General features: G+C 33.4%; 12 protein-coding genes across 14 annotated transcripts; 6 read left to right on the forward strand and 6 right to left on the reverse strand.

Annotated features, from left to right (window-relative positions):
* The first annotated feature begins 1,390 nt into the window (after positions 1 to 1,390).
* LOC129799657 (sodium-independent sulfate anion transporter-like) lies at positions 1,391 to 28,038 on the forward strand. 2 transcript variants are annotated; one of them, XM_055843758.1, is made up of 7 exons: positions 1,391 to 1,695; positions 22,951 to 23,100; positions 23,426 to 23,552; positions 25,554 to 26,094; positions 26,158 to 26,794; positions 27,125 to 27,270; positions 27,509 to 28,038. In XM_055843758.1, exons 2-7 carry the CDS (start codon positions 22,965 to 22,967, stop codon positions 27,860 to 27,862), a joined length of 1,941 nt encoding a protein of 646 aa, XP_055699733.1. In that variant the 5' UTR covers positions 1,391 to 1,695; positions 22,951 to 22,964; the 3' UTR covers positions 27,863 to 28,038. The 2 variants fall into 2 exon arrangements, with proteins under 2 accessions (XP_055699733.1, XP_055699732.1); XM_055843757.1 differs by lacking the exon at positions 1,391 to 1,695 and adding an exon at positions 17,216 to 18,553.
* A 1,167-nt stretch (positions 28,039 to 29,205) lies between these two features.
* Positions 29,206 to 33,310, reverse strand: LOC129799661 (uncharacterized). The gene is made up of 3 exons (XM_055843765.1): positions 33,071 to 33,310; positions 31,934 to 32,151; positions 29,206 to 30,414 (listed from the first exon to the last, which is right to left on the reverse strand). The coding sequence occupies exon 3, from the start codon at positions 30,210 to 30,212 to the stop codon at positions 29,286 to 29,288; it is 927 nt and encodes a 308-aa protein (XP_055699740.1). The 5' UTR covers positions 30,213 to 30,414; positions 31,934 to 32,151; positions 33,071 to 33,310; the 3' UTR covers positions 29,206 to 29,285.
* A 5,043-nt stretch (positions 33,311 to 38,353) lies between these two features.
* LOC129799662 (histone RNA hairpin-binding protein) lies at positions 38,354 to 39,229 on the forward strand. Its single transcript, XM_055843766.1, has one exon. It carries the CDS (start codon positions 38,354 to 38,356, stop codon positions 39,152 to 39,154), a length of 801 nt encoding a protein of 266 aa, XP_055699741.1. The 3' UTR covers positions 39,155 to 39,229.
* On the reverse strand, positions 39,159 to 40,165 carry LOC129799663 (uncharacterized). Its single transcript, XM_055843768.1, has 3 exons — positions 40,017 to 40,165; positions 39,666 to 39,948; positions 39,159 to 39,608 (listed from the first exon to the last, which is right to left on the reverse strand). The coding sequence occupies exons 1-3, from the start codon at positions 40,103 to 40,105 to the stop codon at positions 39,192 to 39,194; spliced, it is 789 nt and encodes a 262-aa protein (XP_055699743.1). The 5' UTR covers positions 40,106 to 40,165; the 3' UTR covers positions 39,159 to 39,191.
* Positions 40,166 to 43,772: 3,607 nt separating this feature from the next.
* On the forward strand, positions 43,773 to 44,872 carry LOC129799664 (phosphoglycerate mutase 2). Its single transcript, XM_055843769.1, has 2 exons — positions 43,773 to 44,527; positions 44,590 to 44,872. Exons 1-2 carry the CDS (start codon positions 43,927 to 43,929, stop codon positions 44,754 to 44,756), a joined length of 768 nt encoding a protein of 255 aa, XP_055699744.1. The 5' UTR covers positions 43,773 to 43,926; the 3' UTR covers positions 44,757 to 44,872.
* Positions 44,873 to 45,890: 1,018 nt separating this feature from the next.
* LOC129799665 (gamma-interferon-inducible lysosomal thiol reductase-like) lies at positions 45,891 to 47,135 on the forward strand. Its single transcript, XM_055843770.1, has 4 exons — positions 45,891 to 46,127; positions 46,192 to 46,356; positions 46,415 to 46,591; positions 46,670 to 47,135. Exons 1-4 carry the CDS (start codon positions 46,017 to 46,019, stop codon positions 46,931 to 46,933), a joined length of 717 nt encoding a protein of 238 aa, XP_055699745.1. The 5' UTR covers positions 45,891 to 46,016; the 3' UTR covers positions 46,934 to 47,135.
* Positions 47,136 to 47,288: 153 nt separating this feature from the next.
* LOC129799666 (leishmanolysin-like peptidase) lies at positions 47,289 to 146,352 on the forward strand. Of its 2 annotated transcripts, XM_055843772.1 has the most exons (9): positions 47,289 to 47,589; positions 112,041 to 112,172; positions 112,315 to 112,397; positions 122,438 to 123,161; positions 126,285 to 126,472; positions 126,722 to 126,757; positions 129,749 to 129,881; positions 132,921 to 133,080; positions 145,190 to 146,352. In XM_055843772.1, the coding sequence occupies exons 1-9, from the start codon at positions 47,458 to 47,460 to the stop codon at positions 145,636 to 145,638; spliced, it is 2,037 nt and encodes a 678-aa protein (XP_055699747.1). In that variant the 5' UTR covers positions 47,289 to 47,457; the 3' UTR covers positions 145,639 to 146,352. The 2 variants fall into 2 exon arrangements, with proteins under 2 accessions (XP_055699747.1, XP_055699748.1); XM_055843773.1 differs by lacking the exon at positions 126,722 to 126,757.
* On the forward strand, positions 49,855 to 52,033 carry LOC129799667 (uncharacterized). The gene is made up of 2 exons (XM_055843774.1): positions 49,855 to 50,213; positions 50,364 to 52,033. The coding sequence occupies exon 2, from the start codon at positions 50,765 to 50,767 to the stop codon at positions 51,656 to 51,658; it is 894 nt and encodes a 297-aa protein (XP_055699749.1). The 5' UTR covers positions 49,855 to 50,213; positions 50,364 to 50,764; the 3' UTR covers positions 51,659 to 52,033.
* On the reverse strand, positions 135,239 to 136,835 carry LOC129799668 (uncharacterized). Its single transcript, XM_055843775.1, has 3 exons — positions 135,816 to 136,835; positions 135,605 to 135,748; positions 135,239 to 135,547 (listed from the first exon to the last, which is right to left on the reverse strand). The coding sequence occupies exons 1-3, from the start codon at positions 135,855 to 135,857 to the stop codon at positions 135,308 to 135,310; spliced, it is 426 nt and encodes a 141-aa protein (XP_055699750.1). The 5' UTR covers positions 135,858 to 136,835; the 3' UTR covers positions 135,239 to 135,307.
* On the reverse strand, positions 136,898 to 137,595 carry LOC129799670 (uncharacterized). Its single transcript, XM_055843778.1, has 3 exons — positions 137,511 to 137,595; positions 137,275 to 137,418; positions 136,898 to 137,204 (listed from the first exon to the last, which is right to left on the reverse strand). The coding sequence occupies exons 1-3, from the start codon at positions 137,550 to 137,552 to the stop codon at positions 136,968 to 136,970; spliced, it is 423 nt and encodes a 140-aa protein (XP_055699753.1). The 5' UTR covers positions 137,553 to 137,595; the 3' UTR covers positions 136,898 to 136,967.
* LOC129799669 (uncharacterized) lies at positions 139,887 to 140,886 on the reverse strand. The gene is made up of 3 exons (XM_055843777.1): positions 140,822 to 140,886; positions 140,608 to 140,751; positions 139,887 to 140,545 (listed from the first exon to the last, which is right to left on the reverse strand). The coding sequence occupies exons 1-3, from the start codon at positions 140,861 to 140,863 to the stop codon at positions 140,306 to 140,308; spliced, it is 426 nt and encodes a 141-aa protein (XP_055699752.1). The 5' UTR covers positions 140,864 to 140,886; the 3' UTR covers positions 139,887 to 140,305.
* Positions 146,353 to 202,041: 55,689 nt separating the features above from the next.
* On the reverse strand, positions 202,042 to 258,232 carry LOC129799671 (protein hedgehog). The gene is made up of 3 exons (XM_055843779.1): positions 256,814 to 258,232; positions 219,596 to 219,857; positions 202,042 to 203,337 (listed from the first exon to the last, which is right to left on the reverse strand). Exons 1-3 carry the CDS (start codon positions 257,126 to 257,128, stop codon positions 202,694 to 202,696), a joined length of 1,221 nt encoding a protein of 406 aa, XP_055699754.1. The 5' UTR covers positions 257,129 to 258,232; the 3' UTR covers positions 202,042 to 202,693.
* Between the last annotated feature and the right edge of the window lie 30,126 nt (positions 258,233 to 288,358).

Genomic DNA, 288,358 nt, shown 5'->3' on the forward strand with positions numbered 1-288,358 from the left:
GTTCTTAAATTTTGTTATTTAAAACTTAATAGTTTTCGGTAGGCAGCATGACAGGCAAGCTTTTACACAAGCTAAATTTCAAGACTTATACCAAGATTGGTTTACCGGATTACCGGTCTACATTTAAATAATGTTTTGAGAAATTGCTTAAATGCAGAAAATGTTAGGGGAGACCGGGGCAGATTAGCCAGTAAATTAAATTTTGCTTTGCTTAATTTATGAAAAAGTTATTTAATTTAGACTGATAAATATTTTAATGGATAGGAAGAACATTAATAATTCTGTATAAATATAGTATTTTCCTAAATACTTTTTATTAAGGAAAACTATAACACCCCAATGTCTAGTTCTATTTCTGGTTAAATTTGCCCCGGCCTCCCGCATCAGATGCAATTCGCATTGTTCAAAAAGAAAAAAACTATCTCTTGATGTAAAAGGAATTCGAACCTAATTCACTTGCATTTATAATTTGTTTAGCAAAGGGATAAAACCATATTAAGATTTTGGTTTTGATTTAACCCTTTAACGACGAGACACTTTTTACGGACTGAAAATCAACAATAAAAATTAAACTGAGAAACATAATCAATGATAAGTCTTACATCTTACCTTATCTTACCTTGATAAATCTTACCTTGGAAAGTCCAACAGAATCTGATTCAGTGTATTTTGTGCCTCTATGAACTATAGGGACAAAAATAGCCCAAAAATTTAAGTAATTTTTCAGACAATACCAATGAATAATAATTTTCGCTTTAATGAAAAATATCACGTATGAGTATTGTAGTTTTCATTGCCAAAGGGGATTTGCTTAAAAAAAATTAGAAGTGTAAAAAATAAATAAAATCAATTATAAATTTGAGAATTTAAAAATTCACCATTTTTGAGCTTAAATATTTACTATATAGCAAATAGCTGGAGATTTGCAAAAAATATCCTAGATTCATTCGACCTTCTACTTTGCAATTACGTACGAACATAAGAAAAAAAATATCTTTAGGTAGTCAGGAAAAATTATTTTCTTTATGGGACACCGGTGTTCCAATTGTCCTTAAAGGATTAACGTTATCAATTTCTACTTTTTCGTTTCTTGCTGACTAAAATGGATTCTTAACTGACCGTTTTGAACTATTTGTTGGCCAAAAATGTTTTTCTCATTAGAAAATAGCAAGATTAAATAATCATATGCCTATTTTGTATTGAAATTTATGAAATGTTGCATCCTAACATCGAGATTTGATGAGTTTCTTAGGAACATAATAACAGAAAATTTACCTATGAGACAACTCAATGTTATGATTTAGGAAAAATTCCGGGCAAACGGGGTGGGAGATATCGTCGGTGGGGAAATACCAGCCACAAGGGACGTCCAGGGGTCTCTCTCACTCTCGTCAGTTCGTGCCCAGCAGCAATTGCGCCCACTCTTCAGACTCACCGTCGAGACTTCCACAGCGAGTGGCTCAAGTCTGAAGCTCACGAGTCTCGTGCTTCAGTTGCTGATAAAAGCTCGAGAAAGCCAGACGAATGATCAGAAAGGCTCTCCGGTTAAACCGTGAAAACCTCTTTTTATTTTGTGAATTTAGTGTTTAGTGCACCAAAAATTTCACAATTCGTGACTTTTAGTTAAAACCGTTTTTTTTTTCTGTGCAGCTCTGCAAAATATTTTTTTGTTAGTGCGATTTTTCATATAAGCAGGTGTGTTAAAATTTATTTTATACATTTTTTTAAGAACCATGCACTTGTTGACATTCTTCTCTGCCTCCTACTGAGTTGTAAAAAAGCACAAGAATACGTGATAATTAATCATATTTTCATGACCAATCTGAGTGAAAAGTTTGCAATTTCTCAATAAGGTGACTCATGCAAAGGTCAAGCAAATTGGGTCAGAGTCTCCTCCTCAAAGGGGGATATTTTTCCTATCCGTCGATCATGAAGAATTTGTTCGAATTCTTGGGGAAAACACACGATTTGTATTTGCCAATTGGAATGTAAAGTATTTCTGGTGCAAATACTAATAATGTGAAAGACAAATAACTTGTGTACATCCTGCAATTTTCACCTTTTTTCCAACTGTAAATCTTTTCATCTACCATTTTATATAAATATTTACCAATTCTCTATCAGTTTATCAATAAGTGACTGTAAAAAAGGAGGAAATACGGTCACTGAAATATGTGCGAAAAAGCTATTGAAATAATTCTTTTTATTGCTGCGAGTAAGAACAATAGTGTCTCGAGAATATAAAAAATTTTCCACACTTCAATGCATTATTCTAATAAGTGTTGTGCATCGTTTGGAAATTATCCTAAATAGCTACTTGAACATATCTGATGGGAATTCGTATCCGCCGGATATCGTGACAAAATAAAAGAAAAAAAAAGAGTTGAGAAAATTTCTCAAGAGCACCAATTTGATTGCTACTTCCGAGTTTTTCGTACTATCTCCGCAAAGTTAAAAGCAACGCTGAAAGATATCGCGAAAAAAAGCCTTCGCAACTTGACAAAAAGTTGCAGCAATTTCTCATTAAATCCATGTTGGATTGAATTGCAATATTGGTGAATTTGCTACTGATCGTGTTAATGAAAGTTGCTCTCAGTTTGCAAAGAAATTTAACAATTTCACCTTGAAAGGCTAAACATTAGCAAAAATGGTATTAAGGACACGGTTGACAACTTCAATCCAGGAATCTTGAAAAGCTAGACAAATTCCACAACACTTCCGCTGATCAGAGTTTTTTATTGGTCATTCTTTTGCGGTGAATTAATGGATAATCGGATAAATAGTAAAAAAAAAGAACTCTATGTAACAAAGTGTATAAAAGAAAAAAACAAAAAAAAATATAATAGAAAAATGTGAAGAAAAAGTTGATGACTTTTCATTGCCAAGGTGAAGTTAAGAAAAGTCATAAGAAATTATAGATTAAAGATTAAGATTAAAGGAAGTATCAATTTTTAGATTGAAAATTATTTTTTTAAGAGGTCGTAAACACAAAATTTAAGCACACAATGGGTTTAGTGGTAGAGCACTTGTTCTATGGAGGAAGTGTCCTAGGTTCTAGTTCTTTCTGGTCACCAGAATTTTTGATATTTAAATTTTTCGCACCATTAAACCTTGATCCTCAATGCAATATTAAATCCGCAACATTATTATTATTACCAATTTATTTTTCAGTAAATATTTATATATTGAAAAAAATGAAATGTACGTAAATTTTAAGACGAAATGTTGATAGAGATGTTTAGAAGATTGTCATTAAATTAAATATAAAATTAAATGTAACTGAAAATCTAAATAAAAGAAATGATTTTACAGAAATATGCTAACAAAACCGGTAAAAACATCATTTTAAAAAAAATTATAAAAATTAATCTAAAACAATAAAATGTGTCATATACAAAATATAATAAAATGTGTTAAATAACTGAATTTAAAAGTACAATTTAGTTTGCCTTAAACTGAAATATCAAGAAAACTAATATATCGATGATTTACTTTTTTAAATTTATCTACAACGTAAACTTAAAATAAAAGAAATCGGCAAGACGGATTTCGAAACAATTTCTAAAACCGTGTCTTTCTGACACTTTTTCCTAAAATATCAAAAAAGCGAAAATTACCGAAAAATTGGTTGCTCATGTTCGGTATCAGGGATAGTTCAAAAATACATATATCCTGTAATCGGTTCCGGTCAAAATCCCGAACGCTGAAATCCGAAAAAAGTCAAAATCACCAAAAAGGCAAGGTCCCTAATGGGTCGATATCTTGGAAGCCAATATACAGAATGGGGTAAAATTCCAAACAAACAATATCCCAAAAAGCCAAAATTCCAAATGAAGCAAAATCTTGAAAAGTCAAAATCCCGAAAGCCAAAATCTAGAATGCCAAATTCAAAAAAGTGAAAATCCCGAAAAGCCAAAATCCCTAACACCAAGATCCTAAAAAAAGATAAAATCCCGAGAACTAAAATCTCAAAAAGCCTTAATCCCGCAAAGCCAAAATCCTGAATAGGTCGATATTTTATGTCCTGGACACACTTACGACTAAAGTCCAGAGACGATTAAGCTCGTTCATAGCCAAGTCAGTTCCTGACACACTACAAACTAGGCTTAACATTTTCTGGTACTTACAAAACATGACTTTCGTCGGTTTTTATGGACATATTTCTACTGAAATGCACTAGTAGTCTTTTGAAAATGAAACTACTTTTAAATGTACTTAACAATTCACGTATAACAACAAGAATTATTCACTAGAATCGCCAAAATTGGCTTAAGTCGCGAGTTAGCTTCCACCTCACAAATAATTGTAATTAACAATAATTATTTGACGTGTACTGAGAAATGATATTACAAATAGTTTCATTTTCAGAGGAGTATTAGTGCATTTCAGTAGAAATATCTGCATAAAAACCCAGGAAAGTTATGCTTTGTTGATACCAGTGAATACTACGCCTCATTTATAGTGTGTCAGAAACTGACTTGGGTATGAACTAGCTTAGTCGTCTCTGGACTTTAGTCGTAAGTGTGTCTAGGGCATTACTGAGCGATCTTTAAAAAAAAATAAGAAAGGCTCAAGCAATTAAAAGTATATGACCATTCTTAAAGATCAGCAAATTATCATTTTGAAATTTTTAGGAATGCAAAAAAAATTTAACCATTTTTAAGTTTTCAAAATCAAATAAGAGTACATAAAAAAGTTTAATTTAAATTTTTATTTGTGACTTGCCTAGTTGAACTTTTATTCTAGTTTTTCTAGTCTTTTAGTTTTTTGATTTTATTCAATACATTCCATTAAAAATAGCTTAGGTTATTCTATTTCTGCGACAGTAAATCTTCTATCTTGTATCTATAACCTTTACAACTCTTTTGAGAATAATCTCTGGGTACATAACACTCGCCTGAATAATGATAATGAACAGAATGTTTTTGCTTATTTGCTTTTTTCAAACAAACGAGAAAAAATATTGATATCTTATGATACACCTAATTACGATTTATATCAAAGTTTAAAGACTGCTGAATTTGCAAATTAAGCACTAATGGCGTGAACATCAGAAGTGCTAAAATTTGCAGAACAGGTCTTTGTTTAACCAACAAGAAAGTATATATGAAACTGTAGAGGTGAATTTACAAATAATAATATTTACTTCAATTTGGCCAAGTGTAAAAAAAACATTGAAAATTATATACAGACAATAATTGACATCAGCAAGAATGAAAGAATTTGGTAACCCAAGCTCAATTACATTTCACGGAACCGAATCAAATTCTGTTTTTGCGAAAGACTTAATTGAATTTTTAACAATTTTGTACCAATGTTTCAGTCGATTGGGGTGGAAGTATTTAGATGGATTTTGTATGAAGTATTTCGAAAATTGAATTTACGCTCAAATTGAAGTGTCACTTTTTAGTTAATTCCGACTTAATAGACATGGACAAATTTTATTCTTTTTCCAATAGTTCTTCTTCAAATTTTCAAATTACGTTAATATACTTTTAACAACATAATGAGTCAATTTTCAATTTCAAAATTCCAAATTAACTGGGAAGTGATATAAGATTTTTTTTTTTAATCTGCTTTAATGTTTTAGAGAGAGATTTAAATAAAAATTGTCCACTTTCATGGAAAATAAGTCAATAATATATTTTATTGCCACTGGGTTACCTTTTAAAATTGTGCTGGAAACATGTGACGAGACTTTTAGTATACGATTGTATGTGATCCAATGCACAACATTGAACTTGACACCAAGTCTCACGATTTTACATGCTCCAAAGAAATACGTTAGACTCAATTTCAATATGTACATTTTCTAGTCAGCAATTAATTGTCTATCCTTGAACGTTTCACTCATTCACAATATTACTTGTATTTGCTCTGGATATAATTGAATTAAAATTATTCAGCACGCACAGACACCATGAGTTCAAAAAACCACCTCATGGACCTCCAGTTTTTTTTATGTTTCTTCTATTTGACATGAGATAAGGAAATGATTGCAATAAATTTCTGTCATTTCTGCACATTCTTTTCGGAAGGTGAATTTCTTTTATTGCCATCTCATGTGGGCCAATTTAAATAGGTCACCGTTGATAAATATTTCCGCATAAACAGCTCTTCTTTTTTTTAGAGGTATCACGTGCTTATGACCTCCTCGAGAAAACTTTGACAGGATTAAAAGAAAAGCCTTCACACAATATTTAAATTCAAATAATATGGAAACGTTTGTTTGAAAAATCTGCCCCAATTTCCATCATGGGAAGGAAGAATTCTTCGTCATTAACATACACTCAGATAAAAACTTGGTTTAAATACTGGGAGGTCTTTGACATGAACTCAAGACATTGAGTATAAACCTCAAGATATATCGTTGGCTGAATCAGCGACTGATGCTTATTATCTGCATTGCCTTTGTATCCGAATTTTTTGCAAACGACGCACTGCTGCGTAGTCATTTCAAATTTAAACAAATGAATATACAAAAGAAATGCTGATAGCACTATTTCTGATCCAACCGACGATATTGATTTACAGTATAATATTACATATTTATTATTATTTCCAGCAAAATTGAAAAATATACAATAATTTTAACACAATCGGTAGGGTTTTGTGCAAATGAGCAGTGAAAAGTTAAATTTGGTTATTAGGTCAATATAGCCTCAGTAAAATTTCATGAAATCAAAATTCGCGTCCCTTACTTTCTCAAAAGATTTACATAAGTGTGTTCCATTCTTTTAGACACAAAATTGGGTCGAACTAAACTTAATTTCGTGTAAGGTAAAGTACCCTGTAGTCGGCCGGTTCCTCAACTCGGCCAGTTGAATTATTTAACCAATTTTTTAACGTATTATAGTCAATTTCTATGAAATTTTTACTGATTTACGTTTATAATACACCTTATAATGGTAAATCGGTAAGACCATATTATAACAAATCTAAGTAAATTGAATAAATAGTCGCACTGGCCGAGTTGAGAAACCGGCCGACTACAGGGTACTTTACCTTAATGCTTAAAAGAAGAAGAAGAGTGCAAATGAATAGGAATAGACATACGCAGAATTTTTGAGAAAATAGAGATATGAATTTTTAGTTTATGAAATTTTCCCGGTCTAAAAGGTGTGTCCGAGTCGTCTGACCTATGATGATTATGATGAAAATTTGAGCAAATGGTCAATAAAGTGTTATTAATTTTATATGTAGCCACATTAGATCTTAATGGCTTCGGCACACCTTATAGATCAGTAAAATTTCTTGAAATTAAAATTCACATCCCTTTCTTTCTCAAACGTTTTGTATAATGTAATATATCTTTAATTTGTTATAATGCTTTAAAGAAGAAGAGTGCAAAATAGTGAGATTGACATATGCAATAGATTTGAGAAAAACACGGATGCGAATTTAGACTTCATGAAATTTTACTGTTCTCAAAGGTGAGCCGGAGCCATAATTATATAAATTAATATAAATTATATGTTCTTCTGATCATTTTTAACTTTTTATTGCTCATTTGTTTTTTTTTTGTCATTTTTCAAATCAATTTAAAAATTGATTTGGAGTTTGATCTTAGCTGATTACTTCTGAAACGGTCATCAATATGGTTGAGCTATGTAACTTAAATGTTTTAGTTCCTTAGGCGAACTTTTTAGTAAAATTTACTATTTAAAATTGTATATTAAGTTCATTTTGGCTAAGAAATTATGAAAAAAATAACAAGAATTAACAATTCTTTATAAATTTAAAAAACTTCGGGAACAGGGCTGAATCTTTAGTCTGAAAGCCACTGTCCCACATTCTCTTATTCTTAGAAGTTTTTCTCTTTAAATTATATTTAAAGCGTTATTCAGCAGATTACAAATTGGGTTATTATTATTAATCGTATCGGGATATATTAGAATGTAATCCTCAACGGTCACTCTACCATTACTCTATTTTTTTATCATTTGGCAAATATTATTCAATAAGTTAAATAGTTAACCTTAAGCACATGCTCTTTAATGCAAATATTCCAAATTCGGTTCCCCATTAGTTCACCAGGAATTTTGTGGTGATATTCTCGTTCGCATATCCTAATGTTATATAAGAATAATCTATAATATGTTTAGAATAAGGGCCTTGACATACTTAAAGATTAGCCGAGAGACGACTTAGCGTAATTTTATTAGAAATAATGGTTAAACTACATTTCCATCATTTTCCACTAAGTCGTCTTTCGGCTTAAGTCGTTAGTATGTCTGGGGCATAAGGCAACACAACCTTACTTCAATAGGCTTATCTCATGCTTAAAAATTAAAAATAATTCATGTTAGTTAAACCTCCGAAATTCTGTGGCTGGTTTGTCGTTAGAAAATGGCAAAACTTTTCTCATTTACTAAGATTGTAAGAAGTCTAATTTAGTGCATAATTGACTATGACTATAAAAGCGATTTTTATATAGCTGACCCATTTGATTCCCTGCAATTTTTAACGGTTAGCAAACTAGAAAAAATGTTACAAAAATAACAGTCTTATATTATGCACAGGCACTAAAAAGATTTTTACAACTTGGATTATGCACGCGTACACAAGGAATTTTCCATTTCAGATTTTTTGTTCTAAATAGATTAGAATAAGAATTGTATTCTATAGTCAATTGAGAACAACAAATATGAAATAAAAATTTTTAAGGCATATTAAAATGATTTTATGATACTGATAAGAATAATATGAAGTTTTTCTTCAAATTTAAATAACCTTTACATAACAAATGATTTGTAAATTTAGAACTTTATTTTGTTATAATGTCTAAAAGTTATCTGTGAATTCACTAATGAGCGTTAACAATTTCTTTCATTTCTTTCTACATGTATTACGTTAAAAAACCCATTTGAAGTGAAGAAATTTATTTCTTGTCTGGTTATTTCTTCGAATAAATTCCGAATGGCTGATCTAATAATATCCGAAAGTTTGATGATCACCAAACAAAACTAGATTTAAGAGGGAAATCTCAATAACAAGAATGGTAATAGTTCCATCTCAGCCTCATTATAATTTAACAGTTCCTCATTGTAGAATTTCTTGAATTTCCACAACCTTGAGCGAAAATCGCGATAATCGTGAAAATTTAGTGTTAATTTTATAAGTAAATTTAAAATTTTCGAACATCAACAGTGTTTTTTTTGCATTTACGTAGGGGAATGTACTCTCCCTTCGAACGTTCATGCCTTCGAATAATGTGAATTTTCTTTTATTTTTACAAAAACACTTACACATTTCTATTAACTATTAGTCAGCTTGTCATCAATTATTGATAATTATGTGACAATCATGTGGAAATCTCTTAGGAAACAGAAATTCACATTATTCGAAGGCATGAACGTTTGAAGGGAGAGTACTTTCCGCTAATAGGCGAAACAGTTTTCACCAATAAAATATCTGATGTGAATAGTAAGGATGTAGTTTATCTCTTTAGAGTGTCTCGGATTTAGAAGATATGGTGTGTTGTCTAAGATATTTGATATTGCAAAATTTTAAAGTTTTGGCTTATAACCAGAAAATTGTTATGGAGCCTCAGTGGATCAGTTGGTAGAGTAGTGTTTCTATGACTGTGGGGTCTCGGGTTCGAAACTCGGCACCTGCAGATTTTTCAGCAGCCGTATCGAATTAGTCCAGTGAATGGATGGAAAAGTAACGCCTAATGCATTGACAATGAACCGCCTAAACAAGAGACAGTGGTACAGAAACGAGTTCGGCATAAAGAAATCTGTCGATATAGGGTAAGTGTGCAAAATTCCGGCCAGCTTACAATTTCGGCCATCTTTTTTGTTCCTCGAATTTCCATGAACTTTTAGATTTTACGTACTCTAGAGATTATATAATGCAAAAGAATAACAAAAAATGTAGCTTCGACAAACGAGATGACGTGAAAAAGATATTGGAAGAATTTCGGAAGGGCAAGAAACTATCAGAATGAAGGTAGCCGAAATAGGGCACCAAAGTTATGTCTACATTTTTATTTATTTTAAAATGTATTAAGAATGATTTTAGAGTAAATAAAGGCGGTAAGGTAACCTCTTTACAAGGTTCCAAGCAACACTCTTTCAGAAGAAAGAATAAAAAAAATCAATTTGTATTTAAAATATTACATTTCAAACTTGAGACTTTGACGCTTGCATACAACTATGCCAAAATTTGGCACACTTACCCTAAATACACATTCACTGCAACTGATCCAACTAAGGCTGGTCTGCCGCAATATAGAAACGGTACTGTGTGTGTAGATCAGGCATACAGAAACCGAGATATGGAGCTGGAGGTTCGCCTTCGAGGTTAAGATAGAATGGAGTAATAGGAAGTGCATAATAGGCCCAAATAAGTGGCTTGGATGCAGCGGAACCGATAAAAGGTTTAAGCCGACCCATAGACGAACCCTAATTTTAATCTTAATCAGAAAATTGCCGAATCAAATAGATAGATGATAAACAGTAAATCAGTCTTGCAGGTGTGATCTCAAATATAGGGTTTGGTTTCAGAAATGAATTTAATCATAAAAGAAATCATTTGGAAGTATTAAATTTGGTTGAGCATCAAAAATGTGAGACTTGAACGTTTATTTAAATAAGTTCATATGTAAAACCTGTTACAAGTATCATGCAACTTGTAGATCAAAACACGTGTTTTATTCTGAGTGTAAAAAAAATTATAAAACTCATTTAAGTGTGAATTGCGCAATTGCTCATATTAGCAGAAGTAATTATAGAAAAAGAGTTTCTTTTCTTAAATCAATATATTCAATCTTTTTCACGGTTGACTTCAATCTTGGATTGTGTGTCCTCCCTCAAATCCAAAGAGTTGATAAATTTTTCTCCGCATTGTGCAGGAAGTAATTTAATTTTCTCATTGGTTTATACTCGCCCAAAATCAATTGCTTTGACATGAACGAGGAGTTTATAAATAAATTCCAATATGATTTGTGTGAACCTTCAAGGAGATCGATGATCGATCTTTTTGCACAATCAATGCAATGCAGGTGTTGTGGAGACAAATAATATACATATTTCAAAAAAAAAAACAACAGTTTTGTCTGGAGGAAATTCAATGAAAACTGCTACCGAAAAAAATGTCGCATATGGAAGTGTCTCGACAACAGAAATTTCACGAAACGAGTTTTTCAGTAGAAAATGCAATTAAAATTTCAAAATGACGATGATGTGCGTCAGCATTTGTGATCACCAAAGCGTTTAATTCATGGTGATTTCTTTAAATTGAAGGTGTCCGATTACAGCAATAAAATACTCACAAATTTCAAATTCTATATTTGGAGAATTTTTGCTATTAAAATAACACCAAGAGAGATTTTAAATTTGCAATACAGGATTTTCTATTGATGCATGACAGCATGACTCCTTAAAGCACTAAACGATGATGCACTGAGGGACATTTTCACCATATACAGCATTTTATTGTCTCCTTTCACATAAAATTTCTCACAAAATGTCAAGATAATTTTGCATACTCAATTTAAAATTCACAATCTGTGAAATATTAATTTTGCATATGAGACACTTAATGAGCTATGTAAATATTTGGAATACAAATTGTGCATGTAAATACTGAGAAACACGTGATAATTTGTGTTAATTGATACACGTAGGAATGATAAAGAAAAATTATAAATGTTTCCCATATCTCCCACAAGCACATTCTGGACAATTCATTCACGTTTTCTCTTATCTTTTAACTCTTATAAGCATTCTGGCCAGAATTCAGCGTAATTCACTTGGTTGTTCACATTTAATTTATGCGAAACATAATCTGCCAAATGCTTAATATTCATTAATTTATGATTTTTTGTGATACTCTGAAATGTTCTTGTAAAACTCAACTCTCTCTGCAGCAAGAGGAAAATCAAGGTCAGTGGAAAGAACACACTAAGAAGAAATAATAAATCTTTAATTGCAATTATAATTGGAAATTCAGTGGAATTCTACAGATTTTAAATATTAATACCATCACTTTAATTATTATCTTAGAGCAAATTATCTACAAATATACTGAAGAAAATTAGGTAAATAAATTTTTATGCAAAAAAATTACAGTAGTCTCTCAAATCTGAATCTCTCAAATTCGAACGCCGGTTGGATTTAAAATGTCAATTGTAGGGTTATGTTAAAAAATTCGTGTTGTGGATAATTAAAAATCATATTTCTGTGCTGTTTCCTGAATATTGATACACATTATGTGTGAATAAAATGAAAAGGAAGTATGTTACCACTAAGACTTGTGAGAAATTACGGGAATTTGATTCAAAGTGAAATTTAATCTCACATAAATTCAGTTAGTTTTAAAAATATCGTTCGAATTTGGGAGGAGAGAAATGTCAAAAATACCCCACAATCGTTCGAATTTGAGAGACTCTACTGTAGATAGAAAGTTCAAGCTTCAGTTAAATAATTTTTTTATCATTTATTTAAAGTAAAGTTGTATCCTGCGTAGCCTTTCTAGGGCAAATCTAATTGACCTAATTCTTTCAAAGAATTTCGAATTCATATATCTACCATAGAGATATCTAGGGTAAATTAAGCTAATTCAAAACCTGCTCCAAATGGAAATTTTTCGCTACTCCAAATGGAAACATCATTGTTTTCACGATAAATACAGTACTAAATTATTATATTAATATATTTTCTATACCACACTTTCATTATTTAGTTAATTTTGCTCCAAATATAGCAAAAATCCATTCATATTCACAAATTTTAACTTGTTAATTTCTCAGAAAAATTAAAAGTGTACCTTTTCACCATCGAAGTTTTCATCGATCGACCATGTTTTCCAATGAAAAACACAATAAAGTGACTGTTGTTTATTCGATCTGTTTAACATTTATGTCATATTTCTGGCTAATTTTAATTAAATTAAGTGCCAATCTTTATTGTTAACGGTAAATAATAACCTTAATAATAAATTAAATGAAATAATAACCTATTTCGTGAACAAAAAGGGTTTTTCTGAAGTGTCTGCAAAAGCTTCAATAGAAAACCCTGAAAATATGATTTTTGTTGGAGAGATTTTCTTATTGTTTTAGATGGGAAAGGAGAAAATACCAGGAATAAGAACAAATCCTCCACTCAGGAGCAACTCAACAAAGTTTTCGAAGCCTTTCGTCGCGGTTTTAGTTACACTGTTTGTCTCCAATTAGAAACTTTCCCTTGTCTCCATTTGGATTAATTTCTTTCCAATAGAAGCATTTTATGTTCGCGTATTTTTCTTGTATTTAAAAAGTTTTCAAATTACATCTAAAGAAATTTCACTAAACAGTAACATTCTAGAAGAGTCGAGGAGCAAATTTATGTAATTCTCTTCAGAAAAAATATGAACTTTATGTGTTGAATCTTCTGTCAAAGTTAAAGCGCCTGGAAATGGTTTTGAATTAGGACATTTACCCTATGTATATCAGTTTGAAGAAGTTCATACGGCCTTTACACATTAGAAGCAATTTTCGTCAAAAATTTGTTTTTTTTTTTGACAGAATTTTGACATTTCCACCTACAGCACTGCAGATGATTTCTATCGAAAAATAATAATAATAATAATAATAATAATAATGCATATATTTAAATCACAAAAATAGGGTCACCCCTCTTACAATTGTGATTAAAGAACATATAGAAAGTAATGCAAAATATAAAATATATAATAAATATAAAATAAAATAAATATAAAATAAAATATAAAATAAATCAAACTTTGACGAAAATTAATCCCAATGCAATGTGTAGATCTAAACAAATTATTGACAAAGAGAATGCTTTAATAAATCTTTAAATAAATCAAATCCTTTAATTATGTGCTAAAAAACCTTTAAAGACATTTTTTTTCGTTTCGACCTCAAGTTTATTGCAATCCGTAATATGAGATACATTCAGCAATTCATTTCACAATAAAGAGAGGAGTCTAAAGAGAGTGAACATGCCCTTTGGCAAGACCTCCATCAAATAGCATTTGTATAATGTACTTTAATAGTTTGGGACGGTTAAATAAGTATATTTTTTAAAGACATGACAGTAAATTTTTACCTTCATTTATAACTTACACACTAGCATCACGTGCTAAAAGGAGAATTTAACAGAAGGTTATCGAAAATTAAGGGCATGAAATGAAAGATTTAACAGATTTTGGAATAGGGGAAAGCGCCCATGCTTTATACGGTCTCAATCCCAAGCTTTATAATGACTAATTTTACTGCTCAAACTCAAAGAGAGAGCAGTTATACAATCGTCTTTTTTTTCAATTTGTCACTGTTCTGGAGCTTAAACGGTAAGAGCTATCGACTTCCAGTCCTCGATGATCCCCAATAAAAAAATAAAATCTCTCGACGTTCCCCCCCCCCCCTCTATCCCCTCCGAAACCATATATTTCCAGTTTTGCTCAAAATTGGCGCAAGCTTTTTCAATTATTTTCGGACATGTTTTAGAGGTAGTCCAGGCGAACATTTCGCCCAAACATAGCTAATAACCGAAAAATTCGTCATTTTGAATTATTAAAGGTTAAGGGTCAACCACTTTGGAGGGCCCATTTTCAACCAATTTGGTTAAATTTGGATTTTTTGGAAAGGTATTGAAATTTCGAACCCGGCTGCATCGGTCTTCATTGGTAATGAATCGGTTAAGTACTGATTTTTTGATTTTCAAATGCTTTTGTGATTTATGAATCAATTTGATCTTGGATCAGTAATACCAAAAGATTATGCAAAAAAACTAATTCAAAGTAAGCTCTATCTCGTGAGTTCAAGCATTCCGCAAAGCTGGGACGCTTTGCCATCTCTATTTTCCTATGTTTTTGAATAAATATGACTCCGCAATATATTTTAAAAACAGGACACTTTCTCCTAGTTTTTAAAATATGGGTTCGATGAATCATATTTATTGAGAAAACATAGGAAAAAAATTGTCATTATAAAGCTTGAGAACGTTGAAAGCATGGGTACTTTCCCCTACTTGTGGGCAAAATAACATTCCGAATTACAAGCTGTTGGGACTAAATGCAGAGCCTTGAGTTATATACTTATGCAAACAAGAATGTTACATTAGACTTCACTGATTTCACTAATATTCAATTTTTATTGATTTAAAACTAAACTAAAAGAATAATGAGAACTTTGTGAATGCATTTCACATATTTACAAACGTTTTGTTTTTTATATTGCTCGTATTATTTTCACTTCCTCGACAAGATAATTAATTTGATAAAGAGTTATAGGGATAAATGCCCATGTTTTACACGGTCCCAAGCTTCATAATGACTAAATTTTTTTTATATGTTTCTGAATAAATGTGACTCCGCAATATATTTTAAAAACAAGACACTTTCCCCTGGTTTTTAAAATATGGGTGCAATGTGTTACATTTATTGAAGAAACATAGGAAAAATTTAGGCATTATGAAGCTTGGAACTGTGCAAAGCATGGGCACTTTCCCCTAATGATAAATTGTCTAAATTTATTTGGTAGAGTAAGTTCATTTCACATAAATTCCTTTATGTTTTTCAAAATATGTATTGTTCAAGAAAGGATTGAGGAATGTCATCTAAACATCCCAAGTATTCCTATTTGAAGAACTTAACTGTTAAACTGTTAAAGGAACGCCTCATTGAATAAAACAAAACCATTTTAATCATACATTTTTCTCACATGTTAAGAATGCAATCTAATCCATTTAAGGAATTCTTTGGTATTTTTTTAATTATTCAGAAGTATCTCAGAAATATTTCCTTAATTTTCCAAGAATATCTTTTTAAGATTAGATTTTTTCTTTTTCAATGAATATTTTTTTTTAAATTCCAACTTTATAATAAAAGAGTTCCATAAATTATTTTCAACATTAAAAAAAACTTCTTTTAGGCCAATTAATTTTTGATCTGGTAAATTCAATACTCCTGCTTATTTTAGCAATTGGAAATCCCTATGTACGATATACAAGCTCCGGCCAAAAGTCCAACTAACCCTATTTCACACTTGCTTATTAAAATTTTAATGCAATTCATATTAATAATCGCTAATATGCGTTTATATGAGTGTTGTATCTTTGAATTACCTAATATACTTAGAATTCCATCTATTTCTAGAAAAAAGTGGATTTGGAATTTAGTCTGCAAGAAATTGGATTATGAATAAATATATTTTCACATTAAAAACAAATTTATAACAATTCTATTAATTTTTCGCATTATTGCTGTTTAATCGTGCTATTCCAATGAAGAGTAGGGTAAAATGAGGCAATTTGGAACCATTCACAATTTGGGACATTTGAGATTTTCTCATTGTTTCAGATGAGCAAAGAGAAAACAAAGATCGCGAAATAGAAGAAAAACAGGATTAAGAAGAAATGAAACAGTTTTTCTTCCTTTTGAATCTCTAAAACAATGAAAAAATCTCAAATGTCCCAAATTGTAAATGATTCCAAATTACCTTATTTTACCTTAATTGTAAATAATTTCAGCTAAATGAACATGTTTTTTAGCACTTTACTGTTCTCAATTGCATCTGTATTATCGACTTTTCTTTTTGTGTTGGTTTCTGTCTTAACTGTTTTCTCCAGTCCTTGCCGTATTTGAGAACCATCAAAGAAGTCGCGACAGGAACCTGAAGTGTTCAATAACGCTAATGGGTTAATTATACCAATCGCATTTTTGTTCTTGTATATGTATATATACAAGATATATATATAAACATATTTTTATATGTCAATGTATGAGTTATCATAAATTTTGTGGCTCAATAAACCATTGGTTAGTCCTCTGCAATCTCCTCGTCTTTAAACATATAAAATCAAAGCTAAAGATAAGTCGATTATGTAAAAGCACTTGAGAACAGTAAAGTACTAAAACAAAAAAGTTCATTTTTCATTGGTATAGCATCTTAAATAATTTTTTGCTGGCCAAGTCTACCTTTTTATTAAGTAAAATAAGTAAATTAAGCTCTATTTATTGATTCAAGATACAAAAATCGTACATTTAAACGCTCATTACTGGTATAATTAATCTGATAATCGCATTAAAATTTTAATGAGTAAACATGATAGCACCGTAAGATTCTCCCGTTCTTAATGAGTTAATGAACTAACAAATATTGCCACGAAAAACTTCTAATGTCTATATTACGCACTAAAAAAACTTTTACAACTTGAATTATACTTCATGCACACAACACTATTGCTGCATTGGTCTATTAAGAACAACAAATAAGCAATGGAAAATTAGTAAGGCATCTTAACCTGATTTTATGATACTGATAACGATATTATGGAATTTTTCAAGTTTAAATGACGTAAAAGCTTTCAAAGACGAATTTTTTATCAGTGAAATGCAACAAATATCATAAAAGACAATGACAAAAAATGCACGAAGTTCTATCAAAATAATTCTCGATATTGTAGAACTATAAATGTGTATCTGAAAGGGTGTTGTTACAAAGCAAAACTGATTACTACTGCAAAGATATGGTTTTTTATTGCATTTTCCCATGCTGAGCAATTAATAAAACATTAACTCGTGTTATAACTATATTTATTTTAATTATTTTGCCTTCTGTAAAATTACCCAGCAATTTCCCACTCAATTGTGACGCGTGCTTTCGTTGATTTTCAGCTCATTTTAAATGTTAAATGCTCAACTCCATTTAATCTAATTGCTTGTGATAATTAAATAGAGACAAGTGTTACAAATTGTGTTTGTTTTCACTTCAATTGGAAACGATGGAGAAGATTGCTATTTGTTTTTCATGTTATCACCCCGAAAATCTCCATTCTCTAGATGCCATATGGGGCAGTTAAAAAGATGATTTAAGTGCTAATTTGTCAATATTAAAAGAGTCCGGGAGGTTTTTCTTCATCCGTTATGGCGCGTGGCATTATAGTTTTGGCTTTGAATTTATATTCGCATTCTCGCGAAGAATGCGAAGAATTGATAATAGTGATAGCGATGTTGTCTACCAACCCCTCTGCGTCACTTTTACTACCCACCTAATCATCTCTGTACCACAAGCAGAATGATAGAGTCAATTTATTTGCTGTGGTAACAAATCAACAAGAGAGCAACAAATTGAATCATCGTAGAGTCATAAAATATTAAAAGGAGAGTCATATGACATGAATTAAGGCAATATTAAGCGCAATGTCTTCCCCAGCAAAGGAATGAATGAGATATAAAATGTTATTGAGAGTGAGAAACTCATATACACAAGGATTTTCATTAATTAAACTTACACACAAGAACGAGAAAACAAGCACGTGATGAAAGATGATGCCGGTCATATGATCAAAATCCCTCGTAAAGAAATTCACAGCAGTGTGGAATTTCGTTAGGAAACTCTGGATGAAAAAGAGTTATGTTCGTCTGACTCAAGAACAAGTTGGTGCAGAGGGCAAAAAGGCCACCAAAAAACAGTAAATGCCACAAAAAAGAATTAAAGATTCAAAATTCGCCAAGTCACAGAAATTGTATGCCAGCCACCAGAAAGCAGAAAAAACGTATCAATGGGTCATCGACCATTCCTTCAAATTGATATTTAAGTATTGTAAGTATTACTCTCCAGTCAACTTTAATGCCTCTCACTTTGAACAACTCTTTAGATTCAGTGAAATTGCAATAATGCTCACATCCGCCAAAAAAAAAACCACCATCGTCACGTGAATGAAATGACCATTGGGACTGGTTATCACAACAGTTTCAGGCCATGAAAGATCATTTCTCTATGGGAGATTTTTAGGCAAATTTTTGAAAAATCACTTACTAAAAAAATTTACATTATACCAAAAATGGGAGTTTCTTCTCGTTTTTTTTTTTTCGAAAGTCAAATGACCTATTGTTTGTACGAATATTGCTAAAGCTGATGGGTGGAAAACCCAACAAAAGTTGTAATTTTGCAAAAGTCAAGCACACTTAAAATTTTACTATTTCCATATATATAGTATGAGTAACATATAAACTAGTATTTCAACATCTTAAAAACTCCCCAAATGTGTCATAATCCAGAGATTTAAGCACTGCTTGTAAAACTTCTTATATATGTTTTAATGTGATCACAACAAAAAATTAAATCACGAGTTCGAGCATTTAGCGAATTTTCCTTCTCTATTGTTTTTCGGATGTACACCGGTTTCACCAGTTACAACTGATGGTTCATTAGTCAACCAAAAACCATCCCAAAAATCGTATAGAACAGCTCACCCATGTAACATACGGTAGACGTGAGAATCTAATTAGGACATCATTATTACTAATTTTCTGATCACTTAGCTTGATCAAAAAAAATATGCAATGTTTTCCAGCTTTCCATATCAGGATTTGAAATGGGGCAGCTTTGAAATTGGGCATTTTTCTCCAATTTTTTAATGAAACTGGGCCTTATAAAGATATAATTTAACTACACAAACCAGGGGCATGACATTTCCTATGCTTCCCATATGTTTCTAGCGAGCCGAAAAAACTTTTGAGTTTATTAAATGGTTTCTGTCATTGTAGAATAAATTAGGAAAAAATAATAATACAAAACAAAAGCCAATGTAATAACGAAGAGGCAACCAAAAACCCTAAATTGGCAGCCTACGTGGTTTTGGATCTCGTGAAATGTGTACGAAAACAGGGAAAAAATTACACTAAAACCGGTCGCATTTTGCAGAGCTAATGTCAGCCCCCTGACATAAACAATTTGTGAAGCTACATTACATTATGATAATACTCAATTACACTTAAAAAATAGGAGAAAAAGCCCAATTTCAAAGTTGCCCTAGTCCAAAGGTTCCCCACTTCCCCCTACATAAGGTTGTTACCCTCAGTATTAGTTACTTAAGCATAACATGATTTCGACCTCATTATTACGACTGTTTCATGTCCTTCACATTACAGTTTTAAAATCGTGATCTCGGAAGAATCAGTGAGATGAGTACCTATACCACGGGCTTGGAATTAGCCCTGAAAAATGTAACTATTTATAGTAAAATATATTTTTAAATTAATATTAATAAGCAAATTAGGATACTTGGTAAAGTACTGAATAACGATAGGAAACAGAAAAGAGGAAGTGTCATTATCTGGAGCAATGGTGTTATTCCAATGAAAAGATGAGCATTTTTTTAGCACATTACTGTTCTCAATTACTAAAAAGACCATGACTGTTCCCACATGTTATTTTAATTAATGTCAGATGACATTTAGATCGGAGGTGAAAGCTTGCTCGGCGGGAATATTCGAATTCGGATTTTGGTTGGGAAATCGACAAGATTAATTTAATGTTTCTCTTTTATGGTATTTTCTACATTATTTTTATCATGATTGACAAGATGGAAGGTTCTTTTCTCTACACAAAAACTTCATATTTTCCCCAGTCCTCGTCGTGTTTCAAAATCACGAAATAGTCATGACAGGAACCGACACAAAAGAAAAGTTCAACCGAAATCCGAATTCGAATATTCCCTTCGAACAAGCTTTCACCCGAACACAATGCCATCTGACATTCAACCAGTGTGGAGTAACCTGTCATGTCAGCTTGGTGGCGTGATGCAGTTGGATGGCCGGGAATTGGCAACTTTAGCCTCAACCGCGGATTTTCGCAGATTTTCCATAAGTTTTTCCGTGAATTCTCAGTGGTGAAAAGTCGGCGAACAGCATTAATATTCTCTACTCATTATTTTCCTTGAAATGACGTATGGGAATAGACGTGGTCTTTTTTAGTACTTGAGAACAGTAATGTGCTAGAAAGAACATGGTAACTTTTTCATTGGAATAGCACCATAATACAGAAAAACTTTGTGGAACTATGCGAAAAGTTGAACCCTTCCTTTCAGTTTGCCCATTATAAATTTCTGTGTTTTCTTTTCAGCCTGATTAGAATAACGTCATAATTTGGTAATTCTATCCTGAGCACCATACCTCAGTTTTCCATAATCGCTATCTTAAACTGACTGATTTTTGACTTTTTTGTTACAAGTGGTTTAGAGTCTAAATTTTAAATTAGGATTCTCAAATAGTACGCGAAGATATCAGAAAGATATTGTTAAAAATCTCATTTAATATAAGTACATAGCCAGGGGCTTCTCGACATTCCATTTTTCCATACGTTTTTCCATAGAGGCACTGAAGACTATTGGCAAGATTTTCCTAGAGAGAATTGACTTATCAGTCTAATATATTTCGAAATCGTGCAATAAAAGGTATTTAAAAATATATATTTCATAATGTTCGCCGAAATAATACAAGAACTACGAGCAAATTTGTTTATGACGCGGTGCAATATCTGCAAAAATTTTACAAGGAAAAGTGAAAAATAGCGTCACTTTTAATTAGGTTTGATGGGCCCCTGTACATAGTAATAAAAACAAAAAAACGGAGATTTTTTACTCAAGGTTTGGTTTAACAAAATTTACGTTCGACTTATCTACGAAACACATTCAAAAGTGAGAGTAATATGTTGATTTTTTTTCGAAATATACCAAAAAGATAATTTGGAGAGACACCTAAAACAAATCGACTTGAGGTGGAGTTATACGAGCTTCAGACCTCAAGTTTTGTCATATGGCTTATCTTCGCGCATTTTTTTTTCGTCGAAATTTTTAGGAAGTATTTGACTTAAGATTAAATATGAAGGAAAATTGATCGATTCCGTTTCGAAAAACCAATAAAATTTGTTGTAATTTAGGACTTTAAGAGCTTCGGAAATTGGGCAAAACCTCCAGTTACCTAAAATCGCAAGTTGATATCTCTTACAGTTTGGCTTCTAAGCAAAGGTGTAATATTTTACTGTTTAAAATTAATAAATCGTGACAAATAGGGGGCTGGAGCAGTTTATCCAGTAAATAAAATTATTCTTTGTTTAATTTGTGAAAACCATGCTTGAATGAATCTGATGAATATTACAATGAATACGGAGCGCGTCAATTACTCTGAATAAATAGTATAGTTCGATTAATATTATTTCAATAGAAAACTATAACAATTCACTGTCTTAATTCTGTCTCTGACTAATTATTCCCCGGTCTCCCTTATAATTTCAAGTGGTTTTTAATTATTTATTCATTATTTACTGATTGAATTGAGACAATTAAATTAATCATTTAGAATTTCGAACTGAAAAATATAATATTTTTAATGACCCGACCATCAATACATATACTAAAGAATATTTATTTGGAAATAAATCAATTTTAGTGCCTTATATGTTTATTACCAGTTGTGATCAATATAGTCATATTGTAAATTTAAAACCTTCAAAAGAAATCCAATTTTGACTAAATTTGATTTTTAAAAATATTGGCCAAGATTATAAAATAAATAAATTAAATAAATAATTTGTTTTTTAAAAGTTAAGCAAAATATGGTGCACGTGCAAATAAATATTAAAAGAAATAAGAAATATTATATTTTGGTTACGTATCGTGTGATTGGCTAAGGCTTTGTATTATACTCAAGCCAATCTGAGAGTATGTTGAGACTGAAATATTTTATCGCTTTAAAAATTAATATACACGTGCATAATCAAGCATCATAACAGTGTCTAGGTTGGATTTTTAAGATCTTCACCTTATACTTAATTCCTGGTTGGCTGAAACTTAATGTCATTTAAAACTCTAGGCAATCAGAGATCTTAGAGGGAATGAAATATTTTATAGGATGAAATATTCAATTACATGTGAATAAAACGTAACTAATAAAATTATGAGGAAACTCTGACCTGAAATTGAACAAAGAAATAAACGCTACAATTTATTTAAGACAAATTAATAAGAATACTTTGTGAATGTTCTATAATTTAAAGCATTAAATTGATTTAATGCCCATTGAATTTTTATGATTAAGTGTATAAATTGTATATAGTAAAGCAAATAATGGCAATTAAAATTTCTAATTGATTTCCTCTTGAATTAAAAGGTAGATTTTTCCACTAAACTTATGATATTTTGATCTTTTCTTTTATAGTAAATCACCTCAAGATGAAGACACATAATCAATTTGGGGGTGAGAATGGTTCGTATGTTAATGAGGCTCTGGACAGCAGCACCCTGGATGTTAGAATTCCAAATGAAGGGGAACCCCATGGAGGTCTCAAAGGTTCCAATGAATTCATATGTAAGTATCCAATTTCAGGGCTTGGGGATTGTTGCAAAACTTTTGCGTCATGCCGCAATAAATCACGCAAAAATGTCGCAAATTCACTTGCTCACCAGATTCCAAACACATTTGATTTCCACACTAATCCAGTGAGACAAATTGAATGTTAACAATCGGGTACTTTGTCATGTACAATTCATATCCGTGACAGTGAATTTTGCTCACCTTGATTGAACCGCACCAGCCACAGAGGAAGCTCTTCCCTGCACAATTCCCGGGCTGGGTCGGTGGAAAAATTTCCATAAGCGCTATTAATCACAAGTTCACCCATTCTTTTTGCCAGTAACGGACAGCAAAGAGCAAAAATGTCGCCTGGAGGATGTGAAAATGTGGTGCAGGAGGCGAGCCTCGAGTGCACTATCCAAGAAAGTTCTCTACAAGAGACTTCCCATTCTTGCTTGGCTGCCAAAGTGAGTATCTTTATGCACAATTCTTTTATTGTTTCAAGTGTTGCAAAATTATATTGCTATATTTTACATGATACAATGTATCTTTGCGAGGAATTGGGGTTGTACTGGCCTTGGTTAGGAATCTTTGTTCATTATTCAATATAGGATCTTATTGAGAAGTAAATTGTGAACCCATTAATATTCCCGTAATTCATTATCAGGATAATTCCCTGATTCCCAGATAATTCATTATCAGGATCTAGAAACCATTCTGCTTAAGAAACTTCAGAACCCAAAGAGAACGTACTAGTACTCGAACCATAATTATAATAACTCGGAAATCCATTAGTATTACTTAGGATTCCATGGAAAACGTTTGGTAACCCAAGAAACTTTTGTAAGCTCACAGAGAACTCTTGGAAAACCAGGAACTCTTCGCATCTACAGTAAACTTGCAGGAACCTATTTAAGCACCTTTAGATCTCCCATAAGGAACCCATGATGTGGAAAGTTTAGGAATCCTTGCTTAGAGAATACCAGAGAGTCCGGGAAATCTATAAAAACCAATATAAGACATAGATAACCTTTGGGAAACTTGATGACCGAGGGTCATTGAGGATGAAACTTGAAAACCGGAAAAAGTCTTGAAACTCCCAGGGGAATACTTGACAACCTACAGAAAGTATTTGTGAACCCATGATGGAAAGACTTGAAAATCCGCAAGGAATTTTTGAGGAATCAGGAAATTCTCAAGAATTATTGGGAACAAACGGGAAACCTTTAATATTCAACGAGGAATATTTGGGAAGCCTGGGAACATATGAGAAATCTTTGGAAATTCAGATGTAGCGTTCGGGAGGGAATCTAATGAAATTTTGAAAAGAGGAATTATTGGTAACCCATTAACCCTTTAAGGACGATTGGGTCACCCGTGACCCAAAAATGAAATTTTTCCTATGGCCTTCTGAAGGTGTATTTTGCTCAAAAACTTTAGAAAAAATGATTTTTTCTGACCTTCGATTTTTGACCTTTTCGTCCGTAAAAAGAAATGAAATTGCAACGGAAAATTTCTGGGAACCCATGAGAAATGACTAAAGAAACCATTAGAAATGAGAAACACGCGAGGATCCGAGAAACTCTTGGGAACCCAAAGGAAGCACTTGGGAATACACGAGAAACGCTCGAGATCTTGACGAACTTTTGGGAACCCAAAGCAAAATTCCGGGGAACCAGAAACTCTAGGCAATTTAATATAATATGAGCGATCCTTCTTAAATTTGTTCATAACAATTATTGTGCGTTGCACGTTATGTTTCAAACATTTATTTGTTTCTTTTCTATTTATAGGGGAAAGTGTAACACCTTTGAATTGTGATACCTTTTGAAAATTGACTTTTTCTCCTATTTTTAAAAGGATTTAGGGTTTATCATTCCGTAAGTCAGCTTTAAAATAGGTTTCTGGAGCTAAATTATATTACAGTAATGTCCAGCTCCATTTAACAACAGAAAAAACAGTTTTAAAGCTTCCCAAATTTAAATGTGCCCCACTTCACCCTATGGAACTTATAATTTTCAAATAGCTCTGTGTATAATACAAAAAGTAGTACTGTTACGTACTAGCATTATCAAATGCGAATGTAGTGCTCTACAGAAATTTCAGTTTACCCGTATACTTCATGTGAGCAACATGTACCCAATATGAAAGCTAAGTCTGCTCTCATGATTTATGTGCTAGATAGACTTACGGTTTAAGCCGAAAAACGGCTTCGTGGGAAATTGATAGGAATGTAGTCTAATCATTATTTTGCTTACAATTATGTTAAGCCATTGCTTGGCTTGAGCCATAGGTGTAAGCAGCATAGTTTAAGCTTCAATGTAAATCATCCACTTTCGAGTGAGAGAAAAGGCATACAACAGCTATCCTGCTTGTCTTGTTTTGTTTTGTTCAAGAGAATCATTGTGATGTAGTACAGTAATCTGTTTCAAAATGCAAGAAGCTAAGATCTATACCTAATGTTTCAGGTACTCGTCTAACGATGCAATGGGAGATATTGTGGCGGGTATAACTGTGGGTCTCACTGTTATCCCACAGGCCTTGGCCTATGCCGGTATAGCTGGTCTTCCTGCTGCCTATGGCTTATACGGTTCGTTCCTTGGTTGCTTCTTTTACATCTTCCTGGGCAGCTGCAAGGATGTCCCCATGGGACCATCTGCCATCTCCTCCTTGTTGACGTTCCAGGCAGCTGGTGGTGTCTGGCAAAAGGCTGTTCTTCTCACTTTGCTCACGGGCATCATTGAGCTCCTCATGGGAATCTTTGGGTTGGGTTTCCTTGTGGATTTCGTCTCAGGACCCGTATCATCAGGTTTTACGTCTGCTGTGGCCCTCATTATTGCCACGTCTCAGGTGAAAGATGTTCTGGGAATTAATGCCAAGGGCGGTACTTTTATCTCTACTTGGAGAAGTATCTTCGAGGAAGTTCATAACACACGACCCTGGGACACGGTATTGGGCATCACATGTATTGCTGTACTGCTTATCATGAAGATCCTTGCCACAATTAAGGTGAGCTTATAATTGAATAAGCTAGTCTAGGCTATATTAAACATAAAAATTTTATTGTGGTAGATCGGACCAAATGATGAGGAACTGAAGTCTTCAAAGCATAAAATTATCAACAAGACTCTGTGGCTTGTGGGAACAGCTCGTAATGCTATTCTTGTAGTTATCTGCGGTGCCATTGGGTACTCCTTTCAATCGTCTGTAGTACCTTTCCGACTTATTGGGAATGTTCCAGCGGGGTTGCCTGCCGTCCAAGTTCCTCCCTTTTCCATTCCGGGCAATGAAACTATGGAAATTCCGGAACAGTCATTTGTGGAAATGGTGTCAGAAATGGGGTCGGGTCTTATTGTTATACCACTGATTGCCCTCATGGAGACCATTGCGATCTGCAAGGCTTTTGCTAATGGCAAACCGGTAGACGCAACGCAGGAACTCATTGCGATTGGAGTTGGAAACATTGCAAATTCCTTCGTTCAGGGCTTCCCAGGAACAGGAAGTCTGTCAAGATCGGCTGTGTTCAACGCTAGCGGTGTTAGGACCCCAATGGCTAACATCTATACCTCACTCTTGGTCATCTTTGCTCTGCAATTCTTCACGCCGTACTTTTACTTTATCCCTAAGGCCACCCTTGCTGCCATCATTATTGCAGCTGTTATCTTCATGGTGGAAGTGAAGGTGGTCAAGCCCATGTGGAGAACCAAGAGTAAGTTACAATTCCTGATTTTAAAACAATTTTCTCGTACAACTGTAACCGTATAAATCAAATTTTCCATTCAACGAGAAGTAGAGTATTTTTTATAAATTTTCTGTGAAGATGTGGATTTTTACAAATTGTAAATTTTCAATCAATTTCACATTAATTATTTTTATTTTGAATGATGAATCTCAATTTCATGGATCAATAAACATAACGCATAAGGAAAAGTTGATTTATTGGATTTTTTTTACTACGTTTCAGATTGGACTTGAACCTTTTATTGTAGAATTGCTGACCCAAAATCAATAATGAATATTTCTTTTCTTCTATTTGCAGAAAGTGATCTTATTCCTGGCCTTGGAACTTTTATTGCGTGCCTTGCCTTGCCTCTTGAAATAGGGATCTTACTTGGAGTGGGCCTAAACATGGTCTTCATTCTCTATCACGCAGCCAGACCTAAGATCTCGGCTGAAACACTTGTGGTAAGTTCATCGTAAAACCTTAATCTCCTAAACAAAATGTACAATAAGTTCTCCGAATTTCGGTTTTGCTTTCCGAATAAAGATTGATCAATTTCAATATGGCTGACGGGACCGACGCGTCTTTGCAATATGGCTCATGTCAGCCATATTGAAAATTTTATAATATTCTTCAAGCCTTAAGACTTTTTATCGGAATTTAATGTGCAAGATATGCAATATGACTTTGATCTCCCAACAGAGCCCTGCTGGAACACAATACCTCATTATAACACCAGATAGATGCCTTATCTTCCCTTCTGTGGACTATGTTCGCAACCTTGTGACCAAACACTCACGAAAGCAAAATCTCCCGATCGTGATTGACTGTTCACATGTTTATGGAGCTGACTACACTGCAGCTACAGTAATCTCATTGCTGACTCAGGACTTTGCCAAGAAGAAGCAGCCCCTGTACTTCTACAATCTCAAACCAAGCGTCTGCAGTGTCTTTGAGGGGCTCTCACCCGTAGACTTTGTAGTATACTATCGAGAGGAGAAGATTGATGATCTATTGCGAGAATATAAGCTCAAATCCGTGATTGAAAGTGCTTAAGCAGAAAGTTGCATCTTAAGATATACTTAAAACTAGCCTTATCTCTTTTATAATCCTAGCGTAAAGCTAGACAGTAGCATTAGACATTGAAGCAGTATTTTACAATCAAGTATTTTCCCATCATATTTGTAGTTGTATTGAATTTTTAATCTAATTATATGAATTTATTAAACTAATTCTGACTTTGTTTTGATGGTTTTGATCATTGCCTCTAAAGGGATTATAGACCCGGAAATTGTTGCATTGCAGTGAAAAACAGAAATGAGAGAAATGATAAGCCAATTGTTTACTTCATTTTGTGTGTACATCCCAGCACTGATATTTTGCACACGTTAATTTAATTTTTGGTGTGAATTTTGGTAAACAACAAGCTATATCCGAAAAGTTAAGCAGACAGAAAACAGAAAAAAAATCTTTTTCGGACATTCTTCGGTTTTAGAATTCAAGTCATAAAATATTATGGATGCGATTCGATTACTTAAATTCAGTTTTTATGCATCTTATATCTTTTTAGTCGGGTCAGATAAATTTCACGAAATCAAAATTCACAAGTTAAAAACGATTCTGAAAACACAATAAAACATTTCCTAGTCCACTGAGGAAGATCTGTACCAAGGGTCGAAAACTTTAGAGCAAAATTTTGAGTTTTTAATTTGAACCCAGTTGAATCCAATATAATCCGTCAAATACCTTACCTACATATAGAAAATTCAAATCCTTTTTTTCTGGGTGAGACGTTTAGTATACCATTTTCCTTCGAAAGTACAAGGGCCAACAAGATGCTTACATGCGTTGCTTCACAGAATACATTTTCTCCGTTTTTTTTTAAGTTCTTTTCCATGCTCAAGTATCTAAAACAATTCGTTCCTGAAGAAACCTCCTATCATTTGGCTGCTCCACAGTCCACAATTCACTGAATAATGTTAAATTTTCAGCACATCCTGACCAACTCATCGGTAGCTGGTCTGAGGTGTCATCTTAGGAGAGCTTAATACAAACAATTCTTGTTCCTAGTCCTCTTTAGGTGTCTATTTGGCCCCTTTGATTGTTCCAGACGTTCCAGACGCTCCAGAGGTCAAGTCTTCTGGTTCCGGCAGCATATCTCAAAACATGTCTAGGTTCTAGTTCTAGGTTTTTCTATCAGTGCGCCCCGAGGAGTTTGGAAATCCATCACAGGATGCAATTTAGGAACTTTTCTCTTCCTAATCACGCAGTAGGATGGGACATGCCCAAGAAATTGACTCCCTTTCTTATCAAAGGAAAACAGGACAAATTCACAATAATTGTGACTTATTTCACTACTGTCCACGTATTTTGTCACAAACATCACACACCCCTATAAGAAAAATCCGGCGCGATCCAATGGAAATTCCATTGGTAACAGAATGGAATGTTCCATGCGTCCACTTGGTGAAATCCACCCTTAATCCCCCTGGATTCCCCTGTAGAAGTACATTGTAATTTTGCATTGGCGCGTCACGCAATTTCCATGGGAATCTACCAGCCTCGGTGGTGGTGTTATCCAGTGGAAATCCATGGGCATTCCCGTTGAAATTCTAAAGCTGCCGCATGGTAATTTCCACTGGTACTCTATGGGAAATCCATGAGTACTCTCGGAAAATTGGCCGGTATTTTCCCATGGGACACCAAGGGAATTCCTGTGGTAAGTTCCGTACCTGGGAGGGGTAATTTCCACTGGTACTCCACTGGCACTCCATGGGTGATCTCGGAAAACCGGCCGGTGTTTTCCCATGGGATACCAATGGCAACCCAGTGGTAACTGCTTTACCTGGGCGGGGTAATTTCCACTGGTACACCATGAGCACTCCATGGGTGATCTAGGAAAGCTAAGCGGTGTTTTCCCGTGGGATACCAATGGAATTCCTGTGGTAAGTGCCATACCTGGGCCGGGTAATTTCCACTGGTACTCCACTGGCACTCCATGGGTGATCTCGGAAAACCAGCCAGTATTTTCGCATGGGATACCAATGGAATCCACATGGTAAGAGCTGTACCATGGCATTCCACTGGCAGACCATTGCGTTGGCAATTCATGGATGTTAAGAAATGTTTCCTCTTGATGACTTGGTGCTGGAAGAGAGCGATGGCGATGCAACAGAAGATCCTCTTTTAGCACTATACTCTTCGAATGCGGCGAAAGTATTGTCATATCGATGATACTAAGAATCTCTTGGAGTTGACATGTCAATTCTATGCGACCTTCTTTTTTTTTATGCCTAATGAAATATCTCCATTCTATTAAAGAATATACTTTTCTGTAAGCGTTCAGGCAATTTTTGTACTTCAGATTATCGTTCAAGCTTGAGACTAAAGTAATAACACTGGTCATATATAGCAGAGAACATTTTATTTCATGTATTAACTTCACTTTTTTAATTAAATTAAAAAAAAATAATACATTTAATTTTAAAAAAATCTAATTAAACTTCAAATTAATTTAATGTTCAGATACATATATAAAAAATATTGACGTGATTGAAAAATTATTTACATTATAATGAATTACAAAAGAAGCAGGAATCGTTGATCACCTAGAAAGAAAAGTTGAAAAAAAGTAACCGTTACTAGCCACTCATCCAAATTTTCATGAGCATGACTTGATTTTTAGAGATAGGTATGCCTAATTTACGTAAATAAATGTGCACGCTGAAATTCCCCATTGGCTAATAATAAATAATGCTGGCGCGACATTCCATGAAGGAACTGGGCCTTCCCGCAAGGAGATTTCTAGACATGCTATATTATTTTTTCTTGTACGGGATGAGGTTGCCAGTTCCATGCCCCGTGGAGTCAAGTGCAGTGAAGCTCACTGGATGCAATCCGAACACCTTTAACGCCAGAAAACTTCCTGGTGACCTAAAGGGGATTCGAAACCGGGACACTTGCATCATAGAGCGAGTGCTCTACCACTTGACCCATTGAGTGCCAAATATTCCATTGAATAATGGCTCTGAAAAATTACCCACAGCATATAAAAAATACAAATATTTACGGAAATATAATTTTATTGGGATTTCTCTGAAATTTTGGTTCTTTTTTAGACCAATGGCTTCTCGCCGCATTTTTTTAATATTCCCTTCATTAAGGAGTTGACGACAAAGCCATTTCCACGATAATGGATCGTTTTCTTCCACTTCCTCGCAAAATCTGCCGAATTTTCGGCTGTCTGGCCTGCTTCCTGAGATTTGTCTTCAAAATTACCCAGTATTTCTCAATCTTCCGGACTGCAGGACAGGTTAAACATCTTTTCCACAGCCTTAGACTTGGAATCCTTTGAAAAGATGATCGTTGTGTTTCCGGGACCTTGTTTTAGTACGTTGATGATGTTTGCCGGTTCGATGGGGAGCAGCCTAAGTTTTATAGGTTATGAAACCATTCCTCTTTTTGTTTTTATAGACCAAGCTCCATAAAAAAAGAATAATGCTAGGACCCACCTCTTTCCATCTGCAAAGCTTCTCAAAACACATTCATATGTTGTCTAATGATGAATATGAAAATAAATATGGCCTATACAACGAGTGATTCGGGATTTTCTGCCGTCTTGCCCGATGAGGTCGGTGGCAGCCGCAGATGTTTTAAGAGCAAATAAATCTATCTATCTATCTATAAAAAAGGTATATATTAAAGAGTAAAAGAGTATTTAGTAAAGAGTAAAATAGGAAAAAGGATACTTACTAAAAAAAAATCAAAATGTTCACTTAATTTCACTTCGAAAGTACAAATCGACAGGTCCGGAGGCGTCGATAAGCTAGTGGCGAGAATTATCGACACTAGCGACAAAAATGCAAGTTATTATCTCGATTGTCCATAAATGGACATTCGACAATAGCGATGGATCGCAATGAGACAGTTATCATTTCACCTGATTAATAAATTATCTTGAAATGACATCGACGAAAAAAAAAAACGAAATCCGAATCCTTCTGAATCTGACTGCATATCATACGAATCGAAAATTCATCGTGCACACGCTACTTTAATTTACTACAATATTGCTATTGTATGTTTTTTTTATAATTTGGTAGACTACAAATTATTAAAGACACTCACCTTACACAGCTTACGATTTAGACGATAGATAGATGTATGAGTAGATTCAGACGATTTCAAATCTCGCTGAGTATATGGCCCAGGTACTGCTGAAGTGTTCTTTGGTAATGGAATTGCTGGCGTTGCCTTCTTACGCTTTCTGCATGGCCTATTGCTGTCTTTGATTTGACCGACTATTTTGGCACAGGACTTCATCGCCTTATCGTGTATAATATGGTCTATAAAATATGAAAAGCTTATTTATTTTATTTGTTTATACAAATAATACAAATCCATTTCTACACAAGAAGCCCACATTGCTCAGGGCTTCTCTCCTATTTCTTCCAGAAAATCGTAGATATTGTATAGGATTTCCTTGATCATTTTATTGAATGTACCCAAAATACTAACGCTGATCAGATTATTCTTCATACTTTCACAAGGAAATCCCCTAAATTCTTAGGATTGTGTTGTAAATTTTCAGAAATACCCAAGATAAAAGTGTTTGTTGTAAGATTTACCAGAGAAGGGAAGCAGTATGAGCCTCCTTATCAACATGGGTGTCTATAATATATTTAACAAAATATACAAGAAAATCCCAAAAATCTCACGTTTTCTGCGGAAGCGCAGTAAAAATCTTCTGAACAATAAAATAAAATTTAAAAAAAATGAGAATATTTTACAAAATATATAAGAAAAATCTAAGAAAATCTTTGCATTTTTTGGAGGAAGTAGGAAAAATCTCTTGTTCATTATAGCTTTCTTGGGTATTTCCAACAAAATATACAAGAAAAAATTTTGCATGACTTTCCGGAAAGCGAATAAACAGCAATAAAATGGATTTTATGTGCTGTTGAATTGTGAATATATAAGAAAAATCGGCGCGATCCAATGGAAATTCGACTGGTAACAGAGTGGAATTATCCACGCGTCCACTTGGTGAATTCCACCCTTAATCCCCTTGGATTCCACTGGTGAAGTATATTGTAATTTTGTATTGACGCGTCACGCACGCAGTTTCCATGGGTATCTACCAGCCTCAGTGGCGGTATTACCCACTGGATATTCAAATATCTCAACTAATTTGGAAAATATTCAAGAAAAACTTGTGACTCAAAGTTGATTTGACGGTATTTTCTTTTCTAAATGGCGTCTTACCTTGTCAACACAAAGAATGAGACGGAGAAGATGATTTTTTTGTGTTTCGCGCACTAAATTTCTTTATTTCGTATAGAAAACCGTGTCACTTTATTTAACTAGTTCTATTGTTCATCCCGCACACTTTTGTCACTGGTTTTTCAAAGTTTTAATGGTATTTTTTTCACAAATAACTGCACAAGAACCAATTCACCACGACTTCCAGAAAAATCCGTGAGCAATGCGCGTGCGCTAAAATGGCGTTATTTACTCATCGAACGCATCATCGACTCGTCGATTACATTAGAAATACAGAGACCGTTGTGATAAATTATTTCGATTAATATAAAAATAGACATATCGCAGAGTGAAATCTTTTTTTTTTTAATAAAATAGAACACTGGAACTTTCCATGGTGCTCCACACAAATTCTTCTGGAATTTTCCACCTGGAAGTAGGAATTCACAACTTTGAAGTTTCTATGGGAAACCCTTCGGAGTGCGGATGGTGATTTCCGTCCATCACCAGGGAAAATTTCACTGTTGTTTCACTCATATAACCGTGGTGAGAAACCACAGGATTACCAGTGGATATTACCATGTGTATGAGTGTATATAACCGTGGGAGAACCAAGGGTCTTCCACTGGATGTTTACACTGGAATATTCCACTGGTACTCCACATGAATTCCTTTGGGATTTTCCATCTGAAAGATGGAATTTTCCACCTGGAACTTTCTACGGGAAAACCCTTGGACTACCCATGGTGATATCCACTCATCACCCTGGAAATTTCCACTGTCATTCCACTCATATAACCATGGTGGAAAACCAGAGGATTACCAGTGGAAATTTCCGGGGGTATCACTGAAAAATTCCTTGGGAAACCCCATGGACTACCACTGGATATTGCTGCTGGAAATTTCCACTGGTATTCCGCACGGATTCCATGGGAGTCTACCCGTGGTATTTCTCAAAGGGAAAACCACTGGATTAACCCTGGTGTTTTCCACCCATATAAAGGGAAATTTCCGTCCTTATTCCATGCGGAACACCAGGGGTAAGAATCCAGGTGGAAAGCTAAGGGATCTCCAGTGGTTATTTCCATGGGCACTCATGGAAATATCCGGTCTGTCATCCGTGGCTGGATCCATTTCTTATAGGAACGGTTAACTATTAAATAATTTGTGGCTAAATTTATACAAATTTTTCACAGATTTTTCCGCATTTTCATTCAAAGAAAACAAAAACAATATTTATTCGATTAATTGGCATGCCAACTGAAATTCAATTTTAAAAAGTCTTTTAAAACAATCACAGCGCCACCACGCTCACTATTTGACTTGTGGCGCCATCTAACCAGCAGTCCATTTTAGAGCGCGAAAATCGAGGCTGCGCATCTATTAAAAATTAAATATATAATCAATGGTATTACACTGAGAAAAAAAGAGGCTGCGATTAACTTTTTTTTCTACGAACTTTCACACTTTTTAGGTGTAAAAATATATCAACATTTTTTAATGTTAATTTTACACTTTATTAAGTATAAAATTAACATGAAAAAGGGTAACTTTAACCCATAATATACCTAAAAAGCTTAAAATTTACACCAATTTCGAATCAATAATGCAGGGTAAAATTAACATTTCCGGAATGTTATTTTAACTTTTTAGGATTTCTCTCAGTGTACGATCATTGCGATAGTTCATCGTGATTCTTTGGTTCTTCGAAATCACTTTGTGACAGAGATAAGTACAGACAGGCCATAAGTAATGTCGCAACTCTAAATGCATAAAAACACAGTTTTTAAAAAATCTTAAAATAAGGGAAAATAGAGAGCTATGAACTATCCTGAAATTTTGGTTTGTGTTTAAAAAGGGGTGGCAAAGAGTTCGAGGCTTTGCGAGCTGCTCGAACTCACGAGAAAGAGCTCTGTCTTATATACCTTTTCGCAAGTTTTTCTGATGTATATAAAATTATGGTAGAATTTACTTTGTCTATAAATCAACACAGAACCATCTTGAAGTTGAAAATGTTTCAAAAAGAGGGTTTCAAAGAAATCATTAATCTTTTAAATAATTTATTTACCAAATCGGATGAAAATTAGGCTTTCGTTTTTGAATAATTCAAGATGACGATTTTTCCGGCGATAGGTGTCTAAGGACGAAATGTTCAGCTGGACTACCTCCAAAACATATCCAAAAATGAACGAAATCGCCAGGGCCAATTTTTTCCAAAGTTAGAAAAACCTCATTTTTGACCTATTTTTGAGGATTAGGGAACGCACGAAAGGGGAGAGGGAAAAAATAAAGAGGTTGAGTTCGATATAATGTCATTTGAGGAGGGGTCATCCAATACCGAAAGTTTATATCTCACCGTTTGAATTTCATATGGGTCAAAAGACTGAAAAAGTGCGAAAAACAGTATTTTCAAAATAAAGCTATAACCGTTACTTTCCCGATCTATGACCGATTATGACCGATACAGTCGCGTTCATAATTACAAGAGCTTTCAAAAAAGTCCAAATTTAACTAAATTCGTTGAAAATTAGGCCCTCCAGGGTAGTTGACTTCTGACCTTGAATAATTCAAGATTGCGAATTTTCCGGTGATAGGTGTCTAAGGACGAAATGTTCAGCTGGACTACCTCCAAAACATATCCAAAAATGAAAGAAATCGCCAGGGCCAATTTTTTGTAAAGTCAAAAAAACATGTTTTTGGAGGGGTTAAAAGGGGTGGGGGTAATTTGGGTAAGTTAGTTAGATAGAAAATGTTGACTTGTGGGGGGGGGGGTCACTGAAGACCGGAAGTCAATATCTCTTACCGTTTGGCAGCCAGGATGGAGAGAATTTGAAAAAAAAACACGATTGTTAAAATTGATCTCTCTTGGAGTTCGAGCAGTTCAAAATTATCACGTTCAGTTGTTTACCAAAATAGGATTTTTTATACTTTTCATTTTAAAAACAGATGCCAAGTTGCAAAGAATTTACGAATCGCTAGAATACTTTTGAGGACAAATCAGTTCAACATTGATTCCAAAATAGTCCACTAATTTCCACTAATCATCGGAAAACTATCTCGAAATTGAAAATTGATCAAAAAGGGGGAAATTTTACATTATTTTTCACGTATGATCTTTCATATTTCAAGATGGCGATTTTTCCCATTTTTCCGCTAATACGTGTAGTAATGGACGAAATGCTCAGCTTGGTTATCTCCAAAAACTGGTCATAAAATGAATGAAATAGCCTAATTCAATTTTTAGATCAGCAAAAAAAATGTTTTGGGGGATTAAAAAAGGGGTGGGCGATAGTTATGTATGTCAATTTGCTGGAAAACGTTGACTTTGGGGGGAAGGGGGTCACAGAAAATCTTAAGTTGATATTTCTTACCGCTTAGAGTCCAATATGGCGAAAAGTTGGAAAGACGTGGATTGTACTGCTCTCTTTGAGTTAAAAAAAAATACAATTACTGATTTATTAATTTTCTTACTAGAACCGTTAATTTCTTTCGATATTTTCAATTTCCTCTTTTTCTGTTTTCCCTATTTTACAAAAAATGGCCCTGACGATTTCGTTTATTTTTGGATATGTTTTGGAGGTTGTCCAGCTGAACATTTCATACTTTGACACCTATCACCGGAAAGTTCGCCATCTTGAATTATTCAAGGTCAAAGGTCAACCACCCTGGAGGGCGTAATTTTCAACGGATTTGGACAAATTTTACATTTTTGAAATATCTTTTAATTCTAAACGCGACTGCATCGGTCAGAATCTGTGATGGATCGGGAAAGCAACGGTAATATATTTATTTTGAAAATACTGTTTTTCGCACTTTTCAGTCCTTTGAACAGTAAGAGATATCAACTTGCGGTCTTCGATGACCCCTCCTCAAATGACGTTTCCTTGAAAGTAATCTCTTTGGTTTTTCCCCCTTCCCCTTCATGCGTCCTCTGTACCCCTAAAATACGTCAAAAATAAGGTTTTTCTAACATTGCAAAAAATTGGCTCTCGCGATTTCAATGATTTTCGGATATGTTTTGTAGTTAGTCGAGCTAAACATTTTGTCCTTAGACACTTTTCACCGGTTAATTCGCCATCTTGAATTATTCAAGGTCAGAAGCCTTATTTTCGCCCGTTTTGTTCAATTCATTAATTAAAAGATTAATGATTTTTTGAAACCCTCTTCTTGAACAATTTTCAACTTCAAGATGGTTTTGTGGTGATTTATAGACAAATTTAATTCGACAGTAATTTTATATGCACCAGAAAAGTTTGCGAAAGGCATATAACTCTTTCCGGACCGCAGCATCCCAGCAAAACTTCGATCTGCAATTCTGCACTTTTGAAATTTTAACGTTTCTTGTCATTCAATCGGATACTTCGTGTGGCTTCGGGATAGTCGTGCGACTTCGTGAGCATCGCGAATCTTTCGTGTTTTCTAACCATTTCCTTCCCCTTCGTATTTTCTATTATGGCTGATTTAATAATATTGTATTATAACATTATAATAATATTGTAAAAAAAGAGAGTATTCACGTAAAATTGTTGAATAAAAATTGAATTTTAAATAAATTGAAATGTATTGTATATAAAAAATATGTAGTTAAAATAATGTTTAGAAACATTAGAAAGGGTAGAAGAAATGTAGAAATCATCTAAATACTCTAAAGAAATTCTGCCGATAATTTTAAAATTTTCTATAGAAATTCTGCAGAAAATTCTGCAGAATTTGCCGGGTGGGATATTCTGCAAGACAAATGCGCCATTTTTTAATCAAAAATATCTAAGCTCAGGAATTAATTGAGGTCCTACAAAAAATATCTTATATTTGGATATTCTTATAGTTTGTAATCATCCAAAAGAATCGGATTTTTATCAATTCTGAATAATTTAAAAAACACTGTTTTTTCATAGAATATTCATATGCTTTTTGGGTACTCAGAGTCCCAAAAGAGACGAAAGAGATAAGGCACAGCTCTTTCTCGGGAGTTCGAGCAGCTTGCAAAGCCTCTTTTATTTTCGCTTCCTTTTGAACCCCAAACTAACGATTTCTATTTCAAATTCAAAATTTCATAGAATTTCGCCGCACGCATGACTACATTGCTTGACAGCCAATTTGGCGCCATTCCTTGTTTACTCGTTGTGCCTTTTGTGTGGTCAGCAAATTGGTCAGGAATTTGTATGCCTTATCTGAATTTATACAAGAAAAAGTTCAAGTATTTTGTCTTATAGTTTTGTAAGAGAATCTAATTAAGGTTCTTGATTTGCAATATTTCACTGTTAAGTGGAGAATATTCAGGTGAAAATGCAGGTGGAGGAAGTGTCCATGGAATCACTGCCCAGAGACTCCCTCTCTCCAGAAGCCAAGGAGAGATACAAGACATTGGTGGAGAAATCCTGGGTTGACATAATGGATGAGGAGGAACAAGAAGGAAATAATGAGGAGATTATGGATAACGATAAAGATAAATCGAAGGAGGCTGAGCAGGAAAAAGTGGATTATGATCCATTCAATGTGTCAAGTTCGTCTGACGAGGAGGACGTCTTGGAAATTGACGATAATTCGAGAGATTTGTCAGGAGAGCAGAGAAGTATTGAAATTGACTTTCTGGACAGGAAGAACGAAGAGAAATTTGAGAAGTTGGTGAAGGAAGAAAAAATTAAGACACCATTCAAGAGACGCCTTTCCGGAGAATCACAGCAAGGGGAGGACGAATCCACCGAAGCGACTGGATCGAAGAGGATGAAGGAAGGTACCAAAGCACGAGTCCGATCAACCAGTAATAGTTCCGGTAGTACCAATAATTCCGGAAATGGGAAATTTAAGATGGAAATTGAGAGTGATCCGGAAGTGCTAATTAGACGTCAGAAGCAGATTGATTTTGGGAAGAATACCATTGGCTACGACAACTACATCAACCAGGTGCCAAGGGACGCCAGGAAGCTCACTGATCCCAATACCCCTAAGAAAAATATTAAGTACAGCAGAAGGGCTTGGGATGGCCTGATCAAGCAATGGAGGATACAGCTTCATGACTGGGATCCGGACAAAAAAGATGCAGAAAATGGGGAGAATGCTGATCCCAAGGAATCCAAGGAAGTTTAAAGGGTCAATAGAATAATTTATAAATGTATTTTCTTATTCATTTGTTCATCTGAAGACATTGAATTTCTTTAAGAATTTCTGAAAGTTTTTCATTTTGTCGCTTTTCCATTTCCTCAAACTTCTCTTCGATTTTCCGGGTAAGATTTTCCTCCAGGCTCTTCAGTCGTTGATCCAGGAATGCTTGAACATCGTTTATTGGTGAAGCTGAGGGTAGATTCTGGGCAGCTGATGTACACCTTGGAACATTTTTAGCGACATTCGCTCTTGCCATGGCCATTTGAAGGAAGTTCTTGCATTTCTGGGCATTTTCTGAAATCTCAACTCCTGAACTCTTAAGCAGTTCTTCCACATTGGAAAAATCCACTCCCAGAGGGAAGGAACTTGGTTCCCGCAGACGCTCAACAGCATTGATGAAAACCCCAAAGATGACAATTGTACTATCCTGAGGAATCAACTGCAACCAGACATTATTCTACCCTCTCCAGCAAATTCTTCCCTCCCAAAAATTTACCTTTATTGTAATGAGAGACTCTCCTTTGTCGAACTTCATGTCATACCTGTAGACATCCAATTCATTAATCTCACTGTAGACAGCCCCATTGATTGTCTCCCGGTAGACAGAAGAGATTCCAGTGAAGATTTCTGCCCTTTTGCAATAGGAAACGGCAAAGCTCACTGACATTATGAGATTATTCATTGACCGGATATTGAGACTACATTGATCCTCATCTCCAGCACGCTCCAGGACAATCGTACGGGCTTCATCGACAATGTCCGTTGGGAAGTCCGGGAACCTCAAAAATTAGGAGGGAACATATCATAACCCTACTTTTTGTTTGCGAAAACGGTTTTTGCTAATTACTCTGGGGATTTGCCATCAAGGTAAACTATATTAATCACATCCTGAAGATTTCCGTCCAGGAGTTGCCAATGAGTGGTAATTTCTAGCATTTTATCCGGACGAAATAAAAACTACAAACTCACAATTTATAAAATAACAGACAAGTAGCAATGACTTCGCGGAATGCTGTAGCTGCTTAACTCTTTCGTCTCCTTTGGGACTCTGGGTACCCATGGAAAAAATAATTTTTTTAGACTATTTAGAATCGATAAAATTCCGATTCTTGTGGATGATTATAAACTATAATGATGTCCAAATCTAGGATATTTTTTGCAGGATCCCAATTAACTCCTGAGCTAAGATATTTTTGGTCAAAAATTGTGAATTTTCGATTTTCTGCTTCCTTGCAGATATTGTGACTTTTTTGATATTTCTAGACCAGAATAAGAACAAATATTTTGGGGCCAATAAGTATGATAACTAACAATTACAGATTACATAAATTCGAAAAATATTTTTTTCTTAAATTTTCAAAAAACTTGTTCAAACTTTATTTTATGGGTACTCTCGTCCTCAAAAATCTGGAGGTCGAATGTAAGGTTATCTCGCCAATGCCCGCCATTTGCTTTTTGACACCAACCTTGTAAGAAAATTCCAAGCGGGAGTGAAATTTTTGCCAATATGGCCGATAATTTTGACATTTGGCAGCGCGCGAGATTGCTTTCAGGGAAGTTTTTCCTATTCTTCCTGATTTTGGTGAATTCTGTTTGTCCAGGAAGTGTTTTTTTTTGGCTCTTGAGAAAGTTTAATGTGTCTACAATAACATCGTGTTGAATGAAATGTGTTTTAAAGTGTTTTTGTGTGAAATATTTTGAGGAATCTGTTGGCAAACAGGAATTTGGTGTCTTCTTGACCACTTCCTGGACATATCACAAGATACTGGTCAATAATTCTTGTTTTAGTGATCAACCTTGTAAAGGAGTCATTTGACACGCAAAAATAATTCACAAAATTCCAAAATTCATATTATTAACTTTTAGAAAATTGAAGTTTGTCTCCTTTTCGTTCGTTTGGGGAAGAAAGTACCCATGAGTTTTTCAACTTCCTAGAGGAGGAAAAAATTCTTTCTCTGTAAAAGTATCATATTTAACCACTAAGAGTTACAATAAAGTGAGTTTTACTGAAATTCGTTCGCTGGATATGTTGTGGTCCGGAAAGAGTTAAGGTAGTTCCTCATTTTATAAAATAATTTTTTTAAATGCCCCTTAATGTATGCAAATATTTTTCATTAAAGCTGGTTATACACTAAACAAAATTTATTGCAATATTTCTTTTCAATATCCAATATTGACTAGGATCACCTCCATATTGCAAAGATTTATTGACATAAAAGCTTCAATATTGAAGAAAATTGTCCTGTATGTAGGCAATTATTGCAATATTTGTCTCAATATGGAGCATTTTTTTCCAATATTTTATTTCATTATTTTGAATGGCTTCACACTAGGATAAATAATGTCAATTAACATTTTCAAAGTCACAATGAAATAAAATTTCAAGGAAATTCTAAATATCAAATTGATTTGATATTTCTTTCAATATTTTTTAATGGTCAGGAATCTTTTTTATTAAGAACATTACAGAACTGCTGGGATTTCCTTGTTCATGAATGAAAACACATCCAAGATCAAAATCCAAGTCAGGACATATCTCTTCCTGGTTCCTCCAGAAAATCCAAGATTTTCGGAATTTCGATGTACATTTTGTCAAATCTTCCCAAAAACCCAGTTTTTGGTTAGCACTTCTCACCTGCTTTCTCCAGGAAATCACAGTTCCTCTGGAATTTTGTTGTGCACTTGGTCGAATACACCCATAATACTTAAATTGGTCAGAAGATTTCTGTTGATTCCTCTAGGAAATCATATAGATCTCCTGGGATTTTGTTGTGCATTTTATCAAATACACCCAGAATACTCAAGTTGGTCAAAAGATTTCTCCAGTTTCTTCCAAAGAATCACAGATCTTTTGGGATTTTATTCTGTATTTTGTCAAGAACACTCAAAATACCCAAGTTGTCAGAAGATTTCTCCTGGTGGCTCCAGAAATTACAGAACTTCTGGAATTTTCTTCTGTATTTTGTAAAGTACACCCAGAATACTCAAGTTGATCAGAAGATTTCTCCTGGTTCCTCCAGGAAATCACAGATCTTCTGGGATTTTCCTATATCTTTTGTCAATTACGTCCAGAATCAGAATACTCAAGTTGGTCAGAAGATTTCTCTTGGTTCTGTAGATCCCAGGAGATCTATAATTTCCTGGAGAAACCCTGAGAAATCTCCTGACCAACATGAGTATTCCGGGCAAAAGACATGGAGCGTGTCGAAAGCTCTGGTAGAAGAGTGAGTTTTCTGATCTTAGGGTTGAACACTCCACAGATTGTGTTGCCGCGTCCGGACGGAGCTTCCCTCCGAGAATTTCCACTGAGGCTGAACGGCAATTTCCCCCACGACATGCGGATAATGGTACTCATTCTCTCTGGTTTATTCACGATTAAAATAAACTCGTTGATAATTTTCGAAGATTCCAGAATGACATGGAATCCACCGATAAAGGGGAACTTTGTTACTTAAATTTAATATTGCTGATAAATACCAATTTACTATCGGAGTCACTCTTCATTAATGGAAAATGGAATTATAACACAGTTTGAATTTTTTTTTCCTTTAACACTGAATATTGAACATTGATCAGACAACTTTACAGAAAGTGCACTACAGAATCATCAATCCCTGGCAAGAGACATTTTGACAAAGTTTAAGCCCAATCCAAGGACATGATGTGAGTAGAATGATGAGTTAGAGTTTGATTAACTTACTCATAACTTAGTCGTAATTTGGTATTTCTATATCTAAATTTATTATTTGTTAGTTTAACTTAGGGCCTCGAGTGGGTCAGTGGATAGAGTAGTAGCTCTATGACTGCGAGGTCTGGGGTTCAAAGCTGAGCGGCAGCAGAAAAAGATTTCTCATGCCATATCGGCTTTGAATTCGTCCAGTGAATGAATGAATAGTAATGTCAATGGTGCATATTGACAAAAAAGTGAACCGCCTAAACAATAGAGGCTGGTACGAGAACGAGTTTCGATGTGAAAGTGGTACTTCAATCGTTACAAATATTCGCTGTCACTGATCCCAAACACACACCGTGAAGGGATGCTGTGATATAGTAACGGCACTGATTGTCCACACAGAGCTGCGATATAGAGCGGCTACCCGTATCGGGGGATAAGATAGTATAGGAGTGGGGAAGCATAAGGGGCCCAATTGGTGGCCTGGATGCATCGGAATATCCGAAATGGAGAACTGACCCCTGGCAAAATCTTATCTTATCTTAGTTTAACTTATTAAACTTTTGTTCCGGTGCATTATTTGTTCTCTCTGCATTTCTCAACAAGTTTGAATACTTGAACCACTGGATTATAGACACTGCTCTCCCTTAAGCTGTCTACACATATGAGCATTTTTTAAAAAAATTCTTTAAAAAAATTTTTAAAAAATAAGAATGGGTCGGTTTTTTTTACAAAATTGCTTACATACTAGGCAAATTTCTGTAAAAAATCCATTTTTTTACAAAAATTTTCACTAGTGTAGAGCCGATTCTTTTTAAAAACCTTTTTAGGGTTATTTTTTAAAGAATTTTTTTAAAAAATGCTCATAGTGTGTAGACAGCCTTAGACTCCGAGCAATATTTAGCATAATTTTCAGCACAAATGCAGTCAGCCGGTGGGAAAGTTCCAAAAGTATCTGGCAGGAGTCGCTAGGTGGCGACCTTGCATGACGTCATAGGTCATTTCTGACGGAAAAATCGGCAAGTCCGGGAATAGCAAAATTATTTCCTGTTGAACCATTTGGGCGTTAAGAAGTGTCTCCAGAATGGCCGGCAAGTACAAGATTGTGATGGTGCGCCATGGTGAGTCGGAGTGGAATCAGAAGAATCTCTTCTGTGGCTGGTTCGATGCTGATCTGAGTGACAAGGGGCGCGAAGAGGCCAAATCAGCTGGTCAGGCCATCAAGGATGCCGGTCTTAAATTTGATGTAGCTCATACATCCCTCTTGACCCGTGCTCAGAATACCCTGGCATCGATCCTGCAGGAGAGTGGTCAGACGGGTATTCCTATTGAGAAGACCTGGCGTCTCAATGAGCGTCACTACGGTGGTCTTACTGGACTCAATAAGGCCGAAACTGCAGCCAAATATGGAGAACAGCAGGTACAGATCTGGAGACGCAGCTTCGATGTGCCTCCGCCACCAATGGAGCCCGATCATCCATACTACGATAAGATTGTCAAAGATCCTCGCTATGCTGGAGATCCCAAGCCTGGAGAGTTCCCAATGTTTGAATCCCTTAAGCTCACTATTGAACGCACTCTACCCTACTGGAACAGCGTTATTGTGCCCCAGATGCAGGCTGGAAAGAAGATCATCATTGCTGCCCATGGAAACAGCCTCCGGGGCATCGTTAAGCACCTTGACAGTAAGATTATCATTTGGAGAGTTTCTGGGTTGGGGCTTGTCTGATCTTTTGTTTCTCGGTAGATATGAGTGATGCTGCCATCATGGAGTTGAATCTTCCAACAGGTATCCCCTTTGTCTACGAATTGGACGAAAACCTCAAGCCTGTGGTGTCCATGAAATTCCTGGGTGATGAAGAGACTGTCCGGAAGGCCATGGAGAGTGTGGCCGCCCAAGGCAAAGCCAAATAGAGAATCACTATCAGCACCCGCCGTATTTATCATATTTATTCGAACGAGGAGAATCGTTGTAAAATAATCCGGTGAACTAAATGTGAATTAAATTGCAATTGTTGCGCCTAAATTTATGGAAATGTCTTTGATTAGAAGTTCAGGGTTTCCTCCAAAACGACTTTGAATTTACTCTTACCTGATTTATCATCTTACCTTTGGACTGATTTCCCTAGAATCTTACCTGAATTTGGGTCATCCAAATTGGGGGGATCAGCAAGCAACAGCAGCAGAATTTTGTTTGAGATTCTTAACAATTTCACCTACTTAATACAATTTGCAAAAGCAAATCAGTAGAACTCCCTCGAGTGTTGTTTATGTCAAAAATACATCGATTAAACTCCTGCTGGGCAAGAAAGTATCTTTTGGTATCTTCCGGAAGCATCAGTGATGAGCCTCTAGTGTTTCCAAGTGTCCCAGACTTCTACTTGATGCATCTTCCTCAAGGTCTCAAGGTTCCGGCTACGCAGTCAGCTTTCCTGAAATAAACGTCTAAAAATTGTTAGAACAAATTATTTTTCTGCAGATTTCCCATAAAACAAGGGATGCAATCCGAGTTGCATCTGTGAAATTCCCTATCAAGCGGCTTTATGGCTCAACTACCGGCTATGTCCAAGTGCTCTCGACAAGGTTTCACTAGAGACTGACTCAACCCACCCCTAACGAACTCGAGGCAACCACAGGTGCACACCCATAACCCCCCCCCCTTATGATCCGGTAGCTGGTTCCTAATCCGCTCTTCAGCTGCAGGAGGATTGGGATGATGCAAAACACAAATTTGCAGAAACACGTCATGCTTCTGCAAAACTCGCCAGCAACTGAAAAAGAGAAAACAAATCCCTCTGGAATAATAGATTGCCTGCTATGTTTCTGTTTGAAAATTAACGGTTGGAAAATTAACTGTCATAAATTTCCAAAATCGAACATTTAAACAGAATTAGGATTTCAGGATACTTCTATGTTCTATCCCTGAGGTAATTAAATGAAAATCCAAAGAATGCAACATATTTACATGAATATAAACTTATAAAGGTGTTTTCAATAGGTATCCGGTTTTATTGAAATTGCCCCTACAAACGGCGAATTTATCAGTCGTATCGTTAGTACCATAACCTAGCATTTTAGTGGGTGGTTGTATTGTCAGAGGAACAGAAATGCATAAACAAATATCTTAATTATTAATTTAACGCGTCCTATATTAGTATTGGTCCGTGCATCAAAATGCATCTTTCGGGCGCCACGAGAATCCGGGTGCTGGTCATTTTTGCCTGTATCGTGATATTTTGGTTGCTGATCAAGCAATTTATGGAGAACAGGAGAACCATTGATGTGGTAAGTAGAGCGGCAAAAAATATTTCCGGATATGCTCATTTAAAAAAAAAATTGTGCATCATAGGAAGAGATTGTGATAAAACCTTCCGGAGTCCCTGTTGTCGTAGGGGTCTACTATGAAGCCCTATGTCCGGACTCTAAACATTTCGTGGTAAAGCAGCTAAAGACAACCCATGATCTAGCACCTCAGCTTATTGATATAGTATTCATCCCCTACGGAAAGGCCACGGTAATTGGGGTAAAGGAAAGGGTTTCAGGGGCAACGGTAACATGTATTCTACTTTCAGACCCATGTCCTGCCGGATGGTTCGCTTAAGTTCAATTGCCAACATGGGCAGGTTGAATGCGAAGCCAACATCATTCATGCCTGCGTGGTGGATGTAATAGGAGATCCAGATTTGCGTCTCAAAATGGTTACGTGTATGATAAGGGATAATATCGTTCCCAAGGACGCCTTCCACAGAGTGAGTGAAGTGGTATCAATTAACTGATTAGATTGCAAATATTTGACCAATTGGTTTCTGATTTGATACCGATTGTAGTGCGCAAAGGAGAATAGCGTAGAGTCAGCGGATAAGATTCAGAAATGCTACAGTGGACCACATGGAGCAGAATTGCTAAAAATGCACGGAGAGAGAACAAGTGCCCTGAGGCCGAGAATGGAATTTGTACCCACTGTCACCCTGGACGGAGGGCAGTACAAACAGGCACTGATCCTGAAAAATCTCTTCAAGGAAGTCTGCAAAATCTTATCTGGACGAGGTCCTGCACCCGATGTCTGTGCAGGAGAAAGTCTCACCGCTTAGCCCATTGCTCTATGCATTTTTTTTCGGGGGAATTAAGTGAAAATTTTAAAATCTTTCGATGTAGTTATGCAAAATGTGGGTATTTATATTGGCACTCTTCGGTTTTCTACTTCACCTCATCATCCCATACAACGGGTAGAGATAGCATGTCATTCCACCAGCGAAAAGTGAATAAAGTAATGTGCAGAATGTGAATAATAAAGAGTTTATGATTTTTACCTGAATCAGCTGCTTTAGTAGTCCGGTGTTGACAGGAAAATGCGCGCACTTTTGTTTTTTGACACTAGTGACAGCTGTCAAAATTGCAATGTCATGCCAGTAATTTCTACACTGTTTGCTTTCGCTTCAACTCTTTCAGACCAACAGTTCAGTGTGAAAGAGCGATGGAGAAGGTTGTACAGCTCCCGAGTGATTTCAAAAGGAATTAAAACTTGTAAATTTTCACTATTAGTGTCCAGTCAATTGTTGTAAAATTTATGGGAAAGTGCAAAAGACTTTATAAGTGAACGCAATAATTGAAAAAGATGGGCCTAAATGTGGGGACAATGTCGGGAAAATTGATTTTCAGTGTTTGTTTACCTTTTGCCCTGTTTCTCTCAACAAATGGATACCAAGCTCACCATCAGTGCAATCATCATCATCCAAAAGCCCATGAAGTGAGTTAAATTAATTTTCAAACTTACCGTTCATTTGCTTGACCCCCTTTAGTTCAAAACCCAAAACAAAAACAAAAATTTACCTTGAAGGTTTGGTTATGTCCTTTTTATCATAGAAAGAACTTAAATTATAAAAATCGACCGAAAGATTAATTGCAATGTTCCCTTCATAAATCCCTGAATGTATTCCACAGAAAAAAAATAGTTTAAATTCCATTGTTGTTGAGGTAAAAGTCATATGATTCATCAATGATTGAAAAGTCAAACGGCAAAATCCTTTAAGGATGATTCACACTCAATATTTCGCGAAATGTTCCTGCGCATTGAAATTTTGATAATTTGGTTTGTTCATAAATTTCCTCACAATAAATTCAATGTTACAGAGAAATTTTGAGACACAAAAGTGCAATAACTTCATTTAATTTTTAATGTTAATTTATGCTTATAGCAATTGACGAAGTAGAGCATAAAAGTGGCATTGAAACACGCTTAAGGTCACTATATTACTAGGATTTTTACAACTTTCATTGCAAAATCCATATAGTTGTGCAAGAAATGGTTTTCGGAGAATACAAAACTAATATTTTACTTTTACTCAGTGAAAAATGATTATTGTGCTTATGACCAGAGCTGAAAGACCAGCGAGTTTAAAAAAGCGTGATAAAGAGTTTGGTTCCGCTTTTGTTAACACCTACGAGAATATTTTTCAATTAAGTTTTGGGTCATATTATTATACTCGAAAAGATTGTTGATTTTTGAAATTGGGAAAAGACTTTTTAATTATTAAAGTTATAGAAGTCTTTTTAAAATTAATAAACTCATTACTATGAAAAAATAGTTCCATTTTTAGAACACTCTTCTAAACAATATTCATAACAAAAAGATAGGTGGGAAAGATAACTTTTTGATAATATCGAATCGATGGTATAGTTAAATCCAATAAATCAAATAAAGTGATGTTGATTATTGATTAAGCTATACTGTCTATAATAATCTATATTAGTATTAAAAAGTGAAGCTACCATATTCTTGAGAATTAGCTCTTGATAGTATCGTTAAGAAATCATCATATCACTCCTTTATAACTCTAGGATATCTAAACTACCTCCTCTGTTCTATTTGTAATCAAGAAAACTTTAGGATTTAGCTTTAATATTAGGTGTCAAAATAAAAGATTCTATAACTTAAAATATTAGTGACGCTTCATAATTTTCCGTGGCATTGTATAAATGAGCAGTAAAAAGTTAAAATTGAGCAGTAACAAAAAAAACTTTAAAGAGTGATATTATCGTTCAAATTTTGGCAAAGAGAAAATAAAGAGATTTTCATTCTATCTGCAACAATTTTAATTTTAAATATAAATTAGACCCATTTTTGTAAAGATTTAAGTTTCTTACTGACCATAATTAGATATTTTACTGCTCATTTTGAATTTTTTGCTGCTGGTTTGTTTTTTGCCATTTTCCGTATTTTATGTTTAAAAGGAATGGTAAAGCATCCCATGTCTTGCGAAATTCTCGAACTCGTAACATAGATACCATATCTCAAAATCTCTTTCCATCGTTAAGTATTTACCGGTTCACGACCGATATGAACCGATTCATAAATCAATCAAAAGATCGCCCAAAATAGTTTAGGATTAACAAAATGGATTTTCGGCTAAAGATTAGGTGTTTCATTACTAATTGAGAACCGATTGTACCCAATTCAGTCTTGTCAGAAATTTCAAAACTTTTCTCATGAGTTCAAACATGATACCATGCGGTTGATAAGTGCGCTTGCTAGAGCCTTTTAAACATTTGACCTTTAAACGTTATTGGGAATGATTAAATGCTATTTTTGTATAAAAACGCAATATGCACCTGGGTAATCTCTAAAACAGGGGGTGCAAGAACCGTTTGAAACCGAATAAACGTCAAAATAAGTTTGTTCAGGTAGCGTTTTGACCATTGACGTACAAGTTTCATTTGACGTTTTTTCGGTTTCAAACGATTCTTGCACACCTCTGCTCTAAAAGATACTCAAAAATGAAAAAAAAATCGCTCGACGCGTTTTCAATCAATCCCAAAAAAAACATGGTTTAGGAGGGGCATGTTAATGGTCCCAGGAATTACTTATGGGGAGTCCCCCGAAGGTCCCAAGTTTCTATCTCTAAACGTTTGCCGTCTAAGCGTAGTAACGGCGTGAGTAAAAAAAACCCGAAACTTCAGATTTCCTAAATTATACCTCAATTGAATATATAACTCAAAATCGAGCGATTATAGTAAGGCCATGTAACTCCGACGATTGCAAAACTCGGATGCCGCGACCGATTTAACTCGGATACATCCACTTAAAATATAATTTATATTTTTATTTCTGTAATTAATTACTGAAGTATCATAATATAACTATTCTACTTTAAGAAAAACCAAAAATTATATTTTTATCGGTTTAATAAGTGGGTAAAAGAAATATTTTTTAAGCTCGGGTCAGCTGGGTTGTGTACTAAAAATTTAATTTCTGAGAAAATTTTGCTGTTGACAGCTCGTCGCTGGAAAAAGTTTAGTGTTTTTTCTATATAATAAAACATTATTTGCAATCAAAATTATTAATAAAAGTTAGTGTAGTTATTGATCTACAAGGTGAGTAAGAGTTTATTGATAATATATTAATAATTCATACAGAAATAAGTGATTTTTGTGAATGTTTACATTTCGATGCAAGTCGGATGCGGTGAAAGTCAATGTTTTGGTTAGGAATTTGCATTGTTCAGGACTCTTTTTCTGTTTCAGATGCCAAAGGGAACAAAAGAAAAGACCTATAAGGACAAGCCCTACTCTAAGGAAGGTCTTAGGAATGCCTTGCAGTGTGTACGAGATGGTTCTATCATAGCATATGCATCCAAAACATTTAATGTCCCAAGAACAACACTGCATAACAAATTGACCGGCAAATACCCAGAGGAGTGCCCAAATGCAATGGCAGGCCAACAATTCTTTCAAAAGAACAGGAAAAAGAACTTGTCAAATGGATCCTGGGATGTGCGGATGGCTAGCATCCCATCGGGAAGGAACAAGTTCTGGACAGCGTTAAACTCATCTGTGAGGTCTACAAAATTCCAAACCATTTTACAGCTGGAAGACCCGGAGACGTTTGGTTCAGGAATTTTCTTAAGCGTCATCCAGAGCTCAGCATGCGCAAGCCAAAATCCTTCTCATTGGAAAGAGCTACTGTTACTGCTGAAGACCTCACGGAATGGTTTCAGAATTGTCTTGGATATTTCACAGAACACAACCTTCTGAGCATTTCACCAGACCGTGTTTTTAATTGCGACGAAAGTGCCTTCTTTTTGACACCGGAAGATGGAAATGTCCTGTCCAGGAGAGGTTCACGTGTAGTTCCATCTCTTAAAAATTCAGGACCGAAGCAATGTATCACAGTACTCTTCATGGTGTCAGCTACTGGCGAACTTGCTCCTCCAATGGCTGTTCATAAAACTGACATTACTCCAAAAATTGCCATTCACAACGCAGAAGGATGGAAAATGGGAACGTCACCACAGAGTGGCTGGATGGATGGGCCACTTTTCTATGCTGGTCTTTATTTCCCGAAAATTGTTTTCCAACATTCAGAGGAGTCCATTATCAATAACCAGCACGATCAGGCCACCGACAATAATCCTTCAAATGATCCAGTCATCCCTGGAAACCAACTCTCTGCAACTTCTGAGACTCAACCGATCTTCGACACACTAAAACAATGCTATTTCTGGCCAGGAGAAATTCCAAAACGTCGTCAGAAGAAGAGGGTCAAAGCCAGCAATGTCAAACACCAGTATATTGTATCTTCCGAGGAAATTATCGCGGAACAGGAGGAAAAATTGAGGCAGGATTTACAAAAAAAGAAAGAAATTGCTGAACGGAAGTTGACCAGAGAGAGGAACAAAAAAATAAGGGCAGAAGAAAAGGAGATAAAACTAAAGGAGAAAAACATGGTAAAGGAAAAGGCTCAAATGCCAATTGAAGCTGAAAAGAAAAAACGTGGAAGGAAGTCAGCCAAGAAAACCGAGGAAAAATCAAAGAATTGAGTGCAATCTTAAAATAAATAAAAATATATATAATTAAATAATAAATTATTGAAATGAATTGATGGAATAAAACTCTAAAAAAATGTTTTTGAAATAATATCTTCTCATTTTTATGCATTAAACTTTTCCTTAAAATGAGCATCCGAGTTTGATCGAATTCAACGGAGTTACATAAAAGCGTCGCAGTAACATTCTTGCGCATATATTAATATTATCGTAATTTTATTAATTTTCATCAATATTATTGCTAAAATTCTATTTCTATTATGATTCTAAATTAAACAAAGAATAATTCTATTGATTTGGAATGGGGAAAAAAATATTTCATCAGTCCAAAAACAAGCATTAAAGTCGCACTCTATGAAAAGTATCCGAATTACCTCTCTTTACTATATATACTGTTTCTCTGTGAAGTTCGGGTAGTAAAAGTCATAGTTCTCAGCCTTAAGATTAAGTAGGATTTAAAGACTGACATTTCCATTTTGACTAAGTTTTTGTGAAGTTTCCCCTTAATTATTTCAAAATTTAAGATTTTGCAGTAAGTGTCCTGTTAATCGTCTTTGATATAAGAAGTGATTTTTTCTAAATAATAAATTTTAACGTAAATTTCTCGAGTGGTATTCTTCTTCTTCTTATTATTATTTAAATTCACAATAATAGGGTCATCCCTTTTACAATTGTGAAAGAAAAAAAATCAAAAAATTTCAGTATTACAAAAAGAGATAAGAAATAAAAAAGAAGGAATCAAAAAACAAGAAAAAAAGAAGAGTTGAGCTTTAGTCTCTCAATGGTTCAGCCTGAAAATGACGCCGAATAGCATCCGCACAGTTACGGCTGCTAACCGGAATAGCATTATAAATAACTCGAAATCGATAAAAGTTTTGCTTAAAGCTATTGAGCTTTGAAATGCAAAAGGTTTCATAATAACAATTAAGTCAAAATAGAAACCAGAAGATTCTTAAATGTAATTTTAATATTATGTATGCTTGCTATAACCTAAATATAAATCTTGAAATATTATAAATTTCGAAATGTGAATTTGTTAAATAATTTTTATTATCAACAACAAAATGAGCTATTTCGAGACGATACATTTAAATTTCATGTGTTCAGTATTAATCGAATTATTTTTCAGCGTTAAAAATACATTATTAATACCAAGTATAATAAGCTATAACTATTCGAATTATATATTTTATTTAAAAAAGATATATTTAAAAAAATGTTTAAATTATAATTTCATTAAGTTAGTTTGGCCTATTCTTCTTGGATGAGTTTGTTTTGTTACATACAGTCCTTTCAATTTAAAGAAAAAATGTCAAAATTAAAGCATTCTATGTTGTAGTCCAATGCCGTTGTATAGGGGCACCTTCGAAATTGGGATTTTTCTCCTGTTTAAGTGGAATTGAGCCATATCATAATGCAATTTAGCTTCCCAATCTTTTTCTTCATCTAAATTATATAATGATAAGGCTCGATGTTATTTAAAAATAAGTAAAAAATTCAAATTTCAAAGGTGCTCTGCTTCTCTCTATACCTCTTACGGGGTTCTTTTAAAAATAGCTTTAGGACCAGTCTATAATTGCCGATTTAAGATTTAGAGCTTATAAGATTTATCTCAAAATTAAGGGGTGTGAGCCTTGTTAAGCACTCCCAACATCTGTAAACTAAACAAACCTCTACTGAAATTCAAGTGTGTAAATTCTATCTAAAGGTCAAAACCAGCGATATTGTAAAAACTTGGTTACGAAATTCATAAATTTTACGACTAACCGTTTAGCTTAGACAGTAACTTTACAAAATTAAAAAGAAAAATTAAATGACTTCGGTGTGATAGTATATGTATATATTAAGAAGTCAAAACAGGACACACTAAAAAATATTCCTTGTTTTCCTATGTTTTATTCTTATTTCAAGGATTGATGTCATTGATGTCATCAGAGTCGAAATGGGCGGAAAAATCACGTATGGATTGAGATTTGTGATCCAATCCGAGTGCAATGTAACCATTTCCTATTTGTACGTGATTTTTCTGTCTAATTCGATACCTTATTAAGAGAACAACAACCCCTGCAACTATTTTTTACTACATTTCTAGAATTTAATAAAAAGTATATAAAAATCCTTGTAGAAATCTTTTCCTCCTTTATGAGATAAGTTCAGAATACAATTGGAAAAACGTACATAGAAAGAGTTCCTTTTATATAAATATTAATACTTATAATAATGCTTAGGGGGAAGTGGGGTACCTTTGTATTGGGGTATATTTGAAATAGGGCCATTCTCTCCTATTTTTAAATGGGATCGAATTTCACTTTGATATAATTCAGTTGTATAAATAAAATTGAGAAGCTAAATTACATTATGATAAGCCTTAATTCCTCTAATTTAAAAATGGGAGAAAAAGGCCCTATTTTAAAGGTAAACCCAATTCAAAAGTGCTCCACTTCCCCCTATCTGAGTTTTTATGAATTTCCAAAAACATTGGATGGAAAAAATTCTTGATAGCAGATAATAGATTTTTTTTTCGATTTTTACATGGAAACTATTCACAGAGTGACAAAGCTTCCGTCATTCAAAGTTTCAAAGCTTTCCCCTACAGAGAGATTACCATATTAAACTCGCGTTCTGTGAATGTTAATTCAATTTTTGATAAATTGTAATTCTTAAATAAGGGATTATTTTATGATTGAAGATTTTCCAGTGATCGCCAGTGGGAATGAAGTCACCTCAAGATTAAAAATACTTTTTTAATCTTCCCCAGAGCTTTCGGTCCGGATATTGACCTTCTTCTGCGGTCGACTAAACTATGTTTCTTGATGTCTTGAGGATCGTTTGTTTTATTCACAATAATATAAATCAGCACTATCAGGAACTATCAATTGGGATGATTTTTTTAATATTTCCTCTAAACTGTGTGATCTAATTTCTAATTTTTGATACAGAGACTCTTTTTCCATGCAATTTGGCGCTTCTGTTGCATGGAAGAAGAGTTTCTGTATCAAAAATTAGAAATTAGATCACACAGTTTAGAGAAAATATTAAAAAATCGTCCCAATTGATAGTTCCTGATAGTGATGATTTATATTATTGTGAATAAGACAAACAATCCTCAAGATATCAAGAAACATAATTTAGTTTGATCATTGAAGAAGGTCCATATCCGGACCGAAAGCTCTGGGGAAGATTAAAAAATGTTTTTTTAATCTTGAGGTGACTTCATTCTCACTGGCGATCACTGGAAAATCTTCGATCATACATTAACCACGCCAGCTCAAATATCTAATGGAATATGGAATTATTTTACTATACAAAGTTAGAATTGAAATATATAAGAAGCAGCGTCTTTAAAAATATGGCACTCACTTCTAGTCTATCATTTTACTGAACTAATACTTCCACTACTAGAATAATTCGAAGTGAATGAATTTCAATAGTTATCGAGAATACTGATCTTAATCTCCATGTCACATTCAATTTCATTTCGGATATACATTTTAGCTTTTAAGTAATGAAGTTGAAATTGCTTAGAGTTGAACGTATAACATTTCTTAGTATTCTATTTATAACACAGGTATACAGTGAAAAAAATTCTTAGGAAGTATTAGTTGATTATTATGCTATTGGGTATGCTGATTTAAAAAATGACTTTAATTTTTTTCAATCACATCGCAATTCTGAGAATTTAATTTTTTTGCAATTTAGCTGTTTTGTTTTACTTTATTATTACTTTATTTATATCTCCGGTTCTAGTGAACGGAATTTAAATTTTAGATATCCGTTGGAAAGCTGAAGAGTTGCCCTACAACTTTATATTAATACATGAAATCTGTAAAAGTACCCTTTGAGGGTGAAATAATGAGGTTTTCTTTAAAAATCTCCAAAAAATGCTTTGGAATGAGAATTTAAAAAATCATATATAACAAACTAAACCCGATATTTCGGTGCTCTCTATGGGAGAACATAGAGGGTCCTTGGGGGTATATATTTGACCATAGAGACGTCTCCTGTGAATTCTCTTAATGTCTCATTTATTGATCTTAGTAATTTTTGAAAATACAAAAATTCTATCTTACAGCAAATTGTTCTAGGGATTTTTGAGATTCGATTCTTTACCCACCGAAAAGAAGCCTCAAAGTTGTCTTTCTTTATCTCGGAATAATCCCAATACCCAATCTCGACTCACAAAAAACTTCGCGCCTAAATTTGTCGTTCATTCAGAAACTCTATTAAAAAATTGACAGCTGTCACTTTAATCTCTAAAATCATCTTACCAAGATTTACATTGAAACTGTGTATGTAATCTCATATAATTATGGTGAATTGTGTGAAATTCGTAATTAAGTAAATTAACGTAAGTCACTAAAACTTTTAGCGCAAGCCGCGAAAAATTGCCTAGAGGTATATTTGTCGAATATGCCGAATGCACTCAATCAAAAATCGTTTTTCGGCTTGTTAAGTTATACAACAAGCAGACTATAGCATTAAACCCTTTCACTCGCCAAATTGCGGTCAGTTTGCCAAAAAGTTTTACTGCAAAATAAAACTAGTTATTGATTAAATTAAAATTGTTGTGGGTTCAAAGAAAGTCATTGTTATAGCTGGTTAGTGTAGTGCTAAAAGAGAGGGAATTTGTTTGAATATAATTGACACTAATACGGCTCAATTTAGTTCACATAATGATATAATGATCTTCTTGGAAAACCGGCTTGGAGCGATTTGGACTTAATGAAATGAACATTGAGAGTTTAAATGCCGGTAAAGATTTGTGTTGCAGAAATGCTCCAGATTGATGATCTATTTAATCAAATTGTGTGGCTCTGAGTAATGTTCCGTGGGTGTACTTTAAGATTTTCTAAATTGCATCTTTTAGCACAAATTAATGCACGGAAAGAGATCATACTGTGCAATGCTAAATAGCTCAATGGAAAATACAAAAAAAAAGAAAAATAAACTTGAAGGAAGAGGGAAAATCGTGATATTAATTCAAATTTGCATTGATTGCACCAACAAAGTGGATGTTGTGCTAAGAAGCTCTGAGAGACCTCAGAATATTGTGACCTTTTCCTTCACTTTTCACCACTTTGAGCTCCAATTTCCCGTATAAATTATCATGATTTTTTTGCATGTCTGCGATTTTCTCAACATGCTTCGTAGAGCGAATTAAAATGGAGAAAAAAAGGTGACAAATTAAATTCCTATTAACATTCAATCACATTTTATTGATTTACTCAATGGAAATGAAGGTTTCGGATTGTTTTTTTCATAGTGCCTTTTTGCACTGTAACGGCGTACAATCATTTTCATCTTCCCTCACAAAGTAAATAAAGTTAATTTCTTTGATGCCCAAGGCAAGATGAATCTCTTCATGTATGTAATTTCAGTAAATCAATTCCAATGGAAATATTCTTAATGGGCTCACTAAATTGCACATGCATCCAATTAATTAAATCTCATCATGTGAATTGAGTTAAATGTCTCGGAGATTAATTATGATCGTCATTCTGACAAAAAGGGCGCAAAGGACAGCATAGTTCAGGGAATTATATCCACAATAATTTCCTCTTATAAAATAACAATTCAGAGAGCTCAGTCTGTCGGAAATCATTGCCGAATGTGTAAGATAATTTCGTCACTATATTAAATAAGACATTTCAACTATATTAACCCATGAACGTCACACAGTCATTTCATGCTTGGTGAAAGTTTTTCACCATATTATTTTTAATTTTAGAAATACACTGTCATTGTCGCTATAAAATCCATGTAATATGTTTTAGTAAGTTCAACTCGAACTTGAGCATGAAACTAATAACTTGTAATTAAATTTTCTCTCGATATAAAAGGCAGCAATTATTGGTAATTTGTTGATTGTTCAATGATGGATCATGAAGACTGCTAATTTTATTTGGACGTGAATGCAAATAAATTGAGTGATCTTTAGTAAATATCAGTAATTTTTGAAAATTCTACGTTCCAGTCACGGATTACAAAATACTTATTAACATTAACTGAAAACTAATGATCCTTAAATATTTTAGTTTATGTTATTAATCTATTAGATCGTATTGGGCTTAACTTAATCTAATTCCTGATAAAATAACAGATGAAACTCAGAATTAGTATATAAATTTATAATAATAATAAACCAAGAAAATAATATGTAGACCTCCATGTAAAGTTAAAGAAATATTCGATATTTTAAAAACATGTCTTGAAATTATTGATTTTAAATTTTTAGTTTGGTTTTTAAAAATTGATTCGTTTAATTAAGGCTCTAATATTGAAGTGTTAAATATCTTTGTAGTGTTTCTACAAGATAAAACCGTGGTAAATAATATTAAAAAAATTGTATGGAATTCTCGAAGTTCATTTGGATTCGATTGCTAGTAACTAATATCTCTTAACCCTTAAAGAATGAACGGGACACCGGTGTCCTAAACACCAAATTATTTTTTTCAGGCTATTTAGAAGATAAAAGAAAAATTTCTATAGTCAAAAAAAAAAATGTTTTAATGTTTGGAACAGCGGTGTCCCATTCATTCTTAAAGTGTTAGACCTCAGAAAACAAATGACCATTAAAAAAAATTAAGAACAAAATAGAAATATGCGTTAAGATAAGAAATTTCGGTTAGTAAAATACCTTAATTTTTTTTTTAAAAAAAAAGGTCAAATTAATTTAAATATATAAGTCATATCGAGCATGGTTTTTCAGGTAAAATGAAAAATATTTTCCCGTTTTGTAAAAACTTGTATGATATATTTTGCCACTTTTATAGCTCAAAAGTAACTAATACTCAAATATAATTTTTTTTGACCAAATTGAACAATTGTGCTCCTCTTTTGTAATATTTTATTGCTCATTTTTTATATTATACTGCTTATTTTTAATATTTTACTGATTTTTTTTTAAATTTTTTACTACTGATTTTTAAGTTTTTGTTGGTCACTTTTTATTTTTCACTGACCAAATTGAATTTTTTTATTGCTTAATTTACTTCTCGAACTCGAACTACACAGAGGGGGTATATGTAAATCGTATTTTTCGGGAGACGATTTCTTAGAAATGATGTCACGCTGTTTATCCATCTGTCCGTCCGCCTTTACCAAACTAGCGGCTCATAGGTTACAGATAGAGACTTGGGATCTTCGGGGGACCCTCCATAACTCGATCCTGGGACCATTACCATATCCCTTATTTTTCCCTTTTCCCTTCTCTTCTTCTCCAAAACCATTTTTTGGTATTACTTGGAATGTAATAATTTGGATATGATTTAGAAATTATCTAGGCGGACATTTCAATATACGAAAATACTGTTGAATCTGTCTTAATAACGGTGTTCAAAGTCAAAGGTTGAGAAGAGTGTATTTTTACACTGAATAGGCTCATATGTAGGCTCGTTGTAAAGGTTTTGGAATCTCTGACAACTTCGAATCGGTTCCTATCGGTTATGAAGCAGTTTTAAACCGTTAAGTAATTATTGTCCGATAATCAATTTTATTACTCCAAAGCCATTTTGAGTGATGTTTTGAGTGACTTATAAATCAGTTCAAATCGGTTGTGAACCAGTTAACTGTAAATAATGTGAAACTACTTTTAAGATATGGCATCAAAGTCACGGGTTCGAGAATTTCACAAAGAATGGGATGCTTTGCCAGCTCTTTTAGTATTCTACTGCTAATTTTTAGTTTTTTACTGAAGAATTTTTATTTTTTACTGACCACATTTTATTTTTATATTGCTTACTTCAATTTTTACTGATCAAAATGAATATTTTTACTAAGCATTTAGAACCGAAGTGTACTCTCTAATCAAATTTGATTCTTTTTTGCTGACTAATTTTAATCTTTAAGGCTCATTTATTTTTTAACAAAATTAAATTTAATTTTCATCCTAAAGCAATAGTCATACGTAATCGATTTAGTGAATTTAAATTTATTGAAATTAGTTTGTCATTAGATTAATGTCAATTTCAAGATGTCAAAATTTGTCACTGATAGTCTAAAAAGTCTTTCAAATTTATTTTTTCTACAAGAAAATAGTCAGTGAAATATTCAAGATGAAGAATTTGCATAAAAGTCTTCTCATGTCTTCATTATAATGCATTTTCTGAGTTCGTTTTGTTTTATATGTCATAGCACTATTCATCGATTAAGGTGACAGAAGATACTTTCAGAATTTTACAGATTTCAATTTCTCACCAGAGAATTCAATTTAAATTTCAATTCGATGAAAGTTGACAAAGAAATCTAAAAATGAGAGATACAATTTTCAATCAATTGTATTTCACTAAACCGAAAGGATGTGCAAGTAGTATAAGAACTTATAGATTTGCGATATTTACATTGAATTTTGTATAATTGTCTGTGTATACACGATAATGTATTTAGGGTGGATTATCCTCTTTTCGCTGATTTAGAATATTTGTATATTTGCCTTGACTACCAAAATATTTAATACATTGTATGTACAGTAGAGCCTCTCTATAGGTATAGGCCATATTTGGTTCCAGATTTGACACTTGTCCATGTCATTTTTTTTAAAATTATCAACGACTTTTAGTATTGAAATTGCTCGACGGCTTCCACTTTCTTTGAGATTGTGGTACTTGTCCTCGCTCTCTTCATAATGGATACCAATTATCAAAACTACTCAATAAAGTTTTCCAAAAATATTAAAATAATTATGAGAACATTGCATTTCGCGTACTAAAAAACATAACCTAACTAAAAATCAGTGTTTTGAAATCAACGGTCGATAAGTTGTGGACTATAGAGCGATGGCCTATAGTGGGGTTCTACTGTACTGAGAAATTCTTAATCTCTTTTATATTAACTTTAATTTTGTATTGATTTAGCACTATAATATATCCAATTTTAAAATGATTGCCTTAATGAAAGTGGCGGAAAGGGATAAATTTACCCTCTATTTAATTGACAAATGAACACATCTTCTATTCTCAATAAATTTTGATTACTGAACCCTCGTCATATGTCCATCAATTCGATAAAACTTATTGCAAAGTCAATTTATCCCAAGCATTTGTGCAAAACTTTGATCAAACTTTAATTTCCTGTTATAATAAATAAACTGTATAGGTCCGGATATTTTCTTTAGGAGCAATGAGAGGTTTAAGGCAACCATCAAACACTCTTCCTTTTCACTTGATCGGTCTTTTAAAATATGGCATGCAAAAATACAAATAAATGGTTTAATTTTTCATTTGCTTTAAATTAAAATTTCTTTGTTATGAAAGAAAATTAACAATTACGCATGGAATTCTTTTGTGCGTTCACGGTTCCACAATTTATTCAGGTATGGTCTCAATTTGGTGACTTTTGAATGTGATTTTCCTGGAGGGAAGGAGGGAAGCAAGTGTGTAAGCAATTTAAGTGTGGCAGGAAATCAATGAACAGATGCCAAAATTGGTATGAGAAAGAGAGCAAGTTGTTGGCCACTGTTTTTGGAGTTCAATGAAAGTGAATCGCATAAAACTCTCGCTTTCATGTTTGGGTTGTGCATCACTTTTTTTCTTTCTTAAGGTAATATGAGGAACATAAAAGAAGAGAGAAAATAAATGGTTGAGAGGAAAAAAAGCCCAGGTAAAATGTCACATTAAAGTGAATAAAAGCAAATGAGAAGTGTTATTAATCATGAGTATAAGTTGCTGGCTCTTATAAAATATTCACCTCTTACTTAACGAATATCCTAGTTAAATGTAGGGGTCTGTTGTGGCAGGAAGTCATTATCATCCAAATACCGTGAGAATTTATTTTTGTCTATACTCTTAATCGTCAATATTGAGAGGGATTTTTTATAGCACAATTTTGTAGATCAAGTTCGTATAGATCTGTGCAAAAATCAATAGTTTTTTTCCTCTTTGAATTCCGCTCCGAGAAGGTCAAGTGAATTTCTTGAGAATTATTTTTTTTAATAGTTTTCTTGAAAGCCACTTACAATAAATTACATATATAGTTAGTTAATTTATAGAGTTGTTTGACTTTTTTATATTAAAAGGAAATAACCAATTACTTATTGCTCAAATCCTGGGATAAAAAAAAACATTTTAGATAACTATAAGACATTTATGTTTACACCTTTGTGAGCGTGTATATAGTTTTGTCAAGGAAAAAATATATTTCATGGCATTACAAATTCCTGTACTTTATGTATCTGCCATTGTCCAACTGGGATTTCTAAAATATTGGCAGCAAGCTTAAGAAAAGATTCTCTTTTATAAAAGAATGTGTCTATAAGAACCTTTACCATTAAAGGCTCTTGAACTTCTGTTCACATCTTCTTAATGCGACATTGAGTTTGAACAGCAATAAATATGTCCTCTTAAATAAATTACATAGAAAAATCTATACTATATAATATACTTTATATATAAAATATGTTTTGATATTTCTTTGCGGTTATTTAAAGCCAAGTCACTAAATATGGTTCTGTTTATTGGAGTTTGATTGTCTCAAAAATTTATAGTCTATATAAAGGAAAATGACACTCTGGAAAAATTATCGGTGTTGTTCGAGAATTCAAACTAAATTTGGAGTATTCCTAGCAAGCACTTAGCTAAAAAAAAAAGCAGCGTTTTCAGAAAGTTTTTACTAAGTCAATTAGCAAAAATATGCTGACCGGTCAGCAGTTATCGAGCAAAAAGTGCAAACCAAATATATGAAAACGACACTGCTTCGCGAGTGTCGTTTTAAGGTTAGTAGAATTCAACTAAAATACATAAGATTTCAGCTGAATTGAAATCGGTTAGAATTTGATGCTCGCTGGGTTATGCTACTTTCAACTATTTAGTGAATTTTAATTTCAAATCAGCGAAAATTCGTCTAAAGCAGACAAATGTCAATTTCAATCTCTCAATTCATTATTCTTCAATTAATTTTGTCATCCAAAAATTCATTTAAAATCATAATGTACTTTAAGTTTTCCGACAAATATGGATGAATTAATTATAAAAAGCAGGACTTGGTATAAATCTCCTTTTTCTCAACTCTTTTACATTGTTTTTTTTTCAGTTCGTTTTTGTTTCACAGCCGTCAGAGTACGACTCATCGATTAGGGTTTCCATATGAGCCCTGCAAGATTTTACTGATTTTAATTCCTTATAACAAAATTCGGTCTTTTTTTCAAATTTGATGGAAAGAGGCAAGCAAAGCAAATCTGACATTTCTCTATGTTTAAAATGTCTGGGGAACGGCAATATACCACCTCCCTCATATTTGGAAAATTTCATAAAACCAAAATCCTCAAATCTTCCTTTTTCAAAAGTTTTGAGTACATTATTTCTCTCTTTTACGCTCAAAAGTGAATTTAATTAAATTGAATTTATTGGGATATACAAAAAAAGAAGAGTGGGAAAAAGTGAGATAGACATACCTAAACCGTTTGAGAAAGAAAGGAATACGAATTTTGATTTAATAAAATTTCCTGGATCTAAAAATTGTGTCAGTGCTAATTAAATAGATTTCTGATCAATTTTGCCTTATACGACGAATTTATTATTTAACATAACTGATGGCAATACTAATCGATGAATAGTATGATCGGTTATGATCACATATAAAGGAAAAAACGAACTCAAAAATGCATTGGGCTTTTGTTTTTAGAAAATTCTTTATCCTTCTGAATCTCTCGGACTATTTTTATGTAGAAAAAGTAATGTTAAAAGATATTTTAAACAAAAAGCTGAGTGACAAAATTTGACAGACTGAAATTAACATTTCTTTAGTGATAAACGAATTTCACTTAATTTAATTAATTCACTATATTGATTTATTTATTAACCAATATTTAGTCGAAACTAAAAATTTTATGTAACATATCAAATATTTACTGATAAATATGATTGTTTATTGAGCAAGAACGTTTGTAACGAAATTGAAACCAAGAAAATTAACTGATATAGGGTGGAATAACCGGCTATCGCCATGTTTAGGAAAAAATTAAATTCATTTAATCATAACTTTTGAATCCTTGTTACAAGATAAGTCAAATTTGACACAAAGTTACTTAGATGTATTGGCTCTAGATACGTGAAAACAATAATCCTAGAACATAACGCTGGACTACTTAAAAAACTGATTTTTATTAATAATGCAAAAATAACCATTTCGTCGCCACTTTTTACCACTTTTCGCCAGTTTTGTAAAATTTGTAACCACTTCTCGCCACCCACTTGAAAAGAACCACACTCGGTTATTTTAGGCAATGCTATGAAAAGAATACATTCACCATTTCTCTTTCCTTGTGATCACTTTATTATTACTCTCTTTAAATGATTTTTCTTCACTTTTATTTGAGAAATCAAATTATGGGGCTTTTGCAGAAAGTAAACAATGCAGATTTGACAACTGAGAATGTACGAAGTGAAGTTAGCGTCGCTTATTGAAAAGATATGGCGACAGGTGGTAAAATCAATTCCAGAATATTACCACTTCTCGCCATGCCTCATTTTTAACAAAATAATATAAAATGAAATATTAATTGACTAAATACAAATTTTATGTATTCCACAAGTGCAATTAAATATTCAATAGACAAATTATATACCCAAATAGGTATTTTTGGCCTGATGAAAATTTGACGACACTTAGTACATTTGGTAAGAGATGTTGGATTCGATGCACTTGCTTAAAATATTGCTCTAAAAAGTGATCAAAATCGTGAATCCAAAACGAATAATTATTATTTTTCGATTCTATGCGTAGAAGCAGAAACAATACAAAAAATTGCGACTCATTTATTTCATATATTGCGAAAAATAGCGATTTCAATGTAAGTGGCGAGAAGTGGGGCACTGGCGAGAACTGGTGATTCCACCCTACTGGATATACCTTAAGATTGTGAAGGATATCTTGTATCTTGTCATCTTTGTAAATAATATTGTACAAATACCGACCACGAAAGTGCAAGTCAGCTTTCTATTTTTGGATTAATAGATGTAGTATAAAAAGATTAGTACAGTCCTCTATTAAGTTTTTCTCTGTGTTCATACTAATTAAAGGTTTCATAGGGACTTTAAATGAGAATTATCGCTTGATTCATTTGAAATTTTTCCTAATGATTTCGGCTTCAATATGCCTTTCGCTGATGATGAATGTATCTTCAAACTATTAAAATGCGATTGATGTTTCAAAATTAATGGATAATCAATAAAAATTCGGAGATTGCACTCCGATGAAAAATTATCTCTAATTTGGCACAGAGAATGATAAATCATCATAAAAGTTTATTATTGAGACAGAGAAAGAGAGGAAAGCCCTCAATTTTATCTGAAATTTGCCATCTTAGACAGATTTTGCTTCTGAACTTTGCTGAAGTTGTTATTTCTCTCTTTCCTATTGCGGAGCCGTGTTTTGTGATTTATTGATCTAATGGAAAAAATGGAACATTAGAGCAAACTTGCCTAATTGTCGAGTTGCATAAAAATCAACCTTCCTGGATGTTGGTGCCAATCAAAAGAATGGTTGTAGTGGTTTGAATAAAAATCAGCGGGATACTCAAAGCCTCTGGCCCTCAACTCTATTGAGGCCACTCAACTCCAGCTCTAGGGGGTCCCCCATTGACATACAATCCGCAAACACCTACGTCCAGTGAAGTTTGAAATGGGGCCACGCATCTCGCATAGATATGACATAAATCATATAAAATGTATTCATTCATATGCAACTCAAATTGGTTCAATTGTTTCGTATTTGGTTTAAGGGGCAATTACCGCGGGATAATGTGCGGTACTATTATTGTTAAAAGGGTCAAAAGTGCATAGATAAGTGGGATAAGTGTTAATAGAGAGGTGGTTTAATTGAAAAAGCGCACCGCCTTTTTTACTATCAATTGCATTTCCTAATATAGTCATGGGTTCATTGAGAAAGATGCTGAAAATGATGATTGAAGACCTATATAGTTAATAAAATTATTGATTTATGCTGAGAGTGAAAGAGAGAATCTTCATTTTATATAGTATCATAAATATTACCAATTACGCCAATATTGCTGACTTTTATTGCTCGAACTTTGCAGAGAGGGGGAGAGTATTATACTTTCTTGTTTGATTTTTCGGTACCTCACATATTTTCAGACTTTCATTACCCTAGGTCATGATACTTTGTCCTAATTTTGTTTTCGTATGTCTCTTTGTTATAAGATCCAGAAAGTAAACGGTAAGAGACAGTGACTTGCGGTCTTCGGGGGAAACTTATCAAACAACTCTATAACAGTAAAAAATGTGCCTATTATTTGCTTCACCACAATCTAATTAATATCTTTCAAAAACATGTTTTTTCGTCTTGCAAAGTTCTTTTGTTAATTTCGATGTAAACATTTTATTAATAATACATATTGAAGAATGTCAAATATGACTTTAAAAATCGAACATACTCCAGAGGGTTCTTAGCCGGTATTGGAATTTATAATTCGACAGTACCGTTCTCAACTGGAGAATAAATTAGTAACTTACTGATTTTGTTCGCGAATTGCTTTATTGTTTTTCCGTATGATCTAGTCGCATACGTTCTAGGGACCACAGATAGGGGGAGGTGGGGTTACTTTGAGTTGTGGGGCTAGATTGTTATACGACTTTTTCGGCTATTTCCAAATGAAGCTGGTCTTTGCAATTATTTTATTTAGATACACAATTATTTTGTCTATCCAAATCACATCATGTTAAAACTCAGTTTCCTTTAGAAATATGCGAAAAAATCGTATAACAATGTAACCCCACTGCTCAAAGTAGCCCCACTTCCCCCTATCAATTTATTTTTCTTTATTTTACAACACCATTAAAAGAGAATTAACCCTACCATACATAAGTGTATTTTGAGAATTTCGAAGATTAATTCGAAAAGCCAAAAGACATTTGTCCTTCTTAATAATTCCGCAAGGTGTCTGAAATACTGTCTGTTCGAATTTCGAATTCGAAGTGCTTGAGTGTCAAAATGTGCAGTTTTCACTTTGTTGTTAAAAAAAAGCAACGACGCTTTGCTCTCATGCCTGCCTCATTATTAAATATCTTAAAAAGCTGAAAAATAACTGAGTAACTTTTTTGCCTGTTTTGTAGTTTAATATTTCATTCATTATTCTCACTGAAAATTTTCTGAAATTTTTGTATGAAAATTTTACTCTAAAAATTCGAAATTGCGGTGTTAAACCTTCGAACGTCAACGATACAAAAAGGCAAAATGTGTTTTCTTTGACTTTTAAAATCTATCTTCGAATTTTCCAAATCCGAATTCGAACACGTTTGATTTCATTGGAAATGTCGTTTACTCGACAATCTTCGAAAATTTAATGATGTCTAACGAGCAAAATTGATTTCATCGGGAGTGGCTTATAAATTGCGTTTTTTACGGTTTATGAAACTGTTAAAATTGGTTATGTACACGTAATGAACATTTGGTATAATGCATTAACGATTCTTTATAAATTGCTCGAATTTACGAGGAGGATGCTTTCTATTAGTATTAATTCATCCATGCAATTTACGTCAAATTAATTTTCATCGAATTCTTGAATTCGAGCATCCCACGAAGTCTTTTTCACCTTGCTACTCATTTTCGCTTTTTACGATGGCGCTGTTAAAATATATTTCGTGATAGTGAACTTAAAGCGGGACACGATTAATTTGATAGTCAGACTGAAATTTTCGCGGTCAATTGAATAGACAAATAAGACGTTTTTTTTCGGGTGAAAGAAACCGATGAAAGTGGTATTTCGTGAGGTTATAAATAATTTATGGAAGGAAGCATCGATGCAAATATCTAGCCATGAAATCATCTGTTGTTTATATATTCACGTTTGATGACAGCCAAAAAAAGTGAAATTATCTTACTATTCAACTTGTTGAAATCGTCTTTTCCGGTCAATTTTCTGAGAGCAATAAAAACATGAAAGATATGGCATAAATTTTGTTTACTTATTAAAGAAAACATTTGAAATCCATGCTTTTTGCTGTAGATTCATTAGCCGGCTTTTATTACTAAAATTAGTTGGATATTTGATTTTGAAACCTTTCATTTCTAAGTAGCTTTTATAAGTCAAACTTTTTGTAGTGTCACACAGAGAGTATTTGCATTAAAGATAGAATAAAATAATCTACGGCCAGATGAGGCATTTGATAAAATCTGTATATTACAGAAAAGTCGTGAATAAACCGGAGAGGAATTCACGAATTTGAAGTAAATGTTGCTGCGTGATGAAAGATTTGAGATGAACAGGAGATACTGTATTAAAATTATTATTTAAAAGTCACAAGAGCAATGGTCAGCAGCACAAAAAATTCGTGTGAAAAAAAAACTTTACAATATTGGCTAAATTTCAAGGTTATCTATTTATTTATAGCATGTATTAATTTTATAAATTGTTTGCAATTAATACAAGTTATACAAAATCAATAAATTAACAAAAGAGATAATAAAGTGTAAATATAGTAAAACTAACTTTAGTGGGTTTGTACATCTAGTCTGTTATCGGTTTAAAGATCAAGCATTGAGAGATATCGACTTCCGGTCTTCGATGGCACCTTCATAAGGAAACTTTTTCTTGGTAACATTCGGACAAAAGTGAATTTAAGTCATTCAACATTTATTGTAGAACACTCCTACGATAACGATTCTGATACATCCAACAAGTTTAATACAATTTACTATTGGAAAGCGTGAAATATTTATTATTTCCTGTCAGATGTTTGAAAATTTGCAACCGAAAAGGAAACCTTTGACCCAAGTAGAAAATGAAACTAACCTTAAAGTCACAATATAAATTTATTAAATTAATAATTTGATGTGCTGAAGAGATGAAAATGGTCCTCAGAAGAACAATGATAGAGAGATCCAATAGAAACACTCCTTAAGTGCTATGTGGCGTGTGAAAAGCTCAAGAGAGATGAAAATATGTTATAGGCAAGAAATAATAAAAGATTCTTTTGCCTTCTGGTTCTCGCATGAAGTAACATTTAAAAGAGCATGTATAAAATGCAGATTGTACCACACCTGACTCCGTAACCTTGACGTACCACATTTTAATGTCTATTGCTTCCATTTATTTATAAATTATAAGAATTTATTCCAACAAGGGAGCAAAATGAAAGACATCAGACTGACTGCCTGAGTGTATCTTTCTTATAATATCTTTTTAAGCGAAATAATTGCTAAAAATTCAGCTATATTCTAATATCCGGGTTGTTATTTTTCTTACAATAACAGATTACCTGTGTTTCTTTTGATAGAATAGCACCAGAAAGGTCTTCCTCCTCAAAGAGATAATTATAGATTTGTTGCTTACATTGCTTTTTCCACCTGGGAAAGCAAAAAATGTGTTGTTTTACATGGGTATTGTTGAAGTGCGGATTTTCCCCTTAATAAAAATATCTCTAATCATCCATCACAAGTGCCACTAAGGTACTAATTGGGTTCTATAGTCCCTCAAATTGATATCCTTAATCATACGCAAATAGCCTAATTGAGTAGAAGGACTTTTCAAATAACGACAGCGAAAGGAAAAATATTCACATTTAGAATAAGCTTTAGAAAATACAAATTCTATCATCTCCAATTTATATTTTATCGGAAAATAACAAAATAAATACAAAAACATCTTAACAATTTGTTTTAAATATGTTTTGAGCGCTCACGCTGACAAATTTCCTAGCATTAACTGGTCCATAAATTCTCTTACAAACTATTTCAAATATAATTTTAAAAAAGCCATCAATTTTCAGATAAGCGGAATAAATTTCTATTTTTATCAACTTATTATCATTTTTTCAAACCATTCGTAACAATACTTCAGAAAAGTATGATTTATTAGTGTTTCATTTGTAAAATGAACTACAAAATGTAATAAAATTTTGCTATCATATCTAAATAAATTAAGAAATTTGCACATTGATTAATATTTAAAATACACAGTAAAAAAAATGAGTAAAATTCTATTACTATTATAGTAGAAAATCGACCATTTTAGTAGGTTAATTTAAAAATGTTTAAAAAATGCACAACATTTTGGTAATTTATTGTCACGTGATTGAAAATTACTACTATTATAGTTGAACAATTTTCAACAATATTGTTTAATTTCAAAATGTGTAAAATTTTAACACTATAGTGTGAAATCGGATAAATTAATTATTTAATTGCGATCTGTGTAAAATTTCTCACTGTTATAAACATAAAAATTTTTCAACATTGTTTCGTGATTTAAAACTGTTTGACAAGTTCTAAAAATTACCACTACTATAGTATGATTACAGTTTTTCACATTATCATAGTGTGAAAAAATACACAACTTTATGTTATTTTTTCTCACATGACCAAAAATTAACACTATTATAGTTTGATCATAATTTTTAACACTATTATAGTGTGAAGCCTTGTGCATTTCAACCAAAATTGTTGAATTTTTAAACAAAAGTTATGTAAAAAAATGTTGAATTTCCAATTAAGACTTATACTTCAGTCGAGATGCTTTTCATTGGGCAAAAGTCATGTAGAACATTAAATATTTATATACATAATAAGTATATCGTGAAGATCCGAGCATCAAATGTAATCATTTCGTATTAGGGAGGATCCCGAGTACAGGAAAAACCAATAAAAATGTCTAAAAAGGCAAAAAAATCAAAATCTTCGAAATAAAAGAAAATTCAACAATAAACAGAATTCAACAATTTTTGAGTTTACACATAAAAATTCAACAATTTTTAAATTCAACAATTTCAAATTCAACATCTTGAAATTCAACAACTTTAAATTAAACAATTTTAAATTAAACACTTTTTCCAAATTTAACACTATAATAGTGGTGTGAAAGATTACACACTATTAATAGTGTTAATTTTTTTTACTGTGTAGGTATCCTATTTTTAGGTTTAGGTGAGTTGAAGAAAAAAGTACGACTCTGTGTTAAATTTTTACAAAGTATATTTTTTTAAATGTTCTTTAAATTTGTTTATTAATAATTTATTCACATTCAAAGTCATCGTCCATTAAAGGAAATAATGATTTCTCAGGTGTATACTAACCTGAAAAACACTTAGCTTAAAATGGCTGATTAGGGGTAATTAACTGATACTTCAAATTATTTAAAAAAAATCAAATTAATTATTAACAAATATCATATTTATTGATGAACAAAGTTTATGTTATGCCTAATGCCCAACGCATAATGACTTTTGTTTAGGAAACATGTTTTTGACATGCACAATCAGTTTCTTATGTTTTCGAATTATTTATTTAATTTTATACTCTTTTCAAAATATTCTCGTAAAAATGGAAAAAAATGGTATTGATTGACCAATAACTCAATACTGTCCCGCCAAAATCATAACAGTCAATTTATAACAGGCGTGAGCCAATTCTGGTGGTATTCCTATGAAATATAAAACTGCTCTCTCTTAGAGTTCGAACAATAGAATGAAAATTGGAAATTTTTCACCTAAACTTTTTTTTTTGCACATGACTGTTCTCAAATGCTTCTGCAATATCGACTTTTCTTTGTGTTAGTTCCTGTCTCGACTGTTCTCTCCAGGCCTCGTCGTGCTCTAAAGCCAAAAAACAGTCGGGATACGAACCAAAATAAAGATAAGGCAATAATCCAGAAGAACTTGATAACAGTCATGTTCTAAAAAAAATGTTCAGGAGAAAGGTTTTCCTTTTGCATTCTCCATATTGGAATACCACTTTTATTCCATTTCTACCTCATCCTGTAATTTTTTAGAATAAGCTAGTTGCATTGACTATTGCTAGTAGGAGCATCTTGTATACAATTGTAAGCCCTGATGGGGCTCACTGAAGTAATATAAACTTATTAAGGGAAAATGGGGAACTGAAGGTGCCACCCATCTTTCAACTTCCTCGGAGTGAACCGTCCACGGCGACTGATGCTCACTCACTGAAGTGCAGGGACAGCTGACATGAACAAAAGCCCCAGCAACCTTCAGCACCCGCCTAGGGATGTTTGGTGGGGTGTGTCATAGGAATGAAGGATTGGGATTGGTGGGTTTGGCCGTCAACTGGGTTAACAATTGTCGAATGGGCCATACGCTCTACAATTCGGCCAATCCTGACAGAGTTGCCGTCCCTTGGCAACGTGGTGAAATAGTAGGAGCCCCGGGTCAGGACCATCGTCTACCAACCTGCTCCTTAAGCCCATATCACCACAATGTCTCGGAAGCTGGTATACTCATCGAAGAAGGCGAATTACCTTTAAATTTCCGTGATGTAGAGAGCGTTCGAATCCTTGTGACATCAGTGTGAATGAGCCACGGATCGAATGTGAGGTGGCACTGCCCCTCGAGGTGTTTCACAATAGGTATTGTAAAACCACTAGAGGATCTGCAGTGGACCTCCTGGCGATCGCTCAGACCAGCCAATGTTGTGGCGATCGCTCAGATCGGCCAATGTTGTGGGGGTCGCTCAGACCAGCCAATGATGTGGCGATCGCTCAGATCGGCCAATGTTGTGGGGGTCGCTCAGACCAGCCAATGATGTGGCGATCGCTCAGATCGGCCAATGTTGTGGGGGTCGCTCAGACCAGCCAATGATGTGGCGATCGCTCAGATCGGCCAATATTGGGGTGATCGCTCAGATCAGCCAATGTTGTGGTGATCGCTCAGATCAGCCGATGTTGGGGTGATCGCTCAGATCAGCCGATGTTGGGGTGATCGCTCAGATCAGCCGATGTTGGGGTGATCGCTCAGATCATCCAATGTCGTGGCGATCGCTCAGATCAGCCAGTGTTGGGGTGATCGCTCAGATCATCCAATGTTGTGGCGATCGCTCAGATCAGCCAATGTTGTCCTCAAGCGTCCAGGTTCTCACTGCTAATGCGTCTTTTTCCTCTTGGGAATTAATCATAAAGGCTATATCAACTTGGTTGCTCAACATAGAATCATAGCCCATCTATATTGTGATCCAATCACTGTCGAGCATCGTTTTTTTCTAAGGTTTCTGAAGTGATCCAGCAACAGCATTCCTCTTACATTGGTCTTCTGCGCCTGATAAGAATCCAATTAAGTTCTTGTTGGTTAAAGTTGTGTTGTCTTGCATTTTGATTAGAAGTCATCTGTGTAATAGAATTTCACGGTTGTGTGGAACGTGCATTGTTGTAGAGTTGTCTTGTAGGATCCCGATGTGAAGTCTTCTCCTCTTGCTGCAGGAATTAACTTGGTTTGCTCGGTGCTTTCGTTCCCTGTTTCCTAACTTTGGGGTGTAGTGATTGTATGCATCAAACTCCTGGCCAGATTCTGTCCGCTTTGTTGTAATTGGATCATACCTCTGGCCCTAGGAATTTGATCATACCACTATCCCATGATTTACCGTTTTAGTCATGTAATTCAGTTACCGACCGTGTACTCTAGAGTTTATAACCTATCGCTCCTATTTTTTGAATGTTTTTTTTTGAGTAGCCCCCCGAAAATCCTTCCTTACTTATGTAACAGAAATTAGCCTGCAATCAATAATTTTAAATTTTACACCCTCTTTACCGTTTCCCGAAGTAAAACATCTATTATTCTAATTCGATATTATTGACCATTTCGTTGATATGAGTTGTTCTTATCCTGAGTTCTAATTCCTGTATTTTGCTTTTCGTCTTGATGTGTCAATTTGAAGTTTGTGATATAATATCCCTCTCGCTAACTATCCTTTTCTTTCATTCAATTCTCCTTCCTCGAATAGAAATCATTCACTTCTATTCTCATTCCTGTCTTTCCTTTTCCCCTATCTGATGTCTTATGAATTCTACATGAAACTTCATACGACAGTCTAATTATACCAGAGTCACCATACTAATCTTTGCACAGATAGCGTTACAGATTTCATTGTTTTCTTAATACCGATCCCTGTAGGCTTTGGACTTCTGCTTATGAGTTGTGTAGTTGTTTCAAATCTAAGTAGGTCTTATTCTCGTAGGTACTAAATCCGTCATCATAGTACGATGTGGTGAGGGTATTTTTTACTCTTTCCGTTAAAGTTGTAGTTTATCCGTTGTTGAAGTGCCGAGCCGACTGCTACTAGTTTTGTTCACCGTCTTCCTCCAGGTCGCGCCGTAGGTACAAAACTTTTCATCATCCTATTTCTTGTTAATCCTATTTGACCCCATGGGAATTACCGGTTCCGTATACAGCGCCCACTATTTGCAATTATGTGTAGTACAGCTTTCAACTGAATATTTTAATAGTGCCAACCGTCGATATGATAAAAGTGGTGATCTTTTCATGCCTATGTATCCCAAGCGCTGAAGGAAGTTTTATTTCCTCATTAACCCGATCCTTTTTTTTAATGTGTATCCTTTGATTTGTGTTCGTTTTTTTTCGAGTAATAATAATATTGAGCTCACGGTTTGCGGTACGAAGTTTTGACGGTCGTCCTTACTCTGGTGTAACAATTTACTTTAATATAGCAAATATTGATGAACATTCATTAATGTATGTAGAGGCCATTAGTGTTCCAAATGACAGCGTGTTCCTATTCCTCCCCATTAAATAATTCCTTCTCTCGCAATATAATTATCTACCTGTCTCTAAGGAGCCACTTCCGATATACGAACAGTCGATCTGTAGTATTTTGTATAATCTGTTGATGTACATGGTTCGACAAAGCCTTATCCAATTAATGAATTACTATATTTTCTGCTCGAGTGTTGTACAACTGAAGTTAATTTGTATGCCACAAATGTTGACTAAAATAAGCGTCGGCTCGATATGGTTACGTTTCATGATATTCCCTATCGTATTCAACCTAGATCTACACGCGATTTAGTGTCTTTATGTTACGTAGCCCTGTATTCCCGTATGTATTAAGAATTCTAAAGAGACTATACTAATATTAAGACTTTTTCAAAATACTATCTAATTGTTACTGAATTCGACTTATATAACCGTGAATTACCCGTCTTATTTATCTATCATAAATCTGCCATCTGAAATCCGCTTCCTTAAAGTTTGAGTTACCCCTTTTATTCCAAAATATTCCTTTTTGATTGAGATCAGATCCAAGACCATGTAGTTGGAAAAGTTTTCAAATTTCTCTCGGCATGGCGACACGACATAATGTTCTTTCGAAGATCCTCCGTTTTGTCCAACATCCGATGTATATTGAACAATTGGTGAAAAGTATGGTATGCAGCTGTGTACATTCTAAAAGCATTACGCATATCTATTTATGAGGGTTTTATTGCAAGGGATAAGTTTTCAACCCGAGTGTCCGACCATCTCGGAAATCCCAAGACCCGCCTAATGAGTGGTGCATATTGTAAAACTGAAAAAAAACCTTTCTGTAGAATAATTGCAATGCTGCCGATATGTCTATTTGAAAAAATCCCAAATTCTCTTGAGAGGTTTTGAACTAATGAGTCCCTGCAATATGTTCGGGTTTCCCTAATTTGCTTATCGATCCTTTTGCATTTATTTTATGATCCCTAAATGAGGTGTTGTTTTTTGCCCCTTAACCCAAACGCATTTCTTTTGGGTCTAAGCAATTGGAAAACTCATTTAGACCTTTTCTTCTAACGCATCCTTTCAATATAACATTAAGTTTGCCGACGTGTCGGGTTCCTTTGTCTGCAAAAATATTCCAATATTTTATAGCCCCTATCGTATACCTAAGTTTGTACCCTTCTCTACCAGCATTTATTTTGGGTTATTCCCATACATTTGAAAATGGATTACTCATCTTTATCATTTTCTCTCCTTTCTTCTTATATTTCTACAATATTATATGAATTTCATTTTTTTAATATTTTAATTTGTCCTTCAATTCTGTAACCGCGTTAATGTTCGTTAAGTATATGTGGTATTGATCCTTGATCGCGTAAACTTTCTGAAGATAAGTATTTAATATCAAACGTCTTATCACTTATAGATATCAATATAAATCTCTGACATTTATAATTGTGGCGCGTCTTCAATTTCAAATGTGTCCTACTCGTTAACTTATGTAGCCTATTCAACTGAAATTATGGTTTCTCCTAAGATCAAATCTATACGAATTCCTTCAAATTCCCAATTTTGATTCAATTTACATCTGCAATGGAAAACCTCATTCACACACACTTTCGAGGGCCCTCTATCACACATCAATCTCACAGACCATTCATAAATACAGCCTCTAAATTCCATTTACAATTCTGCTATTTCTCATCCAAAATATTATAATCTTATTGCTAGATGATACTTTGCTTTTCATATGACCGTTTAAATCTTCCGATATTTATTCGTCATCGACAGGGTGTTAAGTGATCGCCGCGAAAAGATTATTTGCTAATGTTCCAAGAGTACTTTCACTCAATTAATATTTTAATTTAACCTACGTAATCCCATGAAATCACTTGCTTGCATACGACCCTACAGACTTCTAAATTATTTTGCTAACATCCTCTGATCTCGATCATAAATTTACTGAGTTGCGCACTTAACGTTGTTCTTGGTAAATCATGAAAGACTCGCGTTTGATCTATTAAAATAGTTGTCTCAAATATAGATTTATATCTTTTCTACTAAATTTAATTCACTATGTGTTTCCGTAAAGATGTGGTCATGGGTCCTGAAAATAATTAGCTATCAAAATGGGACTAATAGTGATTTTGAAGACTATAACACAGATGCAACTAAATAATGAAGTTATGAAGGACTTGTATCCGAAATTATCACTGACGAACTTTTCAGTTGTGGCTGTGATTTAGATCTTTAATAAAATTAAAACACGTTCAAACGTTATTTAATTATTGTTTAAACACTTTACATAGAAGATCATCCCCCCTCACATTTCCTTTGATAATAAAAAATGAAACATTTAATAGTATTGCAATTCTTCAAAACCAATTCTCGATGTAAACTATATGTTTCTGTGAAATGAGCACGAATTTATCGATGGCTATCTCTGTTACTGTGTCTGCGATTGCTCAATATAAATAACTTTTTCTAGAAATTTTAATTAAAATGGACTTATCTGAAAATCTTTCTCCGATGATCTCTCTGTACTAAGACCTCCATCCTCACAATTACTTCCTTGAAGAATTCCTCGCACTTATCTTATAAGGCTCCACAATCTCCTGGCTCCACAATACGATGTCTCCTCCGCGTTGGTTTAGTGATCCCGCATGGACTCCCCAGTCATCTGCAGACTTTCCTCGACAGGAATGCTCCATTTTATCTTCTGTGTTCTCGTTGTATCACTAGACTTTACACATCACACGACCACAATGCAAGATTAATTAAAGTCTCAACACAACAACTGTAACAATTACTTCAACTGTTCTTTTCGCGATCCACTTTTGGGGATTGGGGATCCCACTTCTGAATTTGTAAGCCCTGATGGGGCTCACTGAAGTAATATAAACTTATTAAGGGAAAATGGGGAACTGAAGGTGCCACCCATCTTTCAACTTCCTCGGAGTGAACCGTCCACGGCGACTGATGCTCACTCACTGAAGTGCAGGGACAGCTGACATGAACAAAAGCCCCAGCAACCTTCAGCACCCGCCTAGGGATGTTTGGTGGGGTGTGTCATAGGAATGAAGGATTGGGATTGGTGGGTTTGGCCGTCAACTGGGTTAACAATTGTCGAATGGGCCATACGCTCTACACAATGTAGGAATATTACAAAGAATGTTAATTTGGCATAATACACCACACTGATTGTTGGAAACGCCACTGTTACACTTACAATTTCTGGGAATTTGACTAAAATTTTTCATAAATGCAGCACACTACTGCATATATTAATTCAAGAACATTTATTTTATTGAAAGAAATTGATATTTGTGATAAATTATCAGTTTTTTATCATTACCTGAGTGATATACAGCGTTATAGAGTGTACACTTTACCAAAATGTCATCCATTTACTAATCTTTTTTTTTGTAAATTTTGAGAAAACACTTAAACAGCAAATATATATGTTTTGAAATTTGAAAAATACTGAAGGAAAGAGCTCAACTTCATAAGTCTTTGTGTGCTTATAGTTCGACTTTCGGTGTGTCCGACTTTCAGCGCTATCCGACTTTCTGCTGTCCGATTTTTAGGAAATTGCCCTATCAACTATGATACAACAATGATACTAAAAAAAAAGATCACAATAAATTTAAAAATCGGCTACTAATGATTCGTGAATCACAAGTGGCCACAAGTGGTAAATTTGGCATGGTCAGATCAAGTGAAGCCTTTAGAGAGGGCTTGAGAACATGTCCAGAAAATCTGTTTCAACCTATGGAAAGGTATTCTTCTGTAGGAGTTTATATAATAAGGTGGGGTAACTGGATCGTTTTCCAAAGAGTGCTACTTAAACGCTTGTTTTTGGACTGATGAAATTCTTTTTTACTTCTTCTAAATCCATAGAATTATTCACTGTTTCATTCAGAAATATAATATAAAAAAATACCAAAAATATTAAAGAAAATTTATAAAATAATGATAATACTGAAATAAGTCAGCCTGCACTAACTGGGTCGCCTTTTCGCTAATTCACTTTTAATTAAACCTTTGAATTTAAAATACTTTCCTCACAAGGAAAAACAATAAATGTTTTCAATCAACCAGCTGCCATTAGCGAAAATATCACTGCTAGAAAATTTTTAGTAAAGAATCCAGCTGGTACAAGATTGAAATGAGTCGATTACACTCACTTATTTAATGGATAAAAATATTATTTTTGCTTTTTCTCAAACTTGAATAGTTATATTATGTTACTGTAGTGACTATATTACGGAAATAAAAATAAAAAAAATATTATTTTAAGTGGATTAGTCATAAAAAATCCAGATAGCGAAGCGCCCGGATTAGCACACTTGACTGTACTGAATTTAATTTCAGTTGAGCAAAAAGAAATGTTAAAGTTGTGGGCAAGTATATAGTTACAGTTGCCACAAGTTATGCCTCTACCCTATTATATCGCCTGAGACTTGTTATGGGGGTTAGGGGGTCAAATTGTTCTATAATCTCTAGTGAATATTTTATATACGATCCTTTGTAGAATTTTTTGCACAATATTATATTATTACTTTGGGGGTGAATGGTCTGAACAAAAAACAAATCCATGATATCCAATATAATTTGCCCCTATCAAATTGTCTGCAAAGTTTTTTTTTCCCTTCTGGTACAATGGGTACAAAAAAGCCTGTTTCTTTCTTTTTTACAACACTTCAATACCACATACTATGCAATCACTTTAAAAGCTTTATTAATCATTGAAGACTTTGATCCCTTTTCCAAGTCCTTAATACCATTTCTGTAGGACCTTCCTTATATTATCTGTGTATAACCACATCATCAGAAGGGTGGAGGACAGTTGGTTTGTAACAAGACTCTGGTCATAATCTTGTAATCAAATTATCGATCCAGTGGATCCACAAGTGTGTTAAATTGCTAAAAGGTCATTTAGAATGTTACAGAATGCTCCTTTTGCAGACTTGCTCAATACTCTTTCCACATTTCCCTCGTTGATTTTCTTCAATTGAGAATAGACGATGTGCGTGGGCTAGATTCTCACGTTATTTAAAAGTTTACACTTCTTTTATGCTCCCCCTGCTTTTGGAGCATAGTCATCTCCTTCTCATAAGCATGTCGGTGAACCTTTTGGCTCGAATATTTGATGATAGCATCATTGGTTTGGTGTTGAGAGCAGAACAATTCATGATTACGGTGTCGCAAGAAAATTTCACAGTCTTGTGAGTTCATGAGAGTCAAACGTTTAAATTCTTTTTCTTCTGAATAGACTTTCCAAGCATACAGAATAAAAGATTCATATTTTTGGTTTGTCATTTTGAGGGGAAATATTTATGGAAAGTCAAAGAATTTGATATGTGAAAAGAATAACTATGACAAGACTTTCTCATCTTTTTGGACTTACCTCAGCTTTCACTTCTAAACCATAAATAAAGCTTTAAATTTTTTAGACATTTTTTTTCACGCAGAAAAAATTTTGCACAACTGAAAATGTCATGGAATAAATTTTTGTATAACAAAAGGAAATATTTTTACGATTTTTTATGCTTTTCACTAATAAAGTTCATCGTGGTTATTGTTTTATAAAAGTAAATTTTATTTTTTTGTGCAATCATTCAGTTTTCCCCTTCATTTGAGCCTCTCTTTTGTCCAAATTGCACAATATTGAATATTTGGTGTGCAAAAAAGCGCTTTATAACGACACACGTGAATAGTTCTCTTTTTAATTATTCAATTGGTGTTGGTCGCACGTTTAATTGAAAATTTCAGTTTATTTATTTATTATGAAAGATCAATTGTTTTGTATGACTAAACTCAAAATCAAAGAGAAGCAAATTATAAATGCTTTTATGGCTTTTGTGCAATATGAGCAAAATTTGGGCTTAATAGGATTATTTGGACATTACACAGAAAGATGGGTATCACAATAAAACTGACCAAATACACTTTTTTGTGGGTAAAAAAAAAATGAAAGCTTTTCTTCTAAAATTAACATTCACCCGATAAATTTTTACACAAATATTGTAATACAATGCTGTAAGAGAATTTTGAATGGCTGTAGAGCAAAAGCCGAAACAAAGACTGAATGTGCATAATAAATCGCGATTATTGTATAATAGTATATGTTTCACAGCGAAATTGACCCAAACTCACACCCACTTTGCGATTGAGCTTTCAATAAATGCAGTTAGAGACGAATTTCTTGTTGCAACATATTGCTATAAAAGTAAATTAAATGTCAATTTGATCATTTAAAAGTATTACAATGGACTTGTGGGATAAAGGAAAAAAGCATTTTGTACTATCTTTAAGTGAAGAAGAGCTTCTGATTTCTCAATTAAATTATTTGAAATTTCGCCTTTTTATCAGGAAAATTTATTTTAAAATGTGTGTGAAAAAATTAAATCTGTATATAAAAACGAGAAGTTAAGATATTTTTTTTTTGCAAATTAGTTGAACTTTTCAAGTCAAAACTTAAAAATTGAAAATTGAGAACCGTTGGCGTTGCCAGCGACATTTGCGGGAGAAAACAGCGCCCTCATGCGGAGGAAAATCTTTACAGTGTTACTAAAGTCTCACTAATTTAATTACTTCCACTTAGCATTATTTACTTTAGTTATAATAACCATAAATGGAGAAAGTACATACAAATTTTCGCTTGTAGAACGCTTGATAGTTACTTTGAATTTGATATCCTGTAGAGCGGTATCTATATGCTCTTTGGGATAGAAGTCGTTACAATATTCTTACCAATTAATGGTATTTCCTCACTTAGTTAAAAAAAACCAGCTGTTTTACAAGCTTTCGGAAATGCAATTGTCGGTACAGTAATAATATATATAATAATAATGATATTTTAAGGAAAATGTATATAAATATCTGCGAAAAATTTTGGTCTATGTATGAAAGTTACGTTTCATTATATAACTCAATTTATCAGAAAATTATCGTATATTATAATATTCGGAAATATGTTCAATCCTATTCCGAGATTCCTAATTAATTTTCTTGTGGTTTATTTTATAATGAGTTATCAAATTACTCTTGGAATTTCAGAATTTAGTTCAATAGTCTTATTGTGTTATCATCTAATCACATTAAAATTTTAATGTGATTCATTTTAATTATGGCAAATGAGCATCCTAAGGAGTAACATTGACCTTAAATCACTGAATATCTAGAACTTTATTTTATAAAAAGTAGATTTGGCAACAATAAAATGATTGAAAATAATTTAATAGCATAATGCATAGAATTAATGCGATATACATTTATTTTTTAATGTGATAACATATATTAAACTTTTGATTCAATTTAAAAGAATCGGACTACCGTGTTAATTCTTTATTAATATTATATGAAATTCTAAATTAATTTATAATTCTAAAATACAAAATTAGAACGTTCATTAGCGAGAGATAAAAAGTGAAAAGTGAGTAAAAAATAAATTTAAAAGAACTTAAAGAAATTAAGATCTAGAATGACTGGCATGTAATGGACTAATTGTCCATCTAATTAGAGCCTATGACATTTCTAATAATGATAACTATTGCTTAAGAAATTAAAAAAAAAATTAAAATGTACTTATGTCCACAAAGTTCTTGTATACATTTACAGAATAAAGAGTTTTATTAAATAAACAAAGAAGTTTGTCAAAAGGATGTTTTTCCACACAGACTATGGAGAGATTTTTGTCAAATCGACGGCCAACGAAAAGTTTAGCAAGAGGATGTTTTCCATACAAAAAAAATCACAGTCGTTTAACCCTTGAAGGACAAGAGAGTTAAAAATTAGGGGTCAGAAAATCATTTTTTTTTTGACTTATTAGAGTAAAACATAACTTTGCAAGGCCGTAGAAAGATTTTTTAGGGACACCGGTGTCCTTATCGTTCTTAAAGAATCAAATTTCCGCAAAATAGACGAATTCAAGTTGATTTCTCAAAAATATAAAGGAAATGTGTTCTAGGCGGAGGCACCCAAAATTCCGAATGTTCAAAATCCTGAAAGGGATGAAGGATAATGTGTGGAATAATTTCCCAAGACACAGAAAATTTCCCTTTGCGTCCAGCAAGCGTGGGTGCAATCTTGGGAGTATATGACACTTTTAAGAATTGGGGATTTTGGTTTTCGGGATTTTGGCTTTAGGGATTTTGACCGGACCCATTCTGGGTTAGCATTCAGAAGCACTTATAGAGAGATGAGAGCAAAGTGCATTCAAAGGACATAATATAATCCTAAGGAGTATTAATTTTCTGCTAAAGATATTATCTTAATATCTTGTTTAGTTTGATTTGTATGATTAAAAAAAACATTCTATGTAGTTTTTTTTCAAATTTTTTAGTTCAATCTGATTTTTTCTCTTGAGTGGTTTTTTTTTACAAACTTTGTGTATTTTACAAAGCTCGAGCATAACTTCTCATCTTTCATTAAGTGCTATATAGGGGAAAGCGCGCTACTTTCGGACGACTCAAGCTTCGCACAACTCAATTTTTTCTCTGTTCCTTATGGATTTCACCCATAGCTTTTTCTGAAAATTTGAGGCATTGGACTAGCTATTAAAATAAATATTATAATGGGCCAAATTAATTTATACCACATTGAAAAAAATAATTTGTTTGAAACATAAATCGTCCGAAGGTAGCACGCTTTCCCCTACCATAAAACCTAATAGCAAAAACAACAAAAAATAATTAAAGCTGTGACGTGCATAAGCGAAACCAAGACTAGGTTCTTACACCGGAGATTAGGTGAAGCGCGCTACCTTCGGATGATTTATGCTTCGCACAAATCACTTTTTTCAATGTGTTATAAATTAATTTGGCCCAATATAATATTATATTCGATTAGCTAGTCCAATGCTTGAAATGTTCAGAAAATGTTTTCATTAGAATTATTATACCGAAAGCCACAAGTGCACATCTATCTACTACCTCATCTTTATGTTCTTCAACAACTTAATTTGGTCAATAACTTTTAAGCTGACTTACTATTTGTGCCTTCCTTTCGGTATTATAAGTAAAGAGTACCATCCTCCCTTGAGAAGTGAAAGTAGCAAATGGTTCTAATTCCTTTTCAAACCTGTACGATTTGGACTCCTTTCAACAAACTCCAAATTCAATTTCATGTGAGTTATCAATTAAGTACGTGGTCTTGTAAATACGAAAATTCCTATTCATAACTTTGAGATGATTGAAGTAATATTAATATGGCAAAATGCCAAAGAGGTGCAGTTTGATTGGGTTATTTGAGATTTATATCACAGTGAATGAGGGCAAGATGTTGCGTCTGTGTCATTCCTTTCTGACGCATGCAAAAAATTCCCGAGAAATAATTCAGATTGTGAACAAGCTTCCGGAGAAAGGAAGATAATGGCAAAACTAGAAGAATTTATGATACAATCACCAATTCCTCTGAGGAATTTGACTATATGAAAGTTTGTCTTTCATCTTGCGCCCAGGACTTATGGAAATTTTTGTGGAAATCTTGCAAGGGAATTTTCTTATGGTTATTGAACGAAGGGGGGACTGATGTGGAAATTAGTCACGAAAATTTCTTATATATTTTCACGCCCCAGAGCGACGAAAGTAATCTGAAAATGGTTCAAGGAGAAATTTGATATCCAGGGGCAAAAGAATATTACCATGGGACCGGGATTGTTACATTCCGCTTTAGGATTTATTTAGTCCCTATGAAATGATTTTTCGTATTATGTACATTTATCATATATCATTCTAGAAAAGAACAGAAATATTAAGGAGCTTAGAAGCTCAATTTGGATTGAGCTAAAATCAGAAAAGTCAGTCTAATTGCCTGGGTGTGTTTTGTGGGAGGTTTTACCAGCATTCCACAAGTGAGATGATTAAACACGAGTAATCTACAATATTTGCATAATGAGGTATGGATTTCATGACACTCTGCCTCGATTAGAATGCATGATCCGCAAATTTACAGATTGCATTGTTCTCTGTCCCAATATCTAGTAATTGCACGCAATTTGCCATCGATTGTGAATTTCTAGCAATATCAGAAAGTTTACAAAATGAGTCAATTGAATTGCGATGTTACAGTTGAAGAAATTTTTAAGAAAATACTCTATAAATCCTGGAATGTCTGCCTGTGGATTAAAAGCTTTCTCAACCCGTTCAAGCTACCGTATACATATATTTTGAGTAGTTGGGGAAGCTTTTAGTTGTGTGAGAAAATTGAAAATATCTCATCTTGAAAGAAGGGGTATTGAAAAATATTTTCACATATGGAACTGATTTTCAACTGTAGGAAAACTATACGCAAGACTGTGAAAGAATGTGGAGGAATTTGGATTTTTCTTCAGTTGGTATTTGTCTCAGGAATGATGATTTGAACCATGTTGGATGATTCTCTTATATCATCGAACAGCATCAAACAACTCATGCGACTCATAAAGAAATTTTCACTTTTTTTTTTCTCTCTCTTGAAGTCTTCAGACATTTCTCCAACATTCTGCTCACAATTAGTAATGTCGGATCTTTACCTCTAATTTTCAGCTAATTTTTTTCTCCCAATTACAATTTCTCCAGACAAAACGTTTCTTATTTATGGGCGTCGGATAGAGCTTTTTCGAAAAAAATCGTGTGTTCTCTAACGTCAATATTACATTGGCGTGAACAATGTGCGAATTTTGTGCAGCAAAAAGTAGGCATATTTTTCAAAATTTCTGTAAATAAATAAATTTTAATTTATAAATTTTATTAATATTCAAATACTTTTAGTACAGGTCTGTACTAAACAGACAGAGCAAGAGTGGCCTATTTAATAGGGAAATGTATATACGATAGGCCTCTTTTGCTCTAAGGGTTTTACAAGTTTAGAGCAAAATTAAGATTTTTCAAATCACAATATAATATTATGCATTTATGAAAACCAATAAATTTTTTTAGTGCAAATCGAGCGAGATAGATAAATTAATTAAACTAATCATATTAGCGTCTATGAAGAAAATGTTATGCCTGATATTATTTATTTTTATTGCATGATTTTATTTCCATAATTTTTTATGGTGAAGTATTTCTTGTCACCATTTATTGATCAGACAGTATGGGTACATTATTGCTTGTTTTATTGCGTAACAGATTTTATTAGTCAATTGAATGAAGAGCAAACCCGTTGAGGATTAGCATTTAGCTTACGGGTTCACAAATATTTTGCAGACTTAATAGATCACCAATCATTACCTGTGATTTTCCCTAATCACAGCTACTGTCAATCTGCGGTTATGTCCTTCTTCAATTCGGTCGATCGTACAGAATTTAATACACAATTTCAGTTTGGGTAAATAAATATCGGGATTTTTACTGCTTGAACTCGAAGAGAGAGCAGTATATAACCATTTTTTTAACTTGACTGAGAAAAAAGGGGGGTGCGATTAACTTTTTTTCCTCATAACTTTAACACTTTTTAGGTGTAAAAATATATCAACATTTTTTAATGTTAATTTTACACCTTTTTAAGGGTAAAATCAACATGAAAAAGGGTAACTTTAACCCATAGCACACCTTAAAAGCATAATATTTACACCGATTTCGGATCAATACTGTAGGCTAAAATTAACATTTCCGGAATGTTATTTTAACTTTTTAGGATTTCTTAAGTGTTGTCACCATCCTGTAGTTTAAACGATAATAGATATCTACTTCCATTCTTCGGTGCCCCCTCTAAAAATAACATTATCTAAAGACATTTTGACTCCTTTTCAGTTCTAGCCTCTCCTTCCCTTCAAAATCATGTTTGTTTGGGTTTTTTTTTCTCGAAAACTTCTCCAGTGATTTCTTTGATTTTTTAATATGCTTTGAAGATAGTCCATGTGAACATTTCGTCCACAGACACCGAAAAGAAATCTATATCAAATTTTTAAATGTCACAGTTTAACCGCCTTGGTGTGCCTATTTAGTTTAGATGATTACATTAACCCTTTAAAGGCGAGACACTTTTTTCTGATCTAAAATCAACAATAGAAATTAAACCGATAAACAAAATTTGTGAAACGTCTTACATCTAATCTTGGAAAGTCCAACAGAGTCTGATTCGATGTATCTTTTGCCTCTATGAAAGATAGGCACAAATATAGCCCAAAAATTTAAGTAATTTTTCTGATAATACTAATTTTTATTCCCAAGTGTTTTTCTTAAAAAAAATTGGAAGTATAAAAAATAAATAAAATCAGCAATGAATGTGTTAAATATTTACTACATAGAAAGTAGCTAGAGACTTCCAAAAAATATTCTAGATTCCTTCTACTTTCTACTTTACGATTATATACAAACATTTAGAAAGAAATAATTTTTGGTTGGGGAATGTAGGCATGGTTCGCACAGAGTGAACCTTCAAACGATGCGAATTTTCTCTTTGTTTGCAAAGATCTAACTTACCATTGCATTGCTCATCTCCCCGGCTAACACATTAATTACTTATTATGTACTTAATAAGTTCTTAACTCAATGACTTAATTTTAAGGAGTTGTAGAACATTCAACTACTTAAAAAATATATGAAAATGAGACAAACGTCAGCGCTTTGTGGTGAGTAGTGAAACTAATATGGCATGCATGACTCAGCCTTAAGACTAAGTACTTAATTAAGGTCTTTGTTAAAGACCATAATTAAGTAGTTTGTATTAAGGACACGTAAAGTATTTTCACTAAGTACTTAATTAAGTACTTTCAACTAAACGTTTTTCAAATAGTTACCCTAATGCATATATAAACATGTAGTTTTAATTCTTCATATTGTTTATTTCTGAAATAAAAAGTTAAAATTACACTTTTGCCTAATTGGCAAGATGAACATGTTGCTACCGCAGATCTGTTGTGTTGTCCGGCACAACACTTTTTTCACTAGTTGCAACTGTTGCTGGATGGAACTCTTGTCCTCAAATTTCCCCTAGGAAATGTCTCAGATGCATCTGGAACAAAAAGTCAAAAGAACGATCAAAAAAAAATTAATAATATTCAAAAAAATTTAAAAAGTAAACTCCCGAAACGTGAATTTATGGGATTTAATTTTATGGAATTTACACTCCCGGATCACGCACTGAAGGGAGGATTTAACAAAAAATGGGTCAGTTATTAGAAATTTAAGCTTACGTATCGCAAGTTGAGAGCACAAAAGGAAAAATTTAATAGATCTTTGGATACTTGTGAATTTAATAACATTCCAGGATTACAAAGTTATACTTACCACATAAACATGCAAAGAAGAATGTTAAATTACACTTAACTTAATTTCACTGAACTGCACTGTTTATAAATTTACGACTAAAAGAAAGAAAACTTTAAAGACACTTCACGAGCTTACTAACATTTTGTGGTTATGTTTTCTGAAATGTCATTTTTTCATCTCTTTCTAACCAATGGTTAACATGTGTCTATCGCATTCACTATTTTTGTTTCCACTTTTTGTCACCAGATGTCACTACTTTCGCTCAAATAATTCCTTAATTAAGTACTTAATAAGTGCTTATTAAGAACTTAATTTATGAACTTGGGCTAAGTTATTATTTAAGAGCATCTACAATGCCTTTAATTATAGCATTGCGCTAGTAACAGCTTACCTTGTGTTACCCGGGTCGTCTCATGAGCAATTAGGGTAAGTGTGCCAAATTTCGGCATAGTTGCATGCAAGAGCCAAAATCTCAAGTTTGAAATATAATATTTTTAATAAAAATTGAATATTTTTGTTACTCTTTTATAAGGAGTGTTGCTTAGAACCTTGCAGACAGTTTATCATTTTTATTTTCTCTAAAATCAATCTTAATACATTTTAAAATGAATAAAAATATAGACATAACTCTGGTGCTCTATTTCGGCCACCTTCATTCTCATAGTTCCCTTCGGGAATTCTTTCAATGCCTTTTTCAGATCATCTTGTTCGTCGAAGCAACATTTTTTGTTATTTTTTTTGCATTGTATAATCTTAAGAGTATGCAAAAACTAAAAATTCATGGAAATTCGAGGAACAAAAAATATCGCCGAAATTGCAAGCTGGCCGGAATTTGGCACACACCCTATCTATTTTATGGCTAAGAAATGACGAATTAGCTCTTTGCAAACAAAGAGAAAATTTACGTTGTTTGAAGGTTCACTCTGTGCGAACCATGCCAACATTCCTCTAGTTAGGAAAAACAATTTTCTTATTAGACGTCCTTAAAGGAATAAAAGGGTTAAATTTGGAAAATAAACGAAAAGTTTAAGGAAACTTTTATGGACAAAAAAGCCGTATTAAAAGATAATTCACGGAAAACTCGTATCTCGTGAGTTTGAGCACTTTGTCAAGTTGAGACCTTTTATCATCTTTTTTTAATTAAAAATCTTATTAGTAATGTTTTTTACTAGTAAAACAAAGACCATATTCTTAATCAGGGGATTCGACACTATCAAACGTACCATGTGAGACCTATGAGACAGAAAAAATTATTAATTTGTTGCATAGTGTATTTATTATTATTTATGTAATATTATATGCAATTTTTGTCATGTAAAATTGAAAAAATAAAACAATTTCAAACCGTTCGATAAATTTTAGTTTGTTAACTGCTATGACTGATTGGCTTCTATTCAAAGTTTGTTTTAGACCTATTTGGAATCTGTTTTATCTGTTTTGTAGTAAAGTCAATTCAAATTTAGTTAGTTTCTGATATTAAGTTCACTTTTCTTTTACCTACTATAATAGCTTAATGAAGCGTCACTTAATTAATAATTGAAAAAATAAATTATTTAGACACATTTAAGTAAAATCTTTAAGCTTATTTTGTCTCAGAATTGTGAAATAATTTTGTTATCTCAACTTCTTATTTAAACTACTCAGAGAATTCCAAATTTTAAATTTTATTAATTTTTTTACCAAAATTAAGCAATAAGTGTTTTACAACAATATAGATCAGATGAATGTTGTACTAAAATTCAACATGTTTAAAAAATGTAAAGTCTGTTTTTAGTACCAAAAAGATAAAACACCAGATACATAATTTACAACGAGCAAAAGAAATTAAATAACAGACAATAAAACATTCTTGTTCTGCCGTTAAAAATTTTTTTAACCCAATAGCGCCATTTACGTCTTACCAATGTTTCGTCCAGTATTTCATCTTAACTTGCTTGCTGTGGCAAAATAAAACATTCTCTTTTTTTTTGGTTTAATATCTTTAATATTATAATCATATTACTCAGCCTAATTTATTAAACCAATTGACGACCTTTAAATCAAATTCCGACAAACAATTACAAATGTATTGAAATATTTACTACTTTCTCTTAAAATTTGAGTGTATATCGATTAGTCCGACCAACAAGAAATTAGTCTGGAAAATATCTGTATAATTTACCTCATACTGTTTCTTTGCGTGACTTAATTACCTGTTTTATTGCTCAACGATGTATTAATGCATCTTCAGCATCTTGTCTTCAAAATCTCATTTACGATGATGTCTTACAGTGAACAAAAAGGTCCATCAAAATTTCGAAAATTAACCGATTTGTGTCAATAATTGCAAAATTGAGTGTTGTGAAGACTACAAAAACAGATTATTTCACGAAATTCTCGCTATAAAGTAAATGAACTCTGATATAATCGGTTTTTTTCTTATAGAAGTCCGAAATGTCTTGTTGTAAAAGTTGTACTTGCAGAGATGACGAGCTGTACTGAAAACTAATCACAAATCAAGATATACCGCAAATACTTTTGTGCAATATATAATTTTTTTTGCTATATGACATGATACTCTTAACGGTTTCGGACAGATTATTCAAATTGATCTTGCAGAAATTTCTGAGGAAAATTGATGTGATGCCAGAAGAGAAAGAAACTGATGAGTTTTGTGCTATATCGAAAAAAAATTCAAGAGCTTACTCATGAGAATGCAAAAGAGCATATCTAAACCACAAAGAGTTATGTATTAACTACGAATTGTGCTTAATTTTTTGTAAGAATGAATTTCATTAACTTGATTAACATTGTGCACGAGTTTGATTATGATATAATAATGTGATGCGTCTTGGGGATAGTAACAATAAAGTTGCTGCGGGAATTGTTAGAAAATAGAAATTTGTGTTTTGAAATCTATTGAGGGTGCTCATCTTTAATAAACACAAAAAAAAGAGATGCTAAAGATATTACAAAAAAGCCCAGAGACGTGTTTTCCAACAAGAAAGTCAATAATCTTTTGAAGATGGTGATGTGAAATGAAATAATAGTTGGATAGTTGAATAAAAGTGAAAAGCATTCTTCATTTACTTGACAAATTGAAGACATTTACTTTTGGCAAATAGCACGTCATAAAAAATGTTTAGTATACCTATTCGGAGGCTGGTATCGCACGCATTATACCCGTCAAAAAGTGAAAAGGCGCTGCGGAGGTGAGGAAAAAAAGTAAAAGTTATTTACCATACGATTGATAACTCGCAGCTATTTCGAATTAAATGCCCATTTTTCCAACATTTCCCTAGTATTTTGCCCACTTATTTTTTTTTCCTTCCAACATTAAATAATGGCGAGATAGAGATAAATTATGTGAACACTTTTGTTCTTCTTATGCAATTTCATTGACTCTTCTTTAATGCATTTTTTCCTCTGTGTTTTACTCCAGTGAAAAATTTTACATTGTTATCGCCATGGGTGAGAAAAAATCTATCTCAGACGAGTTTTTCATCACTTTGCAATGCATTTACGCCATTATGATATCAGATATCCAACTTACTTGCTGTAAAGAGATATTTAACACAGAACATAATAGAAAATGAATGTTCTATGATAATTGAGACAGTAGAAATTTGAATTCCTGATCAATCTTATAGATAATTTTAAAAAACGTAATATTAAATTATACTTTCTTAAAGAAAAATCTTAAATTGTCAATAAAGGCTTCTTTAGACTTGGGTATTTTAATCCGAAATCTCCCTTTTGAAATAAGAAAAACCACTGAAAGTTACGCCAAAATTTTTGTCTATTTTTCATGGTGTAAAACCTGTGCAAAACATGTATTTGTTAGAGTTTTAAAATTTTGGCAAGGTAAATCATTTCGGCTATATCATATTGTCGAAAAATTTGAAATTCAATTTTCCCGCACAAAGTGAGAAAAATAATCAATGCTGATTTATAAAAAAAAACAACAATCTTTAGTGGACTACGCTATTTGCAAGTACAGGGGAAATCTTTTAGGCTTCGCATACGCTGGCTTCGAACACTTCATATTTTTCCTATATTCCTTCAATAAATCTGACATATTTTTGCTAGGAAATGTGTCACTATTAAAATGATTAAAATATATATTACTATAAGATCAGGGGGTCAATTCTGAATATCTTTTTGCTAAGATAAAGATAGATCTTTATACACGTACGCTGAAGTTCTTTGACTGTGTATGTGAAAATTCAAATTTAAAACTGCGCGAATACTACTATAGAGCCACACGCGGTTAACGATACACAGTCAAAGAACTTCAGTGCACATGTATAAAGATCTATCTTTATCTTAGCAAAAAGATATTCAGAATTGACCCCCAGATTCATTGATTAAAGGAATATGGAAAATATGAAATGTTTGAAGCCAGAGTCTGTGCGAAACCTGAAAGCCTCCCCCTACAAAAAAAAACCATATAGTTATCATAAAGCACAATCATGCACACTGTATTTTGCAAATATAAATTTTTATTAACACTAAACCTACCGACCGTTTATAGGGGAAAGTGCCCATGCTTGATACTGTAAAATGATTTCTAAGGTTTGTGATTATTTTTTTGATTTCCACACAAACCGAAGCGATTCTTCCACTATGACAAAAAAATGTCTCACTTATTAGGTTCATAATCCCACCTCAAATAGTTCCTGAAAAACCTTCGATTTTCCTCAAGAAGAAAATGGAAATTCAGTGGCGATTTTTATACAAGTTGGGTCCAGGGCCTTCCTGTATAATAATTGACTCAACAATTCGGAGGCCCATTTTCACTGCAAAAATTTCACCGGATACAAAAAATGCACATCAATATTTAGACGGAACTCTGCTTAAATCGTGTGTACGACTGGTTATTAGTTTCAAAATCACATTTATGTAATTCTCTAAGCCATGTTTTTATGACATTAGGGCGCTAGCGAAAACCATTTTTTCACTTTGAGTCCATGAAAATGTCATTCTGCAACCTTAAAATTCAGGCAACAGGGTTGAAGATTATGTCAATTGTGGATAAAATTGGCGGATTGCAATATGTGTAATTATGAAATAATCACATCTAATGATATAGTTGCCACATTAAAATTATCATTCATGGACCCTTCTTAAAATATAGTATGAACATAGGTAGAATTTATGAATTTGTCACCACCCACAAAAAACAGTGTCCACCAAGTACAAATATTTTTACATAAATATTAATACTGATGAACCCTCTATGTGCCTATGATAGCAGTTTTCCTGAAGAGTGACATTAATTAAGAAATACTTATGAAATATCATGTATCGAAATTACAATTTTGGACCCATTTTTGATTTTTGCTTCCTGAGAAAAAAGAACTGGGATCCTAATTTTTTTAGGAAATGTGAGGCTTAGGCCCAGCTATTAAAATATATTGCTATGAGTCACAATTATTGATTAACATAGGAAAAAATAGTTATTATCAAGCTTGGATCGTATCAAGCATGGGCACTTTCCCCTAGTGGTTTTCCTACTGCGCTCGGTTTAATTACAGACCACGCTAGGAAAGGCTACTCAATAAATTTTTCTTGGCAAACGGAAAAAAATTGAAATTTAAACACTGAGAAATATTTTATAGCTGCATATTTTAAGAAATTCAAAAAGTTTGATAGCAACATTGTACCGTTTAAATATGTGGTAATTTTAAAAAGTTTATAAACCGGTCAATTTGACCGGTTCTGGTATCTTTAGTGTTAAGAGAAACAGCCCCACCTTAGATTTCCACAGATTTTCGAAATTATACAAAAAAAAATTCTCAGATTTTCTATTTTACTCGAGACACAATCGGGAGAATCATAAAGATGTCAGGGATTTCACGATTTTCCTTAGATTCATCCATGTACAGCGCATTCAAAATTCAAAGTGCATTTTGTATTTGTTAGAGTAGGCTCTAAGAAGTCTTCTTCTAAACATCGGTATTATGTATGAAGTGCGCCCACTGTACTATGTATATGTGAGTCCCGATAAATATCCCTTTGTGCCCTTAGTGGTACGTTCTTGAGCTAAAATTTTCTTCTCCGTAGTAGATATCACGCGTCGAAAATTAGGCATTGTGCATCACGAAAAAATTAGGGAACTTTTATTTTTGAGTTAAAATTATGAATCAAAATCTCTCTTTTCGAATTTAGATGCTCTCTAGTTTAGGTGAAGGATATACATATTTTCCGATAATTTGTGTGAAAATTGTTAGTTTCATTACACTTGTGAATATATACGTGAGTGAAAGGTATTTTCGTGAATTTTCATTTAATTTGGTGATACTTTGTGACTAAATCGGTCCAAGTCCCGAATGCTAAAATCCCTAAAAGATAGTTCTGAATTCTAAAAACTGTCATAGCTTCTCCCATTATTGCAACCAAGCTTGCAGGAGAAAAAAAGGAAACTTTTTATGTTTTGCTAAATTATTTCACAAATTAATTCTCCGTATAATTTCGCCCCATTCAAGATTTTCGCCTTTTCGGGACTTTGGTTTTTCAAAATTTTGGCCCATTCGGGATTTGTGCTTTTTGGAATTTTGACCCATTCGGGATTTCTATTTATTCAGGATTTTGACTTACATAATTTTTGCGTTCGGAATTTTGGCTTTGGAGATTTTAGGTTTCTGTATTTTAGCTGCCAGCGGCCTATATCTTGCGTATTAAAAATTAAGAACAGTTGAACAGGAATTTTATTTTATTGAACACACTTAATATTCCAATTACAAAATTCCTTTCACAATTTAAAACAAAAACAACTGATCGGAATATTTCGATCAGAAGGCTCATTGGGGTTTTTGTTGTACTATATACAAAATAATATGCCCCTCTTCCAGTTTAAATGGAACTTTTAGTTTTGTTCAAAAGGAAAGATTTTCAATTGCTCTTGGAAAATCTTTCTTTTACTATTTTTTACTTGTTTACTTGTTGTAATGCCCAAGTATGTCTCGTATACATCGTAATCTTATAAACCTTAGAGGGGGACTTTTATTTGGTATCAAAATACCCTCGTTTAAAGGGATCCTTTTTGTACATATATTTATACATTCAATCTAAATCACTAAATCCGTAGAGTATCTAAAATAGATTTGTCAGGTTATCACAGTTTCTTGGGATATTTTCTTTATATAAATATTTAATGTAGTGCGTCAGACCAAAATAGTATTACACTGTGAGATATTTTTGCCATTTAAAATGATCTATTTTTTGTTGTACTAAGATATGAGTTGGATACAAAAAATAATAATCTGATGGAACGGTCGAAACCTGTGCAAATATTTCCGAAATTATTTATGAACAACTATAATTCCGATAATTCTCAAACTCAAATTAAAAGCCATATATACGATGTCCATTCCGGTGGCAAACAATATGTTCAAATCGTGATATTTACCTTTTAATTATTGTTATATCATTAAACCAATACATTGGGCAATTTTTCCATTAAACCTATACGTAAAATTATTCCCTAGAGGTCGTGAGTTTCTTAATAAAAAATCACTTGCAAGATTACACATTTTCTAGTGAAAAGTCATTTATGAAAATCTCATTAAATATTTAATTAATTTAGGTGTGTAAACATTATTTACAAAATCTACTTGGAAAAAAAGGTATTTGTGGTTGTTTTTTCTCTCACTTTCTTGGAGTCTCCCTTTTTTCTTTTCACCGTGAATGAAATGTATTACAACGTGACTATGGATCACGAAAATTAGGTATTAGATATACAATGCAAACTTTGTGTACTCTCTAAAATTATTCATATTGTGAGAAGGAGGAATAAGAGCGATACCGAGAATCGATTTGAATTGTAACAATATTTTGATGAATTATTATATAAGGTTGGATTGAAGTCAATTATTAATTATGTAAGTCGATACTAAATAATGATTTGAAACATGATAAACCAAAATTAAAATAATTATCAATGAATGGTCAAACGATGGGTTGGGTTATTTGGATTTATTGCAACACTCTTCCAACTCTACAATAGCAGAATTTCAAATTACTTTCTCAGTTCGAGCAGTTTTTGAGAAAGGGAGAAAGAGTTTTGCACTCGCAACAAAACTTATCTGTAAAATGTTTTCAAGATATTGTGAATCATCATCACTTTATGCAAGTTAATAAAGTGTATGGAGGAATCTTCAAGAGATAAACTTGTGCTGGATGTCTTGTGGGTAATCATTTTTTGTGGATGGTAGAGATTGAGAGGAAAGTGTTTCTGAAGGAACTTGGTACATACAAAAAAAAATCGGTATTTTCTATAAAAGAATGAAAAAAAAAATATACTGAAGAAGGGGAAGTTGAGAATTGACGTGAAAATGTGCAAACAAAGGTTTTTATCTAACATTTTTATGTTCTATCTCTCTGGTTTTCACTCCTTCCCATTCATGACACGTGGACGAGGAAAAACTTTTTCCTCTAGTACTAAATCTACCTTAAACACGACACTTTTGATGAATTTAGGCACAATCCTAAGTCAATGTATCACCTTCGGAAATGATTTTTTTATGGATCTCTTCTTGAGATAGAAGTTTTCACATCCTTTTTTATCTCCTCTTAACCCTTTAGGAATGACAAGGATTTTGATGAGTCAATATCTGAAAGAGTGACAAAACGCCCTAACTTTGCGTTACCTTTGATCTGCAAGCTCAGATACCATCTAGGGTAAATATTGGTAAGTCGGACAGTGGGGAATGTCTGACAAACCACTTTCAAAGTTCGGATTTTGATAATCAAGAAATAATTTGAAAATTATGTACTTTTATATGAAATTTTAAGAGTACTTCAATGATTTTACTGCTCGAACTCGACAGAGAGAGTAATGCCCAACGCGCAATAACTTTTATTTTGTAAACAATTTTTTAGATATTTCAATGAAAGTGAATGAAACAGAGATCTAGTTATCTCGTTTTCTCTCATAGGAAATTTTGAAAACATATTTACAAACAAAAGTTATTGTGCGTTGGGCATGAATCATAATACCTCGATTTTGAGTTATATATAATTTGATTCCTTACCCCCTAAGAGGTCGTATTTCGGTAGAATTTTGAGAAATCTGAAGTTTCGAGTTTTTTGACGTCACACTAGAGGGCAAACGGTAAGAAATATCGACTTAGGACCACCGGGACACCCGCATAAGTTAACCCAGAGATCATGCCCCTCTCCACTTCCTCTTCCTTCTAAAAAAATATTTTTTGGGATTACTCGAAAACTGCTGTGCGTTTTTTTTTATTTTTCGATATGTTATAGAGATTACGCAGACGTTTCGTTCTTATACGAAAATATCGTTAAATTATTCCTAATAATAGTTTTTCAAGGTTTAGGCTCGTTTGGAAGGTATTAGAATTTCTGATAAAACTGAACTGGTTCCAATCATTTCTGAACCGTAATGAACCGGTTCATATCCGATATCTGATTTTTATCCAAAATACAATTATATTTCTCCTAAATTATTTTGGCCAATAATGTTTTGAGTGATTTACGAATCGATTGAAATCCGCTGAGAACCGGTAAACGGTAAATGATGAGAAAGAATTTTTGAGATTTAGTATCTAAGTCACTAGTTCGAGCATTTAGCAAAGCCTGTGATGCTTTGCCACACCTTTTTGGTATACTTTAAGGGAATTGTAGAATTTAAAAATTGGTTTTCCCGACATTTCTCGGAGTCCGACTTTTAAACATTTACTTTATTACTACAAATTCAATTGTGAATTACTTATTTCAATTGGTAAAGTTATTTTTAATACTCCAACGACTGTGGCTCATGGAAAAAGCATCGTACTTAAAAGATCGAACTTCTTTAGGTTTTTTTTATTTTGTCATTTTTCTGTTTACCGGTTTTCAATTTTCTTAAACGACCTATTACATCAAAATTCTCAATTTCGAAGTTGTTTCTGATTACGCATTGACATTAAAAACTGTTAGGGCAGAATCACATTGACAGTAAAATGCTCACCGTATTTCGTTAATTTACACATTTTCATTGCAATTCTTATGCAAATTCTAGATTACCGTATTACCTTATCTCATGCTTGGTGGCACTAGGTGAAAATAATATAAAAAAATTGAAGAAATAAAACAAAAATGCGATAAACGGTGAGCAAAAAAAACTGTACGATTAATTTCTCGTACAGTTTTTTTGCTCACCGTTTATTGTATTGTCGTTTTATTTCTTCAATTTACTTACATTATTTTCACCTAGTGCCACTGAATATGAGATAAGGTAATACGGTAATGGAAAATTTGCGTAAGAATTGCAATGAAAATGCGTAAATTAACGAAATACGGTGAGGCTACGGCGAGCATTTTATTGTCAATATGATTCTGTCCTTAAACTGAAAATGTTTTAGAGTATTTATATAAAAATAAACCAAACGTGGAGCTAGTAAAAGTGCAAATGTAGTTCTAATGATCCTTGCTTCCGGAGACCTTAAATATGTATCTCTAATCGTTGGCTCACAAACTTTGAAAATTGAAATTTTCAAAACTCTTCTAAGTCTTCTTGTACTCTGATAAAGTGGTAGACTTTGGACGTTTAAGTAGAAAGGGTTATGTTGCACCTTTCATTTTTAAAGACTAAGTAATGCGACAAAACTTTACATCCATCCTAAGAGGGTTAAATATTTCTCTCTGGTTTATAGATTTTTGATACTTTGTAAATTCAGCACAAGAAGCAATTTTCTTATCGAATATCCTATAACTAATTTCCTCACAGTTGAACAAATTTTCCGCTATATTAAGCCCCAAATTCCGTGGTAAACTTTTGATTTTGTATGTTCGCGATGCCAAAAGAGGAAGAATCTGAAAACAACTCGCTCCTCCCATTTGCAAATATCTTATATGGAATTTGAGATTATACGAGACTTTTGCTGATGAATGTGAGGAACTATTTATAAATTTTAAACAATAGGATTTTGCATTTTGCAAGATACACCAACCGACACTTCATGATGGTACCTTTATTGTCTTTAGTGCAAAAGAACACAATTTCAACAGATGGTACAGAATAAGAGAGATAGGACCATCATGGAAAAAAATCATAAAAGACCCTAAAATGCTTCATATATGAAGTGCCCATTTAAGAATACACCTCTACCCAAAAGACAAAAGAAAAAAATATAAAGTGTACAAAAGTTCACATAAATCCTCTTATGCTCTTATACTGCTTCCGAAAGTTCGTACGTGATATTGTCCCTGGTTCCATTTATGTTAATTCAGTTGTGCAGCATCTCTTGGGAGGAGTTGATGTGACGTTTTATAAATATCATAAATGTCAGCAGACAGCTATAATTCAATAAAATGTTGTAGATAATGTCTGTTAGAGCAAATGTCACACGTAATTATTATGAGAAATGACCACTTAATTAATTGATTAAGCACAAACATGCCATTAGGCTTATAATTGCAATCAACATAGTTTTAACTGCGATTTCTTATGCGTATCCTGTTTCTTTCGAAAAACATAATGTTAATAAAATTTATTGCATTATAGCTAAAACTATTGCAGTGAACATGTATGAACTATAAACATTTTCATTCAGTAAAAATAATATACTGTTTGAAGTAAATTAAAAATGATTCAAACAATCAAGTTTGATATTGATTGAGTGCTTCAAAGTTTTTGTTACACTTTCGCAGAACTTTTGGATTAATAAAATTGTATTTGAAGAGATTTTACCAATTATTGCGAAAAGTGAAACACAGAATTTTGTCTGAACATGAACACTTCCTTACCAAAGTTTAGGTTTTATAATTAAAAAGTCATGAACCATTTTAATTTTTACTGATCAAAATGGATGTGTTTTTGCTTATTTAACATTGATTTTATTACTTACCATTGTGATATATTTACTGGGAAGTGGGATGTACGAGGGGGGGCAGAAAACAAAGCACAGGGATTATGGACCCTGGAGGATTTTGTTTGGGGGAATAAAGAAAATCAAATATCCCAGTTTAACAGACTTTGATGAAGATAACCCCAAGAAGAAATAAAATTTAAAATCACTTTAAATCCAAGTTAAAATAAATAGAAAAATCCCAAAAATAAGTTAAAGTGTAGTAGAGTAAGTGTGCCAAATTCCGGCCAGCTTGCAATTTCGGCCACCTTTTTTGTTCCTCAAATTTCCATGAACTTTTAGATTTTACGTACTCTATAGAGATTATACAATGCAAAAGAATAATAATAACTGTAGCTTCGACTAACGAGATGACGTGAAAAAGATATTGGAAGAATTCCCGAAGGGCAAAGAACTATGAGAATGAAGGTGGCCGAAATAGGGCACCAAAGCTATGTCTATTATTCATTTTAAAATGTATAAAGAATGATTTTAGAGTAAATAAGGACGATAAACTCTTTACAAGGTTCTAAGCAACACTCCTAAAGTAGATGGAATGAAAAAAAATCAATTTCTATTAAACATATTACATTTCAAACTTGAGATTTTGACGTTTGCATGCAACTATGTCGAAATTTGGCTCATTTACCCTATAAGCAAACGAAAGACGACTTTTAAAATTGTAAAAAAACGGCTGTAATTGAGTAGTAAGAGAGCATAGAAAAATTGTCCAAAAAGTTTCTGAAATAAATCAAATTCTCAGCCCAGTGATGAAGACCCACACAAAGGGTTAAAAGCTTTGGCAAAAATTCGAAGTCTTTTGATTTGCAAAGAACGAATTCACTGGCGAACACCGGAAGAGCTGCGACTGCATAGAACTCCGTCAGATATATAATCCAAAGTAACAAGGTATCGTTCATTACCAAGGATACATGTAGTAAGTTCCTTTCTTAAGGTGACTGCTCTATTGTTTTTCTTTTGCCCTTTTAACATTTTATGACCAAGCCTCTTGCAATGTCTCTTCCCACACAGAATTTCAACGGATTCCCACGCTTCTGACCCGATCGAAACCTCTATAAGAACACCTTTAGAATACTGTAGAACACGTTGTATGGTTTTGCCCTGTTCCTCTGAAGATAAGATAATACACTCTTGTGAATATTTTCGTATTTTGTTTGTACAAAGTAAATAGAGTAGAATAATTTGGTAAAATTTCTTAATTGAATTTCAACGGGAGTTGAAGATAAATTTTATCTAAATTCTTGCATTGTAGAACACCAAATTTGGCCAGAGGCAAAATGTTTTTGTGAAAGAGTTTCTAGACAGAAGAAAATTCAATTTCATATTTGCATTCAGTAGTGATTTCTTTGTATATAATTCATTTCTATTCAACAATAAAATTAGCATAAGAACAAAATATAATAGAATGATCAAGAAGAAAAACGTGAAAAGCTCACTCTCCTTGCTTTTCACCCATATGAATAATTATATAGATGTGATATTGCTATTGAAAGGTGCTTCATCAAATGTTGCCTTCTAATTATTCTTCGTATATACATTTAGAATATTATACGGTTAATTTCAACATTGTATGAATGGTAGCAATACTAATGCTTTCAATTGGCTTCCATGGCAATCAATGGATGTGATTCCAATGTTTTCCCATCCCAATTTGACATGATTTATGTTCATTTTAGTGTTTCAATTGACTGGTGAGGTGTCTTTGAGATTCACTTCAAATGCTTCTTCGTGTGAATATCTACATATAGGCATTAGCATTTGGAAAGGGCGGGCCATTGCTCCATTTGAATATGAATAAAGTCAAGGATTTTTTGGTGTAGATTCTCCTACTATGGATTTGTCTTCATCTGAAGAATTTCATTCACTGAATTCGTAATGCGTTTTGCATTTGCAAATGATCTACACCCTAAAGAGTTGCTGAAATTATTCACCAAATATAATATTCAATAGGAATATTTTGCAACTGATACAAAAAAAAACAATAGCGAATGGAAAAATCGTCAAGTGCTCGAATTCAAAAAGATTTCGAACATCTAGTGGGTTTTTCTTCCCCAATGTGTTTCGGTATTTTAATGAGTTTGAAATCAATTTAAAGCTGTTCATAAAACAACCCAAAATATGTCTAAATAAAATGTCGAATATTACAAAACATTATACTAATTAGCAATTATTTTTTGATTTTACCTAAAACAGAAGATTGGAAATTTGAGTTTAAATTTGTCATTTTGGAGCAAATCACCGACGAATGAATCAAATACCATTTTCTTAAAATTGATACATTTTAACGTGGATTATTTTAATTAGACAAACTGTGCCATTGACCTTAACCTTAAGAAACTCATTTAAAAGAATTATGAAAGGTCACTGACGTATGTGTAGTTTTCCAATTTATTTTTATAGATATTCGACAAGATTATGAATCTTTTGACAGTAATTTAGCTTAAGGGCAGAATCACATTGACAGTAAAATGCTCACCGTCACCGTCAAAGCCCTCACCGTATTTCGTTGATTTACGCATTTTCATTGCAATTCTGACTCAAATTTTCCATTACGATATTACCTTGTCTCATACTCGGTGGCACTAGGTGAAAATAGTATAAGAAAAATGAATAAATAAAGCGAAAATGCGATAAACGGTGAGCAAAAAAAAATGTAGGATTTTTTTGCTACAGTTTTTCGTACAGTTTTTTTGCTCACCGTTTATCGCATTTTCGTTTTATTTCTTCAATTTTCTTATATTATTTTCACCTAGTGCCACCGAGTATGAGATAATGCAACACGTTAATTGAGAATTTGAGTAAAAATTCCAATGAAAATGCGTAAATCAACGAAATACGGTGAGGGCTTTGACGGTGAGCATTTTACTGTCAATGTGATTCTGCTCTAAAGTGAGCGATTTTCGTCAATTTTTTTAAAGAAATTTCCTGCACTTCTATGAGAAAACGTCAAAATTCTGTGAAAAATTCAATTTTTGACAAAAATCATCACTCTCAATGTGTAGAGCCTTATGGCTCCTACACAATAGAGAAAATTATGTCCATATTCCTCTCGTTCACTGAGAAAAATCCGAAAAAGTTAAAATAACATTCCGGGAATGTTAATTTTACCCTGCAGTATTAATCCGAAAACTGTGTAAATATTACCCTTTTTAGGTGTATTATGGATTAAAGTTACACTTCTTTCATGTTGATTTTACCCTTAAAAGGTTTAAACTTAACATTAAAAAATGTTGATATATTTTTACACCCAAAGTGTTAAAGTTATGACGAGAAAAAGTTAATCGCAGCCTGTATTTTTTCTCAGTGTTCAGTAATAGACTTCCTGAGTTGAAAACTCTCTCCGGTTGACGTTTCTCCTTTACCGATTCGAAGGTATACCAGAGAGAACTTAGGGCAAACTGGGGCACCATCAAACGTGGGGTAGCACCAAACAGTGTGATTTTTTAATCAGATAGTCGACTACAGAGAACAAAACTTATAGAAATTTATAGGCATTATGGGAATATTTCTCCACTGAAGAAATAAGTCGAGATAGTCCAAGTAGATTAGAAATAAAAATGAGTGTTTGGTGCTACCCCGTGTTTGGTGATGCTCCAGTTTCTCCTACCTAAAAACCCGTTGAAAGTTCGAACGTTTAAACCGACGAGTTACACAAAAGTGAGCAAGATCATGAAAAGGACATTTAATTTAATAAAATTGTAATTCAAACATTCCGCTATCCTAACTACACAAAAATTTGCTTTATGCAGCAAACGTTTGCAGACTGTTTTTGACATTGTTGACGATTGAAGTATCAAGAATATCGAAATTCGGAATGGCAGAACAATCAGCGCTAAAGCGAAGAGAAAATAAACTTGCACTTTAGGCTTCTGGTAGATTTCCGAATGGGTTTGGCTTGGCTTTGGAGTGGCTTTGTCTCTTCGAAAGGTTATTACTGAACGGAGTCATTGAATAGTTTTTTTTCTGCACAAGCGTAGAGAATTTACTTCAATATGGGTATAAATTTCTCTAGAGTAGCGGAAAGGACATTGAAATTTACAAACCAACCAGAAACTGTTTCGATTTTAAGTCAGTTCTTATTCTTGATTATAGTTCTTATTTCTTGGTGCGATTAATTTTTTTTCTTCGTAACTTTAACAATTTTTAGGTGTAAAAATATATCAGCATTTTTTAATGTTAATTTTACATTTTTATAAGGGTAAAATCAACATGAAAGAAGGGTAACTTTAACCCCAAATACACCTAAAAGGCATAATATTTACACCGATTTCGGATCAATATTGCAGTGTAAAATTAACACTTCCGGAATGTTATTTTAACTTTTTCGGATTTCTCTCAGTGTAGTTACTGAATGTAGCTCAATTCTAAGTTGACCTAAATCAGGTTTACAACCATTAAATACAAAAATAATAATACAGGATAATATAATAGTAAAATTATATGAAAAATCAATTAAATATATAAATTGGAAGAAGGTACGAAAAATGTTAATAAAATTAATCTAACAAAAAGTCGAAAGATCAAAAAAGGCTCATAGTATAAAATTATATATATTTACGAATAGAAAGATAATGAAGTTTAGCGTCATTTTAAAAAAGTTAACAAATAGAACTACGAGGAATAACTAATCTCGGCTAGGACTATGATAACGGGGATTCTTTTAAAGTAACTTGAGAATTTGGCAACTTAGAAAAGAAAAATACATGACAAAGCATATCAGCTTTGCACAATGCTCACACTTGTGATATGTTAGATGCTATACCCTAATCCTATTCTTATCATAGAAAAAAAACATCCTTTCCACGAGTTCTCGCATTTCGCGATGTATTTTGTCATTGACTAATTTTCAAAAATCATATGAAATAACATAATTTTCGAACAATTATCGTTCATAGCCAGTTTCAAATTTACTTAGACTTATCCGGAATTCTAAGACCTTTCAAATGAATCGTAATTTGCCCCAATCGATTGACAAATCTTCTCTGTGGAGTCAATTAATCTTTAACCACGAAAAATGTTTGTAATGAATAATTTAAGGTTATTTTTGAATATAGATGAAAATTCGGTTTAAAAAAAGTTAAAACATATCTAAAAATGTATTTCAAGTCGAATTTGGGTCACGTTAATAATGCGAAGGTCAATTTAGGCTGAGAAGCAGAGGAGGGGGTTCACAATGAATTCGAAATCGTTATCTCTAACCGTTTTGTTTGCAATTCTGTTAACAAGCATCACATGGAAAAATTTATACTCTTCCGCCATTTGTGGCTGGACATGTGCCGAGAGCATTAAATCAAAACTTAATGATAATATACATTATTTCTCTCTCATTGATTTCGAGCAATAGAATGTAGGAAATGAAGAATTGAATTTTGCAATGAGACGTTTTTTTTCGTTTGGCAAAAATCACAAGTGGGAGAAAATTTCATTCATAAAAGATTTTTTCTTTTTGTAATGTCTTTTGTGTATGAATTCGCTCATTTAAAATATTTCTGTCGTTTGACGAAATTATGAGGAATTTCCTAATTGTATGTAGCAACTGGTTAATGCTCAATTTCACACTTTGTGTTCCGAAAAGAAGATAAAACATTTGTATAAAAGCATTTTTGTGATTTCATTTTTTTTAACGAACTCCCCCAACAATTCCTGAAGGTCGCCACTAAGAAGGGTAACACACCATTAATATTAGCTCTGAATGACAGTGAAAAAGTTGTTGCATAAAAACTAAATAATGTATTATTTCAATTATTCAGTGAGTTTGTGTGGCAACACAGACTGGAATTAAAAATCACTCAATAGCTGTATAATAAGACTTCAAGCAAAAGGAAAGAGAATTTTATATGAGAAATAAACGTAGAATTGGAGTAGACATTATAATTTCTCACGTTCACTTTCAATTGTAGCAATTTTTTGCTTCATTGGAATTCTTTCTGGCATTGCGAAGCCAGAATTTCGCGTAAAGAAATCCAATATTGAAAGCTGTAGGACGAGACTATTTTCCTCGAAATTGATTTTGATTTAAATTTAATTAGTAGCTGTGCGTTGATCTTGGTTAAATAGATAATTCCATGGAATTTCTGTCTAAATTTTGTATTTAGTCACAAAATTGAGCCCTGTTAACAAATCGTTGATTTTTCTTTTTTGAAGAAATATTGCGAAAAATTGTCTGAATTAAGCATTGTCAACATTTTCAAAATTGTTAGAGTTTTATGGCTCTGAAAATTGATAGTTTGTTTACTTGTAAATTGTCAGCAGACTGTGAAATAAGTAAAGAAATATAAAATTGTATTGTTTAGCATCGGAATTAGGGCGAAGCAAGATTTAATCATAATAATATTTGTTGATTATTTTATTGTTAGTCACTTTAGCCAAATTAGGAGGCAAACGAAAAATAAAGACAGTAGAGGAGTGTGTGATCATTTCCTGTAGAAACTTAGGAAACTTTTAATTTTTATACCTCTGGAACATCTTATCGAAATCATAATTTACATCCCTTTCATTCTTCAATAATTTCCATATGACTATCTCACTTTTTCGTACTCTTCTTCTTCTTTCGAACATCAGAACATATTTAATTTACTTAAATCCAATTTCGAGTGCAAAAGAGTGAGATAGGCATATTCTAAACTTTTCAGAAACAAAGCGATATGAATTTTGATTTGGAAGTTTTAAGAGACAATTTTCCGCATTAGAAATTCTTTAGAACTTGTTATAATGAAGAAAATTTATTTGAAATTTCGCAAAAATTGTCAAAAATATGTAGAATGAGGGTTTAGGAAAATTTTCAATTAAAAGAAAAATAATACAAACCTTGCAATCGGATTTTTTATTAAATTGACAATTGAGAACAGTTTCCAACGCCTCATGCGAATGCAATGACTCTTAAATAGATTTGTTGTATTCAAAACTAATTGCAGATGAATGATTTTGACACAAGATTCAATACATTTTTTTTCTCGGGAATATCCATTAACTTGTTTTTTTTATTTTTCTAGAATTATACTATTTAGTGCAAATTCTTTAAATATTAGTTTAATAAGTCTTCAAATTTCATTAAAAAAAAAACTGTACAAGTGCGAATGAACTAGGTCAACCTAGAACTAGGAAATAGTCCAATTTTGATTTCACTTATTGATAAAATAAAAGGATTTACTTTTTTTTTAATTAAGGATGTTATTAAATTTATTTCGAAACGGACAATCGAATGAATAACTCGATATGTGGGCCACGATCAAAATCCCAAAAACCAAAGTCCGGTACTCCAAAATCTCGAATAGGTTGAAATCCCGAAAGCCAAAATCCCGATAATCCAAAATCCTAAACGAAACAAAAGAGTCAAAATCCCGAACACCAAAATTCCGAAAAGGCCAAAGTCTTGAATTACCATACTCCCACGATTGCACACGCGTTTGCTGGTGGCAAAGAGAAATTTTCTGTGTTTTGCTAAAAAAAAAATCCACGCATTACCCTGCGTAAAATTTCATCCTTTTCAGGATTTTGCCCATTCGGGATTTTAGTCCTTTCGAAATTTTTTGCTTTTGGGATTCTGGCTTTCAGGATTTTAGTTTTTCAGGATTTTAGCTTTTAGGGATTTTGATTTTTCAGGGTTTTGGCCCATGCGAGATTTTGGCTATTTGAGATTTTGATCACTCCGGGATTCTGGCTTTTCGAAATTTTGGTTTTTCTGGAGGTTTACTCATTCAATATTTCGATATTTGAACCCATTCGGGATTTTGAGTTTCGGGAACTGGTCTCATTCGGGATTTTGGCGCTCGGGATTTTATTCGGCACCGTAATAAATAAACCGGTTCACATCAGATTTTACCCGATTTCGAAATCACTCAAAACTTTATAATTTTCTTAACGACTTAGCCCTATATTTTTTCGCATCGAAAAAAGTTTACATCATTTTTTAAAAATTCGGTTTAGGATTTAAAATTAAACATTTACGAAATAATAACTTTTATTTAACCAGATGCCTTTAGAACCAATTTTGTAACATCAGCCATCTGTAATAAATTACTCAATCCCATCTTCATGACAAGGTTTTCTAGTTTCCTGGATTATCTGAATAATGTTTCGTGGATTTCTTAAAATATTTTTATGTTCTTTTCGGATTTTCGCGAATAAAATTTTTGGTTACTCGGGTTTTGCGAAACAATTTTTGCGTTTTCGTTTTTCGTCAAAGAATTATTTCGGTTTTTCAGATTCGGTTGCACATTTTTCGGATTCATCGTGCTTCATAAAAAATATTTTGGGTTTCTCGGGTTCGCAAAAGTCTACTCGAGCAATTAACAAGAGTTTCTCCACATGAATCACCCCTTGACCATGTATCTTTAAGGAATAAAACAATAAAGCCACCTATATGTACTTCTTTCTCTCTTATTTGAATTCTCTTAATATTGCAGCTGAAGTTTAAATTTCAGACCATTTTCGATGCTTGTACTTACCATTCAAGATCATTCTCTATAACAATAAACAAGTTACACTCCCGTAACGCGAATTATTGTAGACGAGGTAGACAACATCACTAAACTCTTCTTATAGTAAACCGTGGGAGTACAATGTTTTTACACCAAAAATTTCTCCACCATTTGGCCAAGTATATGAATTAGCATGAATAATTAAATTTTCTGCACAATTCCACATGGTGTAATATCATAGTGCGATTTGAATTGTAAATTTGAGGTTGAAAGGTGAAATTTCACATGGAACATTTCCAATAGAGTGCAATTAGTTAATTTGGGAGGTGTTTCGGATCACTTCTTTCCGGGAAGTTGCCACCGTGGAAGCTGCAATTTCCAGTGAAGAAGCTTGTTCATGGCTAAATTGAGAAAGAAAGTAGGTGACGCTAAGAAGTGTTTAAAGAGGCGGAATTCAGTGATTCTCCATGAAGGTAGCATTTCGTACTAGCGCATGCAAACTCGTTGCACTAAATTTAAGTAGTTTAAACCATTCAATACCTTGACTTCGGCACTGAAGCAATTTTACAGCGGTATGTGTGAGAAATTGTATATAATTTCTTCAACAACTTCCTATCATTGAGAGATTTGAGTAGCAATTGCTTAACGAAAATGAATGAGGAGGTGAATTCTTTCTTATATATTCATTTTTTTCGCTTTTTCGAGTGAAATGCAAATACAGTGGAGCAAAAATTGCATCATTTGGTGTTTTAGCAATCAATTTTCTACATCATTTCAGTTGAGAAATGTTCATTGAAGAGAAAAAGAACACATGCTAAATTGCTCTGTCTCTCACACTCTATTGCCAATTTCTTGCTGTTTTGCCCGCGCTTACAAAAGTTCATGAATAAATAGATGAGGTCATTTTAAGAAGAAAATGCACCAATTAGTAACATTTTAATTCCTTCTCTGACTTTTATAGACATTTAAGACTTAGTTGAACTTGACAATTGAGTATGGCAAGAAGATTCTACAAAATCAATTGACTCTAGCTTAATTTTATCAATTAGCATTGTTTGTCTGCCCACTTAATGATTATTCAATTTTAATTGCTCAGACAAATATAGGTTACTCACGTGATTAATTCAAAGTTACAGTCAATATTCAATTTAAATTAAATTGCAATTGATTCAATTAAAAAACAATTGTAAATATTCCTTTTATAATCGCAAAAATATCATCTGTCCTTTTTTGTAATTTCTATTAGATTTATAATAATAGGTATTTTATACTGGAAATTGATCGTTCAGCTATTAAGACCTCTACACACTATAAGCAATTTTTTTTTTTAAATGTTTTTTTTTTAAGAAAATTGTTGACGAAAATTGCTTCTAGTGTGTATAAACGCTATTGAGCGGTAAGAATCCTAGGTTGACTGCCCAAGTTCTGACTTCGAGTCCCCGCCCTGTTCAAAAGATTGAATAATAAAATAATAGTAATACAATTATTAAAACGTCTCTAGGGATATTTTGCATAGGAAATTTCAAACGGAATAAAACTTGTATATAAATAGAATAATGCGTAAAATAACCAACATAGTGCGGCTTATCAAAATTCAATTAATAATATTCTCAAATTATAATATAATGAAAAAACGATGGGTTGCTTCAATCTTGTAAGGTCGTAACTATCTTTATCTTTATAAAAACTCTCTACTTTTTTTCAAATTATTCTTGGCAAAGAAATTTAAAAATCATTTGTTCTACAAATGCTGAAATGATTCATTGATTTTTTTAATATTTAAAAAAAACGTTCAAATTATTTAATAATATTTTTTATTAAAATTTGTATCATTCATTTATTAAGCGGATAGAAAATCCATTTTATTATGTCGGTAATGATTTGGAAGACGAAAGAATTAATCAAATTTTATCCCGAATTTTCCAAGTTTTATATATATTTCATTTTTAGAAACAACACAAAAGAAAACAAAAAAGTCCTATCTGATAATGCTTTACATTTTAAATTTAATCGAAATATCTGCAAACAAATATAAATTAATCTATTTTGCAATGATTACCTATCCGCCTCGAAGGACCTGATTTATTTTAAATGAATTACTTTGCAATAGAGCTTATTGGATAAAATTACAATTTGATCTTCTTTATTTCAATCTTGTTAAAAACTGAACTTGTTTTTTTTTTCAATTTTCGTTATACAATAAATTTTTGTGATCATTTATTTATTTATTTAAATACTACAGCAAAGCGAAGGTTTTGTTTTAGTTAAGTAATTATATTATTCATTACTCATGATGTTTTTTTTATTCTTTGAACATAGTAATTTAGGGAGAAAGAATATTATTGTTTTTTTTTAAATTATTTTTTATACTCGCAAGCTAGACAAAATGACTTTTCATATGTTTTATTTACTCATATTACTATAGGTCCGATTTACATGGTTAAAAAAATCTCTAGAACTGGTTAATTTTATAAAATCTATTCGAGAGGCCGCCAATACTGATACCGTAATGTTAGCCATGAATTAGTCTTTTTAGCAACCTTAACTGGACTTTCTTAAGAACATGAAAATGTTTCAAATACCTATTAAATACTTCATCGTATTTTATAGAGAATTTTATTGGCTATTCATTCAAGCTTCGAAAAAAACTACGTTGTGATGTTTAATCGTTTTTTAATCTTATTTTCACCGATTTAGACCACAGACGGTAAGACATTTCGATTTTCGGGCAGTTTTCGGCTTTGTAGAATTTTTAAAATCTGAAGTTTTCAGTATTTTAACGTCATGTTGTTTGTCGGACTGTTGGTTTGACACGTCTGTCCGTTTGTCTGTCAACAGCTCTAGAAGTCAAACGATTAGCAATAGAGCAGAGGTGTGCAAAAACCGTTAAAACCGAATAAACGTCAAATGAAACATGTACGTCAATGGTCAAAACGCTACTATAATAACCTTATTTTGACGTTAATTCGGTTTTAACGGTTTTTGCACACCTCTGCAATAGAGACTTGAGATATTCGGAGACCCATAAGTCGACCCAGGGACTATTACCATTCTTCTAATTTTTTCTCACCCTTCCCATTCCCCACCAAGATCATGTTTTTTCCGGATTGCTCAAAAAGCGTTGCGCGTTTCTTCTTCATTTTTTGGATATTTTTCAGAGATTACGCAAGCGGGCATTCAACCATAGACGAAAATGCCATTAAATCATTATAATCTTAAACGTTCTTAATGACGGTTTTTCAAAGTCAAATGTTAAAAAAGCTCTTGAGAGAGGATTTATGGGATTTATCGACATAATGGTATTATGTTTGTACTCGTTGAAATAGTCTGGGAATTTTTGACATGCTTGAGCCAATATGAACCGATTCATAACCGATAACTGATTTTTATCCGAAATTCAATTATAATACTCAATATTACTTTTACAATATTTTGGGCGATATTTTGAATGATGTATAAAGCAGTTCTAATCGGTTATGAACCGATAATGAAGCGATTATGAGCCGATAAATAATGTTTGTCCGAGAATCATTTTTTTTACTCTTAAAATTATTTTGAGCAATCTTTTGAATGATTTATGGATGGGTTCAAATATTGAGGTATAGCCTCTAAGTAAGTGACGATCTCGAGCAATTAGCAAAGCCTGGAATTCTTTGCCATGTCTTTTTCAATGAATATTTACGTAAATTTATGTGAACGTTTAGCAACATATTATTGTGTTAGCCATATTGGTTGCCTCAGTGGCCAAGCGGTTGTAGATATTGACTTGGGCGATTCGGGAACCTTTCGTCAATTAAGTATCAATCCTTAGTAAATCGGTTCGTTTTTAAAAATTTATAAGCCTATATCAAATTTAAGAACTTCATTATTCATTCTTTGTTCAAGCCACTTAACTTGATGAATTAATGGCAATTACACTATGCCAAAAAACTGTAATTTATAACTCTGCGAACCTGGCAGTGATATCAATTAAGTCTGACTAAAATTAACATGGTAAATATGCATATTTCTATATAATACAGTGTGATGCCACTTCATACCAGTAGTGTTTCTCTCCAAAACCTATATTTTCATTAGCTAAGAACTTGAGCATATGTTTGGAACACATGGTTCCTAATATCTTGTAAATTAAGACATCATATCGGGATGGCCTTCGTGTTAGAGGAGAAGTGATTGAAATATGGATCATATTGTCAATTACTGAGCGAATTTCAAATGCTAATTAATCAGTAGAATAAACATTTCCGTCATAAATCTGCCAGATGTGAAAATTGTACAATAATAGTGGAGCGTGTGTGTAATTTAACGTGAAACTCGTGCGGTATCGTTTTAAATTCCCAGATAACCACAAAAGCAGAAAGCCAAAGATATAAACTTCCATAATAACGAACGAAGAAGAAAAAAGTATAATTCCAGAAAGATGCAATTGAAACTCAACATTTCTTTCGCAATCTTCCATTTTTCAGGTTATTCACGGCGCCCACATTGAGCCAGCACACATAATCCGGAAGCGGAGTCTCGATCAACCTCTCCGGATGACCATCACATACGATGAGTCGGTTTATAGACTGGACGAAGATAAATTTGAATTAGTTAATGTGAGTGTGATGTTGACTTGATATAATCCACATTAATCTCCCACTATGCATTTCTTGTCAGAAGATTTATTATTAGCTGACTTTTTCTTATATTGCCTGCATTCTTATCTTCAATGTCTCAATCTCGATTTTCCCTCCACAGACAATTATTCTGCCAGAAGCTGTTCATTTTTGGGAGAAAGCACTAATGGTGAGGGAAACGAAACAAGTCATTAGATTAAATAGGTGGGTGTTTATAATTTTATTTTAAATCACACTCTAATGGGCTTATTCCAATAATCTCACTTTTGCTCCAAAGCCGTTATATACTAAATTCTGACGAGGCATTTTCTTATCTCTTTACACATTTTATTCACTATGAAAATTGAATTTTGAGAAAGTTTCCAGGAGGTTTATGTTGGATTATTCCTTATACTTCTCTACAAAGATTTTTCCACAGGAAAAGTTTTTTTTAAGGAAAATCCGATTGTGGCAAACTGAATGGGTTCAACAAAGTTTTTAGTCACATTTGCGGTGAAAAGCTCAATTTTTTTTTGAGCTTTAACTAAAATTTTCTCAGTCTGCAAAAGTCAAAATAGTTCCTTCAGGAATATCCGAAAGGATATCCTTTCTAAATATAAATTATTCAGCAAAATGTCTTACTTTTGTAAGACAAATTATAGTAAAGAGAGGTAATCCGGATACTTTTCATAGAGTGCGACTTTAATGCTTGTTTTTGGACTGATGAAATATTTTTTCCCCATTCCAAATCAATAGAATTATTCTTTGTTTAATTTAGAATCATAATAGAAATAGAATTTTAGCAATAATATTGATGAAAATTAATAAAATTACGATAATATTAATATATGCGCAAGAATGTTACTGCGACGCTTTTATGTAACTCCGTTGAATTCGATCAAACTCGGATGCTCATTTTAAGGAAAAGTTTAATGCATAAAAATGAGAAGATATTATTTCAAAAACATTTTTTTAGAGTTTTATTCCATCAATTCATTTCATTAATTTATTATTTAATTATATATATTTTTATTTATTTTAAGATTGCACTCAATTCTTTGATTTTTCTCGGTTTTCTTGACTGACTTCCTTCCACGTTTTTTCTTTTCAGCTTCAATTGGCATTTGAGCCTTTTCCTTTACCATGTGTTTCTCCTTTAGTTTTATCTCCTTTTCTTCTGCCCTTATTTTTTTGTTCCTCTCTCTGGTCAACTTCCGTTCAGCAATTTCTTTCTTTTTTTGTAAATCCTGCCTCAATTTTTCCTCCTGTTCCGCGATAATTTCCTCAGAAGATACAATATACTGGTGTTTGACATTGCTGGCTTTGACCCTCTTCTTCTGACGACGTTTTGGAATTTCTCCTGGCCAGAAATAGCATTGTTTTAGTGTGTCGAAGATCGGTTGAGTCTCAGAAGTTGCAGAGAGTTGGTTTCCAGGGATGACTGGATCATTTGAAGGATTATTGTCGGTGGCCTGATCGTGCTGGTTATTGATAATGGACTCCTCTGAATGTTGGAAAACAATTTTCGGGAAATAAAGACCAGCATAGAAAAGTGGCCCATCCATCCAGCCACTCTGTGGTAGAGATGTGCGCCGAGAAATTTCGGCGGCGGCGGCTAACATTTAAAAATTGTCGGCGGCTGGCTGCGCGCCGGCGCGCCAGCTAAAGCAATCGGCTGCGGCTCAGCTAGGCGCGCCAGACTTTTTTCCTTAATATTTTTCGATTACAATCCACATAAATTATCGATTTTCCTCAAATTTTTTTCTTGCTAGAATTACTAATCATGGAAATCTATTTAAAAAAAAAATAGTAACAACAAAACAGATAGAAAACAATCTGTCAACTTTAGGCACAACTTTTGATGATTTTACAAAAAGACAGATTCAAATAAAAATATTAACAAAAATTTTTGAAATCCGTAGACACGTAAAAATGAAAATAATTTTATCTGGAATTATAAACTTAAATTCAATATCCAATAGAAAAATTGTTTATCTACAAACAAAAATATTTCTCGATGAAAATTTGATAACAGTTGAAATATTTGGTAAGAAATGTTGAATTCGATGCACTTGATTAAAACATTATTTTAAAAAAAAATGTTTAAAATCTTAACCCTTTAACGACGGGACACTTTTCACGAACCGAAAATCATCAATAAAAATTAAACTGGTGAACGTAATCAATGATAAATAATATTACTAATAATATTACTATTACTATTAAAATTATTTGGTCAGCAAAAAATTAAATTTGATAAGTAAAAAATACAAATATTTCCAAAAATGGATTTAATTTTTCTATCCATAAAGATCGAAACTTTCATGAAAATTCTACTGCTTTTAAAAGTTGTAAATTTAGTCACTTCTCAAACTTGATGTTTTACTGCTCGTTTGTACAGTATCAATACAAGAAAGAGCTCATACTAAAGTTATTTTTTTTAATGTTTATACGTAATCGTAAAGTAAAAAGTTGTAGGAATCCATAATATTTTTGCAGATGTTCAGCCATTTGCTATCTAGTAAATATTGCAGCACAAAAGTGAATAATTTTCAAACTACCGCATTGATGAATGATTTTTATTATTATTATTTTTTATAATAAGGTAAAGTATCCTATGTCGACCACTTAAGGATAGATTTTGTGAAAAAATTATGAAAAAACAGTTATAATTTGTGTTTTTTGATAGGGTTTTTGCCTAAAACTATAGAATAGATTCTTATCTAATTGTTAACTTCATTTAGTCATAATATAATTTTACATTAGGAAAAGTTAAAATGTTTTAAAAGTGCGAAGTGTTCCTCTACTCGACCACTTCAATATCAGTATTCCTCCTCGACCGCCTGGGGTTCCTCTACTCGACCACCAATTTTTCTTAAAATTAAACAAATCACAAAACTAAAAAGTCACTGATTTAACTTTGGCTTGTTTAATACATCATGAATAGCACTTAAAATTTAGTTAATCAATAAAATAAATAGGGAAACTCACTTTTATGAATTCATTCGGAAGTATAGAACAACGTTCAAGTGAAAAAAGCTTCACTTGCTATGATTCGTCGACCGGTCGAATTGAGGAACAATTTATTTGAAATGCACTTTCAATTTTAATATATAAAATTAATCTTCAACTTAGTCATGGAAGTAAAATTTTTGCACAAGTAACAATTTGAATTCTCCAGTAATCTGTAAGGGTAATAATTGAAATAATTCCTTAAGAAAAAAGTCAAGAATATCAAAAAGTATGCCATAATTTGATGAAAAATTGCGATTTTTTTTTTAAGAAATACTTTAACGCTCCGTATTTTTATGATTTTTTTCAGGGTTTTATGGTCAATTTCTATGATATTTTCACTGATTTGAATTAATTATGAAATAATTGGCCCTATGATGTTAAATCATTCGCTAAATATTATTGTAAATGCAAATAAATTAAATAAATATTTCCACCGGTCGACTTGAGGACCCCAGGGTGGTCTACTCGAGAGGCGATCGACTCCAGGATACTTTACCTTATATCCAAATTTTTTTAAGCAAAAGCTTCTTGACAATAGATAGTATAATTACTAACTATCCTAACTATACATTTTTTTTCATAAGAATGAAAATTGTTTATTATGGTTATTGTCAGAAAAATTACTTAATTGAATTGAAATATAAACAAAATTCGCCGCGGCGCGCATTAAAAATTTTTGGCGGCGGCGGCTAAGCAAAAATCGCGGCGGCTCGCGCCGAGCGGCTAAAATCGGCTTGGCGCACATCTCTACTCTGTGGTGACGTTCCCATTTTCCATCCTTCTGCGTTGTGAATGGCAATTTTTGGAGTAATGTCAGTTTTATGAACAGCCATTGGAGGAGTAAGTTCGCCAGTAGCTGACACCCTGAGGAGTACTGTGATACATTGCTTCGGTCCTGAATTTTTAAGAGATGGAACTACACGTGAACCTCTCCTGGACAGGACATTTCCATCTTCCGGTGTCAAAAAGAAGGCACTTTCGTCGCAATTAAAAACACGGTCTGGTAAAATGCTCAGAAGGTTGTGTTCTGTGAAATATCCAAGACAATTCTGAAACCATTCCGTGAGGTCTTCAGCAGTAACAGTAGCTCTTTCCAATGAGAAGGATTTTGGCTTGCGCATGCTGAGCTCTGGATGACGCTTAAGAAAATTCCTGAACTAAACGTCTCCGGGTCTTCCAGCTGTAAAATGGTTTGGAATTTTGTAGACCTCACAGATGAGTTTAACGCTGTCCAGAACTTGTTCCTTCCCGATGGGATGCCAGCCATCCGCACATCCCAGGATCCATTTGACAAGTTCTTTTTCCTGTTCTTTTGAAAGAATTGTTGGCCTGCCATTGGGGCACTCCTCTGGGTATTTGCCGGTCAATTTGTTGTGCAGTGTTGTTCTTGGGACATTAAATGTTTTGGATGCATATGCTATGGTAGAACCATCTCGTACACACTGCAAGGCATTCCTAAGACCTTCCTTAGAGTCGGGCTTGTCCTTATAGGTCTTTTCTTTTGTTCTCTTTGGCATCTGAAACAGAAAAAGAGTCCTGAACAATGCAAATTCTGAACCAAAACATTGACTTTCACCGCATCCGACATACATCGAAATGTAAACATTCACAAAAATCACTTATTTCTGTATGAATTATTTATATTATCAATAAACTCTTACTCACCTTGTAGATCAATAACTACACTAACTTTTATTAATAATTTTGATTGCAAATAATGTTTTATTATATAGAAAAAACACTAAACTTTTTCCAGCGACGAGCTGTCAACAGCAAAATTTTCTCAGAAATTAAATTTTTAGTACACAACCCAGCTGACCCGAGCTTAAAAAATATTTCTCTTACCCACTTATTAAACCGATAAAAATATTTTTTTTGGTTTTTCTTAAAGTAGAATAGTTATAATATGATACTTCAGTAATTAATTACAGAAATAAAAATATAAATTATATTTTAAGTGGATGTATCGGAGTTAAATCGGTCGCGGCGTCCGAGTTTTGCAATCGTCGGAGTTACATGGCCTTACTATATAGTATTTAAAATTTTATGGTGTAATCTTGCTAATACACATGAAATTTAAGTTGTAATTTATGTAATTGTGGAGCTTTTTAAAGATATTTCGACTTTAATATTTAAGGGAAGCCCATTACCAAAAGCAAGTGTACAGTGTACAGTACATTGCATTACATTATAAAATGTATAGTCTACAGAAAAATAATAGATGGAAAAAATTGTATGGAAATCTCTTTGTAATATGCAAATTTCCGCACAAGTTGATGAAAAGGAAGGAAAAACAATAGGGGAGATTGGGGCAAAAAGTCACAAGTCAAAAATATCAAAATTCATTATCTGCCGAGATAAATAAAATAGCAACTTAAATTTTTTTACCATAGATAACTTCCATAGAACTTCTTTGATGAGTTAAACTCGTACTTGAACTTCAGGACTTATTGGGTTTTTGGGAAAATTTAATACAAAAATATGATTTTCGGCGTATTTTGCACACACAGAAAAATGGAAAATTCTTAAACAGAAACACCCAGGAATTTAATTTCAAATCCCATCCAATGAATGCCAATGTCCTAATTCTAAATCCTTTGATCATTTAGTTTTAGTTGCAAATCTGTAGACATTTTTCATTTTCCAGCTAATGCTGAACTTAAGTTCCCTGAAAATTTTTAAATTAAAATTCAGAAAATATAGTTTAAGTCTTGTTCTTTTTATTCCTAAGAACTTGAATTAATTTTTTTATTATGCTGGAAAAGAAATTTGGAAAAAATATTCTGTTTTTTAGTCTTCTTGACAATCGTAACTCTTTAAATAAATTTTCATTAAATAAAAATATCAAAGATAGAAATTCTCAGAAGCATATCAAAATTCTCTAAAGACTGATTTGATTAGTCCCTTTTTGTCTTGAAGGGTGCATCCTTGCTGTAGTTATTTGGTAAAAAGTAGCGAATAATTTCTAAAAATTAATTTTATTTGTGGCCAATAATATGGGAGACAATACACTCGTCCGAAGAACACTGATGATCGTTTCTTAAGAATACCTACAATTTGAGCATAGAATAATCTCTGGTGAAAAGTAGGACCATCTTATTTTTATAGATATATACTTTTTATTCCATTTTGTTTTACGTTTTTTTTTTCAAAATAAAAATTATGTACCCCCCCCCCCCCCCGCCAACAAAATTTGAGACTTAGCCCCCCCCTAACTGAAATCCTGGGTACGCCCTTGCTTACTTATTACTCAAAATTTATGCACTGATGATTATTTCCTAAATGATTTGGATTATTTGAATACGAAGCCGTTATCTATTTTAGAATTTTACAAAGATTCTTCTCTCAAGAAATCTTTTTATTAAGAACGACCACTTGGGGTAAAAAGTAACAAAAGGTATGGGGCAAAAAAGTAAGAAAAACCAATACAATTTATGATGTCTCACGGCAAAAAAACGTCAATGCCATGTGTCGCTGTTTGTTGTTTGCATTGGTCAAACGATTTGCAGTCTTTTGTGTGTTTTATTCTAAAGTAGCTTGAAAAGCGTTTTATCGTTCACATAGAGACAACGGTGTTTTAAAAATGCGTAGGGGGAGGCTTTGAACTTTCGCACACATAAATGATGTTCAAGTTCAGTGATTTTTTCTGACTACCATGCAAACCGTATCGATTCTCTAACTACGCCAAAAAAGTCTCTTACTTATAGGGTTCATAATCCCACCTCAGATAATCTTAGGAAATCCTCATATTTTCCTCTAAAGGAAAATGAAAATTTAATGGCGATTTGTGCGAAAGTTCAATCAAGTTTCCATCTTCGCACACGATTTACGTCATCATTGAACACCCTATTTTTACCTTAAATTTTGCACCGTGCACTAAAAGTTGCACATCATTGTTTCAAGGGAACTTTAATCTACTTGATTAAACCGTTTGTACAAGGAATAAAACGTTTTAATATCACTTTTTTGGAACTTTTCTAAGACATATTTTCGTGACATTAAAAACCACTTTTTTGCTTGATTCCATGATAATTTCACTCTAAAAACGGTAAATCTGGTGAATGCTTTCTTGAAAAGTCCAAATATCACCAAATTTACACCAATCAATACGTTTTTTAAGCTAAAAATTGACTAAAACTCTGCAAGCGAGAAGACCGCAAAGATTCTACCATTCCTCTACGGAGCCGGATAGCTCAAAAATGTTTAAATGCGCATCATTGAAAATTTCTCTGTTCCTGCAGCTGCAGGAATCGGAATTTAGCACAGAGATTGAGCTTCAGAGGGTGAACAGGCCAAAATTTTCACAAAAAAATTCTCTTACGGACAAATTTTCATTCTTTGACGTGAAAAACAACACAAAATAAGAGAGGTTATGTCAAAGATTCTCAAAAACCAGTTGTAAACTGTGTGAACTTATTGTAGATGTGATTCTTTCATTGTACATTCAGTTTGTGCAAGCTTGAAAAATATTTTTACATCAAACAAATACAAAATTTCTTAAAAATTACTCAACTGCGGCCTATTTTAGTCAAATTACATCTTGTTTATCAACTTTAAGATTTTTAAGTTTTACTTTTTAGTGGTGGATCAATTCGGTAGATTGCAATAGATGTGAATATGAGGGATCGCATCTAAAATGAAGTTTCCTGGAAAATGTGCGAAGAAGCAATGACTTTTATGTGCGATCGATCAATGTGAGTCAAGTTTGTGAAATTTCTTCCACCCATAAAAGCGGCCTTCTTCAGCCTAAAAGATTTTTACATAAATCTGAACCCTAATAACTCCTCTACCTCCTGTGATAGTCGTTTTTCAGAAAAGTGCTATTAATTGTGCACAATCGTCTGAAGTATTGCACAGCAAAATTACAGTTTTGGACCTGTTTTTATTTTTTGCTTCCTGAAACTAGGGAAAAATGATTAGACTCCCAAGTTTTTCAGGAAAGGTGGGACTTAAGACTAGCTATTGAAATATATAGCCATAGGTAAGATTCATAAATGAATACGGAAGAAATACGAAGTGTTTGAAGGTAGCGTATGTGCGAACGATCAAAGTTTTCCCCTAGATGAATAAATTTCCTATAAAAATATGTTATCTAGATATATTTTTTAAATTTATCCGGTAACAAAGCGAATTAATAGGAAATTTGTCTCATTTTATTACCAGAAGGGGTATTCTGTAACAGTATGACAATGTCATATGACAAATTTTTGTGGTAAAATTCGGAAGCAGGTCAATATTAAAGCCTAGTGAGCATGGAATACCCATTGCAAGGAGCTTTATGAAGCTTTTAGTACCTGATATCAGTCTGATTTATGATCAATTCCTTCGGATATAACATATACAAAATTTTAAATTTGTCATATGACATTGTTATGCTGTTACAGAATTCCTCTACAAGAGGGAAGACCCCTTTACTTCCTCATAGTGCACCCTTGGGTTCCTCACGGCCCCGTATGTCCATTAAGAGTAAGAAATGAGTGTATTTCCTTGAGAACATTTTCTACATTTAAACGTATACGTCGGGAGGGTAATACATATGGCTGTGAAAGGCAAAGCAAGAGCCGAACTTCTAATTTTTATTTTAGAAGCTCCTTATGGGCTCATAAAAACAGCTTTATAAACCTGGAAGTACACCCAAGTTTTGTCAAATTTTACCCGGGTTCCCTACACAATAAAAGTACTACAATTATCGTGTCTAATAAAAGAACAACGATTTATTAAGTAAATTCTGAACAATTATCGGAGCTAATAAAATTAAAAGGCACCGCTATTTGAATTGAATTTTCCTCCAAAAGTTTCACTGCCATTGCATAAAATATAAGAAAACGAAGGATGAATTCATCTAATAATAGTTGAAAATCGAACTTTTTGCTACGATATTCAGTTTAAAATATTACTTTTTTGATCGTATTAATTCTATTACATACGATAATTGTAGTAATTCAACCAGAACTTTCAACCACAGTTTTGCTTGATTTTTTGACTAAAGAGGAAATAGGGCACCTTTGAAATAGGGTACCTTTGAAATCTGCCTTTTTTATGCAATTTTTAAATGGAACTGGACTTTAGCATGCACAGAAAAAAATATTTTGTAAAATTGTTCGTAAATGTTTGTGAAATCCTATGGAGGACTTACGAAATGCTCGTGAATTATATAACCCACAAACAAGTTCGTAAAATTTTGTACTTTTTTGGCAAACATTGTTCGTAAAATGATCATTTGACGAACATTTTTTGTACTTTTACAAACATTTGTTCGTAAATGTTCGTAAACACACGAAAAAATTGTCGTAAAATTTTGTCATTTGTTCGTATTTGTTCGTACATTTTTGCCAGACTAACAAAATTTTACGAACAAATGACAAAATTTTACGAACATTTTTTGTGTGTTTACGAACATTTATGAACAAATGTTTGTAAAAGTACAAAAAATGTTCGTCAGATGAACATTTTACGAATAAAGTTTGTGAAAAAAGTACAAAATTTTACGAACTTGTTTGTGGGTTATATGATTCACGAGCATTTCGTAAGTCCTCCATAGGATTTCACAAACATTTACGAACAATATTACAAAATATTTTTTTCTAGATATGATTCAGCTCTATTAACAAATTGGGAAGCTAAATTAGATTATAATAAGCCTTAATTCCTTTTAAAAATGAGAGAAAAAAGCCCTATTTCAAAGGTGCCTAATTTCCCCCCATTATAACAATTTGCAAATTTAATATAATTTTACAAATTCAACCCACGATTGTTAATTTTCGTCACGATAACAATAATTTACCTATATATAACTCATTTAAATATATTATATTACTCTAAAATTTTATAAGTTATTTTATATCTGATTAAGAACATCAAAATTAGTAAACCATATTTTAAATTCTTTATTTTTGTTTGTTGATGAGATTTGTTATACAAAATACCGATACTTCGTTGCTTAAAGGAATTCTGTCTAGACTTTTCAACTCTATTGAGTCGAAAAAGGATTGTTTGATGAAGGTATTTTATCATTTCATGAGAGTCGTACTTTCATCTTCAAGAATTTCTCTCCCTTAGATACCATTTCTTATTACTCACATTATTCTGATTCATTGGTAACTTAAGGTACCATCTTGAGGAGATTTGTCCAACTCGGGCAAAGCTTGAGATTTCCTCAGAAATTACAGCTCGTGCTTGGAGCAAAAGTATGAGAAAGCCCTAACAATTGCTCCTCAAATGTAAAATTCAAATCCCTGGACATTTTGCAGGAAATGCGAGAGTAGTCAGGTATTTGTAAAGAATTCCCTGACATATTGCATTGACTCTTGCAAGGCGGTAACAATGTGCGGTGAAGTGGTTGTGCCGGAGAAGCATTTAGATGTCTGTCGGACGTGCAATGCGACAGGTCAGGATTGCCGTGAGGCTACTGGTTCAGAAGCTGGCCCAGGCATTGCAAACACGGATTTTATCTTTTACGTGTCTGCACGGCAAACTGAACGATGTCACAAGGGACTTACTGTGGCTTATGCGGCTCATTGTCAGCAAGAAGCTGCACTCGACAGACCAATTGCCGGTCATGCAAATCTCTGCCCGCTGAGCATCAGTACAAAGCCCCATGAGCTTCAAACACTCCTGTCCACGGTCAAGCATGAAATTCTCCATGCACTGGGCTTCTCTGTCAGCCTCTATGCCTTCTTCAGGGACGAAAAGGGCAATCCCAGGACACCGAGGAAGCCAGACACGGGGAAGCCCTATCTTAATGAAAATCTACAGATTCATCAGTGGAGCAATGCAACCATCAAGCGCATCGTCAGGGATCACTGGGTTATCCGAGGAGGGCATATTCGTCGTGCCATTGACATGATGGTGACGCCGAGGGTTGTGGAGGAAGCCAGGAAGCATTTCAACTGCAGTGTTCTGGAGGGGGCTGAGTTGGAGGATCAGGGAGGTGAAGGAACTGCCCTAACTCACTGGGAGAAAAGGATATTCGAGGTAGGTGCTTTATGCCTAATTAACTTGTCAATGACCAGAGTTGAAATGACCTTCAATTACACTTTCTAGATAATGACAAAAACGTGAATTGTTTAAATATTCAGGTTTTTATCTGACAAAAAATATTAGATATATTTTATTATTTTTTTACTGATACTTTTTGCCAATGCAATTAAAATAAATGTATGTATGTATGTTCAATTTGTAGCATACCTATAGCCTGAACGAAAAGAAATATCGATTTTCTTTTTGCAATTATTCCTTTATGAATTTTTAATTTTTATAAATAGTTTAAATGGTATAGCCAAGTCACCTACATATGCCAAAGATTACTCTAGTTAAACCTCTCTCTGGGAAAATTACTATGCGAAGGACTTCTCAAAGTTTTATCTGACGAAGTTGTACAAAAAGCTGCCATAATGGGAGAATTATTCTTCTGGTTTTGTCAGAAATTTTGAAATTTCCACAATTTTCAGAAGAATCTTTTCTATGAGCTAGGTGTAACGTTATCAGGATGAAAGTTTTTACGTTCACTTGAAAGATTTTAATTAAGTAAATAAGAGATAATGTAAAATTATCTAAAGAAAAAACACTAAAAATATCGAAAAAAACAATATTTTGAACCTACTAATGATGGCCTATACTGAGGGTCGAAGGCTTTGAAAAATATTTAATGTCTTTTGAACTAGAAATAAAAGAAAACTCTCTTATAATGTAAGTCACATAAATATGACTACAATTTTCCTCAAATAATTTTGATGCTTATGCACCTCTCTACAATGCCAAGTATTGTCCTGAGTGGTATCTACTTCAAAATTATAACAGTTAGAACAAAAGTTTTATATTCAATCTTAAATTCCAATTGAGTTATTGATTCAATAGTTCATGTTGAATCGATCAACATACCTCGATGATCGCCTGATGACAGAGTGTGAAGAAGAAGCTGTGGGGTGGGTCACACAGTTCGATCTTTCCAAAATCTTGGCCCCAGGAGTATTTTTTCTCTTATAAGACTCTTCAACTCTCATAATAATCGCATTTAGTATTTTTATTTTTAGGAATAATAAAACAATTAGCCTGTGCACGTTGAAATTTCTTTGTAGACTTCAGGAAGGAGGAAATAAGCCTCCGAAACGTCGTAGGGAAAGTAAAGGAGAGAAAAGCTCAAAGGTCAATCCGTGTTTTAATTTTCCCTGAAATTTCTCCCTTGAATCCAAAATACGGCTCTCAAACATTAACCACAGCATATATATATATATAAAAAAACAAAAATATTTTCGGAAAGATAATTTTTTTTAGGATTTTTCTGGGATTTTGATTTCCTTAGTCCAATGGCATCTCGCCGGATTTTCGCACCTTCTTCTTAATTCCCTTTATTAAGTAGTAGACAAACCGATTTCCACGGTGTCGGATAGTTTTCTTTCACTTCCTCTCGAAATGCGGCAAGTTTTCGGCTGTTTGACTGATCTTCCTGAGATTTTTCGTCAAAGTTCTCCAATATTTCTCCATCTTCCGGAGTACAAGATGGGTTAAACATCTTTCCCATAGCTTTGAAATCCTTTCAAAAGATGAGCGTTGAGTTTCCGCGATCTTGTTTTAGCATTTTGACGGTGTCTGTCGGTCCGATGGAGAGCAACCTGAGCTTTATAGGTTATCAAACCATTCCTCTTCTTGATTTTATGGACCAAGCTTCAACGTATTCCCATCTTTTGCCAACATCACGCATGGAAAGATTGCCTTGTTTCTCGAAAAACTCAAGCAGTTTCTTTTCCATCCCTTTGTCCTGAATTCCAGGCTTTTGGTCACTTCCTCATTGCTTCTTAACAACAGTCTTGAATTCCTTGAACGGAATTATAATCTTCTGGACAGTGTAGTGGAATACTTCCGGGTCAATTTCTCTATTTAAGCATAACTCACATTTGAATTTTTGAGATTATTGTCAACTTTTAGACTTTGCATGGTTTTCATTTTTTATAATTACTCAGTCAAAAATCAATAGGTTTTAATAAGAATTTCACAAAAAGAAAGCTAATTAAATTCTCTTGAAACGATGCCGACAAAAAAAACCCAAAGTCTATTACGACTAACTTTATGTCAAGCGTTAGAGAAATTGTTTCATGCACACGCTTTACTAGAAATCACAACGCTTCAAGGGTTTAACTGAGCATCAGTCAATTCTATTCCATTCCCTATTTCCACCATCACGTAGTGAACCTTGGACTCAATTCAAAAATTTTCGTATAGAGTCTGACGGAAAAAGGGGTATCGTCTTGGCGATCTGAACTATATTTCTTAAATTTAGGCAGATGAGGATATGTGACGATGGTTATAGGTCGTCACAAGTGTGCGGAAAAGCGAGCACTTTGCTTGTCAATGGGAAACCCCAATGCTATTCAGATGTGGTAACTAGCTTACCGTCAGGTGGAAACCGGCCGTAAAATTCAAAGCTGAAATTTTTATCCTTGTACATTACTAGGACGACCTAGGATCACACTGGTTGTCGATGGTGTGCAACTACGACTTTTTTCGAAAAAAGAGAAGTATTATTTTTCCTCTTTTTGAAAGATAATCCGGTGTTCGTCGGGTGGGAGCGGACTAACCCAGAATAAAAGCCTTTTCTTCTTCTTTTTTTTTTTTTTTTGAGAAGAAAAAGCTTGTTTTATTCTAGGCTAGTGCGCTCCCACCCGACGAACACCGGACCGGATTATCGTTCAAAAATTGAACATACGTCGGTTCTCCTTATTATTATTTTTCCCACTGAACGCTTGATAAAATTATTTTACAAAAGTTTTATTGAAAGTTGACGTTAGATTGATATTATATTTTTTTTATATTTAAAAAATACAAATTATTGCTAAATCCCTTGACGTAAAATTATAAAAAAAATATCTATCACCAAGAAGGTCACTAAATCGCATTTTCACCTCTGAAAAATTTCAAAATATTAAATAACAAAATTTATTGAGAAATGCAACCTTCTAACTAAATCATCAGCCATTAATTTTGCATCTATGAACTCTCAACTCTGTCACTTGATGAAAATGCTAAGATAGACCGAAGACAAATGAGGCATTTTCCTCTTTGTATGCTTAATGTGTCCGAAAACCTCTGGTAATTTTGCAGAATGAGGCAATGACGGGCACTCACACCCAATCTCCGGTCTTCTCGAGAATCACTTTGGCCCTCATGGAGGATTCCGGATGGTACAAAGCCAATTACAGCATGGCATCTCCATTGACGTGGGGTAAGAACTTGGGGTGCAATTTTGCCATGCGAAGCTGCAAAGATTGGATTGCGATGAATCACGCAAAGTAAGTAACCTTCGTGTTAAATTTATACTCAATTTAAACCTACTAGAAATATACATAATTTAATGGGAAAATTTTCTGCATCAAGGTGAAGGGTGTGTCACCTAACTCTTTCGCTCTCTCACTCGAGATAGTTAGTTTCAAAAAATATGTTATGGTTTTTTTTTGCTCTCGTTGGTGATTAAAAGAAAACACAATTTTTGAACTAACATGAAATATGAAATCTCTTTTTCCTCTGGCCATTTTTCGCAGTGAATCACTTTCGTCGGGAGCCAGTGAAGCATTTCGGTATGTTGTCAGAGCAATTTGCATGAAATCAACCTTTAATCGTGCACTTTACATTGTATTCGAGTGTTTTTTTTTTAAGTCTCACTGTAGAAATTTTTGAATGTTTGAATCGAAATGTTTTGTGAGAAAGAGCTTCATGTGCTTCTTGGCTTTAATTTCTTTTACCGTAGAAATTACTTTTGAATGAAACAGTCGAGAGTTTTTCATAGTTTTTATCACTTACACTCTACCGGACAGACGAATAATAGCACCTCGATTTCGAATATTATAGGGGAAGTGCTTATAATTTTGGACAGTCTGCTTATAAGCATCGAAGTTCTAAGTTTGAAGTGCGATATTTTCTATACTAATTGACATTTCTTGTTACTCTCTTTTCAGAAGGGTTGTTTAGAAACTTAGCAAGCTATTTATCGTCTTATTTTTATTAAAATTAGTTTTAATACGTTTAAAAATGAATTGATATGCAGAGGTGAATTTGACTCTTATTTTGGACAACTTGGTCATTAATTTGGCCAACTTGGCTGTAAATTTGGACAGCTAATCCGCCTCAACAGGCTGCCCATTGTTCTTCATTTAATGAACCAATCTTACCAAGTCCTCTTCCTGTTCATGTAAGGGAAACGTAGAATGTCACAGAAGCCCGGAAACTTTCCATATCATTCATTAAAGTGAGTTGACTTCGGTACTCCAAGTACGTGCAGATTCGCTCATTCCCTGACCTTTCCGGGAGCCTTTCAAGGCATTTCTCGCTACATCTCTTTCGTAGAGATGATGCTCCTTTGTTTCTCCAGGCATTTGTCCAACCTAGTCATCACAAAAGCTAAAACTTCACGAAATTTCGTGAGAAAAACACCTGTCCAAAATAAGAATCATCACCTCACTGGTGAATGTCTTAAAAAATTTCCCATTTTTCACACGAAAAATATAATTCACAAGGCAAATCTCACTTCAGGTCAAATGTACAAATCATCAGTAACGTGAATCAACACAATTTTCAATGAATATTCAATAATATCACTCAAAAAAGCGAAGAAACATTGTTAGTACTTCACCACAGCTAAATAAGACTAATGTAAACAAGGTAGTTCTGTCATATTTCTCGTAAGCAATTGCTCACATTGAATTTTCAACAAAGCAATTTCAACTCAAATCATATTCAAAATTTAACGTATTTAGTGTCAAAATCTTCCAAAAAGAACAAATATTTAGATAGAATTCATTTTTCATCAAATATTGGAATAAAAATCCATCATTTTAATCAATTTATTTTTAGTGTCCAATTTTACCCTCAAAGTGTCCAAATTTAGAAACTGTCCAAAATTATGAGCACTTACCCTATATTTTTTCTATAATGTTCTCCAATTAGCGTAGTCGTCAAATGCTTTCATTTTGCTTTTAAACTTTAGCCAATCAAAGAACGCGATGAAACTGAAATACTTACTGGAATTAAATATTTAATAACATGTCGATAAGTGACTAAAAATGTAATAATTGTAGAAAAATTACAGGAAGAAGCGGGCATTAAAAATGAAAAGTATAATAAATTTATGGTAATAATTGCAAATTAGGTTTATTATGGTACTTTTTATGGCTGTCTGGTATGTGTCTATTCTCATCTTTTTCTGTTATCGATTATTTTAAAAGACATGAAATATTTTGAGTCGTATCTTTATAAGAATCTTCCTGATGTTTCCTCTTTTTTTTTAATTAAATTTCGTAATTTTTATTCACGCAAAGAAAAATTCATATGGTTGATATGGTCCATAACTCGCACATTCCGGAACACTTTTCGATTGTATTCGGAATAGTTTTGTTAATACGAAACGGTATTAAAAATAAGAAACCAAAATCCAGCATCGAAATGGATAAGGTTTAGCTTCTGGTTACTAAGTACTGTAATAATTTTATAACGTCTTGGACAAATTTTGATTTCGAACAAGTGCGCAATTCATCCTTCAAGCGTTATTCCTTTTGTCTTAAACCCCTGTATCGAGGAACTTTGGCACTTCTTCTATTTGCCAATGCTTTTAGGGGTATTTTCTTAAAAGAATTCACTTGTTACAACTTTTTCCCAATTTCATTTGTCAACTTTTACAACGCGTGAACAAGTGCGGAAATTCCAATCGTATCGTGACTTCAATATTCATTCTACGTTCATGTCTTTGAGGATTGAAATTCTCACGAAGATCTCAATCAGTGACACAATCTATTTGGAAAATTGGATAAAGTGTCGATGCTCAATTTGATGTCAATGAGCCAAGTTGTTGCAAAATATCCCTTAAAATTGTCGCTTTTATTGCCAAGAGAAGTCTTTTATTGCACAACTTTAGTCAGGGCTTTCAGAATTGATTTATATACCCCTTGTCAGATGATGTATACTTCTCATTCGTGCTCCAAGTGATGTAAATGAACATTGCTTTACTTTCTAAACATTGGGTATTTTGTCAGAATACAACTTCAGAACCTCTCAAGCATTCATATTGTAGTGAGAAACGCTCTTAATTAGATGCAACATAAAAATTACTTTAAATGAAGAGATTTTCTATGTAGACTCTCAAGACTATTTATCACCATTATAAATTTCAATGTTAATTTCACATTAAAACCCAATATAAATCATTCTAGAGCAACATTACGAGTGTTTTAATTTCACTTTACATTTTTATTGTACAATTTATTAATAAATTTTGACTACCATTTTTTGCAAGCATAAAAATTTTACCTTTTTTTTTAATAATTTCCTACATGAAACCTTATGGTAACTGGCGATGAGTAGATAAGTTAATTTTCAAATGCATTATTGTGGTTAAGTTTGATTTACTTTTTCAACTTTGACGTAGGCTTTCCTTATTGTTTTTTTTTTCATGGTATTTATAACCACAAAAATTTTATTATATGCAAAATGCTATGTGTCACCTTGAAAGCTGAAAAGCATATTGTTCATAATGTCTTACGCGGAGTAATAACGAAAAATTGATGGATTCCTTTCAGAGGTCGCACGATTCATCCATTCTGTTCAAAAGTCAAAAGAGATCCACTTCAGACGGAATGTACCGACGATAGAAATTCAGTGGCCTTGTGTAATTTAATTCGACACGACTATCCATTGCCCATAGAATATCAGGTGAGTAATTGTCCATTTAAATGAGATATTGATAGAAGGTGCAGTTTTATTTAGACAAAATAGAAGACTAATAAAGGGGGAATATCTAATAAATTGCAAAGGAATAGAAGTCTCTGGAAAAATTAAATTCCTTGAAATATCAATTTTATTTCATATCAAAATATCAAGAGTTTTTTCAAGAGCTATAATAATAGCCTGTAATTGACAACTGAATTCCAATCTAGAATTTAGAGAATCATACATTATATTTTGTATGTTCGATTTGAATATCTCATTCAGTAAGTTTAGTACTTATTTACAGTAGACTCTCTCTCAATCGGGAATATGGGGCAAAATGTCATCCGGTTAATCGATAGATTTGGGCGTCAAAGCCTTTGTAAATTCCACAAAAACCGCTCAATTATAAAGAATTACGATAAAATAGGATGAACTACAGTAAATATGAGCAAATTAGCTTCATAATTAAACGTGAAAATTGTCCACAAAATTTTTCGCTCGATTGAAAAAGAGCCGATTGAGCGAGAGTCTACTGTACAGTAGAGTCTTGTTATAGTCCATATTTGGTTTCAGATTTGACACTTGGGTCGCACTATAGTCCATGTAATTTTTTAAAATTATCAACGACTTTAAGTATTGAAATTGCTAGACGGCTTCCACTTTCTTTGCGATTGTGGTACTTGTGTTCGCTCTCTTCATTATGGATCACAATTATCACAACTATTCAATAAAGTTTGCCAAAAATATTAAAATAATTATGCTTCTTGCGTACAAAAAACATAACCTAACATAAAATCAGTGTTTTGAAATCAACGGTCGATAAATTGTGGACTATAGCGAGATTCTACTGTAGTAAGTTCTGAATTTGAGGTTATGTTTCACCTAACCTAAAAGAAATTCATGCAGGAAACTTTCAAACAGAATTCAACGTACAGCTTCCTCCATAGGCTTTATTTTGCTATTTAGTTAAAAACATAAAAAACTTCAAATCGACAAATTTCAAAATTCTTCGAATAAATTTAATTACCGAAGACCGGTTTCAAATACAGTGTTACTGCATTAATATAAAGTTTTGAAGAATTAAATTCTTGACTCATAAAAATGTCAAATTGTAGAATAAATGCCTCACTTTTAAACTAATTCTAATAAAAATATATGTAGACTTAGAAAACTTCAACAACATAAACACTAAGTTCGCGTTTAAGTCTTCTATTAATTAGGACTAATTAAGAAAGGGATAATCCCAAAAGTTAGCATCCCGAAAAATAAAAATCCTGAAAGACAAAATTCGAAAAAAAAATGAAAAAGGTGAATTGGTCCAAATTCCGAAAACCCAAAATCTCGAATGGTTCGGAATTGCAAGAAACCAAAATCCCAAATAACCAAAATCCCAAATAACCAAAATCCTGAAAAGCCAAAATCCTGAAATCCAAAATCCCTAATGGTCTAGTCCCGAATGGATGAAATTATAAAGAGGATAATGCGTTTAATAATTTCCCAAAACAAAAAAAATCCGAATGCAATCGTTGAAGTAGCCAATATTTTAGCGTTCGGGATTTTGGCCTTTCGGGATTTTGCTTATTCGGGTTTTTGGTTATTCGGAATTTGGATTTTCGGAATTTTGGCGTTCAGTATTTTAACCAAGAACTACTTTTAAAGACTTACTTAACCGGCGCTACAACCTAGTGCTGGTCTTGACCTGACTCAGGACCCGTCGCCACTCGATAATGTCAAGCGCCACTATTCTGTAATTCCGCACCCTTAATGAGCTGGCGTCCTGGTCCGCGCCATCAGTCCTGCTTTCCTCGAAGATGTAGAATCCGCCCCTAAAGACTTTCCAGGCTGGGTTGTCCTAATCTTTCCAAACCAGATGAGCCTATTGAGCTGTATTTGCTTAACGAGAGAGTTACTTCTCAGTAGTATTCATACACCTCGTGTGTGGCAAGTTTGGGCCCTATCGGAGAACATGACATTTTGTTAGGATTAGTTAAGATACTATTAAGAATCTCAGCTATAAAGGCTCCGGAAAGCATATTTCTCAACCCAATGGGCTCATGTTTGGGCTGTTTGGAAAGCTGTTTGGTTCTTCTTTTGAGAAGTATAAACCGGTTCCAATAGGTTTGAACCGATAACTAATTGTTATATGAAATTCAATTGAATTAGGGTGGAGTCTACACTTATGGACAACTTGCAAAAATTTTAAATTATTACATTAAACGGATTGTAAAATCTGAATCGTTTACTTTCTGCAATAGTCTAATAATTTGATTTCTCAAATAAAATCGAAGAAAAATAATTTAAAGTGAGTAATAATAAGGTAATTATGAGGAAAAAGAAATAATTAATGTGTTCTTTGCATAAATATTACCCAAAATAATCGAGTTAGAACCTTTTCAAGTGAGTGGCGAGAAGTAGTTACAAACTTGGCGAAAAGTGGTAAAAAGTGGCAACGAAGTGGTTATCACTGATTTTTTTTAAAGTTGTTCAGAGTTTAATTAGAGGACTATTGGTTTGATAAATCTAGAGACAATGCATTTAAGTAACTTTGTGTTAAATTTGAATTACTTTATAAATAAGGGTTCAAAGGCTATAAAAAATTAATTTCACATTTTCCTAAAAGTGGCGATATGTGGTTACTCCATCCTAGCTCTTTAACATCTTATTGACGTGGAATTTTATAAAATTTCTTAACTTTGTAAGAGAATTTAGTCAGAAAATCCGAGTGAAAATCTTAAGTTTCGATCCTTTATTAACGATATTTTTGTGTGAATTGAGTGTTATATAAGTGTACTTTCAGTTGAGATATACTTCTGAAAAAATCAAATTCCGCGAACTTACCTAATTAATATACCAATTTGTATTTAGAATTTTTTAATCTTTATATATTATAGAATTTAAAATGCCTTTGTAATTGCAAATGCTCCCAATTATTTCTAATATCAAAAATAATTTAAAATTAATAACAAATGAATATTAGATATTTTCCCCTTTGATGACAATCAAATATGAATGGTACAAAATTTAATTGTGAATTGTCTGCAGAATTTTGACAGTATCGCTCATGTTGCTACTGGCGAGGAGAAATTCTATGGGGGTTCCGTGTCACTAGCAGATCATTGTCCCTACATCCAGGAGTTCACATGGAGAAGCAAAAACGTCACCGTCAGAGGTTCACAATGTCAATTTGAAGACAATAATCCAAGTAAGAAACTCCTTTTTACCTTTAAAACTTTTTGTACATTTCTAAAGAATTCAGAGTGTCAAAGGACTTCGCAAGAACTTTTTGCAACTGAATTTATATCACATGAGTTCTCAAAAGTTGATACCATTACAATTTAATGATTTTTTTTAGCAACAAAGGTCTCACTGGAAAATTATTTATGCCTATTTTTGTGATATCTGTTGTAAAAGGGGTTTAAAATGAACTCAAAACATTCCTAATTAATTATAAACAGGGGGATTTTTTCTCGAAGATTTTCCACCAAGAAAGTCTGAATTTCAATGTTGAGCCTAGGTTCAAGCATTGAAGATAATAATGATGAGCAATGAGGTAATTAGTGAAAAAAGCTGGGCCAGGTGCAATTTTTTGGTCCTCATTTTACCTCTTTGTGCCGAAATCTTTCATAAAATGAGAAATTCCTCCAAAAATAATGTAAAGAGGGTGACCTTATTAGGTTTTTAGAATATTATGTAAAATGCTATTTAGGGATATCATCTTTTTAATTTTTTTCTCATAATATGTACTGATTCATCATTGCCTATATAATTTGATTATTATGCTGAATTTGGCTTTATACACCAGTATGGTTTAAAAAGAATATTTAATGTTTATGAATTTCTGTCTTTTGGAAAATATTCAATATGTATTAATAAATCTATTTAGCACTAGAATAATCAAGTCGGTGAAAGTCCCAATTAAATATTTTCCGAAGGAGTAGGGGAGACTGGGGCAAAAGTCACAAAACAGATATTTTTTTACAAGCTACTCGTGCGCCCCAAAAATTTCTATTTAGCGCAGTTTTATAGGAAATTTACCGCTCTACAACTTTGTGAAAGTCATTTTCCTCTAGTTTGTAAGGAAATGCGTTTATCGTGCCGGTTTCGAAAAGGTAATTTTGTGACCATTCTCAAAAATGCTGGGGCAATACCATGCATGGGGTATTATCATGTTGATTCGCTTTGTTACGGGCTTTCGTAAATATGAAAAATTATTTATCTACACCTTTGTAAAACACAGTTTTCTTTATCTGAACGAAAAAAGCGCTTTTCAAGCTATTTTTTTTAAAAAAACGCACGAAAGACTGCAAATCGTTTGACCAATGAAAACAACAAGCGGCGAGATATGGCAATGATATTTCTTTTCGCCGTGAGACATCAGAAATTCCTTTGGTTTTGTTACTTTTTGTTCCATATCTTTTGTTACTTTTTACCCCAAGTGGTCATTTTTAATAAAAGGATTTCTGGAGAAAAGAATCTTTGTAAAATTCTAAAATAGATAGCGAATTCGTATTCAAAGAATCCAAATCATTTAGGAAATATTCATTAGTACATAAATTTTGGAAAACAAGTAGGTAAAGATTGATATCTTCTCCAAGCACAAAATTTGAAAAATACTGCTAAAAATTTCGATATTTTTTATTTTCCAAATTTCTTGTTCGAATTCCAAGAAACTACGACATTGAAGAAGGTCTATGGAGGCTATCTATAGAATAAAAATTGAGCCGCTATCTTTTTTAGCTTGGAAGATATTGAATTTTGAATTTTTCGATCTCCCCTACCTAATGGAATATGATAAATCATGAAATTAGATATAAAACCAAGAGATTTTTAATATAATTCAATATAATAAGATGTTTAGAGAAATTTTTAATAATCATAATTTAAACTATAAATCATAATAAATCCATTATTATTGTTTCTAGAAGTAATAATTACTCTAAAAGACAGTTCAGTCTACTAGAAACACTAGAAAACTCAAGATGCGTTCGAGAAACGACGTGAGGAGGGATGGTTACTGAAAGATCTAAAGTCATAAAATGATTTAAATCCGTCAAAACTTGCAGATCAGTAGAAGATTTTTTAGTTTGTGTTCACACTTATTTCATTCAGTGTTTAACTTTTTGCATAAAGGTTATAAAGTAAACCCGCATTGATAGAGACTTAAAATAGTTTTTTAAGAACCCGATGGTGAACTTACGAGAAATCTGAGGGACCTAACGATGAATTGAATACCTGTCGGTTGCAGTTTATAACTTACGGGGAATCCTAATTCTCCAGAATATTTGACCATCCAAAAAGTACACTGCGAATCAATAACAAACCTAGGGAATACACTCAGAATTCTTTCAAATTCAAGTAAGTTAAGCTTTAAGCTTTATTTTATTGAAGCATTTTCAAATGAATTAAAATTTTCTTTTTTACACATAAATTTATATATCGAATGTCTTATCGAGAGCAGTAATAGCCAGTATAAAGTTGCTATGGTCAATAATTTCGCGATCTTTATTAATACATATGTAATAGTAAAAAGTTATGTAGCAACTAGGATCTTCATCTTCATATTTCTCTAGTGCTTCTTTAACACATTTTTTCAAAAGATTATCCAATTTGTTCCTATTATCACTATCCACGGCATTCCCATTTATTAAAAATTCAGCCAATTTGTTCCTCTGGAATTAAAAAAGAAATCAAAATCATCATTTTCAGTAAAATTTCGGTAATCTCACGTGTTTCCTTTTGATTTCGTATTTATCGTTGACAAATCCGTAAGCCTTGTATTGGCAATGAAGAGTGCATGATTCTTTCAAACCCTTAGTTTTGCTTTCCTCCCTGCATTTAAGAGCAGGAGTAGCACCTTGTGAGATTCCAATCTGCAGAAAAATTGAAAAATATTTACTTATAATTTTAAAACTGATAAATAAAAACGTCAGTACTTACAAAGAACACCACAGAAATCAGAGCAACAACAAAATACTTCATGGTTAGTGTTAAACTGAATTATTTTCTGCTGTTTTAAATTTTATAAGAGAAAATCTAATGAATTATTGTGTAATATTATTTCATCTGTTTTCTATCTAACTATTTAAATACTGTTGGATCAGGAAAAAACTGAAATCGAGTTTACCCAACAACACAATGTCAATAAATTCACGTGTTAGCTGGTAGAGAGTTACGTAATTTAGGATAGCCTTCGCCCCACTTTATAGTATATAGAAAGTAAGAGATAGTATTTATCACTGAATCACTTGTATTATAGGGGTGACAAAGCGCCCTAGATTTACGAACTTGAACATCTTATTTAGACCTCAAAATTGTAGGTTAGCATCATTTATCTATCTCTATGTTTTATAAATATCTTTTTAATAGTACAATTCATGGAGACAAGCACAATATTCAAGAGGCAATGTTTTGTACACAGAGCTATTTGTTTTTAAGTTTACCGGTTCCCAACCGATTTCAACCGATTTATTATTAGAGTGTCCCAAAAATCCCGCAAAATTTAAATTTAGCGGCATTTCTGAAAAAAGGTCCGCAACAAATAATAAAAATACTATGTGACAGTTTATGGATTATGGTTTTTCAAAAAAATCCATCACTAAATGCCAGATCAACGCGAAGTGAAGTCGCTATCTTCAACCATTTGACCTGTAACCCTGGGAACGACTTAACCGATAATACGGGCAAAGCGTGACGTTCCTTGAAATCATCTGAAACGCAAAGATATGTTCAGAAAAGTGATCCTCGGAAGATGGAAAGTGGAAATTTTGGAAGGTGAAAAAATCGACAGATTATACATAATATTTAATAAATCGCTTTCTTGATGAAGTTTAAGCATTTAAAAAACTAAAACTAACTTAACCTCTAGCATATTATATTAATCACAAACTACACAGACGATTTTGAACATTTTTTTTATGAGAGCCATTAATATCAAATTTGCTGTCGGGAATGAACTTTTAGTTAATTCATTCTTTCAATAACTTAGGATCAAATTTCCAGATAGAGATAAAAATTTCAAGTTTTAAGTTTTTCTATTCATTTTATTGATAGATTTTCAGAAGCAATTAGATTTTTTGTACATTTAGTATATTAATTTAAATTGATTTTTTTATCATGGGCAATAATAGCACCTACAAATTTGCTGTAGTTGATCAATTTTTGATCAGCAACAATGCATCTGTAATAGTCAATACTTGTATGGCATCCAAGTTTGGGATTCTTGTCTCTTGCTTTGTTTGCGCATCCTCTTAAAAGATTCTCCAATTTTTGCCTCTTATCACTGGCCACGGCTTTTCCATTAATTAGAACATCAACGAATTGGTCGATCTGGAATTAACAGAGAAATCAGTATTACCATATTACATATGTATTTACTGTAAAATTTTGTTGGTTTTACTTGTTTCCTCTTGATGTCGTATTTATCATTGGCAAATCCGTAAGCTTTGTACTCACAGTGAAGGATGCATGATTCAGATATGACCTTATCTTTGTAGTCTAACCTACATTTCCTAGAAGGATTGAGAGCTTGGCAGATTCCAATCTAGAGCCAATTCGAGAAATAGTAATAAATAAATAGATAAGTAATAAATAAATTTTAAAAATAAAAATTAAAAAAAAAACATCAATACTTACAAAGAATACTGCAGAAATCAAAGCAACAACGAAGTATTTCATGATTAGATTTAAAGTGAATTATTTTCCGCTGTTTCAGCTTTTATAAGAACAAATCTGAAGAAAAATTGCGAACGTGATACTGATTCATTTTGTAATATTATTTCAGCTGTTTTCTAGCTATTTAAATATTGTAAAATTCAGAAAAACTGAAACAGAGTTAGCGCAATAACATAATGTCAACAAGCCCAGTAATAAGCTTAGATGAGCTTATATAGGTGCGATTATAATAATAATAATAGTAATAATGCTGGCACAACATTCCATGAAGGAACTAGGCCTTCCCGCAAGGGGATTTCTAGACATGCATTATTATTTTTTTTTCTTATACGGGATTAGGTTGTCAGTCCCATGCCCGTGGAAGCAAGTGCAGTGAAGCTCACTGGATGAAATCCGAACACCTTTAACGCCAGAAAAATTCCTGGTGACCTAAAGGGGACCTAAAGGTGCAATTCCTCCATTGTAAATTTTGTTTAATAAATACTTAAACTCTATGTAACATCGTTATCGTTATTAATGCGGGAAATTAGAAGAGATATGCATAAAAGTATCTGAAAAACTTTAAAGACAATTTTCACGGAAACTATGAGAATAGATGCCTCAAACATTACTAGAGCCTCCCTTAGGTTCGAGATGTGCGAAATATCACTTGAAAATGTGGAAAATTCAATGAAAAATGCATAAAAGTGTCTGAGCAGAGAGAAAGACAGAAAGAGAGTAAACGCAAAACCATGTCCCACGCCGCTTTTCCCGTTTTTTTAAACCTGCCGCGATGAACACAATTTCTTAAAATCGCATTCTAACTTTAAATATCCCGAGAAGTTATGGAGCAATCTACAAGTTTATTTTAATTGGTTTATTCAAGTAGCACCACAACATGAACATAAAATGGTTCAAATTGTATAAGCAGATCTCGAGGAAAACCATAAAAACCGGTTTATAATCGGATTTTCAAGAAACTAATAGCTTATAAATTGTCAAACGTGCTAATAGATACGTAAAAAAAATATATGAATATACCTCTACTCAAACTGGGGATATTGTATACTACGTACGGACGGTCGGCAGGACCCGAAAATGCAGGATTATCGTTTTCAAAATCAGGGATCTTCAAAACACTTTCCTAATGAAAGACAGACCAATTTGAGGACTGAGAAAATCGGAGTATTACAATCTATGCCCATCATTTCCCCCCACATATTCAAAACCATGTTTTTTTGGAATCGAAAAATACATCTTTCGATTTTAGGTGTGATTTCTTACGCCTTCTATTTTTTTTTAAATTTGTTTTTAATATATTTTTTAAAGGTTCCATATACGGACATTTCGGCCATATACGGAAATACCAATTCCAATAACGCGATTTTTAAAAGGTTCTAGAGAGGTCTTGGAGTTTCTGAGAAGTCTGAACAGGTTCAATTCTATTACTCCTATCACCCCTATCACTCTATTTTAATTCAATAATATTCAAAAATAATCAATTCTATAACTGTTCAGCTACTTTGGTCGATCTTTTGAATGATTCCTAAATAAGTTCAAATCGGTTATGAACCGATAAACGGTAAATAATTCAAATTTTCTTTTGAGTTACAGCATCAAAGTCATGAGTTTGAGCACTTCGCCGTGCCTGGAACGCTTTTCCATCTCATATTGTTTGATAGGAAGATACATATAATACACAGCTACATCATACAAAAATTTGAACCCGATCGATGCCATAGGAGCGTATCCATTGATAAAAGAAAAACGGAGAGTTTTCAAAATGGCGGAAGGAAATGTGGGGGGGGGCGTTGGAGGTGTATCACGTTGCAATTTTCACCTAATAGTTAGCATAACTGCAAATCGATATTTCTAAGACTTTCGGCCGGGAAAGACTAGTCATTCATATGCTTATTCGTAATGTAATTAATTAGATACTGGCTAGACTAGGGTAAAGTAATATAAGTTGGACATAGTAAGTTGGACAATTCGCCGGTACAAGTTGGACATGGTTTTTTTCTTGATAAATACAGTACAAAATTTGTTTTTAAGCGCAAGGTACCCAATTATAAAACTAAATCATTAAAAATATACAAATAAAAACGAAGTACTAAATTTATCAAGAAAAAAAGCCCTGTCCAAATTGTACCATTTATTGTCCAACTTGTACCACATTACCCTATACACATTTTAGCAAATTTCGAACGCGATAAGAGGGTAAGAGTTTTTTTTTTGATTTTTCATTTATAAAATTTGTCAAAGCTCGTAAAATTAAGATCTATTGAGTCACTTCTGATCGTTTATGTAGGATTTTTGAGTGGAATTTTAAGGGATAAGAGCTCTTGTGATAAAGTAAACTATAAATTTCTTGATTTAGACTTTATTTATTCTTCAGATATAGTTAGGTGTTCCCAACAATTTTGTACATCATTTTTATATCAAACGTTTTATCATGAGCAATAATAGCATTTGCATATTTTGTCAAATGCAATAAGTGTTGTATCTCTAACAATGCTTCTATAATATCTGGTGATTGTCCTACAATTATTACGAATTTTCTCATCTTTTATTTTATTTACTTTCTTTGCTCAAGTCTCTAAGTGTTCCTTCAATTTTATCTCTTTATCGGGCGGTGATTTGCACTTCCTCTCGAAATCCGGCAAGCCTTCAGCTGGCTGAGACTTTTCCCTGAATTACCAACTAAAATAACAAGTTTCAAGTTTTTTCATGCACTTTAATATACGTTTCTGTAGTTTTAAGTAAACATCATTCACAATTTATGCTTTGACAGTCTTATCATACGCGTCAATGGCATTTTGGAATTTTCCATCAATTATCAAATCGTCATCCGTTGCATACGTAATGCATGTATAGTAGTAGTTAATTGTTTCACAATTTCGGGTAGAATATTTTGCTAAAGCTAAATCTGCGCATTTTTTGAAAACCTTCTCAAATTCCTTTCTATTTTCTCCGTTCACGACTTTATATTTCGTTAGAACTGCCAGGAATTTATCGATCTGAAATTTAAAAATAGATTTTTAAAATATTTTTAATTTCAGCAAAATTTTACTAATCTTACGTGTTTCGGCTTGATGTTATATTTCAAATTTGTAAATCCGTAAGCTTCGTACTCACAGTAAAGGATACATTCTTCAGGTAGTTTTTTAGCCTCGAAATCCTGCCTGCATTTTACAGAAGGAATAGCAGCTTGGCAGATTCCAATCTGAAGCAAATGAGAATATTCATAATAAAAATTGCAATTGAACAAAATTTTTTTGATATATAATACTTACAAGGCAAAATAAAGAAATCACATAAACAACTAAGTTCTTCATAGTTGGCAGTAAACTGAGTTCTAATTTACTTGGTGCAGTTTTTATAAGAAAAAAAAATCAGAAAATGGTGTATAATAATATCTTACAGATTTATTGCATAATTTAATATGTTAGCTGGGATTCTTTACAATCTTTTTCTATAACTATTCAAATATTGCTGAATCAATATAAAACTGAAGCAAAATGAAATGAAATAATTAGATTACTTCATAAGATTCCCCAGAAAAGCTATGCAAGCCATTGTGAGGGGACCTCGACCTCGAGGCAGGCCTAGGACAAGGTGGCTGAATCAAATTCAGGATCTTCCTTGGGATCGAACTCGAACATCTTCCTGAAGTGGCGGAGGACCGACAGGCGTGGGCTGTTAACCTTGGTGTCATGGGCCCGCGACTTCAATAGGGATAAGCGGTTGAAAATGAATGAATGAATGAATGAATAGATTACTTCATTACTTTGGATCGGCGAGATTATTAGCTGAGATTCTTTACAATCTCATCATTTGTGGTCCGAGGTGAAATCCGACCTATGTAAAATCGAGCCCAAATTTTGAATTTAAACGTTTTGATAATCATAGATCACGAATATCATATGCGCTAAAAATTGATTTTCGTGGACGTCCTGTCCTGTACCCTTCCCGACCGGAGTATATATGCTTCTGGAGAGAGAACGGAAAGAGATATCGACAAGAGGTTTTCAGCAAAGGTTAAATATCGAAAGGTTGCTAGAAGCTGGTGATGTAAGATCCAACCCTCCATCTGACCTCCTTCCACAATTTTGGAACAATCTTTAATTTTATTTTCTCAATAACACAGCGCCTATATCATCGATCGATCTCAAATTTTAGTATGTTATAGCTGGACCAAAGAGCTTTTAATTAAAAAAATAAGTACCCCGAACTCCCTGACCTGAGCTAGAAGGGGTCAAAAATTAAATTTTCAAATAGCCATATCTTTGGTTCTAATTATCAAAATTAAAAAAAAATATGGTTTTTTGGGATGCTCTCGTGGAGTACTACAATCCTTTTGACGCTCCAAATACATCCGATTTAATCGAAAAAAATATATGAAGTGTTTAAACCAAAGTGTGTGCGAAGCCTTTAAGACTTCTATTTTCTAGGCAGAGTACAATGATGACTGACGTGCCAAGTAATTATAAGATACAACATCTACGTCACGATGTCGTTGAGAAGAGAGTTAATGGTACGCTTTTCCATTCATTTTTGGTGTTTTATGGCCTCTTCACAGTAGAGAAATTTATGCCTATGTTGAAGCAAATGCCCTACGCTTGTGTAGGAAAAAGTCTTCAATATGGACATAAATTTCTCTAGTGTGCAGAGACCATTAGTCTATGGTTAGATTTTACAAGAAAATTATATTGACTTATGCGACTTGGGTATGGCTTCAATAAAAAAAAACGAATTTTCAATAAAATAAAATTTACGAAATTCGAAACGTTATATTTATCTTATATCTCCTAATTTGATCCAATTTGGTAAAATAAGACATGAAAACTTTTTTTTCAGTCTTTCAAGCTTTGAATTTCAAACGCTTGAGCTCTCTCAAGCGCAAAACCCAATTCATATAAAACTTGTCTTCAAATATCTTGATTCCTGGTTGACATCTTGATTGTGATTAAGATTGACATTAAGAAAATAACAAAAAAAAAAGGTTTATCTAAGGTTATTAGTTGTTTTCCAATACAATTTATTTATGTTTTCCAAACTCCTTCATATACATTTTTTTTAATCTCGATAGTTTTATCATAGGCAATAATCGTTTCAGTAATTTTTATTAATGACGTTCTTTTATTCTTCGTAATGAATCTATAATATCTAGTGCTAATAAACTCATAAACTTTGTACTCGCAATGAAGGATACATGATTCTTTTAATTCTTCAGCCCTGTAAAAGAATCTGAATTTCTTGGAAGGATTAGCAGTTTGGAAGATTCCAATCTGAGAGAAAATAGCAAATAGCAAATTTGAGAAAAAAAAGTATTTTGAATTAAAAAAAAAAGTGAATTTGTGTATTAATTTACAAGGGATACTGCAAAAATAAAAAGAAAACTAAGTACTGCATACCAATAGTTATGCCATAGACACACTAACGACTTAATCCGAGAGACGATTTAGTGGAAAATGATGAAAATGTAGTTTAACCATTATTTCTAATAAAATTTCGCTAAGCCGTCTCTCGGCTAATCCTCAGGTCTGTCAAGGCCTTTGGATGACATAGTTAGAACTGGACTGAGTTCTAGATTAGCTGTGAAGTTTATAAAAGACTAAATCTCCGAACAGTATTCGAGTATTCTAATATCAGAATAATAATATCATAAACATTTTTTTGCATAACATCCATCTGTTTTTTGTAGCTATTCAAATACTACTGGATCGATTATGAAACTGAAGCATGAAGTTTACAATTTATTAGATGCTTATCTTTCCACTTATTCACTAATTGTGAATGCAGAAAGATTGTGTTTGATATTATTAAGATTTTTATTATATTTGTGAATAGAATTTAATCCATTCAGATAAATAATGTATTAGAAATAGTACAGATTCAATGTTTAAAAATATTTAGGAATTAATTCCTTACAGATTAATAGATTGTTATTGTGAAAAGAAAAACATCTTATAATAAAATCAGAAAATAGGGGAGACTGGGGCAAAAAGTCACAAATCAAAAAATTCTAAATTCAATATCTTCCAAGGCAAAAAAGATAACGGCTCAAATTTTTTTTCTATAGATAGCCTCCATAGACCTTCTTCAATGTCGTAAGTGTCTTAGAATTCGAACAAGGAATTTAGAAAATAAAAAATATCGAAATTTTTAGCACTATTTTTGAAATATTTTGCTTGCAGAAGATATCAATTATTACCACTTATTTTCCAAAATTTATGTACTAATGAATATTTCCTAAATGATTTGGATTTCTTGAATACGAATCCGCTATCTATTTTAGAATTTCACAAAAGTGCTTTTCTCCAGAAATCCTTTTATTAAAAATGGCCGCTTGGGGTAAAAAGTAACAAAAGGTATAGAGCAAAAAGTAACATAACGCGAAGCAATTTCTGATGTCTCACGGCGAAAAGAAACGTCATTATCATGTCTCGCCGCTTGTTGTTTGCATTGGTCAAACGATTTGCAGTCTTTTGTGTGTTTTTTCTAAAATAGCTTGAAAAGTGCATTTTTCGTTTTCTCACTTTTCTCGCAGAGAAAATGGTGTTTGACAAAGGTGTAGATGAATAAATTTTCTATGAAAATATGTCCTCTAGGTATTTTTTTTCAAATTTACGGAAACCCGTAATGAAGCGAATCAAAATATGATAATGCCCAATGTCTGGTACTATTTGCCCCAGCACTTTTTAGAATAGTCACAAAATTACCTTTTAGAAATTGGCTCGATAAACGTATTTCCTTACAAAATAGAGGAAAATTACTTTCACAAAGTTGTAGAGCGGTAAATTTCCTAAAAAAAAAACTGCGCTAATTAGAAATTTTTGAAGCGCTCGAGTAGCTTGTAAAAAAATAAAATATCCGTTTTGTGATTTTTTCCCCAGTCTCCCCTACCTATTAAAAATAAGCTAAGCCTTGTTCAGGTTAAAAAGTGTGAGAAAAAATGAGTCGACATGAGTGTGAGTGGATATTTGGCAATCATAGATTGACCCCTATCAAAAAAATGACAGTTTTGTTTTGAACTATTTCTACATGAAGCCTATGTAGGCTGTAGAGGTCTACATCGGAAGCAACCCTTTGCGGATCTCCAAGAAGAAACTTGAATGCAATTTAAAACAGTAATTCTTTGAAAGTTTCCCCAGTTCAATCATTTCAAAGAGATTAACACTTAAGTGTATAATTCGGGAGAGAGAGCCATAGAGAATCAAATAAATAAAATGATTTTTTTTACTCTAATGCTAAGGGAATTCTGATCAATATTGTATAACTCCAACAGGCGTCAGTAGAATCTAAGAATAATCAAAGTGATGAAATTTGTTGGAAAAGTGATCTCATTAAAAGTATATTTAATCCACTTGAAAGTATGTTCAGTGAATAAGCACTCCGCCTAATTATTAGCTGTATATCAAAATTATTATACAGAAAAAATGTTTATAAAATGAATCCTGGGGAAAGGTAAAAATATTTGGTTCACGAACAGGTTTATGAAAGGTTTCAAAATAAACCATTTATTTTGTTCGTCTGCTTAATTACTGGTCCGTTGTCTCATGGCTCTTGCAAAGTTGTTTCCTGCACTCTGAATAATGTCTCGATATTTAATTTTTCACTAAAATAATTAATTATTTTAATACTTTTTTTTGTAAATGCAGAGCCTGAGAAGAATTTTGCCCTGGAGTCCTACGGAGAGAACTCCAAATGCTTCGACCACACGGACGCCATGTGGGAGGAGAGATCCTGTCGGCAGACACGGGAGTGGCAGCACTGGGGCTCCGGCTGCTACAACTATCGCTGTGAAGACGGTCGGCTGCATATCCATGTGTCCAACTACTCCTTCGAGTGCTACCATGCTGGCCAGGAGATCAGCATACGAGTCTTCGCAGGCGGCTGGCTGCATCGGGGCGCCCTGCGTTGCCCTCCTTGCCGTGATGTCTGTGCCGAGGAATTTGCCAGCCGCGGGGAGCACTGCAGAGTTGGCGAGGAAGCTCCACCGCCCAATTGGTATCCTCGGGATGAACTCACGTGTGCTGCAATGCGCTGGAGGCTTCCTCATGTTCTCCTGGCCATTCTCTGCCTACTTCTTCCGGCAGGACTAACATAGTCCTCGCAATTCCTCCTGATCACTTGAATGTGATTAATTATCTACTATAGCATGTGATAAACCACGAAAGAACTACCTTAAGACGCTTGAGCGCGAGTGAAACGCGAACAGTGGAACTGCAAGAAAAAAAAATGTGTGAGTGTGACTTAACGGCGAAAAATTTAAATCCGTGTTCATTCTAAATGTTATTAAAAACCAAGAATTTCTCGAACAAATTCAATTTTCATCACAGTTTAAAAACTATTTTCCAAAAAAAAACATCACCCCTTTAGGTAGCGAAGGATTTTAGTGACGAGAGATTGAAAGTCTCAAAACAGGATGAAAGTTTTAGCATGATAGAAGAATCCAATTAGTGAATTTAATTAATTTATTGCTATTAGAAGATGTGTGAGAATCACAAAGTATAAAAAAAATACTCATTGAAGTTTTTCAAGGCTCTATTATAGATTATATTTGTTCTTTTGTGACGACATAGACAAAACAAAAAAGAAAGAAAGTAAGAAAACGAAAGTGGACTGATTTAGAAGCATTCCCAATTTGTGCATTATCTCCCTCACTTTGAAGAGGACAAGAAGCCACAGCATTCCAGTGAAAAATATTCAACAGTGACTCTCGAGGAAGAAAGAAAACCATCAATTTTGAGATAAATTGCCAAAGTAACATGTAATTTGTTCAAAAATCTGTGAGATATAAAAGTTTATTGAAATTATTGTAGTTGAGACACTTTTATTCCGTCTTTGTGGATGATATTGCAGGTGCACTTTTATTTTCTATTGGTTGTAGCGTGGACACTTAGCGAAGACAGCATTTCTTCTTCCAACTTTTTAGCATGTTTTCTGAAGATATTGATGTTCAGCATGCTTTAGGGAAGGTTTCGACACATCAAAAATGGTTTTTTTTAAGGATCACACAGTCACTTCAGTGTGTTTTTTATTGGAAAACATGGTCAATCGATGAAAAAGGGACAGATAATCCTAACCGGCTTATGTGGGTGAGATTCTTAACATTAGCTAACTTGGAATGCATGCAAATTCGATTTAGAGCTGAAGTCGTGGGACGCCATTCAGTTATCTTGAATCAAATTCGTGAAATTTTATACAAATTTTGTATTTAAACCAAAATATCAAAGATTTGGATGGACTGACAGAAAAGTGATATATGGGTAAAACATAGACCAGAAAGTTCTCTATAATTTTGCCATAGAACATGATCTCATCGATTAATCAGAAACCGAGATAATCGAGGTTGTTTGTTTCTCAATTCGTTTTTTCGACCAGAACGCCCCAAGTGTTCTTTTGATGAACTTCAACTATATCAAAGAATTGTTGTATTTTGTGAGACTTTCAATTTAAAACTCTATTTTAATTGTCTTGGTAAAGAAGAAGTAGTCAAATTGGCATCTGAGTGGTTTCAAAGCGTTATTATGGGAAAAATCAATTTTTTCACACTTAAACGGCAAGATCGGAGTGATATCGTAGTCTGAGCGGAAAATGATGTATGGACGAAATGTAGAGACAAATGTTCTCTACAATTATGTCGAAGTAATCATCAAAATCGGTTCAGCGACAGTCGAGATAATTGAGGTTATGTCATATTAAAATTGGTTTTTCGACTGTGGCGCCCCTGGTATTGGTCCCATGAAGTTCAAATATTCCAGAAAGTTGTAGAATTTTGTGAGATCTTTCGTTTAAGTTCTCATTCATCAAAATCGGTCAAATAGAACCGGAGATATGATTTTTTGAATTTCGTGAAATTTGAGCCCTCATATCTCCGGTTCTATTGAAACCACAGCGCACTTACGCCACATTTTGGAAACGTCCTTGACTGGACTATAACACTCTAAAATTTCATTAACTTGCACAAAGGAATTTTTGAGAAAAATGATTTTGAATTTCGATGAATTTTGACGCTATCGCAGCGCCACCTGTGGTGAATTTTTGAACTTCCATCTGAAAGTGCTCATCGAGACGAAACCAAAAAGGTAAAATTTAGGTCATTATGTTAATTAGAACCGGAGATAGAGGCCGGTCAATATTCGAACTTTGACTCCTTATAGCTCGGGTCAGGGTTTATGGATCGACTTAAGGTTTTTTTTTGTTTGATAGGTATAATCACGGGCTACAACATACTAAAATTTCAGCCTGATTGCATAAAGGAATTTTAAGCTATGTAACTTATAAAATTGAAAAATCTTCGTTTTAAAAATAGCGCCCTAGCGGTGGTTTTATGAACTTGCGATGTTAGAAGGGGAAGTGGCATTTCACGAGGGCTTTCCAAAACGCCCTCACTTTTTAAATTCTGACAATTAGAACCGGAGTTATGGCCATTTTAAGAAATTTTTTTTGGACCCTTATAGCTCGGGTCAGGGGGGTTGGGAGACCTTAAGTTTGATATTGATGGAAAGCCCTAAGGCCCAGATATAACATACTAAAATTTGAGCCCGATCGATGCCATAGGGGCTGAGCTATTGAGAAAACAAAAAAGTGGGGTATTCAAAATGGCGGAATGAGGGGTGGGGGGTGGGGGGTCAATGCACCAAGTTGCAATTTTCATGCGATATATAACCTTTGCCAAAACCTGCAAGTCGATATCTCTTTTAGTTTAGGAGCTATTAAGCTCCAAAGAGCGGCCGGACGGACGGACGGGAACGGTTTTTAGCCATCCGTATATTCGTGATCAGGAAGTGTCAAAACACATTCTGGCAAAGTTTGGGGCCGATCGGAGGGCATGAGATTTTGTTACGCCGACGCTTTGACTTCAAAGTCATTCAGTGCTCAACAAGGATTACAAATAGCAGCAGGATGGCGGACGGAATTTTGAGCGATTTTCAGGAGATTGAGGATAATTATCGGGAGATAACTCGAGAGAAGAGAAAGTACGAGAGATCATACCACGAAACCAAAAAGGCTGTCAACGAGTTCCTTAAATACGTTAAGGACAACAATACTAAAGACTGTAAGTAAAAAAAAAATACCATTTAAATATTAATTTTCTTTTGTTTTCAGATTACAGCCGCGTTGACAAGAAGTACAACGGACAGATGTCTGAGCTGAAAAAATTAAAATAAATAAAAACAGCCCTTTTTAGGGTTAAAAAACAATATTTAAAGAGTTGGATAAATTAAAAAAAAATAGAATTACATGGGTATCAGACTGGTCAAAAAGCCCTGTCGCTATCGCCCTAGAACAGTGGCTATCCATGAGATCCGTCCTTACCAGAAGAGCATTAAATTGCTCATCCACAAGCTGCCTTTCCGGCGTTTTGTGCATGAGATTGTTAAAAGATTTCAAGACCCACTTAAGATTCTAGAGCTCTGTCGTAATGACTTTCCAGCAGGCCAGTGAGGTTTCCCTCCAGTTATTTTTCCATCCATTCGTCTAAATTGAAGTCTTTCTTAATTTTTTGCTGGAATTAAAGCATTCGAATGTCTATGACCCGAAATGTTCCGGGTTTTGCAGTTTGGAAAACGAGTTTATGAGAAAAGTATTTACAATTCTTTCAGTATTTCTCCACAAAATTATTTAGTTTTTGGGGAAATTGGTTAAATTACTAAGGTATAAAAATATTTTTCCATCCGATTCTTCAAAGTTCATGTTGTTTTTTTTTAATTCTTTTTTTTTTTGCTGGAATTGAAATTGTTTGAGGACGCCAAACTGTTTCCCGCCATGCGCAAGAAGTTAGTAATTGCAACTAACTTCTAATTGCAACTAATTGCAACAACTTGTTAGAAGTTTAGTAATTGCGTTTAATTATTGTAAATTTCTTAGGATTATCGAATAACTCTTTATGGAATAATTGTTATGGCCCTAAAATGGGCCGTTTTTTGGTAAGAAATTTCGACTATTTGCGCATGGCGGGAAACAGTTTGGCGTCCTCAAACAATTTCAATTCCAGCAAAAAAAAGAATTAAAAAAAACAACATCAACTTTGAAGAATCGGATGGAAAAATATTATTATACCTTAGTAATTTAACCAATTTCCCCAAAAACTAAATAATTTTGTGGAGAAATACTGAAAGAATTGTAAATACTTTTCTCATAAACTCGTTTTCCAAACTGCAAAACCCGGAACATTTCGGGTCATAGACATTCGAATGCTTTAATTCCAGCAAAAAATTAAGAAAGACCTCAATTTAGACGAATGGATGGAAAAAAAACTGGAGGGAAACCTCACTGGCCTGCTGGAAAGTCATTACGACAGAGCTCTAGAATCTTAAGTGGGTCTTGAAATCTTTTAACAATCTCATGCACAAAACGCCGGAAAGGCAGCATGTGGATGAGCAATTTAATGCTCTTCTGGTAAGGACGGATCTCATGGATAGCCACTGTTCTAGGGCGATAGCGACAGGGCTTTTTGACCAGTCTGATACCCATGTAATTCTATTTTTTTTTTTAATTTATCCAACTCTTTAAATATTGTTTTTTAGCCCTAAAAAGGGCTGTTTTTATTTATTTTAATTTTTTCAGCTCAGACATCTGTCCGTTGTACTTTTTGTCAACGCGGCTGTAATCTGAAAACAAAAGAAAATTAATATTTAAATTGTATTTTTTTTTACTTACAGTCTTTAGTATTGTTGTCCTTAACGTATTTAAGGTACTCGTTGACAGCCTTTTTGGTTTCGTGGTATGATCTCTCGTACTTTCTCTTCTCTCGAGTTATCTCCCGATAATTATCCTCAATCTCCTGAAAATCGCTCAAAATTCCGTACGCCATCCTGCTGCTATTTGTAATCCTTGTTGAGCACTGAATGACTTTGAAGTCAAAGCGTCGGCGTATTAGGTGAGATTCTTAACAATCTCACCTACTATAATCCTAACAAAATCTCATGTCCTCCGATCGGCCCCAAACTTTGCCAGAATGTGTTTCGCCACTTCCTGATCACGAATATACGGATGGCTAAAAACCGTTCCCGTCCGTCCGTCCGTCCGTCCGGCCGCTCTTTGGAGCTTAATAGCTCTTAAACTAAAAGAGATATCGACTTGCAGTTTTTGGCAAAGGTTATATATCGCATGAAAATTGCAACTTGGTGCATTGACCCCCCACCCCCCACCCCTCATTCCGCCATTTTGAATACCCCACTTTTTTGTTTTCTCAATAGCTCAGCCCCTATGGCATCGATCGGGCTCAAATTTTAGTATGTTATAGCTGGGCCTTAGGGCTTTCCATCAATATCAAACTTAAGGTCTCCCAACCCCCCTGACCCGAGCTATAAGGGTCCAAAAAAATTTTCTTAAAATGCCCATAACTCCAGTTCTAATGGTCAGAATTTAAAAAGTGAGGGCTTTTTGGAAAGCTCTCGTGAAATGCCACTTCCCCTTCTAACATCGCAAGTTCATAAAACCACCGCTAGGGGCGCCATTTTTAAAAAGAAGATTTTTCAATTTTATAAGTTAAATAACTCAAAAATTCCATTGTGCATCGGACTGAAAATTTAGTATGTTGTAGCCGTTGATTATACCTAGCAAACAAAAAATACTTAAGTCGTTCTATAACCCTGACCCGAGCTATAAGGGGTCAAAGTTCGAATATTGACCGGCCTCTATCTCCGGTTCTAATTAACATAGCGATCTAAATTTTACTTTTTGGTTTCGTCTCGATGAGCACTTTCAGATGGAAGTTCAAAAATTCACCACAGGTGGCGCTGTGATAGCGTCAAAATTCATTGAAATTCAAAATAATTTTTCTCAAAAATTCCTTTGTGCAAGTTAATGAAATTTTAGAGTGTTATAGTCCAGTCTAGGACGTTTTCAAAATGTGGCGTAAGCGCGCTGTGGTTTCAATAGAACCGGAGATATGAGGGGTCAAATTTCACGAAATTCAAAAAATCATATCTCCGGTTCTATGTGACCGATTTTGATGAATGAGGGCTTAAATGAAAGATCTCACCAAATGCTACAACTTTCTAAAATATTTTAACTTCGTGGGACCAACACCAGGGGCGCCACAGTCGAAAAACCAATTTCAATATCACATAACCTCAATTATATCGACTGTCGCTGAACCGATTTTGATAATTACTTCGACATAATTGTAGAGGATATTTGTCTCTACATTCCGTTCATACACCATTTTCCACTCAGACTACGCTATCACTCCGATTTTGCCGTTTAAGTGTGAAAAAATGGATTTTTCCCATAATAGCGCTATATGTGGCTATTTTACGTTACCGGCCGGCCGGCCGGCCGGCCGCTCTTTGGAGCTTAATAGCTCCTAAGAGCTAAGCTCCTAAGAGCTTCAACCCATACCAAGGGTTGAAAGCTTTGGAAAAAACCAGATTCTTTTAGTTTGAAAGAAGAATATCTTTCTGATGGTCACCGGAAGAATTGAGAGCATAAAGTTTCCCGTCAGACTCCCAGAAGAAAAAAAAATAACCAGTTGCGCCTGGTTGCGTCCAAGAATTTGATCTCTGGTCTGATGGCCAGCCAGGGCAGAATGTCTCTGTCTCTATCTGCCAACCACCTTTTAGTAGCACGAGAGCGATGGATCGACACATTGCCATGCATGAATTGTAGCCCTTATCGATCAAATCCAATCAAATCAGTCATGAATGGGAAAAGCACACCCTCCAGCAGATCCTGATATGTTTCAGAGCTAATCCCGATGATCACGAAGTAAATTGGTGTGTTTGCGTTCCACGTAAAACCCGCTCTATCTCCAAAAATACGACTGAAACGATCTGATGGCTTAATCCTCATGTAATTCCAATAATAATGAAATCCATCAGGTCCACCTAAATTAAATTTTTTCTCGTAAAAAAATTACTTTTGTTATCCGTTGTTGCGCAAAATCTATGCTAGAAATTTTGTGTATCATCATCATTTTCAACCGCGTATCCCTATTGAAGTCGCGGGCTTAGGATATCTACGTTAGCATCCTACGTCTGCCGATCCTGAAGTAGCGCAGGATTGGAGGGCGTGGGCTGCTAACATAGATGCCCTAAGACCGCGATCCCAATTGAGATAAGCGGAAGAAAATGATGATTAGTTTGCTCTTCTCGAAAAATGCCTCGAAAATCGTTTCCAGGGAATGTACAAAATCTGCAAAATGGTGTTCTACTAAAACTTTATACAAATCCGTTAATCTGATACATTCCCAAATTGTCACTGCAAATTGTAAAAATTGTACCCTTTACAACTGCATTCCTTATAATGAAATTAGATGTCTTAAGAACTTACATCTTTCAAGTCTCCACTTAGAATTTTGAATTTAATCTGTTTGCTAAACTGAAATTCATATCGTATCGAGATATTGAATTACAAAGTAATTTTTTTTTACAATGTCGATATCCCATGGTGGAAGAATCTCCATTGTAGACCGCCCAGGAGCGCCTTCCCCGTTATGTGGATGCTTTTTCCATGATCCCGGAGTTGTTGGGCGTAGGCGGTGCATTATATTACGTTATTATAACATATGAAAAATTGTCTAAATTAGACATTCAGATTTTTGTACCGGGCGGGACTCGAACTCAAAACAGTAAGTCGAGTCGGGGTATCGATCCGCCCAAGAGCCAACGGTCTTGCCTATTGCGGCACTAATTCCCCTAAATTCATAATACACTTGGATGAACTAATCGTGATCATTTCCATTTTAGGGCAGAATCACATTGACAGTAAAATGCTCACAGTCAAAGCCCTCACCGTATTTCGTTGATTTACGCACTTTCATTGCAATTCTTACGCAAATTTTCCATTACGATATTACCTTGTCTCATACTCGGTGGCACTAGGTGAAAATAGTATAAGAAAATTGAATAAATAAAGCGAAAATGCGGTAAACGGTAAGAAAAAAAAACTTAGGATTGTTTTGCTACAGTTTTTTGGACAGTTTTTTTGCTCACCGTTTATCGCATTTTCGTTTTATTTCTTCAATTTTCTTATATTATTTTCACCTAGTGCCACCGAGTATGAGATAATGTAACACGGTAATTGAGAATTTGCGTAAAAATTACAATGAAAATGCGTAAATCAACGAAATATGGTGAGGGCTTTGACGGTGACGGTGAGCATTTTACTGGCAATGTGATTCTGCCCTTAATGTGCATTACTTTTTTTTTTAATTAGTATCATCATGATAATTTGCCAATATATTTATGATCAAAAATATCTTGACCTGACTGTATTTTCGGTGTTTATGAAGCGATTCGATGAAATTTTAGTATATGTATATTGTAATTGAGGTCGAGGCGGGACTTTTCTAACAATACGTCCCATCCATCTCAACTTCATCCCATTGTACTCCGATCCTTACTATATTCAAATTTACCGGACCTCTAATGTTTATTGACTGATTTTAATGGACTTTCTTCCTTTTGTTAATCTTCTGTAGTCAAACTATTTAGAATAGAAAATGACTAGTAATAAACCCAGATAAGCTTATGGTAGCTGAAATTCTTCACACAGAACCTTAAAATGCCTGCAACTTGGGGCTCTTGCAATTCGAAATGTGTGAAAATACGATTTTGAGTTTTATTTTAGTCATTTTAGTACTAAAGAAGAAAACTGTTCTTGCCAAGTGAAGCGAATAAAATTGGCTCGACGCGAATCTTTACTTGTAAAATTCGACTCAAAATCGAATTTTCACGCATTCCGAATTCTAAGCACTTCGAAGTCTTCTATAAGAATCTCAGCTACCATAAGTGTATCTGGGCTTATCACTAGTTTTACAAAGTTTGAGGAATTGGGATATATGCAAATTTACATTGTTTGGGTTGAAGACTATTTGCATCTATCTGTAACCCTATGGAAATGGGAAATACATAAAATTCCATTTTTGATAGCATTTGGCGCCACGTGTACGCAGTGCTGGCTATTGACTCTTTCATTCAAATAAAGATGATCCGTGAATTTGTCTACCTCGACACTCTGCTTTATTCTGGGAGCTTTGACTTTCGCCATAATATGTTTAACAATGTCGAATGTACTTTTGTTAATGAAACATTGTAATCAACTTACTCGGATTTTAAAGAAATTAGTCTCATTAAATTTCCTGTCTTAAGGATCCGCCAAAATTTATCCACAACCCTTCTCTCAAGTTTCCACCAAATAAGAACAACTTTGGACTTTATTACTTTTAATCACCGCTTCATTGTCCCTAAGTGTATCCCGTCGAATCCGAATAAAATTTTTATCAAATGATTCTATAAAGTTTTAATTAATCAATTTTATCTGTTAAACCATTTATCAGTATTTATCTATTAAATTTATGAGAATCTACACTTTTGGATATAAACTAATCTTTTAATATAAATTTGTATCAAAAATGTTTATCAAATTACTGGTAAAAATAAAACGATCAAATTGATCCAAATTTGATCCTTTTGCAAATTTCGAAATATGAATGCATATTTCTCATAATAGGACATGTGAATTTGATCCATCCTTTGCAAAAAGATCAATTTGATCCTTTTATTTTTACCAATGTAGAAATTTAAGTGATACTCACGGTTTTCCTATGTAATTATGGAGGATCTCAGGGCCTCTCTCTTCCTTCTAAGTTCATTCGTGAGTGGCGACTATGTTGAGAAGTGTTGAGTTGGTTGAGAAAGATGCAAAAATTCCCAGGATAATAGTGGATTGTACTAAAGGACATCCGCCAGTTTAGGTTTACTCAGAAGATGGGGAAACTCCGGAACCGAAGAACAGTCTCCACTCTTCACTAGCCGAGATTCTTAGGGAAATTCGGGGCACTTCGACGACTATTAGGCAAGAATCTTGAGCGTTTCCTATCCCGATGGCTTCAGGAAAGCTTTGTCTTCCTTCCTTCCTCAATCTAATAGGGCTCACACGTGCCGTCGACAGAGCCGTAGCAAGAGCTGAATTCAAGGTAGGGTATTTGTATTTTAAGGTAGGGCACACTAGGTAAAGTAGATGGAGGTGGGGCGGTTTTGAACTGTGGGGCACATTATTGATATTCGATGTTTTCGCATATTTCTAAAGGAAACTCAGTTTTAACGTAATGCAATTTAGAGAGGTAAATCAATTGTAGATCTATAAATTAAATTATGACAAGGCACAGTTTCCTTTAGAAATATGCAAAAAATCGTAAATCAATGTAGCCCCTCAGCTCAAAAATAGCCCCACCTCCTCTTAACCGGAAAGTCCGGCCACTCTTCTGTGGCCAGAGAATATAATGTCTTACCGGAATGCATTCCATGCGTTCTATAAAAAAGGACGCCTTCCGATGCAAGCTGAAAAAACGGGAAGTGCTTGTCCCTTGATAAAGATAGAATGATTTTAGCATGATAGAAGAATTCATTAGAAGATTAGTGAATTTAATTAATTTATTGCTATTAGAAGATGTGTGAGAATCACAAAGTATAAAAAAATACTCATTGAAGTTTTTCAAGGCTCTATTGTAGATTATATTTGTTCTTTTGTGACTACATAGACAAAACAGAAAAGAAAGAAAACGAAAGTGGACTGATTTAGAAGCATTCCCAATTTGTGCATTATCTCCCTCACTTTGAAGAGGACAAGAAGCCACAGCATTCCAGTGAAAAATATTCAACAGTGACTCTCGAGGAAGAAAGAAAACCATCAATTTTGAGATAAATTGCCAAAGTAACATGTAATTTGTTCAAAAATCTGTGAGATATAAAAGTTTATTGAAATTATTGTAGTTGAGACACTTTTATTCCGTCTTTGTGGATGATATTGCAGGAGCACTTTCACTTTCTATTGGACGTAGCATGGACATTTAGTGAAGACAGTATTTCTGCTTCCCCTTTGTACAATTTCTTCACTGGAAGTATATTTTTCTTGGAAAAAGCGGAAAAGTCTATTACATTAAAGGAAACTGAGTACTCCAAAGAATTTTTTCCCATAATTATATATTACTTTCTCTAACTTTTAAAGATAATGTTCAACAACTTATGATAACAACAAGAGTAATAAATATTTAAAATAAATTATTTAAAATTAAAACTAAAATACTATCCTTATCCTGTTTTTCTATCTCTCAATTTTCAAAAGAGTCTTTAAAAATGTTTCGTTTTATTATTTTGTAAAAATGTTTTCTAATGTGTCATTGATCTGAATAACTACCGAAAACATAAATAAGTCACTTTTATGAGCATTAAACACACAGAAAAATTTGACTCTAAATTTAAAAATATATTAGTAGAGCACATATATTCTGTCAGTAGAAGACGTCGAAAGTTTGGAGTGACATATCTCAACTCCTGATGAACATAATTGAATGAGTGAACTATTGTTGGAAAGCTTGGCTTAGGTCTTAGGAATGCCTTGCAGTGTGTACGAGATGGTTCTACCATATCGTATGCATCCAAAATATTTAATGTCCCAAGAACAAAAGTGCACAACAAATTGACTGGCAAATACCCGGAGGAGTGCCCCAATGGCAGGCCAACAACAACAGGATATAGAACTTGTCAAATAGATCCTGGGATGTGCGGATGGCTGGCATCCCATTGGGAACGAGCAAGTTCTGGACAGCGTCAAACTGCATTATTAAAATTTTCATTAAAATGAGTATCCAAGTTTGATCAAATTCAACGGAGTTAGAAAAAAGCATCGCAGTAAGGTTCTTGCACATATATTAAATTAATATTATCGTAATTTTATTAATTTTCTTCAATATTATTGCTAAAATTCTTTTTCTATCATGATTCTAAATGAAACAAAGAATAATTCTATTGATTTGGGATGGGGAAAAATATTTCATCAGTCCAGAAATAAGGGTTAAAGTCGCACTCTATGAAAAGCATCGGGAGACTTCTCTTTACTATAGGTATATCGAAATTCAAATAGGTACGTGGGTGATCGGTGGGTCGGATTGGTATTAGTATTATTAGTATATCAGTATATTTCAAAACAATAATTCTAAAAGACGATTGGTCATACTCTGCCAATTTTTCAAGAGTTTTTGGATCAATTCTCTCCTAAGCATTCTTGATGGCGCTTTTCAGCTCTTCTGTAGAATTGTACTGCTCCTGCTGGCCATATACATCCCTGACAATGATCCCCAGAGATTCTCAATGGGATTCAAATCTGGAGAGAGGGCGGGCCAGTCCAAAACCTACACTGACTGTGGTAAAAATAAAAGGATCAAATTGATCCAAATTTTATCCTTTTGCAAAGGATAGATCAAATTAACATGTTCTATTATGATAAAGGTGAATTCAACGTTTGAAATTTGATCCATCCTTTGCAAAAGGATCAAATTTGGATCAATTTGATCCTTTAATTTTTACCAGTAGTGTAGAGATCTATCTCTTCAATCCAATCTTTAATCAAATGAGCCTTGTGTATTGCAGCCTTTTCTTGTTGGAAAATGACGTCTTCATTTGGTTAGTTTTCTGGATGTTCATCCTTGTACTAATCCAGCAAATTGGAGTTTTTCCGTTAAAGGAAAATGCAGCCCAAATCATGACCGTGCCTCTCTCGAAATTCCTGCTCATTACAACTCTCTTGTCGCTGCGCAAGTCATGCCAATATGACTTAACCCCATCTGGCCCATCCAGATTGAACATTTTCTCATCTGAGAAAATCACTTTTCGCCAATTTTCACCCATCGTAACACATTTTTTAGCGTTATAAGTACCAGTCGATGCAAGGCGACGAATTCGTACCACATCCTTTTTCACTGTTAGTGTTACCTTTAGAAGTGCCGTGATTTTTTCCATAGCAGTCCATCTTCTTGAGGAACTGACAAACAACGTTTTCTGAACCATCCAGCCTCTTTGCTATGACTTTTATTGTCCAGACAGCCTCTCTGAAGGCCTTGATTTGACCTTGTTCAACACTTGAAAGCTTATTACTTCTTCCCATCACAAATTGCACTTCTATCACAAAATTTTTCTAATAATGGCGACTCTTATTCAATCAATATTACCAACTTCATGAAAAATTACAGTACTACCAACCCTGTAAAATAAATATATCTATTTGAATTTCGCACTTATTTACTCCACAAAATCGAACTAACGGCCAGTATGCACGTACGGACGACAGTGAGTGCGGGTCACTACAATAAAAATGGACGTTAGGTAGACCGCTACTTGACATAATAATACTAAGTTGGTCCGACCCACCGATATACCGGATATACCTATTTGAATTTCACATAGTGTACACTGAGAAAAGTTCTCACTGAGTTGTAAGGGAAAACGCCCATGCCTTGTATGGTTCCAAGCTTCGTAATAACTAAATTATTCCTATATTTTTCAATAATATCGTCGGTTGGACCAGCAACTGTGCTAACTGGATTTGTTTGTGTCAGCATTCATTCTAAGTGACGCATCGCTGCACCGCGTTTACAACGAATGTAGGCACAATGCAAATGCAGTTAGCCGAGTTGCTGATCCAATCGACGATATGTTTCCCCTAGATATTAAAATATGTGTGCCTTAAATCACATTTATTAAAAAACATGAAAAATTTAGTCATTATGAAGCTTGCGACCTTGCAAAGTATGAACATTTTCATGATTAAACCCTAAAATCGAATGTGAGAACCTCATTTGGATTTTGAATGTTAAAGTTTTGGCTTTATTAATATTGGAACTCGTGCAGTCCGCAATTCTTTTAAAGACTTGATGATTCGCTTCGAATCTCATTGTCCATAAATTCTTCAAAGGGCCCAACATTTAATTAAAGATGAATAATGGACTAAATAATGTTGTTTTGGTTTCAATGGCCCAAAAAGTTTCTGGTAAAATTGTTGGTGCGAAGAATTAAAATCAATTAAATCAGATTCACTATTATTCTTAATCGTGTCGAGGCCTAAAATCAAGTTTGTCTTGCCCAAAAACGGGTCATGTCAATGGCAAGCGGACTTGCCGACATCCAAGTCCATGCTCCGCATGTGGCAGGGGACAACGGAAAAGCACACAAGTGAGGGGTGGTTTAAATCATCCCACAATCACTTAGGATGCTACATTTGGAGAATCCCCATCACCATTCACTGCATGATGGTTAGAATGCAAAGTCTATTATATTAAAAGATTCCAACTAATTATTTTGTTCCGAAATGTCTTGTCATATAAATATGGGCAGAATACATGATGTAATTTTAAAATGTTCTTTTTTAACCTTTTAAGGATGAAAGGGACACCGGTGTCCCAAACTCCCACCCAAATAAACTCAAATAAAAACTAAGTTTTCGGACTATGCAGAAGACAAAATAACTCTATATAGTCAAAATTGATTTTTGTTTTTAGGACACCGGTGTTCCACTCGTCCTTAAAGAGTTAAGGTCGTCTGTGGTGATTTCCACAGACCGGCCTTTCATATCATAATATCCGTATTCGAAATTTTGTATTCGTGATTAAGCAATTTTAGATCAATATGACCTGTCTGTATGAGGGTTGTCCAAATTGTGGTCACTTCAAAGTGACAGATTCCCTCTAAAAAGTCGTGCATGATATCAAAAACTATGCTGTCAGTTGCATGAAAGGATATGGTCCTTTAGAATGCACATTCCTCTAACTAATCCACTGTTTTAACATGTCTTTAGTAAGTGTCAAATGCTGATTATAATCCGCCGAGTTCTTTAAATTTTTGGCCGCTTTATTTACGTTTACTTTAGTCAATTGTGAAAGAGTTTTGTAAACCTTACGAAAAAGCCTAGATAAGCTTATGATATCTGAGATTTTTTACAGGTGACCTCGAAATGCGTGCAACATAGGGTGCTTGTAACCGGAATGCTTGGAAATTCGATTGTGATTGAATTTTGGGGGTAAAGAATCGCGTCGATTAAACTGTTCTTGGCGGCCGAAATGATTCGACGTGATTCTCTACCCCCAAAATTCAACTTACAATCGAATTTTCACGCATTCCGGGTCACAAGCTCTCCGTGGTCTCTGTAAAGAATCTCAGCTACCATAAGCTTGTCTGGGCTTATCACTGGACATTTTCTATTTTAAATAGTTTGTATCCTGAAGACCAACTAAAGAAAACCAAGGGATTGACCACAAAAAGAAGGTTTTTAGATTTTAAGCCAAGTCTTATAGGGGAACCTGGTACACCACCAAACACGGGGCACCACCAAACACTGCGATTTTTTAATCGGATATTTGACTTCAGAGGATTCGACCGATAGGAATTTATAGGCACTATAGGGATGCTTGTCCACTGAAGGAATGGTCGAGATAGTCCAAGTAGTTTAGAAATAAAAATAATTAGTGTTTGGTGGTACCCCGTGTTTGGTGGTGCCCCAGTTTCCCCTAATAATTATTGTAAAAAGTCACAGCTAAAAAAAACAAATAACAATAAAAAGAGTACGAAAAAACACCAAGCAGAGAACGGAAAATAATAAAAAAAAAACTTTGTCACGTTAATTAGAATTGTAGCACTTTTTATTTCACTGCAGAACTTATTGAAAATTTAGGAAATTATAAACACGGCGTCTTACGTCACGGTGTTCTCTCTCTTTAACTGAAAAATAAAATGATTTATTTTTATGCAAAATTTCACAAAATTTAGATAAATTAATAATATAATAAATATTGGCTAAAATAATCTAAACTCACTATATTCATTAAAGCCGCTAGTTCTCAAAGTCATTGAAGCTTCAGAGGCGTTTTCTAGATCTTTCCGAGCAGTCCTGAGCATTGGGCACTGCATTTCTTCCAACTTGTCCAGTATATCCTGCATGACTTCCTCCTGTTCCTCTTCCATTGATTTGGAACAATACAAATCTCCTTCCTCATTTAATAGAGATGAATTGGCAGGTGAGTTTCACACCACTTTCTGCACTTTTTTGAAAGTACTAACATAACTAGAAATACTTAAACTTTTAGCCAATTTTTCAATGCTTTGTTAATAATATTGAACTACTCTTATACCTTATTTTTTTCATTATTATAGAATAATAATAATATAAATTTGTATTTTCTTACATCTTCACAACTATATGAAATATCTGCAGTCGAGTTTAGTTATAAGGTAAGGGGCTGTATGTCGGCCACTTAAGGATGGGTTTTATGAAAAACTTATGTAAAAGGACATTTAATTTGCCTGTTTTGATCAAATTTTCACTCTGATTGCACACTTTATTTGGAGATAAAATAATTTTAGATTCAAGTTCGAAGGCAGGACACAGATGTCCCTTCCGGAAGCGTCAGTGGAGATGGATTCAATCCAGAGTAAAAATACTCAGTTTCCCAAAGCTTTCGGCGTACTGCACGCCTTCCTCAGTGGCTACAGAGAGGATTTTTTTATTACATAAAATACATTGTACAAAAAGGGAAAAAAAAAACAAGGTGAGCAAATCTTTATACACTTACTGACTGAAACAATTTGTTCTCCGGATTTCGTTAAAATTATAAATGTTACACCAATTGGTCGGGGGGAGAAGAAAGCTGACAACTACAAATTGATTTAAAAGAAAATGGAGCGATTAATAATCAAAGATCTAACTAGAAAACCAGAAAAATTAAAAATTAAAAATACCATGGATCTTCATCACAAGAGAGACAAAGAACTACTGGGGACAAAACAATTAACGGAATTTACAATTTAACGACTTTTCAATTTGAAAACCCTGGAAAGCCTATTGGGAGATGAGTTGGTCTAAGAGTCGGGTAACCCCGCATAGATTGCATTTAGACCAGCAATGTCATCTCTTTTGTTACATACATTGTTTATGTTTTTCTTAATATGTAACGCTTCTAACATCATTCTTTTAGAATATATGTTGTGCTTGTCCAGAATTCGTGTTGAGTCAAAATCGAAAATATGTCCAGTATCCGCTGTGTGTGTGCATAGTGTAGTTGCAAGTGGATTGATAATTGGTTGTTTGCAATCTCGTTTATGTTGTTGTATCCTGTTTTTGAGTAATTGTCCCACTCCACTGACGCTTCCGGAAGGGACATCTGTGTCCTGCCTTCGAACTTGAATCACTACGTCAGTTTTCATATTTCATTAATTTTAGATTATTAAAAAATTAAAATGTTTTAAAAATGTAGAGTGTTCCTCAATTCGGCCACTTCAATATAAGCGTTTCTCTACTCGGCCACCTGGGGTTCCTCTAGTCGGCCACCCATTTTTCGAATTTTAAAAGCCCATAACGTTTTTACGGACTAGAAAAGGATATTGAGAAAGAAAGAAAGAAAACCTTTAAAGAATAGTAATTTTAAGAAAACAAAAAATTGTAAGAGAAAAATTCTTTTTATTCTTTTATTTAGCCGGCCGAATTGAGGAACATGGCTTTAAAATTTCACACCTTCACATTTAAGACAGAAAATTAATATTTTTATCAATAATGAAAATAAATTTATTGCACAGTGAGTTAGTTAAAGTTCTCAACTTGCGGTTTGACTCAAAATTTGACTGCTAAAGTAATCTGTACAGGTAATAAATCGAATAACTCTTTGTGAAAAAATGTCGTGAATATTATAAAGAACATCAAAATATGCTGAAAAATTACCAATATTGCTTAAGGTAAATTTGAATCCTCTGACTTTTAATAATTTTTTTAATGTTTTGTGTCTAATTTCATTTGTATTCTCGGTCATTTGTGTTATTTATACAATTATTGACCTTATGATGTTATAAAACTCCTGGAATATTATTGCAAAATTATATAATATGAATAAATAATTCCACCGGCCGACTTGAAGAACACATAGTGGCCGACTTGTTAAACGGCCGACTAGAGAGTACCTTACCTTACCGTTATTTCAGTTCAAACTGGGAAGCATATTGCCACAAAAATTTCGCATAATTTACTAATTTACAAAATCTGAAGAAGCTTCATTTCTTACAAAAAAGTCGGAAAATAACTTCAATTTAGAATATTTTGCATTTTTATTATTTACAAATTTTTAAAAAATAAAAAAACCCATATTCGAAGTTTCAGACCGATCCGGCAACTTTTTGGAATCTTAGGTAATAAAGGATTAACACATCAATTTCATTTTCACACCAAATCTTTTCAATGTAGTGAATTTTTTGTTAAAATCAAAAAATATATTTACATCGAAGGCGTGGACTCCCAGTCCAATTACGACTAGAGTCCAAAAATCAATTAAATATTCATCATAACAAAGATCATTCAATGACAATGGAAAATTGCTCGAAGTGCTAGAATTTATAGGTTTCAGACGATTCAGAAAACAATTAATACGTACAGTAATATCTTACTGATCGCATTGCTTCCCTACTCTCTTTCCGACTTTTCTTAATATTAATATTAACCTTATTTGTGACACCACGGTTAGATTAGATTAGAGACGTGTATAGAATGCAAAATTTCAAATGGAAAATCACGTGTGTTAGAAAGAGTACACTCTAGTGGAGTAATACAATGAGTAAGATATTACTGTTCTTATTAATTGTTTTCTGAATCGTATGACAGGCAATTCGAGCAATTTCCATGCGAGCCAACTGTCATTCGGTCAGTTTTTGAGCGATTGTATGGCTGCCAACTTTGTACGTAGTGGGGAAATCCGAGAGAAAGGCTAGATAAAGCAATTGCTATCTTTTTTTTTGCTTTCTATCTTATGCAATCTTATCTTATGGTCATGGGACTTATTACTAAAACTTAACTTATACATGGAGCAGTTCATTATTAAAGAATCAGCGGTGTCACTACTCTATAACTTAACTAAGACTTAAGTAAATCATTAATCCCCAAACATGCTTTCAAAAAAAAAAATTGAAAAAAAAAATTAGTGAACATTTTCTCTGGGGCGGATATTTCTTGCCTAATAATAATAATCTTCAAAACTGATTTATATTCGATGTTTAAGTAAATTTCTACTGAATTTTTATAATATGGCATTACATGAAATCCTGTGGCTTAGCCTCCATCTCTTTTTTGCTTTGACCATTCAAATAATTCCAGTTGGCCGTTGAGGAATATTCCCAAATGAATAATAAAAATGAAATTAACAATAGGAACGTAAAGCCAAGACCTTTTTCTTCAATAAGATATGCCAGATATTTGTAGGTAGTTAAAAGACAATTATAAAGAACACTCAGCGTAAAAAGTACTTCTATAATACTAACAATATGATGTATTTTTACAATTTCCAACCATATTGTAAACAGATTTAATCCGAAGTCTATAATAGTATTTTTCAAATATTATAAATTTATAATTTTATTAAGCAGAAAGAATATAGAATAAACTTTTGCTACAATTTTGATTAATTTGGTTCGTAAGAACACGTAAATAAAAGTCATCCAAATATATTTATTTTTTATAAAAATTTTCACAGTACAGTAGACTCTTCGATATCCGGCTGACTGGGGGACAAAATGACATTTAGGTTTTTTGAATGATCAACGGTTTTTCTATTTTGTGCAGTGTGAATTTATTTTCTGTCTGACAAAGAAAAAGAGAATTTTCTTCATGGTGTGCTTATGTTTCATTTTTTATCACAATTATGTATTAAAAACTTCGATACAATGTTAATAATACTTTAATTCACTCTGGACAAACTTCATGTTTAGTGAAAATAATTTTGAATATATCAACCGCCAGTGTTTGGCAGCTGTCACCCGGATATCGAAGTGCCGGATATCGAAGAGTCTACTGTATCAGAAAATTTTGTTTATGGTATTTTGAGTGATTTGATAGGTAGTTTTTTATGAGTGTCCAAGAAATTTAAAGCTTCAAATGAAATTTTGTAAGAATTGACTAGGAATTTTTATAATGAAAGAGAACTTTGAAGGGGTTGTATATTAAATTATAAGGAATAACTCTCAAAAAAGGAAAATTTCTATAAGATATTTCCTCTGAATCGTTTATTATCATTTTTTTCAAAAAGTTGTTTTTCTTATTTTAAGGGAAACACGCTTCGTTGAGTGTATTATTTGATCTTGTGAGAGTTGTGAGGCCTCTAAGTACTTTACAAATGTTGAAAAATACTTTGCAATTATCATGTTTTTTGATGCACATATAAATTACTTATTTAATCATCTTGAATGATCTCTTTGCATATTTATTCATCAATTTGAAGAAAGTTAAGTTTATTTTAATTTCAAAAAAAATGTAATTTAATATTGCAGTCATTCTTATCAGTATTACTTATGAATTGTTTAGCATGACAGCAACTTGATGAAAAGGCCAATCGGAGTTTGTTAACGCAAAATAATTTTAAGATTTGGTTCTAAAGAAAGTCACTATGTAAAATAATTATAACTATTTAATAGTAAATCTCAAAAGTAAACGGGATGCATAAAAATGAAATCAGGAATATTTTGCTAGAAATATTTTCAATTAAATTAACTAACTAAAAATTCTCTCGAAAACCTTGTAGAAAAATTCCATCACGTGCTGTTTGACAATTTATCTTGAAAGCTCGTAAAGTTTAAACTATACTTCATTAAACTTCTACAAGATAAAAGTAATAAAAAGTATGAAATTCTTGTAAACTCTCTAAGAACTTTGTAATTCGTCGTGTCCAACTCTGTTCTGCTTTTAAAAGAAAACACAAAAAAAGTAGAATGAAGATTTTTATGCTAGTCGCTGCACTTTCCCCAGAAAGAAAGCTCTCGTAAATCACAATGAGATGAGTTGAGAATAATAAAATCATCAATAAGAAGAGCGATATTGGAGTGTTCTATTTTGAAGGAAAGATGATAAAAATGAGAGGTTCCTTTGTAAAGTTTCATCCCATTCGCATTAAAAGCTTCCTGTATTATTCTCCTCGCCATAAAATTCTTTGTAACAGAAAAGCTGAGCTTATATACCTACGCTAATTATTTTCTCAAGCATTCAATAAATTCCAGAAATTTCAATACTTTGATATAGAAGGATTTGGCATCAATTAAATTTTAATATGTAGCTTTTATTTTAAAAGTTGAAGGATTAATTTGAGACAAACCGAGAGATATTTTTGCAGACATTTTGATGTTTTCTGAATTTCTAACGAATTCCGAATTAAATTCTCTTTTGATAAGAAATTAATTGCATGGGGATGAATGGGATTTAAAATTTATTTATAGACGACTTCGTACATATCGTCATCCGAATGAATGGACATATCACTGTTGTCACTGTCATTGAAGTGACTGGAAATAAGAAGATTTGGATGCTCTTCCTGCTGCTCAGACATCACCTGTTCAACGTACTGCAAAAAAGCTGCAACCTTACTTCTTGCACTGAGATCTTCAAGATCTCCAGGAGACACCTGAGTTCCAACAGAGTTCATCTTGACCATTTTCTTTCCTGGACTTTGCACTGTCCTTTTAGAGATTTTCCCGGACTTTTTGACAGATTTTGCAGACTTTCCAGTAATTTTCTTTCGAGGGGCCATTTTTTTTCACAAAATCAATTTATTTTCACATCGAACACTCGATTTCCTCATTCAAAACCCTCCACATGAGATAGCAAGTGAAAAATCACAGATAATCTAGAACTAAGCGAATCCCCAGCTTCCCTCTTCCAGGACGTCACACCCGGTCCGTTTCTGTAGGCTGACTGGAGATGTGTGTCAACTCGGCCATGTTGACACTGTCCCGATGGGGCATCGAGAGACTCCTCTTGCCGCGGTAACTGGGCGAAGATCCGTCTGGTTCGCAGCAGAGCTGCCTGAAGACGCAGATATAGCACGCAAGGAGGGATGTCATGAGTATCGTACCAATGATCACAGTGATCACGAGCAGGACATTCACTTCGCCGTCCCCAGCCATCGACTTTGTTCTTCCGAGGCGCTGGATTAGCCGTGAAGGAGAATCTGGAAGAGTGCAAAATGAGTTAGAATTAGTACAGTAGACTCTCGCTAATTCGGCTCTTTTAAGATCGGGCTACTTTTTAATTCGGAAAGCAGTTAAATTTGAAAAAAGTTTATCGACATTTTTGAAGTTTTCGAATCAAGATAATATTCTGAAATTTGGCATGTTTCGTCTTAGTGGTCTTATTTATAATGTAATTTTGCATTATATTGGGGATTTCATGTAATTTACCATAAATATGAGTATGTAAATTTAGTATGAGTATGCGGAAGAAAAAAAATCGTGGAAGAAAAAAAAGACAGGGACAAAAACAGCTCAAAAATTAAAAAAAAATTCTAACAATACCAATGACAGATAATTTTCACTCTAACGAAAAATTTTATGTTTGAGTATTATAGTTTCTTATTACAAAACGGGTTTGCTTTAAAAAAATTGGAAGAATAAAAAATAATTAAAATCAATTTTCAATATGAGAATTTAAAAATTCGTCATTTTTTATCTTAGAAATTTACTATATAGCAAATAGCTGTAGGCTTGCAAAAAATATCCTAGACTCCTTCAGCCTTCTACTTTGCAATTACGTACAAACATAAGAAAAAAATAACTTTAGGTAGTCAGGAAAAACTATTTTCTTTATGGGACACCGGTGTTCAAATCGTCCTTAAAGGGTTAAGGACGAGACGCTCTTCACTGATCGAAAAGACAAAAAAAAAGTTTTCCGTTCTCGAACGATACCAAATTGAAATATTACGTTTAAGTCACACAGGCCTATAGTCGACCTTTTGGAGTTCCCCTCAAGTTGCAAGTCTCTATCTGTAACAGTTTGGCTTCGAGGCGTAGTAACATCCAGACAGACGAACGGACGGACAGATAGACAAACAGCGTGACATCAATTCTCAAAAATGGTCTGAAACGCGGAAATATGTTGAGATAGTATGGTTTCCGTGGGTGGAAAGCGAAAATTTTGGGAGGTGAAAAAATCGAGAAATTGCCTGTTCTCTCCGTATTATTTGAGTAGTAAAAAATAACAAATAATCTTAATCAATGATGAAGGACTGGCGCAATGTACTTTGAGAGGGACTTTCCGGTATTCGCCAGTGAAAAAAAAGGTCACCCTCAGATGAAAATACTTTTTTCGTCTTGCCCAGACCTTTCGGTCCCGATGCTTTAGCCACTGAAGAAGGTCCACATCGGGACCGAAAGCTCTGGGCAAGACGAAAAAAATATTTTCATCTCAGGGTGATCTTTTTTTTCACTGGCGAACACCGGAAAGTCCCTCTCAAATAATTTTATATAGTCAAAAAAATATTTTTCAAGGGACGTTAGTTACTCATCTTTAAATACTTACAACGGAAAGCAAAACTGATTAAATTCATACTTTTATAATTTTCCTATATACTAGGTCATTTTCAGTCAGAAAGTCTGAGAACACTGAGTGAGTGAGAAAGAAGATTTTTACCTGAACTTAGAAGGAATGAGGGCAAAGTTTGATTTTCCGGCTGGCCGAATTTATAATAGAGGGATGTGTTGATACTTTGAGCTGTGAGGCTACATTGATATACGTTTTTTCGCATATTTCTAAAAGAAGCTTGGTTTTACCATAATAATTTAATTTAGATTCGTTATTGCTTTGTCTATCTAAATTACAAAATGTCAAAACTGAGTTTCCATCAGAAATATGCGATAAAATCTTATATCAATGTAGCCCCACAGCTCAAAATAGCTCCACATCCCCCTATCGAAGAAAAAAGCTTGAACACAATTATACTACAAATGTAATCGCAGCGAAAGGAGTCTGATAAGTCGCTCAAGCAACCTCAAATGAGAGAGGTCAACATATTACCATGGTAGGGCTGATTTTTGCTGCGAGAAGTTCTATACCATCAGATGTTTACAAGGATGGAAGTTCTGAAGGTTACATCCATACAAACTTTTTTTAAACGGTTCAGGGTACCAGTAGGGGAATTCTGTAACAGTATGACAATGTCATATATGACAAATTTAATTTTTTTTCTGGTAAATTCAGAAGAACTAATCGAAAATCCGATTTATATCGGTAACAAAGAGCTTCATGGAACTCCCTTCTATAGCCATTCGATGCTCATTGAGCTTTAATGTTGTCCTGTTCCTGAATTAACTACGAAAATTTGTCATATGATAATGTCATATCGTTTCAGAATTTCCCTATAGGATGCGGATTCGTTTTTTGAGACTTTGAAGCATTTGAATAAATACTCCTTGTTTTCGAAATAATGGTATATCTTACTATTGTTGGACAACCATGCTTCATATTTCCATATCCAGTGTATTAATTACTAGAGAGAAAACGGGATTGTCATGCTCTTCTTCCCACCCTAACCCACCACATACTACTCATAAAACTTAATCACTGGACATAAGTGTCTTTGGACCATTCAAAAGGCGCTGTGTTAAACAGTTTCAAACGTTTCCAAACGTGAATGCGTGAAAATCTAGAGAAAATTGGTCGCATAAAAATACGTAGGGGACAATGGGGCTACTTAGAGCTGTGGAGCTACATTGATATACGATTTTTTTGCATATTTCTAAAGGAAGCTGGGCTTTGTCGTAATTTAATTTAAATTCACAAGTGTCTTGTCCATCTAAATTCCAATACGTTAAGACCTAGTTTCCTTTAAAAATATGCTAGAAATGTATATTAATGTGGACCTACAGATTAAAGTAGCCCCATCTCCCACTATGACTCAAGTTAAGTTTTATCGCTGCATAATACATGAACAGGTTCTTCGTGTGAAGGCAGCACTCTTCCTCCACATTCTGCAGATCACGGAAGTTCATTGGCTTTCCAAGGAATAAGCATTAGTTAGTCGTTGTTAAAAATACAGCGTTGTTTTTTAAATTTAATATATCTTTAGGGAAACTGAAACCACTGAAAATTGTGCAAAATTAATATTATCTGAAAAATGGTTGTTTATATTCTTCTCAGGAAGTGTTTTGTGATAAGATAAATTAATTATAAAAAAAACTTGATAAATAAATTGAGCATGATGACGGATATAGGTTTATGAAGACTAATCAATTAACTCAATCCCAAAGTACGATTCTTGCCATGATTAATCAATTATTTAGGAAAACCTACGATTTTCTTAACACTTACTCGTTCAGAAATCTACTGGCCAGAATTAGTTCAAGATCTCGCTAAAAAAGCGTCCCAGCTTTGTAGAGTGCTCGAACTCCCGAGAAAGACCTATCCGTGTATTAATTGTGGAGGTCAGAGAGAAAATGGCACATATTTTATGCTTTATCCATAAGGTATGTGCCATTTTTGCTCGGAGCTCTACAATTTTCCGCATGTTTTGTAGATACATGCTTTACTAACTACCCATTAAAATTATTGATAAATTTAAAAAGTCATTTCGAATTAAGAAATTGCTTAAGAAAAGTAGGTTTTAGAATACTTAAGTATGTGTAACAGACTTTCGAACAAATAAAAAAGTAAATCCGAAAAAATAAGTCATTTACGGGTACTATACCGACCCATGACCGATTAAGTCCGATGCAGTAGGGTTGAAAATTTCAAGATCTTTAAAAAAAATCCAATTTTAAGCAAATCGCTTGACAAATAGGCCCTCCAAGTGTCTAAACTTTGATGTTCGAAAATTCGATATCGAAATGGTTTTCGATCATAAGTGCCCAAGGACAAAATATTCGCCTGGACTACTTCTAAACATTTGGGAAATATCGAAGGGTACAGCATGAGGTATGTAACTATAAGAAAAAATCATTGTATGCTTGGAAAATCGCTTTCAATTCGCATTTATCAAAAATGTTTGCAACTGCACCAGTCTCCCCTATATACTAGAATACTACTCAATTACTCTAATAAGTTTACTGTCATACTTATAGTTTTCTTTATTTTCACTGCAATTTCTAGTCCTTAAACTCTTTTTCTTACAAACCGGGCTGTTGTACATACTTATAAATCAAATACGAAAAGCCTTTATACATTGTATAAAACCTCATATTTCCATACAGAAAGTAGAAATACAGAATAAATAAATAAAAATACCTAAATACTTTTCGTCCTCTGTTCAATACAAATTCACTAACTTTTATGAACAGGATAAAATGATTTTTTTTTAATATCTACCTCGTAAAATTATCCCAAAAAATGTATATCCAGGATTTGAAATTATAGATTCACAATCAAAAGATACAAGATTTACTCTTTAGAGATGTGCTTCGTTAAGTTTTCATAGGGTTTCTTCAATAAGATGATTTCCTCATCAGTTAGATTTTAATACGTTAGTTAGATTGTATCGTACCCTATTAGTAAACTTCATAATTATTACATAACCTTAAAGCTCTTAAAGGTAATTCGTTGGTTAAATATTGACACATTACAAAAAAAAATTGAGAGAAGAAATGCTCATAAATAATACTTAGTCTCGTGGTTTCCAAGAATAGCTTAAAATGAAAAGTTACTGAGGACTCACAAATAAGCACATAAAATTACATATTTATGTACTCGTGGCACTGAAACATCAAAGAGCTTTTGAAATTTTTCCCATGATGAAAGTGTTTGCGAAATTGCGCATCACTAACATTGTAGAAATGTCAGTAAATATATTTGTTAATAAATCATTTGATTGCACAAACACTTTCTTTTGCTCTACTTTTAATCGTCTGAATAGAAATCAATATTTTAGACAATCACAGGATATTCATTTCCTGTACTTCATTTTTATTGAAGGCCTCTTTTATTTGCTTACAATAAACACACGTTTTATTTGGTGACAACGACTGCCGATTGAGAAGAATTTCAAATTCAATGACAAATGGCACTTCTCTCGACAACTCTGCTGTTTTGCATCAAAACGTTCTGCAAACACCGGAAAAGACTCTCTGTCAATAGAGGATAGAATGGTAAAGGAATAAAATTGAGAGGGAACGTACTACGAGATATCTGAATTAAATTTTTCTGAAGGTAGTGTGGCTTCTAAGGGTTGCTTTGTAAAGCTTACGATTTAGCTTGTTTTTACTTATGCGAGACGTGATTCTTTTACTGCACACACATTAAACATAAAGGACAACATTTGACATTTACAGGAAAGGCTATAATGCATGCGAACTGTTCTGAGAGCCAGTTTTCACTTACAAGAGTAGTGAAGTCACAAATAAATTATGTGAAATGTTTAGCAGTACTAATGTGATAAACACACATACGACTTAAGCCAAGGGGTGAATAAGTGGTTCTCAGAGTGAAATATAAACGGCAATCGGCAAAATTATGCCGATTTGGAGTCATTCAAATCGGCAGATTTGAATGTCAGTTCACTCATATGAAGTATAGCGTTCATTTAAACTCGTGTAACATCACAACTTTGCAACAGACAATTCCTGTGGAAAATTTTAGTGAACTGTACTGGAAACACGAATCTTGTAGACTAACTTTGCCAATGACAGCAATTTGGCGTTATTTAAAATTACAAAGTAAGTCGTACTTAGGGAATTGAAAAATTTTTTGAATGAAAATCAAATATAAAAAATTTAATGGAAATTTGCCTTGTGCTTAATTTTCCGCGGAAAATCTGCCAAATCGGCAGACTTGCACAATATCGACAGATCGGCACAGAGATCGACAAATCCGTACGAAATCTACAAATTAGCACAAATTCTTCCAAGAGATCTGCAGATCGGCACTCAAATGAACAGTGAGCGGCACAAGTTATCTACTCTTTGACTTAAGCCGTGAGATGGCTTAACATAATTATAATCAAAATATTGATTAGACTACATGTACATCACATAAAAGTGATATATCACACTAAACTAATCAGTTTCTCACTAAGCCGTCTCTCAAGATAAGCCTTGAATCTATCTATGGCATAACGCATAATGACCTTTGAATGGGTTGTTGTTCATTAAGCGAACACTATTGGTTTCTAAACCTCTCAAGTATTCTAAATTTCTAAAGTACTTCTAAATTCGAGGAGAAAGGGAATCAGTTTTAGTTTAATCAAGTATACGATACCATGAGGTCTCGTGTTCCTATTCGTTAAGAGTGGATAATTAGTTAACCTAGTACCTAGGGCAACAACGCCAGAACTAACCCAACTACGCAGAATGTTTAGGGAAACCGAGTAGTTTTACGTTGTACACTGGATTGAATCTAATTCCAATAACGAAACCGAAAGGAACACTTGTACCAAACCTTCATTTGGGTCTACTCTTTGTGTTTTACTACGTTCCCTGGCAACCCCACAAAACCCTTTTAATTCCCTTTGGGAAATTCTCAGAGTCGTCTGAAAACGACTACCGATGGATGTGCTGAACAGACATGACTATTTGTGAAGCCTAAGACATCATGTTCAAATCCTTAAACCCAATTAGCACTGAGACAGGACAGCACCTCTGTTTTGCTTAAGATCGTTCAATTGTCATGATTTGAGGCTATTGCGCCATTTTTCTTCATATAGGGAACTGGTGTTTCCTAAATGGAGAGTCTTGCCGTCCTACTTCTTACAGAAGTTGACGTCGTACACACTCGAAAGGAACCACAGAATGTGGTCCTGTTTCTCAAGGAGGTCAAATCAACTCATTCACATAAATTTAGATTTAGACAATAAACGCTACAGTTTGCAATGTAAGTTAGTCCTCATCATTGGTACTAAAGTAAGTCACGCAAGAGCAATCTAATTCAAATGCTTGCATCCGGAGCTTCCTTTAAAGAAAAGACTTAGAGAAAAGGACTGTCGAGCCTAGAGGAGTTAAAGGAAGAAGTCCGTCCTGACGAAGACTCCTTTAAGCTAATTTAATCACACAAGAGTTAATTTTCAGGAGTCTTATAATGGCGGCTAACATCAAGTCATGATATCGCCGATATCGCTTAGTTCCACTAGCTGAAGTTGTGAGTGCTTGACGAGCTCAACGAGTTAATTCGAAGGTATATTCTAAGTCAATTTGAACCAACCAAGCCAGGAGAACGCCAGACTCATGGCTCTCGTTGAATGACTAAATTGAGGCTCTATGCCAAGACACTGGCGATGAAAAGTTCAATATGTTCTATTATGGGACTTGAAGCATTCATGCTACATTTAAAAGATCGGTTTCGAAACCTAGAGAAAAGTCTCTTTTCGTAATTCTGTCGTAAATCAAAATTCTGTTTTAATTTTTCGGATATAACCGTTATTTCGTAAGGGAAATCTGACTTATAAGTCAAGCCAAAGTCCTAGATGAAATGAAATAAATTAATGACACCTAAAAATATCTCAATTAGATTAGTAAATCTGAGGATTCCAACTAGTTACTTTCAAATAATTTATGCTACGTGTTAATACGCAACCAGTCGAACGGTCAGATCAGTCTTAACAGCTGATACATTAACTCTTTCGCGTCATTAGGGTCATATATGACCAGGGGAAAAACAATTTTTTTTTTACTATTTACATTAATTGAAATCTATCGGTTTGTGCACGACATCATAATAGAAGGATGTAAGATTCTTGGCTAATTTTCTCAAGACTCCAGATATTCAGGAAAAAAAAAATTTAAGATAAAAAATCACTAATTTCGAACTTTGTGAAATGACTTTTCTTTTTCAAAATTTTTTATATTAATTTATTTTTTTCAGCAAAAAGTTATTTAGAAACACAAAATAGAATATCCAAAGATTGTATATTGCATATTTTGATGTAATAAACTACTCTCAATTTTCCAGAAAAGAGTGTAGAATTTTCCGGGACATATAAGACCCTATTGTCCCCAAAGGTAACAGTGTTTTCGTCCCAAACCTATAGCGAAATGTAGTTGGAACATTGTGTTTCTTTGTGAAATGCAGGTTGGACATCTTGCTCCTGGACATTTCATCTTATATCTGATGAATTATAACATATTTTGCAATATTTTAGAGTATTCTGCAAGCGTCTCATATTGTGCAATTGTATTGTGTGTGAATAAATATGTGGATAAGTTTATTTTTACCAAATACCACTCAAAATATTGTGACAGTGACTGTGGAAGAGACTACCAGGAAGATTCCTTAAACACCAGGAGTACAGTATTCATCAAGACAAGCCAGTTTGCCATGGTTTTGGCCAAATTAGTAACTTCAAGCAAAAAAAAACTCTTAAAAATCCCGTGATACAGATTTTGAAAATGGTATGTACACTTCCCTTGAGGACAACAGGGTCATATATGACCCGGGGTTTTTCCGAGTTTTCACGCAATGGAAAATTTTTTCCTCTCTGAACTATTATATTTGATCATAAAGCATTAGGAAAAACTCAATTTTACATGAATTCATCTGCTAAATAAAAGTGGGACGCGAAAGAGTTAAGGATTCGGAAAAGCTCAAAATGCTTAACCTTGTGAATATAAGAACGATTTGACATGGCTAATTGAGAAGCAGCATTACAATAGCTGTGATTATGAAAGAATCACATGTAATTATATTCTTTATAATAAATACGACCAGTGATATAAAATTGAGTAGTACTCTGTTTGTTGATATTATTATTCGCCCTGAGTTAGGTACTATTTTCTTAGGAACAACGACCGTATTCTTTCTGACCTTCATATCGTAAAATGGGTGACAGTGAACACCAATAATTCATATTGAAAATTGCCTTTCTGTCCCCGAGATATTTGAGGGACGGTGAATAAACAGGATACTTGAGCAGGTTGCTGAATGATATTGAGAACCCTTCAACTTCTTCATCTTGATTAAGAGGCAATAGGCCATTTCAATGACCCTTACCCGTGTCTAGAAAACTTCCAAGTATCGAAAATGAGGGTTGGTCTTTTAAGGAAAAAGACTTAAATGTCTTGCCGACGTCAAGAAAAACAATAATAAAACTAATATACAGTAATAAATTTGATGTAGAACATTTTCAAAGAATAGTTTGCAAAATCTGAGTAGATTTTAATTGCTGCGCTTCTACTTCTTATTTTTCCTGGAAATGTTTCCAATTAGTGTCATTTCTTGTTTATTAAACATTCTGCTGACAAGTGAAGAAGATTCCCTGAATAAATTAATTTTACTTGACAAAACTGTGTTAAGAAGCTCCAGTAAAGTGCTGACTTTGGAATTCAATTTATATTAACATATCTCTTCTTAAGCTCTTTCGCTATTTTTAGAATTTGGGAAATGAACATACTTATCTTTTCATTGCAACTCCTCAAATAGGATCAAATCACATGGATTCACAGCAAAAGATAAAATTCTCAACTCAATAAAAATAATATTAGGTGAGATTCTTAACAAAATCTCACCTACTATAATCCTAACAAAATTTCATGTCGTCCGATCGACCTCAAATTTGGCCAAAATGTGTTTCGCCACTTCCTGATTCCGAATATATATGTGGCCAAGTTACGTTCCCGGCCGGCCGGCCGGCCGCTCTTTGGAGCTTAATAGCTCCTAAACTAAAAAAGATATCGACTTGCGGTTTTCGGCAAAGGTTATATATCGGGTGAAAATTGCAACTTGGTGCATAGACCCCCCACCCCCCACCCCTCCTTCCGCCATTTTGAAGACCCCCCTTTTTTTGTTTTCTCAATAGCTCCGCCCCTATGGCATTCAGCGGACTCAAATTTTAGTATGTTATAGCTGGGCCTTAGAGCTTTCCATCAATACCAAACTTAAGGTCCCCCGACCCCCCTGACCCGAGCTATAAGGGTCCAAAAAAAATTTCTTAAAATGGCCATAACTCTGGTTCTAATTGTCAGAATTTAAAAAGTGAGGGCTTTTTGGAAAGCTCTCGTGAAATGCCACTTCCCCTTCTAATATCGAAAGTTCATAAAACCACCGCTAGGGGCGCTTTTTTTAAAAAGAAAATTTTTAAATCTTAAAAGTTAAATAACTCAAAAATTCCATTGTGCATCGGGCTGAAAATTTAGTATGTTGTAGCCGTTGATTATACCTATCAAACAAAAAAAACCTTAAGTCGATCCATAACCCCTGACCCGAGCTATAAGGGGTCAAAGTTCGAACATTGACCGGCCTCTATCTCCGGTTCTAATTAACATAGCGACCTAAATTTTACCTTTTTGGTTTCGTCTCGATGAGCACTTTCAGATGGAAGTTCAAAAAGTCACCACAGGTGGCGCTGTGATAGCGTCAAAATTCATCGAAATTCAAAGTCACTTTTCTCAAAAACGGCATTGTGCAAGTTAATGAAATTTTAGTATGTTGTAGTCCAGTCTAGGACGTTTCCAAAATGGTGCGTATGCGCGCTGTGGTTAAAACAGGACCGGAGATATGAGGGGTCAAATTTCACGAAATTCAAAAAATCATATCTCCGGTTCTATGTCACCGATTTTGATGAATGAGGGCTTATACGAAAGATCTCACCAAATGCTACAACTTTCTAGAATATTTGAACTTCGTGGGACCAACACCAGGGGCGCCACAGTCGAAAAACCAATTTCAATATCACATAACCTCAATTATCTCGACTGTCGCTAAACCGATTTTGATGATTACTTCGACACAATTGTAGAACACATTTGTCTCTACATTTCGTCCATACATCATTTTCCGCTCAGACTACGCTATCACTCCGATTTTGCCGTTTAAGTGTGAAAAAAATGATTTTTCCCATAAAAACGCTTTGAAATCACTCAGATGCCAATTTGACTGCCTCTACTCCACCAAGACACTTAAAATAGGGTTTTAAATGGAAAGTCCCACAAAATACAACAAATCTTTGAAATAGTTGAAGCTCAACAAATGACTACTTGGGGCACTCTGGATGAAAAAACGAGTTAAGAAACAAAAAACCTCGCTTATCTTGGCTTCTGAGTAATCGATGAGATCATGTTCTATGGGAAAATTATAGAGAACATTCTGGTCTACATTTCATCCATATATCACATTTCTATCAGTTCATCCAAATCCTTGATATTTTGGTTTAAATACAAAATTTGTATAATTTCACGAATTTGATTCAAGATAACTGAATGGCGTCTCCCAACTTCAGCTCTAAATCGAATTTGCATGCACTCCGAGTTAGCTCACGTTAAGAATCTCACCTACATAAGCCGGTTAGGATTATCTGTCCCTTTTTATTCCAATCTTCTCTCATCTGGTGCTCTTTCATCATTTTTGTGGATGCTTCATTCTAAAATTGTACTTTCATCGACCAAGAAAGCAACCACTCCTTCTGAGGGGAAAATAGAGTCAAGGTTTTCCCTCCTCAAACCCGCAATTTTTCTTTGGATAATACAAGTTTAGAAAATGAATCTCTTCAGACACTTTATGATGTCTATTTTTCTTCCATCTCTCATCTTTTATGTATACAAATTGAAATTATTTATTTACACGAGTTACCCACTCAAGTTTCTTAACATAACGCAATTGAGAACAACTTTAAAATGCATGAAAAGAACCGACACTACAACTGCAATGAAATGGAAATTATGTTGCGAGTGAGAGAGAAAAATTCATAGTAGTTAGAAGCTTTTCGCATTAAAACTTTACGGTACATCAGCCAATCATGTTCCATTCGATTTAGTCTCCTTTATCATCTGTGAGGGATCATTGGCATTTTTCTATAAGCAGTCCTCAATATTAGAACAAGTATCAGCTATTGTAAAATGGGGTGGCAAAGTGCCCCAGGCTTTGTGAAGTGCTCGAACTCGTGACTTAGATGCTATACCTCAAAAGTACTTTCACATCATTTACCGTTTACCTGTTCTCAGCCAATTTAAACTGATTTATTAATCACTCAAAAGATTCAAGAAAAGTGTAATAAATTTGATTTTCGGATAATAATTACTTATAGGTTCATAATCGGTACATAACCGGTTCGACCGGTTCACAATCGATTTGAACCAATAAATTACTCAAACCATTGTCCAAAATATCTTAGGAGTAATGTAATTGAATTTCGGATAAAAATTAATTATCTTAGAATTGTGAAAAATCACCAAGAAAAAATATTAAAAAAAAAAAAAACATAAATAAAATTGAAAAAGAAAAAAATGGAAATTAATTTAGGTTTCTCAGAAGTTGAGCCCGGATATATCACCGAATAGTATCCAGAAAGTTGTAGGTATTAGCTGGAATGGTACTAAGAACAACAGCCCTTTTAAAAAAATTACGATAAGAGCAATCACTATTAGATTTAGCTACCATAAGTCCTCGAATCCTAACCGAATAACTCCTCTTTAACCAGAAGACTCAACAGGTACTCGGGGCATCCAGAAAGCAACAGATTGAACAAAACGAGTACTCTTGTTATGTTTGAAAAATAAATAAACTCACCCGACATGTAAGTAACACCCTATACTACTAAGGGTTCTATCTGGTGATTTCAACAACGGTTAACCGGTTTCGAAAAACTGGTTAACCGCCCTATTTTGGGGACGGTTTCAAAACCGGTTGAGATGAAACCGGTTTAAAACCGTCTTTTTATAAAAAATTAATATTTCTCTTAAGCTTATGTTTATCTCTTGAAAATCAAGATACACTGCAAAATATTTCCTTGACTTTAGAAGGGAACCTGAAGTGCAATATGATTCTAAGTGTAATATGTAGTATGGTAGTGTTAATAATATATGAAGGATAGTAGTAATGAGTTTCCTGTACGTTTCTTCCATTATTGAAAAGAATTATTTGCTTAAAGGTTATCGGGAATTGTTCCGGACTTCTTCACTTGAAAATATTTCATCTTAAATCTTAGTTAAATATTTAGAAAACTAAAAAATCAAATTGAATATTGAGAAAATATTTGTGAACGATTTAGTACATTCTTGTAAAATATTGTTTTATGTGGAAAAGTAATAAGATGTTTACCTCTCCCTGTCATCAAAAAGACTTTTATTAAATCTTGCTATCTTTTAATTGCATAATCTTACTAGACCCAAATTCATCAAGATTGTTACACAAGATTATTGTAAAATTTTTATCAAAATCTGGTATTTATTAGTTTCTCAACCAGTGAAATAAAAAACAAAACAGAGGTTTCCTTTTATTTAATTTCCTTTTTTTTAAATGCCAATGGAATTTTTCTATGAAATTATTTGTGGTTTTTTTATAAATTATAATCATGATTTTCATGATATATAATAAAAAAAATTATGCATCGGTATGCGTTATATAGAGAATGATATAAAAAATTGACTTTATTTAGAAATCATTCCCGATCGAAAAATCTGGATTTTTTGTGTTGAAAACAGAATGATTTTGACAATACTTTAACAAGATTTTACAAAACTTTAAAGCGAATTTAGGTAGCAAAAGATCTTGGTAACTATCCTTCCAATATTCTTTTTTTTTTAAATATTTTTCCGAATATAATTTTTCTTCCATGATTGAAATTTTCTGAACTTAAATTTAACTAGATTTATCTATAGTCATAGGATTTTAAAAATAAGGAGGAAAACTCTTTCCGTTTGTTCGTTAAAACATTCTCTATAATATTCTATTTTTTTTCATTTTCCGAGATCTAGAACAATATTTTTAAGTGTTTCCTAATTAAAGATTGTCAAAAATGACAAAGTTTTTAAACAATTTATTCTGAGAAAAAGAATTGTATGAAAAAATAGTTAGTTTTACGGAAAGCTACATTGCACTAGCTTTTCCACGATAAAATATTATTGGAAAAACTCCCAGTAATTTTTCTGCACTCTGAAATTTCCTGAACTATTTTAAATACATAATGATGCAATAAAATAAATAGTTCTAAACTAATTGAAAAAAGAATATATATGTGTTAAATATTACTTTAAAGTTCAATTCATGAAAAACTGCTCAAAAACCGGTTTCAGACCCTTCCAAAGCCGGTTAACCGTCTATCCTAAAAACCCGGTTATTTGGAATCACTAATTCTATCTTTAAGCAATAGCAGCACCCTACTAATCCAAAGATCCCCTTTGCAGTATTATTATTATTATTAGAGTTTTAAGGTGTTCCTAAAGCAGGCCTAAGCACTGCGACTGGTTAGTCTATTGTACCCATCCTCTTTATTTGTTAGAGTATTATTTTAGTATCCTTAATAAAGTATAGTAAGGCTTCGGGTTGGGACCGTTTTATAACAAAGGTAGGGCAAACAGTGTCGCCCAGAAATTTCATCCGTTTAATATCCCAAATGTTAGAGAGTAGCACAGGATGTGAATATTGTACTCTTCCACCTCTAGATATTATCGGCAAATCTCATTCGTGCTGAGGCCTATTTTTTTCAAGTTGGAGCAATGAGCACGGTGTCCCCTAATCAGGCCAAGTATTGTTCTAAACTAGTGTATTGTTGAAATATAAGATCTCTTTTGACCATTTGCCGTCTATTCCGTATGATTAGCTCAGCATACCGAAAACCAGGTCGTTTATCCCAGTATTGTGCTCATTGGCCATTTTCGCCTTGAAATCCACCTTATAGAAACTTGTAATTTGATAATTTTATGTAAATCGCAGCTTCTTTATTATGAATTTTCTCAAAAGCAATCAAGAAGAAAAATCTAACTTTATAACATGAAAATAGCAGTTTATTGAGGGACTTGATTTTCTTGTGATGACCCATGTTTAATTAATTTTCTTGATAAAATGGAAATCCCATAAATATACCAAATTTTAAGACAAAAACTTTACCCAAAAAAATCCAATAATGAGGTACAGATTGAGGCACTTAAAGCCTTTTAGACGAAATTTTCTCGTGGAAGAAAATCTCTCATTTTTCTCGCTACGTGCTTTCCTCCCCTAAAAAATACACAGGAGGGGGTCGAAGTTTTGAGGTAAAGACATCACGTCCCAGGTTTAATCCCGCTTAACTGAGTCGTTCCCATAACCCCTTTACTCCAACAAAATATAGAAAATTATATAAATTCATACACGTCGAGCCAGTATGGAGAAAAAATGCACACGTTTCGCCTTTTATAAGTGTAAAAAGGGGAGGTTTCGTTGAAAGGAATTTTCATGCTAGTCCTCACGAGTCCTCCGAGACCCATATTCTCTTTTAATACAATATTTATAAGGATCTCTTTGACTTGTTTCAGAGGTTAACTACCCCCAAGATAGTATTTTATCCACAATTACACTTGAATTGATTTCAAAGAAATCCTTTTAGAGGAATGAAATACTCCTACGCATTTTACAAAAGGAACATCAAGAGTAAAATTTACATAATTGTGGATGCTGTGGAAAGTTCCATAAATCGAGAATTTACGGTAAACCATTGGGTAGTAATTATAATTAGCGGAATTACAACAGTTTCCGTAATTTATTTCAATTTCAAATTTTGTATTTCAGCGAGTAAATAATGGTGTAGCAAGAAATTTTAATTATCTCATATGTAAATATGTTAATAATTCCCAAAATGTTTTATGCGTGGATACACGAGCACCACGGCCATGTTTCACATGATTTCATATTAAAGTCATGCATGAGTAGAGATTTTCTAAAGCATTAAGGTTGGTTTTACATTGATGGAAACAAGAAATGTCACGGATATTAATTTTAAGGGGTATTATTCAAATATTTAAAATTTTACAGGATTTTGTTTAAGTTTAAACAAGAGCTTAACTAAATAAATTGATTCAAATCAATGTCTTAAAGACTTCTGCAAACGTTGATGTATCAAAGAAACAGAGAAAGGAACCATACGTCAATTTTTCTCAAATAATAAAATGAGTTGTGGAAGAGAAATTATGCAATAAACCGATAATCTTATCTTCCAAATGTCTATAGATAAAACTTTTCTGCTCTTATAAAAACTATATAACTTTCTTTAAATGTTACATTTAATCTTATTTCTATTATAATAGAAAAAACTTTGATTTTTAATTGTAAAAGGGGAAAGTAACACTAAAATCATTTTTGTCACCATTGCTATCATTGATTCAATAAAGGAATATGGGAATAATACGAAGGATATGAAGTATTCGAAGCCAGAGTGTATGTGAAGCCTGAAAGCCGTGCCCTATATTAACTGCTTAAATTCCAAGAGAGAGCAATTTTCACAATCCAATTTTTTTCAAGTTCTCCCCAATTTGGCTTCTAAACCGGTAAGAGATATTGACTTCCGATCTTCGATGACCCTAATAATAACTAAGAACTAACTAAGAACTAGCCCTTTCAACACCTCTAAAAACATGTTGTTACACTTGTCTCAAACGTGACCTTGCGGAATTGAAATTAAGGAGACTTCGTTCGTTTTTGGATATATTTTAGAGGTCCAGCTGAACATTTCGTTCTTCGACATCTACCACCGGAAAAATCACCATCTTGAACTATTCAATATCAAAGTTCAAGCACCCTGGAGAGAATATTTTCCAATTGATTTGGTCAAATTTGAATTCTTTTGAAGGGTTATGACTTATGAAATTCTAAACCCAACTACATTAGTCCCTATCGACAATGAATTGGGAAAGCAATGGTACAACGGTGGGTTTTGTGACCCACCTAAAATTCAAAGGATAAGAACTATCGAATTCCGATCTTATATCACTCTCCTAAAATTACATTACCTCAAAACAAATTTGTAAAAAAGAATATATGTCAGAGCTCCTCCTTCTCAGCAATTCGAGCAGCTCGCGAAGCCTCGTATATTTTGCCACCCCTTTTTCTGGTACATTTCAAAGAACGTGTCAAATATATACTAATTTTATTTTTTCATTCATGTTTATGTTTTCGGAGAAATTCAAGAAAAAATTTAAAAGGTTATTACTCTATTATTAATATCATTATTAGTTTATTTTAATTCCAAAAATAGAGTGGTCGCTCTTACAATTTTGATAAAATTAATTAATGGAATTTTATTTACCTATAACTCAAACTGTTTGGTGATGAACTAGATTTACTTGAAATGTTTTAAAACTTTTATTAACCTTTTTCATGTTCGGATTTATTTTAGTGATCTTGAAATTCCATGCAAGAATATGCAGTAATGATCGTTAGGGTAAACTGTGGCACCGCCGAACACATGGTAACATGGAACACTGCGACTTTCTAGTTAGATACTAAACTTTAAAGTACAAGACTTACATGAATTCAGAGAACCAATACGAAGGCTTGTCCACTGACAAAATGATCGACATAGTCCAAATAGTTTAGAAATAAAAAACAGTGTTCAATGCTACCCCTTGTTTATTGGTGGCCTAATTTCTCCTGTATCTTCTTACCTTTTCTTAATTTCTAAGATTGAAATTGGATTAAATTGGAAGGTCTTTGAATTCCGGATACATTTAAACTGATACGAACAGGTTATAGGGGAACTGGGGCACTACCGAACATAGGGTAGCACTGGTAGCACCGAAGAAGAGAAAGAAGAAGAAGGAAAATTTAAAGAAAATTATTGATCCAAGTTTAACCCTTTAAGGATGATTGGAACACGGGTAAACCATAAAGAAAATATTTTTTCCTGAGTACATAGAGTTGTTTTTTCCTCGTGTTTGTACGTAATTGCAAAATAAAAGACTGAAGCAAGCTAGGATATTTTTTGGAAGTCTCCAACTGTTTGCTATATAGTAAATTTTTAAGTCAAAATTAATTTTATTTATTTTTTATACTTCCAATTTTTTTTAGCAAAACCGTTTTTGGAAAAGAAACTATAATACTCAAACATAATATTTTTCATTAGATTGAAAATTATCATTCATTAGTATTGTCAGAAAAATTACTTAATTTTTTAGGCTATTTTTGTCCCTATCGTTTATAGATGCAAAAAATACACCAAATCAGACTCTGTTGGCCTTTCGAAGGCCAGATATATGACCTTTTACTGGTTTTGTTGATTGGTTTCATTTTTATTGCTGATTTTCGGTCTACGAAAACTGTCTCGTCGTTAAAAGGTTAACAAAGATTTTACTGAGCCCAATCACAAGTAGATTTTGATTCTCCAATAGTGTCTTGGATGAAAGGTAAATGGAACTCTATTTGCACAAAAAGTCGTTGATGTTCGAAGAATTCAAATTCAATTTCGAATTTTCATACTAAATTTTCGAACACGATGGGGAAAATTTATCAAATATCACACTAAAAGCTGGCAAAGGGTTACTCTGTGATTATGGAGTGATTACATAATAGGACAAGAACAGTAATCGTCGTTGTTCTGTTTTTTGAAAACCGTCACATTTTGACACTTGAACACTTCGAAATTCGAACAGGATGTAACTTCCGCCACCTTGCGAAAGTATTAAGAAGTAAGAAAGTCTCTTTTTTGGATCTTCAAATAGATTTTCGAATTTTTCAAGATCTACTTCTGTACGGAAAGACTGAAGAGAACACCAACAAGGTACACAATTTAAAAACTGCTCTCTCTTGGAGTTCGAGCTATTATTATTAGTTAAAAAGTTCCACACGGAAAAAAATATTTTGTGAAAATGTTCGTAAATGTTTGTGAATTCCTATGGAGGACTTACGAAATGCTCGTAAATCGTAGAACCCAGAAACAAGTTCGTAAAATTTTGTACTTTTATCACAAACATTGTTTGTAAAATGATCATTTGATGAGCATTTTTTGTACTTTTACAAACATTTGTTCGTAAATGTTCGTAAACACACAAAATAAAGTTAGTAAAATTTTGTCATTTGTTCGTAAATTTTCATTTGCCTGATGAACATTTTACGAACATTTACGAACAAATGACAAAATTTTCGAACATTTTTTGTGTCTTTACAAACATTTACGAACAAATGTTTATAGGAGTACAAAAAATGCTCATCAAGTGATTATGTTACGAACAATGTTTGTGGAAAAAGTAAAAACTTTACGAACTTGCTTGTTGGTTATACGATTTACGAGCATTTCGTAAGTCCTCCATGGGAATTCACAAACATTTACCAACATTGTTACAAAATGTTTTTTCTTTAAAGATAAAATTGATACAAAAAATCTCATGAAAAACGTTAAATGAGTAAAGTGTAGTATAATCAGAAGGTTGTAATTGAGCAGAGCATAGAAAATTGTTCAAAAAGGTTTCTCAAATAAATCAAATTCTCAGCCCAGTGATGAAGACCCACACCAGCAAAAAAAAATTTGGCAAAAATTCAAAGTCTTTTGATTTTGAAATCAATGAATTCTCTGGCGAACACCGGAAGAGCTGCGAATTTAGTATCTTTTCACTCACATTAATTGGAAACAAATTTAGTCCGGGATAGTATCGGAGTTTACGGTTTCAAGCTTTTTGGTGAAGTATTTCTCACTCGGACATTTCTTTTTAATATCCAATAATGTAAAAATATGTATTATTTCCCAAGAAACATAAAAAGAATTCCTTTTAATATCGTTTTAATACTCTTTGACACAGTCCCCTATCTTTCGCATACAATTCCTTTTCCTGTCCTATATAATGTACGTGATCGGCTTGTACGGTTAAACACACGTTCCTAAATTTCATCTGGAAATAATTCAGTGCCTTGTGGCTTTAAGGTTGACTGGTGGATAATAAAGATTGTATCAGGGACTTCTTAGCACCATGTGTGACAAATTTTGGCATGGTGAGAAATTTCTTTTTATTATTGCAAAAGGAAGTGCAAAAATGTTATGTGATAAAAAAGCGACAGAGAATGATATTACCCGTCATACATCCAATTATATTTTTGTCTTCACATTCTGATCATTTTTTGAGCTTTCAGCATTATGTGAGGTGTGTATACCCGAAACGATGAATGTGAGAGCGAAATGTGGGGATGATAAAAAGGGAGTGCAAATTGTATATAAAAGATTGGGGAGCAGAACATTATGTTTATGGATAAAGGAGGTTATGTATTTTTTTTCTATCTTTCAACCCCAAACCGAAAAGAGGATGGCTGTCCTGGGCATCTTCTGTCGTTGGAAATTGTTTTGATGATGCCCTTTAATTGCCTTTTCATGAGAGACATAAAAAAGCCCATGAAGAGTTTTCCCATGAGATACAAAATGACAAAAAATAGGTTCTTCATTTCTTCAATTGTAAAGAACATGTCAAAGGAAAGATTATGTTTTTCAGTCAAAGAAAATAAGGTAAATTCCTTACCCAAATAGTGTCTCATTGTCAATTTCCTGTCTCATAGCTTTCCATTATATAAATATATTCCTAGTGGTATTCTCTCCTGGGACCATAAATACGATAAACATAAAATTCAGCGTAAAAGCAAAACTTTATTCAAGTGAAGGAAGTACAAAAAGAATTTGGCGGAATGTTAGGTTTGTTGAAATCTTTGATCAACTTGCTATAGAAAGTCTCTGTGTACTTTTATAAACACTTTCCTTAAGCACATAATCATAGCAGAGATTTTTGAACAATTAAATTTGGAGTATGACGAAGAGGAATTCTGGACATTCTTTGCTTAGGCGTCCGGAATTTTTTTTGTGGCTCAGAGAACCTTTCAAAGTCTCATCAATGAGAAAAACACGAGAGCTTTGCTCTCTGTATAAAAATAACTTTCAACATGATGTTAGATAAATATTTGGATTGAATTAGCTTTAATGAAAAAGATATTATGAATGACCCAGACAGATAGGAAAAATGATTGAAATAAAGAAGCAAGCAGGGATTCAACTAAAGTATCTACTTTATATTAGGTTGCGTGTTCGAAAAATGCTTCCCTGTGATAAGTTAATAAGAATCGCATAATTATATTAGGGGAAAAATTCAAGCTTCCATAGCATAAATTCTTGATTAAATAAGATAAAAATCTCTTTAAGAGAAAGGGAGAGTTAGGCATATTAGATGTTCATTACTTGCATGCTTTAGTAAAAGAATATGGGTTAGTGTTTAATTTAGTTAATCGGGCATTAACTTTGCTTTTACAAGCACAAGAAATTTCCTTCAATATGGACACAAATTTCCCCAGTGTGTAGAGGCCAGACCAAAGCAGAAAAATTAGGCCACGCCCAATACAATTACCTTTATTTACGGAGTGAAAATTGTGAAAACTGCCCTCTTGTGGAGTTCAAGCAGTTGAAATAGTCTTACTCATGCACTTTATAAATTTAAAAAAAAAAAACAATATATCGAAAGGTTCTGAAGTTTCTGATTTTTATGTTTAGAACCTACACCTAATTTTCAAATGGGCGTGGTTTACTTTTTTTCTAATTCGGTATTACCTAAAACTGATTTTCTTTTTCAAAAATAATTATGGAAATTGTGTATGATTTATTTTTTTTCTGTAATAAAAGAAGATTTTTAATTAAATTTAAAAGCGGACAGTTTTGAGAATTGATTTAAAAAGATTTCTCATTTGGTCAAAATGATCAGAAAATATCACAAAATATGGTTATTCAATATATAAAATTTAACTCATTAATTGTAAATGCTCAAGAATAGTGAAATATTCATGATAGAGGAAAAATTAAGAATGTATATAAACCAATCAACTTGACCTTTATGGTTTGATTTAAAGAGATTTGTATCACTTTTTATGGCGCTGGCATACCTTTTCAATTTAATGAAATTCAATCGATTGAAATTTTCCCTCTTACTCTTTCAAACTAAAATAAGATATGTTTATCTTTTTCTGTCAATTATAAATTTCATTTGACAGTAAGACACAGCTATATCTGGATTTCAGCTTGAAAGAGTAAGAGGTAAAATTTCTATCTTTTGAATTTTTCTCAATTGAAAAGGTATGCCAACACCATTTGTTTTTAATGGCTCCGGCACACCTTTTAGATCAGGAAAATTTCATGAAATCGAAATTCGAAACCCTTTCTTTCTCATATGTTTTGCATATGACTATCTCATTGTTTCGCATACCAAATTCGATTGAGCTAAATTAAATTTTCAGTGATGTTTAAAAGAAGAAGAAGAGTGCGAGAGAATGAAATAGACATATTCAAAACATGTGAGAAAGAAAGGGATCCGAATTTCGACTTCATGAAATTTTCCTGATCTAAAAGGTGTGCCGGAGGCATAACTGACCATTTTTAATTAATTTCCTAACGTTTGCGAATTTGTTACTGAACAAATTGCTTATTTACTGATTAAAAATTATTTTTTCCGTTTTGTACCCGTTTTGTTCTCAGCTAATTTACAATACAAAAATCTTTCAACTAATTTCCTTCATCTTATTCGCCATTTTCCTTTTATTCTGTTCATTACTTTCGTATCATATAAAGACTTGATTCAAATTTTACAATTTACTAGAATAAATTTCATCTTTTTTTTAATGGATATTCATGCTTTTAGGGGTTACGTGGGTAAAAAGACTAAAAAAAGATAGCAGAGTTTTGCTTGAATTTTTTTCCAACATAATAAAAAATTATTTAATGGAAGCTCTTAAGCGTACAAAAAAAAACATTTAAAAATTTTTAGAAATTCAGTCTTTGGCACCTGATTTTCAAAGACCTTTTTGAAGCTGTGAACAAGATTTCTCGGAACATGTTTATCTGAAATCCGGAAACGAATAATATATCCTGTTAGCCGATATGTTAAACCAGTTCTTAAACAAAAGATTTTAAAATGTGATTTTAATTTTTGGGAGAATTTTATGCGAATACCCTGTTTAATGTATTTGATACTACGTTTTGTTTTGTAGAATAAATTGTGATCAAGCAAATATAAAATTCTTCATTCAAGAACTAGTTTAACTCAACATCTAAAAAGAAGTATTTGTGTTTTTAATATCAGATAACACTACTCTGAAAAATCTTGTCCGCCGAAAAGTAAGTTTCTTTTAAAAAAAAATCCAAAAATCACATCTCATTGAATGAATGGCTGAATTTTGAAATGAAAATTTCAGAAAATATAGCTTAAATATTGTACTTGCCTAAAAGCTTAAACTCTATAATTTTTTATTATGCTGGAAAAGGAATTTTGAGAAAATATTCAATTGTTTTATTTTTACTGCCCAACGTAACCCTTTTTTATTTTACGAATTTTAAAATAATATATGTAGAAGAATAAATGTTACAAAATGGAATAATACGAATGTGTCCTAAAGCGGAATAGGCCTGTTTTGGAATGGGTCGGTTATAGGAACCCCTTTTTTATCATTGTGAGAATAAACCCACAATTTAAACCCGCACAGTTTCTTCTCGGCGACTTCTGGATTTGTCTATTGTTAATTGCGCTTTCTTATCGGAAATGGGGAAAAGATTTATTGGACGACAATAGTACAACGCTTTTTATCAAAATTAAATACTCCCTCTGTCCTAAAAAAAGTCGTATATTTTTTCATATAAAATGTACTAGCAAACGTACGACTTTTTTCGGAACGGAGGGAGTAATATTCAACAATATTGCAGGATTTGAAACGCCAAGGTGATCATAGTTCCAGGAATGGTGTGATTTAATATTATTTATAGTTTGGGGCATATTTTTATTGTCTCAAATTTACTCCACTCAATTAAGTTTATTAATTACTTGTTTTATTTATTTTTTAATAATTTTAATAAACTGTTAAACCACTACAAAAGCTTTTCGTGGAAAGTACAATTTTCCAATAGTATGCATGTTTAAGACAGCCCTACTTCTATCTCTTTCCAAAAGCTGGAGATTTTTACAGAAATTTCATCAATGGTTTTATTTTTAGAATGCTCCGCTAGCCTGTTAATTACATAGAATTTCCTTTTTCTGAGTCAAAATTTTGAAGAGACTTTTATTTGATGAAACTCCAAAGCTCCGAGGCAGGAAGATAAATTAAGTGTGAATATATGTTTTAGGGAGAATTCGAAATCCCAATTATTCAGTCATTCGATATATAGGATTCCTGACCTATGTCACTTTTCAGTAATTCCAAGAGAATTTCCACGGAATCAGCACTAACATTGTATAATCTGTTATAGCAGGGTTCTCATGGAGGGAGCGGAAAATCATTATGAAACACAAATTTAGGGTTTGATAAGGCTCACTTCATTTGAACCCTTCCTTTATTCACCTAATTGTGGAAATGTTGAGTGTGGCATTTGAAAGTGAAGAGCGTGAGATTGTTTGGTTGACACTCATTTTGAGGGTGTTGGAAAATTCGCGGGAAAATTAATGAGTTCTCACCAATATCATTTCTCTTTGGCATTATTGTGAAATGTTCCAGATGTTTGCTTTTTCCGCCCAGCTTGAACTTTTTAGTCTATCATCCCTTTAGCACCCTTAGCACCAAGTGAAAATTGATCAGTGAGGGGAAGGAAAAGTTTGATGTTGTCAAATACAGGAGATACCCAAACAAAGAAGATATATTTATATATGCAATATAAAGTCTGTTTGTGGCAACAAGTTTACCAATTATTTCCATAAATTATTCCAACTTCATACTCATGCTCACCTTTTGGTTTTTTTTTTTTTTTTTCAACAGAAAACTCTTTTCATTTTAATGGGGTTCTGTAATTGAAGATTTATAGAGAAAGTCTGTAGAATATTGTACTGTTTCTCAAGTAAAAAATGGAAAGAATGTATATACGAATCACAATTTGCTGCTATATACAGTATCAATTAGTTTCTTAATTAGCAAAATTGAGTATACTAAAATGTAACGATATGAAACAGAAAATTAGTCTACTTCCTCCTGTTGCAAATTATACATCAAAATGAGATACAAAATGAAATTTATGAGTAATGAGCAACTCGTAATCATTTTAAAATTCTAAACAAATGGTAGAAATTTCACTGATATTGTGAAAGATTTTGCAATTTCAAGCTTGTCATCGACTTTTTATTGTCAAATTGATACGTAATTTATTCAAGTATACTCTGTCCCCTTGCTTTAAATTTAGTTTTAAATATCTAAAAAGTTATATCACAATGGTCTCAATTCTGAGACCAAGATTAAGAAAATTTCAAGATTTTGGTATTCTGAAATCAAAAAATCAAGATCAAGATGTCAAATCCGTCAAATTTCTTGTTTGTCAATTTCCAGATTACAATATTTACAACTAGCTTTATATAACTATTAGGGAGTAAAATAGTTTATTGTCTTATCACAATAATAAAAATTAAATAAAACTTTACCATAGTGAAGGCTGAAAAACATCTTACCTAGATAAAACTTAAACTTTTGCAGCTCTGATTTCATTTAAATAATTGAAATGTTGTATACAAGGCACATCTCAATTTAAATCCCAATTCCACAAGCTTGAAAATGGTTAAAACTTTGCAAACTTTTTTTAGATTCTAAAGTTGAAAGTCAAGTATTACGTTGTAAATGCCCTTTTATCTCTGAAACCAATTTCTGTGAAACCAACAGCAAACACTTTGCCTGGACAGACAATTCTGAGATAAATCTTTAAGCCTTAAATACATATTAAAATTGCTTTATAAAGACTTATTCTTGTTCTCAAATGAAAATATTTAATTTTAAAGTAACAAATTTCAAAGGGCCCTAAAAAAGTCGGATTATTGTATTAATTTGTCTTTGTTTTTATACTTTCTCCAGTTTAACATTTTATATTTTTGAATACTGTAAATTTTTTGATGAAATTAAGAGAATATTCTTTATTTTTTATTGTTTATTTTATTTATAATTATTAAAAAAGAAAAACAGTGTTGGAAAAAAATTGTCATTAAAAAAATCTTTTTACAGTAAAATCATTATCTTCACTTTAATAAAGGGAATTAAAATAAACTTATTTTCTTTACTATCATTATATATTCTAAATTGCTCTCCCGGAAAAAAAAAACCCTAAACTTCAAACTAATCATCGAGAATTTAGCTCTTTAGATTGGACCGTTAAGGACGTTAAGGGCCACCTCAGTCTGTCCAACACTGAGAGTTTAGGATTAGAGATAACAGGTATTTTGCAGGAATTTTATTTACCTAATTCTTTTCCATTTAATTTGACATGCACATATTTTCGAGGATCAACCTGAGTCTATTTGGACCTTTACTTTCGAAGAAAAATTACAAATTAATTAAATAAATCAACCAAGATGGATTGTATAATATTTGCATAATCTGCATAATAAAGAGGTTTCATTAAAAAATAAATTAATTGCATTCTCGAATTCTTGTAATATGAAAAAAGCTCAGTTGGTATTGTAAGATACGAACTTACGTGTGACAATGCCACAAAAATTTACAGAATTCCCCTATTGGGAACCTAAGCAATGGATCTACGTATTGAAGTTGTCTTGTAAACTTTCTTTTAAACTTTTAATGTGTAAAAAATTGTACAGCAATTATAGGTTTCTACATTTTTTTTTATGTTCAAAACAGGAAGAACACTTTCGATTTGTAAAAAATATCAGACAATAAATAATATTGATATATTAATTTGTCCAAAAGTATTTTGGTAAAAATAGTCAGTATGTAAACAAAACGTAAATAATAAAATGAGAAAAACAAAGTTGTGCATTTTATCAGCAAAGAAAAACCAGGAAATTTTGAATTGTATTAAAAATAGCGGTTTTGCTTAAATTAAAGGAATTTGTGATACCTTTTTAGTGGTAACCAGCTTAAGTAGAATCTTTTACCAACCAATTCAATTTTCTTCTGACAAAATTGATTTTTGTACTCTCCAATTTTGCTAATTTACTTACCAAAAATGCTTTTCCTTTTATCAAATGACTATCATTTTATTTTAAATTTTTAAATATTTTACTGCAATGGTAGAAGGGGTGGGTACCACAGATCGGTATATTAAGAGAATATCTTTATTTAGTTATTAAAAAAGGCTAAAAGAACTCTTTGATATTTTAATGCCAATTGGTCCAAATTGGTCTATTAGTAATCCATTTAACTATTTTCTTGCGTTTTCTTTTTTATCGTGCACTGAAATTAATAAAAAAATAAATGTAATTGGAAACATGCACCGATATGGTTTTATAAATAAAATGTGAACTGGCGCAATGCATTTTTGTAATAGTGAATTGGTAAAAAAATAGGGAATAATTTTTAAAAATTCAGTTTTATTGAAGCAATAATATGGAGAAAAACTGATCGTCCGAAGAACACTTCCCCTGTGCCCTTAGCTTGTCAAAAAATATTTTGTATTTTTTCAAGATCAAAGGTAAAAAGGCTCTACGGTACGTATTTCCACTGAGAGAAATCCGAAAAAGTTAAAATAACATTCCGGAAATGTTAATTTTACCCTGCAGTATTGATCCAAAATCGGTGTAAATATTACCCTTTTCAGGTGTATTAGGGGTTAAAATGAGCCTTTTTCATGATAATTTTACCCTTAAAAAGGTGTAAAATTAACATTATAAATGTTGATATATTTTTACACCTAAAAAGTGTTAAAGTTCTGAGGATAAAAAAGTTAGTCGCACCCTCTTTTTTTCTGAGTGTCGCAACTGAATGAGATCATATTTGAGCTCGTTAGAAGAGTCTTGGAATTCTTACAAATGCAAAACAATGGAAATTGGTTATGGACCGGTAATGAACTGGTTATTTGCAAATGTTTTTGTATTTCACGTGGGATTTAAAAAGTACTTCTGAAAATTTGTAAAGAAAGTGGAACCTTTAACTTTTTAGTGGACTATACGATTGAAGTATGTTACTTAAATTTCAAGTAAGATTCATAAATATTTACAAAACACTTTGAATTTTTTTCTGTGTCGAGAGGTGATAAAAAGGGAGACAAATTTGTCTGACTACCAAATTCTTTTTCTACTATGTTTAAATAGATAATAATGACAATAATAATAATAATAATAATAATAATAGTGGCACAACGTTCTATAGAGAAACTAGTCCTTCCCACAAGGGGAGTTCGGGACATCCATAATTATTTTTTCTTATACAGGGATAGGATTGTCAGTCTCATGCCCCATAGAACTAAACATACTAAAGCTCACTGGATGCAATTCGAACATCTGTAACGCCACAAAAATTCCTAGTGACCTACACGGTAAAAAATTTCGGCATATATTTGTTCCAAAAATTAGCTCGTGCACGGACACCATAATTTTTGGTACAATCTTGTTCATTTTAGGAGACTCAAAAAGATAATCTATATTAGTAACGAATTTGTTCCAAAACGTAGCTCGTCCACAGACACCGAAAATTTTTGGGATAAATTTTTACCTTCTAGGAGAAACAAAAAGACACCAAATATTAGTAACGAATTTGTTCCAAAAAATAGCTCGTCTAATATAAAATCGTATCCCTCCTCTCACACTCAGTCACCCGTCACCAAGGAAGCAAGGAGGACGCCAAATCTGTGGCAATTTTCGTGCTACATGGCTTCACTTTTTTAATTTTAGATTCCCTTCCCTTCCTGCTGCCGTCATTTTCCTGATTTTGTGATGCACGCTTCTGTATAAAACATTCTTAAATTGATTTTTATTTGATGTTCCTTATGAACTTTCGCAACTTTTGTTATAAAAAAAATGTACCAATTTGTTCCTGACAGTGGGAACAAAACAGCCGAGTGCAACAAATTCTGTTCTAAATTTCAGGAAGAAATTTGTATAAAACGAAATCAACTCAAATTTGTAGACATTCCACTGTATCAAAACGGTTCCAAAAGAAAACTCTATCAAAATTGCAACTGTATTTCGTAACAAAACTGTAAAAAATACTTTTTGGAACAAACAAATATCTTCTCTAGGTACAAATGGATTCCAAAAAAATTTGTTCCAAGGAAAACTTGTTCCAATATTTTGGTCAGTGTCCAAAAGTTTTTACCGTGGAAAGGGAATTCGAACTCGGGACACTTGCATCATAGAGCTAGCGCTCTACCACTTGACCCACTGAGTGCCCTATCTGAGACACGGATCTGAGGCACAGCATAATGTAATTTAGCTTCTCAATTTGTTTATTCACCTAAATTATATCATGATAAGGCTCAATTTTATTTAAAAATAATTGAAAGATCCCAATTTCAAAGGTATCCCACTTTCAAAGGTGCCCCACTTCACCCTACATAAGTAATTCAACGCAATAACAACGTCCAGCTTCCGTGGTTTTATAAAAGTTATTCTATCAACAACAACATTGCAACTCTGATAACAAAACATTCCATTCTAATGAATTTTGCTGCCACGACATCCTCTAGGGATTTTAATTTTGAAAGAGAATGCCATTCAAGAGGATAACAACAAAATTGACGGTGTTCTTGAAAGCTCTTCACTGTTGGAGCTTTATTGCGTGCGAGCAATGCACTTCTCCAACTTAACAATAATACTTTTTAATTGCCCCTTGAAAGCTTTTATCTGGAGAGATTTTCCTTGTGCACTTGCTACAATATCTCTTCCTAATGTCTTAATTGTTCCTAATGCCATGACCTAAATGGAATTGAATAGGGGACAGTCCACCGCATGTGCGAAAGAGTTGCAAAATTACATTTAGCTTGGGTGAAGCACATAAAATATCTAAGCGCGACATTTCCCACACATTTCCCGCAGATATTGGGGTGAAAAATGCAATAAAATCTGCTATGAATTTCATGCTGAGAAATAACATAAAATTCACTTGAGAGGATATTTCTCTGCTGGTTTTCTATTGACGAAAATTCACATTATTCCTTTGACTGTGAATGGAGTTTCTCTATAGTTGTTTATTACCGGTATATTGCGTATTTATTTTCGGGAAGAACCTTCAGAGGTGAATCTAATAATTTAGAAAGGAAAAGTTTTGTGCCAACTTTAAGACGAATGGGGAGACAAAGAAGAAAATTGAAAAGCACAATATTTACTTGAAGCTCCTGTTTGTTTGCAGATGTGAGATGAGAAGTTCTCGCCTGTTGAATTATTTCTTCTCAGAGTTCATTGCGTTAATTTTACTCCATTGAGACTTCAATGATTGATTTCCAACCAAAGAAATTCATCACACTCTTGTGTATCTTTGGGGTAGAAATTCCTACCAGAGAATAACAGACTCTTCCTGAACACTCTCACACTGAGGAAAATTCTATGAAAATTCACATTTGGCCCAAGAGCAATTATTTTGAGATTACTTTATTTTCACAAAAAAAAAATTCACAGTAAAAATTTGCACGCACAATAGCCGCAATTTCTATTTGGGGAATTCCACAGAAGAACCCGAAATGCTTCCACCACGAAGTTTTCCAACAGATTGATGCGGTTGGAAAATAGAAATTTGAAAGAGAGTATGTATTTTACAGGAAAATCACGCATGCGTTCCTCATGGACTTTCGTCATTCTTTTAAAAAAAAATAATTAAATTCACAAAATTATGGATGGTGAAAAAAAAGATACATTTCGCACAATTTTAGCTACTGGGCAGTTAAATGGTTAAGCCGCAAAAAGTGACTAAAGCACAATCCAAAGATTGCCGAATAAACTAATAAACAAAATAATGAGAATGTGTGAGTCAGCAAAGAGTAATTTTACGCGCGAAAAGCGAGAAATGTACTGAATCCATAAAGATAATCTCAAGCACGTGCAAATACTTGAAATACCAGCAATAATCGAACGCTGATCCATTTTTTTTACCAGACAAAAAATCAATTAGTATGCAGGAAATATCTTATGAAAATTTATGATACATGAAATCTGCCGGAAATAGAGTGATTGTCTCTTCAGATTTTGCATTAAACGCGAACGTGTGATATCCAACCAATTTCCCATGATTTACAAATGGATTTCCTCTCATCCTTTTTGCCCTTCGAAACATATATCCATCAAGTACAACATCCATTATTGCAAAAGGATTACACGTAATGCGGATTTTAGTATTTTCCCAGCATGATATTTCACTTACTCGTTCGTTGACAAATATTTATTTCACGAGGTTGCAAAATGTACCAACCGGAAACATTCCCGGGATTACATTTGCAAAGATTGTCAAGCTTACACAATATTGAAATTTTTTTTGTATCAGAAAACTTTGCTACAAATATGTTAGTGAAAATTCTTTGGAGAAAATGTAAAGAATTCAGTGGATTACGATGCTCTGAGAATATGGGGGCGCCTGGTTGACGATGGAAGCGCCGGGTACTATATAGTTGCGCCTCGGCTAAAGCATTTTGTAACAGTTCCGGATCGGTCTTTTACGCGCACACTAATTTAGATGTTTGCAAAATCTACTGAAATATTTATAATTTATTAATACTATTTTGCAAGATTATTCCCAATAATATAAAACGTATTATTAACAAAAAGAGAAGATGTTGATGATGATGACGTTCTAATATTCTGGACACACGACTAAAGTCCAGAGACGTCTAAGCTCGTTCATAGCCAAGTCAGTTCCTGACACACTACAAACGAGGCTTAACATTTTCTGGCACTCACAAAACATAACTTTCGTGGGTTTTTATGCAGATATTTCTACTAAAATGCACTAGTAATCCTTTGAAAATGAAACTACTTTTAAATTTAATTCACAATTCACATATAAGAACAAAAGTTATTCACTAGAATCGCCAAAATCGGGAGTTAGCTTCCACCTCACAAATAATTGTAATTAGCAATAATTATTGCACGTGTACTGAGACAAGATATTACAAATACTTTCATTTTCAGAGGAGTATTAGTGCATTTCAGTAGAAATATCTGCATAAAAACCCAGGAAAGTTTTGTTTTGTGGATACCAATGAATACTAAGCCTCATTTGTAATGTGTCAGGAACTGACTTGGCTATGAACTAGCTTAGTCGTCTCTGCACTTTAGTTGTAAGTGTGTCCAGGGCATAACGGTGGTAATTCCTACCTGAAAATTTAACGTTTCTAACTACTTTTACCTTGAGATTTTCTTATCCTTAATTAAAATTTACATAAATGATAATTTGTAGTCTCACCAAAGTGTCGAATTAATCCTCATACAATTAAGTTCCAGTGCCATCTGTACAAAAAAGAATCCATTTAGGCAGTCGTTTTAATAAAAAAAAAACTTCATTTTTTACTTAAATCAGTTGTTCAAATCTATTTTGCACCTAGTCCTCAAAATAATACTTGCTTCTCCTGATGAATAGTAATCTCGGGTCTGCAAAGGATTTAAGAGGTGCATCGGTTCCCCTAGCTTTTCAATTTGGGGGAATTGAAATATAGGTTTGAGCTTGAGCAACTTCTCGTCAGAATAAAGAAAGCAGCAGCCTTCTGATGGGAAAAACAAACTTTCAAGGGCTTCAGGACAGCGAGTCTTCTTATCTTTCCGAGAGACAGGCTACTGTAGGATTAATCAGATCGTGAAACCAGGCTTGTAACTTGAAAGATTCCCTGGCAAACAATGATCTCAATGATCTCTTCGCAATTACAGACTTAAGAGCTATTCTGCAGTATAAAGCAAAGCAGCGGTCTGAAACTCAAGAGGAAAGAACGACCAGATAAGGCTCAAGGCGAAGAAGGACTTTATGTAAAATATAAAGTTCAAATTTTTGCATTGAGTCACTTATAGAATATGAAAGAGACCGGACTAGATGCTTAACACGATTGTGAAATGAAGCAGGTTCCCTCGCAAAAACGTAAAAATATCCTAATACTTTACTTAAAGGCTGTACAAAAACTTAAAAATAATCATTTTTTCCTGAATTTAATAAGTAAAATTAATCATCTATTTACTTTGATCAATAAAATAACTCAAAATTTGTAATTTTGATCTCTTAAGAAATTAGAAGGTTATAGATTAGAATTAGATGACTGTATAAAAATAAAATGTCATTTTCGAAGATCCCATTAGCCTATACGTGGCTTACCCTCATCATTTTTAATAACTATTCCAAAGTGACTTTCAAATAAGAAGTTTCGTCCTTCAGATGATTTCTCCATAATGCAGAGCAAAAGAGTATATGTGCGTGAGAGATCAACTTGCTCAAAAAAGTTTTTTCAGCATTTATTTGAGTGATGTTTTTGTTTTCAGTATAATTGAAAAATAGATTATAAAATTTCGAAATTAATAAAAATCAACTTTACTTTGGACGACCTCTGACTTTAATGCTGTTATTTATAGAGTATCCTACTGAAAGAAAAATTGATCCCAAAGGAATAATGTAGAACGTGTATGAATGTGACCATTTCCCCTCCTCGTATACGTTACGATAAAGAGCTTTTTTGGATCGACTAGTAACATTTGATGATAAACTTCTGGCAAGATATTGCCAGCTATGATAACTATATACTGAAATTTTATAAAATTAAATAATAATAGTGATAAACTTATTTGTCTTTATCCATCTGCATCTATAACGAGTGCTCTATCTATTTCCAAGATAAAAATATTAGCTTCAAAAGTTTTTCGTTATAACTTATGAGTTTTCTAAAGAGTTGATTTAGAATGGATTCATGGTGAATTTTTGAAAAAAAAGGTGTATAATCTAATATTAATACTTCAAAATGGATTCATGGGAATACTAGGGGATGCAATTGCTTTTGATCAACTTTTCTCTAAGAAGGCTGCAAAGTTATCTTCTTGGAAAAGCTCTTATAGAACTAATCAAACTCTAAACATCTGTTCCAAAATTATCAAAATCAGTGCAATATTAAATTTTTTGGTAAATTCTTGAAAGAAATTTAGGGAAAAATGTTGAGAGAGACACTTAAAAGCATTTTGCATTCAATTTCTTATCAAGTTTTCTCACACTTTCTTCAAGGAAATATTTTTGATATCTAGCCTTGTATCTAGCCATACCTAATAAGTTTTCTACTTATGAATTCCACAAGATTCATCAAGATTACGTTTAAATTAAGTTTTAAACACATCACTGTTTTATCAGACTTTGTACAAAGAAATTCGCAAATGAATTTCTGATTTTGAATTCAGAAATGTTTTATAAAATTTTAGGTAACTATGTTACCGTTTTTACAAGTAAGTTGAATTTAAACTAATAATTAAGGTTAATTTTAAACAGAAAGCCCATAATTTTTCTCTGAATGAAAGTTTGAAAAAAATCAAGCTACATTATTTGATATATGTACCTTTTCCTAAAACCAGAAAAAGGTCATATTCACTCTTTGAAATCTTATGAATAAGTTTAAGAGCTAACCGAACCAATTTAATCAAAATCAGATTAAAATACGATTTTGCTAATTTTTAAAGTCAAATCTTAATCTTGTTTAATCTCAAAATATTTCTTTTGATTATTCTCAAACTGAAAACCAAATTTTCTCCAAGAAAGCTACGCAGATCCATGAGAACGTTTTTGTAACTTTATGTTAATTCTGTAGAATCGTCAAATGTCTTTAGAAATGAATCTAATGCCCTAGACACACTTACGACTTAAGCCGAGAGACGACTTAGTGGAAAATTATGGAAATGAAGTCTAATCATTATTTCGAATATAATTACGCTAAGCCGTCTCTCGGCTAATCCTCAGGTCTGTCAAGGCCCTAAGAACCGAATTTTCTCAAAACCATTTTATAAATTATTATATAAAAATTTAACGTTCTATTCGAGAACTTTCTAATGAGTTTAAATTCATTAATATTAGATTAGGATTAGTTTTTTTGTGCGATTTTTGATACAATTCTTGTTCTTTTCGTTCAAAAAACGTTTCTTTGGGGTATAACCCCCCAAAAAATTCTCGTAAAATACTAATTGAATTAATTTCAAATTTGGTCCCGTCTAACTAAAATCATGACGACGCTCTTAGCTATGTCTTTAACTATTTTGTGTGCTTTTAAGTTTTAGTCATTTAAGCAACACAGCATAACCTTTATATATCCGTTATTTCTGTGATAAAACTTTAACTCTTAAATCTGTTAATTAGCTTTTAAAATCTGATCTGTATACTCCGAATATAACCTTTAATTTTTTCAAACTTCTTTAAATATCCAAGATAGCTTTCAGCAAAATAAGCTAGTCTTAAAATTAACCATAACAGAACTGAAATGGACTATCAAACTTCTTTAATTTTTTTTTAATTTCAGAGCTAATTTCATTCGGTTTTTCAATCTTTTGAGGTCTTGAATAGAGTAATTCATAAAGTCAATAAATCTTAAAGTTGTTTTCCTGAAATATTTTTTAAGAGCAGATACGACAGTGTATAATTCAAAGACGATGAAGATCAAGTAAAAATCCAATTCTCTCCAAAACGCCAAAAAATGCTTCAACTTAGAAAACAAATTTTAATTTAATTTATTTACATTATATTTATTACTTTCTTATGACAATTTTCTCCTGTTTTTCTTTTTAGAGCTTTCAGTTGGACAGATTTTTTTACAGTACGAAAAATTATTAAATATTTAAATAATGTCTTCTCATCTCTCTTAGCAGTTGGTATTAAAATTTATTAAAATATATATAAAAATCGACTATTCTGCATTTTCTTTTCCAAAATTTTCCTAAACATGCTCCTTTTTAGTGTGACTATTTACAGATTTTTTTCTTTCTAATCTTAAGTGTTTTTTTTGTAAAGAGTTTTCTTTTTTTTGTAAAATAGATTAAAAAAAGAGTGATAAATTACATAATTTTAATTAATTACATGTAGAAAAATCTATATCACCTTTTTTCTTATTCGCAATATTTTGTTTCTTTTTTGTGTTAAATTTTCTTATATTGATATATCCATCAAACTCCGTCACTGGCCAGCGTGAGAATTGCATAAATTATTTAAATTTGTTAAAATGTTCCTTTTTTGCGCGATTTAATGACCGTTCAGACACTTTGACGTGATTTATTGTCTCTTGGCTTGGAGAAGAGCTTTTTGGGTATTGGTTGTGCGGAGGCACATTTCATGATGGAGCCTCAGTGCTGATGGAGCAGTTTGGCGGGAAGCACATAGTCCTTGATGGCATAGAGTGTTTTGGCATACCAATGGATGCCATTTTGCCGGGATGCTTGAGGTTCTTTCGAACTAAACCACCGGCTTATTCTGGTGGCTGCTCTCATGGGCAGGAAGCTCCAGTGGGCCACCGCTTGACTATCGACTAGAGCGTAGCACGAGGCTGCAACGGAGTCCACAATAATGGTTCCGGCTCGTGTTAGAGGCGCATAAACGCCGCGTGAGACCGCCACTGACACACGCGTCACTCGACGGGGTGCCAGCGCCGTCCCATTAACTGCCACCAGCATCAGGTCACCCTCTTCTACGCGATCGGCAAATACGAAACTTCGCCGACCTACGCTATCCGTGCTCATCAGCAGATGACTTGGTGTGACTGTTAACATCGTGCCATCTTCGGTTTCGATTTGCACGAACTGTCGCTCTTCAGCGATATTTCGGTCCAGAAACAGCATCACTTCACTGAATGCTGTTCGTCCCTCGCTATCTACGCTAAGAACTCTCTCTCCTACCCTCAGGTCAGCCAACTTACGCTTCTCTCCAGATTCTGTAACCACAGTGCTGGATGCCGTAAAACAGCCTGATGTGTAAGAAGCTTGCGATGAATCTACAAGAAACAAACAAAACTATTTAATTACCCTTTCTTCAGAGAAAAATAAAAAAAAACTTTCCAAGGATTTCAGTGCACAACTTTTCATTCTAGAACATTCATAAAATAGTTATGGTGACGAGAAAAACCTATTGATAATATGTAAATTATGCTCTTGTAGGCTCAAAGATCATAATTAGTTGTGAAATGCACTTTACACAGCGTTTTATACCTCCAAGAATCTCCAGAGAGTGACGTTTAATTACAAAATTATATTTTTATGGAGTGATTTAATTATTATTACAGTAATTTACATGAAGTGGAGAATATATTTGATTACCTATCGTATGCACTGGAATTTTCTCAGAATTAGTGTGCGTTTTTTTTAAATAAAATTTTATGCAATATTTGCAGTTCAGTTCACTAAGCTTACAAAAAGAAATAAAACAAGAAATCCACTGAATCGCTTATCATATGCTATGGTTTGTACATAAAGGGAGCTTTTATGTGTATTTTAAACGTAATTAAAATGTTTACAGACGATAATTTAAAGTTATTTGCAATTTATCGCGAAAGTATTGAATCTGACGAGAAAAGGTACAAATAGGTGAGATTTTAAAGATAAAATCTCACTTATTCAAATCGAATTCTCTTCACACAATTTATCTCGGACTATTGTATTTGAGACAAAATTTAGATATTGACTAAATTATACCTTTACCTATATGAAAAAAAATCAAATTTGTTCAGTAAACAACTCTATTATAGTAATATCTCTGTCATACCTTTTAGTTCAAGAACAGTTAATGAAATCAAAATTTTCCTCTGTTTTTTTCTCAATATATAAATACGTGTAAACTACCTTTTCGTATCCAAATCAAAATTCAATTTGTCATTACAATAAGTATTTCATGACAACAAAATGATCATTATGTTGAATATGGTATTTTCGAATCGGACATGGTATTTTTTTGCTCCGGTACACATTTCAGGGCACGTTTTATCAAATCAAAATTCACATCCCTTTCTTTCTTAAAAGTTTAGCAAATGTCTATCCTTCCCTTTTGCACTCTTCTTCTTCTTTTGAACAACATTCTAAATTAAATTTAGTTCAGTGCAATTTGGAATCAGAAAGAGTAGTATATACTTATACAAATCTCTTAAGAAAAAAAGGGACACAAATTTTGATTTCATGAAATTTTTCCTAACTCAAATATGTGCCGGAGGCTTTATTGATTGGATTTAACTTTTAATTGATCAAATTTTTACTAACCAAAATTATAATTTTGCAAACCATTATAATCGTTTAACATATCAAATCTATATTTATGTAAACCTAAATTGACTAACTAAATTTTTGTTGATCATTTTCCCCAAAATAATGATAATAAATTTTCTCTACGCTTATTAAAATAATATATTATAGCAATATAATATTCTAATATTCCATTTCCAATTTAATTAAAGTAATAGAAACACTTATAGGAATCCGAATTTGAAGCTGTCATATAGGGTAAGTGTGCCAAATTTCAAACTTGAAATGTAATATTTTTAATACAGATTGATTTTTTTATTCCTTTTTCTTAAGGAATATGCTTGGAAACTTGTTGACAATTTATCGTCTTTATTTACTCTAAAATCATTCTTAATACATTTTAAAATTATTAAAAATGTAGACATAGCATTGGTGGCCTATTTCGGCCACCTTCATTCTCATAGTTCCTTGCCCTTCGGGATATCTTCCAATGTCTGTTTCACGTCATTTCGTTTGTCTAAAATACATTTTCTGTTTTTCTTTTGCATTGTATAATCTATAGAATATATAAAAACTAAAACTTCATGGAAATTCGAGGAATAATAAAGGTGGCCGGAATTGCAAGCTGGCCGGAATTTGGCACACTTAACCTATTGTCATTAAGTTTTTGGATTTAAATCTACTTCAGCTTTAGTTCTCTTCTTGCATTAAAAAAAGGATCTGTGACAGATTGAACCGCATGGCATGATTTTCTTCTAATTTAACATTTATTTTAAAATTTGTTTATTTCATAGCTGCCAAAACACAATTTCTAGTTCAGGGTTGCCTGATTATACCTGGGGATTTTTAAAGATTTTTGCAAAATTTTGATTTTCTATTGTTTTTCTGCTGCATTACTTTTGAAATTTATTTCAAAATTTTATTATTATTATTGATTTTCAAAAATATATTGAAATTAATTTAAGAGATATCCCTAGACTAAAATTCTTAAAATTAAATGTTTATCATTTATATTAGTAAAAATCTTTATGAATAGAAATTTATTTATGAGTTTTATTTCAAATTTTTTTTAATCTCATCAGTAATTTGTGCAATAGGTTCCTTTTTTCATTTCCCAAAATTTCATTAGAGTTTTGGAATGTTATCCCTGGTATTTATATCAGTAAGTATACCCTCAAAGTTTTTGTGTGGAACAAGAATAAAAGCCAATTATCCAGTTTGACAAGAAGAAACCTAATCCACTTGGAGTGAGGCTACCAATATTTAGCAAACGCATAACAGTGACTCCTCCTGAGCCTGATTTGTGTCTCGCAGTTGAGGTCCATGGGGTAAAAGAGTCCTTTGATAGGCCGCATCTTATTTTGGCAAATCTCTGACTCCGGGTGGTTTGCCGACTCTCCTGAGGCCACACCATTCTTTCACCCTCCATGTCGCCTTTTGTTGGGTCAGAAATGGCGGCACAAGTCAAGAACTAAACAATATCCTTGAACTAAATACAAAGTGGAATTACAATCAAGGATTTTGAGGAAAATTGCGCTCAATTCTATCTTCTTCCTTCTCCATCTTTTCCTTGTTAACTCCGGGAAAGAGATCGTCTTTTTTTCTTGTTAACTTTTTATGTATAGGAACTATTTGGTCTTTGTTGCATTTTGCTTCGTTTGATTTAGAGATTCCATCCTGATCCGCCATTTCATGCCTCCCGCCCCAGTGAAAGAGAGAATTCATGTGAGAGAAGAAGGGAATTTCTACCGAATGAATAAAAATGGCCGAGGAAGAAATAAAATTTATAATACCTGTTTAAATTCCACTATATAGTGAATATCTCTCCCCGGTATAAGTTTCCTACATGTGGCCTCTTGTGCCTTCTCCTTTGGCCAGCACTGTGGTTGTGGGATTGTTGGCCAAATGAATTCCATTTGTTTTAGATGATCGTACTACTTAGAAGATCATCAGCGATCTTCCCCTGTTTGAGTCCTTCTCCACCATACCTGGGATCTTTTCCACACTCTTAAAAGATTCTTTCCAGCTTAAAACAAATGCTGGCCTTTTTTCAGCATTCAACGAAATAAACTAATGGGTCAGCATCTCAAAATGATGGCCGCAAGAAAAACTTTGAGAGCAACAAAATGAAGAGCAACAGCCGTCCGATGGAGCAACTCATAAAACGTTGAATATTAAATACTCCACCATATGTAATTCATTAACTCAATTGGTTTAGGCTCTTGAAGGTGTCTCGTTTTTGTTTCTCCTGCAAAGAGGTGTGCTTCTTCAAGACCAATTGCCGAAGATCACTGATCTTTCAATGCGTGTTCTGATCATATAATTCACGTGTATGGAATACCTATCAAATTTTCTCATTCAGTTTCGGAATAAATTTCAATTGATATGCATTTATATATACTTATTAGTCACGTTTATACTGTAATTTGAAACCAAAGTTAATTCTTTTTTTTTATTTATTTTTGAAAATATAGGATTTAAGAAAATTTGATCAAAATTATTCACGAATATAATGAATCTATGAATATCTATTATTCGCCGCTACAGTTCTCATTTTCGCCGCGGCTGTTCCCAACTCGTCATTGAAGTTTATTTTAGAGCTACTTACACCGCTGCGTGTTATAGATTATTATCATAATTCAGTCGAAAGTCATCACGAATTCCAACCGGATTGAATTCAATTTACAATGTGCTCACAGTCGAAGTTTGGAAAATTCGAAAATTTGTATCAAAAGACAAAGAAAAGACCTTTAAGTTCTCAATAATTACGCTAAATGGCTGACGTACTTTCCTGTTCGAATTTTACACTATTTCAATTTGTCAACCTGAATCAGTCTTCACCTTATTGTGGGGAAAGGTGAAAAATAAACGCAACGAGCTTCGTAATACTTATGTCACATGATAATTTTCCACATAATCAGTGATTGCGTAATGATTCTATTCCAATTAAAAGTAAAAAATGGAGATCTTTCTTTTGAACATCTTTTTAGTACATGACCGCTTTCATATGTTTATCGACTTTTCTTTGTTTTGTTTCTTGTGGCGACTGTTTTTCACATTTTTATTCGTGCCCAAATCTACCAAAGAAAAAAATCTACCTCGCTCTCAATTGAAATAGCACAACAATGGTGATGCTCCAATGAAAAATGAACATGCTTTTTTCAGCACTTTACTGTTCTCAAATGATTCTGCATTATCGACTTTTCTTAGTATTGGTTCCTGTGTCGACTGCTTTTTCCAATCCTCGTCATGCTCTAGAACCGTTAAGATCTATTCGTGACAGGTACTAACAAAAAGAAAGTCGATTACGTAGAAGTATTTTAAGAACAGTAATGTGGTAAAACTAATGTTTACTTTTCATTGTAATAGCACCATAAATCCTTTAGCAGCTTGTTAGTTTAAATATTCGAAAGTCAAGTTCGAATTTTCGGACATCAGCCATATTGCTTGCAAATAGAAATCTGTTAGTCCAGACACTTTTTTGGATTAATACCCCGGTCGTGAGCACACATACAGTGCTGTCTCTCTATATGCACAGTTTGGGTACTTTTTTTGACAGTTCTCTCTCTGAATATGCACAACTTTTTTTTGAAATTCCCAACGGTTTTTTTCTTTCTTTTAATAAATTATCATTTTTTTATTGTTCTAGAATTTCCCGTATTATTTTAAATATAATATGAGACAGAAAAAATAAAATTAAGAAAATTAAAAACAAGAAAAATTAGTTACCAAGAAAATAATTTTCTTTATTACTTTGTCAAAATGTAAACAAATTTATTTTAAATGCAACCGTCACAAAAGCTGTGCATATAGAGAGTGTGCATATAGAGAGACATCACTGTACTTTCTTTCTGAATTTATTCCAATTGAATCCGAATGTGTTTTGTATATAAACGTAGTCATTTTTGCCATTCTTTCCTTCTTTTGGAGCACCAAAACTGCCTCTTTTTATTCGGGGGACAAGAAAGATGATCACATTTGAAGATCACTTGAAAACATGACACTGGAATTTGGCTTCTTTGTGTGGCGTGCAAATTAATTTGGAGTAGAAACCACAAATTGATTTCTCTCCTTCTCATTTCGAAAGTATGTATTTTATGCCAAAGCATCATCCACCTTGGTCCCCATACACAAAATATCCATCACCAGAGAAAACAATAAAGGAGATTGAAGGAAGGTGGTAAAAGACTCAGGTTTCTCAATTGAGAATGAGTGTGGAGATGATGCAAAAATAAGACAAAAAAAAACCAAGATAAGAAGTACACAAAAAAATGCAAGCAATTTGACGCGAAAGCCCATTTAATAATATTTCCCATTTTGCTCCTCCAGCAACGTTTCAGGTGAGATCCAGAAACAATTGAGGGGTTTGGGAGAGTGGTGTGGAGGCAAATGATCCACCAACAGTTGAGGGTTATAATTAAATGAGTCAAGTTAACTTTTCAATTTGCTGGATTAGACTTGGATGGATGAGTGAAGTTGCGAAAGACACTGAAGAATGGAGGATCATCTCATGTGAGATTACACAAGACACTAAATGATCTCACACAGCGAAGAAAATTGAGTAGTTTCTGCAATGAATGTCTTCAAGTGAGAAAATCGTGTTTAAATGACGAGACGAGGGATTTTCCACACAAAAACAGGTTATAATGGCCATTGAGGCTTGATTCTTCGATTTTGGATAGAATTCTTCATAGCTTGTATTTTTTTGTTCCATACAATATAGACATGTAAAAGTAATATAATATTCTAGTTTTGGCATCTTGAAGGGTAAGGCACATTGACCAACATAAATAAAAAACCTCAGGCTTAGACTCTAACCAGATATCTAAAATCCAAAAAAAACTAAATTTGTTATCAATGAATACACAATTTTCAATAATTTATTTTAAAAAAAATTGTCGTCGGAAAGAAACTAAAATAATACACGATTTTGGGAATGCGTCCGACCTATTTCTGAAAATTTTGCATCTAATATTCCGTATCAGTTTTTTTCAATTTTCAAATAAACTTAAAAAAAAACGGTTTTGGAAGGGAAGCAGGAGGAAGTGTGGGACACAGGAATAATGACTGTCCTATATTTGGGGGGGGGGGCTCGCCGAATATCGGAAATCGATATGTCTTATCATTTGACTTGTAGCTGTATCACAAGCCTTCAAACAAATAAAAAAGGTTTTTGAAAAATAATTGAGAAAGATACATCAATTACGGGTACTATACCGACTCATGACCGATTAAGTCCAATACGGTCGGATTGGAAATTTCAAGATCTTTCAAAAAATCCAAATTTAAGCAAATTAGTTGAAAAATAGGTCCTTCAAAGTGGTTAAACTTTGACCTTCTAAAATACTGTATCGCAATGTTTTCGGACATAGATGTCTAAGAACGAAATATTCACCTTGACTAGGGGAAAGTGGCCTGCTTTTGAATGAGGCAGTCTTTGAATATTTCAATTTTTCTCTTATTTTCCAAAGCAAAAACCCTATTTTCTAAACTATATTCAATACAACTAACTATTTTTTATTAACTTCGATTAACAAAATAGAATTTTTGCTTTGGAAAATAAAAGAAAAAAAATGTTCAAAGGCATTCAAAGGCAGATCACTTTCCCCTATCTCCAACACATATCCTAAAATTCAAAAAAAAAATCCAGAAGTCGTTTTCGAAATAAACCAAAAAATATGGTTTTGTAGCAAAGGGAGGAGGGTGGGAGAAAAAGGAAGAACGACTGTCCCAGATAATATTGACGTTTGGTGGGGAGTCGTCGAAGATCGGAAATCGATATCCCTTATCGTTTGGCCTCTAGCCGTGTAACAAGTTGAAAAAATGTGGATTATATAACTGCTCTCTCTTTGAGTTCGAGCGGTAAAATGTAGAATTTCGGACAAACTGTTTTAGAGTTTGGTAAACTTCCTAAACCCTTTAGAGACGAATAGATTACCGGTGACCAAGTAGTTCCAAAGGCCTTTAAACTTAAAACAAAAAGAACACTTAAATATTTCTCCGCTGTTCGTAAGCTTTTCTTTAATTCTAAGGATGGTTTTCTCTCAATCGATCTAATGTAGTAGATCAGATCGGTAAATACCATCCATAAATGCTAAAATTAAAGAAAAGCTTACGAATAGCAGGAAGGGCAAAATCAATCACCCGAATCCACGGTAAATAATGACAGATCATCTTAATCTCTGTATCATAATTCGATTAAACCCACAAACTCAATCATATGACTAGTATCGTACTAGTATTTAATTAAGAAAATACTTCTTGAATATGAAAAAAATGTAATTCAATTTTTTCAGGATATCGATTATTTAAGTCACTTCCTATCAGATTTCATTCCAATGTCTAATGATAATAATCGTTCGTGAAAAGTTTTTATTTTTTAAATAATTGTACAAAAAAATATTTTCCGTAAAGGATTTGAAGAAAATGTGAAAAATTCTTGGTCTGCCAAGTTTTTTAAAAGAATCTGACTTCATGGTTACTCCTTGATCTTCTCCTGTGTTATTAATGACGAACTGTTTTCACGGTGAGAAATTTAACGATTTAACAAGACGAAGGCGATTAATATGACATCATTAGTTAAATGGTAAGAAGTTGCTTCTCAAGTCTGACAGTGTGAGACCCCAAAATCGCGTATTTCTTCCACATAATCGCACACACGCTATATAACATCCGAATGATCAAATGCAAATTTAACACGTCCAATTTGTCCTTCTCAATATGCTCTCGTCTCTCGATTCTTGAATCATGGACCATGCCCATGACTGTTGAACTCCAAACACTTACGGTGCGCATTGGTAACACAAAAGTGAGAAGTGAGGATGATCGGCTGAAAAGGTGGGAAAGAGCATTTCTTCCTCCATATTTTTTCCCATCATCTTCACCTTGTTCTTCGTCTAAATTTCAAACCACTGGGTGAATTCCCCCCGTTGTGAGGAGATTCGATACACACGTATCCCGAGCTCGTGTTTAATGCAAAAGTGGATAAATAAAAAGGTATAAAAGATTGGTGGAAAAAAAACGTCCATCGTCTGGAGAGGAAACCAGTTTCTTATATTATCTTCTTGGAGTAAAATCGTCTTGTCTCTCTTTGGTCCAATATCCCGAATGGAATCAATTCAGCAGTTTTCTCAGTGGACACTGGGGCTCTCCTCTTCGCTCACACTCGCCCTCAACACCCATCCCAATGGGCATTCCATCGAATTCTTACATGGGATTTACGTTCAGCGACAGAGGCTTCAGGGCGCTTTTAATGGGTGCTATTGTACCTGTTAGGAGACTATTCATATATTTTTCACTTTCCACTATCATATGCCTTCCACTTCCCAAACCAACAACCATCGTAATCCTCCGCCGTAAGCTATTGTTGTAGGGGTACACAAAACATGTGACCAGAAAGTTAATTCCATAATCTTGGTGTATTACAAGTTCTAATAAAAAATTAAGGAAATTGATTGTCAAATTGCTGGTGTCATTAAATTAAATTATTTATATAGTTCGTTATTTTGAAATGGATTTTATTTTTTAACCCTTTAACGACGAGACACTTTTTACGGACTGAAAATCAAAAATAAAAGTTAAACTAAGAAACATAATCAATGATAAGTCTTACATCTAACCTTGGAAAGTCCAACAGAATCTGATTCGGTGTATTTTGTGCTTCTATGAACGATAGGGACAAAATTAGCCCAAAAATTTAAGTAATTTTTCTGACAATACCAATGAATAATATTTTCCTCTTTAATGAAAAATATTACGCATGAGTATTGTAGTTTTTATTGCCAAAATGGTTTTGCTTAAAAAAAATTGGAAGTATAAAAAATAAATAAAATCAATTATGAATTTGAGAATTTAAAAATTTGCCATTTTTGAGCTTAAATATTTACTACATAGCAAATAGCTAGAGACTTGCAAAAAATATTCTAGATTCCTTTAACCTTCCACTTTACGATTATGTACAAACATAAGAAAAAAATAATTTTAGGTAGTCAGGAAAAATTATTTTCTATATGGGACACCGGTGTTCCAATCGTCCTTAAAGGGTTAAGACTATTTTCAAAATCATGAAACATTGATTCCATCAAGAAAAGTGAAATTTCTTTGTGAATACTCTTCGTAATTTGCTTATGAGAAATTAGATTATTGTAAAATTACTCATAAAGCTGTATTTATTAGAAGTGTAAAACTACCATAAGAATAGCATAAAAAAGATAATTTTGAAAAGTCTAAGAAACATGAAACATGAAAAATAAAATCTAAAATGAAAATCTTTACGGATTTTGTGTTATGAGATAATGCCAAACCTTATTTTTTATACTTTTTATTTAAAATATTTTTTCTGAATTTTTGTTTTAAAACGAGTGTACCGGATTCAATGGAAAATATCAAATCACAATTTTCCCACGAGTCTTTCTGCATTTTTACGTACAAGAATCCTGACAAGAGATCACCAATACTCATCTTAGCTTTAGCATAAAAAAAAAGAAAATAGCAAAACAAATCCAAGCTTGAAATGTGCACTCTTCAATCCCTGGCAATATCTCATTGGATTTCTAGAAGGCAAAATACCTTCTAAGGAATTTCCTCATACTTTTAGCTAAAGGATAATCCTAATTATATATTCTTAACTCTTCTCAGATGTTTCTTCTTCATTCTAAATCATCCTGAGAAGAAAAATCTACTGCAAAAAAAAAGAAGATCCCAATGGCCATTGTTGGTCAAAAAATCATCTTGTTTGTGTATTTTAAAAAAACTTTTTGATAAATTTATGGTGTGAGACATACATTTGTGGACTTTTTGCCTTCAACTTGCCCATCACTTTTTTAACACTCCTGAGAGTTCCGCAAAAGATCCGAAGAAAAGAGCAGCTTTGGTTTAAAAAAAAAGGAGAGAAGACAAATAAAACAGTTTGAGAGGAAAATTTCATAGTTCACAATGTATTTATCTTTGACCTCAGCAAGAGATAATAAACAAAGAAGTGGAAGAAAGGTAAAAAAAGAATTGCATAAAAAAGCCTCAAACAAGAATTGAAATTCTCTTTTGCACAGAAATGCCGCCACCTTCGCTAACATTTCTTGCGGTTACTGCAAATATACCACTTTGAAAAAATAAACAAAATATGTAAAATTCAGGATAAGATGTGATGAAAGATTCTGTGGATATTCTTTTAAGAAAATCAAGCGCCAAAAATAGATTTTCTAGATTGCAATCTAATATTACTGTATCATTTTTATAAAAACAACCAAGCTCGGATTTTGAAAATTTTGAAAATTGATGCAAAAAAAATATGTTTGAAGAAAGAAAATCAATAAAAGCTTCTTTTGCGAAGGCTAACATTAAAAAATTCTTCAAAACATATATAAAAACAGTGATATTTTTAAATTTAGATGGAATCAATTTAATTCGGTCAGGTTATATTTCTTTACATTTTATAGCATCAACAGGAACATGTTTCAGTCACTATTTTATCAATATTAAAAAATTAAGCGTAGATGCAGATAACTTTGACCTCATGCTGTTCATGAGCTTTACTTTAATTTTAACACAAAATGATGATCTTTATCTTCACCGATCCGATCTACCATATCCAATTCTTGAAGACAATCCTTAAGTGCTAGAATTAAAGCAAAGCTTCCAAAAGCGAGGGGCCAAAGTCACCAGTAGGAACAGTAACTTAATTTTAAATTTTGAAAAAATCATATTCTTTGATACAATACGGGAAATTTAATAAAGAATGTCCTTTCGTAAGTTTCAATGAATATCTTTAATATTACTTTTTTCCAAATTTTAGAAAATGTAGGACAGTTTTATGCGTTGCGTCCTCTTACAAAATTTCTACTAATATTAACATTAAAATAAGGCGCCTCGAGTGGGTCAGTGGATAGAGCAGTGGCTCTGTGACTGCGAGGTCGTGGGTTCGTGGCTGAGCGGCAGCAGAAAAAAGATTTCTCATGCCATATCGGCTTCGAATTCGTCCAGTGAATGAATGAATAGTAATGTCAATGGTGCATATTGGCAAAAAAGTGAACCGCCTAAAAACAATAGAGGCTGGTACGAAAACGAGTTTCGATGTGAAAGTGGTACTTCAATCGATACAAATATTCGCTGTCACTGATCCCAAACACACACCGAGAAGGGATGCTGTGATATAGTAACGGCACTGATTGTCCACACAGAGCTGCGATATAGAGCGGCTACCCGTATCGGGGGATAAGATAGAATAGGAGTGGGGAAGCATAAGGGGCCCAATTGGTGGCCTGGATGCATCGGAATATCCGAAATGGAGAACTGACCCCTGGCAAAATCTTATCTTATCTTAACATTAAAATAAAATATGTTAAAGATTCTAGCTAGGGGAAACTGGGTCACCACCAAACACGGGGTAGTACCACTGAAGAGAAATCCAAAAAAGTTAAAATAACATTCCGGAAATGTTAATTTTACCCTGCAATATTGATCCAAAATCGATGTAAATATTACCTTTTTTAGGTGTATTTAGGGTTCAAGTTACCCTTATTAATGTTAATTTTACCCTTAAAAAGGTGTAAAATTAACATAAAAAAATGTTGATACATTTTTACACCTAAAAAGTGTTAAAGTGACGAGGAAAAAAAGTTAATCGCACCCTCTTTTTTTTCTCAGTGACCAAACACTGCGATTTTTTAATCAGATATTCAACTTCAGTGGACAAGACTTATAGAAATTGTTAGGCATGGATGCTTGTCCGCTGAAAAAATGGTCGAGATAGTCCAAGTAGTTTAGAAAAATTAGTGTTTGGTGCTACCCCGTGTTTGGTGGTACCCCAGTTTCCCCTATTTCTCGTATGTTTCGTTTAAGTAAATATTATATTATCTAAAAATATTACAAAATCTATTTATTTCCCAGAATCACCCAATTTTAATGTACACAGAAACTGCTGCACCCTCCCCGACAAACTTTCCCTTTAAGCCTTTCAGTTTCCGAATGGTGGAATGATATGTTCTACAAGATACAAGAATAAAGTGTTTGGTATATCGTTTCCACTGAGAAAGGAATCAATTTGTGACCTCAATTAAAATGGGCCTGTGATTGATGCATCCATTGTTTTTCTCCCTTAACCGGAGGAATTCTCTTGGCCTTCGAAAGACAAATATAATATTCTGGTTTCTCAAAATAGTTTCCAGTGATAAAATCTCCGGAGGCTGGAGGACACAATATTATCTTGAGATATAGCCAAAGCAAGAAATTTTGGATGAATTGATGGAGTTCTCGGTAATTATTTAAGCATCGCAGCATGGTGCAAGAGGAAATTAGGATATATCTCTAATTGATATTACTGTGACTAGTCCAAATGAAATCAAAGTGTTTATTTGATGACTCTCCCATTCATGTTGAATATCATCTTCCTTTTGAGTTTCTTTCGTCTGGTGTCTCCGCCAGAGAAATCCAAGAGGTGATTTAATTAAATGATAATTAAATGTGAGCAGAAACGTGAGTAGAGGTAATAATGTTGGCCAGAATGTTGGAAAAAGAAAATGATGCCAAAATCTCAAGGTTCTGCACATATTGAAGATAAAGTCAGAGGAATAAAGAATCTGCAGTTGAGGATTCATCCATTGATGCTGGGACTTTTCTGGAGTGTGCGTGAAAACAGCCAAAATCACTTAGAGATCGCCTCTGGCATTTATAATGATAGGAGGTAACATAATTCTCGTTTGAATTTTCGCACCAAATCAGTGAAGTCTGGCCACGATGGGCTCCCATTGTGCCCTCCATAAGACCGAAAAGAAGGAGAGCAAGAGAAACAAGTTACTGGGAAGAGTGAGAGTGAAAATATTTGGAAATTCGATCACGCCGAGGGATCTTGTAATTGTATCACCATGCAAAAAGATGCATTTCCCGTTTGAGGAGCATTCACACAACTTCCCAGAGGAATTTCTGCGGTTTCCTGTCCACTTTTTTTTCCTGTTTTTGTTAAAATCCCAAGTCATGGGAAGGAATTGCCCCATGATTATTGCAAGAAGCTTACCTAAAAGCTCCATGATGGAGGAATTTGCACACCTTTCCCGGCAACCACAAATTCGACCCCTCGAAAATGAACTCATGGAATCGTGTTTGGAAACCAGGCAAAAATACGTGAGGATTCGGCTCGATGTAAAATTAAAGATCACCTTCACGCTTTTGTACGATGATCGAGCAACATATATACACGCGATACCGAGATTCAGCAAATTAACAAGCTTCTCGTTAGCATTGTATTTGGGATCGGCCATGTGGTTTCTAAAGGGATGGGGTGCCTCCTTAAGGCGAAACCCATATGAGAGGGATATCGTAAATACAATTTTTCAATCTTCAAAATGGTGTCTTAAATATAGGTTCTACTACCTTTGCAAGTTATTATTTTTACAACCCTTAAGGGAAGGCCATTTATCAGTAGTCGCAGAGTTTAAATTCGATCTAAAACTTAATTTAGTTTTCGTGTATTAAACGAAAATTTAATTTTACTCCTATATTCTTAATTAAAATATTAAAGGGGGAACAAGGTTCTAGAAGTCAAGAAAATCTTTTTTTTTTTATTTAATTGATGGTTGTACTTGTTGAAAAACTTCAATCAATTTTATGGGATGAATTTTAAAAAGTAAAATCTTTCAATCAATCCTTAAAGAGTGATTCATATTGTTCGATAAAGGTCTTTGATTTTAAAATGTCAAATTTCTTGAAACCGTTGATCTGAAGTATTTAAAAAATAAAAAATAAAGTTAAAATTGAAACATCAAATGCCTTTAAGTTTTCTTTAACACTGAGATCTGAAAGACTCTTTAAACTTTTAAATACGGAGAATATTGGGACAAGGTTTTGAAATAGATGAGGTTTCCCTGATCCATTCATTCAAAATTTTAAATTTTAAATTTTTACATTTACCTAATATTTAACATTATTTAATATTAATATTTATTTAATATTTTAATTTGAATTAAGCTTAGTATTGAAGAGATCCTTCAAAATTTTATTTTTGAAATGAATCCTTTAATATTCAAAATTGGTCTTGAAAATCTAGTCGTAGTTTCTATAAAGTTCTTAAATTTAAAATCACATTATCTTAAGCCTTTAAATTTAAACAAAATGAAACAAACTTCGCAATAACTGCTAAACTATTAATTAACTTTGTGAGATAATCTTTAAATTTTGAAGTATTTTCTAAAGACTTTAATATTAAAATACTAAAATTTAAATATTTAAACTTTCTTTCATTTTAAATTACAGAAATTAAAGCTCTGAGAAACTGAGAGAGAAAAATAGAGGTTTCTTTGAACGCACCTTATTATTTTCAATTCGTTTTGTACTACATATATCATAATTTTTTCAATTTAATCTGTGAATAAAAGAATATTTTACGGTACGATTTGGTACAAAAATATTTGAAAGATTTTTTTTAAGACTTTTCTCATTTGATATTTTTGTACTATTATTTTAACTATTTAAAAAGATTTTTCTTTAAATAATTAAGACTATTTTTTATGTAATTTTCTTGATCTAAAAAGATACGCCGGGCATAAACATTCATGTTGGTTGCAGGCGTTGCAGTTATAGGGTAAGATGGGATAATTTAGAATCATGTCTAATTTTGAATTTCCAGATTTCTTAACAGTTTTAATGGCAAAAGAAAAAAAAATAACGAAAAAGTACTCTTGAATGTAAAATGATTTTCTTTTTCTCTTTGACAATCTCAAACAGTAAAAAAATCGCACAATTCCAAAATAGACATGATTCCGAATTACTCCATCCTACCCTAATGGACCTTTTGACCTATTTTCTCTGTGCCGAGTCTTTCGTGAAAATTGCATAGTTCTAATTTGAGTTCTGAACAAATTTCATTTTTTGCTGATAAAATTTAATGTTTTAGGGGAAGTGCTTATAATTTTGGACAGTCTGCATATAAGCATCGATATCCTAAGTTTGAAGTGCCATATTTTCAATACTAATTGACTTTTCTTGTTACTCTCTTTTCAGAAGGATTGTTTAGAAACTTGGCAAGCTATTTATCATCTCATTTTTACTAAAATTAGTTTTAATACGTTTAAAAATGAATTGATATGTAGAGGTGAATTTGACTCTTATTTTGGACAACTTGGTTATTAATTTTTACAACTTGTCTGTAAATTTGGACAGATAATCCGCCTCAATAGTATGCCCATTGTTCTTCATTTTATGAACCAATCTTATCAAGTCCTCTTCCTGGTCATGTAAGGGAAACGTGGAATGTCACAAGAAGCCCAGAAACTTTCCATATCATTCATTAAAGTGAGTTGACTTCGGTGCTCCAAGTACGTGCGGATTCGCTCATTCCCTGCCCTTTCCGGGAGCCTTTCAAGGCATTTCTCACTGCATCTCTTTCGTAGAGATGATGCTCCTTTGTTTCTCCAGGCATTTGTCCAACCTAGTCATCACAAAAGCTAAAACTTCACGAAATTTCGTGAGAAAAACACCTGTCCAAAATAAGAATCATCACCTCACTGGTGAATGTCTTAAAAAAATTCCCATTTTTCACACGAAAAATATAATTCACAAGGCAAATCTCACTTCAGGTCAAATGTACAAATCATCAGTAACGTGAATCAACACAATATTCAATGAATATTCAACAATATCACTCAAAAACAGCGAACAAACTTTGTTAGTACTTCACCAAAACTAAATAAGACTGAAGTAAGCCACGAAGTTCTGTCATATTTCTCGTAAGCAATTGCTCACACTGAATTTTCAACAAAGCAATTTCAACTCAAATCATATTCAAATTTTAACGTATTTAGTGTTAAAATATTCCAAAAAGAACAAATATTTAGATAGAATTCATTATTCATCAAATATTGGAATAAAAATCCATCATTTTAATCAATTTATTTTTAGTGTCCAATGTTATCCTCAAAGTGTCCAAAATAAGAAACTGGACAAAATTAGAAGCATTTCCCCTACTTCTTAGTTGTAGACAGTGGCACTTAAATCCCAGGAAGGAAGCAACTTTTAAAATTTTTAAACCCTTACCTGACTTCACTGAACAATGGATGTAGCCTCGACTCTCGTAGAAGACCCAATCGAAACCGGCTTCAACGGCTAACCTGGCCAGCATGCCGTACTTGCTCTTATCCTTATCGGATGTCGTGATGTCCACGGCCCTGCCCTCGTAGTGAAGCGATTCGTGACCATGGAGACGCTCCTCAGCCCAAGCTTCGGTCACCCTGAGTCTCACTCCTGGCCACTGATTCATCACAGACCACGCCAATGTGTTGAGTTTCTCCTTGCAACGCTGCAATGGGAACAGAGAGTGGTATAAAATTAATGTTATGCCGACTTATCAGCAATCACCGTCTCTTTCGCACCACCTCATGTGCGATTGGGTTAAATGATGGTGCTGGGAGAATGTGATGTATCACATCATTGAACATTTTCATGTACATCTTGAGGCACTTTTATCACATTGTCACTCGCACAGCACTTGGGTGACCAATGGAGGTGAAAAAGAGCTCTTCAATTATGTCTGAATTGAGATGGTATAAAGTGGCTCAGTAATTGCATAATTGCACTCCTTGAGTCCAACATCAATTCAATTGATCGAGACGCAAAAATGCCCTTTTGCGGAATGAACTAAAAGAACACGCCACCATAGAGAAAGGAATCACAGGAATCTCATTATGAATAATTTAAAGTGGTAAGCGATAATTATGATTATTACGATTTTAACACAACATCTTCCTCTTCTATCAATTTGCTGGCGTGCTTAAACACCATTTCATGTTTTTTTTTGCCCACAGTACAACTCTCTCAGATGCTTGTGATCACGACATGTTATCACCCATTCTGAATAAGTTACGGTTACACTATATAGTTGAATATCCACGAAGCAGGGGCACTTTACTAGGTACAAGAGGAAGTCTTTAAAAGAAAAACACAAGTCTTACATTTAATATTATTATGGATATCATCAGATTTCAAGTGAAAGTTAAAAGGTTTTAGAACTCATTATCCCTTACTACATAGAACTTCTATTTTCTTGGCCATAATAGGCCAAAGGACTTTATACCTACAAAATAGGTAAGGGAGGGAACAAAAAAAATGAACTTCTATTAATTAATTAACGTTTATAAACTGTGTGATGTAATTCAAATAACTGCTAGTTAATATGATAAAATTAAAAGTAATATTCTAAAAATTTTAAAAATTGAGCAATTACGTTATAAATTCACAAAGTTCTGCAAAAATTTTTCTAAATGGAAAAATTTCTTTGTAAAAATTCATTTTAATACTAATTAAATTCTCATAAAGCATTGGTCAATTTCTATTCCGTTTTGAGGATTTATAAAATAATACTAGATCCTTTTGAAATTTTCTTGAAATTCGATAAAGTACTAACACTCCTTTGAAATCCTTTTCGAAAATGAAAAACAATATGAAATTTTTATTTTAAAAATTAAATTTGTTTATTTATTCTTCCTTTGCCAAAACTTTCATTAAAATTTCACTACTTTTTAATTTTTTTTTTTTTCAAAATTGATTACTGATAATATTAGGTGAGATTCTTAACAATCTCACCTACTATAATCCTAACAAAATTTCATGTCGTCCGATCGACCTCAAATTTGGCCAAAATGTGTTTCAGCACTTCCTGATCACGAATATATATGTGGCTAATTTACGTTCCCGGCCGGCCGGCCGGCTGGCCGGCCGGCCGGCCGGCCGGCCGCTCTTTGGAGCTTAATAGCTCCTAAACTAAAAAAGATATCGACTTGCGGTTTTCGGCAAAGGTTATATATCGGGTGAAAATTGCAACTTGGTGCATAGACCCCCCACCCCCCACCCCTCCTTCCGCCATTTTGAAGACCCCCCTTTTTTTGTTTTCTCAATAGCTCCGCCCCTATGGCATTCAGCGGACTCAAATTTTAGTATGTTATAGCTGGGCCTTAGAGCTTTCCATCAATACCAAATTTAAGGTCCCCCGACCCCCCTGACCCGAGCTATAAGGGTCCAAAAAAAATTTCTTAAAATGGCCATAACTCCGGTTCTAATTGTCAGAATTTAAAAAGTGAGGGCTTTTTGGAAAGCTCTCGTGAAATGCCACTTCTCCTTCTAACATCGCAAGTTCATAAAACCACCGCTAGGGGCGCTTTTTTTAAAAAGAAAATTTTTAAATCTTAAAAGTTAAATAACTCAAAAATTCCATTGTGCATCGGGCTGAAAATTTAGTATGTTGTAGCCGTTGATTATACCTATCAAACAAAAAAAACCTTAAGTCGATCCATAACCCCTGACCCGAGCTATAAGGGGTCAAAGTTCGAACATTGACCGGCCTCTATCTCCGGTTCTAATTAACATAGCGACCTAAATTTTACCTTTTTGGTTTCGTCTCGATGAGCACTTTCAGATGGAAGTTCAAAAAGTCACCACAGGTGGCGCTGTGATAGCGTCAAAATTCATCGAAATTCAAAGTCACTTTTCTCAAAAACGGCATTGTGCAAGTTAATGAAATTTTAGTATGTTGTAGTCCAGTCTAGGACGTTTCCAAAATGGTGCGTATGCGCGCTGTGGTTTCAATAGAACCGGAGATATGAGGGGTCAAAGTTCACAAAATTCAAAAAATCATATCTCCGGTTCTATGTGACCGATTTTGATGAATGAGGGCTTAAACGAAAGATCTCACCAAATGCTACAACTTTCTAGAATATTTGAACTTTGTGGGACCAACACCAGGGGCGCCACAGTCGAAAAACCAATTTCAATATCACATAACCTCAATTATCTCGACTGTCGCTGAACCGATTTTGATGATTACTTCAACATAATTGTAGAGCACATTTGTCTCTATATTTCGTCCATACATCATTTTCCGGTCAGACTACGCTATCACTCCGATTTTGCCGTTTAAGTGTGAAAAAATTGATTTTTCCCATAATAACGCTTTGAAATCACTCAGATGCCAATTTGACTGCCTCTACTCCACCAAGACACTTAAAATAGGGGTTTAAATGGAAAGTCCCGCAAAATACAACAATTCTTTGATTTAGTTGAAGTTCAACAAATGAACACTTGGGGCACTCTGGATGAAAAAACGAGTTAAGAAACAAAAAACCTCGCTTATCTTGGCTTCTGAGTAATCGATGAGTTCAAGTTCTACGGCAAAATTATAGAGAACATTCTGGTCTACATTTCACCCATATAACACTTTTCTGTCAGTTCATCCAAATCCTTGACATTTTGGTTCAAATACGAAACTTGTATAATTTCACGAATTTGATTCAAGATAACTGAATGGCGTCTCCCTACTTCAGCATCAAATCGAATTTGCATGCACTCCGAGTTAGCTCACGTTAAGAATCTCACCTACATAAGCCGGTTAGGATTATCTGTCCCTTTGATTTTTCTCATGAACCAAATTTAATTTTTTGTTTGTTCATTATTATTATAAATCCATTTTTGGAAGTTCTAACAAGGCTCAGTATCACAATTAATGTGATGAATAAAAATAGATATGATCGGCTTATACTTTCTTAATCTTTCGTCTTTTAAAAATCCCGTAATGATTTTTGCAAAGATCATTTAGATCTATGGATCTCTAATTGAGGTCGTATCGATCTGTCGGCCCATACAAAAATTGAATCAATCTATTGCTCTGTTTATCTTCGTAAAACTGTTCTACACATTTTTTGATCTTTTCTGAATATTCTTCAGATCTCTTGATCTTTGTAAACATTCTTGAGAATTAAAAATCCACTAATCTTTTCCAAACACCCTCCAAATTTTTAAGATTTTCCTAAAAACTATCTCTTTGAATAATTGTTTTAATTTGTCAAGTCATGCAAATTTACATCGAACTGAAAATTAGTCGAATTCTCCTAAATGTCGTCCCTATCTGTCTAAATGTACGAAGGACTTACCGATTTGGCAATATGTCGATCTTAATAAGAGAATCTAAAAATAATAAAAATCTAAATGGTATATTCTCCATGTACCTCGATAAAACAGATAGATAGAGAGATAAATATTATCATCAATGCTTTATCGGCAATGCATTTCAAATTTTTATAACAAAAAGAAAATTGCAAATATTTTTTCAGCGGACACCGCCGTCTTAGCGTTGGTTACCAATCTACACCAGAGTAAAAACGGTGGAAAATTCTTTCTCATGTTGTAATATGCTATACATCCATAGGATGATCATATTTTTTTAATATACAATTTCAATTTACTAGATTGGCTTTTATATCGTTTATGTCGTTATTGTTTCAATTTGATTATTTTTCTCGAAAACGTCGATCTCTTCAAATGATCATACCAATCTGTCAATCTCTGCTAAAATCATATAAATTTGTCAATCTTCCAATCTTTTAAAGAATAGCTCCTGTCGATCTTTAAAAATTCGTATCTAACTGAAGGTTTATCGATCTTTTCCAAATATCTTATCGATCTGGTAATCGTTGCAAAAGTCGTACCGATTTGCCAATCCACTAAGTTTTATCGATCATTCTGTTAAGTAGAATTTTTTAAAAATCGTGTAAAACTGAATATCGATATTTCTCAAATATCGTGCAGATTTGTCAATTTTTGCAAAGATTTTGTGATGTGCCAAATTCTCTTATCTTCTCAATGATCGTTCTGATCCGTCAGGCGGTCGATATTTTTGCATAATCATATTCTAAAATTTAAAAAATCATTTTTTCAAGTAATTCCAAATTATTTTATGCCTTAGACATACTTACGACTTAAGCCGAGAGACGGCTTAATGGAAAATGATGGAAAAGTAGTTTAACCATTATTGCGAATATAATTGCGCTAAGCTGTCTCTCGGCTAATCCTAAGGTCTTTCGAGACCCTTATATAAAGTATAGCATTTTTCATGACTTATGTCAGAAGATTTTTCACGTCACAAAGCTTTTTATAAAAAATGAAAAGCTTTTAGAACCAATTTTATTGGAGAATCATTAGTCTCAATATAATAAAGTGATCATTAGGCCTGTTCTTTAGCAAGATTAACAAATCACTAAAGTCAAGGAGCTGTTATCATGCCAATAATTAGAAGTATTTTGTTTTGTTTAAAAAATAACTATTTCAACTGAAAGAAGAAGCAGAAGAATGCATTGGTGAACTTCTTCTACTCTTGACTTTAAAATTATATACATTTGTACCTCTGTCGGTGATTTAGCTGCACAAAAGAAACCACATTGTTGTGACAGATGTCGACAATTCTTCTCCATTGATCGTGATCTTGCCTATTGGAAAAAATTTCACTATGATTGATGGACAATGATGTTGCTTTTGTTGTTGCAATATGTATCAGAATGAGGATGATCTTTCATCATTCCTCGTCAATCCTTTTTCAATGAAATTAAACCAGTGAAAAAATGCCATATCAACTCCACCTTCTAAATTAGGTGATTTCTCTGGGGATTTCCTGTATGGAAGAGGCAGTTCGTTATCTAATTGTCCGCCATGTGGATACTTGTTTAACGATCACGAGGCTTGATCGTCATTTTGTAGACTTTCGGTAGATATACAAGAAATAATTTAACACTTGAATGACTAATTTTTTTTGGGATTTCATCTCTCAATGTGTGTGAGTATGAATCTATAGAAAATTAGATACAAATGTGACTCCACCTTAGTTGAAGGCGTGGTCATTTGCAGGTGAATTTCTTCGAGGAAAAAAAAGATGAGTATAGAAAAAAATCCGTTGAAAAAAAACGAACAACAGAAACTGAACAGCATCGATGAGTGGAAGTCCAGTCGAAGAAACCATTGAGGGAAATAAATTCGCTGCAATATTTTCTACGGAAAGAATAGTTATACAGAACACATCATTAGTGTGATCTTGAGTGGATTAATGTGACTTGATTATAGTCGTAAGGGGATAGTACGTTTCCACGTAAAGCGTAAGATTGAATTGCCCACCTTATGGTATGTGCCCAAGTGAAAAATGATGATTTGCACTAATTATTATCATGAGCTTATCTTTATTCTCTTGCATTCACATATTCTTACTTTGAGGCACTTCAACTGGGTCTTGTTTGCTGAATTTAATTGCTCATATGAACACTCTAAATGTCTGATCTCTTTGACACATTCTTGTTAGACGTGAGACCTTTCCCGTTCCCCTAATATGTTTTAATGAGCTCAATTTAGTACAAGTTTCTCTATTTACAAATCGTGCAATTGTTGATAATTGGGTAATTATGGCATTAATTGAAAATATATTTTTTATTAATTTTTTCTTTTCCTTTTTGTACTAAAAAGTTGATCGAACTAAATCACCAGCAAAGATATATAGGGGAAAGGCTCATATTTTTGATCTGTTTCTTATTTCGGACATTTTGAAGATAAAATTGGACAATAAAAATAAATTGATTAAAATGATGGATTTTTATTCCAATATTTGATGAATAATGAATTCTATCTAAATATTTTTTCTTTTTGGAAGATTTTACCACTAAAAACGTTAAATTTTGAATATGATTTGAGTAGAAATTGCTTTGTTGAAAATTCAGTGTGAGCAATTGCTTACGAGAAATATGACAGAACTTTGTGTTTACAGTAGAGTTCCTCAAATTCGAACATTTGGGGGGTATAGATGACATTTCTCACTCCTCAAATTTGAACAATATTTTCAAAAACATAACGGAATTCATGTGAAATTCACTTTTCCTAAAATTAAGATAAATAACTTTAGAGAATATATCAATGTAATTTATTGTGAAATAAATGGAATTTGTTGCGGAAGTTAATATAATACGATAATATTGAGGAAAAACCAGAGAAAAATGGAACTCCACGAAAAACTTTCTTCACATAACCTCAAATTTTACATTTTGAACGTTTTGAACTCAACCGTCGTTCAAATTTGAGGAACTCGACTGTACTTCAGTCTTGTTTAGCTGTGGTGAAGTACTAACAATGTTTCTTCGCTTTTTTTTTGAGTGATATTATTGAATATTCATTGAATATTGTGTTGATTCACGTTAATAGTGATTTGTACATTTGACCTGAAATGAGATTTGCCTTATAAATTAGATTTTTCCTGTGAAAAATGGGAAATTTTTTAAGACATTCACTAGTGAGGTGATACTTCTTATTTTGGACAGGTGTTTTTTTCACGAAATTTCGTGAAGTTTTAGCTTTTATGATGACTAGGTTGGACAAATGCATGGAGAAACAAAGGAGCATCATCTCCATGAAAGAGATGTAGCGAGAAATGCCTTGAAAGGCCCCCGGAAAGGCCAGGGAATGAGCGAATCCGCACGTACTTGGAATACCGAAGTCAACTCACTTTAATGAATGATATGGAAAGTTTCCGGGCTTCTTGTGACATTCTACGTTTCCCTTACATGAACAGGAAAAGGACTTGGTAAGATTGGTTCATCAAATGAAGAAAAATCGGCATCCTGTTGAGGCGGATTAGTTGTCCAAATTTACAGCCAAGTTGTCCAAATTAATAACCAAGTTGACCAAAATAAGAGTCAAATTCACCTGTACATATCAATTAATTTTTAAACGTATTAAGACTAATTTTAGTAAAAACAAAGACAATAAACCCTTGCCAAGTTTCTAAACAACTCTTCTGAAAAGAGAGTAGCAAAAAAAAATCAATTAATAATTAATATTAATAAAAAATATCGCACTTCAAACTTGGAACATCGATGCTTATAAGCAGACTGTCCAAAATTATGAGCCTTTACCCTATATACGTATTTATTTATTTATTTATTTATAACAAAAAATTGCTTATTAAAGTATGTGCCTTTTAGAGACGAAATAACAGATAAAAAATATTTGGGTCCACTTGGCCTTATTTATGGGCCGGCCCGTCCATACTTATGGCATCCTCGCAAAAATCTTGAACTTTACCACCAAGATTTCGAAAAACCGCAAAATTAGGAATACTTGATATGTCATGATAGCATATCATGACTTTTTTTTATTTTCGAACTTATTTTTTGACAAAATTTGAGACTAGGGTAAAGTGATACAAGTTGGACATAGTGTTACAAGTTGGACATTTCGCCGGTACAAGTTGGACAGGGATTTTTCCTTGATAAATAAAGTACTACATTTTTCTTAAGCACAAGGAACCAAATTATGAAACAAAAGCATTGAAATATACACCGAGAAAAATTTGGATGGTATTTTCTACAAATCGTGTCTTTAAATTCTACTGCCTCAAAAGATAGTAGAAAATACCATCCTCCATAGAAACTTTCCTTTAGAATCTACCATCTTGACATTTTAAAATTTACTATCCTATGGATAGTAAATTCTAATAGCCGGATGGTAAAATCTACTATCCTCATTTAGATTTTACCTTGACCTCTCTTAGATTCTAATATCCGGGAAGTAAATTTTACTGGCCGCATATTAGATGTTAAAATTTAACTGGAAGACAGTAAATTTTAACGGAGGATAGTAATTTCGATTGAAATTACTATCCAAGCCAGTAAAATTTGCCATCCTGCTGTTAGAATGTCATTTTGGAATATCGTGGGTGCCGATGCAACGGTTCCCGATATGCTTTGAATACATTATAGCAATTCGTGGCGCAGCTGGAAGATGCTGGACTGTCATCACAAAGGTCGCGTGTTCAAATCTCGGCGCAGTCGTCAATTTTCACGCACCAAAATGGCTTGAAATACAGAGAATATCATCCAAGAAGGGCCCCAAGCCCTCAAACAATGGCCAAAAAGCAATGAAAATAAGGAAAAATAAATTTTTCCGACATTTTTCATTCTAATATCCGGCTAGTAAAATTTACTATCCTGCCAGTAAAATTTACCATCCGGATAGTAAAATCTAATATCCGGGGATATTAGAATTTACCATCCGGCTATTAGAATTTACTATCCATGCAATAGATTCTACAATTTTTGACAGTCCAATTTAATATCGCGTTTGCTGGGTGACTTTTTTACTATCCGGCCATTAGAATTTTGTATGGAGGATGGTAAATTTTACCATCCACATTTTTCTCGGTGTACAAATAAAAATGAAGTACTAAATTTATAAAGAAAAAAAAGTCCTGTCCAACTTGTACCATTGTCCAACTTGTACCATGGTCCAACTTGTACCACTTTACCCTAAGCCATAAGTAATGCCGCAACCCTACAGAAAATTCTACAATTCTACCCTGTAATAGTCAATCTGACATAGACCTTAAAGATCCATTGTAAGATTTCTAACGCTCAAAGGAATTCATCAATGAATACATTTAGCAAATTTAATTCTTTAAAGGTGATTATTACTCTTTTATTGTCTATTTAGCAATATCAATAAAATTTTTATTTGCTCAATTGTAAGAGGCCAAGACGAACATCCTGTTAGAATTTCCTTGAGCTGTGAAATATTGTCCTAGCATTCTTCATGTTCAATTCTTTCCTCTGCGTGAATCGTCATGGTCGAATTCAACCAAGAATTAACATTGAAGGAATCTTCCAAATGTCCAAGTCTTACCAGGAATTCCTAAAAACTGTCCATTGATTCATATTTGGGCTGACTTTTTTTTCCTCTTCTCTTCCAACGGATGAGTGTTAAAAGTGTCATTTTGGCCAAACACTGTGAACGCCGTGGCGAATCATCGTGTCAATCGATGACACGGTAGCTCGTAAAAACACAAACATTGAGGATAAAAAGCCAAATAACACTGAGAATCGAAACGAAATGGTAAAGAATTGACTATTTCTAGTTCCGGGAAATTTACCCTCAATTTACCAAAAAGAAACTGTGGTTTTTGTCTGTTCTTGAAGCACTAATCTAAATAAAATTTGGCATTTACCTTGATACACAAAATGATCATAACGAATGGACTTTGGGAGAAGAAACCAAAGAATGTAGAATGTATCTAAGAAATATTCAAAAAGAGACTAGAAAAGGAGTAAGAAGTGATCAATTACAGAAAGTGACAGCTTCTGTATTACATCCTTTCAAGAGCATGATCTCAAAATACGGTCAAAATATTTTCCCTTCTTCTATGCAGGTTGTCTATACAAAAGTTTCATTCAAGTTTCCGAAAAACCGCAAGCAAAACCATCATTTTCCATCTGCAAAAGGCGCGTCATTTTTCAATTTCTCTCTTCCTTTTTTGCTTGTCTTCTTCTTTTCCTTGCAAAAAGATGATGGAGAATGACAAAAAGCAAGAGAGGGCAGAAACTGATCCTTTTTGGATCCAAAAGCAAAAGCATTTAGCAATTCCCCTGGAGTGATCTCCCGTTGGGTGAAAGATACCCACAATAAATTCACTGAGAGAAAATACAGAGCAATTTGTTTAATTTTTCACAAAAATTGCGGTAAATGATCAAAGATGTTCCTTTTGCCCAAGATTATTGTTAGATGGGCTCAGAATTTTTTTTTTTCAATTTAGCATCTGACAAAAAAGTCCCGCAAAAATAGCTCTTGTCTCCTTCCATTCACTACCTTGTGCCTTCTTTTCCCTGACTCTCGCATTAAGTAGAAAAATCAATTGACAATAACTTGTATATAATTTCTGATATAATGCCATGAAGCACTCAAAAGAGCTTTGCCAGGAAAAGGAGGAAAGGACATGAATCACTTTTTTTTCTTGACTCCAGCCCCTGATGTCCCTACTACATCCATTCACAATCCTCTTGCAAACAATGCTCTCAGGGGAGATAAAAGTCCCATTGTCAGGAGAAGTCAAACAAAGTTGAAAAATGGGTGACTCGCGCTTAATTGAATCCTGTTTTCTCTTCCCATTTTCATCCATTGAACATCAGCTAAAAGCCAAAGGTAAGATAAGGGCGATTTTTACCAATACAGAGCCCGTGGTCTTGATTTTGCAATTACAAGGGGATGTGGTAATGTTGCCATCTAATTTTCACTTATTGATAAATAATAATTAGGGCTATTGAGATACCCTGATTATTGTCAGTTTTTCTAGTTGTAGGATGTAGATGGAACCTAATAGGGGAACCTGGGGTAGATCCATAGAATTAAAAAGAAGAAAGACTGACTTGGCTTTCCAAAAGTGCCGAAACTTTAAGACAATGCCAATGGTGCGTAGCATCACAATTTACCCTTTTATCCCATCTTAATATCGTAAAGTGTGCTAATCCGGGCGCTTCGCTATCTAGATCGTTTATGACTTATCCACTTAAAATAATATTTTTTTTATTTTTATTTCCGTAATATAGTCACTACAGTAACATAATCACAGCAAACAGACTAGGATTTTCTACATGGTCATTGCTTTTTTACGCCTTCATTGCTTTTTTACACGTGGAAAAGATATTCAAAAAATTGCGGCACCAAACCAATTTTTGCACCAATTTGATGTTGTTTCCATTCTCTGAGACAATATTCTTTAAAAAAAATGATTTATTAGTAAAATTTGCCAAATCTAAACACCTCGAATCAAGAGCAAAAAGCAATTAACCGGTCAATTGCTCTTTGCTCTTTTCTCAAGGTACTTATAAACGGACAATTTTACTAATACATCATTTTCTTTTTAAAGAATATTGTCTCATAAGGCGTAAAAATATCAAATTAGTGCAAAAATTGGTTTGGTGCCGCAATTTTTTGATTATTTTTTCCACGTGTAAAAAAGCAATGAAGGCGTAAAAAAGCAATGACCATTATGACTGACTTATTTCAGTATTATCATTATTTTACAAATTTTCTTTAATAATTTTGATAATTTTTTTATATTATGTTTCTGAATGAAACAGTGAATAATTCTATGGATTTAGAAGAAGTAAAAAAGAATTTCATCAGTACAAAAACAAGAGTTTAAGTAGTACTCTTCGGAAAATGATCCAGTTACCCCACCTTGGTATATATCTTTAAAAAAATATATATTTTTGAAACTCATGCATGTCTGAATCGGCCTCAGGCAGCCCTACATCGAAGGTAATCACTCTGTCTCTTTTACTTGATACCAAATATTTATGACAGATCCACGAATATCCCGTGAATATGCACAAATCATTTTTTTTTTCAAACTTGAGATTAAAGGAAATTATTAGATTTACGGCGTTATCACACTTGCACATTAAAATTTTAATGTGATTCACATTAATTGTCGCTTGTGAGCGTCCAAATATGTTATTTGTGTCTTTGAGTCACTTAATGTTTGGGGTTTTCCTATTTATTGATAAAGAAGTGGACTTGGTCTGCAAAAATAAGTTTAAATTTACCTAAAGCATAAATATTTTTCACATTAAAAAATTAAAGAGAAAATCGCATTAATTTTTCGCATTAATGCTATAAATCAATTTATATCAAATTTTGCGGGCCAAGTCTACCTTTTTATCAACAAATAGATCAAATTTTGAATATAAAATGATTCAAACAAACAAATTACACATTTGGACTCTCACCAGCGACAATTAATGTGAATCATATTAAAATTTTAATGTGCAAGTGTGATAACACAGTTAGAGAAGAAATAGTTAATTTAAAAGAAATTTGTGGGAGTTTACGAAATTTACCACAAAAAATATTATGGAAAAAGTCTGAAGAAAAAAAATCTTTATAGAATGTTCGCCTTTCAAAAAACAATTTAACCTCATCGCAATGAGGAAATGAAAGGATAACATTACTCCAAATAAAGAATGGAATTTTCATGGGATTGTGTCAGTCACTCACATTATAAATTTTTACTTAGTCATGGAATAAGAATAAATGTGAATTCCTGCAATAAAATGCTCAATTAAATGAAATGCACCAACCCTTAAAAAAATGCCCCATCGGAAATGGAGGCCATAAAGTTTTAAAGTTGCTTCAAGAATTTTTTGAGGCCTAAAAAAATTCCCCTCGACTTGTAACACTGGCAGAGCGAGAAAATGTTATGTTTTGTTAATCTGTTGTATTTGTAAAAATATTATGTTAAAACAAACATGGGGCAGTGGTAAATGCATGCGCCCATAAAGGTGAATGTTTACCTTCCATTTGCCGCCATATAAAATGCATATTCGTCTTTTTAGCAAACACACTGGACAGAGACACAATGAAAAAAGCAAAGAAAAGTTTTAACATCGCATTTTCTGGTCTCATTGCTCTTCCACCATTGGATGGACCTTTAAGTTTTGTATCTTTCGTATAAATATTGAAGCATTTACTTCAGAGAATGGAATAATAACAGAGACCTAATTTGTGAGTGTTGTAGCATTTTGTGGCTCAGTCGGGCAATGTTAATGTTCATTGAATCGGAAATTCTCGATTTGCGTGTAGAGATTAAATTGTTAAGAGGCCGATCCTCAGGCTGATCACCATTCAGTTTTCGCCGAAATCGTGTATCAAATATTAAGATCGTCTCTCAAGAGGCTCGTGAGACTTTGCCTTGGGTTTCATCTGATTCGCGTGGATCTTAATCCCGTGATCCACATATTGTTGTGACAAGCGAATCAAACACCCAGAAATTCCGACCCCATATGCCATGGCAGAGCAGCATGACGCTGACAAAGATGCAAGAGAGCCTTTTTTGTCCCTTAATTGACGTGGATCCCGTGTGAAACTGTCACCGATCATCGCGACTAATCAGACAAAATTAATCGCTAAAGTTCAAGTTACAGGACTGACTTTCAGAGCAATCTTCCCTACATGGAATGTTCCTGAAGGTAGAAAACATTAGTCGATTCAACTAAATGGTATTTGATATCTACTAATGGTTTCAAATTTTATTCCTATATTTTGTTCATATAGAGATTAAAGTGTAATTATAAGGGAAGGCTTTCAGGCTTCGCACACACTCTGGCTTCAAACACTTCAAATTTTTCTGTATTTATTTAATGAAATTGCCTTAATTTAAACTAGAAGCAATTTTCGTCAAAAATTGACTTTTTTTTTTAAATTCTGACGTTTCTACTTACAAGGATAGCGAAAATTTTCTTCAAAAAGGCATTTTTTAAAGAAATTTCTCCTAATGTGTAGAGGCCATAAAAAAATAAAATTTAATTTTTAATGGCTCCAGCACACCTTTAAATTAGAAGAATTTCATGAAATCAAAATTCAGATTCCTTTCCTTCTCACAAGCTTTGCATATCTATCTCATTCATTCGCATTCCAAATTCGATTGAGCTAAATTGAATTTGGAATGATGCTTAAAAGAAGAATAAGAGCACGAAAGAACGAGATAGACATATGTAAAGCATGTGAGAAAGAAAGAAATTCGAATTTCGACATTATGAAATTTTCCTGATCTAAAAGGTGTGCCGGAGCCATAAAGGTCAAATTTAAGTGAGCTTAATTTCTTAATGGAATTGGTTTTGATTGGATTTATTAAACATCTATAAATCGATCATTCGTCGATAAAATACTCTTAATAGTTTTATGTTTCATAGATGTATCAAATATTAAGTAAAAGTTACTGGAATCGCACTCAAGTTTTGATATTTGTCGAAATTAATTAGGTTACTGTTCAAAATATATTTATAAACTAATTATAATAACACATTTTAATTTAAATTATTATATCCTTCAATTCAGATTAACACTAAACCTACAGACCGTTTTTGATCGTTTTTGCTAGCGCGCTCGGTCAAATGACAGACCGTAGTAGGTTCTCAACAAAGTTTACTTTGAAAAGAGGAAAAAATTAAAATTTAAACACTGAAAAATATATTACATGCATATTTTAAGAAATTCATAAAGTTTTATAGCGACATTGTACCGTTTAAATACGTGTTAATTTTAAAAAGTTTTGTTTTTTTTAGTGTTAAAAAACAATTGAGCAATTTGCAAAACATCTAATCCATTGTAGATTATACGAATAAAGTTCTTTTCATTCGAAGGAAAAATTGAATATTTAGAAATTTTTACGGATTTATGTAACAAAACGTAACTTCATTTTTTTAAAGTTATTTTTATATATACTTTGATAAATATTTTTAATTTAAAACTTACAATCTTTAAACTATATTGGGATGACCCACTGGTCTTTGGAGAGTTTATCATGAGAATTTATTCATACACTGAGCTCTCCGATATTCGGTTGATTGAGACCGAAAATTACAGATAAAAAGTCATGCAATAAGGGTTATTTTTTTCATTTTCTCGTGTGTTTGACAGCTGTCATCCGAATATCGAAGAACAGAAAATCGAATAGCTTTGCGTACTTCTAATAAAATACTTATTGCTCAACCTATTGATTCATTTATAAAATCGTTTAAAATGTATTTTAATCTCGGTTTAGTATAAATCTAAACCAGTGCCTGAATTGGTTGTAATCTGATAATTGATTTTTAACCAAAATTCAATGGCATTAGGGGAAAGTGCCCATACTTGACACCATTGGAAGCTTCGTAATGACTAAATTTTTCCTATGTTTCTCAATAAACGTGACTCCGCAATATATTTTACAAACTGGCCACTTTCCCATAGTTTTTAAAATATAGTTGCGATGAGTCACATATATATTGTGAAACATAGAAAATTTGGTCATTACGAAGCTTCCCATGGTATCAATCATGGGGACTTTCCCCTACATATATTCGATTTTAGACAAATTTTAGAATTAAACTTAAACGCTTTGCCACCCCGTTTCTTCATCTTTCTTTATTATTCCCTGTGGAATCCTCAAAAGTGCAGTCAAAATGACAGAGAGTTGTACATCTGAAAATGTTAACCCTGCGGTTTCCGCAACAACAAATCTCTTCTAAATGATTTCAACTTACTGAACATGCGACCATCAGCGCATATCTCAATACGACCGATGTGCAATCCATTATTCACCAAGAAGATGTTCAGTTTCTCTCACTCCCATACAAGAGATGTGGGCATCTCGCGCATAAAACACTTCGATGTAACATCGAGACTGTACGAAAATCTCTTAAAAATTTCTTTTTATTCTGCGATGAGATAAAAAGAAGATACACAGACAGATTCACAAATTGAAGAAAATTAATAACACCACAATGGGTGAGTTTTAAAGATGAGATGTTGAAGAAGAAGTAAAAAAAAACCAACAGAAGACACATTCTACTACCTTTTCTCTTCTGTGCAACATTTTATAATATTAATTACATGTGACATGAACAATAAATTAGTTTACGTGTGGAGAGCTGTCTCAACAAATTGACATTCAACAGCAAGTTCAACAGCAAACAATACCCCCTTCTCATCCACCGGAAAAAGAGCCAAAAGCACACGCGGAAGGCAACCAAGAAGAGGAATTGAGGTGCATTTTGCGACATAGGGCACATTAATTTGCTTCTTAACTAATGAATTAAAGTGATGAAAGGAATTGCTTAATGGTTCTCAGGCTTAGAATTACGTATTTAGAAATGGGATACTTTAAAAGGTAAATACATAGATTGTTTAAAGAAGGAAATTAAATTAGAATTTAAGTTGGTAGCTTGGTTTCATGAACTGTTGAGCACAATTAAGCAGACTATTATCTAGACTTGATTTAAAAAGTTTGAACTAAAGGTCTATACATATTGGGAGCAATTTTTGTCAAAACGGAATTTTGATTTCCTTCAAAATCGATTTTCTTCAAAATGAAATTTTTGAATATGTCTTTGAATGCGTTTCAAGTTGAAATCCCGAAGCTTTGATAGTTCCTAGGATGTATTTCTCTTTGATTACCAAAAGTTTTAGTTGGACAGTTCACTTGGGACTTGGGATTTATTTTAAAAAGATTAGCCATTTTTACAGGCTAATGAAGCCTGGGTAGAGTTGTTCAGAAAAAGCCCAGTTGTCTCTAAATCCAATTGTCATTTTGTAGAATGAGAATGAATTTAGAATTTATTCTTACTTATGGCCTCTACATACTAGAGAAATTTATGTATACACTGAGAGAAATTCGAAAAAGTTAAAATAACATTCCGGAAATGTTAATTTTACCCTGAATTATTGATCCGAAATCGGTGTAAATATTACGCTTTTTAGGTGTATTATGGGTTAAAGTTACCCTTTTTCATGTTAATTTTACACTTAAAAGGGTGTAAAATTAACATTAAAAAATGTTGATATATTTTTACACCTAAAAAGTGTTAAAGTTATTAAGAAAAAAAGTTAATCACCCTCTCTTTTTTTCTCAGTGTAGAAATAGGAAAACTCTTCAATATGGACATAAATTTCTCTAGTGCGTAGAGTCCATTCGTCTAAAGATTTACTATATATTTTAAAACCAATTGCTTTATAAATAAAGTTGGTGTGATCCGTAAAGAGTTATAACTGATTTTTTTGGAACATTTTCAACCTAGTCCCCGGCTAGTGGCGTTCAAAATTGAAGCCAATATCTTACTTTCACATACAAATGCGTATGGGAATTTTTCTGCACTCGTGATCGTTATGCTAAATATTTAAAAAGTGTGAAGTTTTTCCGTATTATAAGATACTTTTCCGTATGGAGGGATAAATATACTAAATTTGTGTTTAAATAAATTTTTTCCTTGGAGCACTGTGAGCTGAGTCTGAGATCAATTTAGGAATTGGCTTCCTTCAAATAGCTCCATATAAAAAGGCCAACTTGCCAGGCGCTTGTTTTCAACAGTCTGTTATAATTATTATAAATTTACAATTAAATACAAATGGTTGTGAAATTTTATGATTTGGAATCGACTTAGTAAGGTCCATAAACTAGAATATTCGATTCGCAATTTTTCTTTCTAAATGAAAGTACACCATTGCTTTTTGATAAATCTTAGAAATATTTTCGAAATTCTGTGGTTTTGAAAATCAGCTGTTAATCAGTCATAATTTTAATGTTTCCTTTATTTTGACCTGGATGATGGTAGCAACACAAAGGCGGTAATGATCGCATTGTAAGAGGGAAGCTTTTGTACGTGAATAAATATGAATTAAACTAAATATATACAGTACAATCAATTAAGGGTGAAGAAACCCTGGATCCTTTTTTAAATTAATAAAAATATTACCACAAAATTTATCAGTGATATAAGTTTCTATCAAAATATAATTAAGGTTGAGTACTTTTCGCCATATTGTACGTTCTTATGACCTTGTAAATTTTGAAATATTTGTAAAAATAAAATGAGTAAACAAAAATGCTCTGAAACGGTATCACTCTACTACAGAAGACTTCTCAGAAATCTTTGTAAATCCTATAGAAATAAATTGGGATAAATGTTTAGTACCAAATTTTACTGGCTAAATATTTTCGAGGATCAGCCTGAGTCTGTTTAGGCCCTAATCCCCCTGATCTATCTTTCCTTCCTCTGAAAATTTTCAACACTGATTATTTTTCATTTAAATTTCTGTCAATGTAACACTTGATAAACCCACAGCCCTTTTTAACCTTTCGAAAGTCTGCTTGATTTTCTGTTTTAGCCAAGACTATTTGAGGGATTATAACAGTTGAACTGGAAGTCTTATCTCAAAAACAAACCACCAAGGCAGATTGTTCAAGAAATTCACCAGTGTATAGCATCTCGGGGTGGATTTAAAGATACACCCAATGAAATTCAATTAAGAGGGTTGCATGAATAGGGCAGTTGAAGGTCCTATGAGCCTAGAATTTTTTTGTACAAAATAGGTCTGTATAAGAAAAATTTCTGTTATACAGACCTATTTTATACAAAAAATAATATAAGCTGACCGGATCTACACATCACCCATACCACCCACTTCGCGCTACCATGTTAATTGAAAATACTATTCCAACATTGATAATCTCATAAACGTTTAGTAATATTGATAATATTAAAAATATAAAAATATATTATATATTCAAATTATGTTTCAGAAAGCCTGAAAAGTATAAGAAATTTTGTAAATTTCACTGCATGATGAAATTCGTATCGATGAGAACAGAAGTATGTTCCAGTGAATGAAGTAGGAATCAATGAGAAGGAGCGGTAAAAAGGAAAACCACCTGACAAGTGATCACGTTTCAAGTAGTTTTTGTTACAATCTTTTTATAATCATTTGAAGCATTCTACAATGTAATCCAGAGTCAGGTATTTTGCCTGAGCGCCGTCAAATGTCGTCTAGCATTACAAGTGAACCATGAGCTTTAAATGACTTATTTCACTCTCCACCATCTCGTGGGATTGTGATGATTAATTTAACAGCTTCATAAATCCATTATACTCTTGTCCTTCTCACTCCATTTTAGCACAACTCTCACCCGATCGTGCCTCCAAAGAATGTCCACTGAAAGAATGCCGGTGATTCTGGCTTGTTTTTACTCAAAGTGTTTTGCCAAGAAGCAATACTTGGCATTTCTAAATTAATTTCCATACAGCTTGTAATTTATTAAAATTATTAATTGTTTGCAATTTGTTATTTTGCAAAAATTATTCCTCCTTCTATCTACAACAATTCTTCATAGTAGATTTCTACCGTCCATCAACATCTTGACAGAGATAAAATCACTGCAAAATGCACAACACATTTTGATGGTATAAATTTTGTGTGGGACTTTAATGTGTATTCCCTCACATTATGCCGCAGAAATCCCGCGTGAATTTAATTAATAAATCAAATGTGACATAAAGTGACGTGATCGTATAAATTATTATGTAGTTTACTATTAATTTGTGGTAATTTGTACCACTTTTCCTATAATTCATCTCTCACGCCAAAGCTAAAGCTGTTTTTTTTTGGTACATTTCCTCATGGATGAAGATCGAGAGTTGAGAACCTCACGTCAAATTTCACGTCGTGTGTGAAAAGAAGAAAGAAATTATTTAAATATGATACGATCGTGATCAACTATCGATCAAGCAAGAAGACCAAATACCTCCAAATCAACTCAAATTAATTGTAATCTGATATCTCTAACCACATCAATATTATCATAATACACTGGGGAATGCTGCTGTCGTGCTTTGTTCTTCTTTTCTGGCCCATTTTTTCTCAAATGTCCCTTTCAAGATTTCACCTTCGTGTTTGGCCACATGACACCAAACCCGTCACAGCTCTTTTGAGCACATACAAAATCTTATCCCGACTAGACTAAGCTTTTATTGCCGTTGCCCGATACACATTAAGATCACATTAATTTAAGTGAACAAGCCGCACATAAAAAGTTAATTCACTTTCAGATAAAAAATTAATATTATATTTCGATAACTTTATTGATTTTGAAGTTCTCAGACAGGTAGTTCAAATACCGATCACAAAATTTATGGGAATTCTTAAAATCAATAAATCAAATACTAATTTGAGCCATGAATCTTTTTCAGAGAGCTTAAAATTCTAACTACTCAATTTGTATTGCAACAATTCCTGTCTATATTAAGGAAATTCTATGAATGAAAACAATTAAATAAATTTGCTATATTTTTCTCAAAAATCGTATAGTCCAAGAAGGAAGCTTTTTATGCGTTATATTCTATAGATCCAACATTAAAAAAATGAATATTTAGTTAATAAATTCCTTTTGACAATTAAAAATACTTTTACAGATTACACAAAAGGGTCACTGACATGTTTCTCTAAACACTCCTAAAAAAATGAGAAAATGTAAAATCCGATTACAATATCCTGGCTCAAATTACTCGGTTTTCTAATAAGTGGAAAGACATCGAGTTAAAATACGAGAGAGATTTTTTTTGATGCACTGTTTTAAACAGTTTCTTTAATTTTAATTTTATTTTATTTTAAATTGTATTATTAAGACAGCTCTTGCTCTTATTTCTTCAGGTTTTTTTTAACATTTTCTAGATGCTAAAAGTAATGGATAAAATGGCGGTAGAATCACTAAAGGTATTATAAAAAAAACTTCCCTAGGAAATAATTAAAACCCTTAAATCAAGATCTATAACCGTCTGTTCTCCAAAAACACGTACAAAGCAAACGGAAAACCGGGCAAGCTTCGGAATATTACTTTTTTTGATAATTAAGGATACGTAAAAGTTTTTTAAACCTAATGTAAATTGAATAATCGCTATTGAGTGGTAATGCAGCTTCACACGTAAGTCCAAATTGGGATTTCAGACAGCTCATTAAAAGGATTATTCTCTTCTTTACGGTCAGTGGAATGTTTAAATAAAATATACACGAATATGACCTGGTACATTTTCTCCTCTATTTTTTTATACAACGATTATAATCAAAACTAAGTATTAAAAACGTGTTAAACGTTAAAATATAATCAACATGTTTGTTATAATTTGAGGCTTACTAAAACCAAATAAAAGCTTACTAAATACCTGAACTGCTGAACGTTATTGATCTATTTGAGAACTAAAGTTTCTAATTCAAAAAATAATTTAAAAATTAAACTGTTTTAACAATAGTATTTTAATAATTAATAATTTAGAGAGAAAAAAATATTTTTAGAAACACTCAATAATCTTTAGAATATTTATAGGGTAAGTGTGCCAAACTTCGGCATAGTTGCATGGAAGCGTCAAAGTCTAAAGTTTGAAATGTAATATTTTAAATTCAAATTGATTTTTTTTATTCCTTCTTTTTAAAACGTGTTTCTTGGAACCTTGTAAAGAGTTTACCGTCTTTGTTTACTCTAAAATTATTCTTAATACATTTTAAAATGAATAAAAATATAGGCTAAGCTTTGGTGCCCTATTTCGGCCACCTTCATTCTCATAGTTCTTTGCCCTTCGGGAATTCTTCCAATATCTTTTTCACGTCATCTCGTTTGTCGAAGCTTCATTTTTTGTTATTCTTTTCCATTGTATACTCTCTAGAGTATGTAAAATCTAAAAGTTCATGGAAATTCGAGGAACAAAAAAGGTGGCCGAAATTTGGCACACTTACTCTATTATTTGATTTTTTTAAACTTTGTTTTGAAAACCAGTTTGTGTATTTCAAAGGGTTTTGAAAATAAATGTTTACTCAGCTTGAAATAGGGTTCGTTCTGTTCAGTGTAAGATTTAATATATGGTTTCTTGATCTGTTCAAATTCAAGATAATTTGGCCGTAAAAAAAACCTAAACAATGTTAAGAAACCTATAGCATTCTTAGCTGTTTTAATTTAAATTTATTATTTAAATTTAAAATTACAATTTAAAATAAATTGCGTCAAACCGTCCAATTGGTGACATCGTCCCAGAAAGTGTTTTATGAAGTCCAAGTGTATGTTATTGTTCAAGTGATTCCCTAGAAACCTGATAAGAGCTTCCCCATACCTACCCATACCTGAGGAAGGAGACAACCAATCTCCGAAACGTCGTAGCAGGAGGAAATAGAGAAGTTTTTAAAAAGGTCTATACTATACCGTGTTTCTTGACTTAAAATAAATAATTTTGCCTCAAGAAACTGTCTTATGATCTTGCATTAAGCAACTATATTAACTATAATAAAATTAATATAAAATAATTCATTTACTAGCAATGCCTTATTATTATTGACTAATATTCGTGGTTAAATGTCCACAGTCTTCTTAGCTTTAAAACCATCCTCTAGACAAAACAAAGAACAAGTTATTTCGCAAATGATTGAAGGGATTGTGAATATTAATATGGTAATTTAGTTCAAATTTTTCGCAATTTAGTGAGATTTTGCATTTCTCCTAAAATCTGTTTCAAATCACTTAACGTTCGAATACTTCGCGAAGCTTTCTCGACTTGATCAAATTCATCTAACTCAAAAAAGAACCATCTCTATAAGCAAAATCGATTGGAGTTAGAACATCCATACATAGAACATGTTTGGAGTTATGAGAATTCTTCAAGATTTCCATGGCATTAGGAAGCGTCCTAATATGCATATCTTCGTAATGTAAAAATAAAAGAATCCCGAGAGATCTACCAATAGGTCAACTAAACGAACAAGAAGCATTTCTTAATGGATGTTGGTGTTCAAAGAACCATAGAATCAGCCTGTTCAAGAGAGAAGAAGACACCATGGAAAGTGTGCAAAGGAGTCAGAACGAAATGTACACAGAGAGCACCTCAAAAAGGTTCCATCAACATGAGTTATTGCCGATTGTATAAAGTATTAGCAATAACGATCGAAGGGGAAAATGGAAGACACGCATTAAATGGCTTCGAAATATATGGAATATTTCACTCTTCGAGCACTATCTTGACTATTTCCTGAGTTTCCTTCTCACAAAAATATGCACTATGGAGAAATAAGACAATGAAGACCAACCTGTGCTAAGCAAGAATTATAATTTCAGTAAATTTCAAGAACTTTTCAATTGGTTATACAACTGTGATCGTGTGAAAATTTCGCAAGAATTAAGTGAGTCTCATCAGCCTAAAATTTCAATCGAAGTTTGTGCGGAGCAAAAGACAACAATACTCCATTATAAATTCATAAGAGCAATAAATCGTGAATTTGTGCATTTGTCCAATTATCATAAAACAATATTTTCGAAATTGTGGGAAAGATTTTAAGAATTCCAGCCAAGTGGTTTAAAAGTGGAAGCATGTCAGGTAGAGAAGGAAAAACATCAAACATCATCATTTTATATCATCCACCTACGCGCCAATTTTTTTTTAACTCAAGAAGACAAAAGGTGATCTTTTCTATACAAAATAAAATTTCTTCCGTCATTTTTCACATGATCACAGTGATATATGACTGTAGATTGTCCATAGACATTCCTCAAATGTACGCTTTATTAGCATTTCAATAAAGCACCGTGTGCAGTAAATGGTGGTAAACAGAAATGATTTGCTGCTACCAAGAATTGCCCAGAAAACCATACAACTTCCTACATGAAAATCTCTCAACAATTAATTTTTGTCAAATTTGTCGGACAGGAGGATCTCACGCTATCGCACCATCGGGAAATGTATCGATTTCACTTGGATGGCTGGCAAGTGGCACAATCTCACTTCCCTTTTCTCCCTTGGAGCACCTCATTGATCATTATCGCGACGTCCTACACAAATCATCGGGGCTTAATCCCCTCTGTCAACATGTGAATTCAATTTTAAGAACCCTTCCGGGAGCCACGTTTTGTCATTCTATTCATACTATTGGTGAGACAATTTGTAGAGATTATGTTTGTGTACCATTTTTCTGCTTCAAATATCAAAGGGTTGTGAAATTAATTTCAAAGAGTACCACTGAAAACTTAATTTCTTATGTATAAAAATTGTAGTTTATCTATTCATTATTCAAATTTTAAAATAAATAAATAAAAATCTTTACATAAGAAAATATAGGGGAAAGTACTCTCCATTCAAACGTTCATGCCTTCGAATAATGCGAATATTCTTTTAGTTTTCCTAAGAGACTTATATATTTCTATTAAATATTATTTGGTTTATTATCATTTGTTGATAATTCCGTGATAATTTATTGTTTATCTCTTACGAGAAACAAAATAAATTCTCATTATTCGAAGGCATGAACGTTCGAAGGGAGAGTACTTTCCCTAATATGAATTGTAGGTGAAATGCAAGAAAGAATTTTTGATTATTTGCAAATCAAACGATTTCGGAGAAGTAAGGGTACTTCGCGTGCTCGTTCGTAAAACTATCATTACAACAGTTACAGGTCGAATAATTAGAAATATTGGGTTGGGATTAGGATCTTCGGCTTTGGGTTTAGGATCCTCAGTTGATCAGTGGATAGAATAGTGTCTCTATTACTGTGAGGACTCAGGTCGAGATTATACCGTCTGCAGATTTTTCATCTGTTCTATTAGTCTCGAATTTTCCAGTGACTGAATGGAAAAGTAATGCCAATGCATTGATAAATAACCGTCTTAAAAAGAGAGGTGGCTATAGGAAATAACTTCCGACATGCAGAGTTCAGTCAAATACACATTCACTGCTCAGATCCACAATCCGAAGCTAGTCTACCATGATATAAAACGATATTGTTTGTATCAGAATGCATACGATGATATGGAGCAGGTTTACTGCTTTGGAGGTTAAGGTAGAACAGGAAAATGAGGAGTGCATAAGGGGCCTAAATGAGTGGCCTGATGGGTGCAGCGGTTTCGAAAAGAATATAAGGGAAACTGGGGCACCACCAAACACTGCGATTTTTTAATCAGATATTCGATTTCAGAGGACAAGACTTACAGAAATTTATAGGTATTATAGAGATACTTGTCCACTGAAGAAATGGTCGAGATAGTCAAAGTAGTTTAGAAATAAAAATTTGTGTTTGGTGCTACCCCGTGTTTGGTGGTGCCCCAGCATAGATAAATCAATAATACGATCTTCACATCATGAATATTTTAGAAACTTTTATAAAATTGATAAATTGTAGCAAGAATTGGTTACTGATCCACACCAAAATATGCTGAATTACACTGAAGTGAGTCCCATTATCCCGTTCCTAGAGAGCCACGGATCCGGCGTGCTCCTGGTGAAGACCGACAGAGGAGCAGATTCTATTGTGCCTTCGGAATAACATGCCGAGCGCTCACAACCGCATCTAACAGAACGAGCAGAACTATAGCGATATCGTAACTTAAGGTTAGCCGCCGTTATAGCACCCCTCAGAGTTACCACCCCAGCTGAGCATGATCTATTAAAATTTCAGTAAATTTCTTTATTAATAATTGTAACTGATTCTGATTTGTATGTAATTTGAAGGCTTTTCTAAAAATGAAACCAGTTATAAAACAGTTTTTAAATACTGAATATTTTGAATATAAAGTATTGACCTTTGACCGCCCTCAAGGTAAAATTTTGGCCATGTATTTTTTCGTTCTGATTTAAACCTAAATAAAAGCATTTGCGTAGGGAAGACAGAAAAATTTATAAGAAAAACATTGAGGGACCACCGGAAACTCAAAACCGATATCTCTAACAGTTTGGCTATCATTAAATACGCAACAGAAATATTAGAAAATAAGGGACAGTGAAACACGGTATTGACCTTTGGCTCCTTTCTCCTTTTAATTTCTCAAGCCGACGTTTCGGAGGGGTTTTCCTCCTTCTTCAGGTATAGAAATTTTGGGGAAAAAATTGTCACAAAAAATCGTTACACTGAGCACAATTCGGACTTTGCACGAGAGACAATTTCTCCATCAACATCCAACAAACATTGTTCTTTGTTGAATGTTGATGGAGAAACTCCTCTCTTCTCTTTTTTCCCCAAAATTTCTATACCTGTAGAAGGAGGAAAACCCTTCCGAAACGTCGGCTTGAGAAATTAAAAGGAGAAAGGAGCCAAAGGTCAATACCGTGTTTCACTGTTCCTCATACTCAGTTTACTGGCCGAAAATTATCTAGTATTAGAAAATATGTAGCGCCATTTTTGGATATTAATTAATCGTGCTCAAAAATGTGGTTGTCGCTCAGCCGATCATAGAGTCTGATCATCACAATCAGCTGATTATTAAATGATGGTGACTGAGTGGAAAGAATAGCCGGACATGGATACTGAGTAAAACGATTAACCGATCACGGAGGTTAATTGGATCGATTAACCGATCATGGAGACTAATCGGAAAGATCAGCTGACCATGGAAATTGATCGGCACGATCAGCTGATTAGAGTAACTAATCGCAGCCGATTAAACGATCTACTACTGATTCAACTACGATTATTTGTGAACGTAGTTCATAGATTCATCGTAGATTTAATTATTATCCTTTATGATAGTAGTTGACATAATTGGTGGACTTTTTCTAAATAATAGATACTTATCACTGTAACATTCACCATAATAGTTACTAACAATGCGTAAGAAGCCGATATGCACTAATCTGAGACACTTCCAGATTACGGTTGTAAGTTTGACCTCAGCTTAGAATATTAAATCTGTGCAATTATTTTAAAATAGTGTAGGACTCTTTTACGATTACTCATCCGCCCTTTCTTTTAATGCTTCTCAGGCATATTAACGGCAGAAAAGGCTAAATTGATTCTCAACTATAAAAGCCATTGTCGATTATTGATTTTATTTCTTGGATTTTCTATGTAAAACATCATCGCATTCAATTCCAATGCGATCATTTTCGAGGTCATTCTTTAATTACACAATTTTCGATTAATGGCTATTTTTTATCGAACTTGTTCGTGGATGATAAAAAAAAAGATTCATTCATTGAAGAGACACAATAGTGAGTGCGGATTATTGAATAAAGCCCAGGAAAGAAAGAAGCAAACCATTTTCTTTAATGACTCGATGGCCTCTAAAAGGTAAAATTTTACGATGAATACTTCACAGTTATAAATCACTCAGATTCTCCTTCACCATATTGTTAATAATAAATTTACAATATATTGAAATTTGTCGATCATTTCATGTGATAAAAGATCATTTAGCAAAGACTATTAATCATAGCCACGATCCCATAAGGTATTCTTTTCTTGTCCAGAATATTTTGTCTCGTGTGTGTAAATTAATTTAAAGTAATAAAATGTTTCTTCTACCATTTCTCACAATGTTCTGTAGATTCTGAATTTTCTTTTGTAGCATTTTGAAGGAATTCACTCATGTCCATCTCTCACCTCCGGATAGACATGATCTTGGTTGGATATAACGGAGTGAAATAGAAAATTTTTGAAATATATTATGTGAAATATTTGATCTTTGACTGAAGTTACGGAGAAATCGGGAATATTTTATAAGACTTGGGGAATGATGAGGATGGAAAAAAAATGCCAAGAGAAACACCACCAGCACATTTCTCATCATCTTCACTTTTGTAGCTACGATCAACGGCTCTCGATGCAATGATCATCGAGAAATGAGAATAATTGATAGCTTCGGTAATTTCCGCCTACAACAAGAAAATTCCCTCCACACTCAACATCACCCATTCTTCCATCGAAATATGAAACCTCTACAATCTATTCTCAATAGATCAACTTTGTATCATCAACTGACGCTTCACGAAAGACCCGTCTTCCCTCTGCAATTCCACCATGAGTTAATTCCACTGCGATTTCCTATGATTGGACATGATTAAATATCATTCAATCTCTTCAAGTGTGAATTTTCGCATAGATTTGGCTTTTCTAGGAAAAGACTCTGATCAAACCCTTATAGGCTTATTGTGCTTGAGATTCTTTTCAGGAAATCTCAAAGTGCTGCAAACTAAGTACGTTTTCTGATAAGAATGCGTGCCTTTCAGTGATTTTTAGGCATTAAAAATCGGACTGGCTGAACAAACTCATTTTCTATTAAAAAATTAGAATTAGAAATGTGATTTTTCGATTTAAATGACGTTATCGATGACCTTATGATCATGAGGTCGTGAGGTCGTCCCTCGAATCAGCAACAATGCTAATTGACAGCAATAAGGAAGTATTTTACCAATAATTTGTAAGCTAGTGAAAAATATTAGAAAAATGCATATTATGCCTAACGCACAATAACTTTTGTTTGTAAACATATTTTCAAAATTTCTCATGAGAATGAGTGAGATGACTAGATCTAGATCTCACTCACTCTCATTGAAATATTAAAAACATGTTTACTAAACAAAAGTTATTGTGCGCTGGGCATTATGCCCAACGCACAATAACTTTTGTTTTGTAAACATGTTATTGGCATTTCAATGAGAGTGAGTGAGATCTAAATCTAGTCATCTCGCTCACTCTCATAGAAAATTTTGAAAACATATTTACAAACAAACGTTATTGTGCACTGGGCATTATACCTAAGTGGAAACTTTATCGTCATAATAAACAACATACAGGTAACATAGTTGCTAATAGAAACTATTATGTGCTAAAGAATTGCATAATTTCACGATATATATTTTTTTATTTGCGCCATCAATAATCAAATTTTAAAATATAAAAAAAATTCTATTGTAAATCATTTTAGAACATGACTGTTCTAAATATACTTATGAGTTATTCGTAATGCTAATTTATTATACAGTCTTTTGTTATTTTTCAAAGGTTTAAAAAAATTTAGAATATTATTGTTATATTAAATCGAAATATATATTCCGGTCACTTTTAGAAAAAAATAATAATTTTAACACAGTGAGTACTAATCGTGATTTTTCAAGACGGAACATAGGGGAAGTGCTCATAATTTTGGACAGTCTGCATATAAGCATCGATATTCTAAGTTTGAAGTGCCATATTTTCAATACTAATTGACTTTTTTTGTTACTCTTTTTTCAGAAGGGTTGTTTAGAAACTTGGCAAGCTATTTATCATCTCATTTTTACTAAAATTAGTTTTAATACGTTTAAAAATGAATTGATATGTAGAGGTGAATTTGACTCTTATTTCGGACAACTTGGTTATTAATTTTTACAACTTGTCTGTAAATTTGGACAGATAATCCGCCTCAACAGGATGCCCATTGTTCTTCATTTTATGAACCAATCTTACCAAGTCCTCTTCCTAGTCATGTAAGGGAAACGTGGAATGTCACAAGAAGCCCAGAAACTTTCCATATCATTCATTAAAGTGAGTTGACTTCGGTACTCCAAGTACGTGCGGATTCGCTCATTCCCTGCCCTTTCCGGGAGCCTTTCAAGGCATTTCTCACTGGATCTCTTTCGTAGAGATGATGCTCCTTTGTTTCTCCAGGCATTTGTCCAACCTAGTCATCACAAAAGCTAAAACTTCACGAAATTTCGTGAGAAAAACACCTGTCCAAAATAAGAATCATCACCTCACTAGTGAATGTCTAAGAAAATTTCCCATTTTTCACACGAAAAATCTAATTCACAAGGCAAATCTCACTTCAGGCCAAATGTACAAATCATCAGTAACGTGAATCAACACAATATTCAATGAATATTCAATAATATCACTCAAAAACAGCGAACAAACTTTGTTAGTACTTCACCAAAACTAAATAAGACTGAAGTAAGCCACGAAGTTCTGTCATATTTCTCGTAAGCAATTGCTCACACTGAATTTTCACCAAAGCAATTTCAACTCAAATCATATTCAAATTTTAACGTATTTAGTGTTAAAAAGGACAGATAATCCTAACCGGCTTATGTAGGTGAGATTCTTAACGTGAGCTAACTCGGAGTGCATGCAAATTCGATTTGGAGCTGAAATTGGGAGACTCCATTCAGTTATCTTGAATCAAATTCGTGAAATTATACAAATTTTGTATTTAAACCAAAATATCAAGGATTTGGATGAACTGACAGAAAAGTGTTATATGGGTGAAATGTAGACCAGAATGTTCTCTATAATTTTTCCATAGAACATGATCTCATCGATTACTCAGAAGCCAAGATAAGCGAGGTTTTTTGTTTCTTAACTCGTTTTTTCATCCAGAGTTCCCCAAGTAGTCATTTGTTGAACTTCAACTATATCAAAGAATTGTTGTATTCTGTGGGACTTTCCATTTAAAACCCTATTTTAAGTGTCTTGGTGGAGTAGAGGCAGTCAAATTGGCATCTGAGTGATTTCAAAGCGTTATTATGGGAAAAATCAATTTTTTCACACTTAAACGGCAAAATCGGAGTGATAGCGTAGTCTGACCGGAAAATGATGTATGGACGAAATGTAGAGACAAATGTCCTCTACAATTATGTCGAAGCAATCATCAAAATCGGTTCAGCGACAGTCGAGATAATTGAGGTTATGTGATATTGAAATTAGTTTTTTGACTGTGGCGCCCCTGGTGTTGGTCCCACGAAGTTCAAATGTTCTAGAAAGTTGTAGTATTTGGTGAGATCTTTCGTTTAAGCCCTCATTCATCAAAATCGGTCACATAGAACCAGAGATATGATTTTTTGAATTTCGTGAACTTTGACCCCTCATATCTCCGGTTCTATTGAAACCACAGCGCGCATACGCACCATTTTGGAAACTGGACTACAACATACTAAAATTTCATTAACTTGCACAATGCCGTTTTTGAGAAAAGTGACTTTGAATTTCGATGAATTTTGACGCTATCACAGCGCCACCTGTGGTGACTTTTTGAACTTCCATCTGAAAGTGCTCATCGAGACGAAACCAAAAAGGTAAAATTTATGTCGATATGTTAATTAGAACCGGAGATAGAGGCCGGTCAATGTTCGAACTTTGACCCCTTATAGCTCGGGTCAGGGGTTATGGATCGACTTAAGGTTTTTTTTGTTTGATAGGTATAATCAACGGCTACAACATACTAAAATTTCAGCCCGATTGCATAAGGAATTTTTGAGTTATTTAACTTTTAAGATTTAAAAATTTTCTTTTTAATAATAGCGCCCCTAGCGGTGGTTTTATGAACTTGCGATGTTAGAAGGGGAAGTGGCATTTCACGAGAGCTTTCCAAAAAGCCCTCATTTTTTAAATTCTGACAATTAGAACCGGAGTTATGGCCATTTTAAGAAAATTTTTTTGGACCCTTATAGCTCGGGTCAGGGGGGTCGGGGGACCTTAAGTTTGGTATTGATGGAAAGCTCTAAGGCCCAGCTATAACATACTAAAATTTGAGCCCGCTCGATGCCATAGGGGCGGAGCTATTGAGAAAACAAAAAAAGGGGGGTCTTCAAAATGGCGGAAGGAGGGGTGGGGGGTGGGGGGTCAATGCACCAAGTTGCAATTTTCATACGATATTTAACCTTTGCCGAAAACCGCAAGTCGATATCTTTTTTAGTTTAGGAGCTATTAAGCTCCAAAGAGCGGCCGGACGGCCGGCCGGCCGGGAACGTAACTTAGCCCCCCATATATTCGTGATCAGGAAGTGGCGAAACACATTTTGGCCAAGTTTGAGCGCGATCGGAGGACATGAAATTTTGTTAGGATTATAGTAGGTGAGATTGTTAAGAATCTCACCTAATATTCCAAAAAGAACAAATATTTAGATAGAATTCATTATTCATCAAATATTGGAATAAAAATCCATCATTTTAATCAATTTATTTTTAGTGTCCAATGTTATCCTCAAAGTGTCCAAAATAAGAAACTGGACAAAATTATAAGCATTTCCCCTAAGTTGTTTATTTCTTTTTTCAAATTAACTATTCATTTCTCTAATCACAAATTTAACATAAAAACCCTATTTTGTGATTAAATCGATGTTTTTCATTTTACCAATCACAAATCCTGTACTAAAATTCAGAGATAACGTTGGTTTGACAAGTTTTACCTTTTATCACAAAATGATTTCAAAAAACCTCAAAATCAAAAATATTAATGTATTATGATAGCACATCACAATCTTTTGGTTTTAAAATAAATTTTAAATTAAAAAAAATGCAACAAGGCCATAAGTAACGACAGGCAACAAGTAATGCCGCTACCCTATCGTGTTTAAGAAAAATAATGTAATTCCATGATTAACGGAAAATTAAGACATAAGCTTTTGTGACTTATCAGCCCCCCAGTTCTTTGTTTTATGCATTGCAGATTCATAGAGTAATTTTTATTGTTTATAAAATGATCTTTTGATATCTCCGGAGACTGAGGGATGTAAGAGATTTTTCTCATATTAGCAAGTATTGCCATTTAGTGATGAGAAAAGAATTCCAAGTAGCGGAATATCGCTGCGATCACGATAAAGAAAGTAATGTTTATTTTGGTGGGCAGAAACTCATCAATAATTATTTATTATTGTCTTTGCAATTGCGATGGGTTCGTCGTAATTTGATTTCAGTATCACACAAGATAAATAATCAAGAGAATCTTCTCATCAAATTTGTTGTAGTTGAGTCTCCACCAGTGGTAGCGGCAAATGGTCAAAAGGATCGTTTATAAACTTCTTCGTCTTCCACAAATTATGTAAATAAATTCTCCAAAGGGAGAAAAGAAGTGACTTGGGCTCGAAGATGAGAGGAAGAAATTGAATAATAAATTTTTAACTCACTCCAAGTGTTTGCCATCATTTTACCATGGTTTAAATCTCTAGTCTTAAGTGTTAGGGAATCATTTGAATAATCGCATGACAAGGGGTTGAGAAATAAATAGACAAGTGCTAGGAAAAATTACTTTCCAAATATACCATCTCACCTGAGTGGATGGTTAAGCTTAAAGAAGAAATGCGACATGTGCTTGGCACTTGCTTAGGAAGGGAAAATTACAAAATCTGTATTTGACGAAAGCAAAAATAAAGAGAGATGTTAAAAAAATTGTATTTAATTTCAAACATAAAATATAATGTATAGAGCTAAATGTGCTGTAAATCACACGTATTAATATTTTCTCTATACACTTTGAGAGAGATTATCATAAATTGAAATCCAATGTCAACAAATAAAAGTTATAAAAAATATTCCTCAATAAAATATTTACCATCGTCCTCTTGATCGTCCAAAAGTCAAAGTGTCAGAGGATGTTATAAAAGAGATTCTTGCACTAAAGATTGCGGAAAGATCAGAGATTTTTAGTCCACAGAAATAGGCGAATATTGCATAATTTTTCTTATCATGAAAGTTTATAGATAAGTTGTCTCCTTTTGATGGGAATCTCAAGGGAGAAAAACAGCTAAAGGTGAGGCGCGACAGGTGATCTTACACCCAGACACTCAGGAATGCCTCATAATTCCACTAATATTCTCCTCCACAACAATATTGGCCACAATGATCATAATAAAATTATACCCACAATAAACACAAATTTAGCTGAATGATGCTGACGACACCGACAATCTGCAGACGCGATGTTACGATTTGTGGCAGCAAAAATGTCCATCGCGTCTTAAGATGTTCCAATGTAAAATGCAAATTTTTATTCATTAATAACTTTTGCCATAAATCTCCGAATTATATTTTGGATTTTACCCTAATACGTTTATGATGTATGATTTTGTTAATTCGAAAATGCACTTTAGGTGATCAATCGTAAATCGATTCACTCTCGCAAACAACTTAATTAAATTTATTTTTATTGACGATGATCACTAACAATTTATATTGGTTCATAAACATGAATCTAGGATGTTGACCATATACGAAAAAATTTGAGAAATCAGTCTTGAAAAAAAGAACTTTAATACTTTAGTACTGGTTTTAAGTGTTGTGATAATTCTGAAAATTATTGTGGTTCCTCTAGCGAACATAATTTAAAAAAAATCATTGTCATTTTTCTAAAAATTAAAATAAACACAAATAAATAATATTGCAATAGTCAAATACACAAAAATACAAAGAATTTTTAAAAATTGATAAAATTTCTTTGAATTTGAAATTATAAGCTTAGCATAAAGATTTAAAGAAACAACTTCTTACTGCACTCACTTGTAAAAGATCTCAAAATCAAAACAGATTAAAAACTTCTATCATTCAATTTATTTTTAGTATTGCTTTTGAATTTGCGCTATTATAAGTAATGCACTGGACATGAACAGACCTACGGCTTAAGTCAAGAAATGGATTAATAATGTTTAGACTACATTCCCATAGGTTTCCCACTAAGCTGTCTCTCGGCTTAAGCCGTAAGTCCGTCTAAAGCATAAGTTTGACAGAAACAAGTTTTTGTAGAAAACCATCTTAAGAGGCCTCCTCCGTCTTACAGTAGGTAATGAACCTCCAGTAAATATTTATTGCAATTCAGACTTATAATGTGAATTAAAGTTCCTTAGAGGGATGGAAGTAAACATTATATTAAAAACTTACAAACTAAATTTATAGAATTACAAAATTTAAGTTAATTTAGTTAATATCCCATTCTGATTTTACTGATTTTATTGCTTAAAAAATGAAAAAAATACTACCTAACTTAACAAAGAACAGCTCTTTTTTACAAATAATATATGAACATATCAATTCATATTACTTGATATACTGGAAGTAATGATTTCCTAATTTATTTATTTTGTGACAAGGTTCAGTCTAATAGGCGATCAGTTAGTTAATATTTTGTTTTTACCGATCATTTATAAATGGAATTAGAAAATTAAGAATTTTTTCAACGTATATTAGAGAAACTTTCTAAATAATTTTTAAACGATCTGTTTAAGAAATTCAATTTCTACTAACTATAATTAAGTTTGCGCTGATTTATAAAAATATAGTTGTTACTCAAGGTGTATTTTTTATTTTGTCTTTTCTTTTATATTATTCTAAGTACAACAGTATTTCTGAATAAATATAAGATCGATCATTTGTCATCCTAGGAACACCTTTCTAGTCATTATTTTTCGAGATTTAAAATCTCTAGAATTTTCAATTTTTTTTTAAACTAATAATAAGAAAGCTTATATAAAAGAAACCACTCTCTTGTTGCGAGAAAGAAAATATAAACTTTGTCATAGAAAAGTGGAATATCTTTGAGTTAGGGCACATTTGAAGTAAGCGGTGGCAGCCAAAATCCCGAAAAGGCCAAAATCCCGAATGTTCAAAATCTTGAAAGGGATAAAATTATATGGAGGAAAATGTTCAGAATAATTTCTCAAGACACAGAAGATTTCCCTTTGCCTCCAGCAAGTGTGGGTGCAATCGGGGAAGTAGCTATGACACTTTTAAGAATTCGGGATTTTGGCTTTCGGGATTTTGACCGGGACCCAGTTAATGGAGCTTAAATCACGGTAAAGTCCAGTTTTATATAGAAATAGGACAAAAAAGATCTATTTCAAAATTTCCCCAATTGAGAATGCATAGGGGAAAGTGCTCTCCCTTCGAACGTTCGTGCCTTCGAATAATGTGAATTTCTTTTGTTTTTCGTAAGAGATTTACACTAAATTATCACGGAATTTTCAATAATTGATGATAAGCCAACTAATATTTATTAGAAATGTGTAAGTCTCTTAGGAAAACTAAAAGAAAATTCACATTATTCGAAGGCATGAACGTTCGAATGGAGAGCACTTTCCCCTACTATTTTTCCTTACACCTTTATATAAAGTTACGCTGTAAGATCGAATTAGCGATATACAGATATTTCAATGTTTTTTTGAATTGACATTAAATGATCCTTGAATTTTAAATTAAACTTTGTTTGATATTTTGAAATAAAAATATTATTTACTAAATTTACTGAAATTCTAATTCGCAAAATCCGACTTAAATGAGATGTCCCGAAGTAATAAAAAGCTAAAAACTGTATGATACAACTTCAGTAGCTAAGTATTGAAATTTTTAAATTTTAAAGCTTCCTCTAAGTTAGGGCATTTCGAAATAGACCTCACTATTCTTTGCACCGATAAAAATCAGGAAATCTACCCTAGTGGTTTGTTTCTGAGATAAATTTTCTCCATCCTATGTTATAAAACCCCCATGTGTGTCCTGGCTTAAATAGAAAGTATGTCAGACTTTTTATTTTGTAAGGCTGTCTACACACTATGAGCATTTTTTAAAAAAATTCTTTAAAAAATAACCCTAAAAAGGTTTTTAAAAAGAATCGGCTCTACACTAGTGAAAACTTTTGTAAAAAAATGGATTTTTTACAGAAATTTGCCTAGTATGTAAGCAATTTTGTAAAAAAAACCGACCCATTTTTATTTTTTAAAATTTTTTTTAAAGAATTTTTTTAAAAAATGCTCATATGTGTAGACAGCTTAACGCTTCGCAGTGTAATTAAACAATGTTTTTATGTTATAAAATAAATAAATTTGTCAGGTTAGAAGAAAAAATAGATGTGATGCTGATTTCCTACACTAAACATGACATACCGCGAGATTTTATGATGTTAAAATAGTTATTTTTTCGGAATCGCACTGTATATAATCCAAATTTTGGAAATTATTCACATTGCTTGAAATTTGATTTCGAGCAATAAAATAGAAGGATAAATTTTATTAATTATTTACAAAACGTTGTAATTTACTTTGAATTGTAAATTCAGTTACGAAAAATTAATATTGAATACTTGAAAACCTCTTTCTTCTAATTTAAAATTCGACAAATTAAAAATTTCCAATTTAGCTACCACAGACATTAAATCGAAAACTCATTTTTAAAATTTTATATCCTCTTAAAGCTTCAAGTGCAACTTAGCATTTTACTTTCAACCACGGCGACTGATCAATAAAATTCACTCAATAGAAAATGAAATTAATTCCAAATGTGAAGCCATAAAGTGAAACGGCAAACATTGAAGAATAAAATTTTGTCACTTTTTCCGTTCATATCTTGCCTGAAGATCGCAATCTCTTTGTTTTTTCTTATAATTTAAGCAGCACTATCTCTTCCACCAAAAATTTAAAAATAAAATGTGCGACAATTTAGTTAAAGATAATGTTTCTGCGGATTTTTTCCTGTGACCATCGCAGAGCAAAGTTGGTATGTTTGGCACGAAGTGCATTTATGATATTTAAAATTTATGACATTTAATAATTTAAAAAGAGTCACAGCTCTGTGAACATTTATGGTGCACTCACACGTTTTATTAATGCATGACAAGAAGGTGACTTCTTGCGCGTTGACAGAGGAGTTAGCAGGATTGTGGCTGAGAGGTGTGTGTTGATGGTATTTAATTAGCAAGAAAATTATGCAAACAGTCTTTCAGACATGAGGTAGAACAATGCGATCATTTGTGTCTTTTGCATGCTTTTTTCTGGGTGTTTTATTAAATTTGTTTTAAAAGGTTAGAGTATATGGAAGTTTTATTTTTGGAATGTACCTGGGTCATTAAACGATCAGCTCCTGTTCCCTCGTCGTCCTTAAAAATAATGTCTCGATTGTAATTTGGCACTAAATCCCGGAAGCGATCATCATCGCGCGTGATCGCGCCCTCGGGCAGTCCTGAGGCACCAAGAGTATTCTCGGAAACATTGGGTACATGCTCCTTGAACACGAGTGGCGTAAGCTTTCGCCCACGTCGTTGACCCCCAATCCCTCGGCCAGGACCACATGCATCCACCAGCTGGACCACAATCACCAGCACCATGATCCTCATTGTGTAGATCGATAATCTAATCGGAGTCATTGTGCCCATGGGTTTTAGTCAGCACGATCGCCGATTGAATGTGTTAAAAATGCACGCAAAACAGCGATCAGAGGTCTTCAAACATACAAATATCCTTCCAATGATCACTAATGATCGCGATCATTTGCATGTCTGCCGACGGTTGATTGATTCACCGGTTAATCCCGCATGAAAATTAATTGACCAGCCACAGCGAAATATATCGGTTATGAAGTATTTTTGCCACTTAAACTGTTTCTGATGTCCACTTTTGTCTTAAACATCCACAAAACCACAAAAGAAAAACAAAATTCACTCGGTCAATTAATCAAAACAATCCCAAAATTATGATTTATTGAATATTTTAGTGGTCTTTTTTGCTCCTTCCAAGTCTTGGGATCGGTTCTCCTGAGTTTTCACATTTAAATAATAAAACTAACCAGAGGATTAAGCTCTCTTTTTTTTTCTCCGGGAATGCCTCTTGTATTTGTTGGCCTCTGAGCACGATAAAAAGCAAAACACCTCACATCACATAACAAATCATAAAACACTTTTTACTATCATCATCTACACCAAATCTGAGATAATTTGTTGTGATTGCTGAGTGAATAATCCAAAAATCCTCCAGGTAATCCATTAAGAGACACACAACACAAGAATTTCTACTTTTTTTTTGCTTCAAGACTAAAAATTACTTATGGATCATTAAGATCCTCCATGTGATCTTGTCGCCTTTTTTTTAAATCCATTCACTGCGACACTGTGATGCACATTTCGTGGGAAATGATCACCTTCTTTGCACCATCAACATTCGCGATCATCAGAAAAAATATGATCCCGTCGCTGATTCTACGTGATCTTCTTGTCTCTCATCCAAAAACCCCTTTTGGAAATAATCAATTCACTCCTGTTCTCAGAGTCCTCATAAAAGAGGATGCAAAAAGAATTGACGAAAGGCGATTAACTGGGATGAGATACCAAAATAAAAATTTAAAAAACAATCAATATCGATTGAAACTGTGGGGATTGATTTTAAACTAAGCACGGAGTCTTAACACCTTTAACCCGTCACGTCATGCGCCTAAAACTAAACTAAAAGTCCATCCGATGCGTCCATGGTCGTGATGGGAAAAAAGATGAGGTACACACGAATCTTTTTTTCGTGAATAGGAGAAGGAGGACTGTGCAGGAGACACCATACAAGCATACCATCTCAAATTTATGCTACCACACTGTGAAGTACAACACACACTTCCATGATCGTATCTCCCTCTTTTAAATTCACCACTCAATGGCGTGCATTAAATTGATTTCCTGAACACCTTTCTTGTAACCCGTGAAATTAGGAAAATGTAACGGATAATCAAGAGGATCTATCCAAAGGATCCTCAAAGATCGCAATCTTTACCGATCTTCAGTGATCTTCAGCGATCTTCATCGAAACTAAATCCAAAATCGCTGCCGAGAATTACATAAACTTGTGAAAATGATCAAGAAAAGCTCTAAAAAGCTCCTGATCATGGGGAGAACTTTGTATGTATTCTTCCCCCGAATGAGAACCACAAACACAAATGACCATACAAAATTCCCCACTCGGTCAGCCGAAGACGATCACGGCGATTGGACTTGCGGGGCGGAGTTAAAGAGTTCTTCAGATGTTGTTGTGCCAAGACAAGAAAGGTGAAAAACGAAGAAGAATGTTGTACCTGGATGGACAAGCGACGGCAGCAACGGCAGCTCTTTTACAAGACTTCAGCAGAAGCACCAACAAAAGGTGGAGAACACAAGAGAGACGCAAATTAGTTGGCGTTATAGAGGAGTTTTTTTCATCTTTTTTATTTCAGCCTCTTGTGCATCCTATATTCAATTAATTTGTGACATAGGAAGAAACACTCACAAGATGCGTCACAGAGTGTTTAGAATTACCACTTTGGCACACTCGGCAATATCATAGATCACCATACTTAGCGCAAATGCCCACAATCTAGCGCAAATGATCATGAAGAAATCAAATACTTTGCATACCATTTGACGAGAGATAATGTAAACAATTTTATGAAAAGAAAGAAATGTGTTCCACGTCGAGAGAATCATCCTCTCATTATACTCCATAGCAATCAACGGAAGTTGCACTATTCTCTCAATAAATAAATAAAATTTCTTACGATCATCATAATCCATAAATCAAAGGTCTCTTCTTCACCATAGAATACACATAGAGACCAAAGAGAAGACACAGCTGAGTATCAGTGACTCAGTGATAAATAGCACCCAATAAAATTAATTTCTCTCGATCATTATTTCTCGATAAGTGATAATTTATCAATGAATCACTTTATTATACATTCACTATTTGATTTAATTTCAAGAAACGGGTGCGTGAGGAGCATATACTTATTGGAGCCTTTAATCAAAAGCACCTCCTAACGAGGCACAGCTATATGCATTACATTTTGCAATGTTTGCTGACGGAAATGCAACACTAGCGTCGCTGGTGTAAGTTTTAGAAACCGTAATAGTTATTAGAAATTGTGGGCAATTCGAAGACCTTTCAATTTTCGTTACGAATAACGAAATCGATTTAGCAGAATCAGAGCCACAATCATTTTTATATGAAAAAACAGAAAAATTGCCTTGCCCAATGTTACCCAAAATAGAAAAATAGAAATGAATTATTTTGGAGTCTGGTGGGGTAATTAATAACAGCGCTGATCACTAATGCATTGAGACCGGTCCCGGTCAAAATCCCGAAAGCCAAAATCCCGAACGCCAAAATCTCGAAAGCTAAAATCCCGAATAGGCCAAAATCCTGAATTCTTAAACGTGTCATAGCTACTCCCACGATTGCACCCGCACTTGCTGGAGGCAAAGGGAAATCTTCTGTGTCTTGGGAAATCATTCTGAATATTTTCCTCCATATAATTTCATCCCTTTCAGGCTTTTGAACATTCGGGATTTTGGCTTTCGGGATTTTGGCGTTCGGGATTTTGGCTTTCGGGATTTTGGCTGCTACGGGTTGACACCGCCGTCTCGAATGTCACAGTTGTAAGTTCAATTCCAGTGCGGTGTACAAGATTAAAACGTCAGAAGGAACATTTGTCAAGCAAACATTGTGAATTGAGTAAAATTTGTAAATAAAATAATCTACAAAATGTACAAATTGGTTGGATGCATCAAAAATGCAATAATAATAATTAAATTAGGTTAGTAATACAGATCATTTCAAAAAGCTTTTTCCAACCTTGCTATTTTTTGTTACCATGACCGATTTGAACCAATTTATAGATCATCTACAAAAAGATAACCCAAAATGCCGTAGTAGTAATACAATTGAATTTCAAATTAAAATAATTACGGTCGAAGTCCCTGTTCGTCCCTGTTTCAAATCCCAGATAATACAAAATACCTAGCCAATAGATCACGATACGATTTCTTAAAGTGTCGATAGGTGTTCCTTCGAGCCTATATTCTTAATAATTATTTGTAGTGTACAGTATTGCAAAGGGTTAAAAGACTTTTTGAATGATCCTAAACTTTGCTTAATCGGTTAAGAAGCACACTCCTTATAACGGTTTAACCTTAGTCCTTGATCTCTATCAAATTCGGAATTATGTACTTTTTATATTGATTTTTCCTTATCACAAAATTGCAACTTTCAATCATTCTTAACAAATTTGTAAAAAGGAATCATTCTATTTTTTGTGAACCCTAAATAAATTGAATTAGACCAAATTCAAATTTTGGTTCTTTCGTGTAGAATGGAAAGAAGTCACTTGCCTTTACCGTAGGTGGTCTTAATTCTATCTCGTATTACTTCATCTATGTCCTACGATTCCATGGGATTCAAACAAAATAAGCAAAGCAAAGATGTTGCAATAGTTTAATACAATTTTATAAGACAATTAACTACCTACAGATCTATTACTGATTTTTTAAATGTTGAAATCAAACTTTTTATCAAAAATCTTCACATCCACAATTTTTTTATTTTGGAGTACGTTTTGATTGGGAGTACAATTTTACCTAAAAAAAGGTTTATATTGTTAAAAAAATCTTTTAAAATTAATAACATTCACGAATAAAGTTCAAGCTAAGTATATTAATAAGCATTAAAAATCAGAATATCTCCACGTGATTAATCCTGAATTTCTAAATTTCGAGACATTTTCTAATAAAATGAACTTGTGCAAAAGCTTCTTCAGACATTGATGGTCAACCATCAGATCCTAATTTTTCAGTCCATTAATATTTTGATTTTAAAAATATCATTTACAATTTTTTTTTCAATTTATAATACTCATGAAAGCAAAACATGAAATAAGAATAAGAAATTAAAAATATGAAAATTACAGAGAGAGTATCAAGGAAACTTATATTACTTAAGTTTTCATATGAGCTAAGATTCCAACTATAAAAGCTAATAAACTACAACTCAATTCTTTTTTCTTACCTTCCATCGGTAACTCAAAAATTTTTCCTTGATCAAAATAAAAAAAAAACTTATTGAACAAGGTTAGATCATATAAAAGTTGCATTTATAGCGGTTTTAGACTGGAGGTCTAGGCCGTTTTGAGAATATCCCAAAACCCTAAATGAAAATCAGTTTTAGAGGGTTTTCAAAATTGAATGGATCATTTACTCTTAATATCAAGTTGTAAACTAAAATTTACCAAAAATTTTGTCTTATACAAAGCCCGAAAACTTAAAACATATTAGTTATATGTCGAATTGGCGGAAAAATAGCAAAAAACACGTGGAACGATATTGAAGTGACTAAAGACTTATTCTTTACAGAATTAAATTATTTTTTGTTGAACCTAAATAGTTGAATTTTTTAAAAAATCTTTTAAAGTATGTTAAAGTTAATATTTTATCCTAAAGAAGAGCTACGACGGAGCTGCCCCTATTAAATACTCTTTAGACCGCCATTATGTTGTATTTCTTTTCGAAACAAATCAGCGCTTTTGAATAACATATATACCAAAAATATCATGAAGCTTTTCCGTTTCTCTTAATTCAAGCAATCTCCTTAATGTGAAGTGAATTGAACTTAAAATCTCTGAGGTATGTATTAGGAGATCCAAAAGAGTTTGGATCCATGAGATGCTAACTACTAATTAAAATTTTTCCTAACTCGCTTTCAATTAAGATAAATAATCGATAACCAATTTTTTTTAACTACTCTTGTGAACTTAACTTTTATATTTATAAACTGGAATAAATTTCAAAAATCCGAAAATCTTTTTATTTTTCTTTGGAAATAGCTAAATTTTGAATTACTCAACTTATTCTTTTGAATTAAACTAAATTAAAGAATTAAATTACAAAAAAGAATTTAAAAAATCTTGAATAATAAACAAATAATTATAATTCTTTTAATTTTGAAGATTTCTCAAAATTATCGTAAAACCTATAGGGCAAGAGCACCCGTGGAAGAATGGTTCGGGATATAATTTTAGGTATCGTAGATAAGGGTGACTTTGCACTGCGGGAATGACTTTGAATCCTTGCTTTTCGTAAAGCTTATCATTAATTTACGCACTTATAAACATGGTCTAAAACCATAAGGGTACTTTTAGTGATGGTCTAAAGAACCATCCTTAAGTACTAGAATTAAGTAAAGCAGGGGTGCAAAGTCACGCTCATTTACGGTAGAATTAGGCAATGAGGTTTTAGAATTTGACCAATGATCACGTAGAATTAAGTTACAAGAATTAAGATCCAATCTTATCCACCAATCCCAGTGCAAGTCAAGTGTAGCGACATATACATTACATGTTTCTTCCTTAATTATGCTATGTAAGTTTCCTTTGAAAATGTTAAACATTCTTTGTTAAAAATGTAACCAAATTGTTCAAAACGTTTTGTAGACCTGTTGAAGGGGACATCGTATTCCCGAAACGTTGTAGAGAATAAAAATTGAAAAAAAAGCGAAAAAAGGTCTTTCTCCGTTTTCACCAGATATTGAATTAAGTTACTTTGAAAATCTTTCTACCCATGAAAGAATTTTCATTATCCAGCATTCATTACGCAGTTCTCATCACTATCTTGCTCCTTATGGACAGAATAGTCTGTTTCTGAGTCTGTCTGAAAAAAAGAGTCCAACACGGAAAATCTATCAAGTGATCGTATAGCATTGGCGATCCTCACGATTGATATGCAAATGGGAATCAATGGGAGCAAGAATGTAAAAGAGGTTTCTTTTGGGCAATCTCTCCCCCTGTGTGATCCCATTTAAGGTCCAAGCGCAAAAAAGTGAGAAAATCGTCTTGTTTGCAATCACTCTTGGGGTGATCGCGAAGGTGATCACAAGGCACAAACCGGTTGCAAAAGTCACACACATGGAGATCGAAGGTGCAAGAGGCCATCATCGATTGATCGGTTTTCTGTAAATTCCTTCAGGTAGGATTGGTGGAATTTTTGTGGTGTCGTGACATGATAGCAATCATGTCACGATTGTACTCGATCACGCACGATCACTTGGTGACATTTAAACAAATTTCCACGATCTCCAGTGGACGACTGTTTTGGTGCAAGAATGAGCATAATAATAAACTAATGATGGAAAAAAGATGGGATAAAACGGAAGTGAAAGAACATTAGAGGATCATGGGGGAATGTAAAAAAAAAAGAAAGACGAGAAGTGATGCAGCTATAAATCCTTTTAACAACATGAAATCTCAAACTTATCAAATAGACATAAAAATTAGTTTTTATCATTTGACGAACATGAACAGATTTGTTTCATTGGCCAACAAATTCCTTCTCTCACCGTTTTCTTCTTGGTTAGTGGGCAAGATAGAAGAAGGGTGAGGGATCGAGTAAATAAACCACGATCGAGAATGTGTGGAAGACTGTTTTTATTGCTCGAACTCCGTAGAGACTCTATATAGAACTTTCCTATTCACAGGTGTCATACCTCCAAAAGAAAAGTTATTCGAATATAGGTTCCAAAATCCAAAAGAAAGAATATCTTTGATTTATGTTTTTGCCGAGTAGAAGATCAGGTGTTTTACTCTTCGAATTTCGAAAAGTCGTATAAAATAAAATATTAAAAGAAAAAATAATATTATACAACCATTTTGAACTTCTTGCATTTCTTGTCGCAAAATAACTTCAGAAAATGTTTTGCATTTTAATTTTAATTTGGTTTTACGCCCAGAATCTTAGCAAAACATCGTTTTCGCTTCTTGGTACTTAAGTGATCATGTGATTATCATGTTTGGGCTCGTTGGGAAGGTCTTAGAATTCCTGACAGATTCCTGACAGAATCGATTAATAACTTATAACTAATTTTTATCCAAAATTAAGTCATATTACTTCTAAGGTATCTTGGACAATGTTCTGAATGATTTATATATCGGTTCAAATCGATTCTGAACCGGTTATGAACCGATAAGTAATTTTTGTCCGAAAATCAATTTTATTACGTTTAAATTTTTTTGTAGGATCTTTCGAGTGATTTACAAATCGATTTAAATTGGTTGAGAACCGGTAAACGGTAAATGATGTGAAAGTACTTTTGAGGTACAGCATCTAAGTCACGACTTCGAACACTTCGCAAAGCCTGGGACGCTTTGTCACTCCTTTTATTAAATAATATTTTTGTTTAACCCTTTAAGGATGAGAAAGTCAAAAATTAGGGGTCAGAAAAATCATTTTTTCTGCCTTTCTAGAACGTATCATGACTTTAGGTGACCATAGAAAAATTTCATTTTTGGGTCACCAGTGACCCAATTGTCCTTAAAGGGTTAACCCTTTAAGGACGATTGGACCACCGGTGTCCCATAACGAAAATAATTTTTCCTGACTACCAAAAGTTATTTTTTTCTTATGTCTGTAATGTGTCTGTATGTGTGTAAATATTTATGCTCAAAAATGGCGAATTTTTAACTTCTCAAATTCATAATTAATTTTATTTATTTTTTATACTTCCAATTTTTTTTAAGCAAAACCCTTTGGGAAATAAAACTACAATACTCATACGTAATATTTTTCATTAAAGCGAAAAATATTATTCATTGGTATTGTCAGAAAAATTACTTAAATTTTTGAGCTATTTTTATCCCTATCGCTCGTAGAGGTAAAAAATGCACCAAATCAGACTCTGTTGGATTTTCCAAAGTCAGATATAAGGCGTTTCATTGATTTTGTTTATCGGTTAAAATTTTATTGTTGATTTTCGGTCCGTAAAAAGTGTCTCGTCGTTAAAGGGTTAAACTTAAATCCAGTACTCAGAAAAATAAAAGAAAAACCTTCGTAGTTCCAAGTATTTACGTTACTTTTCTTGGTGTTTATGCACCGAAGGCTATATCAATGGTGTTTAGTGCTTAATAATAATTTTCGATAATCTGGACATGCGAATGGCCGTCGAAATCTAAATGATAGCTTTCTACTGTGATTTTTAGACTAATGTGATAATCCGCATCGAGAAATTTTCCAAGTAGAGGCTCGAAATCTGCGGACGACATGCAATATTTTGGTAAGAGGGAGTGGATGTTTCAACCAAACTTGTCAATATTTTCTTTCATTCTTTATCACTTTTGATTATGCTTGATTTTTGAAAAGACACTTATTTCACTCTATACCTATAAACCGTTCCCAGTAATGGGTTTTCCAACAAGTTGATGCAGTATTTTTCAAATTCATTTGAAAAATGTTCTTCCAGATAATATGAAATCATCTGTAAATCATATAGAAATCACATAATCGAGCATTCTGCGAGGTGTCTTTCGCTTGGCAACTCCTTTTTGGGAAAATGTCTCTGAAAGATCGTCAAATGGTGAGGTGCAAGAGAGACGATGAAGAAGGTAAAAGACGATGGACTAAGGAGGGAAGAGAAAGACATTCACCAAATAAAAGAGAAAACCAGTCCCCCATCGAGGAATCTTCACAACAGCGCATTTTGTGTGATATTTGGGAAGGAAAACGAATCTGGGAGAAAAAAAGAGGAAAGAGAAGGAGTCTCCTGGCTATTTCAGAATCTCAGAACTTCTTCTCCATGAGCATTTTGGGTGTTTTTTTTTTGGGGGGTCGGCAAAGATGAAATGGCATCCCAAAATGTTCGAATAGTAGAAAAATACATGTATAAATAAATAAATAAAATATGTAAATATATAAAATACTCCTCTTAAATACATAAACAGATAGACACGAAAAATTCAGGTATTTATCTTTTTTATTCTCACTTTATTATGGAAGTTTCGAGTTATTTAAAATCAGTGAAAGATAGCGCCTCTTTATGGGAGCTCTCGCCAGCTCTTTTTCCTCCAATTGATCTCTCTCTCACACCATTGGTCTTGCACTTGGGAATATCAAAGAATTCCACCTATATGGGTGGATTCCCACCTAAGGTGATTATTTGCAAACCGACAAATAGCCCGATAGGAGAAAATGGTTTCTCCATGGCACGACATTGTGGTCAGATATGAATGTTTAGCAGCGGTGGGCAGGAGAATGTGGTCCACATGTTCCTGGAAATCTCATTGAGGAAAAATAAGTGAATGACAGGATTTTGATGCTATTAAATCCACTTGGAATTATTTTACATAATTTAAGCGCCACTCAGCCAAAGAAATCTCCACTGAAGAAGTCTCAAGTATCATTCCACAGAGAATATTCTTTCATTCTTTTGCCACTTGGATGTAATGTAAATGCAAAGCTGTTATATTTTGCATTGTGCTCGATCTTAAGTTAAAATTATAAACAACATTCCCACAAAATTTGGCTGATCACTGTTTCAATATAAAGGTGGTCTTGCCTTTCTGTTGAGAAGCCGGGAAAGTGTCTCGGATTACAGGAAATTGGTGCGTTGTACGAGATAAGTGATATTATGCATGGGTATATTTTTGCTTTTAACTAAATAATCCCCAATTTGGGAAACAGGTAGCCAGGTTAATACCCGTAATTATACGCTAGACGTGATGTAATTAAACAGATTTACGGATTTATACAAAATTTTTGTTACACGGTCTTCAGACCTGGCTTAGCTATGTGGCTTAAATGCTGTAATACTGTTTTAGTAACATACTGCTACACTGAGAAAAAAAGAGGCTACGATTAACTTTTTTTCGTCATAACTTTAACACTTTTCGGGTGTAAAAATATATCAACATTTTTTAATGTTAGTTTTACACCTTTTAAGGGTAAAATCAACATGAAAAAGGGTAACTTTACCCCATAATACACCTAAAAACGGTAATATTTACACCGTTTTCGGATCAATACTGCAGGGTAAAATTAACATTTCCGGAATGTTATTTCGACTTTTTCGGATTTCTCTCAGTGTATGAATATGATTAATATCTTAAAATTTGACTCTCAATTTTTCAAAATGAAATATAAATACTACAATTCAGATTTGCAAATTGGAAAAAATATTTCTCTGCAAGAATCTCAGTTAAAAAGCTACATGACTTTACTACTCTTAGAAACGAGCATAAATTCCATTTTAATTATTTATTTTAATACCAGTTGTCAAAACCAATTTGAATTGGTAAAAAATAACAAGTTAATTACATATAATAATAATATTTCTGATTTAAATTTGTGTTTTCCCAATAATAAATAGAAAGACAAGTTTATCTTTTAATCTTGAGGCAATTCACTAAAGATAAACTAAAATAGTTGAATAAGAACAAACATAAATTTACTGGCATTTGAACTTTGTAGAATGTACCTATTTGAAGGCAATAAAATTCCCATATAAATGTATTGCACAAAATTGTCTATTTAGCAAGCTATAAAATTTTACAATATTGATTTTATTGGCAAGTATCAATAAATTTTCTCTTAGTTGTAAAACAACTATTATTGAGCTGTGTTAAAAAAAAATTGCGCACTTTCGTTGGAACTCCCAAGTGATTTACATTGAACTGAAAAGTTTTTGGACAAACATTGTCCAGTATAAATATTTTCTCCCCTCAAACTGATTTATAGAAAATGATCGAGAGTATTTATGGAATCATTGTAGAAGTGATTAACACGCAGGGAATAGTTAACACAATTTTTTTTCTTCTTTTGCCTCAACCAAAACCTTCTCGTATCGCGTTGTGATTGTTAATAATGTAATTTTCCTTTTAACTGATGACGATAATTATGGGCTCAGTGGTGTGAAGATGGCGTAAACAAAAGCATGTATTATCGCACCTCGAAAGCGGCGGGAATATGATTTGATTAGCGTGAGAAAGACACACATGCCTTTCAGAGGCCCCACGAAAAGCTCCATTGGGGAATTCCTCGGTTAAATTTTCAGCAAATCTCTCGGGGGCTTTTCTCAGTTTCACCATCACCAATTTTCTCGGCGTTTAGGACCAAGATGCTTGGAATGCAACGGACATGAACAGTTAGACATGTCTTAAATGATGAGATGATAATCCCATTGGCAAAGTTGCATTCTTTCATTTTATACGTGAGAAGTCTTATCGATTGCTCGAATTCAGCTCAGAATTGAGCAGTTATATTGTAAAACATTGATTTCAATCTAATTTATATCGACTAAAATTCGCTAGATACGAGGGACATAAAAATCCTTAGTAGGGTTTAATTTTCAAGACTACAACAGACTGGAAAGTATATTACTGTTAGCAAAGAGAAAATTAGCAGGTTAACTTGGTTTGATTTGAAGAGATTTCTGATAATATTTTAATTTTTTCCTGTTCGAATTTTATTTTTTTTTCAGACCATTTTAAATTATTCAATAATAAAATTGATATATTTTTCATTAAAAAAAAAACTGTTAATTTATTGAACAAATCCTTCGTATACTAAGACAAATCTTAAAATCGGTCTGTTTAAAGGCTAAATCATATTTTTTAGATAAATCCTTTTTATTTTTGAAAGCTTTGAAATCTTCCTAATCGTTACTTTCTGTTATTATACTTTCTCATTTAAATTTTAATGCGATTTACTTTAATTCTCTCTAATATACGTTCAATTGTGTAATCTTGTGTCTTTCAATTAAATATTTAGAATTTTGACTAATTAAAATTTAATTCAATTTGAAATCTATTTATTTTCATCTCATTTCGTTTTTTACCCCCCTTTCCATGGGTCCATATCCGTCTTAGCATTGATTCCAGCCTCCAGGACCAAACGATGGAAATGTTGCTTCGTAGGCTGTATGTTATATGTAACAATATCAATGTTAGAATTGTTCTAACAACGTCTTAAGCCGAGACACTGTTTAATATAGGAAACTGATACACTGAGAAAAAAAGAAGGTGCGATTAACATTTTTTCCTCATAACTTTAACACTTTTTAGGTGCAAAAATATATCAACATTTTTTAATGTTAATTTTACACCTTTTTAAGGGTAAAGCTATCATGAAAAAGGGTAACTTTAACCCCTAATACACCTAAAAAAAGGTAATTTTTTACACCGATTTCGGATCAATACTGCAGGGTAAAATTAACATTTCCGAAATGTTATTATAACTTTTTCGGATTTCTCTCAGTGTAGGAATTTAGTCAAAGCATTATTTTGATTGTAATTAGGTTAAGCCGACCCTCGGCTTCAATCGTAAACGTTGCTAGGGCATAAGGACACACTAAGGTACTGAATTATGAATTGAAGTACATACAGACATAATACCAAAAAAATCATGGAACCTGGTTGTCTCCTCTTCCTCCAAAAAAAAGTCACGAAAAATAATTAATATTTGGCCACATAATTCAAGTGCTATCTTTAAGGGGTTACATATATCACAAATACTAAAGATACCATTAAGAGGGACCGATGAACGTCGGGGAAAGAAGGGTCAGCTTGGAAAATTTTAGATTCTTTCCAAAGCTTTCGGCTCAGACTCCAAGCCAAGATTTGACCACTGAGGAAGGCTTGGAGTCTGAGCCGAAAGTCTTGGTATGAATCTAAAATTTTCTAAGCTGACCCTTCTTTCCCCGACGTTCACCGATTCCCATTAGTAGTTGATAACCCGTCGGATAACATTTTTTGTACAAAAGATATCAAACTATTAAAGTTTTTTTCAGCGCAATAAAAAATATTTAATTCAGGCTGTTAAGCCCGTAAAATACAACGTTTAAACTCTATTTTCTGAAGAATTTAAATTAAAAAAACTGCCGTTAAAGCATGATTTTCGGACATCTTTTATAAAAAAAAAACAACTTTTTGGTGAACAAAATCACTCAGAGTAGATTCATCTGAAATCAAAGAATCAAATATTTCCCGTTAAAAGTGGAGTTATAATTCTATATTTCAACAAAGAATTTTGTTGTTTCCTTAATCACAACTAATTTTACAGGATGAAACGTAGCGTAAAATAAGCCCAACATTAAAATTCTTTTTAGTATAAAATTCTCAAAGAAAAATTAACATAATGTTTTTCCAAAAATCCTTCATAAAATACAAGTTTAACTCATCTCCTAACAGATTTTTTTTGACTTTAAATGAATTTACTCTAAATAATTGTGAGTACCGTAAATGTCCTAATTCAAGACCATTTCCTGACGCTTTAACTTTGACAGAAGCTTCAACACATTAAGTTCATATTTTTTCTGAAAAGAATTACATAAATTTGCTCATTTACTCTTCTAGAATGTTACCCAAGAAGCAAAATAGCTGCCTTATAGAACCAAGTATTAAACAAGTCTTCTAGTGCACTTTTAAAAGACTTAAAGTGCGAATTTTCTGTTGAAATTCCTATAGATGCTCTTAAGATCCTTAAGAGTGCGCCACTTTACTTATAGTAATCTCAGTGATGGAAAAAATAAAAAGATTTTTTGTTTTATAGTGCCGTACTTAAGGAATTCTACAAGACTATATTAAGAAAAAAATGTTTCTTGGGTATTGTTTAGTGAAAATTCTTTAGATATAATTTGAAAACTTCTTAAATGCAAGAAAAACACACAAGTGTAAAATGCTTCTATTGGAAACAAATTAATCCAAATGGAGACAAGGGAAAGTTTCTAATTGGAGACAAACAGTGTAAGTGAAACCGCGACGAAAGGCTTCCAAATCCTTGTTGAGTTGCTCCTGAGTGCAGGATTTGTTCTTATTTCTGGTCTTTTCTTCTTTCCTAACCAAAACAATAAGAAAATCTCTCCAAAATCAAAAAAAATCATATTTCCGGGGTTTCCTATTGAAGCTTTTGCAGACACTTCAGAAAAACCCTTTTTGTTCACGAAATAGGTAATTATTTCATTTGAAAACTTCACGTACCGTTAACAATAAAGATTAGCACTTAATTTAACTAAAATTATCCAGAAATAAGACATAAATGTTAAACAAAACGAATAAACAACAGTCACCTCATTGTGTTTTTCATTGGAAAACATGATCGATCGATGAAAAATTCGATGGTGAAAAGGTATACTTTTAATTTTTCTGAGAATTTAAAAAATTAAAATTTGTGAATATGAATGGATTTTCGCTTTATTTGGAGCAAAATTAACTAAATAATGAAACTGTGGTATAGAAAATATATAAATATAATAATTTAGTACTGTATTTATCATGAAAACAGTGACGTTTCCATTTGGAGTAGCGAAAAATTTCCATTTGAAGCAGGTTTTGAATTAGATTAATTTACCCTAATGTTAGTTTAGCAAAAAAAAGTCCTAGAAAATCATGTCGCAATGGCTGAACTTTTAAATAAAAATTTAAGCCAAGAAATTTTTTACTATAGCTTATCAAAGATATTTGTAGAATACAAGGCTCTATATCACGAGGTTACTCATTCCCATTTTTACTGACAAGTGTTTCTGATTTTTCGAATTTGGCGATGTAATTTTTGAGTTTCTTGAGTTTCGCGAGCAACAGAAAAGAGTTTCTTAATATCTTGTTCCATATTGTCTTGTTTGGAGATTTTCACAAGACAATTTACAAGACATCATGTTACTTGGGTAGTTCTTCAAATTAATTAATAAACATTAAGCCGTATTCAATTTTAAATTTGTAAATTATTTGTGTTAATTTGATTCATATTCAGGACATGAAGCACCCACATGTGACATAATTTACCAGAAATGTCCGTTGCCTCCCAAGAAGGAAAGATGTTCTGGACGCATTTACATGGTATATTTTGTCACTAAAAGAGCCACAGACCAGGAATTGATAGTATCATGCTGAGATTTCGCCTCTTTGGAAATCACAACAAGTAACATCAATCCCTTCAGCCGGCCAGAGAGAATCCATAAATTGTGTGAGGAGTGGAATTTCCATGTGGTCAGGCTGTGGCTTGCCTTCTGTGGCCTCTTTGGCGTTGCCGAGGATCACCCCAGTGGTGAGTCCTTTAAGGAAATAAACAATCAATTATACCTATCTCCGGACATCGCTATGTGTGAGGTATGCGCGCGCCTCTTGGAGGATGCTCCCTTTGGTCGATTACCTGACGAAACTCACAGTTTCTCGATCGGTTCGAACAAATCTCGATTCCCAAAAGACTTTTTTTTGTTGTTGCCTTGCTGGTGGACTTGAACCCAAAAAATTCTCTGGCATTTAACCTCTTCTCTATCTGGCCACTTAGTTGCTCATTTTTCTCTTCTCTTGTCTCCCTCGCACTCTCTTGTCTGGTGCTTTTATTCTATAACAATTTGTTTATACATTCAATATTGTTTAGTGATATTGTTATTTTTTCCCACAAGAAAGCATCACTTTTGTAACAACCGCACGCATCTCCATAAATACTTCTTTCTCTCTTTTTACCATTTTCACCCCCAAAACGCAAGATCTCTCCTCAACGGATACACATTTATGCATTTATTGGACTTTACACATATTGCTAGAATTTCCTTTTAGTTTCAAAATGAATCATCATTGGTCCCTAGCGGAAAGATTTCTTCAAAGGATACTTTTTACCTAGATTCTTGCATAAATTTTAGTGTTTTTGCACCTCTTCAGCATTTTTGTGAATGAGTGGAATTGTACAAAGAGCCATGAATGTGAATGTTTACTCAATGATTATGATTTTTTATTGCCAAAAAGGTTGTGAGTGAAACCAAGTTCTTAGTGTTAAGATATTCATTCTTGATTTCTTGAACGTAAGTTGTGTAAAATTCTCACGTGATATATTTGTATTATAGCCCAGTTTTTAAAATTTAAATAATATTTATAAAAAAATCACTTTTAAAATACACAAAATTAATGTCAGAAATATTAGGTAATTTAAAAATTACCTAATTTAAACAATCAATGTGTAGGGGAAAGTGCTCTCCCTTCGAACGTTCATGCCTTCGAATAATGTGAATTTCTTTTGTTTTTCGTAAAATATTTATGCTAAATTATCACGGAATTATAAACAATTGATGATAAGCCAACTAATATTTAATAGGAATGTGTAAGTCTCTTAGGAAAAATAAAAGAAAATTCACATTATTCGAAGACGTGAAAGTTCAAAGGGAGAGTACTTTCCCCTACATCGTAGCCCATAATGACCCAGTAGGTAATGGGTTTCAGGCTTCGCAAACATTCTGGCTTTCTGGCATCGAACACTTCATATTTTCCCATATTCCTATAACGAATTTGACATTGCGGAATATAAATTATTAGCTCGTATTAGGGGAATAGCCTGTAATTTCGGACAGCATGTAAATTTGGACACTTTGAGTGTAAATTTGGACACTAAAAAAATTGGTTAAAATTGTAGAATTTCTTCCAATATCTGATGAATAATGTATTTTATCTAAATTTTTTTTTGGAAGATTTTAACACCAAATTTGTTCACTTTTGAATATGAATTGAATTAAAATTGCTTTGTTGAATTATCAATGTGAGTAGTTTCCTACGAAAAATATGACAAAACTTTTTACTTTCTTCAATACTGATTTAAATGTGTATAGAAAACATAAAATTGTTCGTAAATATTTGTGAATTCCTACGGTTTACGAAATGCTCGTAAAGCATATAACCGACTAAAAAGTCCCTAAAAGTTTGTAGATTTTCACAAACTTGGTTCGTAACATGGCCACTTGACGAGCATTTTTTGTTATACAAACATTTGTTCACCAACAAACGTCAGTTCGTAAATAGTTATTCCGAATAACTATTTACGAACATGTATTTGTGAAAATATATGTTCTTTATGTTATGAAAATTTTTTCTGTGTGCTGAAGTAGGGTAAGTTACATAAATTGGAACAATTTCCAGAGGCTCGAACTTTGATACAAGATTAAAGACATTATAAATACATTTTTCCCTGATGACATACATAAATTTGCTCCTTGATTTTTCTAGAATATTACCGTTTCATGGAAATTCTTGAAAAACAGTTTGAAAAGTTCTTAAATACAAGAAAAATACGTGAGTGCAAAACAATATAATTTGGACAGGGTGGGACAAGTTGGACGTGGGAATTTGGACAATGCGTAGGGGAAGGTTATGCAAGTTTCAAGATTTTTTACTGAATGCCATACACACTGAATCAATTGTACCACTAGGGTAAAGTGTATAATTAAAAAGTAAAAAACATTAAGGCTTAGATATATATTTTTTATTAAATCTTTTTCTTGGATATTTTAATTTTCTTGCTTTGCTCCTTTTCTTCTTTTATTTTGAACCTTTCTTCCTGTTTCTGAAGTCTAATTCTTTTTTTTTCTTGCATAGCCTCTTCTTTTAGTTTTCTTTAATCATACGAATTGTCACAAAGAACTTCAAACATGAATTTAAAAACTCCATAGAATAATAATAGATACCTGTCCACCTTTGGGCGAAAGCATTACACCCGTTTCGTCAAGATTAAAGACGCGATCAGGAGGAAGTTCCAGAAGATCTTTGGATTTTAAACATTCATGAGTTTTCTCAAACCACTCAGTGGTAATACCAGCTCTTTGGGTTGTGTATGCTTCTGGTGTACGAAGTCTCAATTCTGGGTATCTGTTCAAAAAGCTCTTGAACCAAGAGTATCCGGCCTTCCATCGGTGAACTCGTTGACAATCTTGAACTTCTTACAAATAATTTGCTCAGTGTTGAGGACTTGATCTTTTGTTATAGGATGCCACTTGTCACTGCATCCTAAAATCCATTCAACGAGCTCATCTTCTATATCTTTTGGCAGCGTAGGAGGCCTTCCCCCAGAGCATTCTTCCGGACATTTCCCGGTCAGCTTATTAAAAAGTGTTGTTCTTGGCACCCCAAATAATACTGACACCTGACTTAGTGACTTTCCTTGACGAAAAGCTTCCAGTGCTTTGTTCACTTGATCTTGAGTATAGGATTTGTACTTTTTCAATTTATTTGCCTTTTTACCTATCTGAAATAAAAAGAAAACCCCTGCAATACAATCGTATCTCCGGATGTCCAACTTGTCACTTTTGCTCATGCTTCAAATAAGCACTTTTTCTTCATACAGTTAGTAATTATATCAAATAAAACCATTACGTACCGTTAACTATCGAGATTAAACACTTTATTCCACTAAAATTTGCCAGAAATATTGAGAAATGTCAACAGAACCGAAAAACCAAAGTCACTCTTCTTGTGTTTTTATTAGGAAAAAATGGCCGATCGATGTATTTTTTCGACGGTGAAAAGTTACACTGTCAATTGAGGTGAGAATTTTATACGTTAAATCTTATTCATATGAATGGATTTTCACTTTATTTGCATCACAAGGAACCAAATAATTAAACTATAACATAGAAAAATATACTAATTAAAATTTAGTACTGTATTTATCAAGAAAAAATTGCCTGTCCAACTTGTCCCAGCGAAATTTTCCAACTTTTGCCATTGTCCAACTTGTACCAATTTACCCTACTAATATTTTTTCTTCGATATTTTAAAGTAAGTCAATTCAATATTCTGTAAATATTGTTTTAATTCACGTTAATGGTTCATTTCACTTACTGTGAGATTTGCCTTGTGAATTACGTTTTTCGTGTGAAAAATAGACAATTTTGTCAGAGATTCACCAGTGAGGAGATGCTTGCTATTTTGCATAAAGAAACAAAGGATGATCATCACTAGAATATAGGAGCTCCACGATGCAGTGCTAAAATCGTTAAAAGAGTCCCGGAAAGGCAAGGGTCTGTGTGAATATCAATACTTGGAGTATAGAAGTCAACTAATGAATTAAATGGAAAGTTTCGGGGCTCCTAGGAACATCCCACCGTTCCTTATCATAAACATGAAGAGAACTTGGTACGTTAGATTCTTGCAAGTGAAAACAATGGGTGTCATATTAAGGTAGATGAACGGTCCAAACTTACAAGCAAAGTGTCCAAAATTACAAGCAAGGTGATTAAAATTACAAGCAAAGTGTTCAAAATTACAGTCAAATTCATGCCTACTTTTTTTTTATTCATTTACAAACGTATCAAGATCAAATTTCCAAAAAACAAAGACGATATATTTTTTATGAAGTTTCCAAAAAACACTTCTAAAAAGGAAGTAAGAAAAACTTAATTGTGTACTGAAAATATTACACTTCAAACTTAGGATATTGACGCTTATATGCACCCTGTACCGAATTACAAGCCCTTCCCCTAAGTGACACATATTCTGAATAACTCAGGTCAAATTCATTGAAGGAGCATGGGAAAAATATGAAGTGTTCGAAGCCAGAGTAGCAGCACGAAGCCTAAAAGGCTTGTCCTTTATTTTTATTTAAAGAATAAGTGAAAACAGTTATGGTTTGATTTGAGAATTTTTATAAAAAAGGTTTAGAAAAATCTTTCCAAAACTTTGCAAAAAAATGTAATGTAAAAAAGTAATTCGTGTGAAAGGGCTGTAAGTACAGTAACTAGCTATAACCCTTGCGATTATTTTAATTTTTTACTTAATGCTACATAATTTATTTTCTATAATACTTTCTTATATTAGCGCTAAGAAAAAAGTGCCATTCTTTTATCCCGCGAAGCCTTGGCTTGGCCATGTACCTTTGGTCCATGAACATTTCGAACGATACATGAACACAGCCTCACAAATGTAGAAGACATTGGTAAGAAAAAAAAGAAAGAGAAAGAGAGCGAGAGTTAAAGATGCATCTGAGATGAAAAAGAAAGAAGCTACTCATCATTGTGTCTATTTAGTACATAAAAATGCTCCTTGCTTTCCAGATATCTTTTGTATAAGAGAAAATCTATTTGGTCAGCCGGATTCTCACTTTGGTGTCTTGTGTTGGAGTCACCATAATCAATGGGACTAACAACTAAGAGATTTGTAATTCAGAGTGCTTCTGATGGGAGCTTCTTCTCCTCGTTCGAAATTTAATTCTCGTCTTTCATGTGATTTGCTTTTTCGGTTTTGAGAAATATCTTGTAGTCAAGGGAATAATAAATATTTGAGGGATTCTCCTCTTCCTGTAAAATTTCTTACCAATTTCACACTCTAAACCAAGAGACAAGAAGAGGACCAAAGGGAAAAAGTGCAGAGCAAAGAAATAATTTTTTTTTTGACTTCGGCACAAAAAGGAATACCCGTATAAAAGGATGCGGTCAACAAACATTAAACATTGAAGACAAAAATAAATATCCTGATTCCTTGAGGTATACTATTTGACTTTTTTTTACTCCTCTTCATCCTCCATTCTTTTGGTGGACACCAAGTGTAAACTTTTCTTTTCTAATATTACAACAAAACATAAAAAATCAACGCTTTTTGTCAAGCCTGGTGTCCAAGAAAGACCGACACAGTGTTAAAAAGAGATTTTTCCCATATTTGCACAACATCCTTTTGGGTATTTTTCCTCAAGTATATGCAGAATGGACAGAAAAAGAATCTCCTCATTTCCGAAAGACAGCCATGAGAAGGGTTCTAAATCAATGGATTTATCCTTTGGTGGTATTCATGGCGTTTTGTTGGTTTTCTCATTAAAATGTCACAGTCAAGTCAAAACTTTTAATCTTTACAAGTCTTGCATATTATTTCTCATCTCTTTAAGAAAACAAACTACAACACTCAAAAATTCATTGATTTTTTCAGTTAATCTCTGCACCTCGGTTTTCTTCAGGAATATCTCATTGAAATGAAGAACGTCATTATATTTCTCTAAGTCTCTCATTATAAAGTTTATGAACTCATGAGAAGATACTTCATTGCACCACGAAGACTATCTTTTACAGCATCTCGAACAAATGTTAGTACAGAATGTGATTTACACTTCGTCGGTTGCCTCAGCAACTGTGCTAACTGCATTTTGACAACTTTTCAGGAGACCATTTTTTTACTTTAATCACATTTTAATAAAAATCAAACCCCGAATGAGTTATTTTATATTACAAATATCGAAAGACCATCAAGTAATCTGTCTATTAATGCAAAGAAATTGGAAAATAGTAGATTATGCACACTAAAAATTAAGCATTTCCTAAAAGAATACACAATATGCAATTGTGCTAACTAACATCGTTGTTCAAAAGTCTATCTGCAATGTATGGAATTTTTGCAGATAGCACAATTGTTTATCACAGTCAAAACCTAACAAGGAAAGAATTTTCTTTTTTTTTATTCTATTGACTCCGTGTAGAGCAACATTTTATTGTCATTTGAAATTTACTCCAAAATTTATCTTCCGAGTGTGTTTTCTTTTTATCAACACTATTTTGCTCTCATGGATCTCTGCAAAGTCTACAAACGGTTCCTCCTAAAAGTGTCACGTTAATCTGAAAGTGAAATAAGGTAAAGTACCCTTTATTCGACCGGTTCCTCTATTCGACCGGTAGATTTATTTATTCAATTTAATTATATTTGCTATAATATTTTGTGTATGATCTAACATTAATAGGTCAATTATTCTTTAAATAATACGAATCAGTGACAAATTCATAGAAATTGATGAAATTCACCATCAAATATTCAAAAATTGAACCACCGGTCGAATAGAGGAACCCGGTCGAATAAAGGTACTTTACCTTATTTAGGAAATAAACGATCTCTGATATATAAAGAAGAAAGGGGATACTTTCACAAAGCTTAAGGATCACATGAGAATAAGCATGGAAAAAGGAAATTGGCACCAGATATGTGACAGGAATTTATAAAATTGTTCTGGCCATATTGAAAAAAAAATATGGCAATTAAAAGTTCTAAATGATCATATTAAAAGAATACTTGATTATGAGATATCAATTTTATTTCTGACTTTTCATTTTGTTTATTTTATCCATTTTCAATTTCTGCACGTAGTATCATCATTTTTTTTCTTTTGAAAATTCATACACACAGAAAAATGAAAAATTCTTAAACAGAAACACCCAGGAATTTAATTTCAAATCCCATTCAATGAATGCCAATGCCCTAATTCTAAATCCTTGATCATTTAGTTTTAGTTGCAATTTGCAAATCTGTAGACATTTTTCATTTTCCAGCTAATGCTGAACTTAAGTTCCCGATCTTTTAACTGAAAGAGCTAGGGATTCTAGCCCATTTCTCTCAATCAGAGCTTCTAAACTTAAACGTCTCGGGGATTCACGTCCAATTTAAGTTCCCAGGTTCTCAAATTAGTTAAGTTCCCAGATCCTAGTTCATAAATTTAGAGTCAAAATTTTTCTCTGTGTATGAAAATTTTATTTTCCTTCTCCGTTAGCTGTTATTTACATTCCAGCTTTCCTGTACTTTATGCGTCGATTTTGGACCCATGATTCTGGACGAGATCTCTTTTTTACACGCTATGTCAAGATTTTCTAAAATAAAAATACTGAAAAAGATCAGAAACAACAGAATGTGATTAGAAATTTAAAAAAACGCCTGTTTTATTGAAAATTTAATAATAAAAAATCATAGTCATATTCTTACCTTCGGTTAATAAAACATCTGCTGTGAAAATTTCTGCTCCAGGGTGACTATTCAGAGAATTTTGTGATCTATCGTTTGAAATATGTGGCTCATTTTTGACTTCAGGCTGGCCAGATGAACCCTGTTCACTCGTGAACATCTCTTGCGAATTATCGACTACATGAATGAGAGTATGAGGAGATGAATCTGGTTCATCCTGATTATTATTATAATTAATCGTATCGGGATATGTTTATTACAATTCAGCCAGGTTATCGTATACCCCGTGTTGGAAGAATCTGCCGATCGTAGATCGCCCAAGAACGCCTTCCCCGCAATGTAGATACTTCTTCCATTCCTTCTTGCATTCTTTTGGACGTGGATCAGCTGCTTTATGATTTTTCTTCCTGCGTAACATTTTTCCTGTTTTTTTTTTCTCACAAAATCCTAATTTAGTAAGTAAATTAATAAGCATTTTTACAAAGAAAAAAATGAAACGAAGACTTACAATTCCGAAATCACTAATTTGCTTTCACCTGCACAACAATCGCGAAAAACTCAATCACAAATCGCAAACGTTTACCTTGTTTTGATGGAGAGTCGTGATGGATAGAAATGACAAACTGCAAATAGAACAGTTGCTGACAAAAAAATTGCGCCTTTTTTCAGTGTATTTTTATGCTAACTGCAGAAAAATTGGTAGATAGCGCAGTTGCAGAGAAATTTTTGTGACTATAGTACAGTTAGAACATTTTCACGGAAAAATATCTCTGTATAGAGAAAATTACAAACTTTTTAAATAACGTAGTTTAATAGAGAAAATTCAGTAATATCAGAATATGCAAAAACCTGAAAATCGCAAAAATGCAGTTAGCACAGTTGCTGAGGCAACCGACGACTTCTTGAGACCATAAAACTTCTCAAGTATATCTCAATGAAATTTAGTAACGAACAAAATGTTAAAAATCTATTAAATGATGCATGTTAAATCATTTAAGTAGCTTTAGCTGAGATGTTTCATATGCACAGCTACTGATATGCTGCGATTTAGTCAAGTATCAATGATTGGTCTAATATCTCAGCGTAATATCTTTGAATTTAAGCAACTCAACACCAGTTATGGAGAGTATCACCGTATGGAAAGGACAACTTTAAAGTTACTGATCTTTTTGTCTTGAATAGATCAGTAACTCAATCGAAAGAAATATCTCTGCAAAAGACTTATAGACGATGATCCTGACCCCTTAGTATATGATAGCCTAGGATACAGTTTTATTGTCAAACCCATATAAGGGAAGGACAATCCCAGAACCCGGATATGAGGTATACTGTAAATGCATTATCAAGAGGAACGTCTTCAAGTCATCAAACGAATACATCTCAATCGTTTCAAAAAGTTCCGGTAGGCTGATCATCAAGTTCGCAAAAATGAGGATAACCCGGACTGAATAACCTTTAGAAGTAGACCTCAAAACTTCAAGAAGACAAAGCCAACTCATCCTACAATGTGTGTATTACATTGACTAGAATGGTAACTCATTCAGGATTCATCTAAACTCAACTAGGGTTTAGGATGAAATTAAAAGAAATAAACACTGATTGCAAAACGATATTAGGACTTTGTCATTTCATTGTATCCCAAAATCTTTTATCGTTATGAATAAGGGATTTGAATAAAACCACCCGCCCTCCTAACAAGAAAGTTATAGAAGGTTAAAAAGTGTTCTTGAGAAATGAGTACCCGTTTTCTATCCAATGCTCTCGAAATCAGGTCAGAAGTTAACCTAAATGTTCGGGTGTTCCAGTTGTAATTATAGACGGAAACGAGGTAGTACCGTTCTTAGACGAAGCGTGGAGACAAGGTCCCAAGGGTCTAAAGCACAAACATATCGGACGTAGTTATAAAATGTATCCGATAATAGTATCATATATTTTTTAAAGGATTAAGAGTCTGCTACGAAAAAAATAGTTCAGCCCTTGACCTTATAAGACTTTTGCTAAGCTTGGTAAGTTTGCAGTTCTAACAGGAAGACAACTGCCTTTAATGAGTAACTGGACGAACCAGCACCAACGTTCTGAGCGTTCCATGTAATATTGATTTGTTTAAGAGATGTTGTCGGACAAAGTAAGGGATGACTTGAATGTTAATACAAGATTACGAGCGCAAGCACAATTCTTGATAATATCGGCGGTTTCTTCGACTGTTGTAATAACTGCGTTGGTTTACTATCTACGATATGTACGTCTCCTCTTGCAACAAATGCTGACGAACTAGCCTGTGATATATCGAATATCGAACTGGCTGTAACGACGAAAGGGATGGGACTCAAGATTAACAAGGGAAAAAACGAACGAAACTTTGATGTGGTCAAATATTTTAAATACGTTCGGTTTTGACTGTAGGCAATGAAGTCAAAACAGAAGTAATTGAGACACTAGCAAATGAAAGCAAGTATTTCTACGCGCTCTCAGCAGTATTCTGCTCCAGGAACGTCTCTTGGCTATCGAAAACCAAAATATACATCAGGATCATAACCCATTTTCACATAGGATCTTGAAGTGGCTCCGATTACCCGCGCAGAAGAGAGGTCAAGGTCACTACTGGGTTTCGAGAGACAGATCCTATGTAGGATACGTGAAATTTTACGCCCGTGAAAACTACAACGGAGGATTTCAGAATCTTATTAAAATTAAACTATAAATTGGAGCAGCTGTATATACGGAGAACTCAACTTTATGTCCTATTCAGTCGAGTAGATGAGCTGGCTTGGTCATGTGTACCGTGTACCGGGTGTCTGACTCTGTCAGAGGATACCAGAAGAACTATGGAATCTGGATCCGGAGAGAAAAAGGTCGTGAGGCCATCCCAGTAAGAGATGGAAAGACGTAGTGGCTGATCCTTAAAGAATGGCGGATCACCAACAATGGCGAGGTATAGTGGCGAATGCCTTGTCCCTCAAAGGGGCGTAGTGCCAAGTGCCACTTAAGTAAGTAAATCTCAGTGCAGTAGAAAATTTGGGCCCAAATGGCCCAAATAGACTCGGGCTGATCCTCGAGAATATTTAGCTTATAAAATTTGGCAGTAAAGGTTTAGATAAAGGAAATTTATGCAAAGGACCTCTAATTGATGATGCTGAGTCCTCAATGTATGACAGTTTGGGATAAATCTTTACTACCAAATTTTACAGACTAAACATTCTCGAAGATCACCCTGTGTCTATTTGAGGTTTTACCTTCACTTGGACGAAACAGATTTTAGGAAAACTTAAGAGGCCATATAAGAAAGACTAAAAGAAAAATATAATTTTGGGACCAGAACTAAATCCTACATTGAAAAAAAAAATTGTTTAAGTTTGTCAAAAGTATGTTCTTCACAGAATATTGAAAAGTTTTGTCAAATTGGTGGCCAACTGGATTTTGTTAAAAGTTTGTCAAAATGGTCTTTTTCAATATAAAATGCGAGAAAAGTTTTGTCAAATTGTTAAGTAACATCCTTTTGACAAAATTTGAAAAAAATCCATGTGTTCATTTAACAAGACTTTTTATCAGAGTAAGCTGAAATAAAACGGGTTAAACGCCATTCAAAAACGTTTCCAAAGTGTAATATAAGGATCACACCTTCTATAAGTTAAACTACTTTTAGCAATACCTTCGCAATGATACCTTGATAAAAAGTGAGAATGCAAAACATTTTCGAAAAGTGAATACAATTCGATTTAGCAAAAGAGTGTTGGACAAACAAGTCTTTTGTTATCACTTTGTAACCTTCACAGAGAAACAATACAACATAAAACATCTTCGGAAAAATGCCAAAAGAAGCCACCCCACTGTGGAGGGAAGTTCTAATTCGTTAAGGTGTCAACTAGCTCAAGTACAAAGCCAAGGCTATTTCATTGCTTCAACTTATTTGAACACACTTTTATGTTGTGAAATAGTCATTTCACCAATAGACAGAGCCAAAAAAGAACGGATTCTGAAAGCTCAGAGCATTAGAGAAAATCTATGATAGATTTTGCATGGAAATTACAGCAATAGAAACGGAAGACATCAACGATACAGACGACGAACCCGCTCGGAATTCTTTCGAAAATGAGATGCCATAAAATTCAATTCACTCTCTCGCATGTTTATAAATTATCACATATTAGAATCTCTGAATTTAATCTCAAATTAGGTGTTTTATATGTAAAATCACTTGAGAGCGACTAAAGAGAAACAATTTTAACCATTTCCTAATAGCTTCAACAATCACCTGGAATCCAATTACAATCAACAGTGAGAACTTTTACACTTAAATTTACTTAATTTTTTTTTATTCCAATCAGAGGTGGACTAGGGAAAGATCATGCGAAGTTTTCTTAAAGTTTTATTGTGCATAGTATGCAAGTAGGGGGAGGTCGGGCTACTTTGAGCTGTGGGGGTAAATTGTTATACGACTTTTTCGCCTATTTCTTAATGAAGCTGGTCCTTACAATTATTTTATTTAGATACACAATTATTTTGTTTATGCAAATTACATCATGTTAAAACCCAGTTTCCTTTAGAAATATGCGAAAAAACGTACAACAATATAGCCCCACAACTCAAAGTAGCCCAACCTCCCCCTATTTTAATATTTCTGGGGAAATTTAGTTTTTTTTGTATGATTCAGGAGAGAACGGGCGGTATGTCTTTAAATCTTTAATTATATAAAAAGTTGAAAGGCTATAATTTGCTAGTATTATTTGTGATTTTATGTTCATTTCTCCCTAATTAAAATTATTGTTTTACTGCCATATATAACAATTATATCTCTTTAAATTTAAATGAATTTATTTTGCACAATTATTTGTGGCTGTAAAATCATTTCAAAGCTTTTTTTATTCCAATCGCACGTTTTTCTCTCTCTCTCGGAAGAGCCTCCATAAAGTGTAAGAGGCCCCAGAGGCGATCCTGGAATGTCTCTTCTGGATCTCACTTGCATGGGAAATTGTGGTCATGAGGAGGATGAGAAAAAAGCCCAACAGATCGGGGTAAATGGAGATTTTTATCGTGTGTCATGAATGAGGAAGGAATGAAGAATGAGGAGACAGAAAAAAAGCTTGAATAAATATGCAGTGAAATTTACATTGGAGGGCGAGAGAGATAAACACAATTAACTACGCACAATCACCATGTAATTGACAAGAGATCGTGTTGTTGATTTTAATTAATTGACCGTCGAAAACCAATAAGTCGTCGTTGAGATTATTTCGTGGCTGCACATTTGAGTGCATTTACAAATATTAAATCTACCATTGGAATTTCCCAGAAAATTATGCGAGCCCCTGTTCAATTGCAGCAGATCGTTTAATTTTTGAGTGGATGGAATTCCTCTCCAGTTAAACGCTGTGACATACTAAAAATTTTGGAGTTTTTGGCTGCAAAAAGCCATCTTCTGCTCAATGAATCTTTCTTGCTATATACATATATAGCTCCCATTGATTTCCCCTACATTCACACATTCGCCTCTGCTGAGGTTCCCCTTCTTTGAGCGGCCTCTTTAGCACCGGGAAGCCAACAAATCTCCCTCCGACGAAACGATCCGGGACCACACACATTCAGGCACGCGCGGCGCTGACAGAATGGTATACAAATGAGGAGATACAAGTAGTTAATGACCTGCAATTGTGTGTGAGAAGCAGCCGGATAAAAGCGCGCTCAAGATATACTTCATGGGACCACACACTAGATGGCACGCGAAGGATGAGAAATGGAAACGAATGAAAGAGTATAAGAAGAGCCAAAAGGTTCGTCATTCTAGACGTGGAATACCTATCGCAATAACAGTTTCAGGTTTAATGCACGAAACCTACATAGAGCACTGATGATTTTCTTAAGTTTAAACGTTAATAAGACTCTAGAGAGCATATCTTTCAACCGATTTAGATAAATTTAGCTTCATTTGAAAGGTCTTGGAATCCCGGGTAAATCTAAACTGGTCTCAACTGGTTTTGAATCAGAAATTCATCAAAATTCATTTTCGTCATTCTAGGTGTGAAATACCTATCACAATAAAAGTTTCAGGTTTAATGCACGAAACCTACATAGAGAGCACTGTAATGCCTCTCTCTCGATTTTTCAAGTTTAAACGTTAATAAGACTCTAGAGAGCATATCTCTCAACCGATTTAGATAAATTTAGCTTCATTTGAAAGGTCTTGGAATCCCGGGAAAATATAAACTGGTCCCAACTGGTTTTGAATCAGAAATTCATCAAAATTCATTTTCTTAACTAATTTTTAACTTAATAAATGTTTGTATTTTTGAAAAAAATAATATATGCAATCTTTAAAATTGATTGTATAAACAGGAAAACACAACAAATTATGAAAAAAAAATAGGAGAAGACAAAAAAGACGAATTAACTTTTTAAATAAAAATAAGACATCTTAAATAAAATTTAAAATGATAATTTTTATGATCTTTTATTACATATTTATAATTTCAAAAAACTGTAATTTCCTTTAATCTCAAATAAATTTACTCCCTAAGCACTAGTTTGCAGAGGGAGCAATAAAATTATTCATCATCAAATAAATTTAAATTCTTGTTCGTACTACTAAAAAATCTGAATATTTTAATAGTTTTTTTTTGTTTTTTTTTAAATTTGTTTATTTTCTTTTCATGAATAGGGGAAACTGGGTTACCTTTGAATTTGGGGTACCTTTGAAATATAACTTTTCCACTTGTTTCAAAACGAAACTGAGCCTTATTGTAATTAAATTTAATTTCACAATTGGTTCATGTAATAAAGTGATATGCCATGGTAAGGCTCAGTTCCATTTACATATAGGAGAAAATAGCTCTATTTCAAAAATGCCCCACTTCAAAGGTGTCCCACTTCTCCCTATAGCAACTTTATTCATTCTCAATTAATCGAAGGCTGGAATTTCCTCACGTTGTGTGCATAAGCTCAATCAAAAACCATAATGTACTTTTATTATTAGAAAAAATATGAGCCTATTAAAAACACAGTTTAACTCTTTTAAAACGAAAAAAATATTTGCAGGACTAACAACTTGAAAACGACGTTTTCTAGCAGTTGTCGATCAAAATAAATTTCATAAATCTATTTTTCTTTAACATAATTATTAATCGTGTCGAGGCTTTAAAAAAAATTAAGTATGTTTTGCCCAGAAAAGGGCTATGTCAATGGCAAGCGGACTTGCCGACATCAAATCTTCTGCTCCACAAGGGGCAGGGGACAACGGACAAACACACAAATGGGGGGTGGTTTGGATCACCCCACAGTCACAAAGGACGTCACAATTGGTGAAATCCCATCGCTGCCTGTTGTCTCTCGAACGCGCTACGCCGCTTCTCAAACGATTGAGAGACTTCCATGTCTTTCAGTCTTGGTCACCACCAGGAGGAAGGTCTTCCTTTAGTTCGACAAAATCTGGTGGAAAGACTTCCTTCCACAGATTAAGTCCGGCCTCCTCCGGAGATTTGTCAAGTGGTTTGACAGAGTGGCAAAAGCTCTTGCGAGACTTCAGCCTTGCTCTTAGTTTTTTGTGACCGTGGAGAAGATGCCTTGGTTCGGAAAGAACCTTGGACATCTCTCTACTGGAGATGATTTGTCTCCTCACTCCTGGTGGAGCAATTCCTGCTAAGATGTAGAGTTTGTCCACTGGAGTGCCCTTTAGGCACCCTGTTACTATACGGGTGGTATCGTTTTTAACATAATGAGAAAAATGAGAAACTTAACAAAAGAGACGGCAATGAGGCCCAGCTTTTCGGTTTGTTTGAACTCACGAGATAATACTCTGCCCTTTAAGTATTTTTTTGAGGTGTATATCGGTGTACCGATTTAAGCAGGATCTTTGATTGTTTGAAAAATATTTAGGAAATGAAAAATTGACTATGAAGCTCGTGGTAGTGATTTGTGGGACTTTTTAAGAAAGAAATATAGAACAAAAAATGAAAAAAAGATTTTAGATCATTTCGAATTATGTTGGGAGGGGTCATCGAAAATCAGAAATCGATATCTCTCACCGTTTGACCTCTAAACCAGTAATAAATATTTGGTCAACAAAAAACAATATTCGGGAAAGAGAAATTAACTACAGTGGCTTTACCAACTCTTTACCAATTATAAAACCGTTACAGCAGCGTTGGAAATTTTAAGACTTTTCTCTGGGATACAAACTCTATTAAATCAGTTGAAAAATACGCCCCTAAAATTGATGATCTTTAACTTAAAAAAATCAAAAGGTTCCATTTTAATTTCGGAAAAAAAAACAAACATAATTAAAACGGAATTTAATTCAAAGTAAAAAAAAAATGATACTATTTAAGATTGACACTACCGGGATTTAGCACTATAAAGGATAAAGGATTTGATCTAGGTTTTTGTATCACGTTATTAATTTTAGAAAAACTGAAAGATTTCAGTATTGTCACAGACTACGACATTCTGTACATTTTATTTTTAGAGACTGAGCTGGATTATAAGTACTAAGTATTTCACTGGACTAAGTATTTCACTTTTTGTATTTTGTAAAAAAAACATAACAAAAATATATATTTTTTGATTCACCCATGCCATGACCCAATGGTATTTAAAAAAAACT

This window comes from Phlebotomus papatasi, chromosome 1 (assembly GCF_024763615.1).
Source record: "Phlebotomus papatasi isolate M1 chromosome 1, Ppap_2.1, whole genome shotgun sequence".
NCBI lineage: Eukaryota > Metazoa > Arthropoda > Insecta > Diptera > Psychodidae > Phlebotomus > Phlebotomus papatasi.

What these genes read in the sequence shown, in the direction of transcription:
- LOC129799663 (XM_055843768.1), bottom strand. Translation starts at nt 40,105, where the DNA reads ATGCTAGAAATTACCACTCATTGGCAACTCCTGGACGGAAATCTTCAG. An exon ending in CTTGATGGCAAATCCCCAGA is followed by an intron (nt 39,949 to 40,016) that starts GTAATTAGCAAA and finishes CTAATTTTTGAG; the next exon opens with GTTCCCGGACTTCCCAACGG. An exon ending in AGTCTCTCATTACAATAAAG is followed by an intron (nt 39,609 to 39,665) that starts GTAAATTTTTGG and finishes GTCTGGTTGCAG; the next exon opens with TTGATTCCTCAGGATAGTAC.
- LOC129799665 (XM_055843770.1), top strand. Translation starts at nt 46,017, where the DNA reads ATGCATCTTTCGGGCGCCACGAGAATCCGGGTGCTGGTCATTTTTGCC. An exon ending in ACAGGAGAACCATTGATGTG is followed by an intron (nt 46,128 to 46,191) that starts GTAAGTAGAGCG and finishes TGTGCATCATAG; the next exon opens with GAAGAGATTGTGATAAAACC. An exon ending in CCAAGGACGCCTTCCACAGA is followed by an intron (nt 46,592 to 46,669) that starts GTGAGTGAAGTG and finishes TACCGATTGTAG; the next exon opens with TGCGCAAAGGAGAATAGCGT.
- LOC129799670 (XM_055843778.1), bottom strand. Translation starts at nt 137,552, where the DNA reads ATGAAATACTTCGTTGTTGCTTTGATTTCTGCAGTATTCTTT. An exon ending in TGATTTCTGCAGTATTCTTT is followed by an intron (nt 137,419 to 137,510) that starts GTAAGTATTGAT and finishes AATTGGCTCTAG; the next exon opens with ATTGGAATCTGCCAAGCTCT. An exon ending in ACGACATCAAGAGGAAACAA is followed by an intron (nt 137,205 to 137,274) that starts GTAAAACCAACA and finishes TGTTAATTCCAG; the next exon opens with ATCGACCAATTCGTTGATGT.
- LOC129799664 (XM_055843769.1), top strand. Translation starts at nt 43,927, where the DNA reads ATGGCCGGCAAGTACAAGATTGTGATGGTGCGCCATGGTGAGTCGGAG. An exon ending in CATCGTTAAGCACCTTGACA is followed by an intron (nt 44,528 to 44,589) that starts GTAAGATTATCA and finishes GTTTCTCGGTAG; the next exon opens with ATATGAGTGATGCTGCCATC.
- LOC129799671 (XM_055843779.1), bottom strand. Translation starts at nt 257,128, where the DNA reads ATGGGCACAATGACTCCGATTAGATTATCGATCTACACAATGAGGATC. An exon ending in CTGATCGTTTAATGACCCAG is followed by an intron (nt 219,858 to 256,813) that starts GTACATTCCAAA and finishes TTCCCATTGCAG; the next exon opens with CGTTGCAAGGAGAAACTCAA. An exon ending in CCATTGTTCAGTGAAGTCAG is followed by an intron (nt 203,338 to 219,595) that starts GTAAGGGTTTAA and finishes TGTTTCTTGTAG; the next exon opens with ATTCATCGCAAGCTTCTTAC.
- LOC129799669 (XM_055843777.1), bottom strand. Translation starts at nt 140,863, where the DNA reads ATGAAGAACTTAGTTGTTTATGTGATTTCTTTATTTTGCCTT. An exon ending in TGATTTCTTTATTTTGCCTT is followed by an intron (nt 140,752 to 140,821) that starts GTAAGTATTATA and finishes CATTTGCTTCAG; the next exon opens with ATTGGAATCTGCCAAGCTGC. An exon ending in ATAACATCAAGCCGAAACAC is followed by an intron (nt 140,546 to 140,607) that starts GTAAGATTAGTA and finishes TTTAAATTTCAG; the next exon opens with ATCGATAAATTCCTGGCAGT.
- LOC129799657 (XM_055843757.1), top strand. Translation starts at nt 18,427, where the DNA reads ATGCCACAAAAAAGAATTAAAGATTCAAAATTCGCCAAGTCACAGAAA. An exon ending in AGGTTCCAATGAATTCATAT is followed by an intron (nt 23,101 to 23,425) that starts GTAAGTATCCAA and finishes TCTTTTTGCCAG; the next exon opens with TAACGGACAGCAAAGAGCAA. An exon ending in TCTCGGCTGAAACACTTGTG is followed by an intron (nt 27,271 to 27,508) that starts GTAAGTTCATCG and finishes ATCTCCCAACAG; the next exon opens with AGCCCTGCTGGAACACAATA.
- LOC129799667 (XM_055843774.1), top strand. Translation starts at nt 50,765, where the DNA reads ATGCGCAAGCCAAAATCCTTCTCATTGGAAAGAGCTACTGTTACTGCT.
- LOC129799666 (XM_055843772.1), top strand. Translation starts at nt 47,458, where the DNA reads ATGGGCCTAAATGTGGGGACAATGTCGGGAAAATTGATTTTCAGTGTT. An exon ending in ATCATCCAAAAGCCCATGAA is followed by an intron (nt 47,590 to 112,040) that starts GTGAGTTAAATT and finishes TCCATTTTTCAG; the next exon opens with GTTATTCACGGCGCCCACAT. An exon ending in GGAGCCAGTGAAGCATTTCG is followed by an intron (nt 126,758 to 129,748) that starts GTATGTTGTCAG and finishes GATTCCTTTCAG; the next exon opens with AGGTCGCACGATTCATCCAT.
- LOC129799668 (XM_055843775.1), bottom strand. Translation starts at nt 135,857, where the DNA reads ATGAAGTATTTTGTTGTTGCTCTGATTTCTGTGGTGTTCTTT. An exon ending in TGATTTCTGTGGTGTTCTTT is followed by an intron (nt 135,749 to 135,815) that starts GTAAGTACTGAC and finishes ATTTTTCTGCAG; the next exon opens with ATTGGAATCTCACAAGGTGC. An exon ending in ACGAAATCAAAAGGAAACAC is followed by an intron (nt 135,548 to 135,604) that starts GTGAGATTACCG and finishes TTTTAATTCCAG; the next exon opens with AGGAACAAATTGGCTGAATT.
- LOC129799661 (XM_055843765.1), bottom strand. Translation starts at nt 30,212, where the DNA reads ATGACCAGTGTTATTACTTTAGTCTCAAGCTTGAACGATAATCTGAAG.
- LOC129799662 (XM_055843766.1), top strand. Translation starts at nt 38,354, where the DNA reads ATGCAGGTGGAGGAAGTGTCCATGGAATCACTGCCCAGAGACTCCCTC.